Genomic DNA, 210,517 nt, shown 5'->3' with positions numbered 1-210,517 from the left:
GCCAAATCACAACAGTTGAGTCAAAGCGCTCCATTTTTGTAAGGTAAAGACACGCTGTGGAAGAGATTATTAACAACTAATGATTAAATGCAGAGAGGTGTATAAAACACAGTGAGGGGAAAAGAAGGTGAATGAACACTCATTGCATCATGGATAGCCTCGAGCAGCCTGGGCCTATTGCAGTGTAGACAGGATTCTGGGTCACCTGATCCAGCGCCAACGATCTACATTATCACAAAGTAAAGTTTAATCAAATGTTAAAAGGAGAGATTGTGTCTGTCTGATGAATCCAAACTTGGAGCTGGTTCCACAGAAGAGGAGCCTGGAAGCTGAAGGGGCTGCTTTTCTACTTTTAAATATGATAAGAACAACAACTGAGGCCGCAGTCTGAGTGAACTGCTGTAGAGTGGTGGGTATGGTATTATGGGGTCTTTAAGATAAAATGGCGCCTGATTATTAAAGACCTTGTATGTGAAGGGAATGGATTATGAATTCAGTTTGACAACCTACTTTGAGTTTACTAAACAGCATTCAAACTCACAGCACACAGATTCTCGATCTTATGAGTCGAATTCCAAAAATACTCTGATCAACAGCACTTGTCACTGGATTCCTGATAAAACCCTCATAATGCAATAAGGCAGTGGTGGGATGGTGCTATGAGTGTACATAATCTAGAAAAGGATAAATATAGCCAAAGTGTCCTTGAAGGCTGGGGAAGATGGTAAACAGATGCTTCCTGTCAAATAGGAGACGAGAAGTTCCTCAAATCCAGCAGTCCAAAGGCTGCAGATGTGCTCAGTGTTAAATGCTGCTTAAAGGGTTTCTACAAATCATTTAGTAAACATGCAAACATTTCTAGAAACACGTTTTGACTTGCCTTCTTATTGATTTTTTTCCTGATATGCAAAAATCCAGAAAATCCAGTACAGGGAGTTAAGCTCGCTGTGTGAACAGTAACCCACCCCAACGTCTCACTACATTTACAGATGGAACATTTTAGCAGGCAGGCGCAGAAAACTCAAAACTGAGCAATAAATTATTTCAAAAACAGCCGCCAACTCCTGAACCCTCGCGGGAATCATCTCGGATCCATTTGGCAGAAAATAAACTGGTGTTGCTGTGTCGCTATCTAAAAAGACGTGGGAAACAACACAACAGTGGAATCTGGGCAGCGTTTACTTTATAAATGAATTTATTTAGTAATACAGTGGTATACTTAGAAATGTGTTGCAAAGGAAAACAAATGAAAGTAAAATCAAAATAAATAAAAAGAATGTCAGCCACACGGGGAAAAAAAACCAAAAAACTAGTGTCGGGTTGAAGCAGTGTCGTCATATCAAAAGAAAAATAGTACTGATGTGCCATAATAAATTGTCTTAGTACAAAAATACATTTCAGGGCACACAATACAGCATCCAGTATCACAAAGAAAGGAAGGGACCACTCTTCACAGCAGCCCCCCTCAAATACGTCTTTTAAAATCATTTAAACCGAGCACTTCTCTATTTTGTAAATAAGAATAAAAAGTTTTCTGACAGTTAAAAATGCCTTAAGTAGTGTGTATGTTTGTAATGTGTGTACGTGTTTGTATACGTTGGTAGAAAAGTCGGACTTATTACTGCTTATGTCAGTTCCAAGGCTCAGGGGTATAACCAGAATACAAACATAACCAATGTAACCGCTTTCTCTTTTTTAAACAAACATTTTCTCTTTTATACAAAATAACAAAGATGTACAAAAGTTCATTTACAGAGAACCAAGGCCATATGCTAGCATTATGTACAGCCACAACTTAAACATCTTCTAGCTTGTTGTTTTGTTTTTTTGTATTTCCTCAGACTTCATATGCATAGCAGTAAAAGAAAGCATACCTTTTTCACCAGTCTCAATTATTCTCGTGTGCTAAATCCGAGTTCACCGTTTTTAGGAGAAAATGCAGAGACAACGACGACAACTTCTTTTTCTTCTTCTTCTGCTTCTTCCGTAGTGATCGCTACAACTGAAGGAACCGATGTTTTAAAGTTTCACTGAAAAGTTAATATGCAGATAAGGCATCACTGCTTGCAGTGTACGATGGGATTTCTCATGTGTTGAACTTAGTAGTAGCAGGCTTCTGAACCTGAGTCATAGCACATGCATAGATCTCTAGACAGCAGGAGTTTGTAAAATCAAGTCAGTATATTTATCTACGGTAAAACATTTCTACAAAAAACACGTTTGAAACAGAGAGAACCCCGCTGGACGAGCGGGTGTCTGATACTAATACTTAACCTTCATTCTTCATTAGTTTTTTTTTTGTTTAAATCTCGATGATGCCTACGTCTTCATGAGTCACGCTGAGCAATTTCTCAAGTCCTCAGAGATCCATCATGAGTGAAACGCATGACCACAGAACTCACAAACAAAAGTTTTGCATATACAAACTTTGCTGTTTGTGAGTTGTTGTTTTATTTTTGTTTTTATTTTTACAGTATGCAAAAATCAAACTGCAATATTAAACAAGTTTTCAAAATTATCCTCTTTTGTTTTGTTTTGACCTCCTCCACCGCTCTGAACCTTTACAAAATTAGCTAAAAATGTCAAAATGTGATTATTCAGTCTGTGGCACTGGTCATGCATTCCAACTCCAGTTCCTTTTGTTTAAATAACGTTTTCATCTTTATTTTTTGCAAGCCTTGTAAGCACCAAACCAAAAAAAAAGAAAGAAAGAAAAGAAAGGAGGAGTACAGCCTTGGGGATGCTGGACTCTGACTCTCCTTGTGTGTGTTTTTTTAAGTTTTTTTAAATTTTGGGCACAGTAAACAACGTGAGTTTGAGTTCATACTTCATCAAGCATTTTGCACCGTGGAGTGGGCACGGCAGGGGAGACTCGGGTCCCCTGCTTTATCACATTCAGTAACAGGCCAGCTGTTGCCCTCTTCAGAAGTGGTCAATGAGCACAGACACACAGTTTGCACCCACCAGGTAGTTTGGGTCTCCAGGGAGAGATTTGTTCTGCCAAGTTTTGGGATCACCTGCGGGGAACAAGAGACGTGACGTCAGCTGATGGAGAGCAGCTTTAAAATACAGAAAACTGAAACTGAAGGTACTCGAAACACGCGATTTAATAAAAATGCAAAGGCTGGTGATTTCAAATGATAGTGCACAAATTAATGAAGGGTGTTTCATGAATTTATGTTCCTCAGATGAGTGCATGTAATTAAGTAGTACTTAATTTAATGAATTTCAACATACTTATTCCACACATGAATTTAGAAGCAACCAAACTAGCAGGACTTCAGTTGAAAGGTCATGTACACCTGGCTGGCCTTTGTAAAAGCATTCAGCGCCAAGTTAGTGTCTACGTGCTGCCTCGTGATCTGATTTGATTTGAAAAGTGATTTGATTTGATTTGAAGTCCTTACTGTCATTTTTAAATCAAAAAATAATTACTTTAGTAATAAGAAAAGTTTACTAAAAGCAAGAACCCTGAGTGTGTGTCTAAATATACACCGACTGGCCACTTCATTAGGTGCACCTGTTCAACTGCTCAGTGAGGGGCTGGTCTGGGCATTTTGCAAAATCGCTGACCAAAATCTCATATCCCGATATAAGACTTCTATCGTCCCGATAACGATATAAATCACAAAAATGTAACATTTTCTGTAAATTCTGTGAATCTCGGGCAGCTCGACTTGCATGAAATGTTTCCAGCTGCGCGTCATGGAGTCGAGTGTTTTAACAGATGCATGAAACTATACATTTTTAGACATAAGTTGTAACGGCCGCCGTTTTCTTTGTGAGTATTTATTACACGGCGTGCTGCGGGGAAAAGCCTTTTCTAATGTTTGAGTCTAAGGTTTATTTTTTAGCACCTGGCGGCTCTTTTTTACTTCTCATTCGTAAATAATCTGCTCTTTCACGTGATTCAGTTTATTTTGAAAAGTCTCAACAGGATCTTGAGCTTTATTGTGAAAGGTTTATGTGGAACATAAACAAGCGGACACACGAAGGTGTTACCGTCGCTGTTGCTAACGACAACGCATAAAAACAGGCGCTTGTCCATCAGTAGTATGGTTATATTACATATAAGAGAAAGAGAGAACTTTAAGAAATTAATATAACCACTACAGTGACCATCAAAATAATGAAAAAATATTGCCGTAGAGTTTATTTTGCGACACCACGAAACAAACGATAGCGTAAAATGAAACGATAGACGTTTTTATATCGTCATCCGATATATATCGTTATATCGAACAGCCCTACTTCTCAATAGATTATACTTAAACACAAGATCTCCCAAGCACTTACCTTATACCTTGATTATAAAACATTACCCTATTTCCTACATCTTGACTCACATCTGAATTTAAGTACAGTCACAGTATAGATGATAGGATACTCATGTAAAGGTTTCTGAAACTAGATCAGTTAACATGCCTATAAATTTCTTTCATTTCATAAAACATCTTTTTACTGGTCACAACACTTATCTGGCATGCAAAACATCACAAACTGTGACATTAAACATAAAAATTCAGCAAATGAAGACCAAGAATCAAACAAGTGGGCATTTGTTCTGTAACTGTAAAATTTAAACATTTCTGAGAAATCCTGTTTAATATTCCATAGGAAAAGCAGCAAATCCATCCAAAATAAGCAGCTGGAATGAGGTCCTGTTTGGAATTTTCCTCAAAGAAAAGTTCAATGTGTGGTCGTGAGCTCATATTTGGTATGTATCTGCTTGATATGGTCGGACACGTGCTCATTATACTTTCGAGAAAAGCATCAGGAGAAAAGCACTCGTTTTCTATAGTACACAACTCTCAGTTTTCACAATTATGGAGACATCCAAACATAATGATGCCAGCTCCTTTAATAATTCCTTTTAATTAATGTATATTGGGTGTTGGCTCCAAACGAATAGAAATCCAGTATCACTGGTATCACTTCTTATCTAACAGTTTAGACCAGGGGCCTCAAACATAAGGGCTCGAATCAAAGACTCCAATGAGGTGCACTGGATGGCTTTGGAAAATGTGAAAGACGGCATGAATTTTTTACTTTTAACTTTTCACACATTTCACAGCTCTTCCTACTGATAAAGACCTCTCCAATCGACATTTATGCTACTGTTATTTTACATATTTATTATTTGCAAAAGTTGTGCTAACAGATTACTTTCATTTATTGCAGCAGCTTTTTATGATGTTGTAGAAAAACTGAGAAATACTGCTGAAATTACCATTTTTAAAAATTATAATAGGACATCACAGACATTAAATGTGTAGTTAAACAGAGGTAAGTTTTATTGGTATGGCCCACTTAAGATCAAAGTGAATTGTTTGTGGCCAGCGATGTTAACGTTTGGTCTAATGTAGGGCTGCCACAAACGATTATTTTTGCGATTAGTCGACTAATCAGATCATGCATCCATTGGATGTAAAACGTACAGCTTATTGCACCAGCATGCATCTGCTCTTATATAACTATCATTAGCTTACAGCTTGAAGTGTTTAAGGCATGTGCTAACTAAAAATAAAGATAAGATGATAGTTTATTAAATTTTAATCAAATTTGCAGATTGTTTCAGTGGAGTTTAATAAACTCAGCTGTCTGCTCCTTGCTATCTAAAATATAACAGGACACCGGAGTAAATTCTCGAGCATCTCACACTTCTGATAATCAGCTGTCTGCTTGACGTTTATTCAGCTGTGTAAAAACTATAACTTTAATCTCAGCCAAACCGATTTAGGAACAAATAAAATACTTTAAAAAAAAATCCAAACAATAACATTTTTAAGTTATCCAAGTGACTTGTATATCATATTTAACCTGAGTAGTGAAAGACGGTGGTGGGTTTGAAAACGATTTGCCGGGAGTCCAGTGTTCTCTCCAGCTCTAGTGAGCCTTGAACCCCGGCTCGCTATCGAGCTGGTGGGTAACAGACGTCTCCGAAAACGTCGGAGCGCTTTTGAAAATATGTGGTGTCTTGATAAACTGAGCAGATATTTGAGGTTTACACAGCTACATTCTGAAAACATGTTAAACGTTTATTTTGTGACCCAGAAAGAATAATAAGAGTAATATTAAAACTAACTAGCTGCCGCCGTTGTTGGAAACTGAGCAGGGCCGCACTGGGCTGCGCTATGAATTCTGGGACGCAGCTTCTTCTTCAGGGTTTAACGGCAGCTGGCATCCTTGTACATGCAGTGCTGCCATCTTCTGTTTCAGTCCGTTATTACACTCTTAAATCCTACTACTTATTCCTGCGTCTTTTGTGATCTTACAAAGCTTCAAACGACACGTCGGCTATTAAATTGGTCGTCAACGATTTTGATAGTCGACGTAATCGTGACTAGTCGACTAATCGTGGCAGCCCTAGTCTAATGATAGTTTTATAATGTCATCCAACCCACAGACTTTGTGTTTGTCTACAGCAGCACCTTCATCCACACTAAACTGGATGTGGAACCGCTTCTGTCGGAAAACTGATTCAGAGTCAGCTGGTAAGATTTTCAAGATTAAAAATACTAGCTCTTTATGTCTGTTTATAGTTCATATAACTAATTGGAACTAACAGAGAGCCCAAAATAAAAACTAACAGAGAGCCCAAAATAAATAACACCACCAACAAACAGCACATGCATGATAAAAAGGTGAGGGGGGGGAAACAGAAAACAGATGTGAGTGTTAAACTGATTCAGAAAGCAATGAACTCGCTTTGCTGAACACCAAAGTCTGCACACAGACCCCAAAAGGACAGAGAGAGGACAGCATACCCGACGAGGAGTCGGAGGATTTTAGAGCAAAAGACCAACCATCAGGGGTCATTGACGCACAGTGAGGTAAGCGCAGCTCCACCGGCTTCAGGAACTTGAGTCCATGTGGGCCACACATCACCAGCGGACTAAGCAGCGTTTCTCCTGCACAGATATACAACCAGAGTTAAACTTCACAAACCAAACACCCGATTTAATAGTCTGTTATTAGGCCATCGTAGTAAATAAGAAATATATGCTTGTTTAAAAGTGTGTAACCACCAGTATAACCACTGTTTATTTCCCTATCTAGTTCAGGGTCTTTTTTCTGTAGTAGTTTCTATATTGGTTTTGAAACTCAAAGAGAATTTCTACAACTATCCAAGAAAAGCAAAACTTAAACTTTGTTTTTTAAGCTTTTCATGTCTGACAGCTCACATAAATACAAAAAAAACATATAAAATACAAACGGGTACTCAAAGCAAGCAGAAGCACCCACTGTTTGCACCTCACAGAGAAGTCTCAGTCACCCACTCAGTCTGCCTGAGTCCCAGACAAGCAATTCCCAATCCAGACCACAGCCAAGTGACAAGTGTTCTCTCAACTGAACAACCTTCAAACTGTCTGCAGGTACCCCAGAAATCACAAAGCACAGGCAGGACATCCCCATGTGGGGCAACCCCGGGCACCAGGGCCCTAGATCTCATACCAGGACCCCCCCCCCCCCCAAAAAAAAGGCCAGCCATCCGGGCCAGGCCCCACACCACAAGGCAGGCCCCACCACCACCACCAGGGCACCAGAACAAACAAATACATACCCCAAAACAGCTCTCCACACAAACCCACTAAGTAATGTAATTGATCACTGGGGACCAGAGAGTTTTTCAGAGGTGGCAGGCATTCTCTCCAGACTAATGTGATCTAGAGCAAGGGTAGGCAACTCCAGGCCTCGAGTGCCGGTGTCCTGGAGGTTTTAGATGTGTCCATGATCCAACACAGCTGATTTAAAGGGCTAAATGACTCCTCAGCATTTCTTGAAGTTCTCCAGAGGTCTGGTAATTTGATTCAGGTGTGTTAACCCAGGGTGGGATCTAAAACCTGCAGGACACCGGCACTCGAGGCCTGGAGTTGCCTACCGTGATCTAGAGGAAAACATCTATATTCAGTAATACAGAAATCATTTTTCAATTTTCAATTCATGAGACTAGTTTTCTTAGTGATGCATAAGGTGGTAAGAAGTGTGTGTTTGCTTCCATGGGCAAACACATCACCAAGCCTTACATCACTTAAAATGCATAGCTTGAAAAACTTTATTCTCATCTAGGAAGACAAAGCCCCTGCACTACTACAGTCAACATTTCACAACCTTCACCAGTTTCCTCAGATTCTGTACCATCTCACAAGTTGATAAATCTAGGTTAGGGAGGATCTCTATCCAGCACTGAGGAACTGACCTTTCTCCTTGTCGAGGGGGGGCAGGATACTGTTGTCCCGGCACACCTTGAAGTAAATCTCCTGCTCGACACTCTCCGGGATCGCACCCTGGGGGATGATGATGCTGACGCCCGTCTCAATAGAACTCAGGACCCCTCCGTTACAGTTGAATATTCCACGGGCAGTGGCCACCACTGTGTGCCCTTCATCTTCATCGTCATCATCCAGTGCACTGGGGCTGAGGGACAGAAGCAGAGAGGAGAACATCATCAGTCAAATCAGTGTAGGCAGAGAATAATGTACAGCAGAGGGCATGAGAGCAAACCCCCTGTGCACAAACAAGTTTCTCTCCCTTTCTCAGCAGCTCAGTAATTACTTTCTCTGAGAATTCAATGCTACTAGGGGTGAGAACATGTCTTACCTTACAGGGATGGCCTTGGGAATGGCGTTGATGTTATTGTGCTGGTATTTGGGCCTGTTGTCTATAGTGCGTGTGAAAGTGTCTAGGCCACTGTCGTGATCAAGGGGCTGCGGTGACAACTGAGGTTTCCCACTACTGTTGCTCACCACACTGGGCTTGCTGAGGAGGTCCGTCTTCACCTGTGTGTCATTGGGCAGCAGATTGTGGTTGAACTTGGGACTCTCAAACTTGCGCTCAAAGGGTCGGGCTGCACTGGTGTAAGGCTTCGGGACGTAGCGGTTATAGCTAGTTGGTGCAGGAGTGCTCAGGGTTTTTGGGGGTGCTGCATCAGTGCCATTGACCGGGGATTTGTCGGGAAGGCCCCTCGGGGGCAGGTAACTGCCAGGTGTGGGTTCATCCCTACTGGTCGGCCTAAGAGTTGTCAGCTCAGGTTTAGGATTGGGTGAGGTCAATGGTTCAGGTACGGAGTTAGCTGAAAGAGGATATAATAAATCAAGTAATTTAAATACAGTCTTGATTAAACATACACAAGAGATTATATATACAGTTATGTACTTTCTATATGTACTGAAGAGTTTAGCTACTACCAACAAATGAGCAAAATCAAGATTTTTTTGCTAGATTTACAGAACTGTGCCGAGCTTTGACACTCAGTAGAGATCTTTCATCAGCAACAAGCAAAAAAAGGTCCTGCCACAGATAGTTTTGCTTACAGTTCTGGTCTGACTACCATGCAGCCAGTCTGATCTCACAGGGAGAGAGAGAAAAGTCTTTTTTTTAAAGCCATTATCACTTCAGGGACAGTCCTACAAAATTACATTAACACAAAGAGGTAGCAGTAGCAGGAGGCACTATGTTTACTTTATAATGCATGTGTGCACAAAAGAAAAAAAAAGGCTAAAAAAACAAACAAACCCCAAAACATTCTAGACAACCAATGCTAGTTTGGAAACCACGGTCTTGTTTAAGAAATCAATTTAAGAACAAACAAAAAGATGTGAGAGGAAGCAACTGGAAACAGTAGGAAAAGAAATATGAAGATATGTATATGACTGTATATGAGAACAGAAGAAAAAAAGTGGCCAAAAAAGGCAAAGCTTATTGGAGAAAGCATGTCATGGCACAGATATAATTCATGTCATGTGTATGTTATTCATGTAATAACGTACAGACGAAGGTTTGAAGGCCAGCAGAAAGTTTAGGAAGCTTACCATCGCCAGGACTGAGTTTGGGGAGTGTGGCGGGTGGAATGGCGGAGGCCGGGGGCCCATACTGTGAAGAGGGACTGATTTGTGGCAGAGGATCGTATCTTTTTTCCACTGGACTCACTTTCTCCACAGACTCAACTCTGCAGTTAGATGGCACAAACAATTATTATTCAACAGCTGTGATGACTTAAAACCTGAGAAATGTTGTACAACAGGCAGCACTTTTGGCACAGGCTGAGCTGTTATACCTGTTGTATGGGTAGGATAGCTGAGGTGGTTTGGGCAGATCATGGAAGCGGTTAATGCCAGGAGCGGGCTGGCCCATGGCCTTGCTGTCAAAGCTGCGACGATCAAAGTAGGACAATTGCTTTCTGTAGTATTCCTCATCCTCATCTGGGTCATAGTGGTTGGAACGGACTACATCATCCAGGGGCTTGGTGTGGGGCTTCTGTGGTTCAGGAGCCCTGCAGAAAAAGACAAACAGCAGAATGATTGAGGCAAATCAGAAACTGTACACTAACTTAAAGTAGAGTCTATGAGATTAATTTATCAGATATCTTTGAAATCAATATGAATCTTTACAGCTGGGCAGCTCAGGCAGCCAATGACACTGAGGCTAACCTACAGGGCTTGCGGCATCCACTAGATGGAGCTCAAACTACAACAAATGAATTCTAAGACTCCTTTTCAAGGATCTTATGAGCGACTGTCCTTCACTCACCTACCCTGTAGTCTGGGGTTTTGCAGCGAGGGTTACATACCTATAGGAGGACTTCTCCTGCTCTAGGTTGCTGAGGGAATTGGCTTTAAGGACTGGTCCAGGTGCCATCACAGGCTTAGGAATATCTGCAGGCTGAAAAAACAAACATGGGCCTCTGCTTTAGTGATTCTTGCATTAGATTTAGATTTTGCACACATATCTATCATTGTGCCTGAAAGATGTAAAATTGTTCAGACAAAAAAAAAAAAAAAAAAAAGGAAGAAAAATCTCATATAAACAAGCTTGCGTTTTCAAGATAACTACATATCAATGAAACATAACATACCATATCCTGTTGGACTCCATTTACACCTTACCTTGTATATTTTATTATCATACATAAATGTTTTTTTAAATAGGATTTTTATTCAAGATTATAGCTATCTGTATTTAAACTAGGACTCTAACCAGTTTGCTGTTAGCAATACAAATGCAAATATTTGAAATGTGATGAAGTTAATACAGAGTTCTAACATCAAGTTTTTAACGTTGTTGCGTTACTGAGCCAGAATCCTTATTGTAACTAAGGTGAGATAAACATACCCGGAGTACTGATGAATCACCTCCCTCTTTAGCCCTGTCCATAGAAACCGACCGTTTATTCTCAAACATCTTGACCCTGTTGAGCACTGACTGTGGTTTCATGGCTGGGTCCTCATCCAGGTCTTCCTGGGGTGGAGGTGGAGGAGGTTTGGACCCTGGGGTGATTGCTGGATCGCCTGGGGAGGGCAGGGCCTCTGGTTTAGGTGGAGGAATGGTGGGTTCAGAGTTTCTCATAGCATCATGCATCCCTGGCTTAAAACCCCGGTTTGGAGGCCCAGGCATGTAGGTCGACCTCAGACCAGAGTCACCATAATACTGCTTCGAAGGCTCTGGTGATCGAGGGGAGTTAATGGGGAAGCTGTGGGTCTCTGCTTCATATGGGGAACGTGCATCGTAGCCTGCCGGAGGGAGAGGTGGTGGAGGGGGCTCATCGTAACGAATCGGTCCAGGTTTACTGTGGCGAGGTCTGCCATCATAGCCCACTGGTGGGGCCTCATCATAGCGTGGCTGAGGGGGGCTGTAGTCCCTTCCCGGTCCATCCTCATAGGGGGACCGGGGATTGTAGCCCATGGGTTGCTGGTGGCCCGGCTGGTACCCTGCGGGCTGGGAGGACGAGGTCTGCTGGTCATAGGGGGGCCACTGTTCGTTGTAATGAGGCACACGGTTGTCGTAGTGCAGGTGAGAATCAGTGTTGTGAGGCTTTGGTTCCGTGTAGCCGCCTCCATCATATCCGTAAGGCGGGTGGTCGTATTCGCGGTATGGCTGTTTGTCCTGGTACGGCGGCTGGTGACTATAGCTCATAGACTGCTTTAGGCTATGGTTGATTCGCACAGGGTCCTCCATATTGTAAAGATCTTTCTTGTACATCTGTGAAGAAAAAGAATTAAATGAATGGATCCATCCCATTGCAAACTTTTAACAAACCAGTGCTGCAGGACAGAAGGCAGCCAGTATTCTCCCAACACCAGATTAAGATTAAATTAATTAACAGGAAATAAACTAAAACCTTGAAAAGTTTAACAATAACATTAACCAAAGAAAATCTCTCAACCGATGAATTAAACCAAGATTAAGTCAAAGTGCATTTACTCAGGCAAACCTTTTCCCATTATTAAAAACAGTTCTGAATGCCTGTTTGACAAGATGCCTTTCAAGAATGGTGGTTATCCATATAAACACAAGTGAATTTTACATCTTTAAAGTTTGATAAATGGCACACTAGCAAGTAATTTGTACATTTCTGAAAGGCCTCGTTTCAAACAAATGATGTGTAGCCTGTAGACAGCAAATCTAGTTACAGTACTTCCTATGGAAGGTTGATCTGTTGGCATATACAGAGGGCGTAACTACACAAGAGAGACATAATGCAGTGTGCAGATGCAAGTTTGTTTTTCCATAGGGAGAATTGCTCATTGAAAGGAATTTATTACCAAGAGTACTGTCTGCAGGTTAGCTTTCATCATGCAAAAAACATTCAGTTTGCATATAATGCAATGTCAAACTACTGGCACTACGACAGACGACACATCTACCCACTACGATGCTACTGTGACACTATTTTTCATCTACAGAAGAAAAGTTGAAGCTGAAAGGAACCCAAAAAACATTAGGAGCCATGCAAAGGAAGTAAGGCAACAGTTAGGGCTGGTTGTGGATGTCTTCACCCTGGTCAAAGACTCAGATGTACCAGTCCTTCTGGTCTCCCAGCCCACTGTGGTGCATGTGGACTAGTCTGTCACACATTTTCTCTGGAAGCCAGAGGCACACAGTGGGCTCAGTGAGTCACACAGTGTGGGCGTGTCATGCAGAGAGCAAGTGGAAAGCATGTGTGAGAAGACAGGCAGTTAAAACAGCAGGCTGGGGCCCAGGCCCGGTCCGAGTGGCTGGTGAAACAGCGGGTACCTTTGGTTCTGGACCAGGCAGTCCAGACGGGTGGGGTTCATGTGGTGGTGGTGGGGGCTGAATAAGCTCAGGGGCAGGGCTGGGGCTGCTAAGTGAGTCAGCCTGAGGAGCTGCGGCTGCAGCAGGCGGCTCCTCTAGGTGCACACCCTCTAGCTGTACAGACTGCTCAGCAGCAGGGGTTGCTACCGACGTCGGAGGCAACGAGGGCATGGGCACAGCAGCCTCACCTTGCTGTGAAGTATTGTTAAGAGACATTTATAATACAGCCTGCCAAGGGCACAGAAAGTACAGCTTACCCCAACACCGTGATCTTCTTCCTTACACTGAATCAGTTTTACACCAGCCAGAGAAATCGCTTGCAGAAATGTGATTAGAATCGATAACATACCAGTAGCTTCTAAAAATATTCATTACTTAGTCAAGAAACTTTTAATCTTAACAAAAAGGTCAGGACACATCACTAAATACAAAGGAGTAATTCCTCTGCTCTTCAGTCATATAATTTCACCCATGCATCCATCTTTGAAAGGCAAAGCCTGTCTGCAATGCCAGATATGAACTTTACCTGCTGCGGAGCAGCCATCTTGAACCCAGCAGGGTCTATGCGATTGGCTGGGTCAGGCTGCACGGGGTGCTGGTATCCAGGGTAACCAGGGGTGTCCTGAATTACAGGAGGATCTTCTCGCACAGGCTCTGAGGAGCGGGTGATGGCAGGCTCCGTGGGCAGACCCACCTCATCATTCAAAGTCTCATCCAATTCCTGGTCTGTGTATGCTCCACCTTCTGTGTCTGTGTCCTCATAGTCAGAAGTGTGGCGGCTGTCTGTGCTATACATTGAGTATTCACTACCTGGTGCTGAAAGGTAGGACAAGCGGTCATCATGGATATCCAAGTCATCCTCTGTAGTACCATCCGCCTGAATAGAGCAGAGAAACCGTCACCTGATGGCTCATTTATTCACAGTAATGGTGTTCAGCGCAGCAGAATAGACTCACCTTGCCCTCTGACACCCACACCAGCTGGTTCTGCTGTTGCTGGATGGTTTCCTTTAGCGCTCCATACCAACCATCGTTCATATTGTTCAAGTTGATGGTCGCTAAGAGAATAGTTTACATTACAGGCAGCTCATTAAGAACAAAGCATGTTAAAAAAAAAGACAATTTACATTTTTTCATTTACTGGTATTTTTATAACTCTCTCCCACTTACTGGTGAACAGGTGGTGATTATTCTTCCTCAGTTTAATGGCTCGCTCATAGAGCTTCCTGGCACTCTTCCTGGACTCTGGACACAACCTGGTCCTCATGTTCTTCACACCCTGTTTGTTATCGGGATTTAGGAAGACTACAATCGGGTACCACTGAGCATAGTTCAGCCTGTCCACAGCATTTGGAGTGATGTCCAGTACAGCATGTTTGTCCTTCATTAAGAAAAGAAAGAGTTATTTTTAACAAATGCACGCACACAAACAATTATATATTATTTTTAAAATCTATGCATGTATCATAAAGAGCTCACTCTGTCGATGATCTGCTTGATAGTGTGAAGACGAATTATTCCTGAACTACGCTGGTCTGTTCCTGCATCTCTCGGTTCACTCTCTAGGAAATGAGGTGAGACAATTTTAAGACAAATACATTTTCTTGAGTACTAAATGTGTTTTATGCAGTTTACTGACATACTTGCAAGCTCAAAAAGATCTGGCTCTTCTCTGGAAAGCTTTTCACGAGCAACATCAGCAATAGGTCCAAATATTACAACCGGTCTTAGGAAGCCAGCTGCACAACGAGAAAAGAAACCATTAACAGACTTAAAAAAAACTGTGCTGTTACTCTTAAAAGGGCTAACAGACACCTCACCCTCTCTCAGCACAACTCTTTCATAAGCTGGGAACTTTGTTTGGACTGGCTGTGAAGAAAGATCCTCTCGGCTCTTCCTCAGGTTCCTCTTTGAACTGCGAAGACCACGGAACCTCCAGAAGTCAGCCCTGTCTCCACCTGCTGTTTTGGGGAGAGTGTATTGCACACTGGAGAGCTGCTCTGCTCTGTAGACAAAAGCAGAGATACTGTCATTAGGACTAATATCAACACTGCCAGTACACAAAGACATCACACACACACACACACACACACACACACACACACACACACACACACACACACACACACACTAACTACAACTCGAAAGGAGATGAGAAGGGATGCTTTCACCTGTTTTTGTTGGGGATGATGCCCCTCTCCACCTCCTGATGGTTCTTGCCAATGCGAATAGCCAGCCAGGAGCCTAATTTGCCGTTGTAGAGAGTGTCCACCACACGGAACACCTCGCCCTTGTTAAAGCTCAAACCATACGGCGATTCCTTCTCATACTCAAAGTGTGTCCGGATGTAGAAAGAGTCACCAACATCTGATTCCACAATCCGCCGATATACTGAACAGTACAGAGCGTTAAGTCAGTATCAGCAAACCAATCAGCTTATTAGATAATTCTTAGTTCTCTTTTCACTTCCTTTACCATCTTTCTTCTTTTGGGCTAGAATGGTGACCTCTTCACCCTTAGGAAGGTCCAGGAGGAAGAGCACCGCCTCCTCTCGGATTATGTTTGCAAAGTCAACATTATTTACCTGGAATTTGGAAAAAAGCATGTTTCTGGTTTATGTTTTTTATGGTTTTCATACAAAAATGTTTTATTTTGGATTTTCAAGTTTAAGCAGAAGCTTTTATTGTTCAAGGAGCACATCTCAGAAAATGTAAATCTCCATTTAAACAGAGGTTCGCATAGCTTTTCCTCTTCTCTGAAATGCCTGGGTAACTGCAGGTTTTATTGCACTACAAGAAGTCAAGTCATTCCTCAATATACTCAGAGAATAGAGGAGGAGGAACAAACAGTGAGATATACGACTGTGAGGGAATGGGACAAACACAGCGAGAGGAAACGGTGTTTTTGTGTACGCTCCCTCAGGGCTATTGCTAAGAGACCAGCTTGAAGATAGAGGAATTTTGGAGCAGCCAGAGTATAACACCATGAATATTTAAGGGAATGTTTCAGAAACATTTCCCATAAAACACTACTGTTTACACGCACTATGATGTGCCCACTGTTAAAACAAAATGGCTTATCCCTTTTTTCCACTTTTCTCTCCAAACTTAAACAGCTCCCCTTTCTTGTTCATCATATGTGTTGCAGTTTGTCTCACTTCACAATCAGCTTACGTTAAAAATAATCTTACCCTGAGAATTTGGTCGCCCTCCTCTAGGCCCTCCTTAGCGGCTGGACTATCTTCCAGCACTCCAGCTACGAAGATGCCCACGTCGTTCCCCCCAGCGAGCCGCAGACCCACACTCTCCCCCTTTTTGAACTTCACCAACTTCATGCTTGGCCTGAGAATAAAAACAATTGCCAAGTTCATTTCTTTTGATATGACTTAAATGTCAGCCAGATTTCTCTAAAGAGATTTCAGTATTTTTGCTAATAACAAAAATAACAACAGTAAACATTCTCAGACACAACCACTGATCACTCCGCGTCCTGCTCATTCAACTTGGCAGCTAACCATTAATGGGGGTCCCGTTGCCCTCGTTTTCAGCTACAAATCTTCATTACAGCACACTTCACAGCTCAAAATAATCCACAAGCCCTTTTAACTGTTCCCTTCAAGACCACCCTCCCTGTTGTATTTTCTCCCGACTGGCTGCACCTTGAAAACAAAACATGTGAACAGCAGGTGGGAGGGGCTGCTGTGCTCACAGTCAGACCTACACTTCTGAGATGACCACATTTAGGGTATCCTTTTTATCTGAGGCTAATGAGACCCAAGAGTAGAAAAAAAAAAACCTGCCACTGAGTGTTTAGAGCAGTCTGAAGCCTGCAGATACTGCGCTTTACAGATAAGACTGTGCATGGAAGCATTTTAAAACATTTTTCTGAATAACAGCTCTCCTGATGTAGTCAAAAGTACTTTTTTCCCCGCTGTGTGTGTCTGTGTGTGTGTGTGTGTGTGTGTGTGTGTGTGTGTGTGTGTGTGTGTGTGTGTGTGAGTGAGAGAGAGAGAGAGAGAGAGAGTGTAGGATATTACTATATTGTAAACTTTACCGTAGGATGCTATCATCATGGGCAGTAGTTGGCACAGGAGCATCAGAAGGACTGACAGGCAGGTCTACATCTGGCTGTCCGGGCTGAGCATAGACTGGCTTGGGTTCTAAATACAAATGTGCAGGGATTCATGTTATTATGGCAGACAGATGATGAACACGTAACACTGGCTGTACATCATCATAAACAAAGGAATACCCTCACACAGACAGAAAATGAGTGAGAATAAGAACAAAAACAACAACAGTGTGCATATACATATAAGCAAAATATTATCACACACATTCTTGTGTGCACACACGCACACTCAAGGCACACAGTGTCCTGAGCTAGGAAGTCAAAGAGAGAGGCAGCAGACTGCTGGAGGCTGGGGAGGAACGTCAGGCTCGATCAGCTCATATGGTTTATTTTCACTTGGCTCCAGGCTGACTCAGCCAGGCTCGGCAGGCGTCTGGATCTAACTTTTTAAAAGCGCAACAACCAAAAAAGGGCAAAAATAACTGTTTCGAATAAGAGTTCATTAATTCATGTAAATTTTCTGCTGCAAACGACAGACAGGGCCATTACACACCGTTTCTCAAGATTCACACTGATTTACAAATGACTATTCTTAGACATACAAACCAACATGTAATTTTCTGGCTGACTGATTTACATCTGACCTGGGAGGGGTGGGAGCTGTTTCTCCTCTCTGCCTCCTGACTCCTTCGGTTTGGGCAGAGGTACCTCCTCCGCTAGCTTCGCTGGTGTTGAAGCCGGCTTTGAGGCCCGTTCGTCGTCACGACTTCTGTGACTAAAGATGCAAAAAGATGTTTTTGTATAACCTCTCTTTAGAACATGAGGCACGAGATCATGAATAATGCATTCTGCAGATGTAGTGCTGCAAGGCAACATGAAACTGTCTCTTAAACAGAACATGCATTTGCTATGAATAGCTTCTTTCTACGCCTGCATCTTAGTGTTGAAGGTCATCACTTTGTCTTTCCAGTCTTTCGTGCTCTATTTTTAGAGCAGCTTATCCAAGGTGTCAGAGTGGGTTCTGTCCTCCAGGTGAATTTCACTGTGAGGCTCTGGCTTTAGACCAGCTTACTTTGACTTCCTTTAAAAAGAAAAATTGCGTAAACTACTGTATAAACTAATATACAGTGACATATGATGTCCAAATTTCCATGCATTTTGACAAACAGAAACTTCAGATGCTGATTGTGATTTCTTAGCAAGTGATAGGAACAGGAGGGATAAAGACAGGCTTCCCAGTGGCATAGATCTGTGGCTCTCCTGGTCACATGGCTAACTTTTTGGGAAGAGAGCTGCTTTGTTCACAGACTGTGTGACAAAGTAACTACAAAGGATCCTGCTTGAACTGGCTGGACAGGAACAAACTTCTTTTCATCCCAGGCTGCACTTAACTGCCAACTTCACGAGCTGAGAGAAAGGGTTCCAGATCACTGATCAGGTTCAAACAAACAAATCAAATAACATCCTGTCACAAGAACTCCTTCCTGTTAACTAAAATACACAAGGTAGTGTGCCCGTGCCACTGTTTAGAACATTATAGAGATTTTCGCTTTTTGTATATTAAAAATGACAAGAAAGGATGAGCCTAATAGGAAAAAATAGAGAGCGACTTAAAACAGGCAACTGGAGATGGCCTTTTATTACTGTGTGTCACGATTTCCTTTGTGGTGAACATGCAGTTTTGTCCACCAAAACATTGAAAAGAAGAAGATCCAGTGACACATTCAAATGATTCTCTCATCTTGAGAAGAAATGTCTCTAAATAATTGATGTCTGATATCAACAGCAACATCCATCAGTTAATAATTTGCTGTTACACAAAAGACCGATCTTCAACACACAAATTCATCACTTCTTTTAGACTGAGGGCTGTGAATATACAGTCGTTTGTCAAAGTCCCAACAACTCTACTGAACTACATTAAATCGAATAATTCGTTTATCAAATCCTCAATATTCAAATAGGGGAATGGCACCAAACGTATGGATTTGATCGGATCCGAGCTGGCCGAGTGAGATCTCGAGGGAGAACAAAGGGAAGCGGCGGCGGCCTAGAGGGAAGCGAGCCGGCGTCAGGAACAGGCTGAGAGCTCGTGCACACCGCACACCTCTGCTTAGCATCCTGCTCGCCAACGTCCAGTCACTGGAGAACAAGCTTGACGACCTCAGGGCCAGGATAAAGTTCCAGAGAGACATTCGGGACTGCAATCTCCTCTGCTTCACCGAGACATGGCTGAACCCAGCGGTGCCGGACCACGCCATCCAGCCGGCCGAGTTCTTCTCGGTTCACCGCATGGACAGGACACGGGACTCGGGGAAGTCAAGGGGAGGCGGCGTGTGTTTAATGGTGAACAACAACTGGTGCAACAGTGCGAACGTTGTTCCTCTCACACGCTCCTGCACACCAAATCTGGAACTACTGTCCATCATGTGTCGTCCTTTTTATCTACCTCGGGAATTTACATCGGTCATTGTAAGTGCCGTTTATATTCCACCACAAGCGGACACGGTCACCGCCTTATGCGAGCTGCATGAGGCACTCACACAGCACCAGACACAACACCGGGACGCTGCGCTTATTGTGACGGGGGACTTTAATAGCGCCAACCTCAAACGCGCAGCGCCGAACTTTTATCAACACATCACCTGCCCCACCAGGGGTGAAAGGACACTGGACCACTGCTACACTACGGTCAAGGACGGCTACAAGGCACAATCCCGCCCCCCGTTTGGCAAATCTGATCACGCCGCCATCTTCCTCATGCCAAAATACAAACAAAGGCTGAAACAGGAAGTTCCGGTTCAGAGGAAGGTCGCGCTCTGGACGGATCAATCGGTGGCCGCGTTACAGGACGCACTCGATGACGCAGACTGGGGCATGTTCAGAAACAGCTCCGACGATGACGTCAACGTGTTTACGGAAGCGGTTGTGGGATTCATCGGGAAACTAGCGGATGATACCGTGGAGACAAAGACTATCACAACGTTTCCCAACCAGAAGCCGTGGGTGGATAAAACCATCCGCGACGCTCTGAGATCCCGCACCGCTGCCTACAACACGGGACTCATGACGGGGAAATTGACCCGTACAAAGCTGTGTCATATAATGTGCGGAGGGCGGTGAAAGAGGCGAAGCAGCGCTACGGGAGGAAACTAGAGTCACAACTCCAACAGAGTGACTCTAGGAGCCTGTGGCGGGGACTAAGGACAATAACGGACTATAAAGCACCAACAACCGGTATGACGAACGCGGCCGTGACTCTGGCAGACGAGCTGAACACTTTCTATGCTCGCTTCGAGGCTGCAGCTAAGGTCTCCAACAATGCTAGTGTTAGCGGCGCTAACGGCTGCAGACAGGAAGATACTGCCAGCACCGGAAACGTGCTCGTCATCTCCGAGCATGAAGTAAGGAGAGCCTTCAAGAGAGTGAACACCAGGAAAGCAGCAGGACCAGACGGCATCCCAGGTCGTATCCCAAGAGACTGCGCATACCAGCTAGTTCCTGTGTTCACTGAGATATTCAACATCTCTTTATCTCAGTCGGTGATCCCCACATGCTTCAAAGAGTCCATCATTGTTCCTGTCCCGAAGAAACCCCACCCTGCTTCTCTCAATGACTATCGCCTTGTAGCCCTCACCTCAGTAGTGATGAAGTGCTTTGAACGCCTGGTCAGAGACTTCATCATTTCTTCACTACCAGACACACTGGACCCACTACAGTTCGCTTACCGTCCAAATCGTTCCACAGACGATGCCATCTCTCATCTCCTCCACACATCACTCACTCACTTGGACACTAGAAGGGGGAATTATGTTAAAATGCTCTTCATAGACTACAGCTCTGCATTTAACATCATAATTCCATCTCTGTGCTTGTCCTGCTAGACCTCAGTGCAGCGTTCGATACTGTTGATCATAATATCCTATTAGAGCGATTAGAACATGCTGTAGGTATTACAAGTACTGCGCTGCAGTGGTTTGTATCATATCTATCTAATAGACTCCAATTCGTGCATGTAAATGGAGAGTCCTCTTCACACACTGAGGTTAATTATGGAGTTCCACAGGGTTCAGTGCTAGGACCAATTCTGTTTACATTATACATGCTTCCCTTAGGCAGTATCATTAGAAGACATAGCATACATTTTCACTGCTATGCAGATGACACCCAGCTCTATCTGTCCATGAAGCCAGATAACGCACACCAATTAGTTAAACTGCAGGAATGTCTTAAAGACATAAAGACCTGGATGGCCGCTAACTTTCTGCTTCTTAATTCAGATAAAACTGAGGTTATTGTACTCGGCCCTGAAAATCTTAGAAATATGGTATCTAATCAGATTCTTACTCTGGATGGCATTACCTTGGCCTCCAGTAACGCGGTGAGGAACCTTGGAGTCATTTTTGACCAGGACATGTCCTTCAACGCACATATTAAACAAATATGTAAGACTGCTTTCTTCCATTTGCGCAACATCTCTAAAATTAGAAATATCCTGTCTCAGAGTGACGCTGAAAAACTAGTTCATGCATTTATTACTTCCAGGCTGGACTACTGTAATTCATTATTATCAGGATGTCCAAAAAACTCACTGAAAAGCCTTCAGCTAATCCAAAATGCTGCAGCAAGAGTCCTGACAGGGACTAGAAAGAGAGAGCATATTTCTCCTGTTTTGGCTTCCCTTCATTGGCTTCCTGTTAAATCCAGAATTGAATTCAAAATCCTGCTCCTCACATACAAGGTCTTAAATAATCAGGCCCCATCTTATCTTAATGACCTTGTAGTACCATATCACCCTATTAGAGCGCTCCGCTCTCGCTCTGCAGGCCTACTTGTTGTTCCTAGAGTATTTAAAAGTAGAATGGGAGGGAGAGCCTTCAGTTTTCAGGCCCCTCTTCTGTGGAACCAGCTTCCAGTTTGGATTCGGGAGACAGACACTATCTCTACTTTTAAGATTAGGCTTAAAACTTTCCTTTTTTCTAAAGCATATAGTTAGGGCTGGACCAGGTGACCCTGAATCCTCCCTTTGTTATGCTGCAATAGATGTAGGCTGCCGGGGGATTCCCATGATGCATTGAGTTTTTCCTTTCCAGTCACCTTTCTCACTCACTATGTATTAATAGACCTCTCTGCATTGAATCATATCTGTTATTAACCTCTGTCTCTCTTCCACAGCATGTCTTTATCCTGTCTTCCTTCTCTCACCCCAACCGGTCGCAGCAGATGGCCGCCCCTCCCTGAGCCTGGTTCTGCCGGAGGTTTCTTCCTGTTAAAAGGGAGTTTTTCCTTCCCACTGTCGCCAAAGTGCTTGCTCATAGGGGGTCATATGATTGTTGGGTTTTTCTCTGTATCTATGAAGCGCCTTGAGGCGACTTTTGTTGTGATTTGGCGCTATATAAATAAAATTGAATTGAATTGAAATTCCCTCCACACTCACCACCAAGCTGGAGCATCTGGGACTCAGCTCATCTATGTGTCAGTGGATCTCCAACTTCCTAACTGGCAGACCACAGGCAGTAAGGATGGGCGGACATGTCTCAGCCTCCACCACTCTCAGCACTGGAGCCCCCCAGGGGTGTGTTCTGAGCCCCCTGCTGTACTCTTTGTACACATGACTGTGTGGCCACTACCAGCTCCACCACCATCATCAAGTTTGCTGACGACACCGTCGTGGTGGGCCTGATCTCTGATAACAACGAGACGGCCTACCTGAAGGAGATTAGGAATCTGGAGAACTGGTGCCAGAGGAACAACCTCCTTCTAAACGTCAGTAAGACAAAGGAGCTGATAGTGGACTTCAGCACTAAGCAGGAGAGGAACTACCAGACCCCCGTCATCAACGAGTGCCCAGTGGAGAGAGTGGACAGCTTCAAATACCTCGGAGTTCACATCACGCAGGACCTGTCATGGTCCTGTCACATCAACACCGTGGTGAAAAAGGCCCGACAGCGTCTCTACCACCTCAGACGCTTGAGAGACTTCCAACTGCCCTCCAAGGTGCTCAGGAACTTTTACTCGTGCACCATAGAGAGCATCCTGGCGGGAAACATCTTAACCTGGTTCGGGAACAGCACCATGCAGGACAGACGAGCTCTACAGAGGGTTGTGCGGTCAGCTGAGCGCACCATCCGCTCCGAGCTCCCTGACCTGCACTCAATCTACAGCAGGCGGTGCTGGACCAAGGCCAGGAAGATCGTGAAGGACCTCAGCCATCCCAACAACAGACTGTTCTCTCTGCTGAGGTCAGGAAAGCGATTCCGCTCCCTGAAGACCAACACAGAGAGACTGAGGAGGAGCTTCTTCCCGCAGGCGATACGGTCTCTCAATCACACCACCACACAGTACTGACCCACACATACAGTTCTTACACACACACACTGGACTTTCTGGACATTGGTTTTGCACAACACTGGTCACTATATTCTTCATTTCCGGTTAATACTTGTACAGCTGCTGTTATTGTGTATATATTTATTTATATTTAGATTTCTTCATACATTCTTATATAGTTCTATATTGTGTATTTTGTTGTACAGTTATTTTATTTTCAACTTTAATTTATATATTTATCTTTATCTTATTCTTCCCAGTTAAATTTACCCTTCATTCTAATTTGTGTTGTACAGTTATTTCATTTTTAACCTTAATTTATATTCTATTCCTTCCTAGTTAAATTTACCCTTTTTAAATTTTCATATTTATTTCCTATCTTATTCATAGCCTTTTCCTTTTTTTGTTTTCTTTAGGTCACGAGCAGTTGTCCAAGCATTTCACTACATATCGTACTGTGTATGACTGTGTACGTGACAAATAAAAATTTGAATTTTGAATTTGGATTTCTCCAGCTGCTGAAGTATAACAGGAATAACCAAGTGCAGAAAAATCCCATTCAGCAACAGCTTTGAATTATGGCACCATGTTTAAGAGTTAAGAGCAGTGAGCTTCTACGCTCAGCAGAGCAGACTCTTGATCTGCTTTCAACCGTAATTTTGACCAAGACCGACTCTTTTGCGGCTTAACAGCTGACTTTTATTTTTTGTCAGGTCAGTGAGCAGAGTGAAAGGGAAACAACTGTGGTGCTCTATTGAGTTTAAATGAAGAATTAATGAGGTACTTTCAAACAACGTTAGAGTCAAAAGAAGTGGTGAATGGAGTAATGGTTGGTGCTAACACACACTACCTTTCATGAGAAAAACAGAAAAGAGGAAGGGAAAAAAGCTTGTTTTAAAGCATGGAATCAAATATCATCAGTTGTGGTTACTTAAAAGATGTTAAAGTCTTACTAAATGGTTGCATATAATTTATTTTAATTTCACTCAATAGCAAATTACTGTCTTAATTAATCAACAACAGTCTAAAAACCAGTAGAGAAATTATGCTTAGGACAACCCAGTATCAAAGTGGTTTTGTACTCCACCCACATTTTGGTGATCAATGGTGCTGTTCAAGTTTAAATTGGTATTGTTCTAAACTTCATTCCATCAAACACAGAAAGTTGTGAAGAGAAGAAAACCAGAATATATACATACAAAAATAACAATGTTTCTTGCAACTATATCCCACGATTTTATTCATTTCCTGAAAGCCGGGTTGATGTTCTTTACCTGCCATTGCTGATTTGTGGAGGTGAATGTCGGGAGTGGTCTGAGGGTTCAGATCGTCTATCTGGAGAGCGGGAGCGGCTGCTACGATGTCTGTCATGTGATCGATTGGAATGGTCGGATGCCAGAGAATGGATATCTGAAATGTCTGGTTAAACATAAAGATACTGTGAAACGGCCGCAGCCTCAAAGTTGCCCTGACAAGTCTGACTTTCTTCGTATCCACTCATTTGAGTTGAATTCACATCACTCTCACCATCTCTGTCAGAAGCGTTGGCTGAGGGAATACTGTCATCGAGGTCAGGGATGTTCAGCAGGGTCGCTCTCTCATCCCTCTGAACCACCATTTTTAGCTTGCCCTTTGACCTTTCTATCAGCTTCTTGGCATCAATCAAAGAGAGGTTCTCTGTCACGGTGCCATTAATCTGAAAGAATCAGCAAAACAAGCCATCAGAAATGACATGAAGTAAACATTCGTACACAGCCACAGAACTTGAATGAAAAGAGAAACATTACAAAAGGTGACATGTCTGGGGTTATTATCTTAATGGTATGAGACCACATTAATGTTCCTCCCCATAACCAGTCTATGCATTAAAGGAAAGGATCAAGATGTGCATGTTGCTAAATGTGACGGTGTCCTTCTACACAGCATGTTCCCAAAACATTAATACAATGAGACAAAGTAGTACATACTGCACATCCTTCTATCTGAATCAGGTTAGATTATATAAAGAACATGATCAAACATTTTCAGTTTATCTTCTATGTTTCCAGTGATTCTCTGCCTTTCCCCTCTCACCTTCAGTACAACATCCCCCTCCTGGATGTTGCCATCCCTGGCTGCCAGGCTCTCAGGGGAAATGTCCTTGACAAAGATGTGGCTGGCCAGGCGCAGGCCATATTCTGCTTACAAAGTGAACGACAGCAACAAAGACAACGTTAGCACAGAGTTCACGTGACAACACCACGCTGACTGCGATTCTGCTGACATCTGCTTCTCCCACTGGGATTAACAGTACTGATTAAAGAAGATTAATTGCTCTTTTACTTAGATTTACTTGAGTTTACTTGGATTTTGCTGTGGCTGGCAAGTTTTGTTTGCTCTGGCAGTTAACCAATGCTGATTTGGAGGCTTTATTCTCTTCTAAAAGAGAATATGGTTGTCTGTTAATAGTCATGTAAAGCAAATGGCAGGAGATTCCCTGCTTCACTATCCACTGTTCTGACTCCCTTTTTATCCCCGACTTTGTGAGCCTCACCTTCATTTTTGCGGGATTTCACGAGAGTGACCTTGGCGGGCCGTGGGGGCAGGTTGTGCGAGCGGCGGTCTGAGCGTGGGGAGAGACTTCTTTCCCGTGAGCCGCTGCGTTCACGTTCCCTGTCCCTGCGACCGCCGCTCCGCCCACTGCGCCTGCCCATAGTGCCGCCCACACCGCTGTACACGCCACTGCGTCCACTTCTCGTTTCATATATCTCTTCGTCGTAGCTATCCTCCTCCTCGTCATGCTCTGACATAGTCTCCCTCTCTCCCAGGCGGCCCATGGGGACGTGCACCTTCCTCTTGCGCCTGATTGTCTAAACAAAGGGAACAAGACATGAAATGAGCTTGACAACCAACATGAGCCAGGCACTCCCCTTATCATGCACATTTCTTCTGCTAGTGAACTACGAAAACATATGAGAGAGCCCAAATAACATTATTAGCAATATGCATATCTCTGCTACAAACACTTTTTAAGTCTGACTACAAAATGAGCTTTCCAAGAAGACTTCATAATGGGATGTGACACTCACAATTTTGGCGAGCTTCCCACTTTTACGAAGCTGCTGAACAGCATACGCGTGCTCCACATTATCCATGGAGACAGCGTTGACCATAACGACTCTGTCATTTTCCCTAAAGAAATGAGATACCAAGAACAGACAGACAGTGGAGTCTTTATGGAGCAGGCAGTGTAATTTAATACTAAAAAATGAGCTGCATGACTGGGTTCCCGATAATACAACTAAATCTTACTGCAGTAGGCCTTCTGCGGGGCCTCCTTTCAGCACATCTGAGATGACAATGGAGGTCTCACCACTCTGAAAATGAGGGTTATCCCGTCCACCTGAAATGGCTATCCCAAAGCCAAACCCTGGTGCCTGCACACAGAAATAAAAACAAAACACAAAAAAGATAAGGATGTGTGGATGGACCAAGACACTAACTGATGAGTAGAGACAGATGTATTTAAATGACCACCTCCTGGTACGAATCCAACAAAATAATTGTTTGTAAAACCACCTCTACAGAATACAGCAGTCGAACACTTTGAAGCGATGCAGTTTGCGTGCAAACAATGTGCACAAAGATGCCAGATCAGCATTTGTGCAATTTATGCTCCACAGCCAAAAACATGGAATCGTGTAGAAGAAAAGCTTTTTGTCTGTTCCACGTGCAATTAATTACACAGTGAGCTAACTCCCTACATGCTGTGATCCTGAAAATAGCAGGGAAGAAAAATGCTGAGATGGGAGATAGAGGGAAAATAACGTAAACCAGGTAGGGCAGAGAGCGTTTAGGATAGGGCATAATTTCAACATAGACAATTATAGAGAGTAAAGGAAGGATAACAGATACCCACCCTGTGTAGTGTTACTGTGTGCTGTTCCCAAATGACTGTCTCCTCCATTGCTGCACTCTGAAAGGCAAAGAAATTGCGCAGTGCTTAACACATAAGCTCCAGAGTTCAGACAAGAAGAGTTAAAATAATTCATTATTCCAACTGATAAAAAGGTGGAAGAGTGGCTCCCAAAATACATCTGACAGTGTCTCCTTCAGTGTTTAACCTTTAACAAAGTCTGCATAAAAGGTCCAATGTGCTGTTTTTTAATGAACAGAGTAGGCGTTATCTGTCCAAGCTAAATGTCTGCATAATGTGTAGAGTAGCATTTACCACTTTTGCAGCAAAAGCTACTTATACTGAGATACTGAAAAAAATAGAGGGTAAGGGTTTGGACTACTGCTGCTTTATGAACATCAGCCACTTGGGCAATCTAGGCTACATTTCATTATTCATATTGTATTATTCATACTGCAAATAAAGGATGTAAAGATTATAAACAGCAAATCGACTGTGAAAGCACACTGAGAGACTTTAGTAAAAAAAATTAAAAAGATAAACAGAATATTTGAATACACAATAATAGCACTGATTATTTTTTGTCCTCTACCAAGGTTCCTAGTGGAAGGGGAAGTGTTTCACCACTAAAAAGTAAGACAGGGTACACATCAGGACGCTTGTTTGTTTCACACTGTTGCTGATTCACAGTGATACAGATGACACAACAGAGCACAGCAAATAGCCCAGGCACACACCATAAACATGTTGGTTTTTAGACTAGACAGTCTTCTTTGTAGTGGGTCCACAGTATGAGGTCCCAAGTTTACAGTGAACTGAGTACAATAGCACAACAGACAAAGATCCTCCTTCATTAAATAGGGCCACACTGGCAGTAAGTCTCTAAAATTGAAGGACAACCTCAGCCCCATTAACAACCACAGAGGATAAGATTAAGGTCACCTCAGTCAGCTGCTGGGTTAACGCCATCCTCTGCGACCTACAGCCCGCTTCTTATCTCTGGCTCTGTATCATTTTACCTCCACTGCAATCTCACAACACATTAGACATTCAAGGACTGCATATAAAATACTACGAGGTCATTCCCATTGGGGCAAATTACAACCACCATCACAGCACTTAATGCAATAACCCCCATCTGTCATGCAAAATGATCCTAGCCTTGTGATCTTAATAGGTGAGACTGCCACACATATCCCCTTCTGCTTTGCTGGTTATTTCTTTGACACCTCGAACGCTTACAGTATTAACCACCTATGCAGAAATCTCATGTTGCGGTACATTAAAATGTGATGAAAAATGAGCAAAGGGAGATTACTCTTCACGCTGAAAAGGAGCATCGGTTCCAGTGCTTAGACCTGCCACTGAGACTGCTGTCGACGGGTTGGCAGCTTCAAACGCAAAACATCTAGCAAGAGTCAGTCCAGTTTCACACTGAAAGCCATTTTGCAGCACATCAGTATGACAACTTGATAATGGAAGTGCTATTAAGCCACAAAGAGCGATAAACAGCTAAAAACCTTCGATGGTCTGCAGGCCAAATACTGAACTACAGACCACTATGAAATCTCATATAGGGAATAGGGATATTCAGTTAATCATTTTTAATCAGTAAAGCTACCTGTCCTTAATGGCATCCATCAATTATGAAAACAAGATAACCCATCCCATTACTTTTACCCCCAAATTCATCCCCCGTCAGAGTGTGGCAACAAAAATATAAGGTACTAAGGGATTGTGAGCCCAAGGACGCACAATTTAATCAACCTTACACAGTAGTTAAGATTCAGGGACACCCTTTTTTAAACTATCAAAATGTATTTTGCAATATTGCACAGTTTTAAGTCATCACCAAAATGTGTGTGATGAGAAACACTAAAAACACACCCAGAGATTCTGAAGTTGAAAATAACAACAGCCATGCTGCTGCAGAAGCAAATGTCTGAACAAAAAAAGTAACTCAGATGTGAAGAAAACAATGTCCAACTTTTTTTTGTACAGCAGAAATCATATTCAGAGGCAGCAGCTTAGCTGACCAACTGCTGCTGTGCCGTTTATTGTTTTAGCACCCTGGCCTCCTTCAACACATCATCCTTATGTCTGCTGCGACCTGTCGGCCAAATGCCAAAGATTAGCTGGCGTCTGGGAATACAGGCAGCTAAATAAAATGCCACAAGTGGCCCCAGACGTGCTCAGCTTGGCAGCAACAGTCACAAACTCCTCAAGCAGCTTATAGTGGGGCTCACACAAGGAGGGTGAACCAAAGTTTGAACAGGGGAACTCCCCCTGGCCTTTCACACTGAATTATCTGCTCTTGAGAAAGGGTGGGGTGGGGGGCATCTGAATATAAACAAGTCTGGTGAAAGCAGAGGAATGATCTCCCGCTAGAAAGTTTGCTCTTTCAGGGAGGAGGATTTATGCCCCAGTCTTCTTGATCAGCACTGTGCAAATGCTGACGCCAAGAGCTCAAACATTTTGCCTAAATTTATAGAGACTTGCTTCTAACTGATAAATTGGGGGGGGGGGTTTCCAGTTGATAGTCAGACTTTCAAAACTTCTTTATAAGCATTTATGCAGCATAACACAAACATGTACGCCCACAAACGTATAATGTTTTAGAGTGGGTAGCAAGAGATGTCAATTTAGTTGTCTGGAAAACATGTTTAGAGGATGCTTCTAAAGCTCCACTGAATACAAATAAATCACTGAAAAATTGCAATGGGGCAAAACAAAAGGACCGAATACCAAGGGAAAAAGACGAAAAACAATCTCTCTCTCTCTCTATCACATGCACACACCTTTCACTGTGAAGGGATATAATTTTGCTACCTCCTGCTCCTGCAGAGCTTGTTGCTCTGGTAACAGAGGGGGGACTGTGTGGCTTTCTAGTGGCCTTTCAGGACAGGTCTGAAGGTTCCTCTAAACTGTAGGAGGTAAATTTAAAAAAAAGGAAATAAAGACAGGGCCAAATCAATTCATAAAGTTCATAAAGTTTTGTGGCTCAAATGAGCACTACTATTTTTTGCCATAAGATCTAAACAGTGAACTAGTGACTTTATATTTGTCAAAAACAAATATGTTCATTTCCTGTTCCAAAAATGTCCAAAACATTTCTTTTAAGTAAACACAAAGTAAGGTATGTTGTTTTCAGTGAAATGAGCATAGGTTGCTGTAAAGTTGCACCAACATCCCGTGACTGATGACTTTCAGTGCCATAATGTGTACACCCTTTACAGCCACAATTTGGTGCCAAGAGAGGCTTCATGCCTCAAGCTAAAGCCAGGCCTGGCAGCCGCTTCACAGTGAGACACACCATGTTGGTTGGGTCATGCTTGGGGGATTACAACTAGGCAACATGGAAGCCAGCACTACAACACAGATGGACTTTAATGCAGATGGAGAACGGAGAGGAAATCTCTGCTCAAAGAGGACTGTGTCAAATCAATGCACAAATGGTAAAACAACGCAATCATCAATGAGCCCACTGGGCTTTTTATTCCTCTGCAGAACAAACTATTATAGCATGTCCATAAAATACTGCTCTGCCAGCAGTCTTTCAAGCTTTTAATTTCCACTTGTAAATCAATTACAGAATGCTACTAACAATTATTGTCATTACTGATCATAGCTCATCTTCCTGATTACTCCTTCAGCTGCTCTATAAACCAAAAACCGTGACCAACCTAGTTTCCAAACAAACAGATGACGTTCAGATTTAAGAAGCTAAATCTAGCTTTCTTGCTCAAAAGATATTTTTAAAAAGGCACATGTGTATTTTGCAAGTTGAGGGGCAAATGGCTTCTTGTTACAGGTACTATCTGTATGCCAGTGGCAATAAAACTGAGCAATAACAAACTTACATATACTTGTGTGCCCCGGAGGTCCTCTCTGAAGTCAGCGAAACAGTAAATTTTGTCTACTTGGCAAATACTAGCAGACAGTTTGGCAGGGAGCTGTGACAATTCTTGTCACTTTCAAATAAAGGGCCTGCAACTAATCAAATGTGCAGCTACAAACCTGACTTGCAATGATTATGAAAACAATATAATTAACATAAAAATAGTGCTCTAGTTTTGTTTTGCGTCACTGAATCGAGCAGACCCCTCTCCTTTTACAGCGGTGACCTTCAACCCTCCCCTAAAAGCAAAAACCTCCCTCCCTGCCAGGCTGTAGCAGGTTTGGTTAAGCTTGAGCCAAGATAACAAAGAGAGAGCCTGAAGGAAAACTAAAGAGGTAAACCAAATGGATACACTTTTTGTTTTAAAGAGTTTAGCAAAACACACGATAAGCCTAACTATGTTCTCTAAATTGTTTCAAACAATCAGGATGATAATATTTATTTTACCATAATCAAACAGCCCTGCTTAAAAAAACGCAACTCTGCGTAAAAAAAGCAAATGATATTTTGTTATAACTGAGGCAACATTGTGCGATTTTGTGCTGAAGTATGGTTTAGGGGTGAGGCAGAGACTTATTCAATTCTGACCGCTCTGGGACCAGAGTAGCTAAAAATAGCTCTCATTAATTCTACTGTTGTGGTGCTGCAACAGAGTGATTTAGGGGGGGAACCTTGCAGCATGAACACTGAGGAACATTTAATAGGTTCTTGTTGTAGTAAATGCCACAAATCGACCAAAACAAATGATAAAATACTGCAAAGAAAATACATCCACTCTCTCTTTGTACTGCCTATTTATTGTATTTCTTTGTAAGGTCTGAGGGAAAAAAAGAGACTTTGATCGTTCTCACAAATCTGTTTCAGTGCCAGTGTGATGAAAATGTGACTATTCATATTTCAAGAGTAGTAATGAGTCGAAACAAATAAAATATGATAATTAAAGGTTTACAGGTGGCTGAAAGCAATAATTCACAATTATTTTTGTTCACATGCATCAGCACATGATTAGCAGCAATAAAGCCAAATGAAGCCAAGTCTGCTGCAAGCTTAAATATTCAATCCTAGCAATAAACATACTGCTGAGTTAAAACAATTCTTTCCCTTTTGCTTCTCTCCAAGACAGTTTTCAAATTACACTGCAGCCAAAGACAAGAAAACAACAACATGAATACACAACACTGTGGCTGCTGGCAATGAATCAACAAAGTAGAATAAGATGATTGATCACTTCAGCAATTGAAATCGATGTACTGGGGAGTGCTGACAACTGCTAAAACTCTCCTGCCGGGGAGAGCATAGCCCAATGCTAATGAGAGCCCATGCCTTAGTGCCAGTCAAGGGTTCCCCTGAGAGACAAGTGACACTCTACACATACAACATGGAAAGACACCGTACTGCGGATCTCTACCTGAGGGAACACAGTGGCAGAGATGCAGGAGAGCGATACGAAGGTCAAGAGAAGAAACCCAGAAGACTGATAGAAAAGTTAATCCGCAGCCATGAAGCACATGTATTATCTAAAGGAAACTGTGAAACTCCCTTTCCTTCAATTTTACTCCTTTCATCTATTTGCTGCATAAGTATTCAGATAACACTGATGCATAGAAGATTAGAGGTACTTACATGAATTCATCCTGCTCACTACAGAGGACACAGAGAAAAGCGTCTCCAACTCCAACTACTCCCCAGTAAATCCAGCAGGAGATTCCTGCAGACGCACATCAGCAGCCTCAGTGCATGACTGCACCAATCAGTGCTATGAGGAACACTGCCCCCACCTTCCTCTTTCCTTCTGTTAGATTTGAAACCACAGAAATTACGACCACAGGTGAGGGGTTATAAAACACACTCCGCAGCTACACCCTAACGTTTCCTCTGGCCCGTGAGGGTCTGTGTCCTCTACCAACATCTTCCTTCTGAATGTATCCTTCCCTCTAACTCTATCCTTACACACTCAGGGGATCGAAACAAATCCCCTCCAGCTTGGCAGCGATCTGTGTGGGATCTGCAGTTCCGCTACAGCATGGGACTCCTCTGTACTAGTGAACATCCATCCGCAGTGTAAACTGCTGTATCGGACTTAACCCTTGAGCTGCCGTTAAATCGGAGCAGAATCCACCAATTCGCTCAGCATGTGGGATATTACAAACCACCTCCTGCTTTTCTCAGGTGTGCTGCATTACATGCATAAATTATGCTAAACGTGTTAATGAAATCCAACAGAAGATTGGCTGTTCTGTTAGCTTCATGGTCAGTATTCACAGATTCCATGATTACAGCAAAAACACAACCACCTTTAAATCTGACATTCATATAATCTTTGGGTAAAATTAACAGATTGATGACACTGCACATGAAATGAAAAGACCCACACAGGGAAATACAAGAGGCAGGCAAAGCAACAAAAACCTAACATGTTAAGTAAAATGTTCAATCAGGAACATCTAACAGCTAAAATATCATTGTGTTTTGTTTGTTGTCACTTTTGTAGCACTGGTTCAGACTACTCTAACTGCAACTGTAGCTTCAGTCAGGGACATTATATAACCAACTATATTGCGCTTTAGCTATAATTTCAAACATGAAAACATACTCCCCATGCTTATCATAAAAACATCACCAGTTAGTCTGTTTAGGCAAGGGAGCATGTGCTGTGCATGGTCACAGCTACTCCCTAGCGATATGACTGGGAAATGAATATCAACGAGCGTGCTGAAACTGAACTTCCAAGAATGCAACCTCTGCAGTGCAGGTATCTCCACTGTTGGCATTTAACTTGCATATGAGCGCATTTCAGATGAGTGCAAATATGAACAATATTAAATGACTGACATTTTAATGTCTAACAGTAACAATGTACAAAATCAGTGCATTCAATCAGCTACCAGCTGCTTTCAGTCAGCCGTATACTATAGGGCATTTTTTACTAAGCCCAAGCATCTTTAAGATTAAAAATAAGACATCTGGGAATAAGAAACACAAACTAATGTGTTTGTTTCTTTTTTTTGTTTGGTTTCACATACCTATTATTGTTATAATTAACTGAACTATTATCTTACCCATGACATCTAACTATGTACAAATCTGTGAAGGTACTTCGTGCTCTTTGCTGTAGAGACAGTAAAAAAAATCTATTAAAGAGAAAAAGGGAATTATGTGGAGCTGCAGTTTGCGTTTTCACCATCCAACCACTGGATCGCCCCCTGTGGAGACATTTATGTGCCTCTTTGAAGCACAATCCAGTGTTTGTGGTCCACATATAATCAAGCAGCCTTTAGAGGACACTGTAAGACACCATAAGGGTGCTTGCGTTTATTTCAGTAGTCAAGTCATTTTACACTGTTTTGATTTGAATGCTTCCTGTCGCAAGGACAATCTGCATGGTTGCACAAACATATGAATTCATCCCAAGGCAACTTCAGTCATCTGCACTATATGCCAACCACCCAGCCACCTACACACACACCAAGTCTGTGGAGAGCTGCTGTCTCCTTCGCCACCAATAAGAAAAGAGCAGTCATCAAGGAATGGAATGGCGTTACCCTTCACTTTACAGCAGCATCAAAAACTACTGTACTTCTACTGTATTACAGGCTGAAGTAGCAGCATTTTATTCTGCACTTCATCCTTCACAACGACATCAGCTACCCACATAAAGCTCTGGGTACCTTTTTGGACATTAAACTATAAACCATCCACTCAACCTCATGCACTTAAACCTCCTTTACTGCCTGTCACAGAGTGCTCATTACTTCTAAAATTTCTGACATTTATTGAGACAGTCACTACAGACTGCTATAAGGGCATCATTTGCATACCCAATCTTTACACTGGCCCCTTTGAGCATGTTCGGCAGCAGTGACCACTGACACAGATGCACTGTGCATCCAGACAAAGTAAATGGATGACTCATCTGAGAATGGCTTACCATTGTGTTTTTACACATTTGGTAGAGGAAGTGGAGCATAATATGCACCACAATAAAAAAAATATATGAACAAACACACCAACTATTACAACAAGAGTTTTTCAGCCTCTCATATTGTAAAACAGCATTGACCAAGCATTCAAATTTAAATTTGAAATTCAAATTTAAATAGACTAATAAACAAAAAAAGCAGCAGATTTTCACAAGTATGCAAGGACATGAGCTCACAGCTTACTAAGGCCATGTGGGACATGAAATCCCACTCATCAGTCAGGATAATGATAAAGCTGGACAAGCCTGACAGACACCCAGTCACCGGCGGGGAAGGGGGGAAGAGTTAAATTTACATCCCTCTCAGCTGAACCTGAGAGTGGTGACAGATTCCACACATAGTTTGCTCTCTCCACTAGCTCCTGCCTCCAAATTAATTATTTCCACATCAAACTAAAAAGGAATGTAAAGAACCTGAGCAGCAATCATCTTCTTTAAACAATGTGTAGCTACATACAGCAAAACACACATCTACAAGGTCAAAAAAATGGGGTCCAGAAATGCTTTAAATGTCACTCTGTGTGCATATTTATCATGTAAAGATTTTAAAAAATTTCTTTTAAAATGTTTAAATATTTGGCATAACCTGAGTGAGATACTGAGCTACAGAACCGCCAGTTCCCTTATTTAAATGAACTACAGCTCTATTTCCAGTAACTTGAACTCATATTTACAGCATATTAACTTCTGCAGCAGTTTCTGTTTGAACGTTAGAAACTTGAGCTGTACGTTCACAGTTCACATTAAATACCACAGTTATTGCTTTTACTAAAACTGGTGCTGGAAAACATTGCAAACCATAAAAGAATACAGATCATTTAATTGCTTTTAGTCTGTGCTTGGATTTCTATTAAAGTGCATCCTGGCCTCAGATTACAACTATATCTTTAGCTTTCTACTCTTTAGGTTCCCTTAGTAACAACACATTTCAAATTCAAAATAGTACACGATCCTACCTTGAAGAGGTGATGTTTGGGCATAAAGACTGAATGTGAAACTACACGAAAGGCCAAAGTTCTTTTGGGTTTCTCAGCCTGAAATGAATGCAGTCTGCAGGCAAATCTTATTTAATGTGCTAAGCGTCAAGACTAGCAGTCAACACTGCAATTAACATGTTTCCAGATTAGTGTTTAGACAGTATGATAATTAGCTGTTATTAGAGCCTTGGCTGCCACATTGCTGCTGTCATAAGTGCCCAACACTCCTCTTCTTGTACACATTCATCAGATGAGACAAGACATGTGTTGCTTCTTCACTTTATCTGTTTTCTGCACCCTCTCGCACAACACATGGCAAAAACCCAGCACATGTGGTGTAGTAAATAATGGACAACAGAGTGAGTTGACTGGATGACTTGCCTCAGTATATGTAATAATCGTTTTGTAAGTTAAATGCCAATCTGCATTAAGTGATGTCTAACCCTAACCTTTCCAAAATATTTTCCTTTATAAATTACTGATATGTCCATCACTTTTTAAATTAAGATAGCAAACATTTAATTGAAAGTCATGCAGTTATGGGAGACATTAGCATTTACTGGGATGACTCCAAGATCTAATGTTTAATCAGTTTTCTTTTTTCCCCCAAGTTTTCCCATGAACCCCTGGGCAAATATTTACCTCTTTAGAGTTAGTACCATGGATGCTATTGCCATAGATGCTGATCAGGTGCGTTTTTAGACGATTTCTGCTAAAATCAGATATAGCCGTTTTTAGTAAAAATAACAATTTTTTTTTTTCTGAAGAAAGAATTTGAATACGTATATTCCTATTGGCTATGTCCCATTAACTATAACAACATAATTTAAAAGTTTTGATACTCACTCACGTGGATGGAGGCTTAATGTGAGCTAAGACCATTTGCAGGCCCCACAGCACCAGTTAGTGATGCTAACCAGAGCCCGAGAGTGTCCTGAGCACATAAGAGCAGGAAATCTGGTCCTGAACTCAATCATCCCAGTGGAAGTTATCAGTGCCCCACACAGAGCACACAAGAAGGCAGGAATGTGCTGATAAGCTGAGCCACTGACCTGCCCCCACCTCCTCTTCATCACAGTGATTGAAATGAGGACAGCAGAGCCAAAGAGAAACAGCAATGATAAGGGAGGTTTCTACAGTATAAGAAAAAGGAGGTTCACGCCAAAATGAAACTGATGAAAGAGTTTCCAAGCCTATTCGTCCTGATAATTCCACATCCCCTTCACACCGGGATTTATGACAGCCTTGATTTACACAAGCTAGCCTCTGTGTAACTGAAACTACAACCACAACGTAAACATGCCATATGACCAGACAGAGGGCAAATGTATTATGAGAACATAGATTTCAATGACATATTGTTAAAACATGTTTGCTAGGAAGTCTAAATTTGGCCACAGATCAAAGCAATGACCTTTTCATGTCCAACACACCCATTGATCTACTAACACTGTCTCCAAAATGTAGTCCAAGGGTGAGGTAGTACATAAGAAACAAAATACCATCATTTATAGCTTGATCTACAGAATGCTAACTCAAAAGCCTTAAACACATGCAATATTAGATACTTCCAAACTATGCTTTGTTGTGAAAACAGTCGTTCAAATAAATAATGATATTTTTTTTTTAAAAATGGACAAAAACCACGAGTGAATTATAGTAAATTAGCAAAAACCTGCCCCGTGGCAAGTTCCTGCCAGGCCTGTGGTGCTTGTTCAGTTTGTTCATGTATTAAGGCACAAACACGTATGTTAAGTCAACATGTTACTCTTTTTGTCTTCATTATATCACTCTACACAGTCAAATAGTAAATGCCAAACAAATGCATGATAAATATATTAATTTATTTTTGTTCTTTGCAAGCAACATTTTCATTGTGTAAGAATTACAGTAACTATTGGTGTCACTGTTTGATGTACACTTATTTACAGATATGCATGACGACACAGTTAAATGATCCAAAAGTGCCATTGCATTAAAAATTGTTTATCATCATGTATTTGCAAACAACAACTTACGAACAGTTAATGCAGCTGTTCGTTCTGAAATAAGCTACCGCAAATAGTATTTATAATATGTATAGACTTAATTGTTATAAAATAATTCCCAAAAGCTATATAGATGTTGATAATCCTAGATAGAAAGTTTCATCCACATTGCTTAACGTGTCTAGGAGTTAGGAAACAGACACGTACATACACTGTAATCCTTATAGTACGATACACTAACATGTTGGGACAGATGTAAGCACAGATGTTACAGTAGAGCAGGGCGATATGGCCAAAAATATTTATCACGATATATATTTGAAAATTTGCGATAACGATATAACTGACGATATAATTGATGCGAGACAAAATACAACTCCACAACATTACTAGCGCAAAAAGACAACCTTCCATTTATTTTCACTTAAACAAGAAGCTGGTTTTTATGTACATTAAAGCTTTATAAAAATGTAACAGTGCAAATGCAAATTCCTTGCTGAAAGTTTAACCAAAAGGCATTTCCAGTAGAAATGGGCTGACATATCCTGAGCATAACCATGTATAATATCCACTGAAGTTAAAAAGAGGTGCTTTGCAACATTAAACTGCAGTGTGCAGTACGCATTTTTCGGACCATAAGGTGCACGGGATTATAAGGCACATTAAGTGAAACAAAGCAGTCAGATAAATCAAACTTTATTAAACTCATTCTTCTTGCTTCCTCCACTTCTGTACCATTGATTCATTAATGTTGAATTCTCTGGCAGCTGCTCTATTCCCATGTTGCTGCAGTATATTGATGACTAACCTCGTATTGTGGATGGATTATCTCAGTTGTTCTCCTGACTGAAGTTTGGTCCGTTTACAGCATCCTGCCATGCGATTGCATTTGTCTCTAACCATGAAGAACCTTCACGTTAACTTTTATAAGTGGAAAAGTGTTAGTGTTCGTCCTCCAGCTTCACTGTTTATGTTATGCTAACATAGCTGTGTCGCTAGCGATCACGTAGCACATCATTATATACCAGCTAGCCCAACTTCAGTAACCCTACAAACGTCACTGCTGTTTAGTTTCCTGTCTTCATTTATGTTGGAAGTGATAGCAGAGCTGTACGTTTGATTTTTTTTCAGAAATCTCTCAGTCAGAACATGCAATATCATGCTTAGGTAACTAGCGAAACTAGCGAGCTAACTTCCGCTAGCTTCCTGCTAACTTCTAACTCCGTTAAATGTAATAACTTTTGTTTTCATGGATGCCTGGAAGTTAAACTTTATAGTTACACCTGGTAAAGCAGCAATGCTGATCGTTTTATTAAAGATGAAAGAATTTAGACAGTTTTTAACGCTCAGTGATGCTGCAGTGTTCGTTAGACCTGAAACATACGGAGTTTAGGACCCAGATTACTCCCAGATTTAAGAGCATCTTAGTCCGACAAATATGACAATAACAACGGCCGCTTGCATGTTCTGCAAAAAAATGTGCTTTGTTGTGTATCTGACGGACAAACACCAAACCAGTTCCACATCATGGAAGTTGCACCATTTTTACAAACCAATTCTGGTTCATCTGTTTCACTCAACAATCGGCCATGTGCGTATGAAAACAAAGGCACTGCGCATGCGCGTTTTACTCCCATTCTATCGCGATATTTCATTTTCCTATCGTTGCCTAACATTATACCGGTATTACCGTGAACGGTATAATATGGCCCAGCCCTATGTTACAGTTCTTCAAAATAGCACAGGCTAACTCATTAATTCCCCTCTTTGTTATTCTAGTGGCCCCTGAGGCTATCACTAGCACTGAAATGCAAACTATTTACAGTGTAACACATTGGGTAAATCAGCGGGAACACTTCTCACGCACTTGCACTTACACAGAACGTATATCGAGATATGAAACTCATTGTTTGCAATGCCTTATTAGCACAGTCAGCATCACAGCTTATGAGACTATGGTGCATATTTATGTATCATCTTTGCAGTAACTTGATAATTACTAGGGACCTTCCCAGTGATTCATTTCCTGGCTGACTAAAAATGTGGTGGGAAAAAATACCCTTGACTCATCTAAAGTTGGCAAAACAGTCAAAGCTGAGGTGATTTTAAGCTAGGCATAGTCCAAAAATACTGCATTTTTATTGAAGAACCATTTATGAGTATCAATCACATTTGGAGCTGCAACGAGTATTTCGAATAATTCGATTATAAAAAAATTATATATAAAAAAAAAAAGTTCTCGATGCTTTGTCTCTGAAGCGCCATGTCACCATGGAAACGCGAAAGCGAGCATCTCTCCCATGTTTGCAACTGAAAACAGAACAGCAATACAAACGTATTTAGGATTAGCGTGTGAATAAAAAGTCTGACCACATTAAGTCCACACAGCTTCCAGCTTTAAACAGAAACACTGACAACAGCAGCAGTGATGATGACTTTAACATGGAAACAGAGTCTGTTTACACACCGCGAAGAGCAAAGAGGCGGAGCCGTTACTGAGACGTGAAAGAAAGCGGCGTGTTTCTAGCGTCCAAACAGCAGCGCTGTTCCCGTAATCATTATTAAAACCTTTACTGGGATAAACGAGCGGGAGTCCTTCATCAAAGCACGTGATCAACAAACTCAGACGTGAAGAAAAACAGACTTTGTAGCTGCTCCATCCACCGCAGTTTGTTTTACACAGCGAAAAGTCTGCAGTAAGCCTCCAGAAGTTATTAAAATCTGCAGATTAACTGTTAACTTAGTCTGATGGCACCTTTAAATTATACAGCTTACTGAAGGCTGACGGCAGCCATCCTATTGTACATGGAAACGAAAATGGGCGAGTCGAAAACGGGCATGGCAATACTAGACCATATTTATTTCAAGATTTTTTCAGAAACATTTTTCGGATTCAAAGTGAAATAATATAAAATACTGTCTCAATTAAATTGCATTGATATATTCAAAAATGAAAACTTTTTTTTTCCACAAACCAATAAAAATGTATATGGGCCAGTAAAACTGAGCCACTGACGTGCGGGATTTTAGGTTGGACACTGAGACGTTAATATTAATTAACGTCTACACCATCATAACATCTTGTTTTAAGCAGCGCAGAAACATTGCATCAAAGCACAGGGCAAACTTCAGAGTGCTGATACGCTGGCGTCTATTCATTGCACCCACCCCATTCTCCTTTAAAGGCTAACAGACACAAACTCACTGATTCACTTCCACAGACAGAAACCCATGTACAGGAACTCACAAAGCCTTCCAAGAACACAGAGTAAAGATTAATTGAATTTTTGTATTCTTATTATTTTATTATTATATCATTACTGAAATAATCGCTAGCTGCAGCCCTAATCACATTTCTCAGTTTCTTTTAAAAGCCATTAAAATGTGTGGCATATTGCAGTGTGCACAAAATTGCACATGCATTGTCATATTATTTGCTAAATGTGGCTAACATTAGCAGCGGCAGCACCAGCAGATTTGGAGGTTGGCACTGAATCCAGTTACCTACAGTCCAAATTGGATGGGGTAAAAGCCAGTATATTCAGCCACAGCCTAAAAACATATTTTCATTTTAAATATTGGAAAAGTCACACTTAATTTACGATAAGACATCTACCTTCATTTTCAGGTATCTAGTTTGTACAATACATTTCCAGTAAATTAATAAACAATGGCTCTGTTTTCTCCTTGTTAATGTAGCTTTGACTTGTGTCTGCATATACATAAGCCTAAAAATGTAAATTGGTATCAGCACCCAACAATCAGGACTGGGCTCTAATCAAACATTTTCAGCCATTGTTTTCCAGCATCCTTAATTTAAACACATTCTTTATCATCTACACGGAGGCCATCCACTTTGATATCCTTTATAAGAAAGCAATCTGTGTGCATAGTCCTATCTGCAAAACCAAGGTTTATAGGTGCAGCATGTATAAACACATGGCATAAATACAGTAATTCAGTCTCATTAGTATGTCTGTTGTCACCACCAAACAGATAAGCCCCTAATTCCAGCCAGTTTCTATAAATACACAGGATTACAAAGCTGCAGTCAGTCAAATTTAACTTAAGTAGGCAAAATATCAGATGCGCTTGTCCTTCCTTCCAAAACCGCAATGACTCAGATGATGGTTGCTCTCATGACAGCTCAGGGCAACATACAAACCAACATGTATGTCTGCCCTTGGGTTGATATTTTCTTCTTCACAGTAACATGTTTGCCAGAGTTGCTGCCTGTACAGCTCTGTGTTCTGATCTGTTTTTCAGCAGGGAAAGAAAGACGCAAACTGGATTGTGCAATGAAACATCTGAAGGGTAACCACAAACAACATCTGTAGTACGACTCTCCCACTTCATTTGACAAATCTATTTTCCTTCCCAGCTGCAGATTCATCTAGTGTTACTATCACAATGCCAGTCGCCAGCATTTACACATTTTAGTTGCACGCACAAGGGAGTTCAAGATGAAGATGTGCGTCAATGAATCACAAAACTTCCAGTAAAATATGCAGTAATTATATATGTGATAGGGTAAAAAAATCACTGTAATTGTTAAATAGCATTCAGTGCTAAAGTCATAGACTGTATTAACAAAAACAACACAAGTGAAATGCATGACAGGACCACTGCTATATTTTTCCAAAAAACATAACAGAACTTCATACACATTTAATACCTGGCATCTTGGCCGGAAGTGACGCTTAGACATCTCACAATCTTCTTTTGTATTCAAAACAAGATTGTGAGATATAAGGAACCACCAGAAAGAGGTGGTTGATTGTTTTCCTCTGCAGCTAAACTGACTTAGGAATCCCTTAAGAAGCTTTTGGAAGGATAAGGTAAAGAAATTAGAGTCAATACAGGATATTTCGATTACTAAAATCCCGGATAACATCAAGTCAGAATCTGAAGCTCACATCTTCATTGTTATCTCTTATTTCTACACGTCCTAACATGCTAGTGTCTTCTGTACATAAATTAAATAGGTTACAGCACATGTGAAAACGAGATAAGTGATAATAACATGCAAAAAAAAAACTTACATCAATCAATACTAAACAGGTGAACACTGGTGCCTTCAGTTCATGTTAGCAGCTGTCCATTGGTTAGTATGGAAACTAACAATGAAAGTTAGCCTGCATGCGCCATACCAAACAGTCGTTTATCCCCATCAAAGACCCCACACACACAAGCACACACATAGCTGGTATTATTATGACATGTTTAAAATGTAACGACAGCGGGGCAGGCGAGCAGGTAGTCCAGTGCCACTAACCTAATCCCAGCTAGGGACCTAACTACTTTCCCAAAAATCCCACTTCGTTTTTTTTTTTTTTTTTTTACTAACGGAACATCAGTACAAGGTGAGACAGCGCACCACCTCCCCCTTTAATTTACAAAGAGGAAGAAAAAAAACCATGTCATATTTCTAGCAGCTGACTTCATATTACCACTCCCTCCTTGCGTCCTGCACCCTGACACTAAATCTTGTGCCCCTTTTATACCCTCTTGGTCAAATCAGCCCCCTAGCTGGCCGACATTTTGTTCCAGCAGCTAGGCTAGCTACTCCCAGCTAATCTTACCTGGACGCACTTAATAACCCGTCCGCTCGATGACAGCTCTAACGCAAGGCATTCTGTAGCTTATTCTGACCGTTTATGCATGTCCCACATAAAATACGTTAATGAACCTCGTTATTGGCCATTTCAAATAGGAGGTACGTTAGCGTGGCAACTTGCTAACCCCTTAGCATAGCGCGCAGATGCAGTTGGTAGTAGTGAGGTAGCTAAGTTACCTCGGCTTGCACCGTTATCGTTCGCCTGTACCCGCAGGGGGACACATCTAGTCAACTCCTACGGCTGCAAAGAAAAACACGCTCCCCAACAACGCACTTGAGGAAAAAAATCAAGATAACCATTCACCTTCGTGAAAGCAATGGTCCTCTCGGCGTGCTTGTTAAAATCTCACATAAAAGGAAAGGGGTCTCTCTGGTGTGGCTCCAGAGCAGCAGCAGCCGCCGCACTGCAATGGCAGGCAGTGGATGAAGCCTGCCCCCCCCCCCTGCGCTCACACTTCGGCTCCCTGCTCCGCCGCGGCGACAGTGACAGGTTCGCCTGGAAGAAACCATTCCGGTTTATCCGCGGGGGGAGAGGAGGAGGAGGAGAGCAGGGATGCAGAGCAGAGAGGCTGCCCACAGCAGGAGCAGCAGCAGTGATATCCAGCAACACGAAGCGCCATTCCAGCGCGTCGTTGAAGATGGAGAAAACACGCCGAAGACGCTTTATCAGATTGCGGTGAACATATCATTATCCAGTTTTAGGACCCGAGTAATTAAGGCGACTGTTATTTTGTCATCGATTAATAAATATCAATGTAATTAGATATTCCTGAAGTGGACCGTCGACGATTGTTAATGTTTTTTCATGTAACTTGTTATAATTACACTTTTTAAATTTATTATTAGCCTATACGTTAGATAAACTAAATCTGGTTTAAATTAATGCATTGGTTGCGAGAAGCCTTTTAAATTTCACATTAGGTGAACATGTTTATTGACTAACAGCGGACACTTATTGCTTGGGTTGTTTTAAATTATCATTATTTTAATCTAAATAATAACACAAGTTTAGGCAGCAGATCAGCGCATGGTCAAATAAATTAGAAAAAGCAGGTAAATTTTCATTTTATTTAGGTTAACAAATTTTCTGTTGTCAATAAAAAGCTTGTGAGTGTGTAGTCAGTCATAAATAACCCCCAGAACGGCAATTCGCTAAAAACTTATTAACTTTGAAGTTAATATTTGTCTTGACCACCAAACTGCCCTTTTCCCCCCTTTTTCCAGGTAATATGCTTTGCACTAAACCAAATTGTCTGCCCTCTTTTCCTCATATTGTGCAAAAAGGTAAAGTACAGAGAGGTATTTTTGTGTGAGGATGACAGGGCTATTGGCAGTGTTTGCATTCATACTTTTAAAAGTGTAGTTTTAAAATAGTATTTTTTGCTTTTTTGCCAACATAATGAAAGTATTTTTAAAACACAGCTCATTCAAATGCTGCAGTACTCGCTAGTGTCAAAACTAAGACACTCCAAGATTTTTTTTTTAAAGCAAACAACATTTGTAAACATTTAACACAAAGCTAGAACACATATTCATTAGTTACAGACACAGAACCTCAAGCTCTATATAATCTCACTAAAAAAAATAGCAGAACTTAACAGTAATTCAAAAGATTGACTTTAACAAATCTGTAGGGTTCACTAAGTGTCCTTTAAAGGCATCAGTGCTGGACAAGGACAGGACGCTTTATCCCACATGCCTTTCTCCACATGTGTGAATAGATGCCTTCCTTATGTTGCTCTGAATGCAAACTGTGTCACCAAGAAATGTATTTAGCTATTACTTTTAACAACCTCAAACGTAAACTTTTTTATAGGAAAAGCTGAGGTAGGTTACTTAAGTTGTAACTACATGGTGCAGAAAGCCATTTAAAATGCAGAGGATAGAATTAAAATCCAGCCTACAGTCACGATGCTCAATACTCCTTCCCATGGGGGCATACAGATTTAATCAATATACAGCTGAATGTAAATTGTGCACTGCACCAAACTCCACTCTTAAGACTCTATCGCATGCACTTTAGTTTGTTAGCGTTTCCACAAGTAACTAATTCCCTGCAGCGCCGTCCGTTGTGTATTTTATCACTTTGAGAATGTGTGACCGTTCTTGTCACCTCTACCTCTGGCACTAATGAACGCAGGAGAAGACAGGGCCTGAATATAATGCTGGAGGAGAACAGAGGTCCTGCAATGTAGCTGACGTAAGGAGATCGCTGCAGATTTCATTGGAGGATCAGAAGGAGAAGGGGGAGGTGAGGGGCATCTTGAATGGAAGAATGTGTGTTGGCCAAGGTCATAAGAATTAGATAAACAAAGGCAGGCACAGATGTCGTGTGGAAAAGCAAAGTGTAATGAGCAGCAGTTGTAACTTACAACTTTTCTGTGCTTATATTGTGATAACAGCAAAAACTTTTGCAGTAATTGAGAGTGTGATGTGTATCTGGAGGATGAGACTCATCATTGTAAGTTCTTGTCACACATTACAATGTTCAAAGTTTGTAAGCAGAAAAAATCAAACCATACTTGTAATGCATGTCCTGTTTTGCCATCTGCGTCTGTGAATTGAAGTAGCTTTGATGTGAGCTCATGCCTCTTAATGTATTTCTGCAGAAGCCCTTGACGTACCCTCTGTTATTGCTACAAGAGTGTTTGCATCACTGACTTCAACAGCACAGAGGGAGTTTCACACGCCGTGCAACAGAATAATACAGCGTCTTCTCCCCCCCCCCCCCCCATCAGTGCATCTAAAAACACAGACAGGATCCAAAGCAAGTATGACCAGAGTAGGAACGAATCACACGAGTGGAAAAGCAAATTAGAAATTCACAGCAGGCTGGCTTTTAGAGTGCACTGCCCCTGACGGCACGTGAGTCACCTCTCGGTTGTACAGGTCAGGAAAACAGCCGACTAAGCAAAGGCTGGCGTGGCCATCTATGTGCTTTAATGACCACAGCTATCAAATGACATGACAGAAGTTAAACATAGCACTGCAGCAGAGGAAAATAAATGCATTTGTCCAATAGCTACGTGGAATAATATATGATATTCCATGACTCCATGTTGCCAAAGCTGCAAGATGATACGCAAAACTTGGTTTCTTATCTTGTTACCCAGTGGCTGGTTTTACAAATTGGAATACATCAGTGTAATCCCATAACGGAGTGAGCTGGCTACTGTACAGTGGCTTGTGTTTCTGCGATTTCTGTGTTGTCCTCTGTCAGCATCACTGACCTCTAGCATGAGAAAGCATCCCACTGACGTGACAGCCAAGCCATTAATTCAGGACAGAAAGGTTTTCAGAGGGCCGTGACGTTATGAAGCGCGGCACATAGACGCCATCATTCGTGATCTCACGAGTAGGAGGCATCTTGTAAAGTCAACAGGTAAGAAAAGCACCCATCAAACAGCGTTTTATAGATGAATGAAGTGTGACCTCTGTAAAGCATGTAGAGCGGTAAAATCCAGCTGAAGGCTCTAGGAGACACGATGTTGCTGCTGGTACCTGGATTAGAAGCTCATTTTACAGTTTGTGATTGCATCATCAGTTATAATATATATATTTAACCTGGAGTGTAATATTCAGTTCCTGCATCCAAATATAGATAGCATTTATGATGATAATCATGCAGCTGTTTGCTGTTTAACCTTTTGAGTACTGCGCTTTTATGTAAGGCACAGCTAATGATTCACTTTTGTCTTTGTGGTTTGCTTCCTTTGAATGCAATTAATAATTTATTTATTTTTATTATCACATGAATTGCCAAATGGCTGCTTTGAAATGTGCTTTTGCTGCAAAGGAGCAGCTAAATTGTCACCGTATATCTGTGGAGAATTTGACTTTTGCACCATCCGTATTATTGCACCGGATCAAAAATGCTATCCCAGAAAATACTCTATTACATAAGTGTCTTTTTTAAATTTCCACTTTAAACACAGGTAGCCTGTTTAATAAACTGGTGCAAGCATTCTGATCTAGAGTTAGTGGAAAATAAGGAATGACACAAACACCATCTGACTGGATGTTCAGGATGTGATTGAGAAAGGACAAATCTGGATTTACTGATTCATGCTTTTTAAAAGCTAAAATCATGTTCAGGAGGGAGGAAACACATATTTTCCAAGATTCCCCAAATGAACCTATAATCTGTGTCTCATTTTCCCACCAACGGCTGAGAGCTCAGACATATCAGGTGACATGAAACGGCCTCACATCCCCGGCCTGCGGATCATGTGACAACAGTCTACCACAGCATCCAAATCCTCTGGATCAAACGACATCATGTACACCGGCAAAGAAGCAATCACCTAAGTATGTTTATCCCAGGAGGGAGCATGAATGCTAATAAAGATGAACAATTCCAATCAGTTAATGTGGATGCGCGTTATGATAGAGAGGTTTTTCACTAGTAAGGTGGGGGGGCTAAATTGTTTTGCCTTTGAGCAAATGCAAAAGTTAACCATGAAGCTGAATTCCTCGAGGGGGAATTAAAGATTTTAGATGACCAGTTTTGGTTCCGCAGAGTGCTGAATGGCACCAATGTGTTGATTTTCAGCGTGCATTAAGAGGAACTGCTGAAATCCTGTGATCTAAGGCCTAACCACCTACACACCGTGTGACCCAGGATGTGAAATATCACTTAAGGCTTAAATTTATGAGGTGGCTGCTTCTTATTCCCCATCATCAAGAACTTTAAATTATTTTGGATTCATAAGCGGCTGTCTATCCTTGGCTTGCTCCAAAGAGAAAAACCTTGCTCGGGATGATAGTAAAGCAATTAGAGGCCTAGGTGGACTGTAATCAGATGGTCCCTTTGGACCAGACCGAAGGGGTATTTTGGAGGGCAGTTGATAGGGGTAACAGAGACAGGAAGAAAAAGGGAGAAAAATCACCCAGGTGTAATTTACCGCACTGCGGAAATAAACCAGACCATGCTATAAATCTCCACTTCTCATTTCTACTAGAAAATAATTTTTACTAAAGTGCAGGTTAAGTCACTGGCAGATCCCATGAGAAAAAGATAAATCAGGGCATAGAGTGCATGGTTGAAGGTGTCCCCCCTAATGCAATAAATTAAAAAAAGCATGGAGTTAAACAATTCTGTATCATCGGCTTCAGCAATCAACTCTACCACTTCCTGTGGCTGCACAGTTCATTTATTGTCGCGATCATTTGTATCGTAACATTAGTGCCTATGTAAAAGCTAAACCCAACATCCAACCCCCCTTTTTTTCTCTATTGTGTCAGCTGTGCAAAAAAAAAAAAAAAAAAAAAAGAGAGAGCATGTGTCACTCTGTTCCTGTGCATTTAAGTAGTAAAACTCTGCCCTCTGCAGGCTTTCAGCAGAACACTTTATCTGTCTTGAACCTGGCTATGTCAAGCCTCGCAAGAAGAAATCTATATGAAGAATTATTCATGATGGAGTGAACACAAGCAGGAGGAGAGTGGATCTGCGTGATTGCAGGCCCATGTTGGCGGGTGATGCACGCGCGATCTAATGGAGGGAGACGCATGAAGGAGCTGCGGCTGTTCGGGTTTGCCGTGATGGGATGCTCCTGAGCCTAAACAGCATATGGTGCCTCCCTGGGCATCAACACACATCCTACATGTACAGAAACATGGCAGGCTGCAAGAAGCACACAGACGCACCGCTTACACAGCGAGTGCGCACACATCTAACTACACAAAAAATACAAACACACACTGCTGTCATGTAGAAATATAAATCAGTAAAGTAAAACCTTACATTTAACATGATGTGACATGTTAAACCTTACAGTACTTGAAGCTAGGGGTGCACTGATATATTGGCGTTGTTATTGGCTGATGTTGTCCTTGTTGCCTGACATCAACATATCGACTTCCTTCAAAGACAGAATTAAATGTCAATAATGTCCATCTGGACTGGATCGTCATTCACCTGAATTTGTATGATCTGATACTATCAACGAGTATGTCGCTTGATGTAAACACCTAATGAGTAAAGGGAAAAGCTCACAATATAGCATTATCACAATGGAAGGTTATTATTTAGACAATAAAACAGCAGCTATTTGTGATAATCACTTACTGATGTCCATTTCATTTTAGAAAATAATCACACCGTTGCTGGAACTAGTTTCTTAAAAGTTTAAAACCTCTGTTTCTCTCAGGAGAGAGACTCGGTGTATTTGGACTAAATAAAACCATCAGATGTTGAAAAAACTGTCATCCTTTTCAATAATTATTTACTTATCATAATAAATCATTCTGAACCCTTTTCAATAAGCAATGCAATGACTCATCTGTGGATATGATTAGTATCACATTTTCCTCTGAGGTGTTTGCTGGGAAATGCAACATATATTTTTGCTGCCTGTAAAATGTATTTGCTTCCAGAAAACCAGCATGCGCTCATGTCATGATAATCAATCAGCGGACATTGTAATCTACGGCGCATCCACAACCCTCGTGATTGATTAAGTTGTCTCGGCGCAGCCTCCTCACTCTTCCATTCTTCATGCCTGACTTGCCCACCATGGCCACCATTTTGATTCATACCAACATTACATCATCCTGCTGGGCGTCCTTCACTTGACCATACCCTCAGGTCCTCAACATGAACTTTGAGTCCTCCTTGAAAATCAGCCAACATCGTAATGAGGGTCTTTTATTGTGGCGGTAATAGATTGGGGCTGTATTTTTACAACAGGAAATGTGCATGTGTGTGAGATGTTGGTGTAGTGCAACATTTTCAGTAAACCTCAGCTGCACACAGGACCCGCTGCCCAGGTCTCGCACCCCCTATCATAAATCAAGTGGAAAAGTCAATAGAGTTGTTGGAATTTATGTGAGTTTGAGTCTTCTCTTTTGAGATGATTTGTTGTAGATGAGGGACTAGAGTATAACAATTCAGAGGCACAATTTATTTTCCTCAAATTGTCCACTGACAAGCAAGGACTCTGGACAAGAGGAAATCGCAAATGCTGACAGAAACAGAAGCGTTACATAAACATGCAATAACTAGTTAATTAGGGGTCAAAATGCACAATTTTTTGTGAATTAGCAAATGCTACAAAGCACCGTGCAGTGTCATCATAGAGCCTTAACTGACCCCACCAGATGTCCTAACCGAGGACACATAGATAGTCCTTGTTCTCGGGTCACACCCCCAAGACACGTCCTCAACATCTGCCATTCCCACCGCACAGCATTTGGGATCACACACATCAGCAGCATCACACATGGTCCGCTCAAGCTCAGTGTCACATATAAGCCCCCTGAATCACCTCCAACCACCCCTCAAGTGCTTATCACCAACAGGACATAAAAATCATCCATTTGACTGTTCTTACATAACAGACCTGCCTCATGTAGAGGAAATCAGTTGCTCCAATCCCAGTTCTTCCCCCATGACCCCCCTTACTCATCCCTGCTCCTCCTTCCATTGTGTTAGTCGTGATAAATCTCCTGCACCCACCCCCTATGCACTGTTCATCCCTCCTTTCCACAGCTCTTGTTGTGCGTCCCGCTCAGGTGCGGCCCTCCGCTCCCGCTCTTCCATTCCTTCATCGCATGGGAACAATCTCCTGGTAACAGGCCCTGAATATGCAGATTGGTTAATTCAGCTGCAGTTGCTCTCTCTGTAAATGCATCTGCAGCACTTTCCTAAGACTGAGCAGTGAATAAATGCTTACGCTGGGGCTTTTTAGGTGGTAGTTGGGGGGGGGGGGGGGAGTGCCTGTGTCCATGGCAGATTGCAGCCAAGGATGGGATTTTGAGAGTGGAATAAGGCAAGCAGAACTAATAAGAGATTAGGCTTTGACCGGTGCAAACCTCGGGCACAGGTAGTGACTGATCCTGATCAGTTAAGGAGTAATTAATTTAATTGTGCTCTTTATCATGGCTTAGCTGCATCTCCTCCCTGCTGATGCAGTTATAGCTTCTCTCTGCAGCTCACCTGGTTATAGCCTTTGCAGCAAACATTCCTTTAACATTTTCCAAAACAGCTGAGAGAGCAGGAAAAACACTGCATTAAAAACACATCTTCTCCCAAAATCAACGCACACACGAAAACAGCAAGCCCAGTTGCACCAAGGCTACACGGCCTTTTTCTGCTCGTCTGTAAAAGACGTTTGATGTAACATAGCGCACGCAAAGAGCCACACATTCAGGAACAAAATACATCAAGCAATGTATTTTTTTAGAGCACCGGAGTCAAAGATATTAGAAGTGTAAATGATAACGAAAATGGGATTTTGTGCTCCACTGTGTGCAACACTGCTTTGCAAAGTTAGTGTCACTCGTGAACATGGAAAAATAACTCCTGCCATACACAAAGGCACTGGGTGCATAAAAAGACTGTAGTTAACCCCCCTTCTCCATCTCTGTTGTGCTTTCTGCAGCCTTGGCACTAAAATCTGATTCAAGCTTTCTGTGAACAAGTGCACTGCTTGCCAATACAAATGACAGCGGGAGTGGGCCACGCGCCAAAGTCCTCCCCTGACTATCAAGAGAGAAAAGCAATCAAAAGAAGCAATCAATATAAACAAAGTCTTAACTACTATTGATTATTTAGCTCCACACTGATGGGCAATGATAGTTATGGACCTGAATTCATACACTCAGTTGATTAATATCTTTACCCATGTGTTGAATCAGCCAAACAGGCAAAAGTTTTTACATTATTTTTTAATTTTTGGGGGGTGGGATTGTATAAAATGAATGCACATCATCCAGAGGCTCAGTGGCAGTGTTGTGTCTGGTGTGACATGCCAGCGGGATGTAATGGAAACTGTTCCTCAGCTCAGCATCCTGCGGTGTCATCACTCACTGTAAGGCGGACCGTTACTTCCATCAGCTGCATTTGAGTTTGGGCAAGTCAGCAAGTTTTCCTCTATTGCACACGCAGCCCATGCTAAAGAAATATACCCTGGAAAGGCCCAGGATCCCTTAGCTGAGCTCTCAGTCTCTGGTGAGGTAGTGGCCACTCAGGCTGTTTCAAGTATCCTCTCTGAGCAGTAGGTCATAAAGACAAATGACAGCACGGTGTATGACTTACAGAGCGTGATAGGAAACGAGAATGCAGAAACGCCACACTGCTTTTTTTATTCCAATGAAAGCTTAGGTTGGTTATGCATGGCTCAAAATCAAGGCCACCACTAATCTGTCAATTACAGCCTAAAAGCCTCCACCATATCACCGCCAGGTTTGCTGGATGGGAACTGAATGTTGATTTTGTAATTACTTTTCAAATGTAGGTCTTTTGTTTAGTCAATCATGACAATTCTTTCCTTTTTTTTGTCAGTGCAGACAATGACTGATATGCGCCGCTAAACTCACTGTGCAGGAGGGTTTTCGCTGCTTTTAGCCACGTTAATTAAATGGCTTTAGGGATAAAAAAAAAAATATCAGCCTGTCACTCAATTGATCCGCCACTTACACTGAAGCATTTCAAGTATTGGATGGATTGCGCTTATGCTGAATCCTACAATAGTGACTTCAGGCCAACAGTTTCTCCTTTTATTGAAATAAAAGTATCTTTGCTACTACTTTATGGATTTATACAAAGGCAAATTTAATGCAGATATCCCATGATCACCAGGGGATAAATAAGGATAAATCCTTTTTTTTTTTCTCATAATGCTCCGACTTTTACTCTCATGCCACCATGAGGTCGTGATTTATGGTTTTGGGCAAAATACTTCAGCAATTACAGGATTGATTGCTGTGAAATTCAGTTCAGATGGATTGCAGCAACACCGGGGATCCTCTTTCATATAACGCCATCCTCAAGTCAAACAGCTTCCAGTATGTGGTTTATCACAAATACCTGCAAAACTGATAACAAATCCATGAACCCGAACTGTGCTATATGCTGCTATTTGCTTACTGAAGCTAAAAATAAGCTCTCAAAATACACTTAATAGTATTTAAAAGCATTTTATGTGATTATAACTTGTTTAAAATAAATTACAGCACTTCAAAAGAAACTACATATATACCCCAGAGGCAATAAAAACTCATGTTCTCAAGGGCTGGTATTATTTTTTTCTACCAATCCTTGTATTAATAATTAAACCTGCTGAGAGGTTTTCCTTTAATGAGATGGAACAATTGTGCAGAATTCCTAGTCAGGTCATCGCCGAGCTGTCAACGCGATACTGCTCCCCTGAGGCGGAGGCCCTCCAGCAGTCTACTGCTGTGTCTGTGAATGCGTGCGTTACAACTGTGTTTGCTTTGATTTGCGCACATTAGAGCCGCTCTCCTCCTTGTTATGCCTCATGTATCAGAAAGCGCTTTGCAAAGAGCACGTCATGATAACTTAAAGCGACTTTACGGATTTGAAAGGAAAAATGTGACAGGTTTTACTTTGAGCATTTAGGAACAGTTTGGTGGATTCAACAATTGAGACACCTGCGCTCTGAATATAAAAAGAGTGTTTTGTGTATGTGTGTCTCTGTGTGTGGCTTGATCCTAAAACATAATCTAACCGTTTTTATATATTTTGGATCATATAAACCTCAAATATTCATCAGCATCCTGAACTTTATTTTAAACTTTAGAGCAGATTTTAAATGTCACTGTGAGAAAATGTGTCTTTTATGCAGGTCGGTCGGCTTAGTTAAGCATAAAGACTGGAAATGGAACGACATGGAGCCTGACTGTGTCCGGCAAACATCAACATGTTTTATCTCGTTATATAACCACTAATACACCTCAAGTATGAAATTACCCCACAGAATCGCAGCATTTTTACACGTCAGTTATGCTGAGGATTAAATAAATGTCAGGCATTTGTTTCACCTCTCTTTGCAGTCTAACTAGCTTGCAGTGATATTTTCATATTTATGAGTACGCTTTAATAAGCTATAAAAAATAGCGTTTTTCCTCAACAGTGTTATACCATTTATTTAATATCTTGATAATACTGACAGCTACTACTATACAATCTAATATGATGCAGTACTTTTTCTTTTGAAGCCAAACTTGAATCTCAAGCTGCCTCCACTCCATCTGTACATGGATGATGACACGAATACTGAGAAACTGTTCAGCTTTTCAATTTCAGCAGTCTTTCAAGATAACTGTAGAAACCCTGGAATAATGGTATGATGACAAATACACTGCTTACTCATCCCATCACGGAACAATTTCAAGAATATTATAGTCATCTGTCAGTGCACAGTGTAGTTTCCGCTAATCTAACTCTCATCAGCACCCAAGAATATAAGAAATATTCAACTTTAATTAAAGGGTTGCATTGTAAAGCTCCTGTAATCCGGTTATAAATCAGCTATTTGATATTCATGGAATACAAATCTCAGCTGAAGGATTTCTCTTTTTCTATTATTACCTTTCTTCTTGCTGCTTTGAAATGATCTAATGTAACTATTTATTTATGTTATTGTCAAGCTTTGTATGTGGGAATGTTGGAGAACCGCAGAACTGATGTGAATTTTACAGGTCGTGTGTCTTTACCAGGGACAAACAGGTCCTGATTGGCCTGCCTTACAGGGGCAAATGTTTAGAGATTTAAATAACTTCTTTCTTTAGTTGGCACGTTATTGGAATTGCAATTTTTCTGTGTTTCTGTTTTTTCTGGCTTCTTGGAAATGTGTATTTATGATAAAAAAAATCATCACTTTGGCATCCAGTGCATTTACTTACATTAGAATCAAGGAGGTCAATGCTGTCCAAGCTCTTGCTCCTATGAATGCGGCCCTTGATGCGGCGGAGTGATGGCTTGCCCTGACTGGTGCTCACGGAGGAGGCTGCTGTGCCGGAGCCCGCGGTAGGACTGGGGTGTATCCTGAGGTGAGCAGAGAGGGAGCAGGAGGAGTAGGGAGGAAAACAACAACACCACATCAGGGCAAATAAGCTCATGCATATTTTTAATACAGCAGGAGAAAGTGCCACGAGTGAGACTAAAGAAGACGAGGAAGCAGGCTTTAGTGATGTTTCTGCCTTTCAAAATGCCACAGCCCCCCTACAGGATAAAATGGCATTTAAAGAAATATATAATTGGATTTAATTTTACAGAGGCACTGTAGGGAAGCACCGCAGCTTCGAACACAGAAGGCCAGTGCTGCTCCGCAGGCCATGGCAGCCAAACTACAGCTGGGTTGTGGTGAGATGTGGGGAGGAGACACACTGGGCTGACCTGTCACCAATACTCTCATGAAATGTTGTACCCATCGCAAATGACATACTTAAGCAGCGTCGCTGGAGCCCTGCTGACCACATTAAAACCCTCTGCCTCTCCTTCCTTTTGTTTCTTAATTGCTGTGTAAATCACTATAATCACCAAAAAATTAATCAGCCCCAATGGGGGGTGAATAAAGCAGTCACATCTACCTCCTTTAAGCCTTACTGTATGTTACTTTAGCTGAACTTTCTAATAGGGCACAATAGTTGTGCTTATACATTATACATACAAGCCTTAAAAAAATAAAGATTATTGATTAGTGGTTTGTAACAAATTACTAATGTTTAAATATCCAGTGAGCGGAAGTTCTCAGGGTGAAAATGTCTTGTTGTCAAAGGGTTCAGAGGGGAGCTTTAAACTCACAGGAAGCCACTATTAACTCAAATAACCACTTGTTACAACCAAGGTATGCAGAAGAGCATCTCTGAATTCCCAACATGTCAAACCTTGAAGCAGATAGGTTAAAGCAGCAGAATACCACACCAGATGCCACTTCTGTCAGGCCAAGAACAGGAAAAGCGGACAATGGAAGGCTGGAAAAACTGTTGCCTGGTCAGATGAGTCTTGATTTTCTCTGTGACATTCAGATGGCAGGGGAAGATTTTGACATAAATAACATGAAAGCATGGATTCATCCCACCTTGTATCAGTGGTTCAGGCTGCTGGCGGTGGTGTAATGGTGTGGGGGATATTTTCTTGGCACATTTTGGTTCCCTCATTACCAAATGAGCTTTGTTTAAACACTACAGCCTGGAAATACCTGGTTACTCGTGACAGTGAGTTCACTGAAATCAAATGGCCTCCATAGTCACCAGATCGAAGTGTAATAGAGGTTGCTTTGCGATGTCAGTTTGCCAAATCATGCAGCAACTGGAGTTTTAACCGTCAGTAACCTAGCTGTATTTATTACATTTTCCTATTGTTAACTGTAAAGTTAATCCTCTACAAATCTCATCTATAAATGATTAGTAAATAGGTTATTAAGCGTTCATAAACCAGTTCAAACGTTAATTTGTGACTTCATATATATTTTTTAGCAAGAGTTCAAAAATATGACTGATGTTTCTTAACGACAAAAAAATGTTTTAAATGTGTTTTAAATTTCTCAAATTTGTATATTTATGCCTTTCAGTAATGTATTTCTATATCAACGCAGTTTCAAAGGTGCTGTGATCATTATTGTCACATGCGTTGTTTCGCTCTTCTGTTTAAAATACAATGAAAATGTTAAAAAAGTCAAAACGATATACTAGGGCAATCCATACATGACTGGTTTACTCTTTAGAACTTTTTAAAAATCAGCAGTGGATGTTGCTACATAATTTTGTCCGTACTGAATTAATTCAGTGTAGAAAAAGTTTCTCATGAATATAAAAAGCTCATGAAGCATAGTGTAGCTCAAATTGGCGCTATTGTTACTGCCTCTTCTCTTCTCTGAGTCACTCCTAATGAGGATTTAGATAACACAATATTCAATGAGGTAAAATCCCCTCTATACAGTGCAGCTCAGAGAAAACAGATATCCATTAGCGAGCTCAACAGCAAGCCTGAGGAGCTCCCGAGGTTTGGAGGCTCAGCAGAGACGTTACGGGAGAGAGGCGCGGACAAAAATGGGAGGGAAGAGAACATCACCAACCACTTTCTACCTGCATTCATTCAATTATTGCCTGAAGCATACTAAGGGGCTTACTGGAAACGCTACTGTGAACCATTCAACAGTACGAGTACGTGCGGTCAATTACTGCCGACCTCAGGTTGTTCTCATAAACAATACAGCAAACATGACTAATGAGAAAAGCTGCTTGGATTGTATCACAGCCCTGGTGCAGCCTTGCGCATTCAGAGCCTCATTTCTTGGATGTTGATTCTGAAATGGATTTCAGCCAAAACACTTCAAGCCACAAAGGCAAGGAGTAAAATAGTGCCAGCAACTGTGCCGACTCAGATATAATGTGCAGTGAATTATTTCTTATTCTCTAACAAATATGCAGGTGTAATGTTTCACTTGTGAGCTGAGACAATGTATAACACTGTGAGATTTAATAATAGCCTCTCCCTTTCACTTGTGACATTTATGGGCACAGTTTAAACTACATGGATGGATGGATGGCGTTTGGCAGCCCAGAAATATTGCCAAAGTGATTGAAGGTCAAAAGAACTCTTTATAATTTAAAGACACATAGTCACAGATTTGAAACTTTACAGGAATAGTTTGACATGTGGGAAATATTGTCCGATCTTTTCATCTTTTCTCCTTAAGAGAAAGGCTACTACCTAATGTGAACCTCACTATTAAAGACATAAACCATTCACTTGTGGAGAAATCGGACAGGTTAGCTGGTAGCCAGTGTTACTTAAAACCCCATACTTAAATAATTTAACCAGTTGTGTGCCATTATAATGTTATTTTCCCATCATCTATCCACTTTATCCAATTCAGGGTTGTGCAGGGAAGCTGGTACTTATCCCAGCTGCCATAGGCCAAGAGGCAGCGTATACCCTGCCCAGAGACCAATTAGCCTAACTTCAATGTAAGTCTTTGGACTATGAGAGGAACCCAATAATCCAAAGAAAAATACAAGTCCACAGAGGCACAGCCAGATGATGGACTCAAACACAGGACCTTCTTGCTGTAAGGCCCTATGGCCCAATGTTATTTTGCTTCCTTGAAAAATATGAAGATTAATTCAGTCAGTTCATATCTGTTCATGTATTTCTTTCCCTTTTTTCCCTATCATATGCTGTTATGTTGTGGATGTGAATGTACTACAGATGGTAAGTATTTTTTTCTAGTTTTGGATTTTCATGATGTCAAGGAGCACAGAAAGCCTTAATAAGACACTCAGAAGCCCCTCCCACCTACTGTTCAAACGTTGCATTTATGAGGTACTGTTAGTCAGAAGAAAGTTGGGTTAAAGTAGAAAGAGAGTGCAAAATATATTGTATTAGACTGCGGATGAACTGAGGGGAATCCATCAAGACCCAGTACAAGACAAATAATCTACTTTATCTACTCTACTGTAGTTAGAGTTTACAAATAAAAATATCATAGTTGGCCCTCTTTAATATGAAACAGCTAGGAGAAGTGTAGCTTGGCCTTGCTTACTGCAAGCAGAGAGAAAAGTATTAAGCATCCTAAACCTAGCATCACTAATTAAGATGCTATATCTTGTCTGTTTCATATGTACCAGAAAAGAAAAGAAAGCTGTTCTTGACGTTATTATAACTTGCTGTAAATTCCTGGAGTGATGTATTAAAAAATACATGTATATACTATCATTCCCACTGCTGTTTCTATACATACAAAAATATGAGATGTCTTCTAGTATATTTTACAATATATAGCAACCACTTATACACAGTACAAATTGCTGCTGTATTTAATTGGATCTATATTTTTATCAGGGTTTTTTGTACACTGTATTTTCTTATTTATTTTTTTATTTTTATTTTTCTAATATATCTCTAATTCACTTTTTCTTTTTGACCCTTGTGCTGCTGTAACAAGTGAATTTCCCCAGTGTGGGATTAAATAAAGTCTTTATCTATGTAACAGAGGGGGGTCAAAACAATAACATTTTAAATCATTCAAGAGATTGTAGGCCTAAATCACAGCACCACAGTTTTGACATCACGCATCCAACAGCAGCTGTTTAATATTCATATTTATTTTGTGATTGAAAATGACAATTTTCCTGACATCTGTTGTGGCTAACATTTCAAAACTGGTCCCATCAAGCGAGTACACCCTGTCGGAAATCCTTTATCAGCGTGCATTAGCAGAATGCTAGGGTTTCTGTGGGCCACACCATCCTTCTGTTGAACACAATAGTATTGGTATTAATAATTATTTCACGCCTGCAGCTCAAGTCACTCCGATGGATAGAGATCAGTGTTTTTTACAGTATATTGCAACACATTTTCCCGCTGTAGGCTTAATAGGTAGTTAAAATAGTCTTGATAAATTGGCTATAGTTTTAGCCAGAGTTAAAGAAAAATCACTGTATAATAAACAGAAAGCAATTTTAATTGGGTTTTTTGGTAATTTGGTACTATTTTCTCAAGTGTTGTATGCTTCCTTTCTTAAAGGGAACATGCTCAGACTTCTATCAGGTAAGGTAAAACAGACTCATTACTTTTATTGTAGTTATACAGAATTAAGTGGACCGATCATTTTTATGTAAGCAGAAACCCCCCAAAGACCCATTGCAAGCCAGGAAAAACCCAGCTAAGGTAATCTTTGCAGCAGCTGCTGCAGGCTGCATATTAAGAGAAGAGACATGAAAGTGCTATCAATGTTCTCAGCTAATGGGCAGCAAGAAAGCAAAGGGGCAAATGTTCCGAGAGACTACATATGTTACTGAAAGGACATTTTGTCAGCTTTTATTACTTTCATGTATTTTCTGCTGATGTCAAATAGCTGCATAGATGCTGCGAATGCAGGATTTTTTTTAACCATTAAGAGCCTAAAAGGTATTCATAATCATTTCTTTGCTGCTTTGTTTAACAAACAGTTCAAGCGCTTGATGCATGGCAAGTTAACAAAACAGTGTGGGTCATCTTGGCCCTGGTATAATGGGAGTATTGGAGTCTTGCCCCATTTGTAGTTTCTTACAACAAAGAAAATCCACTTCAGAAGATAATAGAATAAGATCAATGCCAAGACCCCAGATGGCCCGATGACCACAATGGAGTATAATAATGTAGTGCACAGATAAGGTCAAGCAGATGCCTGATGCTATTACGAAGAAAGGACGGAGAACACACACATACGCACGCACGCGCACACACAAATACACACATTAATCAGTTGCAGGACTTTCTGCCGTGCCTGGTTCCCAATCTCTCTTTCTCTCAGTCTGCCTGGAGGAGCCATCAGGTACGATTAGTTCAAGCAATAATGGCTAGTGCTTAATCAGCAGGTCAATAGGCAATGTTTCGTTCCATTCCTCCCATCTTGGCCAGCGCTAATATAACACTTAACAGGGAGCGCAATCCTGGCCATTGTCTGCCACACACACCAATGCACATAAAGAGACACACACTTCAAGAGAAATACTTATAGTTGGCCAATCCAAATAAAGAGTCTGTTAAATTAGGCATCTCTCATCACTTTTATCCCAGTATCTTCCTGCTTTTGGTGTGTTATTTGGAGAAAAGGCACAGGTATAAATAAGATGAAGCATTACATAAACACAGTAGACTTGTTGTATTATCCCTACAGGCTTGCAACAGAGTGTAAAGTTCATTAAGTCAGGTTAATGCTAATCTTTGGCTGTGTGCAAGTACATTTTTTTAAAGACTCCAGGCAAGAGGAACATCTGTTTGCAAAGTCTAATCCTAATTTAGATAGATGCTGCCACTATTCAGTCTTTATTAAAGGCAAGCAAAGCCGTGCCTCCTCTTACACGGAACACACGGTCGCTGGTCGGCGGATGGTGTAAGTGTTCAGGCAGGGCGGTGTGTAATCTCACTGCCACATGCTGTGAGATCAGCAGCAGAACAGAAAGCAGTTCTGACCATTTGACCAGAAATGGGACAGAATTAACGCTGCAATTATGAAAAGAGCTGGAAGCAGGATACTTGAACGATACAGCGAGCTGCTTCTTCATACAAATGCAAATGCCTTCCCCCCCCCCCTCCATTTAAACTGGTGTCACATCCTGTCGTACATCTGCACAAAAATTACATTTGTGAATGGAAGAACTTTTCAAATCCGTAGCAGGGAGACATACAGAGCTGGCGGCACAATTGTTTTATTTAAGGAATTAACTAATTACTCTTCATTTCCACTATGCGTATTCACATTTAAATGAATTGTTTCTTGTAAGATGTAAAAACTAATCATAAATATCTCACAGAAATTTGTTCAACTTCAACAACATTTACAGATTTATCTAAGAGAAAAGCAGTGAGTCCACACATTATATCTTCAGCTTTAACCAAACAGTTTTCTTGCAGTTTGGTCGGACGAAACTGTTAAAAGATTAAAACATCAGGACAACTTTCTCCCTCGCAGAGAGAAGCTGAGAGCCAGTTCTCCACATAACAGTGCTATGTTTTGTTTAAGCCTACAAATTGCAATAAAAATATTTATATTAATTTCAACAATAATGTTTTTTCACTTGCATTGTTAGGGTTTAAAATTCCCAAGACAGTAAGGCAATTCAGTCTACAGTCATTTCTCTGTGTGTACATATTTACTTGACAAACTCACTATAGGCTATGTTTCTAATCCAGACCAATCAAATGAGGACACTGCAGCACGCTGGTTTGACCAGGCGCTTAAGGTGACATAGAAAAGGATCTGTACACACTCCTTGTGTATTTTTCCCCTTTGGTTTTGTACTATAAACCTTATGAAGTAGGAGAAAGTAGTGGAAAAACTATTTACTCTTATATGAATGACAAATGACATCTTGGGCCACGAGGAATGCAGTTCAGTAGTATCACTGCTATTAATGCATGTGTTGAACAACTAGTATTACTACTTATGAAATTGAAGGGTTTTCCAGCTGCCATCGGGCAAGAAGTCGCCAATCTGGTGCAGGGCTAATACACAGAATTGCACAACCATTCACGCTTGCTTTCACACAATTTAGAATCACCAGTTAACCTAACCTAACAGTCATTGGACAGTGGGAGGAAGCCAGAGTGTTGTGGAAGAACATGGGAGCTCTGTGCAGAGAGACTGCAGACAGCTGGTGGAGTCAAACCCTGGACCTTCTTGGTGTGGAGCAGCAGTGCTAACCACTGCACCGCTGTGCTGCCAGGTCATGTTAAACACAATAAAAGAGATAAGGTTGATGCTTGGGGATGTTGTGGAAGTTTTCCATTAAATAAAGCCTGCAGACAAGCGGTGAGCGGTAGCTAACATTCTTTAATCACAAACAAAGAACAGAAAACCAAGCTTGGTGGAGAGCCTGCATGATCGTGGGACAGACTGTCAGCAGAGTCTCTTAAGTGGCTCTCACTTAAATACCTTCTTCAAAAACAAAAGGCAGTACACAGCTGTTTCACACCCTAAGGTTCACACTCCCTTGCTACCTCCCAGAGTCATCGAAGAGACAAAAGATTCTTCCTGTGGAGTTGTCTGCTTCCCCCAACTTCCTTACCAGACCCCCACCCTCTGTCTAACTGCATGAGTGTGAGACATGTTAAAATCCAGTGGCACCAAGGCATTATACAATAAAATAATCTGAATAATGCATAAATAAAAGAAATTCCTATACAGGGATTTTGATCTGATGTGTCTTTTGTCCTCTGTCCCTCCCATCACGCCCAACCACAGATTGCTGTCCCTCCCTGAGCCTGGTTATGCCTGAGGTTTCTTCCTGATAAAAAGGGAGTTTTTCCTTCCCTCTGTCGCCAAGTGCTAAGTGTTAATGGGGGTCATCTGATTGCTGGGGTTTTCTCTGTATTATTTTGACGTCTTTGCCTTACAATATAAAATACCTCGAGGCAACTGTTGTTGTGATTTCGTGCTATATAAATAAAACTGAATTGGATTAAATGTGTGTCTTTTTAAATGGCACCATGCTTTTTACGTGATAAAATTATAATATAATATTAACTGTAGCTGCTGATGTCTCATCACTACAGTGCTTTGACTGATTTTTCCCTAAAGTTATTATACATTCATGTGAAAATGCACTTTGAAGAGTTTTTTTTTTTTTTAATCTCTTGACATATATATATTCCCACCTCCTTGCAAACCTTTTTCTTTCCATATGATTTGTATGATTTTGTTTTCATATGATTTGGCAGATTAGTGAACACCACAGCACAAATAAAACCTAGAATATGTTTAAGACTTGCTACAGTGACCAAAACACTTTTTGTCAAAGATCAGTTCATGTTGGATGAAATTTGAATAGCGCTGCACTGTAATGTGACACGGACAAAATACAGACATTAGTAAAAGAACATCAATTTCAAGCAAATTTAAAAGACCACACAAAAAGAAAAAAAAAACCCATGATAGATTTTAAACCTCTTTAACATGATTCAAAAAATTTGTGAAGTGTAACCAAAAGCATGAGTGTTAAAGTGATTGTTGTGGTGCACTCAGTGACAAACAGTGGAAGAAAGTTTAGAAACCAAACACTGGTTGTCTCTGCAGAAACTTCACTTCATCTTTCAATTTCTGGGATTTATCTGTAAGGAAAAGTATTTGCTTTAACAAAGTCAGATATCACTTTGAGAGTTACACAATCACTTTAGCCTCTTTTGTCAGTGCACTGCTTTAGAGGAGACAATAAGCAGCTTCTTCCAAAACCTCCCTAAATACAGAGGCGTAGATATGAAAACAACAATAAGAGGAGAAACATGAAATGAATCCTCAGTCTCAGTGAAATAAGTCCCCTATCTTCTCCTATGGGGGGCAATTAGGCTAATAAGACGATGACTAAGGAATATGATTAGCTGAAAGAAACCCAGCAATAAAAAGCTCCATGTGATAAGCTCCTGACCCCTGCTGAGGCTACAGCAGCACTTTGACTCTTCTTTATTGTTTATAAAGGATGGTGTCTGCAGTAAATATTTGAATTAAGGCACAACAAAAGAGTGTAGGGACATCTTATTAGTAAAAAAAACAAACAAACAATGACTGCTAACTTACTGTTATCATAACATAAAGTAATTTAACTTAGGTGCTGTTAAATTCTGGCTGTGTTTTGTTCTTCTCTCAGTCACGGAAATGGTTTAGGTTGGCTCAAAACAGGTGATGATAACAGTTAAGCCTCTCTCACACACACTGGAGCCACACTAGCCTGTGCCACACTGTGCGATACATTTTGAATTTGCGTTAGACCGTATCAGAGTGCCATTGAGTCTATTGACTCCTAATTAACCATCTTTGCTTTCAAACAAGATGGTAATCCGGCTGTAATTAGGGATACTGTCTCACACACGTTGGAGCCGCCTCCACGAGCAATCTTACTTACAGTCAGGGAAAAAGGGGAATGAAAGGAAGGCTGCCTTTGGAGTAAATAAATGAACAAGGCCGCATGAGGACGCGAAAGAAAGAGAGGTGGTCACTGAAATATACTGTAGCGTTCAGGCACACAGAGTAATGGGGACACTGAATAGGTGGGTAGACAAGACACAAAGACATGCTGAGAGCAGATTATGGAGATAAAAATGTTTAATGAGAGATGTACAGAGGCCTGGCTGCAGGACAGGACATTAAAAAAAAAACAGGCGCGAAACATGTTTCATGCTTTACATTTTATTAACTAGTTACAACACAGCATTGGGAACAGGAGTGAGGTCGGGGAGGAGGGGGTGATGTTTACCACATGATTAGCTTGATGATGACATTTCCAGTGACAACAGCTGTGCAGTGGAGGCCATACAGTACATTAAAGCACATGAAGTTAGGATGAGGGGGGTAAAAAGAAAAAAACCCACGATGGAGCTATGACATCATCCTACGCATTCAACTTTACAAACTAATGCATGGGAAGGACAAGGCTAAAAGAGCCACTTGTCTCCAAACGCGCACGGGTGCACTGACACGCACGCACGCAAACTCCCAGCATGCGGAGTAGTTGCTTTGCCCCACAGTGTATCGACCACAGTGGGTTTGTAACGATTGCAACATGGTGCAGACCGGCTGCAGTGGCTGACAGGAATATTATGTCATTTCGGAGAGTGAGCCGGGCGCATTTTGGCTCCGTATAACCCGCTCATCCGTTTGACGAGATGTGGGAGGCGACGGCTCGGCTCATCGCAGTCCCCCCTTTTCCTTCTCTCCTCAACCTGCATCACATCATCATCATCACCATCATCACCATCATCCGCACCGAGAGTGATACTCACCACATACGCTTCCTGGGTGGAAGACAATGTTCTTTGTTGGAGGCGGTCACCCCCAGAGCCAGCTGCATAACAGTAATGTATTTCTGGTAATTCACCATGGTACTGTCCACCGCTACTAAAAATCCAACCCAAAGAAAAGCACAGGTGATCATATATTTCTTTAGTCCCTGGCATCCGCCTCCGCTGCGTCTTCCGTGCTCAGCATCACAACGCCATTTCCAGCGCTGAAGGACTGACAGTGAAAACACTCCCCGAGGAGCTGAGAGAAAGGTGCCGTACCGCTGCGACCCATGTCTGCAATGACACTCTGACCGTGTTTTTTTTTTCTTTGTTTTTTAGCTCTGGCAAACACACCGCCGATCCATCCGAACTGTGATTTTTTAAGTATTTTTTTTTTAGTATTCTTTTTAATGACTACGGTCAGGATTTGGACATTATCTCCTTCCTCCTGCCTCCTCCTTCCTGCCCAGGGTTGGAAACACTCTCTTAAAAACGCTGCAGCGTCCAGGCGTCCGTGTGTGTGAGGTAGGGGAGAGAGTGTGTGTACAGTGTAGTCAGAGGGGAGCGACTGGGAGGGAGGGGAGGAGGGAGGGGAGGAGGAGGGGGGTCAAGGGACCGATTCATTTAGAGATGGTCGCTTGTAGCATCCATTTAGGAAGTCGAAAGTTTGCCTTTAATTACTTTTTAAAGGTTGGTTCTGTTTTTTTAAAGTCGACTACCTTTGTTAGGTAATACTTCCGGGAAGCGGTAATGACTTGCAGGGGCGTAACTAGGAATTCAGAGCTCCCTGAACACCCTGCCTCTCCTGATAGATGAATGATGCCTAAATTCCGTTTTGTTTTGTTTTTTCAAAAGGGTCCTGGTGTGCTGGATAAGTAGGCATGTCTCCACCAGTTTTATTGCATTTTAATATAATATATATATATATATATATATATATATATATATATATATATATATATATATATATATATATATATATATTTGTGCTGCTGTAGCCTCATATATATATTTAATAGATATATTAAAAAGGCATGAACATTTTTTTGTATCGAAAAATTATCAAACCGTGACACCAAAGTATCGAACCAAAGCGTGAATTTTGTGTATCATTGCACCTTTAATATGTGTATATATATATATATATATGAATAAATATACATATACTTTGGTGTCACGGTTCGATATTTTTTCGATACAAAAAAATGTTCATGCCTTTTTAATTTGTCATTTATTAAAATTAGAAATATATATTTTAACTCAAAAGTACAGTTTTTTAATTTAATGTTGCTGAAACAACAAAATAATTTAAAAAAATCTATCTGATCGAGAAATCACAGAGAAATTACAGATCGAGTTTATTACAGAGAAATGGCTCTTTCCAAAATAAAAGCTATACTATCCGCTTCTTCTGGGCTATATTCTCAGCAGCATATTAAACATATCAGGTCCCCATAAGGAGAATCATGTGCTAACGGCTGTCTAAATGACTCGGGTAAGGTTTGTAGCATGCGTGCTTGTTGTTTTTGTCTGCTTCCACTTGTCTTTGCACTAGGATGATGTCGGCGTAAATGTGCAGTCATATTCGTTGTGTTCCCACTAGTGCTGTCAGCGTTAATCTCGTTAAAATGACGTTAACGCCATAATGCGGCAAATCTCCGTTAACGAGTTACCGCGGATCGCCCCGTGCGTGGGGCTGGACGACGTCAACATGTTAAGAAGCTAACAAGCTAACGCACTAGTTCCCGCCAATTGAGCATTGCGTGGCACATCCGACATACTGTTTTACTTTTGTCCATGACGCGCTTACCTTCAGGGTCATGCTTCACATGAAAACCAAGATAGTTCCAAACGCCAGATCTGAATGAGGGTGGGGGAGGTTCAGTTTCGGGTAGCGTTGAGGCAGTTGCCATGTTGCAACGAGCTTAGCTTCTGTCTTGCTAGCTTGCGCTGCGCTCAGTGGATCTGCACTCGAAAGTGCAGCCTAGGTGGAGTAGTCGAACGCAGATCCACTGAGCGCTCAATACAGACAGCATCGTCAGAAGTAAAGTTGATAAAATAAATTAAAAATTTTGTATTGTTCGATACATATGCGTACCGAACCGAAAGCACTGTATCGAACGGTTCAATATCGATATCGAGTATTGTTGCACCCCTATATATATATATATATATGCAAATAAACAGGTGTAAACAGGTGTTTATCCATCTATAAGGGTCCAGATTGGACCCTTCAGGCAGTTGTACAAAAAAAAGTATGACAGGAATGACTACTGATCCACGTTTTCTGCAGCTGCCAGTGTCCGATTCCACAACCAAGTATAATCCCCATCTTACTGAATAAATTATGACATATGGGAAACATGTGACATACAGATAAGCTTCTATTATACTAAAGAGATGAAAAAACTGAGGCCGATTAATGCAGCAGATTGTCTATATGGCCGCACTGTCACACACCAATGGTGATGCAACTTGGGGCTCTGTGTCCCACCCGAGGAGTTTTCTGCATGAGGACGGGAAAAATCAGCAGTCCTCCACTTATTGGACAATCTGGTCTACCTCCTGAGCCTCAGCCACCCCTCGCAGGGGAAAAAAGACCAGTGAGCGCACTCAGACAGAAATGCCATATTTTTATCATGCTTTAGGTCTGACTGACCCCAAGTATTTTCAACCCATAAGCCTGTATGTGCTTAGACTTAAACAGTATATAGCTTGGTGATCATATAAAAAAAAAGTCCTTATATTTTATCTGGTAATGAGGGTCATAATGTATGTTTTAATATCATTTTATGCCGATTAGCATATAATTTTGAGTTTAAAAAAAGAAAAGAAAAAGAAAGTTCTCACTCAGTTCTGAATGTCCAGTGAATGTAACCAGTAACTTGGAGATTTTGATGGTCCTTGGTGATTACTCTTAACTTCCAAAGGATAACAGAAAGTAACGGATTACTTATGTTACTGTGCATTTTTTGGCTTTGTTTTCATATTTATGTATGACATAGATTAGTAGACAGTAACAGGACACGGCTGATGAGTAATTTTACCTTGAGAGTTTTCCACAAGGCTTGCAAATACCACAGAGACACCAACGAGAATCATACTTAATTGTGAGTCTCCTGTCCAGTTTTCATTGTCTGGGATGTAGAAAGAAGAAATTGAGCACCCAGAGGGCAATGCATGCAGGCTAACTGAGCAGAGAGAGGCTGCACTTTGAAAGACATGCAATGACAGTATGAGCTAACCCTAACCCAGGGTGAATATAAGTGGAATGTGTTCACAGTTTACACTTGTCTTTTAAACCTCATACAGTTTGAATGCTCAGTAAAATGATTTGTAGCTGTCACAGTTGCTCATAACAACCAGTGCAGAGTTATATGAATGAGAAAGTCTGAAGATTACAACAAATTCATCAGTTCTGTGTGTCTGCTTAACCCCATCCGCACATAAAGCATGTGAACAATGAATATTCACCAGAGTATCAAACACAGTATGATGTAATTTTATTGGACTTTTTCACTGGAGACACCCTCGTATTTATTTTATTGAACTTCTTTCCAGGGAATTATTACGCTCCCTTATTCTTCTATCACTGGGTTATGAATTCTGTGAGCTCATACCTCTTACAACCACATTATTTTTTAACTGCCTTATACATATTCACATCACAACCAACCATCAGCTATTCAAAGAGATTTATGTCTCGTCTAGTTTCTGTTTTACGAGAGTGCATAAGAACCATTTTCTTTTAAATTGTTTTATTTTTAAGCCCCAATAACTAAAAAGGCAAATATGGTATATGAACTAAACCTTTGATTGCAGTTCATGAGGTAGCATTTATAACAAAAAATATCTAATATCAGTTATCCAATGTAAAAGCAATATTTTAATGCTTTTTTCTGCCTTTTTGATTATGTTTGTGATTGCTGAATTGGAGTGAAGTGTGGTCGTAGTAGCTCTGCCTCAGTGCCCACACCACCTGTCATTAGCAGCAAACAGACGCTGGCGTGGGTTGCTTCCCAGTCAATAGACTGACACAGAGGTGCCGTTGTAAGCTTCAGAGTAAGTCGATTAGTCTAGACTTTGAAGTCTTAGAGGACACCTGAGTTTCTGAACTGCACCTCTCACCCTCACCAGCTCAGACATAAACAAAAGATAAATGGAAACTGGGGAGGTTTTATACTACATACGTCTGCTGCGAGCAGCTGAATTGATCATTTAACTGTTGTGAGCTGAAGGCATTAGCTAATGATTTCATTTATATTTTAAAAAATCAAAATGAAAAATCAAGTTTGGCAACGGTTTCGTCATCCAAATGATTTCCACCATACAGCTAAACAGACAGAGCATGACACTAAAGCTGCCAGTGTCAGGGGAGCAAATCCCTCTGTGGCCGACGCTGCTAAAAATGTTTGCACCCGTGATGTCGTGTGTTCTATCCGCGAAAGTATCCTAATCTACCCAACTGACAGTGTTAAACTCTCATTGGCAAACGCAGGGTGACACTGCGTGTGTAACGGTACAGTGAGCTTCTAGAGTAAATGTTCATATAGGATATGATGTTTTAGAAATAACTAGAGCTGATATGCTGAGAATGAACATCAGGCGTATTCTGAAATGTAAAACAGCCCTTTTGGTGGTTGCCAGCTAGTTACTTCTGGGTGACTGGAAGCAGAAAAGCCTTCGGGGCTTTAAAGGAACCTAAATTCACCCAGTGCTCATATGTCCATAAGTTCATTCATCCAGTACCTGCTGATGAAAAGGCTTCAGTGTGCATAAAGTAAATATGATTCAGTTTAAAAGCAAAATAAAACATATAGTGATTTATATGCATAGACATTAAATGCACCTGCAAAGCCTTGAAACGAGCTTGGCTCCTACACAGGTTTCTGGAGCAGACAGACTATAAAGTAAGATATCAATTAATACATATTGCTATAACTATATAAACACTAGGTTTTCATCCATTGGTCTCATATTTCAGATATTTTTAAATTCCAGTATTTTCAAAGTCAGTATATTTCAGTTTGATTAATCTTTGGATGCATATCATAGATCTCATTTACTTCATTCATTTGTGTAGAAATCACTAAGTAAAATTTCTTAAAGATGCACAGAATTGCCCAGTAATGACATTAAGATAGACATAAAATGATCTAATGTGTAGTAATGTTAGCGTAGCTTTCATTTTTAACTCATGACAGTGAGGATATGAGGTGAGAGTAACGGTGTAGGATTTTGGTTTGTTTTGAAAGTACATCGGCTAAATTGTGTGTAATTAGAAAACAGCACAAAGTAGAATTTAATGATCTTCTATTAGTGTCAGGGCGGCACGGTGGTGTGGTGGTTAGTGCAGCTGGCAGGGCCTTTCTGTGTGGAGTTTGTGAGCCTGTGAACCAATTAAACTAACGTCCAAAGACATTAGTTTAATTGGTGATTGGTGTCAATGTAGATATGAATGGCTGTGATAGATAGTTAAATTATCCAAGGTGTAACCCACCTCTTCCCCTATGACACCTTGGGATAGACTTCAGGCCAGATGTGACCCTGAGCCTTGGATATGCAGAGAAAAAACCTATGGATAGATCATTAGAGGTACCTTCCTGTAGACTTTGTTAGATAATTCAGTTTCTTATATAAAAAAAGCCTCTTTGCTTCCTGTTCGTAGCATCTTGAACCCTGTCAACAGTCAGCTAATACATCGATAATGGAATCATCAGTGCAGAGTTGCACTCCAGCAAACCTACCAGCAAAGCACCGTGTCACCTCCCATTGACTAGGATGCCACTCAGATAAGTCCCCTGATTAATCAGACTCTGCACATCATCATTATCAGTCATGTAAGACACGGCAGCCATTAAATGATAGGAAAACTGCTGAGGACACACACAGAGACATTACCGAAGCTTCTCTCTATCTCCCTCTGTCTTTTGTTTTCACATGCACACATACACACTGCAGGGGGTGTGTATGGAAACCAGTGGTAGTGTGTCAGTGGGGAAGCACTAACACAACAGTGGGTCAGTGGCTGTGCTGCAGTCTGAAGCCCACTGCATTTCCATGCACACTCCACTGCAGCACTTTGATTGCACACTGGCATCCCCCTCCTCTGCATCTCCACTGAGGAGCCGTCCCCATCATTACCCTTCTCACATGAGAACCCACTGCTGACATCTCTTATTGTGCGCCGCGCACTCACACGCTCACGCACGCCAAAACCAGCGTGCTCACACAGACACACACAGGTACACGTGTGCACAATTAACACACTAAAGTCCTCGTCTTTCTTTCTTTTCTTTTTTTTCCAAGCAAGTAAATAGGACACACAGGGCTGCCCTTCTTTCTTGTGTCCTTCCATTTGCTTGTCCACTTCTTTCTGCACAGCAGAATCAAAGCTGGTTTGTAGGACTCGGAAGCTGCTCCCAGAGGAGCCAAACCTGGACGAAAGCCCCGAGAACCACAACCGCTGTAACACTGTGATTTATTACTCGTGCACCAAACAAAGAGGAGTTCACAGAGAAAGTCCTCTTCACATGAATGCACTGCACCAAGAAGACCAAGAGTAATGAAGCACTCGCACACGCACGCACACACACACACACACACACAGTCACACCTCAGCGCTGTCGCAGTGCTTTCTCTCTGTGTACCGTGAGGTGAGTCATCAGCACGGAGAAGCATAACCTCAGCTCCAGCTAATCTCTCCTCTCCTCCTCCACCTCCTCTTCAACCCGCCAGCATCTCATTTTCTCCACTTATGGATGAAAGCATGGTGCCTTACATCATGGCTGCTGGCTCACGTATAGATATAAGGCCTCAGAGCCAAACACACAGCCAACGCATCCTGGGTAATCACCTCATTTTCCATAGGGGAACGGAACAAATGCAGGTTTTGAAAAATAGCCAGTTACTCATTAAATATATCTGTGCAATCATGGCTTACATGCCTTTGAATTTTCACTTCAGTACAGGCTAAGAAACCTTTGCACATTCACAGATGAGTGCTCAAGAGGTCTTGAGTGTTGATTTTAAAACCAAGAATAGCTGCATATTGTAAACAATCTGGCAACCAGCGGCCTTTAAACTGGATTCAGCAAGCTTCCCATCATTCCCTGCACCTTCCCTGTGGGTACACACAGGTTCTCAGTGCCCTTTAAGGCAGAAGCCTGGAGATGTGATTAAATGCTGCGTGTTCACTCTCAGTCAGCAGGATACTGACCAGAGGCAACAAAAAGCCAAACTAATAAACACAGTGCCTCTTTGAACCCACACAGCTGACAATCAATCTGCTCCTCTGCTGTGGATCAGAGAAAGTGTTCAGAGAATAAAAGGGGGGAAAAAACTCACATGACTTCACATAGTTCAAACAAGAGGAAGACATTCCCAGGTTGCCTTCACATTTATAACAAGGCAGGCAAGCAGTCGTGCTTCACGCTGTCACACTGGGACACATGCTGGCGCACAATTTTTGAAGCCAAGCATCCATCACTTGAGGCAGTTTCTGTCCTACTTCTTCTAGAAGTGAACAAACAAAAGATTACGCTTTTTTATCCTGATATACATGCAGACAACACTGCCCGACGCTTGATTCGCCAGATGTAGTGACATTCGCATTAACAAAGACAAGTGCACTGAAAACAAGCCATTCACAAAACCTGCAGATGCATGTCAGAGACGTCAGTTTCCAAGGAGCGTCTTCGTGTATACGGCTGAACACGAACAGGTGAACGCACAAACAAAGCATCAATCCTGAAATGAAATTTTAAGAGGACTTACATTGGCTTGTTAGCGTACTGCATCTCCTGTGGAGGCTCTGTGACCATTCTCTGTGCTGTTATGCTGTTTAGTGTGTTGGTTTGTTTCTGTCAGCCTGTCTGTGTGTGTATGTGTGTGTCTATGCGTGTGTGTCAGTGCCCAGGGCCAAACCACTAGGATGGCTGTCCCCATGCTGACTTAGCTGTCATACATTAAAAAGGAACGGCCCAGGGAGCATATCAGCTTGCCTGTCCCTTCACTTGAAGCATCACAAACGCCCCCCAACCACCCATCCATGCTACCTCTCATACACACACACGACCCTCACACTATGAAATATTTTCTGCCCAACCCCCGCCACCGTGCAAGCTGGGCCAATGGAGGTCTCCAGAGGTCCACACACACACACACACATCCAGAAAGACACCGTCACTCAGTCACGACGCATTCAGAAGGGCTGACACACTCTGTGACAAAAAACACCCTCGCAGGACTTTGTCTACCAGGCTCGCTCTCTTACATACAAAAAAAAATCAACAAACTCACCAGAGGTCATTTTATGCGCCTCTTTTCTGCAGTTTTATTTTTAGCGGTGCTGTGACTGTTTCAGTGCTGCATTGCTTAGATTATTCCTAACAATATTAACTCATTTGGTCTTTTTGATTTTTTTAAATAAGTATTAGAATAAAATTCTATTACACCTCATGCAGTTCACAAGTTTACATTCACTCATCATGGACATTAATTTCATGTTAATTTGGGGCTTTTAATGATTTCTCTGAACTGTTTAAGGTCTCTTGTAGTCATTTCTAAACCACTGCAGATTCAAAGATCATCAGTTAAAAATCATTTATGTAAGTACAAGTTATTTAGACCTTTACCAAGGACTGAAAGAAGACCAAACTGTCACCCTTACCAAAACCCCGACCTCAAGTCTACTGAAAATTTGTGGAACGTGTGGATAAACCAACCAATTCAAATGAACTTGACCAATTCTGCCCAGATGAGTTGTCAAATATCTAACAATAATTATGCCTCGTTGGTGGCTACCATGGGTCTAGTAAAGTTCCAACTTGCTAGAGGACACTTACCATATTTTGGCAAGGGTGTATGTAAATATTTGAGCCTTTATGTATGACATTGACCCTCTTTGAATTCAAGAAAATCCAAACTAAATTCAAAGTTATTTTTTAATCACATGAAAGATGGGTGCTCTAAAATCATCCCAGCCGTGGAAAAAGAAATCTTTAAAAGGCTAAAACTATTCAAACATTCATGCCCATAATGAGCGGATATTAACTTTGTATCACAACTGAAAACGATCTTCTGCATTTTGCATTGTTTCGTCACTCTTTTAGTCACAGCTGTTAATTTGTCATCGATCTGAATGTTTAAAACATGGAAGGATGATTTTATCTTCTCGTAGAGCATCATGTGATTCAGCAGAAATAAAACTCAACATGACATCATTGATAGGGTATGTAAAGCAGTTCTCACCTGGAGTCAAATATGGGGTCGGTGTACATGGGAGGCGAGCACAGAGGTTGCTCTCCTGGAGTGTTTGGGGGCGCAGTGATGCCCCCTTTCTCGCCCTGTCCTGAGACACCATCTGTAGGAGCAGATTAATATTTTAGCCCTTTTTACAACTTGGCTGATTTACACCTCTTTCTCTCTGACCGGGTGAACAAGCAGAAGAATTCATGAGCTGGTAATTGTGGGAAATTGCCACATGTAAGGAAGACACTCACTTCTCTTTGTGAGAGTGTGTTTTATGTAAAAACACATTAACCTGGAGTAGTGCGGCACAGACAAGGCCCTGCATTTGCACCCACGTTGAGGCCATATGTTGTCAGAGGCTAGTTAGGAACGCTGGCGGCTCAGTAATCCCCTCAGCCACCCAGATTTAAGAAGCTATTTTTGCTTGCTATTAGTCTGTTGTGCTGGATTACTGCAAAGTAGTTTAATTTCCTTTGTATTGTACTTTTTATATGTGTACATAATTAAAACTTTTGAACATGTAAGTGCAAAGCTGCCACAGATTAATGAGCTGAAACATTTTTATTAGAAAGACCCTCTATGACCTCTTGTTTTTGTGCTTTACTGCTTAATGGTGTAATTAGAGGCTTATTAATGTTTTTACCTTCTCCATCCAACAGAAAACAGGTTAGCAGGTGAGGACAAACTTCCTCCAAAACAGAGCAGAATGAGCTGAATGCAGCAGGCCCTTTCGAGGACAGGTGGTCCAGGAATATCTCGGTCCGCTTCTTGTCCGAATCCTGTCCCAGTATTTCCTTGTACTCTCCCAGTGAAAAAACCTTGTCATACACCAGGTAAGGAAGTACACTGTTGACATCCAGCTCGCTCAGGATCTTTTCTCTGTGCTGCTGGAGAATCTTAGCTGCCCATCTCTGCTTCTTCCTGGCACATGGCTTCCTGCCAGACCTCTGCTGCTGCTGTCTTCTTTGCCTCTTCACGAACCACCTCTTGGTGCCACTGCCAAACATCTTCGAGTTGAGGAAATCCACCAAAACTTCTTCCACAGCTCTGTCAAAATAGTTCCCAAAGGAGGGGAGGTGCATATTTCATGCCAGTGAAGAGACCTTGCCACATATTTCTTCAAGCCTCCCTTTGTTGTTGTCTGAGTCGTTTATCTGGGCCAGGAAGAGACAATCTGGACAGTAGCTGATTTCTAGCTGGGTACTTAGCGACACTAAGAAGATTAACAGACTCTTAAGTACACCAATGCACATTGCTCACCAGCGCTTAGACACCCTCAACATATTTTGCATTATTTTCCTGTCTTGTTGGAAGATCAAACATTCACTAAAGTCTTCATTTCATATCCGTATGGCCCATTTAATTAAAAATGTGTCTAACTAGTTTTTCTGTTCTGTTACAGCCCAGAAGATAATTTAGAACAACCATGTCAGAAGGCTCCACAGTTATTTTGGGTTGTGCTGACTGGCCTCGAAATCACCAGGGACTTACAAAACAAGGAGTGCGAGAGTCAAATCCTCTACCCATCGAGGAAAACTGTGTAAAGTGAATGAGACATACTGTTAGGCTGAGTAAGATGGGAGGAACTCAGCAATCCGCAGCTCAGCAACTCTCCTAACAACTCACCTTCCTGGATATTGCTGTGAGAATGTGACACCTGATTAAAACAAGATTAGAACATTTCGTCACGGGCACTGACCCATTAAATCCAGCGTTACTCCTGCTTAAGGAGAAGCATTAACACATGAGGAGGAAAAAGGGTGTTTCAAGGGGAGCTTAATGTATTTCAATGAAAATCTATTAAAAAGAAAAGACTAATGCAGCACAAACCAATATGACCTTGAAGTGGATTTTATCAAAGTGCTGTGGAAAAAAATAAACGCCTTTACCAGAAGATGGTGCTATTTGATCAGTGACTCCTGCACATGTGGCCATAATAGGCTTTCATTAAATATTCACCAGGACCAAAAACTGAGCCAAAAGTAATACATCACCGAATTTGAGAAGTATGAATACAGAAACAGCTCGTTATAAAAGATGATACAAAACAGGGGCTGTGGCAGAGATCATTTTTACAGTGGTCAGGCTCAGATCGTTACTCGCGTCGGGGTGGAATAGAAAATGAGTTTTTCTTCTATGTTGAGAATTGCTGCAGGCTAAATAATCACTTTTACGTCAGTTACCGTTGTCATTAGCCTAAGCAGGCATGACTTATATCTGAACAGACACCAAGAGAACTTAGAAACTTTTAAAAAAAATTTAAGCCTTAGTGATTAAAAAAAAGGACCATTTGGTAAAAGCTTTGTTTTTTCTTTATTCTTATCGAAAAAGCTCATAAAATAATTACAGTGTAACTGAATGGCTGCTCTGTTAAACTGTATCTCTACTGGAAGTTAGAAAAAAAGAGTATTCTGTGAGTATGTGCATAGCACTTTAACATGTCTCATCATCACTAGATGGGACTTGGTCATGGCCTCAGATTGCACCAGGGAAGACAGCACTGTAGTTAGTGTAAATTATGATTTGCTGATATAATTTTTATATTCTTATTTTTTAAAAAAATATGTGCATTATAATTTGTGTATTATTTGTCTTTAAAGGGCTAAAATTAACCAAGAAATATTTCAAGTTTTTCCAGCAGGAAAGCAAAAATACATGCTAACACACCCACATTTCAGACACAAATGTTCATTTAAACTGTACTTTAAACAGTTCATTTAAACAACTGCCTCGATTGAAGGAAATGTAGTGAAAGATTTATTTTTGTTATTTACCCACTTGATATGATTTGACTGGGACCTCCTGCAGTGGTGTGGTAGTTTTGTGTTCTGAGTTTTACAAATCATTCACACTCACTCAGCTACTTTAGTTGTCATCAGTAACAACAGAGAGGCATAAGGCCAGTTGTACATGCAGTTTTTCCCTTGTATTAAGCAAAGGAGGACATGTTTGCTCCACGGTGTTGCCTGTCTGTGGAACGCTGAGTCTTTCTCTTCCTCTGTCTAACTGCACAGCCACCTACTGTGCTTTGCACTTATAGAGCACTCTGCTCCGGCCCTACATCTACTATAATGGGAGAGAGGTTAAGTAGCAGATGCAAGCCAGGTTTACCATTCTTTGCAGCACCCTAAACCTACAGCTAAGCCAGAGAACCACACCGTGCTGTCATTCTATATTAGGTACTCCTTTTTTTTCCTTTTTTTTTTAAATGACATCAGAAACAGCAGTATGCGACATTACGTGATGGCAGAGCTTCAGTTCATCCTTTGTCATTTTTTTTTTTTTTTTTTTTTTTTTTTTTTTTTTTTAATAAATAGGACAGGGGGAATGAATGAGAGAAAGAGGGGGAGAGAAAGAAAGAAAACCAAAGGGGAGAAGAGACGGTGAGAAGGGGGGGGAAGAGAGAGAAAAAAAAAAGAACTCCTGGGTCACCTGTATGGAGAAAAAAAGAAACAAAAAAAACAAACAGAGGAGACAGCAAACAACAAAGAGCAACATAATAATAGAGAAAACAAAGCACCATCACAATAAACTAGCTAGTCATAGATATCAATATTTACTAAGTAATAAACGATATTGTGCAGCACGCAAGATAGACAGCGCACAGTGTGCTTTGAGGCAGCAGCCAAGAAAGCTTTAGTCCGCGTCTGTGAATACCCATGTGTGCATACCTGTGTGGATCAGCATGCTTGCATTCCAAAGGTTTCTCCATGTAATGATCTGCTAGGGAGTGTGGGGGGGCCACAGCCCCGTCCTCCAGGGTGTGAAGTGGGTATGGAGGAGATCAAAACTCCAGACATCCAGAGGCCCCCAGAACACAAGAGACCAAGGAAGACCAACAGAGGGGCAGCCGCGCCACTGTTCCAGTAAGAGTTGAGGAGAGTCCCAGATGAGGGCTCGCCCAGCAGCCGCGGAGCAGAAGTCAGGGGGAGTTGCAGTGACGCGCCCGTGAGCTCCGCCGGCCCCCAGCTGTGCCTGAGTGACCGAGCCCCAGGCCGAGAGGCCGGGGGCACCCCACCTCCAAAGGGGCCCGAGCGAGCCCCAGGCCCCAGGCCCCGACAAGCGGCCGCCAAGGAGTGAGCCGGTGTGTACCCGGACGCCCACCCCCAGATACAAAGAACCACCAACACACCGACACCTGAGGGAGTCCGCCACCGGCAGGGGAAGTGGTGGTGGGTGGAGATAGGCCTCCAAACCTTGGAGGGCCTGAGGTGTCCCCAGAGAGGTGGCGTCTGATACCCAACCTGACATATAGACACAGACATACAGGCACACACAGACACAAACATCCATTCCCACCCTCATGCTCTCATATGCACTCACTCCACACTCAACCAACGTGGAGACAGACATAAAGAGACGTTGTACACACAATCACACTCCCCAAGCGTACTCTACAAACCGGGTCTAGGTGCCCCCGCCCCTGGAGGGGGGAATTGCACCCAGACCCAGGTGGTGTTACCCTTTTCCCTGCGGTGGGGAGAGGCAGACCACCCCGACTCCGCAGCAGCAGGGAGGCCCCACACCCCAGACCGCAGTCGGACGGCCAACTCCTCCTACTAGCCCTCCCGCTCCAGCAGGCCGCAGAGAATGGGGGTGGGAGAAGACTCCAAACCTCCCTCCACCCGCTCATTGTAGTGTTGATGCATATGTGTTCTAAGGTGCAATTAAAACCCAGGAGGGCTTGGAGCTATATTAGGTACTCCTTGCTATTACCAGGTTGAATACTCATTTGCCTCCAGAACTGCCTGAATTCTTCATAACATAGATTCAACAAGCTGCTGAAAGCATTCTTCTGAGATTTTGCTCCATATTGAAATGATAGCATCACACAGTTGCTGCAGATTTGTCGGCTGCATATCCATGACGTGAATTTCTTGTTGAACCAAATCCCAAATGTTGGACTGAGAGCTGTTGACAGTGGAGGTCATTTCAGTACAGTGTTTAAGAAACCGCTTTGAGCTTTGTCATGTGGCTTGTTATCCTGCTGGAAGCATCCATCAGAAGATGGATACACTGCGGTCATAAAGACATGGACAACACTCAGGTAGAGGCGGCGGCATTTATTGATGCTCATTAGACTAGACAACGTTTTTGCAATCTTCTATTGTCCAGTTTGGTGTATTGCAACGCTGCCACATTCAAAGTCACTTAAATGACCTTTCTTCCCTATTTTGATGCTCAGTGTGAGCTACAGTGGGTCATCTGGTTGAGCTGATATTTGAGTTAATGAGTAGCTGAATGGGTCTGGTTCACAGAGTAGCTGCTGAGTTTAAACATGACCTGTATTTTGATGCAGGTCAAAGTTCAGTGTCAGGTGCATTTATTGCATACTGAATCACTTTGATTTGACTGATTTATTGTGTCTCTTAAGAGCATTCCTGTGGTGGATAAAGTCATTCCTGTCTCATTTGTTGTCACTTTATTTTTGTCATACACAAACAAACTATATATGTCGTGGTCCCTCAGTCCTTTCCGGCTGATCAGGTTTTATTTTCTCTCTATCTCTCTGCTTCAGTTTCTATTGCTTCTATTGCTTCTCTCTTCTCCACTTCTCTTTCTCTTTCTATGTTGTTGTCTATGCTACTGGGTGGGACTCATTCTGGGTTCCCGCTCTAGACTCTACACACCTATGGAAATCCCCCACCTATCTCCAATTATCTCATCAGCAGCCACAATCCAGATAGTTGCTGGCTGTCATTCTTTGCTGGATTGTTGAACAATCTAGTTAGTGAAGTGCTGGCTGCTTCTGTTTGTGTTTTGCCTTGAATTGAATTCGTGTGTGTTTCCCTCCGTACACATCTTCCCTTGATTACTGCCCTGGGGTGTGCTGAGCCTGCCTGAGAGAGAAATGAGTTGAGGAGTGTCCGATGTTTTGATGCCTTTTCCCCTGTATCCCTGGAGCCCCATTTCCCCTTGTACACTGTATATAGCAGAACTGGTGATGACTGCACATAGACACACTGAACTTTCACCTTTCCGAGTTTACTGAGTCCACTCCTTCCAGTAAACGTGACAATGCACATGTAGACAAAGTCTTTCTGCGCCTATATTCACAAAGCTCCTTATCTCCTTGCCTAACAACTGTTTATTATTGTTTCTAAAAGCATGACTGTATGTCCGGAATTGATGAAAGGTGTCAGACGGCTGTGTACACATCTGCATCAGTGCATCAAAGGTCACAGACCATGTTCAACAACTTTGGTTTTTTACTGAGTGCTTGCTGTATTCAAATAATTCCTGCACAATGCATAAATAGAAGAAAAACACACTCAAAGAGTGGTGAGCATGTTCCCTCAGACATAAAATGACACCTCTTCAAGACATTAAGTGTACTTTCAGCCCTGGATCCTATTTTCTAAAAGATGGCTCGTCTCGCTTGTTTCTCTGACAGCAGCATTTTCTATGTCAAGGTGACCGAGACCACAGCTGTTTTAGCAAAAAGAAAATAGGACCATTGTAGAGCAGCAGGATCTCAGTTTTTCCACAACCACAACTTCACCACATCTGCAATAATACTAATAATAAATAAACCGGTAAAAAAGAGTTTTGCAGTTATTTAGACTGGCATGTTTATCAATAAAGGACATGCAGGAAAGACTTATAGGCAAACGCATGCTTACTGACTGCTTTGTCATAAATTTTAAACCTCAATTCCAGAGTTTTTGCCAGATTTTTAAAGCTCAGAATTTTTTTTAATCCAGAATATGATCTTTTTATTTACATTTTTTAAGTCCACCCTTAAATTCTTGTTTTTACACTCAAGGCTACTTTATATCCTCACATTGGTAAGACAGATCAAGAAACCTCAGCATCAGACCAAATGCATTACCAAACATTAATACACATTCCCTCGGTTCTGAAGGACAAGCTGGAGAACTCTGGAGTGGACCATCACCTCACTACCTGGATTTTGGACTACCTCACCGACCGACCACAGTATGTGAGGACTCAGGGCTGTGTGTCGGACAGGGTCGTCTGCAGTACGGGGGCCCCACAGGGAACGGTTCTGGCTCCGTTCCTCTTCACCATCTACACTGCAGACTTCTCCCACAATTCCACCCAGTGCTTCCTGCAGAAGTTCTCTGATGACTCTGCAATAGTCGGCCTCATCACTGATGGGGACGACAAGGAGTACAGAGGTCTGACCCAAGACTTTGTGGACTGGTGCCAGCTGAACTACCTCCAGATCAACGCCAGTAAAACCAAGGAGCTGGTGGTAGACTTCCGCAGGCACAAGCATTCTCCACTGCAACCACTGAACATCCAGGGTATGGACATTGAGGCTGTGGACAGCTACAGGTACCTTGGTGTTCATCTGAACAACAGACTGGACTGGACTCATAACTCAGACGCCCTCTACAGGAAAGGGCAGAGCAGGTTGTACCTGCTGCGGAGACTCAGGTCGTTTGGGGTGGAGGGCCCACTCCTGAAGACCTTCTATGACTCTGTGGTGGCTTCTGCTATCTTTTATGGTGTGGTCTGCTGGGGCGGCAGCATCTCTGCTGGGGACAGGAAGAGACTGAACAGGGTGATCCGAAGGGCCAGCTCTGTTCTAGGATGCCCTCTGGACCCAGTGGAGGTGGTGAGTGACAGGAGAATGGCGGCTAAGCTGTCATCCCTGTTGGACAACGTCTCCCACCCCATGCAGCAGACTGTGACAGCACTGAGCAGCTCCTTCAGTGGGAGACTGCGGCACCCACGGTGTGGGACGGAGAGATTTCGCAGGTCTTTCCTCCCCACTGCTGTCAGACTCCATAATAAAGACTTTAACTGAACAAACACACACATCCACACATGTGCAATAACACTAAGTGCAATAATCTTTTCTGGCATCGTTGTATTTTTACTCAGTTGTATATAGCATTCGTATTCTATTTTTATCTTATTGTATATTTTTATTCTATTTTATTCTACTGTATATAGTATATTATTTTATTCTATTCTGTACAGCTGTGTACTGTATTTATTCTTATTGTATTCTAATTTTTGCGTCATAACTTTTGCACTGTCCACTTCCTGCTGTGACAAAACAAATTTCCCACGTGTGGGACTAATAAAGGTTATCTTATCTTATCTTATCTTACATAATAAAATAAAAACTTGAAATGAAATGAAGCAACCTGATCATAGTGGGGTTTTACCGATCGACGTCACGCACAAAGAGAACAACTGAGGTTTGTTCTTTAAAAATATCTTTTCGAACCAAATGGTTTTTTTTGCATAGTGTAAGTAAGGCAGCAGTTAATTATTAACTGATAATGAAGAAAAAAGTAAGACCAGCTATTAGTTCTGCTTTCAAATTTAATGAATTTACCAGAGTGGCACTGTTTTAAAGTTTAAATACATTTGTAAATGTGAATGTGCCATGCAGGTCGGATCAGTTCCAGTTCCAATTCTGCAGATCTGAGTCAACTGTGCCATCCCATTGTTATTACATATTTACAAATGAAAGGCTTATCCATTATCAGTGACATTATGTTCTACTGCCTGAGATCGTAACCTGAGGGTAAGGCTGCATACTTAATCTTTAATCACAGCTCTCTGTTTGCGCTCCCATTACACATTTAACAATGAAATTTTTTTTTATCTAATTCTGGATTATAGTTGTGCCTTTATCAACTCTCTCAGTACTGACCCACACTGACATGTATTCATTTGTTATATATTTTGTTCCTGAATCTTTATCATAAAGTCAAGCCAAAAAACCCTACTTACTGCATGACTCAACCTCTGTTTGACATTATCGCACCAGACAGAGAAAATGCACTTAAAGATAAGCAAAATAAAACAATTGAGAATTTCTGAGGAAAAGAGGACAAAATCATAATGCAAATTTTTGTAACGTCTAGTTATCAAAATTTTGGCCACCGAAAACATATTTTCCAGTTGTAATGTAACAAATCTAAGTACACTATATTAGTGCAGGCGCTTTGTTTGTGTTGGTGTGTTGAACCGAACGAATACTGACTATACTGGGAGAAGTATATGTTTGAAAGGTTTTAAAAGTTACATTGCTGCTGAGACATGTCATTTTGATACTCTCCCCAGTCCTAAATGTCATGGTCCTGGGTCGTGTGACCCAGTGTTATGAGGTTGTTGATGTTTTTGTTATTCGTTTGAGTTTAGTTTCATTTCAGTTTATCTACTTACATTCTGTCATGCCTAGGTTACAGTTCTAGTTCATGATTTATCAAGCTCCCCATTTGTCTCATCCCTGTGTTAAGTCTTCCGTATCAGCCTGTCATGTTAAGTCTACGTATGTTTATCTGTCATGTTTCATGTCCAAGTTTTCTTTGTTTGTCAAGTTCCAGTCATGTCTGTGTCTCGTTATGTTTCCTGTTTTATTTTGAAAAAGGTTGTGTGTGTTCTGTGTTCATGTGGTTAGATTAAATCTCCCCTGTGCTGTCATTATGTTTAATTCTAGTCAGCCATGTCCTCTTGTGTCTCCACTTCCCCTGATCACCTCATGTGTGTATTTATGTCCTCAGGCTTCCTGTGTTCACGTTCAAGTCGTCTGTTATCTCTCAGTCATGGGTTTTGTTTTCACTGTGTTCATAGTTACTCAGTGTTCATGGTTTCTTCATAGTTTTTTCACTGAGTTTCATAGTCTTTAGTTGCACAGTGTTCAGTCTTCTTTGCTTTCTTAGTTTCACGTTTTGCCTGCAACCAGCTAAATAAAGCTCGCCTTTTGTTAAAGCCCCGTCACGTCTCCTGTAACACCTCTCTCTCTGCATCTGGGTCCTGAAATCTAAACACTCCGGCGCACCCCGCCGTAACACTAAATTTTGAAATTTTAAAATGAGTGAATGTAGGTGACAAAGGCATGATGATAAATTAAGGGTATGGCACATCCTTGGGACGTTTGTGGAAGTTGTACTGTAAGCCAGCGGTCTTAGAGTACAACAGTTGTAACCATGCTTACTGTATTTATTACTGTAAGTATTTCAGAGAACAGGGAAACGTATCAGAGTAACTCAAATAAATTACATTATAGTCAGCAGTAGGAAAATTGAGCCACTGCATTAAAGATGCTGATAGGTGCTGATATGAAGGAGTAAACAGCAGAATGACCTCCTGTGTCACCTTTGTTCTACAGAATAATTCTAATAGCGTGAGACGCTCTTTGTGACAATTAGTAATGACTCATGTGATCTTTACACATTATAAAAACAAGGAAATGTTCACCTCTTGCTTCTCATATAGTCTCTACAGGTGTTTCCAAGTAAGAATTTATATACTGCGTCTTGCAAACAGTTTCCCAGCAATGTAACTTTGCTTCCTTGTCTCCTGATTGGCGCAATAAACTTCCAAATGATTTCTTTAGATAACCTTTTATCTCCCAAGGAAGCCAGTGACCGAGTTATTGTAGCTTTTGCATTTTCAAATCAGTGTGAACTTTTATTTTATTTTATTTTGACGTTTAGTTTCAATCTCAGTTTCATTTCCATTAGTCTCCAGTGCAGGTTTCAGGGTTTGAAAATGTTTAGTTTTAGTTTAGATTCTATTCATTTGCTAATTTTAGTCTTTTTAAGTGTTATAGGACGGAGAGCAGATGTCAGAGACGAGACGATGAGAATGATGATGACAACTATTTCGACATATAAAATGAAATAAACCAATATACTCACATATAAAATGGTCAATTATATCAGCATTAAATTTAATTTTCTTTTTTTCTTTCTTTAATTTAATTTTTAATTTATTTCATGAGTTTCATGAACTTCAAGGTTTTTGACTTTGAAAACAAAATGTTAGTGTGGTTTCTAAATTCTGGCTTGATACATGATCCCGATTGCTTTTTTTCCCTAAAGTTTACGTGAGAGTTGAAGTAAAGTTTCGTATGTATTACCCCAGACTTCCACACAGTACTCTAAATATGGCAACATAAGATTAGTAAGTGTCACAATAAAACTCTGAACCTTTTGAAATCAGTTGACCCGCAGTGTTGTAGTCATCCACAGTAAAGATGTTTATGTTCATAAAGATGTTTATGAAATCCTTGTCAGGCCTGTGAAGGGCCATATAATCCTAATCTTTGCTCTTAGATTACCTTCACTGTGGCTTACTTGTGCTTCTTAGAGACTGGGAGGATGATTTTTTAGTTGACTCTACTATGCAATCAGCTTCCACTCTGGGCTCAGGACACGAACACTATCTCTATTTTAAGGATTAGAGTTTAAATTTTCTTTTTTTTTGTTAAACCTTACAGTTCCAGGATCCAGTGACCCTGAACCTTGCCTTAGGCGTGCTGCAGTAGTCTCAGGCTGTTGCACTAATTTCCCAACAATGCACTGAGCATTTTCTCTCTGATGCCCTCTCTTGACTCCCTGTGTGGTTATGTGCCACTTTTGTGTGTCACTAACTTTTGTCTCTCTGCTCTCCTTTTCTTTCTTGAGACTAACCCACCAACTGGTGTATTTGAATAACCCTGAGCCTGCTTCTCCTGGAAGTTTTCTCCTGTTAAAAAGGAGTTCTTTCTAAATGTTATAAATAAACATTTAAAAAATGAGTTCTTCCTTCTCAGCTCTGCCAAATGGTAAATGGTCTGACAGTTGGGGTTGTCCCCCTAAAATTACAGTCTTTACCTTAAAACAAAAAGCACCTCAGGACAACTGTTGTTATGAACTGCTTTGAAATAAAATTGACCCAGAGGCACAAAATCCATATTACTTCAAAGACCATGTCTTCCTCATTAGTGCTGCTCAGAAACTCTTAAGGCCTTTCACCTCAGCTGCTCCAGTGAAGCTTCTCAGTGTCTGTCAGATCAGATGCATCAAGCTGGACAATAGTTTCAATTTGTGAAACTGTGTGCAAGGTGAAGAACAGCAATCATTAGACCCAGTCATGCTTCAGAGCCTTGGTGAAATATTCTTGACTGTTATGCACCAGCAGAGAGGTTTAGCTAAACAACACACACAGTTACAGTAAATCCTCTGTGTTTTCCTACCACCTGTGCCAGCCAAGTAAAACATTTACCAGTGCAAAATGCATTTAAGTGTTTCTGTGGTCACGTCAGCTTGTATCTCGTGCTTAAAGTTAAACTAGAACTTTATGATACCCGTGCATCCACCCATCTGATCTTAAGTGTGTTTTATAAGCAATAAATAAATGCAATCCACTGTTTAGTGCAGTGAGGCTTGTTTGGCTTACCGCTCAACCAGCAAATCCATTTTAGGAGTTTTGGTTATTGAAATGAATGTTTAGTCCAAAAGCTTGCAGAAGGAGCCAAAAGCAGCACAAAACCCTCCAGATTTTTAATGTAAAATGTTTGTTTATTTCTCAAAGTTAGATAAATACAGATACAATAAAGCAAGAAATCAACAATATAAACCGGCCGTACACTTCAGATAAAAACACTCACAAGATTCACAATGAATAAAAATGATTTGACAAATTATAGGTACATTATTTCTCACAAGATATACCCTTATTGATTCTACAATGATGTTTATGATTGGATTAAAATGTATCAGGTTGTATCCTTCAAGTAATTCAAGTAATTAAAATAAAAACTAGAGTCTACCAAAATGGCTCTACCACTCTCTATTCTTAACACATAAACATGGCTAGTTTTGTTCTTTCTGTAAATAAGTTAGAAGTTTTCATAGTGATGTATGAAATGGGCCTGATCCCTCTTGTTCATCTGCTGGCAAGCTTTCTCCACATTTTTGGTCAGTCCTGGAGGACCACAGCTGAACACTCCAATTTTACCCACCTAAAGAAAATGATACAAATTCAGACGTTAGAATAATCCACTCATGTCCTCCGTCGGGTAAATAAGGACGGATGAAGGCCTGACCTCTGGATGAACCTCCTGCAGGGAGCTAAAAAAGGAGACGAAGGGCGGGCGGCCAAAGTGGGTGACGGACCTGAGGCCGGTGAAGAGGCTGCGGTTCCACACTTTTTGAAAATGGCGCTCACACACGTACTGCACACACAAAGATGGGGAAATTCATTAGTGAGTACAGTACTCATGTGAATCCTGACAAGAGTTATCACTTCATTTGCTTCAAAAGTGTCGTTAGACTGCATTTCAGGGCAGCTGGGATTCAGTCTCAGCAGCCTTCCTGTGTCTCATTCTAGTGGAGCTTTCAATTACAGGTTCATTGTAGCTTGTTGTTTTTGTTTTCTACACTGATTGCAGCGGTCCTGTAGTATCCTGCTGTTTAAGACACTCACCAAACTCTGAAAACTAAGCAAGATGTCAGTCTTACATGTTTACAGAAACACACACCAGGTTCAGGGATACTACTCCCTTTATGTTTCTGTTTGGCTGTTAATCTTGTTTTCTTTGGTTCTCTAGTTTTGTGACCCGTGACCATTAAAACACCAAGTCTCTGGTTGTTTAATGTTAGCCCACTTATTAACTTTCCTCACATGGGAAGATTGATAGCGGTTTGGGTAATTACAATAAATTTGCATACTTTTGTACTACGAGTGGGATTCAAACAGATCTATACTCTATGCATAATATCATTTTTCACACTCTAAGAGATGCACCGAGGGCACCGGTATATTGCCTAAGGACACTTTTTGACATGCTAAATGGAGGAGCTTTCTAATTAATGGATGACTCAAAACTTCAGCTAAAAGTCTGGAAACCAGGGAAAACAGCCCGTGAAACTCAGTCATGTGCTCTATTCTATTTGTTCGACCTGTAAAAAGTGGTTTCAAAGGAGCACTTGCTCTGACTGTTCAATAGGAACAAAGCAAATTCTAATCGTGCCCATGAAAGCGATTCTGCTAAGAAATCAGTAAAGGTTTTATCAAAATTAGACAAATAAGATGTAATGTGTTTAATAGCCAGCTTTACAGATGTTTTGCACAGGTTAGCTTCCTTGTTAGAAGGCGAGTGACATGAATCTTGTCATCTAACTCTCATCAAGGCATTTGGTATCCTAAACCAGGTTTGGCCAACTCCAGGCCTCGAGGGCCGGTGTCCTGCAGGTTTTAGATCTCACCCTGGGTCAACACACCTGAATCAAATGATTAGTTCATTAACAGGCCTCTGGAGAACTTCAAGACATGTTGAGGAGGTCATTTAGCCATTTAAATCAGCTGCGATGGATCAAGGACACATCTAAAACCTGCAGGACACCGGCCCTCGAGGCCTGGATTTGAACACCACTGTCCTAAACAATCCCTTTAATACAAATATTGATTTAATTGTTTGATAAAGGTTTAAATACATTTCACTACACTCTCTATTTCATGTGATACTTTGAAATGGTGACTGCAGATCTTACCAGCATGGTCGTGCGGAGGTCGAACTTTTCAGCCACCTGAGTGATATAAGTGTGGACCGACACCAGATCCTGAGTGTCCATTTCTTCCACCTCCCTGATGATGTCTGACACCCACTCAAACTGACGCTGTGTCCGTGTCACCCAGATGAAGTAAACCTGAAAAAGTACAGGACTGTTAGGAGGAGAATTTCAAGATAAAATGTGTTTCTGGTTGTTTCATTCAGGACTCACTTTTTTGCACAAAACCTTGGACTTGACAGAGGACTTGAACACCAGGTCTTTGAGAATTGAAGTGAACGGGGTGACTCCAATCCCTCCTCCCACCAGAACAGACACCTCAAAGTCAATCCACTCCTGATGGCCCTCGCCAAAAGGTCCATCCAAGTACAGCTTAGGGTGAAGTGAAAGATGAATACCAGTGCCATGAAAATAACTGAGATTCAGATGAAACCACATGCAAAAACAACCTACCTTTGGAAAAGCTCCAAGCTCCAGCAGGTTTTCCTCGGTGTAGAGCTCTCTGAGCTGGCTGGTCCACGGCCCCACAGCTCGGATGTGCAGGCTCAACGTCTCTTCGTGAGGAGCTGATGTGAGAGTGAATGGGTGGTACTCATCCGTGCCCAACATCAGACATGCTATGCGAACCCACTGGCCCGAACGGTAAACAAAGCCCTGTGGCCGCTTGAATTCCAGATGTGTCACACCTGCAGGTAGGATAAGTCATGCACAAACACATTGCATGATTTCAGTGAAGACAATGCAACATTTTCATTAGCAGAGATTGAAATCAGGTCGAGACAGAACAATGAGCCATTTAATAGAGAAAAGCCATGTTTAATCTCCCGAAAGGGTCACCTGATGGCAGCAGCTCAGCTCTGATAACCGGGATCTCCACCTTCTTCCTACTGAGGCTGATTAGTTTGTCCAGGAGGAAGAGCAGGCCAGGTGGGATGAGGTAGATGTGGAAACGAGGCTCTTGAAGCAGAGCGAAACTGCCATGAATAACTGTCTGTCAGGACAAAACCAAAGCTGGTATCACACCGCTGTTCAAAACTGCCTCAGTTGTGCGCTTTAAACCCAAATAGTACTTACAAGAATGTACACGGCAACATAGAGGTAATGGGTGATCCAAAATGCACGAAAACTGATGCGACGGAAATAGTGTGAGGCAAAAACGTACATGAATGCAAACGCAAAGAGAAGCAAGACCCCAGTCATTCCTATAAGAAAAGAAAAATGCAGAGCAAGCAAATTAATTATTAAAAAAGTAATACTGCAGCATGTCTGTAATCAACTATTTCATAGCATACCTGGAACAGTTTGAAAGAACCACCAGTACCACTTGGGAGGAAGTTCAGACCTAAAAGGAAAACACGCCAAACATAAACTGGGATAAAATTCCAAAATCTGCAACATCTAAGGTTTCGTTTGAAGTCTTACCCGTTGTTTGATACGACTTTTGGGAAGAGACAAGATAGGATGTTAAGGTCGCTGACGGAGAAGACGTAGATGTTGACCACGTGGCCCAAACTGTGAACAACTGTAATGAAAACAGAAAACAGTGAGCACCACATGAATATTTATATCACCAAACATCAAATCGTGACCATCCTTCCCATAAATACCGACTTGAGAGGATGATGGCACTCGTGGCCATAAAGCGATGAAAGTCAATGGCAGCGTCAAAGGGGATGTATCGATTCAGGAAGGTCTCTCGGCAGAGCGTGATGAGGTTGCGACACACGGTGAGAAGCATGTAAGGAAACAGAAAGGAGATGGCAGCGGCTGAACCACGGGACACGATGATACCCACCATGGATGTCTCGGGGACACCTGTAGATACAGACTGCAAGCCATAGTCTGCGCACAGTAATTGTATTCAGATTAGATGGGGGGGAAATGAACATGCTACGGGGCTGTGATGCAGTGGGGACACACAAGGAAGATTTCCACTCACAGTAACATCTTTCAAGTGCAACACCAGCTGTGATGCCGTACACGATGATGAAGCACACAATGTGACGCCGATAATTCTCAACGAAACGTTTGAACTGCTGGATTTTCTGCTGGACCGGGTTCTTTATGTACTTCTCGCGCTTTGGCTTCACATAGACATTTGGAGTATGGACGTTTAACCTGAAAACAGTTGAACCTGTTACATTTTGTTTCCCAATCTAAGTGTTAAAACAGATGCAAAAAGAAAACAGAAAACATGCAAACACCACAGAAAAAGGTCCCACCCAGCTGGTGGAACGTTTCCTGCTGTGAGGCAACACTGCTAACTGCTGCCCCACCTAGAATGTGTGTCATTAATCTAGCACACTTAAGTAGGTGGGTTAATCTAACTTCAAAGTGTTGCAGCATCATAAAAAGCACCAATTTGTTTTTATATTTTTACAACCAACACACAGTTACATTGTCAGGCATTGTGTTTACTTGTGGATTTGAAAGGTGATTCAGGTGTGCAGCAGGGCACACCTCAGTGATGTATAAGACTAACACTACACAAGCAAGGATTCAACTGGCAGCTCGGGCTGTCCCTTCCTCACTTTCTTTCTTTCTTTCTTTCTTTCTTTCTTTCTTTCTTTCTTTCTTTCTTTCTTTCTTTCTTTCTTTCTTTCTTTCTTTCTTTCACATGCTTGCTGAGTGGAGTTGAAATGCAAGGAAAGGATCCAAGTGAAGGAAGCCAGGAGACTTGTTAGCATAGTGACAAGCAGCCGATGTCTCTCTTTAAAATTTTTCACGTCTTACTTTGAAGACTACTTTTCTTGTGTGCCTTCTTTTGTTTTCACTTCCCGTCTTTGTCTGTGTGTACTTATTCTGTGTGTCCATCAGTCCTTCAATGTGATTGGGCCTTGTCTTTGTCACTCACAGCATCTTCTGCAACTTAGGCTTACGCCTTTTTTTAAGTTTTGCCCCATTTTCCTTTAGTTTGTTTTCTACTTGTTTACTTTAATTGTTGAACTTCATCAGCCTAATTAAGGCTCACCTTTGGTTTTGCATTTAGGTTGTCTTGTAAATACACTTCACACACCAAGTATGGTTTTATTTAAAGCTGTGGTAGACTTTTGTCTTTCTCGGTATTCATAATTTTCATTCTTTAAAGAACTTAAAGAAACCATACCTTTTCCGTTTGCGTATCTCTGGTCCGTCTGTCTTGTGACTGCTGAAAAAAAGCAAAACAATATTGAACATCATAGAAATACAAGCTGGATAAAAGAAAGAAATAATCCTGGATTTTTGTCTTAAGTATTGCAAACATTTTTGATGTGAATGAGTTATGGCATCCAGTTTTCTCACCTGTTTGCCGGACAAATGAAGGACACTCTCTGGTCTCGACTCAGCTTCTTCTTCCCCTGTTTCTCCATCCCTGTGCACATGCCAGACACACAACTGCATCAGACAAGGTCAGAAAAATGAGGATGCTCTTAAACAAAACTTTCTCCAACCTTTGACATTGAGCTGAGCAAACTGCAGCTCCTTCTCCTGATCCCGCAGCAGAAAATGAAAGTCCTCCCACGAGATTTTCTCCTTGTCATCAAAGCCCGCGGCCTGCATCATGGCCTTGATGCCGTCCTCTGCCTGACTCTTTGAAAGAGCACCGTTGGAGATTTCTATGAAAGACCTGCAATTCATCAAAAGGTTGAAAATGACAAATAAAACACACAGAATAAATGTGGTGCACTCGTAAAAAAAGGGAAAGACCAAACCTGAGCATCCTGGCAAATTCTTCTTTTGATAAGAAACCAGTTTCGCCAATGTCGTTCATAGAAAACATGAGTTTGGACTTTTCCTCTGGAGACCCTGAACACATACACATATCATCAGACATCAGAATTTAAATGTCTATCAATCAAAACAAAAAAATTTAAAGGAAGTCTTTTCAAAGTACAGCATCAGGTCAGTTAAACTTCTGGGATATTGATCTGGTCAGTTAAGTAGCAGAGGGGCTTGTTAATCAGTTTCAGTTTCTTTGGAGTTAACAGGTGCACCAGAGAGGCAGCAATGAAACAACCCCCAAAAAAGGAATGATTTAGGTGGTTGTTTTCGGACTTTTTATTCACAACCTTTGCATTTGGCTATAGTCAGTGTAACTACTGGTAGCACAAGGCGATACCTGAACCCTACAGAGGTTGCACAGGTAGTTCAGCTCCTCCAGGACGACATATGTGCCATTACTAGAAAGTTTACTACTTCACCCAGCACAGTCTCAAGACAATGGAGGAGATTCCAGGAAACGGGCAGAAAGCTGGACAGGGCCGTAGAAGTTTCTTAACCCATCAGCGGGATCAGTATCTGCTCCTTTGTGCAAAAAGGAGCTGGATGAGCGCTGCCAGAGCAAGAAAATGACAACCAGCAGGCCAGTGGTGTGAACGTCCCTGTCCAAACAATCACATATAGACTTTATGAGGGTGGTCTGAGGGCCCAACATCCTCACAGGCTCCCGTGTTCACTTCCTGGCAGTGGAGCCCGATTGTCAGTTAGCATAGAATACCAGAAGTGGCAGGTCCACCTCTGCTGGCCTGTGCACACATTAACTGGCTGAGCTAAATCCAGTAGAACACTTCTGGGACACCAGTTTGCACCTCAAACTGTCCAGGAGCTCAGTGATGCCTTGGTCAATCTGGAAGGAGATCCCCCAGGATCTCTTGAATTCAGCCCTCTGTATGTTGATCATTATGCAATGTGGCATCCTATCATTCCTAAATGAGATGTGTTGCTTTATTTTTTGGAGTAGTGTATCTACAGTGTAACTGCTTTCATGTGTGTGACTGATGTTCTTCATTTTTACTTGAAGTTGGACTGTTTTTCATGATGCTTTAAATACTGTTCCAGCATTTTTTTAAATTCTGGAAACCCATTCTTGTTTGTTGTTTTGGAGTTTGTTTGTTTTTTAATTACTATTGAAAGAATTTAAATTGCAGATGCACTTTTAGAGCCGTGGCTAAAAGGCAGAGCATACTTTGAAGTCACTAGTTTTACCTTTCATAAAGATAACAATAACATCCAGAAACTCTTGAAAGGAGAGGTATCCATTGCCATCTTTATCAGCTAGTGTAAACATGGAGTCCACAAATAAGGAATCGGATTTGAGGCCAAGTGCATCAGCAAACTCCAACGCCGTCAGCTCACACTGGAGAACCTCCCTGGCTTTCTTGTGGGATATGCCACTCATGTCTCCGGCGTCACACTTCTCTATTTCCAAGACCTGTGAGGGAAGTGTTATTACATGTCACCATAGTGTCATTACTAATATCACAAACGTCAGCAGCATAATGTCATGGCAGGTGAGATCACAATCAAGACCAACAATTAGTTCTGTTGGTTTGTGGTCTGTCTAATTTGACCTTCAACTAGGATTGACGACATTTTGCGGCCAAGCACAAAGCTGCCGCCACAGGTGACAGGAGACAGAATGACATAAACATCCAGAAGGTGACTGTACCTTGGAGAAAGCGTGGCGAATGAAAGTTTCAACAATCTGAGCCCTCTGCTGTCTGGTCAAAGCCTCCTTCAGCAGTCCCTTCTCCCTCATCTCTCTGACTCTAACCTCCGGCCTGACGTCTGTCACCTCTGGGCGCAGTTGCCTGACAAATTCCATACGTTTGCTCTCTTCATCAAAAAACAGCACCTGTGTAAAACATTATTTAAAAAGGAAGAGGGTGATAAAAGCAATGGGTTTTAGTGATGCATGCATGCATCTAGGACCAGATGAGGTGGAAAAAAAGGGGGGGCATCACATTGTCAGCGAGAACGTTGGTGCCTGCACCAGATGCTGCAGAGGCATTTCTGGGTTTTTGGTAATCTGATTACAACTGTATCCATAGTTTAAAACCATCTTATCCCAGTACTCACCAGGTCATACTCTTTTGGCACTTTGAGCAGCAGAGCCTTCTGCTGACAGTCGTTGGAGAGAACGACATCTAGGTAGTCCTGATTGCGCAGATTGATGCAGCGGTGAGCAGTTCCAGATCTGTCACAGACCTGCAGCCTCCGCTTCTCATCGATCTCCACGCTGACGGGCTGCAACTGTTTTTTATGACCCTGCCACTCGTATGCTAGAGAACATAAGCAGAATGAGATGAAGGTTGTGATAGCTTTCTGGATAAAATATGGAGGAGTCTAAAAGAACATGAGCAGAGAAAAACTAAAAACTTCTTTAACCATCTCCAGCTTTTCTTGTTTCTAGTAGGTTTAAGGTCAACTATATCCTTAGATTCATTAGTATTATTAGATGACATATTTTTACAGTTATATTCACACAACTGGCTCATTTTTTAATGAGACATAAATCATAGCTGATGACATAAACTGACATTGATCTAACCCAACAATGGACACAGCAAATAAATAACGTTTGAAGCTTTTCCTTTTAAATCTTATTTTGATTTCATACCACTGAGTCCCACAGCCGGCTCATCTGTTCTGTCACCAGCTTTCCTTCTTCTTTGGAACTTCCTGTAGCGATACTTTCTTAGATACGCCACCGTAGAGGCCACCAGAAAACTCACTGTAAAGGAAAACAATCAAATGCTTCACATTCAAATCAAAGTTTTTCCCAGGCAAGAAGACAGCGAGACCGTGACGATACTTACCAACAGGGAAGAGGAACATGACAATAACAAATATCCCAAAGCCAGCCCTGCTCCCATCAAAGTAATCAAGTTTTGTGGCATTAGTGCAAGAATGGAGCATTGATGCATTTAGCTGTGTGGGTTGAGGGCAGGGGTCACCTAATGACAACAAAGAGAGCTTTTTTTATTTTTAAAGGACATATTTATATATAAAACTGAAACTTTTTGATCATAGACTTAATTTATTTGTACCATCCTTCCAGAAGAACACGTTATTCTGTATATGTGAGGCCTCTGCACTTGTCACCGCAATAAGGACGTCACGATACGTCACACTGCGGATCGCTTGGATCTCTTTATCCGTAAACAAACTGGAACCCCAAGAAAAAAAACACTGAGACGACTAACTCAAATGCAGTGAGTTTTCTGTTCAGAAGTTTGTAAATGTAAAGGATAAAATATTCTCTTTCTACTGTATGAGGAAACTGAAATTACCCATTCTGCTTGTTCTCAAACCAAAAGCGGTCTCCATTTCTTATACGCTCAAACTGATCCAGCACAATAGCGGAGAAAACAGGACCCGGCCCATCAAGAGTTTCCAGCAGTCCTCCAGGGAAGAGCTCCAGCTTTGAGATGTCTCCATCATACAGTTCTGCAATGTCGCGGAGCAACTGTTGCAACAACACATTCGTTTAATTCCCAGAATTAATGCCCAACTTTCTTTACTGTGTGTTTGGTTTTCAGATTTGTACCTGTGGGTTGGTGTGGTTGAGCTCAGGATTAATATCCTCAAATTTGTTTACAGGAGGCAAATCCAGAGCCTTTCTAATCTCAGTGTAACTCCGTAGACCAAAGTCTCTTCCTCGCTGGATGGTCATAGCCACCAGATCTGTCCGGGTGAACCTCAACGGTCCGTACATAAAATCTATCAAAGTATAAATAAAATCAGAGCGCTGCATATTTATTTGTTTATTGGGTAGTGATTAAGAAAGATTAAAAACCTCTCAAGTCCTCCACAACAATATTATCTTCTCTCTCTGCAATCTGGGAGGCCATTCCCATGAGGAGGTCATCTACATCCTGGCTTTTCTTCATATTAACTTCCTGGGGAAAAAATGAATGATAGAAACATTTTAAAATCTAGGAATGGGAAGTGCATAGTATAGTAGTTCATGCTTTAAATTCTGTCACATGCACAATACTGTACACAGAAAAAAATGCCTCTCTATGCTCTTCTTTTCTCTCCCCTCTTTCCATCACCCTTTAACCAGTCATGGTGAAACTCAGAGGCTCGGGTTGGTTTTTGTTCTTGGACCAAGATAAACTGATAACTGATTAAACTGACATCATAAGAAACTGAAGGTTGACATCCAATAAATAGTTAATTGATAACACATTTTCCTTTCTTTTCCTTTTTGTTTGGGGTGTTGAACTATTTCATTTCTTTCTGGTTTTCACATTCATTTCGGTTGTCTAAATTATTTTTGTGGTATATTTGAGTTGTTTATTTTACTTGAAAGTATTCCTACTTTAACAAAAAGCCAAATGGAACTGAACAAGACATTTAGATAAAGCAAATTTTCTGTTTCATAAATCTTTGGTCCTGTGTGTTGTGTGGGTTGGAGGTCTTAATTTACTCCTACAGAGTTTGCTGCTGCCAGTCTCCTTCCCAATCCTAGTAGATCAGTGAGCGTGAATCTGAGTAAATCTGTGATAATTCTAAACTGGAAAGCTCTAGGTCTAAGATTCTTGATACAAGCCCTAGATTCAGATATTGTAGATGTTATACTTGGTGCCAGCAGTGTAAATCACTTTATTAAGATAGAGGGACACACGTCACATTCAGGTTACAATGGCAAAAGCCAAAATGGAGTTCTTCTTCCACACTGTCACCAAGTGCTTCCTCACGCTGTTTGATTACTGGGGTTCTATCACTAATACTGTACACTATTTATCTTTTCAAATCACCTTGATAAAACTCTTACAGTGAACTGGCAGCATTTACATAAAACTGAACTGATTAAATATCTTTTCAGTCATCCTTGGGATTTGTCTCTTTCTGTGTTTCCACTAAAAAGAAATAAACAACTACTTTGATCCTGCTCTCACTAAAAATCTTTTATACAAATAAGAACATCAAAATGAAAGCTGGTGGTGAAGCGTGTGGTGCACTATAGCAAACTTAATAAAATGCAGCAGTCTAAACAAAACATACCTGACGTTTCCAAAAGCTGTTACAAAGGCGCATTGCTGGCGATGTGCTCCCATCGATGTTGATAATTTCCCGAAAATGGCAGGTTCTGTTTCTGTAGGAAAACAAAGCGACAACGCACAGTTATTCTCACAGCATCTAGATGTAGGGTTTTACATGCTGTCTAACAATATTAACAGCAGGATACTGAGCTTTTATTATTTCTCTCCAAAGGAAATATGGGAAGCAGTGGTACGTTTCTTTAAACTTCAGAGGTGTGTTCCCCATTCCCCCTGTTCCCAGTGGTCCCAGGAAATAAAGAATCATTACCTCATGTAAACACCAGGTGGAGCCATAGTGATACCAAACCGTATGGCAGCAGCCTGAAACTCAGGTGAGATCCCTGGATCAACAAACTTCTGGTAACCTGCATACATGTAAGTCAGAACATAATAAAAACAAAGTGAAAAAAAGAGTGACAGCAACAACAACAGAGTGAGAATTACTCCTCAAGCATGCAAACTTCTACCGCAGTGAGCCAACAAACGCAGTGAATAGAAGAAACAGTGAAAAAGCGACTGAGGTGATGGGATCATCTGACCATTATCTTCTAACTTTCTTCAGCCGTGGCTGCTTATTCAGCACAAGAAGAAGACTCGGGTTAATGCTTTGCTGACGGCACACACTTTTTGTCAAACTCCACCACCAATGGCTCACCTCACCACGGCTTGTGGTCACCGGTGCATGACCTGTTCTTCCCTGCTTCTACATGCACATGCACTCTGGCTGATTCTTACCTGGGTAGGGAGGAAGCTTTTTGCCATTAAGGTACGCAGGCAGCCATTCATAGAGAGCTATATTCTGTGTGGAAACAAGGCAGGAAAAACATCAGTTTTTTATATTTAAACTGTGTATGAACCAGGCATAACGCAGTAGATTGATGTGATGATGAATCCAGTAGCTTACATTTTAAAAATAATTAATTGCGGGTGAATGATCTATTGTTCTAAAAACAACTAAAAACATCAAGACATGGTCACTGCGGTTCATGACAGCTTGCGCAGGGAGCAGAAGTGCTAATCAAATGAGTGAGGGATGATGCATTCGCCTTTAACGACCACCTAGCATTGATGCAACCTTCTTCTCTCAAGAGTGCAAATTAAATCAGCATCTGTGCAGCGAGAGGATTACGTGGAGACTTTTCCATCTACCTGGAATGTGGCCACAACGGTCTTCCTGGCGTTTTGAAACAGCTCCTCGTCTGACCACTCTGGGTGATTGTTGTGGAGTTTGGAGGCGATATGATTGTGGTACCGAAACCAGATAATCCCCTCTGCTGCTGTGAACACGTTCTCGTTAGCCCAGGCATTTCCCAACTCTGGGCAGAAAAGAAGATAGAAAATCTAGCAAATTCTCCTCTGCCATCATTTCATTTTGCATTATTATCACAACACAATATACAGAAATTGCCTTTACAGTTAATATTATAAAATAAAAATCAACCGAACGATCATTAATATTTCATGCATCTTTAGCCAAGTGTCCATTTCATTTTGTGTTGATTTTTCAAGATCTCTGACCGCTAATAGAACAATAATTTAGCTACTTGTTTTTAAGGACGTGACAACAAAAGGAGAAGATCCTCCCCAGACAGCCAACAAAAACACTGGTTTCATGACACCTGCATGCCATCTTCTCTGCTATAAAGAAAGGGATTTACTGTGGTTGCCGTGACAGGCCATTTACAAAACAACTACAGAGTCATAACCCACGTCAGTCTGGGCCTCCCTTGACTCACCCTGGCAGACTGTAACACAGACTGAGGGTGAAGAAGTATTTGCATACATTTTTTGGGTGTTTGTTTTCTTGATTGGGTGGATATTACCACATGGCGTACAAAGAGAGTTATGTGATTTGGACTTATATAATGTGCAATCACAATGATTTAGTGATGCTTACAAAACAAAAACATATACACTGTGTGGACAAATGTACTGAGGCACCTGCAGTTTTAACTTAGAGGGGCTGCTCGGCCATGGAAACCCATGACATGAAGTTCCCAGCTCACCATTCTTGTGCTGATGTTCATGCAGAGAAGGTTTAGACTTCTGCAGTTATTGAGCCAGCAGAGTGTTGGCAACTTTTCCACACTATCTGCCTCACTTGGCAACTCTGTAACTTTACATGGTCTGCTGTTTTGTGTTGCTATGGTTCCTAAATGCTTGAACTTAGATCTACAGGGAAGAAATTTCACAACCTAATTTGTTGCAATGGTGACATCCTGCTATAGTATCACACTCAAATCCAGTGAGCTCTTCAGAACGACCCAATCTTACACAACTGTCTACAAAGGCTGACTCCATGACTGGTGCTTGATTTTATACACCTGTGGTGATAACAGTGTCATCCTGTCTCCCTCTAACGCAGGGGTGGGCAATCTCAGTCCACGAGGGCCAGTGTCCCTGCAGGTTTTAGATCTCACCCTGGGTCAACACACCTGAATCACATGATTAGTTCGTTACCAGGCCTCTGGAGAACTTCAGGACATGTTGAGGAGCTAATTTAGCCATTTAAATCAGCTGTGTTGGTTCGAGGACACATCTAAAACCTGCAGGGACACCGGCACTCGTGGACTGAGATTGCCCATCCCTGCTCTAACCCCAACTGGCTGTGGCAGATCACTACCCTTCCCTGAGCCTGTTTCTGCTGGTGGTTTCTTCCTGTTAAAAGGGAGTTTTTCCTTCCCACTGTCACCAAGTGCGTTTTTAAAGTGGGTCATTTGAGTATTGGGATTTTCTCTCTATCATTCTAGGGTCTTTACCTCACAATATAAAGCACCATGAGATGACTGCTGTTGTGATATGGCACTATATAAATAAAACTGAATTGAATTGAATAAAAACACCTGAATTTAAGAGGTGTGGCCCAATATTTTCCATATAGTGTATGTGGAAAAACCTCAGTATCAGTCTCGATATATAATGACTTCCTCTTACTTTTTTTTAAGGAGAAGAAAATATTCAGATAATAGGCAACTGCATTGTTAAGTTTTGGCACACTAAATGTCATCTCTTGCAAACAAAATTAAGATTTAAAAAATGTAAAATAATACTATTTGTGTGGGCTTCCCAGACTCCATTTATAGAAAATAATTATGTTTTAAAAAAGCTATTCCCTACATGCTATATGTCCTCCTACATGTAAGTATTATAATTACATATGAGGGTTAATTTTGTTCCTTTTTTATATTATTTATATTTAGTGATCTTGTCGAATGGGAAATTAGTGTTTGACACTATCAAAACTTTGTTTTTTCACCATAAAGGCCTTCTGCTACAGCTTCTCTTGTAGAGGGATCAGCAGCGCTCCACATCTGGCGTCCTCCTTTCTTGGGCATGTTCCACTCAGAGCCTGAAGTGAGGAGGCCTCCAGAGAAGCTTCTCCGGGAGTCGGACCAGGAAGTGGAGGGGCCATAAATGGAGCTACCATCTATCCAGGCGGTCACCAAGTTCACCTGTATTGTATAGTGTGCATGTCACATATAAATCAGGAAAAAACTGCCCATACAGCTGTTTGCACAGAGACACATTTACGCTGAAGACCTTAGACGCAACACAATTCTATCTTAACACAATGGTCAAGAAAGAATTGGTACCTGTATGCGAGGGTTACTGGGACTTTGTCCTGACTCTTTGTCCCACGGTCCTCTTTGGAAGAGCAGGAGGACTTTCCCGGAGGCGGTCGGGTCAAAGACAGGGTCACCTTTTGGGACTGGGATGTGCATGAACTCAGGTGGGCAACCAGGAGTTCTTGAGTCAAAAATTTCAAATGTAACATGATAACCTGAAAAAATGGAAAATAACTTCCTTTTACCTGCTTTATACTGTACTACATATATTAGCAGTTGTCAGAGTGAACCAGGCGCTCAGATGACAGTAAAACTTATTAAACGTGTCCAATAAGGGAAAAGCTGAAAGCGTTTTTTGTTGTGTTAACTAAGTACTGTGGAAAGTTCACAGTGATTCAGTGGTCATTAAAATGTGTCCAGAATTTGCACATTTATGATGATTTATGATGATTCATCCGGTGAATCATGTCACACTCCTCTCCCCTAGATAAGTTGCCTTTATCGGTTAAAAGTATCGGTATTGTTATTGGTATAGGCGACACTAGCCATGCATTTAATTGTTATCAATTTCCCAACCCGAAATTGAAGTATCGCACACCACTATCTCAGCAGACATCTTGGTAACGCCTCCGAACTCTTATTTTGAAGGATGATCTAAATTAACATTAATTTCAGAGTCAACAAGACGTAAAACTACACACACTGAAACACCAATCAAATCCGACCTTCATAATGTGTGAAAGGTTTGCTGTATTTGCCCTAAATTACGTTTCCCCCTTGAAGGTGCACAAGTAAATTTCCAGTCAGGATTCTAGGCGTGCCATGTTTCAGTGTCAGTAATATCTGTGCTTTGTATCCTTCTTTTGCTCAGCGAACCATTTTATTTTACATTATTTATATAGCTTTATATTTACCAAAGAAAAGCGAGAGCACGGTCTGGTTGCGTGTGGAGGGGAGACCCGAGGGCCCCTCCGCCAGCAGCCTACTCAGTCTGCGGGGGTTTGGAAGCAGCGGCTCCTGGACAGGATGGTAGACTCCGTCCGAGTAATGCGCGGGCACGAGGCGCATCAGATGAGTACCTGCGCGAGCACAAGCACAGCGCGGTGATGTAGAGTTTGCAGAGTTCACCGCGGCTGCACACTTGAGCAACTCCTTGACTTACCGACAGCTCCGCGTCGGGGATATCCCAGACTGTTGTACCAGCCGTCAAAGCGAGGAACCTCCCAGGTTATCTCACAGTGCGAACCTGTTCGGTACATGTCGAGCAAATTGGAATTTATTTTACATTAATAAAGTTAAAAGAGTCTGAAAACACGGTCTTTCCTTTCTACTTACGTTCACTAACAGTGAGCACCAAGCCAAACGCAGCACACACACTCCAAACCCATTTACGCAAATCCATTGATGCGAGAGGTGCTCCTCAGCGCAGGATTCGGCCAAGAGGAGTAGTTGAGTACTGAGAAGTGAAGACGGAGTGAAGGTAACTTGTATTTCCTTTTATATCCTCATTAACATGTAATTAAACAAGGCTGCTTTAACAGAAAGAAGAAAATTCCTACAAGTTTAACTCGACTGCGCTCTAGTTTTTCAAACAAACAGCAAAACTTGACAAAAACCTAAACTGCACCGCTTCATCGCGACAGTACCATTTAACGTGTATTTTATGTCTATTTAACTCTAGTCCAAAGAAAATATCATGTGCCTTTTATCTCTTAGTATCTGACTGAAGATGAGGAAGTAGTTGATTCTCACCTACTGCAGAGGTTGAAGTGTTGCGCAGAATAGTTCAGTAGCACAGGTGCTGCGGAGGGATGGTGCAATACTAAAGTTTAAATGTTCTGCACAGCTTATCACAAACTCAATGTGACCTATTTCCCAAATGGGAATGGCCATCATTCCTGGATCACACCTCTTTTCCACAGTATTCCAGTTAATGCATCCTCCTCCCTGGTGAAACGAGGGGGGGGCCCTGCTGGTATAAAAGAAGCCTATGCTTCTTCAACCTTCACACTTAACTTCCTTCTCCTTCAGTGATCACTGACTTAACTTTAAGGTAAGATATCTCTATCTCTAAGATATTTCTATACAATAGGTTCATTGAGTTTTTGTCATTATTATTATCATGATTATTTAAGGTGTGACTGAACACACTAAAATCAGGATGGAGAAAAGAGAAGAGCAATGATTTACATTACAGTGGCAGAGGTGGCTGAATGGATGTATAGGATTGCATGTGTTTGTCTGTTAAACACATGCATTTATTTCTTTGCAGCGAAGGCACACAGTGCCAGAGGAGTTAATAAGGCGGCCATGTTTATGTTTAATCATGCCATGTTACATAGTCGTAGTAATGTAAAGCACCTTATCAGCTGTGAGTAACAAGAGTGTCTATCTCTGCATCTGGGTGGGGAAACTGAGAACTCTGTCACTAACACTGTCTTCTCTGTTATGCTGTCTAGTCTCAGTTGTGTCTGTAAGAGCAGAAGCTAAGATGACTTTCTACGATGACATTTACCCATTCTACACTGTACAAAGGACTCCGTTTATCTTCAGCAGCCGCTTGCTCACCATTATTCTGGTCTTCCTTGTGTTAGCGGTCAGTCTTCTTCTCATTCTACCCGGGATACGAGGGAAGTCGGTGAGTGCAACCAAGTCCAAAAAAAGAAAAACTATTACTCACTGCAAATGAGTGACGAAACCTCACTATTGTTCTCTCTCTTTCTGCGCCTCCAACAGTGGTTGCTGAAAAGTGCAAAAATAATAGCAGTTGTAATGCTGTCATTTCAGTTTCCTCACCTTTTTTTTCCATTTTAGTCACCTGAAATAATTTGTCTGTCTCTTCCTCTCAGCGGCTCTTCTGGACATTTAGAATAGTTACCAGCTTGTTCATTGGTGCCGTGATAGTGGGTGAGTTTTGCATTCGTATTGTTTTTCAAAGATTTTATTCTTCCTGCCACCTTTGTTTTCTAGACTTTCAAGTTAATTTTTTCCCTGCAGCACTCAACTTCACTAACGACTGGGCCGAGGCCAGAATGACCACGAAAGCCACCTATAAGTCTTTCAGCAACGCGGTGGTTAACGCGGAGATTGGCTTGCATGTCGGACTGTATGGCATTAACGTTACGCTGAAAGGTGAGTCACAGTAAGCAACCTGTGACGTCTCGTCAAATATTCCTGCAGTTTTTATTGTGAAAGGAGTCGGTGCTACAACAACATCTTCTGCATATACACGTCAGAAAAGTTCCTTTTTTATCTGTGTTGCTTAGTAGTATTTACATCTGTTTGATCTCACTCAGGGAATCCTGTCGTACAGTTTAATGAGACCATTGACTACAATGAGATGTTCACCTGGCATGACACTATTGAAGAATATGAAGAAGCTCTGGAGAAAGGTTTACCCAACCCCATTCTGTATATCGCTGAAAAATTCACCCCGAGCAGCCCGTGCGGTCTCATCTTTCAGTACAGATACTCTGGACGATACGCGTCTGCAACACTCTGGTGATTGTTAATAACGCATATCTTGATTTTGTCAAATAATACCGTGCGCTCTAATTTTCAGGCGATGTAGAAATTCCAATCCCTGTGCAATAATTGCTCCACAGGACAGCATTTTGCTGCTGGATGCTCGCCAACATCCTTTTCTCCATGCCAGTAATCCGGTACGCTGGGTACATGGTGGTTGCCACTGCTGCATTCATCTTCTTCTCCATGATCTCCTTCACCACCATCATGAATGTGCCTCAGTGTGTTTTCTACATAGGAACTGACTCCTTTGAAACAGAATACAGCCATTCGTTTTGGCTGGCCCTGGCTACAGGTAAACACATGAATTTGCACATAGATTTTGCATGTTTTGCACTTGAATTTATCATTCCAAGCCCGACTGTTACTAACTCAGGTGATTTTCAGGCATCCTGTGCACCCTCATTGGGCTTCTTGTGGTGCTGCTTGACTTTTTGGTCCCTGAGAAGATGAAAGAGGCTTTCAGTGTCGGTGTCGACGGCTGTGAAGACGAGGATGATTCATACAGTGAGGGCTACCTGAATTCATTTTTCCTCGATGGAGTGACAATTTCACCAGTGAATTTAAAAGTTACAGAAGTAAGTACATTCATGAAGGTGGTTCGTACAGTTTTTGAGAATATTAGTAATCAACAAATTATCTTTCTGCTGCCTGTTAATATCTCAATCATTTGTTTAAAGCAGCAACAGTTCTTATCTTTAATATAAGTAAATTCTACTGTGGGACAAGACCGAACAGTGTATTAATAAGGCATTCCCATAGTTAGTTTATACGGCCGCCATAGTCAGCTTTATATCCATGATAAAGACGTCGTTCAGCTAACTTTGATCGTTTTCTTTCTGTGTTACAGGAACATTTATGAAGTTGTGCAGATTCCCTCTCAGGGAGATTTCTTTGTTCATACTTGAAAATAATTTTTGTTGAATGTGTTACAGTTAAAGTCTCGACTTTCACATGTGTTAGTTATCTGTGTGAGCCTGTAAATAATAATGTCTTAAAACTGAGTCCACTGTAAATAGTCACATTTGTAAAGGTCACTCTCATGTTGTAGTAGCTGTAAATAAACATAACTTCGTATGGGATCCATACAATGTGTATATAGTGTGATGGGTGTGGATGGTAGAGCTCTCGTTGTTTTGCTTGTTTGGTAATGAAACATGAGACAACACAGATACATATTGATTGTACACAGAGTATACACTTTAAGAATCCGCTTTTTTAAATGAAATGCACATTTGGTTTTATTTACATTAAACTGATCAGAAACTTGGTCAAAGACATTATTAACCTCTTAAGCCCCAACGCCCCCTGATACGGGGGCAAAAGGCAGGGGATCAGTTAGGCTTGGGGCTTAAGAGGTTAATAAAATTAAGCCTACTCGATCCAAGAAACTGCTTAAAAACTGAAGATGTAATACGACAGCACGTGCTACTCCCTCCAGAGACCAGTGCAATCTGGCTCTCACCAGAACAGAAAACATTAGAGTCTCTAGTTTCAGAAACACAACTCCTAAGCTGGCAGCATTATTGAATACCTGCAAGAGCCAGATGGCACAAATTTACGACGGGACTGGTGAACACATTTCTGAACATTTAATGATATACTAAGCAAAAACAAATGTGCTTTTTATTTCTAAAAGGAGATTTCTAAGCGACCCCACACTAGTGAGAAGCAGCGAGAGCCCGAATGTTGGAACATGTGGTTTCCTTGCATCAGATTCATGCACACACAGTGCTCTGATAGGTTGAATTGATTCTCTTGTAATCCTGTTAAATATGTTTTTTTTCTGTCCTGTAATTTTTTAAGAGCTGAATAAAATGAAAACAAACAAGTGCTCAGCAGTGAAACTGTATTTTCTGTGTGTTATAACTGTACATTCATTCAGTATTGTATATTCTGATACATTCTTGTACGCTCTGGTAAAAGTAATGATCATCCATATACTGTATGTCCTTGAAAATTAAGAGTGTCTTTGGCCTTCAGCGTCACCACAATACACAGAGTTCAGTGCCTTTGTACAGCATCTTATTATCTTCTTTTGATACTAATTGTAATAGATTAACATGTTGGATTGAGAATGAATCCCTGGTCAGTAAATCGTATTCTTCGTTATCACATGCATATACTGCAGAAGTTATATGGCCTTTCCAGTCAAGTCCTTGAGAAATCCAAAGTATTTACAGTAGAAGTACAATTTTAAACTCCATACACATTATAAAAATGACTAAATAAAAAATAAATGTACTAATTTATCTCTTCATAAGAAAATAAACATGACCGTAAAGCTACTTTTCTTCAACACCATAAACTCACGTACAGTACTACAGACAGAGTATTCACATTGTAAGGCCATTATGACGATGTAATTCAAGATAAAACCTGGGAAAATGAGAAACGGATGTTCTTTACAGCGTCGCGACAACAGGCCAAAAAAAATAAAATGATAGAAAAATAAATTCTCCTCGTCCCACTGAGCCACCCGTCTTATTGTCGTCACGCAGCCAGACATGCAGAGCTACAGTGGGGCTGATCCATGCAGGGTCCTCTATATGTAGACGGGCGTCTCCTGTCCCGTCAGCAGTCTGAACATCACAGCAGGCATCGTCTTCATGTTGATCTGGCACAGAGGGAAACATGAAAGAAGCAGGGTGGGTAAATGCAGGGTGTCAAACATGTGGCACACGGGCCCTGAATTGGCACCACAAAGACTCTGAGGCGGCCCACAGGAACGATTTGGGACTTTTAACTGCATTTTTATAAATTGTACAGTTTTTTCTACTGATAAAGGCCTCCTTCACGATTGTTCGTACTACACCTAAGTTAAAGAAAAAAAAGAACAATGAAATGACAAAGAAATCCTATTTTTTCACCATCTAATAGAAGAGTTTCTATTTCTTTATGGTATCTTTTAAAAAGCAAGAAAAACTTTGCTTTATTATTACAGGTCAGTCTGGGCAATGAGATACATTCTCTGTGCTTTTACACATCTATTACTTACACTTTAGTCCCAAAGTGCCATGTTTACAGATTTCTTCCATTTACTACAGCAGAATTTCTTTATCATATAGAAAAACTGAGACATGCAGCTAAAATTGTACTTCTTTTTTTGTATGTGAAGATATCAGAGGGGTTCTGACTGGGGTTAAACTTATCCCTCGCCTGAAAGTCAAAGTGGGCTGTATGTGGCCCACAATGTAAAGTGAGCTCCCTGGGTTAACCCATCAACTTCAGATGCATTTACACATGCACAGATATGTAATCGGCCCTAATTTACTTACTCCTCTCTGTCCCACCAGAGACTGAGAAAAGGATTCAGATGTATTGCTGTCAAACAGAGATCTTTTCTATCAGAACGTACACTTGAAGAAATTACAGAGAAAATACAAGAGTGGTTGAAAATTAAGTTAAAGTTTTAAATAATATTCGGTACATATTTTTGATTATGTTTAACTTTAAGTTTTATTTACAGCATTGAAGCATTGAGCATCACAACACAAACTGGGATCTGAACCATCAGGTCTCCTCTGTATTCTCCATCCATTTGTTTGTGTTTAATACTAGTTTGATATGTTGCCATATTCATTTACTTTGGTCAAGAGTTAAAAGATGTATAACAATTTCCTGAAAAAATTAAAAAAATCAATGTGAAGCATGAGCTGCCTGACAGTTAGTTTGAAACAGCTGAGTTTATCTAATTGAAACAGCGAACAACGTGATGGTTTTATTGGAGTTAATGTGCTGGACTATGAGTCAACAAGGAAGGGCAAAAGAATTTCCCAAACTGTTCCTTTAAAGCACGCTCATAGGGATAAATTGTAAACTTGCACTCAAGGAAATAGATTCCTGTAATCACTGTGAAAGTACACAATAGTTAATTTCTCTGGAATGTGAGTTTTCTCACACAAACATCCTTTATTGTACTAGTCAGTTTTAATTTAAAAAAAATATTTAACCATGGTTTGTTTAATCACAGGATTTTATTGACTTTATTGACCCATCACTTACAGGCATTCTGTGGCCCTGTGTGTACCCAGTGATTTGGCTTTAAACCAAACTCTAATGTGCATGCATCTATGAAAGGCCTGTGTGGCACAGTGTTTGTGTGGTGCAGTAATCGGAGAAAATTGCCATCTTGTGTCATGAGGAGTTCCTACCTCACCCACAGAGATGGACAGGGTTTGAACTATCTTCTCGTGTGCCATGGCAACGACACTCTGACCATTTATTTCAATGATTCTGTGTCCAACACGAACGCCGCCTCTCTCAGCGATACCGCCTCGCATCAGGCTGCAGATCTGAGGAAGCAAAATAACCCCAAATGTGGAACTGCATCATAAATACCAACACTCCCAGTCAACAAGGGGGTATGTTGTAAATATTAACATATTTTTGGCATGTACTAGAGTAGCTTTCATGGTTCACAGTTCACAGTTCCTTATTTATCTTGGCCCTGGTGCAGCAGCTCAAAAACTATCAGAGCAGAATGACGCCTGAGCTTTTGGCTCACAGCAATTATTTGTACATACGCTGAGCTCATTATTGCTATTTTTAACATAAGCAGCCATCACTGTGATGCTATAACATGACAAAAAAACCTGCATGCACCTAAGCATTTAATAAGCCTGAGTTGAAAGTTCAATCTTAAGTTTAGAGTCATGGTAACGAGTGATACGGCTGCACTCACAATGCCATTTTGAACACTGAAGCCGAGCTGGAACTTGAGATCGGGTCTCTTGATGAGGACGGTGGTGACAGGAGGGCAGCTTACAATACTCAGCTTTACCTTCACCTGGTTCTTCAGACCCTGGGACACATTCAGAAACGCATTCACATGTTTCAGAAGTCAAAAGGTTTGTGGAGGTGGACTAAAGACTGGTGCTGTCCCTGTGCTTATGTGGTATTTCTATGTGCTTGTTAGTGTCATGGTCAAAATTACATTTATTCATTCGTGTTCTTCTTTCCTGTCCACTTAATCCTTTTAGGGTGAAAAGAGGGACCACCTAAAAGTCCACTAATATTTAGGTACTTTCACTGTAATTCATACTTTTGGGCTGTTCAGTCCAGCACTACTAACTACAGATAGTTTTCCTTGTGCTATTCTTTGATTCAAATACTTCCTTATCTAACTTATGACTCTAAGTAAAGGGCTAACTGGAGGTTCCTGATGTACTCCATACCTTAATGATGCCCTGGCAGGTGGCCAGTGGCAGCCCCACGAGACTTGTGTCATTGATGGACATAATCTGGTCGCCCACGTTGAGTTTTCCAGAGCGAGCTGCGGGCCCACTGTTCAGCATGCTGGCCAGGATGACCGTGGGCAGAATGGAGCCCCAGCCAGACTCGACTATTACCACGCCGAGGATCTCGCCTTTCTGCTTCTCTATATACAGCTGTAATACAGTATACAAGTATTTTTTAAACCTTTTTAAGCACACTTTGAATTTCATATTGAAAATTAAATCAAATCACTTTTATTGTCACATCACATGTGCAGGTACATTGGTACAGCACATGTGAGTGAAATTCTTGTGTGCGAGCTTCACAAGCAACAGAGTTGTGCAAAATACAATAATGTAAACAAGCAAAATACAAGAATGGCTACATCTGAAACTAATAAATATATGTACAATATATAATAGTTTATGCATTTCATAATAGTATATGCATTTCATTTAGCGAGATTCTGTTAGGGTGGAAAATCCATCAGTCATCATTTACAATTAGCCAACAGTGGAATAAAAAACATGTCACACCTCTTTACAGTTGTCTGAATTTGAGAAATGAACGAGGTCATCGTGGTACATTTCCTGGGAGCTGATGATGTCACTGTATTGTTTCTGGCTCAGGTCGGTGGGATTGATGCCATTGGCTCGCAAGAATTCTCTGTAGGCCACACTGAACGCCTGACCAATAGACTGTGCGATTAGCTGCGCCTACGGGAAGGGGAGCATTTGGGGGAAACCGCTCAGCAGAAAGGCTATCCCAGCTGACAACAGCAAGGAAGTGACCAGAGATTATTGTAAAAATGTAAAACTAGAGCGTAAAGTAGAAAAGAATGGCAATACTTACATCCTCTGATTCAAAGACATAGCAGATCATTCTGTACTGGCTCTTCCCTTCGCTGGTGGAGTCCGAAGATTCAGAGAGCTCCTCTGATGAGGCCTGAGACATGCGCCTCCGTGCCATCAGAACTACAATGCTGCCGATGTCTGCGATGTAGGAGATGGTTCGCAAGGCACTGTCCATCATTGTTTCCTATGAGGAACAAAAGTAATGACAATCATGATTCAAAATAAATTGTGTTTATGCACAAGAAGAAGGCAACACACAAATTTAAGAGCCACTGACCTGTGTGTCAGCATTCAGTACTTTGACAGCTTTAGTGGAGATAAACAGGTCCACTTCTGTCATCATTTGAGAATCTTCATCTTGGCTCTTTGAGATAAACAGAATTTTAATAAGACGTTTTGCATTTCAGAGAATGAATGTGATGCTTTAATCTTGCATAGCATTTTTTTTCTTGCACCTCAATAATAACGCTTGTGCTTATGCCTGAAAGGCAGAGACAGTTTAAATTATTCTTTTCAAACTTTGCTTTTGTGACCAGCAGTTCATTTGTAGTTACATTCAAGGCACAAGCACAGGATATAACACTTAATACACAGGAACAAAAACATGTGGCCGTATCAAAAGAACAAAGTGGCCAAAAGAAAGACATGCAACAGCTCCACTGTGTGGTAAATAGATGAGGTTGCTGCACAGCTGACTTTTTATAAATAGGTCACAAGCAACATACAGTTGTGGTCAGAAGTATTAATACGTGTTATGGTCATTGTAATTTAGGGCCTTGAATTATTTCTTTGAACTGTTCATTTTCTCAGTGTGGAAAGATTGTACAGCATACATCTTTATTGCACTTTGAAAAGAACTGGGTGCACAAGTTTGACTTTAGTTTGTATTTTTTTTCTAATCCACACAGTTTTAGATGTATACATACACCTCCACTAATATTTGGTTAAACGTCCCTTAGTAAGTTACACCTTTACCAGAAGCTTTTTGTAGCCATTAAGAAACTTCTGGCATAATTCCTGGTGTATATTTGACCACTCTTCTTGGCACACACCCGGTTTTTGGTAAGGCCATTCCAGCTGTTTAACGTTAGCCTGCTTCATCCATTCAAAAACCACCTCACACGTGTGCTTTGGATCACTGAGCTACTGGAACACGCTGAAGAACTTGGAGATAGTCATTCTTCTTCATTATTACAACCACTTTGTACAATGTAACAGTACTGCTGACAGCAAAACAGCCACAGTGCATGATGCTACCACCACCGTCCTTTACAATTGGTACAGTGTTCTTAGGTTTGAAGCTTTCACCTTTACAAACATACTTGTTGTCAAGTGTGGACAAATAGCTCAATCTTTGTCTCATATGGCCATAAAACCTTTCTCCAGAAGGCATTTGGCTTGTCCATGTGGGCAGCTGCAAATTTCTCTCGAGCTTGAAGGTTTCCATTTTGGAGCAGGAGCTTCTTTCTTGGTCGGCACCCTCTCAGTCCGTGATGATATAAAACTGGATTCACTGTGGACAGTGATGCTGGTGTTCCAGCAGTTTCCAGCTCATGGTAGGCTTGAGCCTTAGTGGTTCCTGGGTTATTCCTGAACATCCTAACCAAATTCCTCTTATTGTAGGGGGACAGTCTGGGTCTAAATCCAGATCTCGGCAAAGTGATGACACATCTGAATAACATAGTTATGTACAGTTGTTTAAGTTAACAGGCCTTAACCTTGTCAAGTTAAAAGACAGAACTCAGCACCACTTATTAAAAGATTAAAGTAAGTGTATCTATATAATTGAGCCTGTATGTATACTTCTGGCCTTGTATGTATTAAATAACATCCATCCATTCACTTCCGCTTATCCTTTTCAGGGTCGTGGGGGGCACGGGAGCCTATCCCAGCTGTCATAGGGTGAGAGGCGGGGTACACCCTGGACAGGTCGCCAGTCTGTCACAGGGCTAACACACAGAGACAGACAACCATTCGCTCTCACATTCACTCCCGCATTCACACCTATGGGCAATTTAGATTGATTGATTAACCTAGCCCCGCTAACTGCATGTCTTTGGACTGTGGGAGGAAGCCGGAGTACCCGCAGAGAACCCACACCAACATGGGGAGAACATGCAAACTCCACACAGAAAGACCCTGGCCTGAACTACATACATATTATTTATTTCAACTGCGAGCATACATGTAGAATAAAGTCAAATCCCTAATAAAGTCGAGTCCCTCCAGCCAAAAATAAAAGCCAACTTTTCTAAGGCTGAAAATCCCAGATGGAGAACATCAAGAGAATCTAATCAAGTCTCCTGGACCCGAATTCAATTTGTTCCCTAGATTTCATTTCAGTTTGTTCCCACATTTTGATGCTGGCCAATTTAAAGATTTATGAACTAAATGGATGCATGTTGGTAGCTGTAACAACCCTGAAGAAGAATTACCTTGATTTGACTGACAGCTTCATGAGCCTGGGACATACGGACACTCTTGGATGGGTTTTTATCAGACAAAACTTGAGTGCAGCCAAGGTAGTTAGCAGCAAAGATGATCCCATCAATAAGGTCTTCTGGCTCACAGGGACCTGGGACTGTGTGACAAAAAGACCCCTGTAACGTGCAGCACAGATTCATAAAAATGACAACATTTTGAGAATATTCTGAGATATTTACCATCCTCAAAGCTGGGAAACGAAGCAGCTTCCTGTGTTTTCTTTTTTAAAAAATGTAATAAGTTGGACTTCAAGGGCAAATATTTTGCAGATACAGTATAAAAACCTATATCTATCACAATATCCACGATTGCCTACATACAAAACTTACAAAAACAAATGTTTCTTGGGAATACGATTAAAGAGACAGTAAAAGACAGTTTTTTGATCAAAAACTGGATGATAAGAAGCTAAAAGTAGCTGAATTTTAACCTTGGGAGTGTTGCTGTCTTCTGCAGAGACAGGCTCTGGACACTGAGACCTCGTCGCCTGCTCTGGCAGCTCCTCAGGTATTGCAGCCGGGCTGAGCTTCTCATTCTGCTAAACAAAAATAAGTGGGGGGTGTTTTCTTCTTATCTTGGACAGTTTGTGTTTTTTAACATTTCTTGTTGTCCTGTGCCGATTAAGAAGAACTCATAAAAAGTGATGAAGACTATTTCTGGCGATGCATAAAATTAAAATTGTGCTGATCCCCTCTAAACCACAGCAGAGGCAGGTTTGGCACAAACATTTACAATCACAAGCCACAGGGGACAAGAGCTGACAAAGATGTGTCCTATTTGCATTGCTTACCTGCTGGGGTTTCTCTAGCCGTCTCTGTCTCTCCTCGAGAGACTCCCTCTGTTGTTCTGGTGTGTGAAGAGGAGCCAGGGATGGCTTGATAACCCTGGGTTCATTCTCCCGGCTGTTAGCAGTGGAATTACTGGGTCTGGGAACAGGAGGAGGCTCTCTGTGAGGCTGGGGTTTCTGGGTTTCAGTAGGAGGCTGAGCATGGGAGTGGCGAGGTGGGGGAATAGGGTGTTGCTTACTGGAACTGGACCTAGCTTTGGTCCTCACGGCAACTTTTTTGCAGTCCCTGGGCAAAGTCTTTGGACGCTGCTCAGTGTTGCTGGTCATGCATCCTTTGATCCCAGAGGCAATTTGCTCGATGCCCTCTCCTGTTCCCCTCCTTCCTCGCCCTTTACCCTGCCGCTCCTTCTCCTTTGAATCTATGTGAGATGGCTCACACTTCTTGCTGGCTCCTAGGACATTAGGGTTCCTTGTGACTCGGACGTCACCTTCTCTTTGCCGTTCCTCTCCCCCCTTCCTAATTCTTTCGTTCTCATTACCCTGATAAAGGCTAGCCTGCCTCTGAATACTGTCCTCCGTCTCCTCTAAATCCTCTATAAATTTGGCCCCATCTAGCACCTCTTCTATCTCATCTCCATCACCGAAGAAGAACCTGTCCTCCTGGCCCTTTTTAACTCCCCCTTCTGTTTCATCACCAGCAACTGGAGCACAATGCGACCTGAAGCGATGGCTCATCTTACTCGGCTTAGCGTCTGATTGTGATCCCTCACATATTTCTGTGCCATGCCGTGGCCTCGGAGTCATCTGGTCAGGAGCACTGGTGTTCTCATTAGTATTATCACTGACAGCATGCTTTATATAGCCACCGTCCTCAGGACAGTACTGCTTGTAATACCTCATGTCCACACCGCCCTCTCTGTTCAAATGCAGAACCTCATCATAGTCCTGCTCGACATCGGAGCCCACGTTGTCGTACTCAGAGCAGGTGTCCTCCATGTCCTCAGGACTAGGGTCACAACTCATGTAATAGTGATTTGCAGAAACAGGAGAAGTCAGCTGGTCATTATTATCCTCCTCCAGCGCACAAGGTGGTTGCTCAGTCGCCTCGTTCACCAAACCTCCCCGCTCTTCTTTGCTCTGTCCAGGACATGATGAAGTGCCGGGTACCAATATTTTGGAAATGGATCCTGGCCTCTTTCCATGAGCCATAACTGGCCCCTTTAGCCCACTACCCTAAGCCCTGTAAACATTAATAGAAAATCAATTTCACATTTTTGAGAAATGTTATATTTTCAACAGTATATCATCATTCAGACTCTTTATATTATTATGAAAAATAACTGAACACATATTGTATTTTGCAAATGACGTAGGTTCATCACACTGGAGAAATCACCTTCCAAAGACTTCGATGCTCTCTTTCATAAAAACAGAAACTCTTCAGCAACTCTTCTCAGTTTTCGAGCTCCTCTGCTACAAGCCTACAGCACAGGTGCCGTCAATTTAAATAACCAAACATCAAAGATTCCTCTTTGCATATGGTCAAAGATCCACTTTTGTATACAGTGACTATCTCTGTCATACTTTAAAAACACACACACATCCTCCCTCCGTACCAAACATCCATATTTTACTTACATGCACCATCTCAGTCCATTTGTCTTTGATGGTGTTTGTTATCTGTGATCTTGGTCCGTTGTGCCTGCTCTAATTTTGTCTTGATGTCCTGCAGAACAGGAAGCCTGCAGTAAAACTACAGACACACAGCCTTCCTTCTGCAACACTGCTCTCTATTCTTAGCACCTCCCACCACAGAAGCACAGACATATGCAGATGCTCTATACTGGCTTATTGTAAGTCAGTCTGCCTTCACACACAATTTAAACTCTTCTCTTGCGGGTGAAAGTCATCTGCTTAACCTAGTCTAGCTCTCTCACACACCGCTTGAAATATAACATCCTAAAAAGTTATTACAAAATTCTGGCACAAGTAATGCTGACAAAAATGCTGCCCATGCCTGCTTTCAGATTGTAGCATGTGGTGTTTTCTATAAACTATGTTATTGTTTTATAGTTTGCTAAACAGTATCTTCAAGAAGCTGCCTTGAAAAACAGTAAAGAACCAAAGAACAACAACACAAAACTGTCTAAATTAGTCAGAAAGTACTTCACAGCTGAACCGATAGAAATTAATCGTGGAAAAATGATTACAGCTGTTAATTAAAAGTAAATACTGGCATTTAACGAGTTCCAGCCTCTCGAATGTAACTATTTGGGGTTTTTTTCTGTCATTCTTTTACCGATAGTCTACAGTTGACAGAAACGAGAAATTTTAAATAGAGACATGATAGTCTACATTGACCAGACACTTTATAAGGTACACCTAAATGGTACAGAGCTGAACCCCCTTGTGCTTTCGGAACTGCCTTAATTTTTCATGGCATGGATTCAACAAGGGTCTGGAAACATTCCTCAGAGACTTTGGTCCATATTGACATGACAGCATCACACATTTGCTGCAGATTTGTTGGCTGCACCTCCATAATGTGAAGTCCACCACACCCCAAAGCTGCACTACTAGATTGAGATTGGGTGACTGTGGAGGTCATTTGAGTACAGTGAACTCCCTGTTGTGTTCTGGAAAGCAGTTAGAGATGATTTGAGCTTTGTGATATGGTGTGTTCTTCTGCTGTCATAAAAGGATGGACATGGTCAGAAACAGTAACCAGGTAGGCTGTGGTGTTTAAGTGATGCTCAGTTGGCACTAAGAGGCCTAAAGCGTGCCAGGAAAATATACTTGGAACCACTGCTGGTGCTGCTTTTATGTTTTTTACTCCAGATTCAGACCCTATTTTGCAGCAGTCTCAGTTTCCTGTTCTTATCTGAGAGGAGTGGCACCTTGTGCGGTCTTTTGCTGCTGTCACCCATCCGCTTCAAGGACTAACATCATGTGCATTCAGAGATGCTCTTCTATATGCATAGACTGTACCAAGTACTTATTTGAATGACTGTTGCCTTCCTATCATCTTGAAGCAGTCTGGCCATTCTCATCTAACCTCTGACATTCAACAAGGAAAAACGCCGCTCACTGGATCTTATCTCTTTTTCTGACCATTTTTCTCTATAAACCCTAGAAATGGCTGTAATCCCAGTAGATCAGCAAGTTCTGAAACAACTCAGAGCAGCTTGCCTTGCACCAACAACCATGCCACATTCAAAGTCCCTTAAATCAGCCCCATTTCTCATTCCAATGCTCAGTTTCAATGTCAACAGCCTGGTTCGACCATGTCTGCATGCGTAAATATGCATTTAGGCATATGCCATTAACTTTGTTGCCATGTGATTGGCTGATTAAATATTTGCGTTAACAAGCAGCTGAACAGGTGTACCTGACAAAGTGGCTGGTGAGTGTGCATTCAACATATATTCTCAATCAAGAAAACATCTGGCAGATTAAGAAATGGGGAAATATCTGTTATTCGCAGCCCTACAGTAATAATACAAATGTACAACAGCAGGATTTAACACCAGTAAATTAGAGAGTATCCATCAATACAACATAAAAATGCTGTTGATTTTATTTATCAATATTATAATGATATAATTTATGATTCTCTCAGCTCTGAATTCCACCAAATCTCTTTTCATCCCTGTCATCATTTAAAAGAAGTGAGCTCCTTAAGTGTGAATGTGATGCTCTCAGTTTAGTAATACATGCTTTACATTTGATTAGTACAGGATATGTGAGAGGCAGCACACTGACAGTGCTGTGCTACACGCCCAGTATAAACATGTCATCATCAGCATCCTCATCTCAGCATGAAGCATCTAAGCTTGAGGCTGAAAAGAAAAATCATAGAGCAAACTATTTGGCTCAAGCTAAAAAGACTCCACAACGAAATGAATCCTATCAGTGTTGATCAGGTCATTATGCAACTGGGATTATAGCATCATCAGCACAAAAAACCTCTAATCCCTGCTAACAGTCCTAAGCATGACTTCTCCATGGTGCTGAACTGGCAATTAAAACAACAGGGGCAATTACAGAGTAGAATTGGCCTTCACCATTGCAGTTTTCTTGCACCTGCCCTGCCCTTGAAGAATGAGTGGTAGTATTTTATAAAGCTATTACGCCTAACTTTTGCCGCAGCTGCAGGGGTGGTTGTTGCTGTGGCTCCAGTCTCCCCACAAGTGGACGCCGCATTTCCCTCTGCCTAGATGTCGATAAGATAATCGGATATGTCCTGCGCATATACCGTGCATTAATGGAGCGCGCTCCCTCCACACACGCTCTCTAGTGGTTATACCATCTGGAGGCATCTTATTATCCTACAGCAGCTGGAAAATTCACATCGACCTTGATGTGAAGCATGGAGACTGCACCATGCTGACACCCAACTAATGGGCTGATGTGCCACAGGAGCACGCACATCTAGCATCGTTTTCGCTCTGTGACAGAAACACGAGCAGGCCTACATGCATCAATATTGCATGCTCCCCTCTATACGTGCATTAATATATGTGTGTGCCACTTACCGACATCAGTCCTGTGGGGGCCTCTCCCTTAAAATGCCCGTTTGCTGATCAGATGAGATTGATCTCCGGGATGGTGATTTTTGAATAAAAGCCGCACAGCAGCCCAGGAACCTGTGTAGAAAATACACCCCCTAACACAGGCACACACGCACCATGTGCTCACTAGTCGCACTGTTCTACCCAACATAAAACATTAATGCACACGCAGATGCACCTCTATATGAATGGATTGTATTTTTATGTTTGTTTGTTTGTTTTTAATTTTTTAGTCATTTTATAATTTGTTTAACAGTATAAGTGGTGGCTTGTAAGTCATTAAATAGACACCCAAGGTGTGATTTATATTATTAGATTATCTTTACTTTAAAGCCATATTTAATATGATTATATCTTACAGCTTCCTAGGATTTATTTGCGTTTGTTGAGGAAAAATATCGATGTATCTGGGATCGATTTCGATGTTCTGCGCTCTACTGGTTGTGCCTAAGAAGCGGGATTGGGTGCCATATCTGCTATCGGTATGTTAGCTATTGTTTTGAACCGCTGACAGGCTGTATTTTATAGTTTTCTGCTGGATTTGTGAAGCACTAAGAGTCGCAAATGTGTGACCATTTTAAATGAGACATAGGTAAGCTAGCATACGAAGCATTTCTACACCGAAAGCGCAACTGTCAGAGTATGCAACAAAGAAAACCTGTGGGGGAAAATAGTTTTCACCGAGCAGCACCACCACTGCCGCCTGCATTGCTGAAACATGGCCGAGCGAGCTAACAAAGGCAAACTCAGGGGACGTTTATCATTGTCGAGAACCAAAAAGACGGACAATGTTGTTAAAGTTGGCACTGCTGCCAGGGGTGCCACCACAAGTCCAATCACGTCGTTCTTCTCCAGCAAGCCTCCACCTAAGCTGGCCTGTCCCCTGTGTGGCCAGCTGGTACCGAGATTCAAGATCAATGAGCATATTGATCTGCAATGTCAGAACTTTGAGAGAGGAGACAGCACTGTCGGCTCAGCAAGTAATAGTGTTATCTCAAGCACTCAGCTGTCACCCAGAAGGAGTCTCCCAGAGTCTCCCGCGGAGGATCGAAAAGTGGAAGAAGCGGGTGAAAAAGGCAAAGAGACCAAAACAAGCCCTTATTTCAAAAAGAATAACTTTCAGCAGGCACCACGGGAAATAAACAGCAAGACGGTGGTCAGGACCATTGACCTTGGAAGTCTTTCTTCTAAATTATCTAGAAAATTTCATAAGGCACCTGAAAGGAAAGAGACAGTGGACGAACTTGATGAGACACTGAATAGCTCACAGAAAGAAAATCTTCTGATTCAGAGTTTAGAAGACAAAAAAGAGGACCTGCCAGTCAGATCAACCAGTGTTGTCTGTGTAGCAGCAGTGGAAGATCCATCACATTCAGAAAAACAACATAAATTTGAAAACAAAGCATCTAAATCTGATACTGTCCAAAAACAAGTTACTCCGAAGCCGCACTCTTCTCCCTCCAAACCAGCAAATAATTCACAACAGGCACCACGGGAAATAAACAGCAAGACTGTGGTCAGGACCATTGACCGAGAAAGTCTCTCTTCCAAATTATCTGGAAATTTTCATAAGGCATCTGAGAGGAAAGAGACAGTGGATGAACTTGATGAGACACTGAATAGCTCACAGAAGGAGAATCTTCTGATTCAGAGTTTAGAAGATGAAAAAGAAGGTATGACACGCCGGTCCACCAGTGTCACCTGTGCAGCAACAGTACAAGACCCATCACATTCAAAAAAACAACATAAACTTGAAAACAAAGCATCTAAATCTGATACTGTTCAAAAACAAGTTGCTCCAAAGCCACACTCTTCTCCCTCCAAACCAGCAAAACGAAAAAGTAAATCTTCCATTAGTAAGGCAGCTAGCTTTAAAAAGAAAGCCAAGCTGGAGAAGAAGTCCTCTGAAGGTAAAGCTGGAACAACTGATCTGGATCAGCATGAAACTGTAGTAGCGTTATCTGCTTGTGACCAACCTTTGAATTTAGAGGAAACGTGTGAGGAAAAGGTTGCGGTTGTCAGTGGTGATTTACTCCCAGTGTTTGGTGCCGATAGCATCACAAGTGAGCAGAGCTCGACTACGGCTTCGCCGCACCTTCCCTACTACCTCAGGAACTTCAAAACTGTACTACACGCTGTGCTGGAGAATGAGGATGACAGAGAGTTGTTCAACCAAGATGATTTGTCCTTTATACGTGCATTTGAAAATCTGTCAGGTATGTTAAAATATTATTCAATAGTTATTCTAAAAACTGTGAAAATCTGGCTTTATTGTTCACATGTATTGTTAGATTTGTATTGTTCATTGTCATTTATGCTTAGAAATATTTACTTATATATGCTTAGAGTTTTGTAATTAGTTGTAGATTGGTAGAGGTTTTGATCCTTGATAGTCTGCAAACTTTGTGTGTATTAGACAGCACTTTGGGAGCATGAGAGGTCATACCGTGTCTTATTGTTTTATGGTAGGATTAACGTAGCTACGTCTGTTCTAGTCTAAGTGCTCTTTGTTTAGATGAACTGCAGGACTTCCTCACCGTGTTATCTAGGATGAACCATCTAGGGTGAGGGGGAGGCTACCCTCTTCCTGACCAAGGATGTTTAACCCTTTGATCAGCAACACACACACACACACACACACACACACACACACACACACACACACACACAGGCAAGGTACTCTTTGTTTGTATGTAGACGTCGTATGTTAATGAACCTATGCATATTCATGTAACCTCAATAAAAGGGCAGTGTTACAGGAGGACGGACGAGACCAACTGGAGTCAAGCGGTTGTCCGGTTCTCTCCCGTGCACGAGTAACATGAAGAACTTTGCCTATTTGTGTCTTGCTTAGCAGTGTAATTATATTGTCTTAACGTTCCAGCGAATAGGTTTATGCTACAAACCTAACATGTATTCTCTCTCTTGAAGTCATGGGACAGAAGTTGTATGTGAGGCTTTTTCAGAGGAAACTGAAGTGGCTCCAAGTAAATAAGCTGGATTATGAAGAGATATGCAGCGATCTTGGACCCATTTCACAGGAACTGGTTCAAAGTGGTTTTCTGGAGACAGGTAAATGTGTAAAAAATTTAATGTCTCCTTTTGTTACTGTCATTTTGTTACCGTTCGATATTCATGTTTTTCCAATTATGTTATTAATATGACTGCACTGATCACATTTAGCTATTATGTTGGCATCATGTTAATGGTTGAAGCTAGGAAATACAGTAAAATGTTTGGAATAAACATCAAATTACATCAATGAATAAACATCACCTCTAATAATGTCCACGTCTGGTGTTTTTACCTCTCAAAGAGAATGACCTTGAAGACTTGGGTGAGGCTCTGGATCTCCTGCCGGCTCCTGAACTCAAAGCTTTGGCTAAGACTTTCCACCTGGGCAATTCAGCGACCCAAAAACAGCAGGTAGTGGACGGGCTGCTCCGCCTTAGCAAGCAAAAGTCTCTTTTCACTCTGACCACTGCACAAAACAGTGTCGGAGCAGTGATTCTTAAACGGTAAGATAATTATTTATGTTATGTTTTTTTAGTACCAGTATTGCAGTGGTGGTCACACCCCATCCTGTCTTTAAAGGGCTAAGCAGCTTGCAGGTTCCTGTGTCCGTCTCTGTCGGGGTCCTCGGGCTGTCTTCTCTCGTGTTCTCCTGCTCTTCTCTCTGACGGACACCGTGGAAGAAGAGGAGATGGCAGCTGGAGGACAGAGCCAGCTTTATACCATCCTTTTGGTAAACTCAGGTCGTCTGGCCTTCCCAGACTATACAGTACAGCGTGTAGCCAAGGTTTTTCAGGATAGAGAGGACCTTATCAGGTAAGGTTCTACCAAAATATCTATAATGACTTTCTTATGTTTTATCAAGCAGGATAGGCACAAATAAGTACTAATAATGGCATGCATCACACCAGATATGAAGCTTCCATGCGAGCACTGCAAGAGGTGATCCTGGCTATGCAGGGTGGTCAGTGGGAGACGGCCATGGAGCTCTATGCTGCAGCCAAAAGTCAATGGCTAGTGCTGAAGAAAAACAATGACCTCAGGTGCGAAATCATAAACATTTGCTTCAGTGTTTCCAAAAACAGTCAGTTGTGACTGATAACAATATGATTTGTTTGCAGTCATCAGGAAAAGCTGCCTGTATTTCTGCGCTGCTTCACTGCAGGATGGGCTTACACTCGAATTTTATCCAGAGGGGTCGAGATTTTGCAAAGGCTCCGTCGCTATGAGGTTTCTGAACCTGTCCATTCACCGCGAAACACAAATTAAAGTGCTTGTTCATGTCATTGTTGAAGATCTCATGGGTCTTCTGTTCGTGTCACAGGAAGCAGTTGAAGAGCTGCGGTCTTTGCTATTGCAGTCCGTTTACTGTCCTGACAGCCGCGGGCGATGGTGGGACAGGCTGGCACTAAACGTTCACCAGCACCTCAAAAGTCCTGAGCAAGTCTGCACCCTTCTCTGTTCTCATTCACGTCCTACTGAGACAGTCTGATTTAATTTTTTGTCAGATGTCTTGTGTTAATCTTTCAATTGTTGGACTGTGTTCTTTACCTGTCAGGCTATCTGTGCTATTAGAGATGGGCTGTCAGACCCTTTGGTGCGTACAGGACATAAACTCGCGCTGCATCACAGAGCTGTTAGAATGAAAGAGTCTGCCAGCTGCAAGAAGTACCGCCTGCAACTGAGAGACCTGCCCACTGTCCAAGTACAAGATGTCAAGCATGTATGTTTTTCACAGTGTCAGTGTGTGGGTTTCAAAATGGAACAGCTTAGTTTTTTAGCTCACCTAAAAGATGCTTTTGTGTGTGTCTGTGTGTTTGTTTGTTTGTTGTTACATCTGACTGCAGGTGACTATTCGAGGACAGCTGTTTCCTCATGAGGGAGGCATGGGAAAGTCTAAATTTCTTTTACCAGCAAATGAAGAGGGCGCTCATTCCACTGTAATATGCTCTGTAGAGGAGCTGTCCTTGGCGCATTACAGACAGCAAGGTTTTGACCAAGGTAAACAACTTTTTTTCTCCTGTAAAAATGTATAGATACAAACAGAAACAGTAGGTTTTTTTGTTTTTTCTTTTGTTTAAGTATTATTATTATTATTATTATTATTATTATTATTATCATCATCAGGGATCCATGGAGAGGGTTCAACATTCTCAACACTGTTTGCTCTCCTGCTGTGGGACATCATTTTCATGGACAGTATTCCAGATGTCTTGCGAAACCCATACCAGGTAAAGAAAGGTCTATACGTGTTTATCTGAATATGTATGAAACTCTAGAGCTCACGTTTGTTTTCCCTTACAGACGTGTCCGCTGGATTTTTACACCGACTGCTTTTATGAAAACAGAAAGGATGCAATCGAGTCTCGTGTCCAGTTACTTTGTGAGGCGTCTGTGGAAACTCTGCAAAATATGTTGGAAGATGTCTGGAATTCCCAGGAGGGAAAAGTGTGTTCGTTGGTGAGCTGGGAACGTTTCTCATCCCTTCAGCAAGCGCAGGTACTTAAGGTTTTAAAAGTACATGTTGAGTGCTGTCAGTATACAGTGTTTCTCACATTATGTGTCAGCGCAGTGGGGCAGATGAGGACACATTTTCCTCAAACACACTCTAATAATTGTCTCACCTCATTACCAAGTTTGGCGCATCCTTCATTGACAGATTAGCACGTAGACTCTTGCTTTGGAGCCATGCTGGTGTAATACATTTAGAATGGGGTTTGAAACTTTCTTGTGAAGCATTCAATGAATCTGTATGAGCTGATAATAGAAAAATAAGAAACAAGAAAAGGTCAGTAAACGTGCCCTTGTCCTGGATTTTTTTTTTGATGGCGTTGCTGGCATCCAGTTGAAGAAGACCATGTGTTTTTTTTCTTTGTACTGTTTTCATTGTTTTTTTGTTTTTATTTATATTTTACACAATGTGGGGTTTTTTTTTTTTTGGGGGGGGGGGGGGGGGGGGGGATTGTAAGTTTCTACATTTCTTACTGTAGGTACCAACATGATACTGATGTGCAATTAGATGCTGATTTTCTTTTCTTTTTTCTCTCCCCAGTCTCTTGTTGCATGCCTGGGTGGAGCCTTTCTAGGTGGAGTAATAGCACGAATGGCAAAAGACTACAGGCACTGCCGTGGAGGTTTGCCCGATCTTGTGGTGTGGAACAGCTCAAACAACAGCTACAAGGTGAGATCACCTGCCATCCTGGCTTGTTTTGTTCTCTGTTTTTTATGGAATCAGGAGATTTTTGGTGCCCAATAGTTTAAACTCTTGTGATGTCATGTGATTGTAGCTGGTGGAGGTGAAGGGGCCCAATGACCGACTGTCTCACAAGCAACAGATCTGGCTGGATGAGCTGCAGAAACTTGGGGCCGATGTGGAGGTGTGTCACGTGACTGCTACTGGAGCCAGAGGAGCTCGTCTGGAATAAACGGACACAGAGAAATTGACTGATAAGACTTGTGCTGCTAATTAATCAGACTGCGGTCAAAAAGAAAACATCCGCAATCGGACATGCTGGGAAAAAAACATCCTGTTTGATCAACCTATAGAGAATGGTGTAAATCTTGATTTCAAAATCTATAAAATTTCACCTTTCTATGTAGGAGGAGGTTAATGTGCTTTGTTTTGTATGGCATTATCATCTGGTCTTCAACAGGAAGTCGTGCACTATGTGATGAGGATCATCGTTAACAGCTTCCAGGATCAAAAATTGCAACTGATGCATGACAGTAAATAGATCCAGCCACTACACCAGGGGTGCTCACACTTTTTCCGCATGTGAGCTACTTATAAAATGACCAAGTCAAAATGATCTACCCACTACAAAAATCCAAAACATATACTTATTTATAAATATATTGAGGATTCTTTATATCTACAATGTATATACATGCATAACCGCAATATCCAATATTTCACAACACAATTAACTATGTAAATTTTTTGTCATTACCTGAGTTTACTCTGATGACTTGCACTGAATTGAATCAGCCAGGGATGCATAGTCCGGACAGTAGCTGCTGACGGCCAGGTTTAAGAGAAAAAACCGAGAGCTAAAAATTGGAGTTAACTCGCTGACTAGCTTGTCAGTTTTACTACACTTCGCGCCGCTGTTTGCGCATGCGCAGCGACCTAAGCGTCAGAAAAAATCTGCTGTCATCTGACTGGCTTCCCTGTATCAATCAAGTGACGGGATGGATGATAGGCTGGCATCTATTTTTTTAATGCCATGCGATCTACCAATACTACCTTTGCGATCGACTGGTCGATCGCGATCGACGTATTGAGCACCCCTGCACTACACTAATATAATGGTGTTTCCTTTTTGGGACATCCTGTAATCACAGGATTGTGTGTTGCCATGCAACCAAGACTCACATTTTCTTGGCTGCTTGTAAATTACATGACAGCTCTATGAGTTTGTTATGCAATTAAACACTGTGATAATATGCCTATAAATAAGCTTTTTGCCAGTAAGCATTGGGTAATCAAAGATATCAGCTGGGTGCAAAAGAAGAAGTCATAGGGCTACTTTTAATCAGAGTATTTTAGGGCAGAACTGAAGGAAATTTTTAGTCAGCCCAAAAAAATCTGCTTCCTTTTTAAATGCTGTATAAAAAATAATAATAAAGAAAGAAAAAAATCTTGAAACAGATTTTCTGTTAATAAGCTAAGACTCTGCCTCAGCATGTTCATTTCAAACTTTGACATTGCCGTAAATCAGTTATTAACAATAAAAGTGTATCATAGTTGATAAACTACCCCTCCACAGTGGCTCCGTACCCTGCCAAGAAAAGTGGTCATGCTTAATGCCGTGTACAGTCATCCTCCCAAAGGCCCATTATTTCTTTTTTAAATTATCAGTCAATCTGTGGTTTGCTTTCTCTATTAACTTAGTAAGTGTTCAGTCTGAATTGGTTCCCTGATGCTAAGATGACAAAATCGTATTACTGGTATGATGTGACTCAGTCACTTTACTGTAAGACTCATCTCAGAACAAGAACACAGAAAAAAACACCACCACTGACAGATGACTCTACATCAGGTATGAGAAGAGTCCGTGAATCCAGAATAATCTGAATCTGGATCAGTGATATTTTATTGAGAACATAAAGACGATCATGAGTTTTTTAATATTTCAGTTTGATATAAAGTTGTGAAGATAAGACAAAATTTCCAACTTTTCCCATCATTCAGTGATCAGAATCAGAATCAGAATGGGGTTTATTGCCAAATGTTGAGCAGGTTTACAACATTAGGAAATTGCTGCGGTGCTTCAGTGCAAACATAGTGTCATAAATAGCACTTAAATAGACATGGAAAAAAATAAAAGTAGGGATAAGAATTAAAAGTGCTATGTGGAAAGATATGTGCATGATATATACATGAGAATAAGAATTAAGAGTGCTACGTTGAAAGATATATACATGAGTGCAGGTGGTGATCAGTGCCAAACATGGAATGATGCAGTGACACAGCGTAGGGTCATGTGTTAGTGATGAAGAATGTATCAGAAATCCCTTTATCCAGATCTGGATTAAGTCAAATTTGGGCCAACTCCCACTTCTGATTTTTAAGAAATCGAGTAAATTCATCCATAACAAACAAATAAGCTGAACCAAAATACAGAGGTAATAAAGTGAATCTTTTCTAAGGTTAAACAGGCTTAGGACACACTGTTTAAACTGAGTGTTGTGAATGAAGCAACATACATTTTTGGCAGTTTATGAGAATTTATAAAGTATGCCAAACCTACAACCACAAAATAAAAAAGAATAATAGATGGATAAATGTTAATTTTAATGTTTTTTTATTTCAATTTGATAATTGTAAAAGAAATTATTCCAACCTGTCCAAACAGGTTTTGAGTAATGCTGCTAACACCCAGACAAACCAACCACAACCTCCTCGGTGGAAGTAAAAGTAAGCACTTAATGATCAAAACTAGAGGACAAAAAAGTGTTTTCACTATTTTGTAGCATAAACAGTGAATTTGTTATCTAATGTTCATGTTTCAGCTCTTTGAAATTTGTAAGTAAATTAATAAATTAAGTTTATCTATTAAGCTCTTTTCACAGTCGTAAAGCACTGTACAGCATAAAATAGTAAAGGAAATAAAAATATTAAGTGCCAAAAAACAGGTAGTTACAAACAAAACAAAACAAACAAAAAAAGTTTTGATACATGCTCAATCATCCAGGTAAGAAAACCCTAAAGTTGTTTCTGTTCATCTGTACATCTGCCAATTTAATGATCAAGAAACTGACCTCACAGCCCATTGTTCATCATTGGTGCTAGTTTCAGTCATTGTGCAAAGGTGATGTTTATAAGACTAAGGAAACACCACTCAGCCGAGACAGAAGAAGTCACTTGGATGAGTGACGAAACGTTTCTATGCCCAGATGAACAGAATCAACTTTTTGAGCTATCCTAAGAAGCAATAGAGATGATATTAGGTACCAAGTGTCAAACCAGTAATACTTTTTATGATATTTCATAACTCGATAATAATCAATAATATTCTGACCAAAAAAATATGATCATGAAAATATGGCGATGGAATAGGATGATGAATAGGATGTTTGAGAAAGAAATTAAAATGATGGAATAATAATTCATAATGGTGCGCTGTTATCATTTTAAGCCAAAACATTTACTTTATGACAAAAACTGTTTTGTGTGTGAAAATGTGTTAAACAATGTGATTATTCATTATTAACGAGTTATTAAATATATCATAATTTATAATATTCAGAAACATTGTGATTGCCATTACCTTTAATTACTTCTTCTGTCATAAATCAGAGGCATATGTCACTGCTTTGACACAAAGTATCCAATATCGCTCTCTGGCAGACCAGCCAATCACAACCTGCTTGGTGGACATTTAAAAAAAAAAAAAAACTCAAGTAGCAGTATCATTCACAGTGGGAGGTTGATACTTGGGGGTGTTTCACAGTTTTGCATAAAGTGGCTTCAACAGTGAATGTTTATGTAATATTAATGTAAAATCATCTGCAAATGTACTAAAAGCCCTGTAGCTGAAATAATTGAGCAGTTAAGTAGTTATGCTGAGAAAAACTGTAGAATTTTCATGTTTATTGATGTGTGCATATATTTATATATTACACACATGCAGACAGAGAGGGATACGTATGACACTAGATCCAAGGCACACTGAGTGTTGTAATGTATGCAGGCCTGGTGGATCATGGACGCTTCTGGGGGAAGGGATGCCAGGCTATCCTGCGTCTGACGTCACGGCGCTGGAGAGAGGGAGAGGAGGCGATGTGAGGAAGCTGCAATAAACACACAGGGCGTCTGCGCCTATCTAAGTAGGACAATAAAGTGAAAACGGCATCAATGCTCTAACAATGGATTTGTCACATACCCTTCTCCTTAAAGTTTTCCTCTTCGTGTACTTGCTAAACTACACCCAAGGTGAGTGAGGCGGTTTCTGTCGGAGCAAATCGAGTTGTGTTGAATCCATGAAGCAGCGAGCGGAGAGGAGCAGAAATCCCGATAGCCTGCTAGCTACAGAAGGGATCAGCAGGGCCTGCTTGTTATGAAGAGGACTGCACCCTTTTTGCCGTATTACTTCAAGGCGACAAATCACACATAGCTTAAAAGCGGACTCGGATTCGCGCAGTCGATTGAAATAAACGGACATTGGGGAGTTACGTCCGTGTGTTGTCACCGTTTTTTATCGCCAGCTTTTGGGTGAGGGTTTTGTTGTTACCGTGCGAGCGGCGCCGACAGCCATTGTTATGAGAAGATGGAGATGCCGACTGTTAAAGCAGCGTTAGCTCTGAGCTAGCTGCCACTTTAGCCGCTAATTGTTCTGTCATTATTAAAAAAACAACAACAACAGTTTAGCCCCGAAAATAACCTGTGTTCAGTGTAAAAGACACAAGTTTTCGCATTTTGCTGGCATAATTTTGTCTGCAGTTTTGCTCCCTGTCAGTGGTGTTTTAAGTCAAATCAACCTGCAGTCAGTATTTTAATAAAAAATAGTTTTTGTGTGTGTCTATGTGCGTGTGGGTGCCAAATTGCTCTGTGTAAAATGCAGTATTGACGTGTAATGCACTTCTGCTATCCTACCACTATCTGCTATATGCCGATGCTGTGCTTTTAAATCCTAATGTTCTCAGCTAAATATAGGAGTCATATACACAGATACATATACAATTACACAGTGGTTTTTGCTTGCAATGCTTCTTTTATTAATCTAATCTAGTCTAAACTACAGGAAATCCTTCATGCCTAACACCACAATACTTCTTTTTATTTATTACAATGTACTCAAGCTATTCATTCACATACCTGGATTTCCGCTTGATTTCTTTTTTCTAATTTTTACTTTCTGATTCTGATTCATTATTATTATTTTTTGACCTATGTTGTTTTTGGCTACTGTAACACAGCAGTTTTCCCAACTTTTAAGATAAATTAAGTCCAACTTGTCTCATATTTTCCTATATTTAATGTTTCTCTTTGATTAGTGTTTTTGAAGTGTATCAATCTTGGCTCCTCACATTTTCTTTATGTTTTGTAAGTCTTTAGAAATTAATTTATTTCAGAGATATAGTCATGGCCTTCACTTCTCATAGTCACCTCAATGAAAAATTTAATGTTACCACCTAAATATTTCATACCGCACATGAAAAGGGAAGTAGCTGAAGCCTGGTCTACTTATCCATCTTTGTTATAATGTTGCACAGAATCCTGTAATTTATGGCTCACTAGTCAGGCATAATTACCTGCCAGAGAAGCCTAATTACATGGACTCTGTTTACTAAAAAAGCTTCTCTCTCTTTTTTTTTTATATGGAGCAGCGATCTGACCTTACACTGAGGAAAGTGGTGTATATGTATGTGGAAAACATGCCAACATTCATTGGGGGAATAGATGCCATAAACAAAATCAATCTAGAAAAACCCATTTTTGTTTCAGTGTGAAACAGTGGGCAAAATGTGTGGAGACGGTTAAGAATTGCTTTCTTTCAAGCCCACTACCCAGCCTTCTGGTGACGAAATAATTAAGCGGTGACGCTGTGGGCTGTCGTTGAGAGTTAGTCTAAGGCTGCCATTCATTTGGCTTAAATCGATTTTAGTTAAAACCCAGAACATACTTATTTGCTGTCTGTTTCCTGTATTGTAATCCTGCCTGTCAAATATTGTCCAGATTATCCGCCTTACGGGCATCTAAACCACCCTAACATGAGCAGTGCGTCAGTTGTTTACAAATGTAGCTTTTGTACATATTCTTTTGAGTCTTTCTGTTAGGAATAGTTTGTGTTACCAACTAGAATCGCATCCCAGTTTCTAATGAGTAGGGAACGTGTTTTTTCTTTTTTCAATTGCTGCTGTATGTATATATTTGAGGGGGGGGGGAAACAAACATGCACGCATACCTTTCTTTAACAGATGTTCCTTCGTTCTTTTCACACAGGACACTATAGAAATCCCCTGAACAAGTACATCCGCCACTATGAAGGCCTGTCCTATGACACAGAGCTTGTGCACAGCAAGCATCAGAGGGCCAAGAGGGCACTCTCTCATGAAGACAAGTACCTGCATTTAGATTTTCATGCCCATGGAAGGTTCGTGCACTTTCTTTTCCTAGATATTATCCAAAGGTAAAGTCTGTCTGCATCTGTTTTTCTTTTTTTCCCCTTTCTCTTCATGTATCTTTATTCATTTGTCTGTTTATTCATTTGCAAACACCGTCCCGTGTACTTGTGCTGTTTATGATTAAAGTTGGAGGTCTTCTGTGTTGGGGGATTTGCAATTTTATTGAAAGTTGTTTTACAAAATCAAAAACATACGCTGGTGCATCATGTTAGGTCAGTGTTCAGGATGGATTTTTAATGATCACAATTATTTTCTGTGTGGGTTTTCTGCTCTCCCCTGGAGCTTCAGTATTCCTTGATTGGTTGAATTAACCGGCAACTACTCTAATGTTTGTTTAATTGCTTAAACTAACTGTGTTGGTGGGATAGAAATGGGCTATTTAAAGACACAAACCTGAGCTCAAAATAATTGCTGTTGTCCAGGTGTTCTTATTCCCTGCAGTTAAAGTGAAACTGTGCATGTATTTGTCTGTGTTCGTTAGCTCTGTGATGTATGTGGTGTTTCATGCTGCCTGAGTGGAAACCCCTCCAAATATCGTATATGGGTTGATACTAATCGTCCTTGTCATGGTTCTTTATCTAATATTTCGAGGAGGTGGTGTTGTGAAAAAGCATCCATGACAAAGTCACGACCATCTGGCTGGGATCTTGGCAAAGGCAGTTTGTTGCCCTTCCTGTAACAGGGCCTGCTGTTTCTAAACTCAGATGCAGCTTAATAGGGAAGCGTATCATAAGAGCAAGGCGAACTCCGAAGGAAGATGTCTCTTCCTTTAAAAAAAAAAAAAACCCCGCATCATATTCTTTTCCTTTTGAATTTACGACAAAGCTAGAGAGAGAACTCCTGATTCTTCTGTTTAATTTGCAGCACACCACCTGGCTTTCCTTTTTGACATTTGAACAAAATGTCTTGTGCTTTACACTAACAGCCACTAATAGTACAGTGAGGATGCTTTTAGATTCATATGCAGTATAAGGTTTGCCTCTAAAACGCCACCAGTTCTTAGGTTTTTAGTTCAAAGTGCTGGGGCAGTAGTTTCCTTCACACAACTTTGAGAATTGCCCTATTTTTCTGTAAATTATGGCTCTCTGTGTTATTTTCTCATGGAATCCCAGACTGAGTCCACGTTGATGTTGTGATCACAGTGTGGGAGCTTTACCATCTGTTGCAAGACTCCTTGTTCTTGTCGCCAAAGAGCGGACTTTGACTCTTGTTGGGGTTTTTTGGGCCCATTGCCATCCTACAGAATAAAGATTTTGGACCTCTCACATGCCTCCTTAATAGGATTGAGCAGTGGATAACATCCAGAGAGCCTAAAACCTTTGCAGAGTTCTCTATGTATCTGAAACAGCCAATAAACATGTTAATGTACCGCAAAGTTTTCCCCTGAGATTCCTACAAATGCCTAATGATTCACTAGGCATTGTGCACATTGCAGGATGTATTGTTTGCTATTATATTAGGCTTCAGATCTAAATTTTACAAAGGCTTTGTGTTTCGTCTGTTCACGGACCTAGAGAACAGCAACTTTCACACAATGCGAGCGTACAATAAGAGCACTGTGTAGGTGTTCCATGAAATCCGAGGTTTACTGTAACATGTTTTTTTTCCCTCTCCATATGTTTGAACTACAAAAAAACACAGCACTGTTGCTAGATGCCCTAATTTCAAATTTTCTGTTTGGTCTCTTACAAATTTAAATGCTACAGTTTTGCATCTGCAGCAGAAAACGGCGTATTTGGTGGGTTTTTTAATTTTGTTTTTCTCTGTGAACGCTCTTGCTTCGACCCCACCCCCCCTTTTAATTTGCAGGTTCATTTTTAGAGAAGGCTGGGTAAATGTTGCTTACTTCCACTACTTAAGGCCAACTGCAGCTCCTCTCCTGAATCTGAAGGCCTTCTTTTTTATCTCTTTGATTTCAGGCACTTTAATTTACGAATGAAGAGAGATACCACCTTGTTTTCCCCAGATTTGAAGGTAGATGTTTCAGGTGAAGAGATTCCATATGATACCTCTCACATCTACACTGGAGAAATCTTTGGTAAGACTATAAATTTTTCACAGTTGTTTAAATGTGTCACTACAGTACTGCTGCTCTAGGGGATTTTTAAAATAACTGTTGGCTTTGTTTTTCTCAAATGCAAATGCACCCTCTTCTGTGTCAATCTTCTGATGCTTATAATTGTACGATTTGGACTCCCAGGCGAGAAAGGCACATTGACTCATGGCTCCATTGTGGATGGTAAATTTGAGGGTTTTATTCAGAGCTACCATGGCACTTACTACGTGGAGCCTGCGGAGAGATACCTTGAGGACAAAGACGTGCCCTTCCACTCTGTCATCTACCATGAAGATGACATACGTGAGTCCCTGCACCTTTAGCCACGCAAATACTTTGACAGGCTATTATCCCGTGATCATCGAGTGTGTGTTTAGATATGTGCGTGTGTGACTGGAAAGTGCGAGGTTAGTGCTGCCGAGCTGATGGAGGCAGACTGGTGTGATAGGCCCCCCTGGGGAGCGCAGACACCTGGGGTGTTCATTAGCTGAGTAACACAATCTTGCTCTTGGGTACTGGCTCATTTCAGCAGGCTTTGCAATGTTGATACTAATAGTGAGCACCAAGTACACTTCACTACACTTGCAAATCATAATTTCACATCATCTGTGTACACATAGCGTGTGGCTGAGGGGCAAATTAAACATAATTGTGAGAGGAATCACTAATGAGAGCGACAGGAAAGTAACTCACACAGCAAAGCTAGGCTCAAGTGACGTGTAAGTACTTCCATTAGCTGATCGTGAATAGCGCCTGAAATAGTGACTCACGGGGTTAAGTAGCTAACATTGTCTCCCATAATCCTAACAGTGTTGTGTCTGTCTCTCTCATACAGACTACCCGCACAAGTATGGCCCAGAGGGAGGCTGTGCCGATAGCTCTGTGTTTGAAAAGATGAAGAAATACCAAACCTCTGCCGTGGAGCAGCCCCCTAAGGTTAACTTCACCACACACTACAATAAACCCTGACAGGGTTTAGTGAAGATCTTTGAGGATATTTTATGGTACTACTTAGTCAGGGTCAAAGATACCTAGAGATGTCTTTTTAAAGTCTCTGTGCCTGGTTCTATGTTGTAAGTTATAACCATGTAAGTGTTAAACCAGTATAGTCACAGTTAAGATTTGTCACTTTATTATTAATATGTAATTTTTTTTTATATAGTTTTGCATATGATTGTTATTTCACAGATTTCCATAAATTGTATTACGACACGGTTTAGTTTGGCCAGACGATCATCTGTATAAAAGTTCACCCGTTCATTTGTTACCGTTGTAGAGGAGTGGGAGCAGGATTACTCAAAAAGTTAAAGATTTAACTGCATGAAAGATTTTCCAGATTTCAGGCTTGGCCCACATTGCAGAAATGAATCATTCTTGGAGTCAGTTCAGATCTCAATCCAGGAAATTTTGGGGAAATATTCTTTATCACTGCAAGATGGGCACAGTTAGACATTTCATCATATCTTCACAGATCAAGTTTAGCGTCTCGTTTGCGACACTAAACTTCAGATTTAGACATCCTTTTGGATTCAGAAATATGGAAAGCAGCATCTAAGCCTCACGTGTATTATTATCACATTCAAGTGATGGACTCAAACAGGACGACATAATGTTCAATTTGGTACCTGACAATAAAATGTAACACTTTATCTCAAGCTGTGCCTCTTAGCTCCAATCCAATCAGAGATAGTAGGCAGTAATAAAATATGTCTGTGTTCAATTTAAACCACATTAACAAAAAGCATTAGTTTGATTTATCGGTTACTTCTGACTCACTTGGTGTGACATGTCACTGCAAAACTCTGTGACCGAAAAGTACTGAACACCTTAAAACTGAGATAGGTGTCCATCAGTGGCAGTGGTCAGCCTTTTCCCTCCACCCTGTATGTGACATAGAAAGCACATATTCCTCTGCAGAATAGAGCTTCATGAACATACTGCAGCTGAAGAACCACAGCCTAAAAATACCGGACATTATTTATTTACTCTTTTTACCGTTTTTGTTGGAAAAATCTTTTAAATATGTTTTATTTAACTGTGTGTTTCCTGCTCTGCCTCTTCCGTCTCACTCACACCAGGAAGTCCACACTGATCTGGACACCCAGCTGCTGAGGAAGAAGAGGATGGCCCAGGCTGAGAAAAACACATGTCAGCTTTTTATTCAGACCGACCACCTCTTCTTCAAGTATTACAAGAGTAGAGAAGCTGTCATAGCGCAGGTAACGCACAGGAAGTGACTTGGTATATACTACTCTTAATACTTTCTAAAGCCTAGGAATATATTGATAAGAGAAATTGTCCACAAGGTACAATTTCTATGGAGTTGCGTTACGGTGTAGGAATTGTCATATTTTGGCAAATCTATTATCATTTTCTGGGGAGAGTTATACTAAGACATTAGCACCACTCAAGCACTACCCATTAACTACTGCGCTCAACTAATGAGAGTGAGGCTGTTTTCCATTTTTCCTAATCTGTATGCTAAGCTAACTTAGTATACAGGAGGCTAGCAGCAATAGGAAGATATTATTGCCAGCAGTAGCTTATTATTCGGTCTACTCCCTTTATAGTTTACACGTTGCCACTTCAGTTTTTCCACCAGCTTAAAGCCCCCAGTATAACCTTGATTACATGATCCTTTTATGTGCGCGGTATTCTCCTGAACGATAGGTGTCGCAGATGTCAGACAATACCTCCACATCAGTGCTGATATAGTGCTGTTCTTTTAGGTTTGTTTATTATCAGAAAGTTTATTCTTGTACCATCTCCCTCTCATCGATCTGTGACTGTCAGAGATTCTGTATTGATATGTCATTAAAACGGTGGTATAAACCTACACGATCGTAAACTTGCCTCTTCAACCCGGTGGCAGTGGAACAATGCGTCAGGTTACAAAAATAAAGAGTTGCAGGAATGGCTACTTGCGACGGCAGATGTGACGTCAGTTTAATGTCAGTGTTGTCGTACAGTGCCATTTGACAAGCCACCGCATGGGTAATGTCCTAGGTCAGTGCCACGCCTGGCATAAACACTGATTTTTTTTTTTTTTTTTTTTTTAATGCGAAAACCACATATAGCCAGTTGAATAATGTATTCTGTTAGCTGTTGTTGTTAGCAATAGAGCTACGTACAAGCAGCTCTTGTTAGTACTTGTACCATCACATACGGCGTACTTGAGTGAAATGTCAGCTATTAAAAGTATGAATACCTCGTACTTCCTTCAGATCTCCAGTCATGTGAAGGCCATTGATGCCATTTATCAAGGCACAGACTTCATGGGCATTCGTAACATCAGTTTCATGGTGAAACGGATCCGGGTGAGTCTTTTGCAGATCGGCCGCTTTTGCATTTTAGGTCTGTTCAGTCTTTCCTGTGAACCAGTTGTCTCCTGTCTTCGCAGATCAACACCACCAATGATGAGAGGGACAAGTCCAACCCATTCCGCTTTGCCAACATTGGTGTGGAGAAGTTTTTGGAGCTGAACTCGGAGCAGAACCACGACGACTACTGCTTGGCTTATGTTTTCACTGACAGAGATTTTGACGATGGGGTGCTGGGTTTGGCCTGGGTGGGAGCGCCCTCAGGTATGCAAATCTTATTCTTGTGATAAGCAAGCAGTCTGTGTCTTGTTTTTACAGAAAGGTACAAAAACATCATTTTTTTCACATTCCTTAGCAGGAATTTGTCCTCGCAAATGTAGACTGAAGCTCATCAAGCAGGAACATATTTTTCTTTAAAACTGTCGGCAGATATTTGTTGCAGTCTGTTTTAACTCTACGCTGGGGTTGATTTGAGTTTTTAATTGAAAGCACTGCAGTTAAATTGCAAATTTGCTGCAGTAAAATGGGCATCTTCTCTCAGTAATGACAAACAAAATTTGTCTTCAGCATGTACTGTAAACATGATGATGAAGTATGTTTTTAAATAAGGCCTCCTGTCACTTATTTGAATAGCTGGTGTTAAATTAATCACATTCACTCTCTTCATTGAGCGAAATCTTTCCGTATTTAGTTTGTTGCAAATTGTGCCTTTCCTTCTCAGGGAGCTCTGGAGGCATCTGTGAAAAAAGCAAGCTGTACTCAGACGGAAAAAAGAAGTCTCTCAACACTGGTATAATCACTGTACAGAACTACGCCTCCCACGTACCTCCGAAAGTCTCCCATATCACTTTTGCACACGAAGTAGGCCACAACTTTGGCTCCCCGGTGAGTGCCGCATTTATGCACGGTGAGAAGGAATTTATGATGCCTGTACTCTTTGTCCCTTTTTTTTTGCTTTTAATCTTTGATTTTCTTTCTTCTTCCTCGCTGCCAGCATGACTCTGGATCTGAGTGCACACCAGGGGAATCCAAAAGCCAAGACAAGAAGGAGAAGGGCAATTATATCATGTATGCAAGGGCTACATCTGGAGACAAGCTTAACAACAACAAGTTCTCCCTCTGCAGCATTCGCAACATCAGCCAGGTGCTGGAAAAAAAGAGGAACAACTGCTTCGTCGGTACGTTTTACTGTTTCTGTTGGATCTAGGGCCTCGATCTTAACTCGTGATCCGGGTTAGGGTTCTTCTGATGGTGTGGAATATTTTTACCGCAAACTCTTAATTAGTGAAAGAATTCAGGCATCCTGAGAAGTTATTGGCTAGTATCAGCTTAGAAAAGCCAGCTTGGCATTAGTCCATGGTATTTTTGTACAGTATTTGGCAGACTGTGGAAGTAAACCTTGTCATCTTTTTTCTTTGTCTTTTTTTTTTCTTGCCAGTTTCACACTTTTGAGTCAGTAGAACAGCAAACCGATGCTTCAGAAGTCACTCGATTAATTCACCATGTGATTGGCGTGTCTAAAAAATCTTCTTGTTTTGCACAAGCTGTTCGAAGTGATGTGCATCTTGGCTGCACTGATATGACTGAAAAATGCTTTAGCTTTTCAGACACTGCCTTAATACACCCACCCACAAACCGACGTTTTTTTGGGTTTATGCTTTTGGCTCTTTGAAGGGTCCTTTTCTATTTTTCTTTTTCTTTTTTTGCCCCAGCAACTCATTCTCTCCAGAGCAGCATTCAAGGGTTTGGTGTGCATGCACGCTCAGAATGAGCCTTTGGGGGATGAGGGTCCACTACCGTCAGCATGATTTGTGTACACAGTGAAGGAAATTTTTGTGCATTTTTGTAATGGTTCAGGCCTTTACACAAAAAGCACTTTGCAAAAAAAAAACCCCCATGAAATTTAAAATTTTTAAGAAGCAAACTTTTATTTTGTTAAAATTTTGCACACAAAAAAATGTCTCCTCAAAAAACACACTATGGGAGTCAAAACATGGAGTCGACATCAAGTGATGATCAAGCAATGACGAGTTGGTCCTGATGTTTGTAAATGTGAAAAGGAAGAATCTGAGTTCATCCAGTTCTCAGGAGAAGACAGCAGCAGGAAGAATTTCATGGTTTGACCCACGAGTTGAAGCTGCATCACAACCATTTTCCTACATACCGTCAGTCGGGCAGTTTGAACTCTTGTTGGCAGAGTTGGGACCACATCTGATCGATTGACCCGGAGCAGCATCTAGTTGTGTGTCTAAGATAAAATAGTATTATTTTACTATTATATTATCATTGTATACTCAGTAGCGGTGCACATTTTGTGCTGCAATTACACTTGTTGCCAAATGCAGAGGTCTGATCCGGAAAAATAAATCCAGCAAATTTGTCCAGCAAGTTGCACAATCCTGTGTAAGGGTGCATTAGGAATGGGCGAGTCCAAAAATATTTTTAAAGCACAAAATGTTCGTACGATTATTATTCGTCTGGTGTAAAAACCTTAAAACAATCAAAAATCTCAATGTGTAAATGTAGAAAAAAACTGGGGGACAATTTTTCATTGTCACACCTGACTAGGAGAAGGCGGTTTTCTTCTACAGAGCATCAAAAAGTCTGTAATTCATAAAAACCCTGATATTATTTAATAAATGTCTAATTTAAACTTTGAGCTTGCTCCGCAAAGGGCTCAACACTTTTTTTCTTTTTCTCAAAACAGAGTCTGGCCAGCCCATCTGTGGTAATGGTATGGTGGAGCCTGGTGAGCAGTGCGATTGTGGCTACAGCGATCAGTGCAAGGACAAGTGCTGCCATGATGCCAACCAGCCTGACAACAAGAAGTGCACATTAAAGGACCATACAGTCTGCAGGTAGAGGGCGATTTTTATTTTTCAGTTATTTTAATATCTCTTAAAGAGGGTGTTCTCATGTTTTGAGTCTTAACTCGGCGCTTTTCTCTTCCCCAAAAAGTCCCAGCCAGGGTCCTTGTTGTACAAGCGAATGCATTTACAAGGCTCGCGGTGACAAGTGCCGAGAGGAGTCGGAGTGCGCTCACCATGGCGTATGTAAGGGCGACAGCGCCCAGTGCCCCACGTCGGAGCCCAAGGCCAACTTCACCGCCTGCCACGGAGAGACTCAAGTCTGCCTCAACGGGGTGAGTGGCTGAAGAAATCACACCTTGAAGAACTGGTTGTCATAGCAACACTGCACTCATACTAGCAAGTGTCTGATCTCGCCTGTCCTCGTGCTCCTCCTCCGCAGGGCTGCTCCGGCTCCATCTGTGAGAAGTACGGGCTCGAGGCGTGTACCTGTGCCAGCCAAGATGGCAAGGATGAGACCGAGCTTTGCCACGTGTGCTGCATGGAGAAAAGTGAGTCATTTACCCTTTCTCACACCTTTTACAAGCAGGCTCTTTCTTTTATAAATATGCGGGTGAGTTTTGTCTTTTTTTTTTCTTTTTTTTTTTAAACTGGATTTGTCTCTCTGCACAGCAAATCCCAGCACATGCAGCAGCACAGGATCAGAGCGCCTGGCTCGTTTCTTCAATAAAAAAGTCACCACGTTGCCAGCTGGCTCGCCTTGCAATGACTTTAAGGGCTACTGCGATGTGTTCATGAAGTGCCGACTGGTGGACGCAGATGGGCCACTTGCCAGACTAAAGAAGGCCATCTTTAACCCTGAGCTGTATGAGAACATCGCCGAGTGGATTGTGGTACGTGTCGACATCTTGATTGTGAATGATTAGTTAGTATGTGGGGGGTCTTTTTCTATTCTGTATTTGATTGAGCTTGATTTGAGCTTCATTTTCATCCCAGGCTTACTGGTGGGCAGTGCTCTTGATGGGTATCGCCCTCATCTTGCTTATGGCTGGTTTCATTAAGATCTGTAGTGTGCATACTCCCAGCAGCAACCCCAAACTTCCACCACCCAAACCACTTCCAGGTGAGTCCAGAAGACTAAAAAGAGACCTCGTCTAATAAGAGCGTTTAGCTGTTACGCATTTTCATGAAATATTTTTAGATAACTTACCTGACCACCCAGATGTTTTAAGTCACATGTCTGCAGTTTGCTTTCAAACCTCCTTTAAATTTGAATGTGACATTCAGTGTTTTTTGGGGGTGGGGGAGAGGGTTAAATATCATTTTTATTCAGGCAGGTCAAACCACCGAGAGAAAGCTCTCTTTTACGAGGACACTCTGATTACAGTAAATATGAAAGCTACTTTTAGCTCCTGCCTTTTTCACAACGGGTTGTCACAGCGGGTAGCTCCGCATGTTTGATTTGGCAGATTTTTACGTCTGATGCCCTCGCTGTGTCTCCTCCCGCGATCAAACTGGGGAGCTTTTGCTTGCTAAAAGAGTGTGTAAACCACTACACTACAGGGACACAAATGAATAAAAATACAGATATATTTGTAAAAACCTATTTATTATCAGGCTGTAAAGTAAAATTAATCATGCAGTTCATGTTATCATTTACGGGCTTATTAACAATTTATATGGGCAGTGCTGTGAGAACAGTTTCCTGAGAACACTTACAGATTTGATCTGAGCTCCTAAACTTGATCCAGATTAAACTCAGATTGAGCTTTGAATGTTCACACAGGCTAAAAAGCATCACATTAAATCCACTGTACTGTGTGCCTTGTTAACCTTGCAGCCATACCTGTGAATGAGAGCAGTGTTATGATTACTTACTCTTAGAGTTTCTCTACATGACTTTGGTTTTCTCACTGCATCCTGTGCTGTTGCGCCTAAGGGTGGTCATGGCAACTGATCTACTTGTTTAAATGTGAGAGAAGAAGAAAGTGTAGTTGAATATTCTAAAAGGCATATTCAAATTAAGCAGAGTGTAATGGGTAAGGTGATGTAACATCAGTACAAAATGTTTGCATGTATTTAAGAGCAGTTTAATGACATTTTCTTTGTTAAGAGTATTTTTGCAAGTTGCTGTTTTTTGCCATGTTGTACACACACGCTACACGTTGATAACATTAGCAGCCCAACTTTCCTAAAGTTGTTGACGTCTGCAGTCAGAATGGGGTTTTGCTCGGCTCCACTTGAGTGCTGATCTTCCAGCCTACGTGCAACCGTTTATTTTTCTAGATCAAACGACCACAGATCGGTCCCTCTAGCTTGTTTACAATTAGCTTCTTTCTGCTGCAGCTACAATTAGTGGCAGGTGGTTTCTTGAAGTCTTGGACAGCAAAGCTAACCGCTGACAGTAAATAAAATAAATCATAAGTCTGTCGGTATGAGCTAACAGAGAGAGTGTGTGTGGGTGTTCTGCCTCCGTATCTCCTGCTGTGTCCTACATGTGAGAAAGACCAACTTTGGACAATGTCTTTACTTGATTGTTAAGAACAAGGGTTTTCAAACCTTTGATTACCAGGTGCGGGTTCAGGGTTGAAGCCTACAGAGGAAAAATGCAAACATCAAACACTTTGATTGCTTGTATCTTACACATATATAGGACGTTTATGTTGGTTTTTGCCATTTTTGTACTCTTTCTATAGTATTTTCAGTCAGGCTCTAATAAACATTGTTTAACACTTTTATTGGACCACCTGTCATAAATACAAAAAAGCACAAATATTCAAAAAAAAATCTGTCAAACTTTATGTTAAACACAGTCTATAAGCACCTCACGCAAGATTTGTTTGCTGATTTCTCCTCTGCTTTTAATGAGACTCTTTTTAAACTTTTAGATTAGCTCCTGATGCTGATTTTAAACTTTCTCACTGAAAGAGTCCAACAGGTCCTCGTTAATGGACAAATATCCAGTAGGATTGTGTCAAGCTCCCGTTGATCTCGGGGCTGTGCTCTGTCACCCCTTCTTTTTATTACGTACGCCGACAGCTGCAGGACGCCGTACGAGAACAGGTTTATTTTTGTGTAACTTTTATTGTTTGTTTATTGAAAGTCTTTTAACATCTTCTTTTATCTGCTGGTTCAGTATTTTGCCTGTTAAGGATGGAAACTCTCTCAGTCATAATGTTAACACCTCCAAAATCACTGGGGTCAGATTTGTGCTCACTCTGGGAAAATCAGGTGATAAAGAAGGCAAAAGACATTGTTATACATTTTTATTTTTGGACCTCATTGTTGTCGATCGCTGCGTTGACATGCAACAGTGTTGGTGATAAGTGGTTGTGTGAGTAAGCTGCGAACAAATTACCCTTTTTGGGGGAATAATAAAGTTAATCTGAATCTGAAATCTCCTTCAAAATAAAAATGACTGAATTCACTGAACGTTTTTATATCTGAACTTGGACTTTTCTAAGAAGTCAGAAATTGGTCAAGTTTAACATTACAGAAACATGAGAAAACTAATTAGGTAATTACTAATGCTGCTAATTTAGTACAGCCATGGCATAAACCTCACATTGGGGTCTGATTTAATAAATTCCTTCAGTACCGCGGGGTCATAAATGACATCACCCTGTAAGATGAATGCGATGCAAGGTAGGCCTGTTCACTTGCAGGGGTCACTCTTTGTCCGCTGTGAAAGAACAGCTGCTGATACTTTGTGATTTTTTTTGAGTTTCCCTACATGAGAGATGACAGATGTGAGATAAACACGTCATCCTTCATCACACTGCAAGACCACCAGCTTAGGAACAAGTGCTGCAGCTGAACAAAACAAATCTAGGACGATACTCGTCTTTCTTGAGCCTAAGTTAACTCTCTTTCCTCTGACAGGGACTTTGAAAAGACGACGAGCGCAGCAGCATGCTAGCTCTCAGGTGCAGCATCAGTCCCAGCACCCGCACGGCCACAGCGGACACGGGGGCCACGGCGGCCAGCGGCAGGCACAGAGGCAGCCTCAGCGCCAGGCACAGCCCCAGAGGCACCACCGTCAGCCCAGAGAGAACTATCAGATGGGCCAGATGAGACGCTGAGACCCTGCACCCAGCTCCCCCCTGCTCCCCCCCCAATGCCTTGGCTCCTCCTTGTGCCTACAGAGGGAAACAAAAGCGTCACTCCATCCAAAGAAACGCCTGACATGGTTGTTAGTCATCATCATATCCTCCAACTACAGACAAAACAAGACACGCGAAAAAGAGAAAACGCTATTCAGCAACTCGATTGGCTCTTTGTGGAGGGGACTTGACCATCAGCCATTTCCACTGCAGTGCGATCTAGCAAATTTTTTTTTCCCCATCGTTTTTTCTTTTTTTTTTTCTTTAAGGAGTGCCAAGGAGTTAAGGAATCATTTGTAGCTTTAGTTCATTCTGTGGTTTGTTTTGTTTTTCTTTTTTCTTCATCTGCAACATCTTCTTGAGTGACAGGCTCGTAGCTGCTGGTGAACGCTCTTTTTTTTTTTTTTTTTTTTTTTTTTTTTCGTTCTTTTGTTTTTGTCATCTTAGCCAGGAATGAGAGACACTCAGTGGGGATTTGCGGCACTTTTGTGATTTCACACATGTCAAACGGCAAAAGACACAGGCTCCGGTCTCTCGTGCAGACGGTCTTCTGCATGTGATTGTAAATATTTAGTGTATCATAAGTGAAAACAAACTATTTCTTCTACTGTAAATGTGTAATTCTTCATTTTTTTTTTGTTTTCTTTAATTTTTCGGTTAGTGCTCTCAGGATTTTTAACACATAAATGAAAGAATGACAGTTGTGGTGAGTTCCTTGGATGCTGCCGTTGAGGATTTGACGCCATCGAGTTCTCTCAGCAGTCCAATCAGGTGGATCTCTCTCACTTTCATGAACTCGCTAGGTTTTGATTTGCTTTTCTTTGAACAACAAGGTCGCCATATCCCACGTTTTAGGCCTTCTCTGTTCAAGGTCCCTTTATTTCACCATTTTTTTTTTTTTTTTTAAATTGTCTCGCTAACATCATGTCTTGCCCCTGTTGTACACCAAATTGGACGAGGTCAGAAACAGAAGGAGAAATCGCCTAGTTTGGTGCAACCGTTTACTGTCTGTTTGTTTGTTTCTTTATTTGTTTTTAATAATAATGAAGAACGAATAACCACTAACTGAAGCTGATGTTGATCCTGCCTGTTCAGATATGAAGTCGAGGTGAAGAGTGAAGGCTGCTGTGGCGTAGTGTAGAAGTGAGAGTGTATCATGTTACAGAGTTAGTTTACATGAGTGTGGAAATAAATTTTAAAAATGACTTAAAAAAAAAAGATGGAATCATTCTATTATTCTTCAGATAGCGAAACTAAGAAGTTTTTAATGTGGGCATGCAGACACATTTATTAAATGTGACTATTAATTGACCAAGGTTTGTAATGTTTGTATGTCACTCAACACGATTTACTTTGGGCCCCCGGAGCGAGCGGTGTAACGCAGCAGTGTTGTCACATTTATTCACCAACACGTCCCTCAGCGGGGTCACTGCTTCCACGGGAAACGAGCTTCTGGTCCAATCTCTCATCTCAAGGACTGAATTCCCCTTAAGAGCTCATGAGTGCAGGCCTCAGAGTTTACATGAGCGTGCCATAGAACTTTTACGGAGCAGTGCACAGGTTTTCCTAAAATCCAGGAAGCACCTGCGAGGTTTCCACTTTAAAGAGAATGAAATGAAGGCTGTGCGATTCGACCTCAGGTGTTTTCTTCCTCTCTTCGCTGCACCAAAGGGGCATCTTGGAAAACCAAGTTAATCACAACACTCACTGGAAGGATTTGATCATGTAATCATGACATAGTGTGTTAAAGTCCTGTCATTTCATTTACCAGGCAGACATTTCGCCCGACGGGATGCTCCAGCAACGACGCGTTGCAGATTTTTTATTTTTTTTTTGCATTAAATGCTGTGGGAGGACTTTCTGTGCTCTGACTTCATTTTTATCGTGGCATTATGGCTATACTTTAAATGCATGCGGTACTAATCATAACTAATATCTATCTGGTCATTACAGCCACACATGTGCTCTGGAGGGGACGCGACAAACATAATGACACCTCACGGTTTTCCGTTCACGCGGCAGATGAATCGAGCGGGTCGACGGGGTGTTTTTTTTTTTTTTGTTTGTTTTCCTTTTCTCTGTACAAAAATTGAGCTCTTTTTAAATCTGATCTCCTGAGCCACGTCTCACCTGTCAGGGCCCGGAGAACTGAACCTGTAAACTTGTACAGTACTTGGGAAAATAATCGAATAAAATTTGCGTTTCATTTGAAAAATGAGAATTACATTTTTGATACATCGGTTTAATTTCTTTTTTGTATCCTAATTCCAGAGTAAGTTGTTTTAAAGATGTTCATATGTGACAAACTTTCCTCTCTTCTAAGTTATTTTCTGTTCTTATATGTGCTTGTTGAACTGGAGTTTGCTTACGATACTTTTCTCCACCGTCATCAATGCTTAAAAACAATTCAGTGTGATGGAGTCAATGTTACATTCTCATTTTTGTCTTTGTTATCCTGTGGCATGGTTTGGGTAGAAGAGCAGAAGAATAATGCCTGTAAATTTCCTTTCTTTTTAATTTCGTAGTCTTGGTAAAGTTTTTAAATAAACGTGCACTGAAAAATGTCCAAATTGAGTTGAAAATGTTGTAGGTGACGTAGGCCGAAAGAACACATGATTAAAAAGTAATACTACTGTCTGATTTTAATGTTCACTGTGTTTTATACAGTATCGGAAATTTTTGTTCACTTTGAACATTTTTACTAAAAAAAAAACAACAACAAAAAAAATTCAAATTGTATTGTGCAAAGAGATGTAATTTTTTGGAGTACTTGAAATGCATTAATTAAAAGACTCATTCAAAATAAAATAGACCCCTGTTTGCTGTCTGTAAATGTGTGCGTGCTCTGGCTCTTTCTCTCCGTGTGAGGCAGTTTGTTCTGAGGACTGTGCAGCCAGATGTTTAAAGGGCCACTCCCCCTGATTTAACACATGAACCGTCATTTGCATTGGGCTTGAAATAAATGGAAAGCTTGCAATACAGACTGGTGTCATGGTGTTTGAAAGATGCTGATTTTGTTTGTGGAAAAAGTTGCGTTTGGGGAGAATGTAAGAGATCGATGTGAAGTTATTAGATCTTGTGATTTTTTTTTTTTTGATTTTTTTTTTTTTTTTTACCAAACTGTTTTTCTATGTTCTAATACGAGCACTGCTGAGGAAAAGCACCATCCCACTCCAATCTGTGTGATACTCTGTTAGTGAAGCGAACATCTACACACCGCTAATAAAATAAGAAATCCTTTTACAGCAGTTAAAAGTTAAACTTGCAAAATTGTTGTCCACGTTGTTAAGTACACCTGTTCAAGTGGTCAACACAATATGCAATCAGCCAGTCACGTGCCTGCAATTCAGTGCAGGAATGTTGACAAGGTCAAGACAACCTGCCAGAGATCAAACTGGGCATCAGAATGGCTAGAAAAAGATGATTTAAGCGACTTTGAATGTGGCGTGGTTGTTTGTGCCAGACAGGCTGATATTTCAGCCCTGAGCAATGACACATAGACATCTGTAGGATTTACAGACAATGAAAAAGAAAAAAGGGAGTATCATTTCTTTACAACCAAGGTATGCAGAAGACCATCTCTGAATGCACAACACATCGAACCTTGAAGTAGATGGGCTACAGCAGCAGAAGATCACTCCAGCTGAAAACTGAGTCAACAATTCAAACAAGATCAACAAAATTATACAGTGGAAAACTGGAAAGATGTTGCCTGGTCTGCGCAATTTCGGACAATAAAATGGGATGTAAACAGCACGAAAGTGTGGATCCTGCTTTGGATTAACAGTTCAGGCTACTGCTGGTGTTATGCTGTGGGGGATATTTCCTTGGCATACTCTGGGCCCCTTAATAACAAATTAGCATTAGTTAAACTTAGTTAAACTTAGCACTTGTGGACTAAGCAGTAGCAAGGCTCTGCTCACCATAAAGGCTGCAGCACAAACAAAGAACCTGCACTGGATGCGCAGAATTAATGCAGTTGGGGGAGGGGGGGCAACTGCCCACCCCTTGGTGGCGCCCCTGATGTGGTTGGGATGAGAACCTGTTGTAAAAATTACAGTACCATTGGAGTGAACATTGTTTACTGTGATAAATGCAGTAGCGTGAGGCTCACAGCAGAGGGCGCAGCTGCTTCAGAGACCATGATGGTGCTGCAGGTTTCCTAGCAGCCTGTGAGTCACCAGCATCAGCAACACAGAGATACGCGCACAGCTTTATATATGTTTTGTTTCAGGAGGACACACAATCCAACACTCATTGCTGCCTGCTCTCAGATATAATTTTTTTTATTTATTTGAATACATTTGTTGGAAGGAAAAAGCAGCTGATCAAAAGCTTTTATTCTGTCTCCGCCACACGCCTGCTCGTTTCTTCCACATGTGTGTTACGCACTATATTATTTATTGCCTATACTTATTGATCACTTTGCTCCATGAGTGCATTCAATGATGTAACACCCATAAAAAAGTAAGTCAAATCCAGGGAGCATGCATTTGCACATGCAGGGGAATGTGGCCCGCTATCGATTCTCTGCGCATTTCTTCGGCTACAGTTGCTGGTTGTAAACACGATTTTATTAAATCCAGGAACAAGGGATGAGGTTTAGTATTTTGTGTCTCATTTATATTCCAGTACGTTTACACCAGTGATTGAATATGTACTGATTTTGTGATCCATTCTCATACAATTCCCCCACAGCTCCCACATCTATGTCCCTCTACATCTGAAACAGCGTAACACAGAGGATATTATCAATATTCTGCATTTACAGTTCCAGCTCTCTGCAAGGAGCTGATGTCACAGCCGATCAGCAAGCAGTGTGCCTTTTGTTTCTCCTTGCAGTGACAAAAGCACGACTGTAAAACGGGCACTTGTGGACTGAGCGGCAGCAAGGCTCTGCTCACCATGAAGGCAGCAGCACAAACAAAGAACCTGCGCAGAATGAATGCTTGTTTCGTTGTCCAGCAGCCAGAGGATTTTCAGTGCTCCTACACTCAGTCAGTCTGAGGGGTTTAGTCATTAGTCTTGGTTACTTGTGTACATGGAAAATCCCCAGACCCAGTTCTTTTACCGTCACCCCACATTATTCAAAGCCTGAAAAAGGGATGAAAGACAAGAAGCAAGAATCACATGTACCTGCACATGTATCTTCATGTCCGTCTACAAACTGCCCACTCTGTCCTCTGTAGCTGCTCCCCAGCTTAGAATAAGATTATATATCAGCTAATTTAGTATTAGTATTTGTTTGTCCCCTGATTGTTGCTGTCTCTCTGCTAGTGTTACTGTTGAACTGCTGTATGAAGCCATATGGACTGTAAATAATGATCCATTTACTCACAGAGTTTTGAGTTACTTGTACTTGTTTCATATGCCTGTGTGCTTTTACTCTGCTAGATTTAAGAGGCACGTACCGAGACTCTGAGATATAAGGGCCTAAATTTACACCGATTTCTGTTGGAAATATCCAAAATATTTTTTCAATATAATGGAACTTAACATTAAATCTGACTCACTTCTAACTATTCTTGGAATGCTGAAGGAATGAAGCAGGTAGCCCAACAACATGTTTGTGCTACAGCTGCTTACTACTAGCTTACTACTTTTATTTTTTATTTTGGAAAACCTTAAAAAAAAAGCATGGCTAACTGAGCTAACGGAGACTTTGAATTAAATTTATCCTGTTTGGATGTTAAATTATTCTCAAATTTTATAGCTTCTTTTCCACATGTTATACAGGAGCACTCGTCAAGTTAGAGAACTTGGAACAAGTTTTTCTCCACTTCACAGCTCTTATTTAACATGGGTTTTCTTGAACATTATCAGAACTAGAATTCAATCCATATTATTAAAATAATTCTTTTGGTATTCTTATTTTAACTCAAAGGTGAGAATCCCCCAGATGAAACAATGATGAAGCTTCTCACTTTTAAGTCTTATCATCCCATCATATTTGACTTTTCTAACAATTCTGCAGCGTTGAAGTTGCCACCTGAGGTTCCTGGTGGAAGTAAAATCAGACAACCCACTGAGTCTCAGCTCCTTCATCTGCATTGGGGACATTAGCTGGAGCGATCACATTCTACAGGACATACTTCGTCTGTGGAGCAATTTACAAACTGCTTGTATGAGAATGTTTACATCAACTGAGCATCTCATTTTAGGTTGATGTGCAGTTTTCTATTACAAATGCAGCAGAGCGGTGAAGAGAAAAATCTTAGGAGAAGTTGCAACTTGTAGAAACTTTAATGTCGACAAACAAAAGTGAGTAAGAGAGTTTTGCAAAAAGTCAAAACAAGCACAAAAAGTTTGAAGTTAATACGCAAATATCACGACAACCACTGAGAAAAACACAAAGAAATGTAACAGGGAACTTGCAAGCATGCAGAACTAATATTCTATTTTTAGTATATGCAAAAAAGGAGAATTTTTTTGTATATACAAAATGGTATTTACAACACATATGCTGCTAATATTTATGTAATGATCTCAAATACACAGGACTGAGATTTCCATGAGTTTATGAAAAATGCAACAACAGGCAATCGAGCAAAAGTTATTCTGTGTTTTCAGAACATTTCCAAATATATTTTATTTTTATTTAGACCCATGGAAGTCTTTGGTGGTGTATCGGGCTGAAAAAAGCTTGAAGTATAACTACAGCCTATACAGCTACCAATGAGATGACACTGACACATGGATCCTGTCCTTACAGATGGAAGCTGCGCTGGTGTTCATCTGACTGACAGTAAAAGCGCTCAGTCCTGAAGGTGAAAGTCTTCTTAACTCATCGTGATCATCTCATATTTGTCCTTCAGACTGCTGTCATCATCCTCTTCGTCTTCCTCGTCCTCCTCTTCTTCCTCCTGGGGCTTCTCGTGCTCGACGTGGGGGTGGTGCAGCTCAATGAACAGGTAGTATATGACGGCCGCGACCACTCCCCCCACCATCGGTCCCGCCACTGGGATCCACCACCAGTTGTCTGCGGTGCTGCGTGCAGAGAAAAGGGAAACAGGAAGGAAGAGTCAAAAACACCAGTGGGAGAAAAAAGAGGCAGCTGTTGATCGCCGGTGCCTCCATCGGATCATGCACAAGCATCGACTGCATCTGTCGAGCGCATGTGACACTATGTAACACGTGTCACCAGCACGGGCTCACTTCGATAAATAGCTCAATGAAAGATTTGAAGAGAGGCAGGGAGATATGTCTGTATTTACATTTTCATTTCACAGAATGTGTCCACATGTTTATAACTGCAAAATTATTTTGTAAGTAAGAGATCATCAAATAAAGTTACTACATAAGTGTACATTTAGTATGTGATGCATAGTTTCTTTGTATACATTAATGATCTATCCTTCAGAAGTTACATATTCCACGCATTTTAATAATAATACCACGTTTAGACTTTTTCACCTAATGGCCAAACTGCCCACCCATCATCATCATATAATCATCTATATGTGATTCGACTCCACCTACCTGAAGACCTCCATCCCCCATCCTGCCACAGCTGTGAACAGTCTGGGTCCCAGGTCTCTGGCTGGGTTCAGGGGGTAGCCACAGTTCAGCCCCATGGACACGCCGATGGCCATGATGATCAGGCCGATGGCCAGCGGCTCGACGCCTTTAGGAGCTCCGATGTTTCCGCCGTCGATGATAGCAAGAATGCACAAAACCAGCATACCTGTTCCCACCACCTTCGAGAGAGGAACAGCAAACCTCTGATTAATGGATGAGTTTGGCTGTGCAGCTTTGATAAACGCTGGTAACATCCCAATTACAATAATATACTACATGGAGCAGCAGTTTCCCAGTGACAGCTTTTACCCATCTGCCATCAGACTATTAAATTCACAACGCACATCATAATAAAGACATAAGCCATGGATACAGTCTAAACGCTGAGCACAACTCAGCTGTAGTTTTTATTTGATATATTAGATATATATTGTTTATATATTGTTTCTTTGTTTAATGTTCTATAACGCGGACCAGTGCACATATTAATATATTCATTAACTCATTTCATGTCATTTATTTGAGGGATTTTTGTGCAATTTGAAGTAACTAAGCTATTTGTTTACTTCACAGTCATATAATATGCCATCATGTGAATTTCTTCAAACTTCTATTATAAAATAACTATAATTTTCTAACTGAAAACATCTGAATACAAATTAATAAAACATGTCCAGTTAATGTGTATAGTGATCTGGGTGCATTTAAATCACATTTGCAACGTCTTAACTCTGATCCCTGTGCAGATGATTCACTCTGACTCAAATCGTACTTGACCTCTGAGCATGAGAATGAAAATAACATTTGCATAAACACAATCGCACTAAGCAGACTTATCGCAGCGCTTTACCTGCTGTGGTTTCCACCATCTTTGGAAACACAAGCAGACGTGTTAATTTTGTATTGCTGCAACAAATAAACAGACTGGAAATGGCGTTAAGTAAATGTGACCTTCTGCAGAGTACCAGGAAATGGACATTAGGGCCAAAAGTGAGCCGAAAAGGGGGTGTTCTCAGACTAAATAGGCCGATCGATTCTGCATTAGCCACATTGGCCAGACTTTACAGTATTTAGAGGCAGAAAGAGAGCGGAGGTCAGTGGTTCACCGCGACTAGAGCTTGCCTGATCAATGAAGCCGCCGAGGACTGACAGGTGTCTGCCGGGGTATGAGGCAAAAATGTGGCCCGTTGCATTGATACCCGTCACTGACAGAATCCCACTGGTGAAGTCCATGAAGGCATCTGTGAGGAGCACAAAGAGACATCTGACATAACTGCAACAAGTCACAGGGATCCATTTCTATCTTGTGCAGTCAAACCCAGGGTTAAAATATTCTCACAGCGGCAGCTGAGTGTTGTGCACTTAATCACTTCTTTACATAACACTTGTTATGGCTTTATATACATATGCAAAGGAGGCTTCACCATAGTATAATCCAAAGACTGCAGCAGCTCCTGCAAAAGCACCAAGAAACTGAGCGATGACGTAGAAAGGAAACTTCCAGATCTTCAGTTTGCCCAAAATTACCATGGCCAAAGACACAGCGGGGTTCACATGGCCCCCTGGGAGAGAGGACAAAGCACAGAGTAAAAGAGGGGTGCAGTGTGTGTGTGTGTGTATGTGTGGGTGGCTGGCATGATATCCTCTCCATCATTAGTGAGGCTGTCACATTTACAAGAGGCAACAGCAGGGGAGCAGCCCCCCAGGGCGGTTCACGGTTTGTTTTTTTAGAGGCAGAATAAAGGTCACTACCTCAAAAAAACAAAAAAGATTCTGTTGTTATTTTTAATAAGGCCAGGTAGTTTTTATATATATATATATATATATATATATATATATGAGAAACCTGCCTGTTATATCTCTTCATGAAATACTATGGGTGGGGGTTTGATTTAATTCAATTCAAACCCCTGCTCACATGAAGTAAGCATTCTCACTGGGACTGAGTCTGGTCTCTGCTATAGACAGATGAACGTAGCCTATGATCAATGCAGTTTGCAGGACATTTAGTGCCCAGGGTTATGTACGACCCCAGAGAGGCTGTGTTAATAAATCAATGGTCAGTACACATTTGGTGGATCTGGACAGAGAGCTGGCACCTTCCTGTTGATGCCGGAGCTGGGGGAGGTGGCACATGGCCGGACAGGAAGCCATAAAGATTTAATACTACAAGCTGCATGCCTCATGAGTATCAATGTTTTTATTACAGCAGCACGTACAAGAGAGTCGTGTCAGATTGTTTTATATGTTCTGGCAGAGACGGTTTGTATTGACTATAAATTAAGAGGTTAAGATAGAACGCTAAACAAACTTTTAACAACTACAATGTTAAAACTTTTTACTTTTGATTTTCTTCACAAGTGTGTCAGCTCTGCTGGCCATGCATAAATTAAGCAGAGCTAATCGGGGTCTTGCAGCCCATCTGAGGCCAACTTTATGTCAGCAGAAATAAAGAATTAACTAAATAAGAGCAACATTAAAAGCGGCATTTACCTGAAACTCCACCGGCCACATACGCTGCCATCATCAGGCCTACAGAGAAGCCGATGTGGACGGTGAGGGGTTCGCCCAGGGTGTTTCGACTGAGGACGGTCTGAGCGACGGAGCCGCAGCCAAACAGCTGACAAACAGAGAGGAACATATCATTAATCAAACTGAAATAAAGCAATCAAATCAGCTGAAGGAATTACAGGAACTTCTAAAGCGAGCAGATGCAATGTTTGATTTCTGAGAAAAAAAATAGTTTCATTCTAAAAGAAAAGAATACTTACAACCAAGACAAACGTTCCCAGGAATTCTGCCAGAAATTCCTTAAATATTCCATGTTTTAGAGCACAGTGTTGCCTCATGCTTCTCTTGTTTTGTACTTCCATGTATCGCCGTGCCAACAGATGTCAAAACTGTCAGGCGCTTTGAATCCCTGGAGCTCATTAGAGTCACATCTCCACCTCTGCACAGCCTCAGCCATTAAGAGCAGGCCATTGATCCATTCGTACAACTACCATTCTGACAGAGTTTCATAGCTGAGGGTTACCAGCAGACGAGTTTTGTGTTGTTTTTACATTTAAACTAAGCTTTCTCTCATTTTTTTGTTCAAAGTCAAAGTCTCAGACTGACAGAAATGTCACACAGCTGTATTTATTTCAGTGTCTGGAGGCGTATATACACTGGTGAATGTTGAAAAAAGCATTTTAGTGCATTTAGTTATTATCTTAAGAACGTTCACGCCACGTCATATTCATTAATACACCAACAGAATAAATTAGAGATTAAGAATAATCAAGTTGGTCTGATAATGCAGTTATAAATATCACCACAAGAGGTCAGCATTGGCAAGGTGCCATGCAGCTCAAGGTGGAAGTCACACCTGAGTTGTTAATGACATTTTACTCAATTGTGAAATGTTCACAGTGACATTAAATTCCAGATTGAATTCTTTTTAAGCGCGGGTCAGTCAGATCCCAGGTCGTCTAAGTCGTTCACATCGTCCTCTGCGACCTTAGTGACGGGAGTGGCCTTCTTCTTCCGCCTGTTGAAGCAAAAACATTAAATGATGGTGATGACGTGATTTAGTGCAGCGGCATGTTAAAGGCAGAGAGCGATCGATCACCTCATCTCATTCCGCACTGCACTCAGCTGGCTGTGAAGCTGCTCGTTGGCCTCCATCTGCTCATCCAGCTCTCTCTGCAACTTCTTTTTAGCGTGTTCCAGACGCTCGATCTCCTCCTCCGCCTCGTCCATCTGCCTCTTCGCCGTCTTTAGCCTCTGAGTCAGCTGCAGAGTTCGGGGAAAAACGAGATAAAGAATCACGAGTCGAGTCGCCTGCTGAAGAGAACATCGTAACAAGGTTTTATTCATGGTTAAAGATGTGTCGACCTGGTCCGTCTGGCTCTGCAGGTTGAGGCGCTCCTCGTCTCCCTGCATTTTCATCTCCTTCAGCTTGCGCTCCAGCCTGCGGTTCACTTGTTGTAAGTTGTTGTTGTCCCTGAGAGCAAAAGCAACAAGGGATCATGTGCCTGTTTTTTCCTCCAGCTTTGTGTAACTTAACACACTCCTAGTGTGCAGACCAGAGATGATTTTTCTTACAACCAAGTGATAAATGGGTCCACCACTCACTGAGAGCCAGGACCAAGAATCTGAGTTTCTGTAGTTGCACTGATCCATACAGCCTTAATCCATATTAATGTCTAAAACTGATGAGAAGTTGTTAAAGTAAGGTCACTTTTTGCTGTGTGTTTGCTCACTTCTCTTCTCCTTGCAACCTCTCCTCCAGCTCCTGGATGCGGATGTTGAGCTTGGAGACGAGTGAGTCCTGGTTGCTCTTCTGTGAACCTTCCAGATGAGCCACTCTGCTTTTAAGGTCCTTATTCTGCCAGAGAGAATACGATGAAGAATTTTAGCTTTTTAAAAAAAAAAAAAAAATCTGTAATAGCAACATGAAGCAGTAGTTTCTCAGGGTGGTCGCAGTTTTGTTTGCTTCTTGCACAAGAATGTAAGAGCTTGAGGTTGTTATTCCACGGATCCAAAGGGGGGAGGCAATGGTCTATTAAACAAAGTAGGAAAAAACAAGCTTTGCAAAACTTTGCACAGTTGTTAACCCTCAAGCATGTAAGCAATACAGTTTGGTGAGCAATGCTGAGAGTAAGCTGAACCTTTTTGTATCTTTACAAGAAATTTAAAAAAAAAACTCTGCAGGGCACCTTTGAGCAGGTTTCCATTAACACCATTAACATCAATGCTGATATTGAACATGAATCTTACAATTTGAACGCCATGCTGATTTTATTCCACATGCATTTACATGAGTATTTCACTTGATTTTGGTTATTATTTAAAAGCAAAAGCTTAAAAGAGCTGAGTATCTAACTTGGATCTTAACCCTCATTTTTCAGCAGCAGTCTCTTGCATCACATTGACTCCACCTTAAGATTTTTTTTTCTCCAGAAATGATTTCACTCTGTTTAGCTGTCTGGTGTTGGGGGGTTAGGGATAATTACCTGCCTCTCCAGGCTTATCTTATCGCACTCCAGATCCTGCCTGGCAGATCTCTCCTGCATCAGTTCATTCCGCATCTGATCCATCTGTTAATGCAGAGAGAAACATAGTTTTTATTATCCATTATACATGTACTGCATAACATCGCACATAAGAAATACAGCTGGGACATATGGACACTGAACTACTAATTTATTATTTGCTGAGCTTGTACTTCATATGTTTTCCCCCTGAAAGTAGACTTTTACTTATTTTCTCTAAACACTCAGTTTGAGGTGTTTTTTTCCCTGTTGGTTCAATGTGACGTCAAAGAAATTGATATTCTTGCTTAGAGACACAAAGGCATCTCAGATGCACAGAGTTGCCCGGAGGCTGTGAGGACAGACGCATCTACCTCCTACCGTTCAAACGTTTTGTTTGTGATGGGCAGCCAATCAGAGGAAAGTTCGCTTAAAGAGAGGAGGACAAAGTATAAATTGCAGGGTAACCTTTGAATAATGCAAGAAACATTGATTTAAAAGGAATATAAGGCACTAGAAATGTGCACAAGGGTTCTCCTTTAACACTAAACCTCACAACTTGCTTTCCGTTCACATGCATTCTCTTCAATACTGACTGCAAACAAGACCATGTGTTATTACAAACTTTCAGTTTAAATAAAAGGTTTCCATAAAAACAGAGGAAATTCAGTCCGGTCTGAGCGGACACATCAGATCTAAAGGCTCTCCTCACTAATAACATCCAGAGGCCCAGAGGAGGGAGTGTGAATACTTGCTCACAATAGTTAGCTGTTTTTTGGGGGAGCAGGGAGTGGGGGTGGGGGGCTTAGTAGTTTAACCAAAAGAGCATTTTGTGTCACCTACTGTGTACTACTTTGCTCCCCTAAACGTAGGCCAGCATTAAAAGCACACTGAAGATGAGGAAGCGGTGAAGAAGCATGATTAATGACCAGACGAAACAACAAAACAAACTTGTTTTACGCGCAGCTCAGAAACATCAGCAGCTTTGGGTGTTTGCAGAGAAATCTGAGCTCTCAGCTCAACATCTGTTTATGATCAAAACAGAGCTGAGGGCCCAAAATTGAGACAGGCAATAAATCTATCACTGGTAGGTTGTTGTTTTTGTGGAGGGAAATTCATGAGCATTAGAAAAATGCAAAATGTGAGCTTCATCTGGAAAAAAAAACACACACACAAAAAAACAGCAAAGACAACAAGGGAGTAAACCTGCCTGCTCCTTGGTTTTGTCTAATCGCTCCATCAAGCGGTCAGCACTGCCGCGCTCATCACAAAGGTCTTCTTCCAGGTGGCTGATGCGCTCCTGAGAGGAGAGGAAATGAATGAAAAGATGCTTCAAACCATCATCGACTTCATTTAAATTGCACGCTGGAAGCACAGGGGACATGAGATATTTATCTCTGGAGAATGTGGTTAGAAAGCTGACTCAGATTAGACGAGGGTATTGGGTAACATTATACAAGGAAGCCTTCAGGAAAAATGCACAAAAAAACCCGCTTTGCTATTATGTTAAACTCTGCTTGCGTTAGCAGTGGATGTGTGTGTGTGGGGGGTGGGGGTAGGTAGAAGAAGGTTTCTGAGAACGGTCGGACAGGTCTGATAACTTTCAACAGTAAATACGCTCTTCCTCGGTTGATACAAAGTGTCAACAGTGCGCACGCTGGTATCACTGTGTAATGTTTTTGCATCGGCAAGACAAACAGGGCTGAGCTGCGACACGCTGTTTCCAGTGAACTTCTCCTCACCCAGAGCAGGTACAGGTGACAGTGCAAATACACGCAGAGGAACAGGTAAACATTACGTGTGTGACTGCGCGCTCTTACACGTGTTATAGCTGGGAATATTACTGTTGCCATCTAACCATGTGGGTAGATTTTCATCTTTAAGCTTAAACTGGAGGATTAGATCTACAGTGAACTCTGAGATACTTTTGTATTACTTGGTTTTATTAATGCAGCCACACAAATTTTAGTAAAAAGTCTCGCTCCAGGTCTGTATAAACAAGAGGCAAGCACCTGGAAAAGACAGTTTAACAATGCTTCATTTTAACCTTTCCCTTTCTGCACCCATAGGGATGTAGGTAAATGAGCAGACACTGTAAGACAGACACTTAAGTGATTACAGGATTGTTTTTCCATCTGCAGTCATTTTTTTCTCTAATTCTGCCCTGGGAACCTCAGCACCTTTCCCCTCATATCTGGAAACTCTGGTGTGGAAAGAGCAACAGCAAGAACAGTAAAGAACACTGCAGACATAAATAACAGCAGGCAGCCCACTGAATGAGTTAGAAATAACAGGAAAAGGAGGGGGTGGGCAATAGGTGGGTTGCAAAGTGGCTTGCACGGGCAGCAGAACAGTATCCAGACTAAAACAACTTAAATACTGTGACTATATGAAATTCTATTACGGATGATAACAGCTGACTAAAAGGACTTCCACTCCTTGGCTAGTTTGGAGATACAATTAAGCTCAATTTGTTACAATGTTTAATGTAAAATATTTTTAACAAATAATTATATTAACTAAGGTGAAATAAAGGCTACGTCCACACTAGCCCGGATAGAGTTGTGCGTCTACATTGAAACGGCCGAAAACACTTACGTTCCAGTACTGCGCATGCGTGAAACGCAAGACGATTCGGCCTGCCTGATTTCTGTCTGCCGCATATTTACTTTCCGGCTCTTTGAAAGGTCAAGTTTTTAAATGGATTACCGATGAGGTGGACTTGTTGCTGCGAGTAACACAAAAGTACAAAGTTGCAAAAGCGAGTGAGAATTAACAAATTTGAAGAAAAGCTATCTGAAGCATGTACAAACTGATATTTATCTTTAATAGGGCTGTCGAAATTGAGAGCAAACAAAACAACTGCTGCCCTCTAGTGATGGGATTTCCGGCTCTTTTTAGAGATCCGGCTCTTTCGGTTCGGCTCACTAAAAAGAGCCGGCTCTTTCGGCTCCGAACCGGCTCTTCAGGTTGTTTTGTTGCTTTAATTAATTTATTATTAACAATAATATAAAATTATGCACAAAAGGAATTACTAACATAAAAACAAGTGGTTTTATTTATATATGTTTATATATAAATATATGCGGTGGCCCCTAGAGACAAAACACGTACAAACTCCAAAACACATTTCTAGCATGAACTGAACTTCCAAAGTCGAGCTACTAGATCACTTAAATTACACAATTGAAAGCATGTGTGTATTGTTTGTGTATTTATACACAGGCACTCATATATATATTCAAATAATTTAAAAAAAGTTCATTTACCTGTTATTACCACACACCAAATCCGGTCGTTGGTACTTGCTGGCTTGTGTAGCCACAAGATAACAAAGGCTCAACACTGCGCCCAGCATCCTGGAGCACTTCTGTTGTCTTTTGTACGTGTTTTGAGTTTTTATGTGCTTCTGAGTTTTTATGTGCTTCTGAGTTTTTACGTGCTTCGGAGTTTGTACGTGTTTTTACGTGTTTTGGAGTTTTTACGTGTTTTGGAGTTTGTACATGCTTCAGAGTTCGTACGTGATTTGAAGTTTGTATGTGCTTTGTCTCTAGGGGCCACCGTAAATATACTTTTATTTATTCACTCCACATAAAATGTAATAAATAAATCATATAATACAAAAATCAACTATTCACATTTCAAGTTTTAACTATTTAAATTTTCAGCTTTTTCCTTTCACAAATTTAAAGTGAAAAGAACACAAAACACTGCAAACCACAACACAATTAAATATAAATTATAATATGAAAACTAAAAGAACATGCATATTCTCTGTCATATGGACCTGCATGAATAAACTTTCTCAATCCTTTATCATCTGCAACCGAAAATAGTTGTGGATGATTACTATACCTTTCTAATGTTGTTGTCCCTGCCTCTCTTTCTCTCTCTCTGGCTCTGTTCCTGTGCTACTGAGTGTAACTACCGCCCCTCCCCCCTCTGCCCAGCATAAAGCACAAGGCTCGCGTGCAGAGTGAAGCGGAAAAAAAGTGCGAGAGAGAGGCTGAGAGAAAGAAAAAAAAAAAAAAAAACCCACGTGACGGCTCGCGATAAGGAGCCGGCTCGCGTCGTTCACGTCAAAGAGCCGGCTCTAAGAGCCATTTCGTTCGCGAACGACCCATCACTACTGCCCTCCGCTATCTTTGTTTAATTGGTCACATGACTGCATCACATGACTAAAATGCGTCATTGTTTTCCAAGGTCTCATTTTTCGCTGTCCACACTGCGACGCGAAAGCACCGTCTTCAAATTTATTCATTTTCAAAACGCCTTGTAGACGGGAGGCCAAAACGGAGAGAAAACGATGCGTTTTCAAATGAAAGCGCATTAGTGTGGAAGTAGCCAAAGTGTTACCAACAGTCTTGTGTTCACTTGGGCTATGTCCACACGTACCCGGGTATTTTTGAAAACGCAGATTTTTCTATGCGTTTGCACCTTTCGTCCACACGTGAACGGCGTTTTTTGTCACTGAAAACGGAGATTTTAAAAAACTCCGGCCAGGGTGGATATTTTCTAAAACTCCGTTTTTGCATTTACGTGTGGACAAACGCAGCGTCAAAGATGTGCGCCTTTTCTGACGTCACAGTGTGCGCCACGTTATTGTTTCGGTGAAATGAATTTCTACAATACTGTTAATTGTAGTCTCTGCAGTGTTTAAATGCTTACATATACACACACAGTTACTGTCCCTCCACACATACGACTCGGTTCTGCTTCTATGCCCCAGCTTTGTTTACTTTTTCCCACCGAGGCTTCTAGACTTCTGATTGGCCAACATTTCTACACGGTTAGGAATATAGTGCCACCTGCTGCTTTGGCATGTTCCTAGCAGCGTTTTCCTTCATTTCTGCCTTTACGTGTGGACGGGATTATTTTTTAAAACGAAAACGGAAAATTTCCGTTTTCAAAAATACCCGTGTACGTGTGGACGGAGTAAAATAAAATAAAAAATGGGGTAGGAACAGGTTATTTTGTTTCTGTTACCATCCGAATGTAATTATATTGTTTCAGAAGGTAAACCATCAATCCATCCATATGTTTTTGCTTATCCAATAAAATGACACAGGAGGTGCTGGAGCCTATCTCAGCCACCATGGGGTGAGAAGCGGGGTACACCCTGGACACGTTAACAGTCTGTCACAGGACTAACACAGAGAGACAGGAAACTATTCAAATTCACCAGTTAACCAGGCCCCTAAAAATGCATGCCTTTGGAAAACCAGAAAACATGCAAACTCCACACCGAAAAGCCTGATGGAGCAATTGAACCCACAACCTTCTTGCTGTGAGGTAACAGTGGTAACCACCGCTGCATTTTGAGTTTGACAAGCTGGAGGTTCAGAGATGTTTTTACCTCCATGAGTTTGACCTGGCGCTCTCGCTCGTCCATCGCGGCAACATTCCTCTCCTCCAGCTCCTCCACCTTCTGCTCCAGCTGCCGGCCCCTCAGCTGGGCCTCCTGCTGCTCCCTGCGACACCTCCGCAGATCCTCCTCCAGAGGAAACAGCTGAACAAGAAAACAGCTCAAAGGTTAAACACAAAGCAACATGCAATGTCCGGTGCTGAGCAGTAAAGCAGACACTTCTACAGACAACACATAATCCGTAGAGTCTGACCACTTTTATTCAAAATCATACAAAACGTGCATGTTCTCATACTCTTATTTTTCTTTTGGTGACTAAGACTAATTCATGCTGATGAATCAGGGAGACGGTGAGCACCACACCTCTTCCTGCAGTTTTTTGGCTGCCTGTCTGGATTTCTCCAGCTCTGCTCCCTTTTCCTGCAGCTGTCTCCGCAGCTCGGCCAAGTCCCTCTGACTCTTTTCTTTGGCCTCATCGACCTGGTTCTGAAGCACATCTGTGGACGCCTCACACTCCTCTATGATGCCATTCATCTACCCGTGCAGATAAACAAAGAGCTCAGATAAGCGAGACATAGGAGATGAAAGAAGTTATGCAAGCACGAGACTTAACAGCTGTTTCTGGTGATCTCATGGCTTCAGGGTTAAGATAGCAGACTTTCAGGCCTCATTTGGCTCCAAGAACACATAGAATTTTTTTGGAAGGCCTTAAAAGAATAGTTTATGTCCCCCTCTCACCTTCCTCTGCAGTTGCTCCATGGCCCTGTCCTGCAGCCTTCTCTCATCTTCCAGCTCAGTTTTTGTCTTCCACAGCTCCTCCACTTGCTTCTTCTCCTCCCTGAGCTTCTCTTTCAGGTCTCTGTGCTCATGGTTCAATTTGGCTAGTTTACCCTGTCAGAAGAAAACCCAGAGTAAAGAATTCATTTCAAGAGCATAGCTATGATGCTCATGAAATAATATGATATAGTAGACATGATGAAGTGTGCTCCATTTTTCTCCCGCTCAACCTTATTTCCTTGATACCTGCACGTCTTCCAAGCGAGTGAGCAGCGACTTGTTAGACTGACACATCTCTTCTTCATTCCTCCTCACATCGTCCAGCATTTCCTCAACCTGTTGCTTTTCCCTCTGAAACGGCATGAAGCAAAAGAAAACTGAACAAACTGAAAATTTGACATTTATCTCCCTACATTTGCACCCCTTTCCTCACCTCAAGCTGCTTTGATCTCTGCTCCAACTGTCTTTCTGTGGTTTTGTACTCCTGGATCACCTGATTCAGCTGCTCCAACTTGTTGTTAAGCTCTTGCACCTTCCCTCTCAGCTGATCTCTCTCCTGGCTCAGCTCCTTCAGTTGCACCTTAGCTGCACCGCTCTCCTCCTCCGCCTCGAGCTTCTTCTGGCAGAGCAGAGCATTGCTCTGAGAGACAGGGCGAAAGCAAAGTGTGAGATCAACATCGAAATATGACGTGACACAGGGGTGTGATAGATCAGAGCAAATGGAGGTATGTTTCCTGGTACCTCTTTAACCAGCTCCAAGTGCCCGAGCAGCTTCTGAAGCTCCTGTTCGTGCTCCTCCTTCAGAGCAGAGGTGTATATATCCTGAGTCTCCACCTCCTCTTTAAGTGCTCCCTTCAGGGCACTGAGCTCCCTCTCTCTGCGATGCAGCAAGTCCTCCTGCTCTTCCTTCACCTGTAGCATCTCCTGAAATTCTGCATGCAGCTGGGATAAATCCTGTCAAATTCACCATCACAAATATATATTTAAGGGAAAAAGCTGCTTTACATCTGCTATATTTTGGCTCGCGGGCTTTCATTTACCTGCAGAAGGACTTCTTTCTCTTCATTTATCACCTCTGCTTTCTTTGCTCGGTCCAGCTCGTCGTGCATCTCTGAGAGCTGCTGCTGAAGGTCCTGCATCTCTGCTTTAGCTCTCTCTTTCTCAGCCTTCATTTGAGCCACCCTGGCAACATACGAGAACAGATTCATATTTCATATCAAAGACAGGAGCTCGCTTATTCTCCTTAAATGCTGCAAAAAGCTGCTTAACTGGAATAGACTGAAAAACAGGAATCTTCACTTTTGAAACAAACTACCACTAAACCAAAAGTGTATTCAACTAACTGCTTTCAGTTCAATGCCCTTCATCCAATCATACATCAGAGTGCACTCAAGTGACCAGAGAGCATGAGCAGAGGCTTACACGAAGACCCTGAAAAACAGCATTGAGTTAAAGTTCTGTATCTCAGGATTTCATTAAAATAATGTTGTTGAGTTTTTTTCCAGTGGGAAAAATACTAATTTGTCTTTTTGCTTAGTTTAGAAGATCAAAAGCACTTTGTAATATGGCAGCAGTACTAGTTCCGTCAAAAAGCAACAAATCCTCCAGATCAGCAGGCTGTGCAGTATCATTTTTATTTTAAAATGCACGTGCTGGGCTCTTTCATGACCAGTAGCACTTGGACTTGGACCTGACCATTTAAATCCCAACAGTCGGTTTGTATATGGAGTGCTTCACCTAAACTGCAGAAACATGACACATTCAGGCTTGGCGAGTCTAGTTTGACTTTAGTGTCAGATGGCTGCCCCGCCCTGAGCCTGGTTCTGCAGGAGGTTTCTTCCTTTTAAAGGGGTGTTCTTCCTTCCCACTGTTGCCAAGTGCTTGCTGTTAGGGGGCTGACTGATTATTGTGTCTTCACCTTACAATATAAAGTGCACTAAGGCATTTGTTGTGATTTGGCACTAAATAATTAAAACCAAATTAAACTGAATCACTAGGCAGAGCTTTACTTTAAAGCTTTGGTGAATGACCTGAAGGTCACAGCCTTACTCCTCTTTGGTAAACTGAAGTTCTGCCTCAACTTCTCCCAGCTTGTCCCTGAGTTGGCTGAGCTCAGCTTGGCTTTTTATCAGCTCTTCCTGAAGTTTCTTCTTCTCTGTCCTCGCCTTCTCACAGGCTTTGGCTAAAGTCATTTCATTCTGCAGGAAAAGAACAACAACAGACAGGGACATTGTCAGTCACAGGAAGAGGAAGTGAGCTGTTTGGAGGTGACTCAGCAGGATGGGGCTACACTACACCTTCATCTCAGCGTCTAGTCTTTGCCTCAGTTCCGACACTTCTTTCTCCAGCTCTGCCTGTTTCTCCCGCAGGAGCTTTATCGCCTCTTCGTAGTCCTAAAAGCAAAACATTGCAATAATATAAGCAGTTTCAGACAAACACAATAAATCACATTGGAGAGTGAGCTGCCCTGACGAACATCTCATGCCAACACTGACTTTCTCCTCCTGCTCCACATTGGCAGCAGTTCTCCATTTGAGCTTGTTGATCCTCCGAAAGAGCAGGTGGACCTTTCTATGGGTGGTGGAGTCGTCATCAGTCGTTCTGGGCAGCAAGAAAAAATATTTAGCAAACACAGTAACAACACCGATGAAAAGATGAAACTTGATCTGGTTGCGGCAGGGCAGGACCTCCTCTGAGCGTGATGTCAAGTAGCTTTGGTATGCAGAAATAAAACATTGTTCACTTGACCTCTCTTAGGGGTACAACACATAATTCAGCATTTTTTTGTAAATAAATTGCACCAAACAGGCACTGGTAGATGTTTCAAACTTTCCAAGTGCAGCAGATATTTTATCAGTAAAAACATGGTCGTGCTCTACATTCCTGACTTGAGAACACACATCTGGAGCAGCTCCCCGTATCAGACTGCACTGCCTGATCTCAACCACACACTCACCACTAGACCAACAGGGAGTACTGAATATACTATTATGAAAAATGAGACAATGTTATACACAACAAATATAACTTGTTTTTGTTCGATTGGTTTTTTATTGGAAATTAGGTTGAAAACAGGAAACAAAACTTGTTTATTAAGATAGTTTAGAGTAACAGCAGAGCCGTTATGGAAGATATTACATATTTTAGATGGAGCCTAGACAACTGCCCCCATCACCCGGACCACTTGCTTATCTGATCTCAAGCTCAAACAAGCTGTTTCTCATGGAAAATGTATAGATAAAGTCTACATCCTTCAGAGTTTATGATTTATAAGTATTGTATGTACTGTTTGTGCAATGTTAACCATGTTGCCAGATCGTCTGTAAAGCACAAACATCTCCACCGCACGTGTTCACATTAGTGCACAACTCCTCTATTTTGAGTCTGATATACGGATATACTGGTAAGGAAGTATGTGGGGCATTGCAGGTGAGGTGTGGATGAGCAGGGGGGGGAATATAGAATGAGACCAAGTCAATTAAATTGTTTTTTAAGGAAAAAGAAAAAAGGGGAAACTATATTATACTTTTATTTCAGTAAAATTCCTTTGTTATTGCTAATAATTTATTTTAAAAAGGGTCTAAATCTCACAACAGGTCATATCCTGTTTGCTAGACTTCAGAGAGCTAATAATGTGACAGCCTATAAAGTAATCCAGAACACTGTCATCTGACATTTCTAAACTTTTGCTTTTGTGCACTTTAAACAAACAAAATTGAAAACGCTGAACTTTAGAGGTGCCGGTCACTGTTCTTTGTAACTGTTTGCACAAAGCCTTGCTCGCTGCTCCTCCAAGTTTACAGTGTGTGCTTAAACGCTAACAATACAAATCAAGCTGCCTTTCCTGTTGGAGTCTCTTATTTAAGGTATAGGCAAACACCGTAATTCAACCCATTTGCAAGAAATCAAATATATGCTCTATAGTTCCTAAAATGTCTGTTTGCCCCTTTAAAGTAAAGTGCCGAAAGCTTGGGGGGACTTACCCAGCCTTCAGGTAAGTGAACAGCATTTGTTTCGTCGTGTCTTCGGCTGGATCTACTGAGAGCTCTTGCTGTCCTTTCAGAAGATCGGGAGTGACCTGATTAGGGAACATACGGCAAATAAATCTGATCTTTCAAATGACAACTTTGCCCTAAAACAAAAGCCTGTACCTGTGCATCTCTTTCATCAGATTCATCAGCCCGGTCACCGCTTGATGCTTTCTCTGCTCTGTGAAGCCCTTTGGTGGTCGTATCTTTGTTGCTTGGTGGCTTTAAGTTGACTTCTCCACTGAGGAGTCGAGCCCTGGCCGATCCAGGAGGGTACATCCCGCCCTTCAGAGACGAGTTCCTGCTAGCTGAAGGGGAGGGCGAGGAGGATTCAGAGGTTCGACTGCTGTCCACGCTGCGTGACCGACGACACTCCTCGAGGTTCAGCCTGTTCCTCGGGCCTCTTCCCCTCCGTTGGTTGCTGTTAAACTGGCTTATTAGTTTCCCTACAGAAATGATGGAGTCGGTCTCCACTAAGTTTGGGGACCTTGGAGAAATTTGTCCACCAGATGGAGGCGCCTTGTTCTGGGTCAACTCAGCAGGGTCTTCTCCTGGGCCCTCAGCAGGCAGAGGGATCCTGGGTTTGGTCACGTTGGTAGTCGGTTTGTTTGAGGCTGTTTGTGAAGGAAACCCCGGGCTCAGTTTATTATTTTCAGGGCTGTAGGATCTCATGATCTCTGGGCGTTTCTGATAATTAAACACGGGGGAGTTAACCATCTTCTGTGGCTCAGGTGATAGCTGTCTGTCATCCATGGACCTTCGCGCCATACCCGGGTTGTACCCTGCCTGGTGAGTGATGACAGAAACGTCCCTGTTGCTGTCCTGGCTTGAACTGTTCAGAACCACATAGGGTTGACCTTTAATCCCTTGAACCTGAATCCTCACTCCAAACGAGTTGTCCTGGCTGCCCCTGTGACTGTGCTCCAGCATGTAGCCCCTCTGTGTCCTGATGTCTGGAGAACCGCTCGGCCTGTGAGACTCCATCCCAACCCCTCTGGAGATAAACTGGTGGTAACACGCACAGACAGGTATGTTAAAAATGACACCAAGAGGGAGACTGCACGGGAGAGTGAATTGAAAACCGATGCTTCAGGTTGGTCAGGCCTTATCATCTGTTTACAAAACACTGGAGCAGGGTTGGAGCTTAAGAGGGAACGTAAGGACAGACATCGAAGGAGCTCCTCCCACAGCTGCACATAAAGACACAATAAATGGATGCTGGTGAGTGCCTGATATTGCTGTGCAATGAAAACAGCTCTTTCTGTGTGCTAATGACAGCGTACTATTGTACAGCCCGAGCTGAGCCAACTGCATGACGACTACAACTGGCTGAGGTGGAGAGGTCTCGTCATCCGCTCCGTCGTATGACACTTGAGGAAAATGTTTGTCAACAAACACACTACTGTGAGGCTGTAACACACAAACACAATAGAAGACAGTATGGTGTCTTCCTACGAGCCCCATCCTTAGCATGCTGCCACTCCAAATAACCCTCGAATGACCAACACTTTTACAGAAGTGACCCGGTGAGGTCATTTGTGACCCCAATATATTGTAGGCAATAATATATATATTTTTATTTCACTCTACATGGCTTTATTGTGCGTATATCTTTTCCTTTAACTATTCCAAAATGTGCTGATTTAGTTAACTATCAATGTTATGGAAAATAATCATGATAATAATAATAGTTTTAAGGGATTTATAAGCACCACAAAATCAGAAAAAAGAGAGAAACACATTAAAAATGTTCATTTTTCAGCCAGTCCAGCCTCAGTTCATTGCGATGTTTGAACTTAGACTAACTAAACAGTAACTTTCACCAATCACCTATCAGTCATAAACTACTTTTGGTTGCCAGGTTGTAGAAAAAACAGCACTCCGCTGCTTTGTCCTGTTAGTTTAAATTGACCAGCCCCCTTCAATTCCCCTTAAATCGACTGCTCAGCTGATGTTAAGTAAAAGTTAAATGACTTGGTTAAAAAAAAAAAAAAGACAGCAAATTGTCCCATTGGTGGGTTTTCTACAACCTGCCATGTTCATGCGTAATAAGAGCTTCTAACGTTTCATTGGGTCGTTCTTACTTTGTCATTCTAGGTACTTAACATGAACTCATTTGTCCTTGGATAGTACAGTATCTGCCACTCACACACTTTATCCGGATAAACTTTACTTCGCTACTTTAAAAAGGATACAAGAACTCTACCTGCTTCTGTTGTAAAAAGACCGCGACTTAATGAAAAGGTGTAGTAAAAAGTTGGAGTAACATCTTTAAACGCGCTGCTGATCACCGCAGATGGGGTATCTTTGAAGGATTGAGGTCGTTCGCGTTATTTAGAGCAGGTTTTGTTCTTAATCTCAAACTTACCGTATTGTGTGAGCGCTGACTTGTCCTCCTCCTCCTCCTCTGTCCGATCGGACTGTCCAGCCTCCACCCGCCGAGACATGATCAGCCCCGCTCAGAGAGGCGTTCACTGTCACACAGAAACATCATATGACTGCTGCTGCTGCTGCCTAGTGCTCGCTTTGAGGTAGGCTTATACATAAATCTATAATAATGATACGAAGAATTCCCTACATGTAATTGTATTAGTAGTTCTGCAGTTCTAAAGCACGTTTAGTTATTTCTGATTCATGATTATTTAGGATTCATATCCTTATAATACTTCCTCTTTTCTTTCTTTTCATGTATTTATTTATTTGTTTTTGAAAGGGTCGAAATATTTTAACTACAAATATTCGAGCTAAAAAATAAATAAATAAAGGCATGGGTAAAGGAGTTTTTTGGTTTTGTTTTGTTTTTTTTTATTGCAGGTGATTTTTTTTTTTTTTTTTACCTGGCAACTCACACAAAATCCAGATTTGATTTCAAAGAGGTCTTAAAGGAAGCTGCCTTGTTGATATTTGGCTAAAGTTCTTATTGTTTGTAAAACTGTATTAATTTATATTTGTGGCAACATTTGCAAATTCGTGGCATATGCAGTACTGTGCAAAAGTCTTGAGTGACTTTATAATTTACTTGGAAAATTGGGAGTAGGTGCAGCAGTTTATTCAAAAAACCAAAAAGCAAAGCAAAAACTGAGTTTGTGCAATTCAACACGTTTTGTTATGACCGCCTTTATTCTTCAACACAGTCTGAACTCTTAGACAAGTTTTCTTGTTATTCCTTTCAGTAGACTTCAGGAAAAGTTTTCCATGAAGGACATTCAAAGATGCCCAGCATCCCTAGCTGAAAGCCAAAACCATGACAGAGCCACCACCGTGTTTCACAGATGGCCGCAGACGCTCACTGTTGTACTTGTTTTTTGACCTCCTACATACATACCGAAGATTATTTAAATTTGGATTCATCACACTACGAGGCCTGATTTTAAATCCAGTTCTGGTGTAATTTGGCGTGCTGCAGACTTTCCGTCCTTGTTTCCTGCTTTTAATAGCCACCCTTCCACTGAGACCATTTCTGGCATGACTTTCAGATTCTTCTTCACTTGTCCAGTTTCCTCGCATTACTTAAAGACACACAGCACACCATGCCAAGATACACCAGCAAATAGTTCTTTGGTGCAAAAAGCTTCATCCCTGTCAAATTTTGCTTGGTAGTTTTCATAAATTCGAGAAAGGACAGGGAACAAAATATGTGATTTTTTCACAGTAACAAAGTGACTAAAATACAGTCGGTTTCTTGCTATGCCGCGTGTAGACAGAACACTAGTTTATCACTTGAATAAATGCTTTTTAAATGCTCGAATGACTCTTAGGTCAGTGTTAAATAAAAATAATAATAATAGTAAATCTGAAAATGGTAACTACAAGGACTAGACTAAAGATGAGTGAAAAAGACAGAACTGGGAGTAAAATTCATTGAAAAAGACATTTATTGCTACAATATAATTTTGACACATGCCTGTAGGCTAGTTCAAACTGTACACACACTGTACATGTTATGATAAGAGTATTTCAGATCATTCAGGATTAATATTTTTTTTAAATTTGTATTATCGTTTCAGCAGAGTGAGAAGCAAGACATCAATCATCCTGTAACATTGTATTGCTCAGAGGTTGAACTGTAGCTACATCTAGTAAACTGCACAAAAAAAAAGAAAAAAAAGTGTTACCTCGTGTAAAATCGGAGACAAAAGCAAATACACATCATCAAATTCACAACATTTGTATAAAAGATAACTTATATAACTTAGAAAACAAATGAAAGGTTCTATTAAAAACTCAAACATGCAAAGATCTTGTTTGACTACGTGTGAAGAGCAGTGATTACACTGAGAAGAAGAGGGCTCCTGTCCACCAGTGTTTCAGTAAGTGTAATCTTTTAAGAGTGCAAGAACACAAATAACATTCAAACAACTTTACAAATGCCGGATGTTGTCCACGTGTTAAAGAACATTCTTGGAGATCTGTTCATTCACAGAATGGTCGAACCCCTGCAGCAATATGCGCACGCACACACAGACACACACACACGCACTTCAGGACAAGTAAAATCTGCTGTCTGAACACACAAATGTGGGAATGTGGATCTGAGCTCGGTGGAAAACACAAATGTTTGCAGTAAATATCGACACACTGTAAAAAGTGTCAGTCAGAAACATACCTGGCTAAGCCAAAATTAAAAACTGCAGATGACACCTTGCTACTACTGGTTTCCATCCATTCAGATATAGTCCAACAGAAGGATAATCAATAAATATACAAAATATGTACAAAACATCTGCAGCGTACAATGCATTTGTCTGTTACAAGTAACGTTCAGGCACAAAGTTAAGAGTCAGTTTGGGAAGTTAGGAGATGATTGTTCAACTGCATCACGCTTTCTAATCAGAGAAGACCTCACTGTCCCGGTCTGAAAGTCCGAAGAAATGAGAAACATCCAAAACAGCTGGGATGCTCTTCCCTCAGCATCTGGACATCAAAGACAGGAAATTAATTTGAGGAAGTCCTTTACATTATTCCCTCAAATAGAAACATCCAATTGTTTTAGCCTTTAGTTCATAAAGTTTATTGCTGATATAAGGTGATGGTAAATACTTGATGGTAGACTCGATGTGGTCAGGTGCTCAGAGGTGGCCCATGGGGTTCGCCGGGTCTGTCAGATTGGGATGAAAAGCAAGATGCATGGACTGTGGGTCCGTCATGACAGCAGACGCCTTCTCTTCTTCTCTCCTCCGCAGACACGCTGCCTTCGGGTTCAGATTCCTCTCTGTGGAGTCCAACAAATAACACGTTAGCATAAGACTAAAATAGGAAACACTGGGAGTACATACTCGTTATTGTATTTATGCAACAGTGGTACAGATGTTGGGAATCTGCTTTAGAAAAATAATAGAAGCTAGAAACTTTATAAGTCATCCTTACAGACGTTTTCATGTTAACTATGAAGCTTCTCTTATTAGCAACAGGTCAAATTACAACATGCAGCACAGAAAGCATCGTCTCCAGAGAATAAGAACTGTTTATAGTTTATTGCTGGATGATTAATGATTAAATAAAGGTTTAATAAAATAAAAATAAATATTTTTTTCTGGAGCTTCCCTTAGCCTTGTAGCATCTCCCAGCTTTTTTATTTTTTGCTTATTTCATGCTGTCACCTATTCAGTTATAATTTAGTGATAAAAAGCAGCTAAAAGGGGGAAAAAATAATAAAAGCTCGATATTTCTTGCACAGCAGGCAGACTAAGCGAACTGAGATGGCATTTAGTATTTAAACAGCCACATATTTTCCCTTCAGCGGCCGATGGGGCTGCATCAGGGCCTCTTTAACAAGAGGACACAAGCACACCTCAAGATATATGCTAGTGTTGCTTCCCATCTGCTAACTGTGTAAATAGGCTGTTTGATTGCAGATTCTCACTCACAGATCTTTACTGTCAGATAATGCTGTGTTTGCAGCTTACTGTGCTGCCCTCATGTGGCCAAATATATATATATAAATTCATTCAATTTTAACCAGAAGCAGTAAAGGAAAAATATGTCTAAATAGACTAAAGGAGTTTTCTGTGGATAACTGACTGAAGCCTAGTTTTCATCGTGGGTGTGCCATCATCATCTGCCTCCCTGCAGCAAACACGCACTGACCTCTGACTTGTTGTTCCAAGCTGAGGATCACCGCCACAGCCTGGTGGAGGACCAGCAGCTTGGTCTGCGGCTTCTCACTCTTCAGGTGTAGTTGACACATGTGACCGAGCTCCTTGAAGGCCTCGTTGATGTCGCGCACGCGCAGGCGTTCGCGGGAGTTGTTGGCCATTCTCCTCTCACGCTCGCGCTCAGCCTTCTGCTCCGGACTCAGGTCCTCATCCTCACGGATGCTACGACATGAACAGAGGAAGCCCACAGGTAAAGGTGTGGCTGAATCTTTTAAAAATGAAGATTCATCTAATTCAAACCGACACTCCAGAAGAAGCAGAGAAAAGCGAAGTGAGCGAGACTGCTTTCAGAATATATTCCGGGTCTTTCTGCCCTCTGCTGGCCGCTGTGCCAGGATTACGTGATCCAGTCTCCAGGGATCATCTCAAATCCTCTAAAACGTTCAGTGAAAAAAGGGTTTCCATAGAACAATGGCAGCAGATAATGTAATCAGCCGCAGATTTATGAATAACCCTTAAACATATGTGTTTAAAAGAACCCATATGTCCATTCTTAGAATCACATTTAAACTATTTTGCTTTGCTTTTTGTTATCATCTGGTTTCAATATTTTAGAAAACAAACAAACAAAAAAAGAATAATGCTGGAGGATGTCCATATATGTCAGCTTTGATATCCCTCAACTAGATTACAGATCTAAATAAAAAAACATGCACTCAAGACATCACAGCTGAAGAGGTCTGGCCTGAAAAGACCTCTGGACGTAGAGACACCAGGACAGGAGCTCCAGTCTGTGACATTTTCAAGACATACGCTATCATTTTTCTCTGACGCAGGCCTTATAAATTTTTCTGTGACTCACGTAATACCAAAAGCATCCTTCGTCGTCGCCGGGCACACTTAATGACAGTTAGTCCTTTAATTGATAAGAGGATTGACAGAATATAAAACTGCTAAAAATTATCATTAATTTGAAACATTTTTGACCAAAACAAATGTGATCGCTTGTCTCTCAGGTTTATGTATTTTAAATTGAGTTCTTTTTGGTTTTGACTGTTGGGTGTACAAGTTAAAATCACCACAGTCACATAACAAATACTTTTTATTCTTTTTTATAAGGTTTCCCAAGATCTATAATCATGCGTCATAAATAATGCAAGTGCAGCAAAGCTGAACACAGACCTTAGTTCACTCAGAGCTAAAGGGGACAGCTGTAAGACAGTTTACAAAGACTGCTTTGTGGTTTGGGGATTTTCTTGGTTAACTCTTAACTGTGATGTGTACGTCCCGACAGCTGTTCTTCCTTCTTTAATTCACTGCGACTTAATGCAACACGAAGAAGAAATATGAGGCTAAGTTAAATAGGCTGGTCCAGACACAGCTGTTCTTGACTGCAGGGGGTCTGGCAGTGTTTTAAATGAAACAAAACGGCAGGAAAGCTCTTCTTCTTCTTGCGTTTGGCTTTTATTGTAATAGATTTTTAAAAGGTAGTTTATTTAAAAAAAAATATATATATATATATATAGTAACTTTTTTTTAAATTACAAAATTAAATTAAAACATATTTTTTAAAATGGAATTTAAATTACTATTAACTATTCCAACCAATTTTTTTTAAAAGTGCTTTGTCTTCATAATTGGGCAGGGTTTTTTCACCGGCTTTACACACAAAATTTTATTTTTTGAACAAATGAACACAGTTTTTTTCCTTTCTTTGTTTTGCTGTTTCCTTTTTTTTTTTTTTTTTTTTTTTTAAACACACACACACACACACACACACACACACACACACACACACACACACACACACACACACACACACACACACACACACACGATAAGGCATGAGTGTTCACCTGTTTCTTGCACTGTTTTCTCCATGTGTTTTGTGTTCGCTCTCCTCATCTGATCTCTGGCTGTCTGAACTGTGACCATGGCTGGTGTGCATTATCTCTTCCATTTCCCCACTTTCCATCTTAAGCTCTAGATTACTCTGAACCCCAAGTCCACCTGTGGGCGATCACACAAAACATAAACAACATTTTTTTGTCACAAAGAGAAAAAGTGAAATATACGAGTCTGGTGGAGAAGAGCTGCGAGGGAGAAGGGTAGCTCACCTCTACCTCCACCTTGCACAGCCTGTAGGGTGGCCCTCTGTCTGGCTGGGTACGGGTGACCATTTTGCGCACGGCCCTGGAAGGCGGAGTGGTTGTTGTTCATACTGACAGCTTCAACCTTTATGACACAGAGAATGACATAAGACCATTCTTCATGTGTTCATAAGTCAATGGTTAAGTATTCTGTAGACTGGGATTCTCTAAATGTGACTGCAGGGCTCCATAAATCTTTCTAAGACACTCAGTGGCATATAGTATCCAAGCTAGAGACAAATCGGCCACAAAACAACATCTGCCCTCTCATTTCCAAAGCAACCCTGTGCGGATCTCTCACTCTACAGAATTAATTTAATCTCAGACAATCTTAATCCTTCCCTTTAAACTACTATATACTCCCTAAACATACCCCTAATTCTCTTCAGGAATGATTCACTGACACATCGTTTGGAAAAAATAAAATAAAAGTGAGAGAATTTAATATCCCCCTCTCGCAGCGGATTACACTAAAAACCCCTTTCCCTTCCATACACTTCCACTCCAGCTGAGCTAAAATCCCCTGGTCTGCTCAAAGGGAAACATGGTGGAATGGGAGTGCACCGTGCTGCCTCCCCCTCTCCCTCCCCAATCACCCTACAGTGGATTTAGAAGTCTGCACATACTGGACACACAAGGACAGCACATCACAGCGCTCCTATTGTCCTCAGTTTCCAGTTTCAAGGACAGCAACCTTTACATTAGGAAAACATGCAGACGTAGTGGGTGGAAAAATTCCTGGAATTGAATGCCAGCGCAGATACACACACACACACACACAACAGAGAATTTCCATGCACACTGCCCTGTCCTTCTTTAAATACTTCAAAGTAAGGGTTGTTAACCATTGCTGGACTGTGACAGTTGAGCGGCAGGGTGCTGGCAGAGCCCGGGTGGCCGTGGTTGGGCTGGTTCAGCAACCCGTGGATGTCACTGGGCAGACCAGCGGTGGGGCCAACGGCATGGTTCCTCAGGACGTGGATTACGTCATCCAGTCTGTCCAGACGATCCTCCACCTGAGACTGAAAACACCAGGGGGACAATCCTCAAAATTTACAAAAAGGACTCTAAATTTCAAACCCTCTTGCCCAAAACAGCAAGACAGTAGTAGTAGTTCCTTCAGTGATTAAATGGCATTTCAATGTATTTTATTTGAAATTACAATATAATTATAATGCATTACAAAAAATTAAGTTAGATACACAAGAATAAAGGGCTAACAAGTCAAGTTTTTTTATAGGAAACAACGTAATTAATTCAAATATACTGCAAAGTAATTTTAAGTGGTGCATAACATCACTGTAATTTTGTAAGAAAACAAGCAACACTGCCCCATCTTACATTGTAAGTACCCTGTACTTTTTAGAGCGTGGGCCATATTATGGAGCAGATTAAGCTAGCATTTCATATCTTTGTTGTATTTTTTGTTGCATCTTTATTTAAAAGTCATTATGCTGATGTGCATGATGGATGGTCTTTTCATCCACCTATTTAATAGTAGGTATATAAAGTAGGGATTTAGAACAGTTCATTGTTATAATTGTGTCATCAAAAGTTTACATAATCCTGCAAATTTTGATGGTATTTTTTCTTCTAAGTTACAGACAGAAAACAGTCCTTGATCACATTTGGATTAAAAAAAGAACAATTAAATAACAGAACAGCCATCATACACATCAACATAATGAATGCTGAATAAAGAAAAAGGCAAGATTAATTAACTCCCTCATATGCCCCGTGCCCAAATAAATACTGCATATTTATTATGTAAGATGGCAAAATATTGTTTGTTTTTCTGCAACATTACCAGGAAATTACACACTATTTAAAATTACTTGAAGTGTAATTATTGCGCTATTTCCTTTAAAACCTGACTTGTTATCCACCTTAAAGTATTTGTAGGTAAATATAATTACATTGTAATTTCAAATTAAATACACTGAAATTACATTTGATTTAATTAATTACAGGGGAATTACACCTGAGCCGTGGGCTGTATTATAAAATGTTATCACAAGTTATAACCAAGCCAAAACCTTATAATGTTGTTTACAACATTATAAATGTTAAAAAGACAATTTCTGTCTTTTTGAAGAACAACTCAAAGTTGGGTGATTTTATTTTAATTTTTTAAATAACTCATCTGCCCGATACTAGAATTATGGGTGTGCTCTCCTGGATCAACAGGTGTCCCTGCACAGCTGGAACCAACGGATACCTGCTAGGCCTCTCCTCTGCTAACTGGAGAAACTGAACTGGACCTCTGTTTGTGTTGTTGGTGTCTTTTGGGGCGTTTCAATGCCCTTTTCTTGGAAATAATAAGGCCCGCTGTGAGGTACAAGAAGCTTGTGCTTTAATTTTGATTAGGGGTTTATTACCTGCTATTTTGTGTTATTAATCTTTGGCTTAAGTTGTTTCTCAAAGAAACATCACCAAAAGTCAACCCTTTAATGGCACCAAATAGTTTCAACATTATCAGAATTGTTATATCGGCATGAAATAAGCTGAAGTTGGCACATGTGCACACCCACTTTAATCTTTCTTATAATATACCAGATATTTCATAAGGCCACCTCTGTGATGTCTAGACGTAACTCAATAAATAATCAAAGTTTCAGTGATATCAGATTACTTCCTTACCAACGATATTAGCGAAGACTCATAATGTGGTGAGACTGGTGCCTGAACTGAACTCCGTGGCCACATGTTGCTACCTGAGAAGAAGAAAACAACCGGATTTAAAACATCAGGGAAACAGAACATAGATGATGTAAATTATATTTCGCTGACGTGTGCTATGCTCCAGTTTACCTGCAGGTTCTGCTGAATTGGGCAGCGGAGACGGAGACCTCACCGGTGTGGATGAGCTGGAGGGGAAACTGCTGCTCGTGTGATCAGGGGAGTAAATCTAACAGCAGACAGCGACAAAAAGGAGAGAGGGGGAGCAGGAGGAGTGTGACCAGGGTGTGGATCATTTTAAAAGCACAACTTGTCATTTCTGGATGGGTTTTTACGGCTGCAGCCGCAACCTCATAGGCTCGTAATCTCAACTTAACTCGTGAATTCTGGTCATTTTACTTGTGAGCAACCAATAAAATGTCGTGCAGCATGAGAGTAGCTCTTTTTAATGTGCAGTGTCCTGTCATTGGCAGTGGGGGAGTTTTGCATTATACCACTGGGGCTCTCAGGACTTAGATCTAATAGGATTGAGGTGGTGGTACTTACAGAGGCCAAAGCTTTGCCCAAGGTGTCGCCTGTCTGTGATGGTCCTGACACATTTCCTTGGCTCCCTGAGACTGAATTTAAAAAAGAAAATATTTATTATACAAGATAAGCACGTGATAAAGAGCAGTTAAATTAGGGAAAGCATGTATCCATTTCCATTTTCTGACCTGCAGAGCTCTCTGAGGTGTTGACTGACTGAGTGCGCGAGACTGCATTGCTACGATGAAAAGTGGACATGGGCGGGAGAGCCCTGTTCATGTCCACAGCCAACACTGAATGTGGAGAGAAGTCCTGAAGAGTGGGGGAAAACATGCAGTTAAAAAAAAACAACAGGGGTCAGAAAGTTTGTTGCTATCAACGCCCAAAGTCCCAGTGGTAAATCTCACCAGGTGACCGTGTGCCGGTTGCAGGCTGCTGTAACTCCCCGGCTGTGTTTGGTGGGTTGTGGCTGCTCCCAGTGCACCTTCATAGCCCTGCTGGTTCAGCCCATTTACAGCATTCCAGATGTCCGGCGAATTGCCCATCCCCTCTAAAATGAGTAATAATATGTTATAGCCTGCACTGGAGCAGCATCTCAAACAGCCAGACAGGTCGTGAAGCTCTACAGTGGCACTCTATGAAATCAGTGAAGTCCAGATTCAGTTAAAGCAATGCTCATTAACGTGTGACACGATGATGCTCAGCTGAATTTGCTTAGCTGAGAATACAAACGGATCTTTAAATAAAGTGAAGTACACAGACTTTATCTAATCTTCATGGTGCTTTTTAGGCATTTCTTTGATTCTTTTACCCCCAAGACTGAGACATCATAGTTACTGGGTGGATTGCCAATAAAATGTAATACAACTTACGCTCTCCGCTGGATTTTTGGGTAAGTAAAATATCTGACAACTACAATAAACACCAGAATAACAGACTTTAAAAAAAATTGTTCTGAGCTTCCATAGACAGTTTGAAAATCGGACGTAGCTTCCAGGAAAAATGAAGACACAGCTGAAGCGCCTTAAACCTGTATTTTATCTGAAGGCCACCAGATGGCGATAGCTGTGGTTGCCGAAATATTTTGGTCGTCTAGAATTCTATGAGAAAAATGACCTCCAGTCTTCATTTCTTCACTCTCCTGCTGAGTTTATGGATTTAGTCGCTCATTTTTGGGTCATATTGAATAAAAAAAAAATTAAGTATTCTTTAAATCAGCATTAACTGTGGCATGAAACCACACACTTAATGGCTAACAAGTTAAGATCAACAAGCCATGATCACGTCCACACATTTAAAAAATGTGTTTTTGCAACCAAGGTGGCTGATCTCAACATTTCAAAACACGACTCCAGAAAGCCGTGGGTGATGTCACTGTATCTATATCTATTTTTTATACTGTCTGTGGTGCACATATACCATCTATCTACCTCGCAATGAATTATGATGAGTCCAAACGTCCAAACCAATAAGGCTCAGCTGTATTGCAGGCTAATGAGTTAATGTTTGAGTTAACCTGAGATGATGAACATGGCAAACATTATGTTTAATGAACTTAATAGCACGGCTAGCACGGCTGTAGACTGTTCTGACCTCTTCACACCAAAACAACCAAAACTTTAAGGAGTGACAGTAACTGATGCAATATTTACCACCGGGGACGTGAATCGAGGCAAGTCTGTGTTCATGTGAGTTAAAGCATTTCAACTCTGGAGAAAAATTTTCTTCATGCTACACTTTAAAACTGTGTTTCTCACACAGACTGGCTTCTCTCCGGTGAGAATCAGAAATGGAGGACACGTTTTTTGATCTTTTGGTTTAACTTTGCTTTAATACAGAGACAGAAAAAGGAGTGAAATCATAGGACTTTTGGGTAAGTTGTGAAAATATGTTACGGTAACTTGATTCCAGCTATCAACTTTACTCCTTGTCCCACTGACTGTTTGTGGTGAATATTAATGGGTTTCCGGCGAGTACACCATTAGTGTTATAATGAATGCCAGTTCATATTGAACACCAATTTAGGCATTTGCTAAAACAATATTTCCAAAACCAGTGAGAACTTTAGTAAAAATAGATTTTTATGAGAAGACAGCTGGTGAAGAGAGCGTGTATATTTTAATATGAAATATAGACCTATAAACTTGCAACTAAAGTATAGGAAAGTAGATAGCATATGTAATAAAATAATAAACTTTTTAAATTTGCATTTATTTCCTATATTTTGTTATCAAAACTGACTGCACTGCAGCAGAATTGTAAAGAGGGTTTGAGCTCACCAAAGAACATGCTTGCAAACACATTGCTGGGGGCCTTGGGCGACAGATGTGAAGATGAGTTCTGGGTGGCGATGTCTGCACCAGGAGACTGCCCATAAGCCTGAAAAGAAAAGTAAGAGAATAAAATGAACTCTGAGCATAAATTTCTTTGTCTCAGTATCGCAAAAACCAATCTGACTGACACTAACTCGTGAATACTGTGAGTGCGAGATGAGGCAACAGTATTATGAAAACAAAGCAGAGAGCTGATGCACACTTAGAGCTATTGCGCTAATCCATAAGCTGCAGATCCATGCACCTCCTCATCCGGATTTAGGAACCATTCACCATGAGAAATCCCAGCCCTAATCACGATCAGGTTCGGCTGGCTTCAGAAGGCTGGGATAGGACACCCTCCCGAATAAAATTGAAATCCAGGTCTTCTTGTGAATTGTTCTCAAAGAGAAACCAAACAGATAAAAGAGTCTGATCCTAATGATCCTCTCCTGTTGGAAACCAAGTATTGTTAACGGCTAGTAGATTTAGACTAAACTAAAGCTACCTTCAGCTTTTTTATATTTTTAATTCTTTCTTGACCAGTGTTGATGCTGCAAACTGCACATATGCACAAAAAAAAAAAAAAAAAATCAGACCAACACATGCTCACTTACTCAAACACACCAAGAGCTCTGGGCTGCACCTGCACCTCTCTCCATTGCTTTGATGTGCCCCAGGAAATGAAAATAAACCTCCCTGCGCAGCATCAATGGGGTGTCAGTTACCCGGACGACAAGTTCTGTAAAGCAGGCTATTAAAGACTCTCTTGAGTATCCTTGTGCGTGCACACTCACAGGCTCATACACACACACACACACACACACACACGCACACACACACACACACACACACACACACACACACACACACACACACACACAAGCCATGACCCTGGCTGGCATGAGTCCCATGGTGATTGTGGGCTAGGCCAAACAGAGGAGCCCCTGTCGACACTGGGCCCGTCTGAGCCGCCATGGGCAGCATATGGCAGAGGATAAAGCCAATTGTCCTCCTTACCATCAGCATAGCAGGCGACCCGTTAATAATGGTCACACCCCCGCCCCAGCACGCCCTCTCTGGCCCCCACTGGAGAAGAGCCGTCACCATAGCACCCTCTTTTAGCATAGCATTGATTTATTAACCATCAATCATGGCATCACAAATGATAAAGGACTTTTTTTTTAAGTAGCTAAGCCCCACAAGAAAAAAAAGGAGGACATTAAAATACTCAAGAGGTTGACATTTGTTTTAAATCATCTTGGATAAATATTCTTTACAATCTATTCTTTACAATCTGTGTTTTTTTAGTCTATAAATAAGGATAAAGTTGGGGAAATAAAAACAAAAACAGGCAAACAACAAAAGTACACAGCATTACGATGCTGCATGAGTAAAAGCTCAACTTGCTATTCAGGGCCCACTCTCTGCTCCACCATGGCCAACTCCAGCCACATGCAACCAATTTTCTGCCTCTCTGATCCACGATGTCTGGATATGGTTAGTCTCACAGAGATCAAAGCTGCCTTTGATAATGGCTGCAGTGGTGGAGGGACTGCTCTAACATAGCGGGGTTAAATCAAATAGAAATAGCAGCAATCTGCTTCATGTCAAGATGTTTTCTGCTGCTAGGCTTGACTACATGATACTCTGGCAGCAAACAGGAAGCACGAGTTGATGCTTGTCGTTTTATTTTTCTCTCTTGTTAACCTTAAGAGAAAGATCACTGAGATATTACAGTTATACGTAAATAAATGCTACTAGCATTGTGTGCATGAAGATGTGTGTAAGTTGTCAATAACTCTCCTTTTGATTATGACAAAACAAACCAAGTGTAAGAGTAACACAGAAACTCTTCGTCCTCTTCTAACCTGCAACTGCAGAAGTTAAAGAATAAGCTCTGATCACGCACACAGCTTATTGAAGCACAGACACCCTTAAAATGTAAAGCTCTATCTCTTTGTTGCCCTTCATAGAGAAGCATGTACAGATTAACCCGTGGTGCATCTAATGATCTCAATAAAGCAACGAAAATTCTCACAAACTCTTAAGTTTCTCACAAAAAGAAGGAAAGAGAACACTTTAAACTTTTACAAGTTGTGTATGCAAATGGGTTTCCTGGTGATGCAAGTCTGCTAAAATCTCATCTATTAAAAAGAAAAGGTTATTCAATCAATGAGGGCACAGATACAGCAAACAAACATCTGAGAGGACAGTGCAAATGCATCATCAGCAAACACACCCACGTAACCTTGGGAGGGGAAATGACAGAAATATAACTGTAATATATATACATATATAAATATGTACTCACTGGTTTCATGTTGTAGCAGTGCATCAGTGAGTTGTTCCCTGCGCCAGAGACGGGGTGAGCGCAGTACATAACTCTGCTGGTTCAGTGCAAGAGTCCAGGCTCACGATACAGTCCACGCACAGCTCCTCTGCTCGTGTCTCCACTCATGTGTGTACAGTCCACATGCACTCCTTCCCCTAACCTACCCCTGCTGGTCATGCAGCAACCCGCAGACAACTTATGCAAATGAGGGCAGGACCATTTCAGGCAGCAGCGAGGGGTGGCCGGGAGTTGACGCTGTTACCGAGTGGACATCTATATTATGAGCAACCTGTTGTTGTGTTTTTTTAGTGTTAAAATAAAATGGTTGTGAAATAAACATGGCTATGAGATAGTTTTCTTTTTCTGCTCTTGTTTTAATTTTACTGTCCACAGTTTTGATTGTCATGGAGACTGGACATGAACAGAATTTATTTTAAGTAAAAAATAACAATCAGGGAAATCCCACCTAAACCCGAGCAAACACCTGGGCAAGGTAAAGAAAAGAAGAAGAAAAAACTACAACACTGAGGTTATGCTTGACTTTTTGTTCTTTGTATGTTATTGTGTCCTGCATGAAAAATACTCATGGAAGCAATCCCCTCCTCAGGACCAGAGAGCACTAATCTCCCGTTAGACAGGTAGAGGTTTCCAGTAAACAGAGGACAGCCTACCACACCCTTGTCTGACCCACATTTATAAATAGAAACTAGTCTTAATTTGTAGGCACGTGTAGCGTGAGAAGCTCCTCCAGTGGCTGGGTTAAAGGTTATTAATACTGCAGTCTGTCTGGGTGATGCGTAACATTAACAGTCAGACATCCTGTTTGAGGCCAAAGCCGCTGTCTGATGCCCTACAACTGATATTTACACCGGTGGTTCTTAAAGCATACAAAAGGTAAAGCCAAAAAATGTCAAGCCACACCTGTGGGGAAAATGGCCTATATGTGATCTGAGATGTTCTTTAATTGCATATTATTAGGTGAAGGCAGTTTCAGCAGTAATGTGCACACCTAGACTCACCTCAAGGCACAACATCTGGGAGTCACAAATTCATGGGGGGAAAAGATTAATAAAGCGAATGAGTTCTGAATAGTACCAGCAAATCTATGTTTTGTGATCTTATGTACACTGTGGTTGGCGTGATGCACAGTGTGGCACACTGTCCTGGCACAGCTTTTTGGCTCAAAGAGCCCTCACTAGAATCCAATCAAATAATTCCAAGCGAGACAGCAGCAAAGCCTTTATCTTGAAGTCATCGTCCCCAGTGTTTACAGTAACACCGCAGGGCAGTGGGAGCAAAGTGGCCAAAATAACAGCGACCTAGAATCTTGAAATTTGTGTTTATATTTAAACTTTTAACCCGGTGTCTGCCGTGGCTGCCCATTATGGGATCATTTAATTACAATTTATAAATATGCATTTTTTTTAAATGACAGTTTTCTACTGAATAAACTGCAAACTATAGAGCTGAGAGTAGAAAAACATGTTATGTTCTGAAGGTGAGCTGTGCAGTGCACTCAGGTTCCTTAAGGTAAAGCCTAATCCTGACTGCTCAATTGGGTTAGGAGGTCAGTCACTTCGGCTTCATCAAAACAACAATTTCTTGACCTTCAGGACTGTGCTTTATTAAAAAGATGCTGAGTAAATATTCTAAATTTATAGAATACATCCATATATATATATATATATATATATATATATATATAGAGAGAGAGAGAGAGAGAGAGAGATAGATATAGATATATATAGATATATATATATATATATATATAATATATATATATATTTGTGTGTTGCTGTTTTGTTTTTATTTTAATTCAGGTATTCAGGTACACCAGTGGCCACTGACTGACCTTTTCCGCTGACAGAGATCAGCTCTTCTATCTGACACACCAACACTCACACATATCTTGGGCAAATGATCCAAGAGCAAATATATACAGTCCCCTGACCCTGAACTTTGCATCAATCTTAGCTAATTGCTGCCTTGTCAGAAGTGCGATTATTCAAACAGGTAATGCAAATGTTAATGAGCTCCGATTTGCATATCTTTATTTTGCCACGGTTGAAATGTCATTGGTTATGACGCTCCACAAAGAGGAATGTCACTCCTGATGGCCCCCTGATATGTTGTTGGCCATTAAGAAGCTAACAAAAGAAGAAAAAAAGAGAAACCCAAGGGGGGGTGGAGGAAAAACAAATAAGGAGTCGTGATCAAAATTAAATGAGGAATTACACATGCAAACACATAGAAACACTTGCACAGCGTGATTGCTAAACTCAGTAATCAAAATTTGAATTTTGCATAGATGTGAGAAGATAATTCGAAACTGAAAAGGGAACCAGAAGTAAAGACCTCTTCTGCAGCTCTTATGGTTAGTCTTTTTATGTAAGATGTGCTGTTGTGCTTACTATGCCTGCAACGCACATTTCAAGTGTTGTTGGCATATTGCTCTTCGCCATGCGCTTGATTTGACATGGCTTAAATAACTATCTTCCTGCCAGTGATTGGCATTCACACAAGAAGGGGTGAGTGGGACTAGGGAGCAGATGGTGACATTCCACATGACCAAACTGATCAATCAGCATGCTGGGACGCAGGTGCAGCACAGGCGGGCAGCACCACACCATCTATTTCACCATCTACGGGGCACAAACACATGGGCACCAATAGTGGCACCCTGAGGGTCTGCATGCTCCTCTGTCCCGCTGTGCCAAGGTTGATGACATCAGAATTTCCCATCCGCTCTTCCACAGGATGCCAAGAAAATGAAGGGAAAAAACACTGAATAAAATCTGTAATAACAGCCTGGCCTGGGAAAGGTTGTGTAAGTGACGTCAAAGCAGGGACTCCCATATTTCACCCTGTTACAGAACTGATAAGCCAACGGAAAAAGTGAGCAAAAGTACTAACACATTGTGGTCAGATCCTTGTTTTTTTAGCGGAGGGTCTGATAACAGGTTAAATGACTGAAAGTGCTTCCTTGTGGCTTTTTCTTCTTTTTACAGAACACAGAAATAACAGTGCCACTGATGATTTTTAGCATTTTCATCAATTAAATAATTGGCTTTTTTTGTATTTGAGTTTTTTATCATGTGATTTTTTTAAACATCAGCAATCATCGGGTTTTTTCACTGACTAGTTGTGTTTCTTCTTTTGAACCTCTTAAACTAATTCTTTAATGAGCTTTGGATTTCTTTAATTAGAAATAAATTATTTTTTTCTAATATAACTGTTTTGCTGACAATAGCATACAAATAGATAATAAAATGGTTTGATTTGGCAAATTTATCTGTTGATTTCATTATAATGTGGTTATATCTGGAGAAGCAATGAAATTTAAAAGCCATAGAGCAGATATGTGCAGATAACTCTCTGAAAAAGTGTGTGAGTGAATGCATCTCAAAAGCTATCACGAGGTAGATGTGTTACCGTGGCGTTTGATACGTGCTGGCGTGACTTTGCACCGAGGATCTTCTGTATCCTCAGGATAAGACCTGCACACAGCAAGCTGATCTTGGCCTGAATGCTGAAAGAAGTGGGGGTTGTAAGAGGATTGGACAGGCCGCGGCTGCACGTGAGATCCAGACTGACTGTCCTCTCCGCCACAATGACCTCGCAGTCCCACATTCATCTGCACCTATGAGGAGAAGCGGCTGTAGGTCACCGCCAGTCTTATATGTCACCAACTAGATCAACAGGAAGTGTGTCATTAAATTAAATCCGTACAACAAACAAAACATTGATAAGCTACTGTGTGGGATACCAGCATTGGTTCATTTCTCTTAAAATTATCAAAAAAATTCTTGGGCTTCTGTTGTGTTATCCTTTGTTTTAATATTGGCTTTATATTTGAAGTCTAATTTATGTCCTAAAAAGAAGAGGGTTAGATACGTGTAAGTTTTTAGTGTGGTGTGAAATGGCCACCAAAATGCCACTTTGAGGAGATCATTGAGCAAAACTTAACATTTGGAGGAATGAGCAAGGGCAAAGACTGCAGAGATGAGGGCTTCTATCCCAAATCAGAAGTGACAGGAGATTGACAGTAAAATAAATCAGTCCAGAGTAGCCAGCAACCAAAGGTCAAAAATAGAGTGAGAAAACATTGACTAACAAGGAAACAACGTTTTCTTGAAATTCAGATAAAGAGCCACCGTTCTACACCCCCGGTGTTGTTAACAAGTTAGAGATGACAACATTTGATGGATGTGTGTGATAGCAATGGAAAGATGGGGTAAATTTTCCAGAATATCTAGGCCAGTAATACATTTTGTTCATACTCTTGTAGGTTTTAGGGTACAACCAAGTTATAAACATCTTATTTCCAGTAACACATGGGAATATTGACTTTTTTTTTCAAGTTTGGTTTGTACTGAATCAGCAGTGGATCGAGTTTTATCCTTATGACAAACAAAATTCTTTACATTTCACACACACACAAAACTTCAACATTTGTGCCACGTGTGTGCTTTCTATGGGACAGCTTATTATACATAATATTGCCTCATGAGCTCTCTAAACCACTGCAGCAGTAGTGAGCCAATAGTGGCCCGCTATCCAAACCTGGCCCTATTTCAGTAACATTTGGCCGCTCAAGATGTTTCCATAATTTCTCATTAATCAGCGGGTAACACTGTAAATACAAGGCTACGTAAATCTCAGCAAATATGACCTTATGACATCTAATAATAGGCAGTAATCTAAATCTCAGATGCAAAATAGGTGGCAGGACTTTCCATGAACAGCAACTGAAACAGCCATTTACCAAAACAGTATTATATAACTTGCAGTAGGTGCTCCGCGAGCCCAAATGCATTAATGGGACAATGTAATAATCCTAAAACTAAAGTGAATTACATGAAATATGATGATTTAAAAAAGATGAATTCTAATACCAAATAAAACATCAATAACATACATACAGTAGATGTCTGCATGTTCAAAACTACCTGAACACAAACACTTTTTTTTAAATTGAGGAACTGGCCTGGATTCCTGACACCTGCACAACATAATCATGATGAGGCTACCACAGGGTTATAGAAACACCTACACACAATTTTTCTTCAGTGATAAAATGAAAGCAACCGTCTCTGAAGGGTAACAGAGGTTTAAGCGCACACTGACCAAACACAGTCTTTGTAAAGCTCCTAAATGAAAACAACACAATAAAAGCATCCAACAAATAAAAGTGTATTTGGATACTTTTTCTATCACTTATAATAGAACAATAGTTTATATAGCGACAAATAAATATGAAATAGTAGATTAGGGAGTAAAACCCCATGTTTTTATATCCAAACCAAACTGAATTAATCTCAGGAAAAATCATGAAGAAAGTCCATACTGGAAAAAGCATTTAGAAGCTTTTCCTACCACATGCATGCTTTTTATAATTACTGGGGATATCTGTGAGAGTGCATTTTATACACATCATCAAATATAATGCAGCTACTGTACATTTAGAAGAAAAATTAAAAGACAACGTCAGAGGCGTCTCAACTCAGGCTTTGACACCAACTTCCTTCCTATGATAAGAGCGGCATGTAATGTGCATCAGTACACATTATTTCCTGTGATACAATACAATCCATTTTTTATTGTAATGTAATGTGTGGCTTTATTTTGAACACGTTAAAAATAACGCAACAACAATAAAAAACACAAACAAAACACAAGAAAAAATTATAATTATAATAAATAGCTTAACATGTTCCAAACAAGGAGCAGGAAGAAGCATAAGCTTATTTTTTCCACTATTTATTAACAAATAATTATCACTTTTCCTTCTTGTTCTATTACGTCATAAATCCTTTATTATAATTTGTTACATGTATTTGGTTTTATAATCCCAGTAACAGGCCCAGTATTGCATATTCACAGATACACATGCACACACACATATAGACTAAATAGTCTGTGAGAACACCTGATCAAAGCCCCATTTCATCCCATACCGTGCAAAACACATGTTTTAGTGGTGCTTTTTAGACTTTAGCCCTTTTGACATGTACAGATACATGTTTTAAATTTAACTCCCCAAATTGTATCCTCTGTCTCTTTCAGAATATCACTTTAGAATATTCCCAGGAAGCAGTTTGTGTCCTTGTTTCTTTATATATAATTTGTGCAGTGTGTAAAAATCAACCAGACCCTTGAGTTTTACTATTTCTTAATTATAGGAATAGAAAATGAATTGAGTGCTCTTGCCGTGCTTTTCACAAGGAACTAGTTGCAGGAATCATTCACTCACAAATACTATTTCGTCCCATTTTGCAACACAAGCTAAAATGAGAATAACCCGTCTAGCTGAACCTGAGTTTAATTTCTATGCCAGTTCTCTGCTATTCACTGCAGGCACACTAAACTCTGTAACATTCAACTAAAGAAGCCATGCACTGGATTGTCAGTAACGTTAATATCTCCACACCTGGATGTCTAACCTGGGCCTCTGACTCATAAGGTCACTCACACTGAGAAAAAATAAAGGCTTAGTCACTGCAAAGGCAAACAGAGAAGCTGTTACACACAGTCCTGTGGACATTAAACAAACATGTGGACAAACACAGCTGGGGCAGAGCAGCATGAAGTCCTGCAGAAGTAGCAGAAATCGAGCAGCACCGTTGGTACTATTTCCTCTTCTTCCTGTTATTCTTGTCTTCGGAGCCATGAGGTCACTCCAGTCACTGTGTACTTGCTCATACGTGCCCACCCACCCATGTGTGTCTGTTGCTTTCTTGCGGCGTTAGTAGAGTATTGGAGTAACATTACCAGTTTCCATCAACAGATGGCAGCATAAAATAAGTCATGAATAAGCATTTATTTAGGTCTTGTTTTTCTTGCTCTGGTTACTTCATTCTTTTGAATTTTCACATGCATTTTTCCCTTATAGGAGCTCTATAAACCACTGCTGATCACGCGTTGGTTAAAACAGGTTATTACCACTGAATTAATTTGCCACGTGGAAATATCTCATTTATGGCAGATGTAGCATAAGTAAACGTTATATTTAGATCTGGTGCCGATGGTCTCGATCAGTGTCATGCTCTTGGGCTATTTTTTTCCTGCCGACTGTGTCTCAGATTTCAGCCGAAGTAGGAAAAAAATAGCAAGCTGCTCAATGAGCAAAGACAATCTTGGAGCGACCTGTCTGTGACACCTCTTTGGTGTATCAGCGTTTCCTCGTCTATCGTCTCTTTCGATCACCGTTTTATTCAAGTGCGTCGGTAGATACTGAGATCAATATATTTGTTTATAAATGCTTGGTTTACATGGCAAAGTGATATTATCCTGGCTGTTTACCCGTCATTGTCACTATCTGATCAACCAGCTTCCTGCAGCAGCCCCCTGCAGGTGCATGTGGGAACTACAGCGCGTCAAGTGAGACGCTATGAGACCCTGAAGTCCCGCTGATGACTTTTCAAATAAAAGCCTCCTGGAATTTTTCAAATTTCAAAGGCAGATGTTGGGATAATGGTGTGTCATGTTTAAATCAATTACTACGTGCACTGTTACTTGAAACTAAGTTTCTAAGTTTATCAGGCAGATAGAATTGAGCAGACCCACCCTATATTTGCTTCATTGCTTAGTTTATACATAAGGCTGAAGAAAATTTAAGGCAAGAATTATTTTTTTTGTTTAACATAATTTGATTAATAATGTCTTTCTTATTAACAACAGGGACATTTTTCAGCTGCCTGTTCAATTCTTTGGTCTGCAGTGGAAGATAATAAAGTATAATAATAATTTTAAAAAACCACATCACAGACATTTAGATAACAGCTGTGCCCAGCTATCATTCATTAAAATATTTCTTCTTCTTCTTCTTCATTCAACGGCTCCCTTTAGTGATCACTACAGCAGATCATCTGCCTCTATCTCACCCTATCCTTAGCATCCTCATCTGTCACTCCAAAGATGCAGATTAGAAAAGGTAAGTAAATTTAAATGTATATAATATAATGGATACGCATAAGGGTAAAATGGATGGCTCTACGGGGCAATGTCAGTGGCGTCCTTGATTCACTATTCAAATCAATTAACAATTAAAATGTAATTAAATGCAGGTTTCTCAAGTACTTCAAGTGCAGAAAGTGTGGATTTTACACACTGTGGTGTGTATTAGCAGTTCCTAAACTTATTCTAGCAGCCAAAACAAGTTTATGCTTCCTACCTGGTGTGTGTTATGACTTTTAAGAGAATTCATCACCGATTTAATAAGTTCACACACACACACACACACACACACACACACACACACACACACACACACACACACACACACACACACACACACACATATGAGTGAACTTTCGACATGGCAAACATCGGGATTTTATTTTCACCCTAAAAAAAACCTCTCTACTTCCGGTCTGGCGCTGCAGCTCGCGTGCGTCTTGACGCAGGCAGCTCCGTCTGTAGCTGCTGCTGGCTGCTGCAGGCGTGCAATTTGCGGCAGCGGAGATAACCCTGCGATATGCCTTTTGTATTCCCGGGTGTTTTTTGGGGGGTTTTGTTTTGTGCTTCACGAGGGTCAGATCACAGTGTTTGTAGCCATGCTCTGTGGTGGATTCAGCGGGCTGTCCTAGCTGACTGAGCCGCTCCAGCAGCGGTGGGTCCGGTGCAGTGCACAGCCGGGGATGAGGCCTACTTGTTAAAGCTCCCCCACCACCCCTCCATCGTGATGGCTGATGATCAACAACAACCTGGTCAGAAGCCTGCCTCGGGATTAGGCTCTCTTCCAGCGCTGGTGCCAGGACTCCAGGGGCCCGAGGCTAACGCGTTACAGTTCAAAATAAAGAATTCAATTTGGTAAGGATGGAAGCGATCCACAAGCGGCCACAATGTCCTTTTCGCTAGCCGTAGCCTTGTAATTAGCGTATCTGACTGTGGAGTGGCAAGGAGGCAGTGTGCTGCACAAAAAGCTGCCCGAAAAACAACACGGCTGCTGCCGTGCTAGGCGTAAATATTTCAGAGAAACACGACGGCACCGAACCGCGCCGCTCCGTCTGGTTCCTGTTTGTGCGCTAACGACACGGTAACGTCGGGTTACCTACAACAGGGGTAGCTATGGTCATTAGCATCGAGCCATAGGAGGCCATGTTATAATAGATGACACCGACTCCACCGGCGGTGCTGATGCTCGGGATGACAGGTGTCAAAGCAGGCAGCTCCACACGTCCAGCCTCGCTCTGATTTAATGCTCCTAATGAGAGGGCTGCATCATTTGGGGGAATAACGTGTGTTTATAAATAGAAATGCTCCTTCTGAAAAACCAGTACGTTATTTTGTGCACTGTGGCTTTGGATATTACTCACCAGTTTCTGTCCCTCCTCCCTCCCTTACCTCATCATTACTCTACAGCAAATTAAGTTTATGTTAAATACAAGGGGAAAAAGAGATCAATGGCCACACGGGCTCATTTCCAGCAGAAAGCAATTTAAAAAAAAAAAAAAAAAGGAAGCCAAAGATGTAAACAGCATCTGTGCGTAGATAAGAGTCAGAAGCGCGTGAGGGATAAAGTAAAGATCACTCATGAAGACCACAAGGAAAAAGAAGCACGTCGCAAATTTAAAAGCACTGGGATTAAGATTAACCAGATGCACGTTTGCTGCTATTATCGTGTCTGCTCAGATGATATGTCATACTACACTGAGGCTTTAATTAAAAAAAAATAAAAGGTTAAGTTGAAGTAGTCATTACACACACAATAACCAGCAGTGACAAGCTGCAAACGTGCTTTCTGGTGTGTTTAGTTTTCTGGGGTTTCATATGAAAAGGTGAAACTTTTCATTTACATAAATATTCAGCTCATCTTCTTTTGATACACCTGCTTTGATTAGCCTTGTGATATTTCTAGTGATGAGTCTCTTTTAACTGAAACCGGCCACCGTGTTATTTGCGTCGGCATCATGGTATGGACGAGCACGTGCTGTATAAAATGTGATTAGTGAAGGCCTAATTTTACACGTTGTTGCACACGCTACGGAGACTTCAGCAATGTTAATCGCATCGGAATTTTCCCTGTTATTATGAGTCCGGTATGGCATGGAAGCATTACTGTGTAGTAACACCAGACTCAAAATATGCTGCTTTTTTTTTTTAATTGCAAAAAAACAAACAAACAAAAAAACAGTCGGCATCTGCTCGTCATAACCCTAAAATGATGATAAAATGTCACCAAGCGTTTTGCTGAGAGTAGCAAGTAAATGAAGACACCTGTGGCAGATTCACATTGGTTGGGTGTGATTCAAAAACCCACATTGCGATCTCCATAGATGTTTAAATCTGGCCGTGAGGCATAAAAAGTTAGTGGGTTCCAGCCAAGTTGGAAATTAACAAGAATTTTTCCTAAAATTTGGTCATTCAGAAAAATTCTGTGATGGTCTAAGAAGAGCTTTGGTCGGGAGAGTGACCAAGAGATACAGGCACTAGTTGTTACTCACAGTCTGGCTAACATCAGCCGTACAGTAAGGCACTGGTGCTGATATATTGGATGCCAGCTTTCTGCAGCGTGGAGACACGATGCAAAAAACTTACACAGACGATATTTCAGCATGATAGTGACCCGAAGCATACAGAAGACAACACCACCAAAACCTGGAACAACTCTGTATATTTTATATATTTTATTATTATTATTATTATTATTATTATTTTATTTTATTTTTTTACTATTTAATTTGTAAAAATGTGTATACACACACACACACACATACACACACACACACACGTAGGAAAATATTTAGTATACACATCCAGAAATGCATACACTATTATATATTGTACATATATTTATTAGTTTCAGGTTGGCCATTCTTGTATTTTGCTCGTTTGTGTTGTTGTGTTTGCACATCTCTGTTGCTTGTGGGGCTCGCACACAAGAATTTCACTCGCATGTGCTGTGCCAGTGTGCCTGCACATGTGATGTGACAATAAAAAGTGATTTGATTTGATTTGATTTGAGTCCCTTACTTAAGCGGTCTCCAACCTTTTTTGCTCCACGGACCGGTTTATGTCCAACAACATTTTCACGGATCGGCCTTTAAGGTGTCGCGGATAAATACAACAAAATAAAACCAGTACCGGTACCAGAGGAAGAAGATTTATTCATAACACATGGGAAAAGACCCAGGGAAACCAGGGTAACGATAAAAAAAATAATGCTAAGAACTGATAAAGCCTCTGAAAAACATACATTTCACAGCTGAGCCTCAACTCTCGCGGCCCGGTACCAAACGACTCACGGACCGGTACCGGTCTGTGGACCGGGGCTTGGGGACCGCTGCCTTAGTTCATCTTGAGAGAGCGACCTAGAGAGAATCTGCCAGACAGAGGACTCAAAATGTCTTTTTTTTTTCAGATTTAATATATTCATAAATCTCCTAAAACATGTTCTCACTTTATCAAAGATGCTCTCAAAGTATATCAGCGAATGATAAAATATGTCGTATTGAACGACGTACAAAAATAATGTAACCCGGAAGGGAGATTTTTTTCTTTTATTTGCTGAAATGTTGACAAAATCTTGCATGCATCCATGACATTTTATTTCTTATTTATTCACTTTCTTAAATTTTTATCTCTTTCTCATTGTAGCAAATCTGTACAATCAAAAGTGGACAGCATATTGGTGAGTATCAGTAAATACTGCTTAATCTGCAATCCCCTCATTATCAGAGTCATGTGTTAATGTTTGTTGTTGCGTTCGGAGAACAGTTGTGCAATGAATGTTTCATTAAATCATATAAATGATTAAATATGTTTCATGCTTGATGAAGCAGAGTAGACAAAGCCAACCCCACAAAGCTTCAATTTGATTAACTAATATTTACATGCAGAAATCTTAACGCTATATTGTGTTTTTTCTTTCTTTTTTTTTAGTAACACATGTAAACACATTAAATGTTATGTTCATGAATGCCTTTTTTTGCACTGTGCGAAGCAAATGACAAAAGTGTTTCCAATGTTTATATAAATATATGAAGATTTTTGTATTTTGGTTTCAGCTGGTTATTCATGCACAGTTTTAGATTATTCTCAAACTGCTGCGTCTCCCTCTGTCTCGCCGCCTATGCAGCTGCAAAGAAGTGTCAGTGACATCAAAGCGACGTGATAAAGCTTTTGTCTATTTTTTGTCGTCAGTAAAGCAGACAGAGCCTGGATTTTAATTTCAACACCTCTGTCTGGTGTTAGGCAGATGTTTTTGTTTTCGCTGTTTTTTGGGCTTTATTCCATTTTTGTCTCGATTTAAAAAAAAATCCATTCTTTGACTCCTCTGATGCTTCCACATAAAACAGTAAATAAACATCTAAAAGGGCGGCTTTTTCAAAACGCACTGAGATGTGGTTATATTAATAACTTTGTTTGATAGAGCTACTATCGGCATATCATTATGTGCACAGAATTTCTATGTCAAAGGTACCAAATTGTATATTCTGTTATTAATAAGATAGTAATAAGATACATATATGATATTGTCATTTTAGAATCAGATAAAATGTATATGTTTGTTTTTTTTATGTCTGTGACAAATGTTTGCCACTAACATCCACTGTTGTCATGCAAAAATGGTAAAACGAGATGCCTTAAACTATGTAGAAAAATTTATTGAACAGGTGACACATTGAAGTGGTTTTTTTTCCTGCAGAGTGAGATTTTTTGGGAGGGCTGTGCACAATCAGACCTCAAAGATTAGTGGCAGTCTGTTTTGCCTTGCATTTGTTTTCTGACCTCTTTGATTAGCAAATTTTATGCTTGAGTAAATGAAGCTCAGATTAATAACACTTAGTAGAAGCAAAGCTTTATTCCAGTGTTGTTTTGTTGTAGTTTTTTCTTTGGCTCTGGCTAAAATCTCTTTGCCGGTTGCCAAAAATTTCTCTATGCAGTAAAAACCTTGTGTAACTTTAGAGAGAATAGCACTGAGAGAAATTTCCACCAGTATAATCTGCATTTGCAGTTGTTTTTGATGCAAGTCTTTTAAGAAATACATAGGCGTGGTGTGATTTTGATCATCAGATCAGACTTAAAAACCAAAAAGAAGTTCAGGAAGTTTAAAAAGGGAAGAGTTAGGTTCCAGCCAGTGGCCAGCAGGTCAGGACTGTGTATGTAATTCACTCAGGGCTTGCAGCAGTGATGTGTAGTAAATAGCGTCTTCGTTCACTGCTTATTGGCTGACAGCTCTCACCTCGTTCATTTAAGTATTGGTTCCCCTAGCAACAAAGAGGCAAATACAAAAGGAAGAGGTGAGATGAATCCATTCTTAGAAACCAGATGAAAAGCACTTAAGTTGGGATCAATAATAAATTTTTTTGCATACAATTGTAATTCCAGAGTCCGTGTTTGTTTGAGTTGAATTATGAACCAGATTTTAAACCATCAGCCTGACCACAGCCTTCGTCAGCACGTGTGTTAAACTCTTCAGACATATTCATTTTTTTCTCCTCTCTGTGATGTTTTTATTTTTACAGCAAGATGTTGAGAAGTTTACAGACATCGAAAAGCTCTACCTCTACCTTAAGTTGCCTTCTGGTCCCAGCAGTGGCAATGATAAAAGGTATGTCACAGGCGAGCACTTAAACTAAGTTTTCCACTTTGCTCTCTGGCTTTTTTTTTCCCTCTCTCACACACGCACACACACAGACGCACACATGCTTTGTTGTGGCTCTCATTACATTATCGGCACTGTCTCATTGCTTGTCAAAAATCCACTGGCTGCTACACAGACACAGGTTAGGCTGATAGACGCTAGAGGGGCATCGAATTTGAATTTAAGTCACTGTTGAGGGTTTTTTCTTTTTCTTCAACATTTCAGCTGTATGATTGAACCACTGAAATCTGTAGACTTTTGCTATACCTAGCTGTCTGTGTTTCATTTGTTTCCCCATATCTATTCATCACCCCAACCCCCAAATTCTGCCCATTTGGACTGAGAATGAGAGGGGGTCCTCCACTCCTGGATTATGGTATTAAAGTTTCTGTATTAACAAGAAATGATGCACCGCAGTCGAGGGTACTGCCTCACCAAATGTCTTTTTCTTATGCACCACTTTCAGTGATCAGAGTTCCATGTCGTCAAGCCGTACTCAACAGATGTATGCATTCAACTGGATACGCAATCACCTAGAAGAGCACCCAGAGACTTCCCTCCCAAAGCAAGAGGTGTATGATGAATACAAGTAAGTGGATAACCTTGCAGAAGACGTGCGATCTGCTCTCAGACAGTTATAGTTTCGTCATAATCTCATGTGGGTTCTCTTCTCCTACAAGGAGCTATTGTGACAATCTCGGCTACAATCCACTGAGTGCAGCAGACTTTGGAAAGATCATGAAGAATGTCTTTCCTAACATGAAGGCACGTCGTCTGGGAATGAGAGGGAAATCCAAATATCCTTAAACAAAGTGTTACCCTGGTTGTATTTCTTTCTTTTTTTCTTTCTTCGTTTTTTTTTTTTTTTCAACATGAGTGATTCTTTTAGGTGATTGCAGTTGTGTGCAGTTGGGCTTGTATGGATGATGAGCAGGCAGATCATTAATGTTTGCTTGCAGAGATCTTAGGCAATTCATCTCAACATGATACTACTAGCTGGGCTTAAAATAAGCTTTTTATAAATATATTAAAACCTCAAAATTCCACAGAGGATAGAGTCAAGAGAGGAGTTGCGCCATTAGTTATCATTGCTTGGCTTCTGTGAATTTAAGTTCCAGAGTGCATGTAAGTTAGTTTGCCATTTATTTGCTACGGTCCCTTTTTTATGGACAGGCTTACCTGAGCTCAGACCCTATGGCCAGACAACATAAGGGGATTACAAAGCTTCAGGGGGAAAAAATTCAAGGGAAAAAAGTAAAGTTCTCGGCTTTACATGCCAAGAAAGACTCAAACTGGGTGTTTGTCACGCCCAGTTTGAGTTTTTTTTCATGTTCTCATGCTGCCCCAAAAGAGGAAGCTTCAAAGCTGCTCCGTTATTTATTAATAAAATAAAAAAAGAAAGAAAAAAGTTAAACAGTCTTGAGGCATCTGTCTTTATATTTTGCTAGGAAAATGGGAAATAGGCGCAAGGATTTACTGAAACATGCAAACATAAATGTCAATACAGTAGACAAGGCAACACAGAGTTAGTACAATTCTAAAAAGCTTCTAAGTCAATATTTGGTGTGAAAACCTTTATTCTTCAAAATACCTGAACTCTCCTAGTGTGCTTTCACACCTGCGGTGTTTAGCCAGTTTTTAGTTTAGCCAAAATAGTTTTCAATCTTGGTGTGGTTTGCTTGTGCACGTGTGAACATGGTCGGGGGTCTCAGTCCACTTCCAAGCGAGCGGTTCATTTATGGTGTGAACGTGATCCGAGCCAACTAGCAGGTGCATGCAACAAGTTTGAGCTGAACATCTTCTCTTGAATTCTGGGATGCAGCATGGTAACCTAGATGTGCAGAGTGCATAAGTAGTCAGTATGGGCTAGCAGCTAGCTGTAAAGTGAATGTAAATTCTCCATGTTATCTCTATAAGGCCAAAACACAGCACCTTCTTCTTGTATTTGCTTGTGTTGCTCACACACCAGACGCGTCTGAGCAGTAAGCAGACTAAATGTTCTCATGTGGTTTGTGGTGATGCATTTTGGTTCACTTGGAGTTTGCTTGGAGTCTTTGCTGTGTGAAAAGAAACCAAACCAAGGGAAAAGATACAAGTTTGTGAACTCAAAAAGAGTCCAGTGCCCTCAGATATTTTTAAAGACACACTGCACACCACGCTGGGAAGCCACGTTTTCAACTATTATCTCTTTGGGAATCAGCTTGTTAGTGTAAAAATATTTTTTGCCTGTTAAACTGTGTTAACACTTGCTCATCCATTGAACTAAGTGCCTTTTTAGTGCTTGAATGATTCATAGTTTAGTGTGAAGTGGCTTAAGAAATTAAACAACATTCCCCTGAAAATGGTAAAAAAAAGAAAAAACCGCAAATATCCAGAGAAAAGCTTTGAAATACCTTCATAAAGCCTGGAGAACTATTTTGTCAAAATTCCAAGAGAGTCTGGCTACAGAAGTAGAAAGGTAGTAGCAGGGAATCCTTGGCTCACAGATGAAAGGCTGATGACTGACCTTAGATGGTGTCATATTTTTAGGGCAGAATTTCAAAAAAACGTACAAATATCGGCATGTTATAATCATTTAGGTTTGCACAGTCTTCATGCTTTAGAAACCTTAACTCCTTCGCACATACTGTTATAGCGGGTTAAGGAAGAAAGCTTTTGTTCACATGCCATCCCTACCCAACCTGGACCTTCAGAAGTCTGGTGATGGGGTAAGATTGCCTGCAAAAAAACCCGATCCATATAGTTAGACTTGAAAAATTTGTTCGACGCTCACCTCCCTGCTGCTCTGCTCTGTCTCACTAGTGTGAACTGATGGAGCCAACGGGCCAGTCTCCGAGTGCTGAAGATGAAATGAGGTCTGCAGCTTGTGGATTAGTGTGTGAGTGGGCTCAAAAGGTCCTGAGTCGTCAGTTTGACAACGTGGAGGACCTGGCTCGTTTTCTGCTTAATAGCCACTACATCGGTACTAAGTCCATGGCTGCACTCACTGTTATGACCGGAACACCCACAGGTAAAGGTGTCCTATTGATCTGTTGGCGTGTTTGTTTCATTGTTGTCTCGTGTGCATGTAAGTTTGAAGTTCATTGGGCACTGTAGTACATCTTAAACATTGTGTTTTTTCACTTGAGATATACAAGCTCGGAAGGCATAAAGCCACCGTCTGTCAAAAAATATAATTTGCTGTTTGTTATTCTTTCTTTACATATTTCCATCTCACTGATTCAAGAGTGTTTTCTAAGTGTGATCCTAATTTTTTGAGCCCAGCCTTTCATGCAAATCAAAAGTCCTGTTTCAGAAATGACCGTCAGTCCCAAATTGCAAATAAATGTGCGGCTTCTGCCACGCTGATGCTTGAACTGCAAGCGACAAAGCAGAAATACCAAAATGAAAAAACTGACTTCATGTTTAAAGTGAAGCTACATGCATAATGCAAATCTTTCTGAAACTAACCTGTCACTTAAAATCGTGATTGCACATACTCGAGCAGTGCACCAAGTTATTGTCCAACAATCGGTTTTAGCCAGCATTGGCCAGTATCAGTCTTGTTAACCAGTATTGGCATATCTGCACAAGAGAGTGTATTTACTGATGTTAGCTGATGTTTATGCAAAGCACTTCGACTTGAAGTAATTCACACCAATCAGTAGCCCTCTTGACACCTATCAAGGCCTTATTTAGGTAGTTATTTTTTAAGCATTATCTAAATTAACCGTCCCCATGATGTCTGTGTGCTGTAAAATGTTTGTTAGGCTACACACAGTACATGTTTGTTGAATTTTAACTATCCAGAACTGCAGACAGCTCATGCCTCAGCAGAGATGTTTGACAAGACAAGAACACCACCAACGATCTACCGCTCTTTTCCTCTCGTATGTCTTGATAGGAATGAAGACACCAACTCCAGCTTCTGCGTTTGTGCCGACAGCGGAGTGTAACTCATTCCAGCCCCAGGTGAAGACCCTGCCCTCGCCTTCTGTTGATGCAAAGCAGCAACTGCAACGCAAGATCCAGAAGAAGCAGCAGGAGCAGAAGCTTCACTCACCCTTGCCCACTGAGACCCAGGTCAAGAGAACAGAGGCCAGTACCCCGGGCCCCACGATCCCCTGTGGCAGCCCTGCTCTGCTTTCCCCTCAGCCTACCATAGGCATTGTAGTAGCAGCTGTCCCTAGCCCAGTGACGGTACGTGACTGAGTTTTTTATTTAATTATTATCTGACAAGTTGTTGATCATTTTGCTTAAAATGTGCTGTTATGTTCTCATTGTTTTCCCAGGTACAGAGAAGCAGGCAGTTGATGACCTCACCCAGTCCCGTAGGGACAGCCGAAGGAAAAGTGTTGCCTGTGAACTTTCAAGTGGTCACTCAGTCTCTCAAACAGTCCCCCAAAACTTCTCAGAATATCTCAGCTAGTCCTGTAGGTGACCGGCTGGCGCGACACAGTACACGGTACGCCCAGATCCTGCCTAAGCCCTCTGCCACCAGTGCCATCACGCTGCGTTCACCCCCCACGTTGCTCATCACCAACAGCCCAATAAAAACTGTGATGCCCACTCCCCATGTCAGCTCAGTGAACGTGGTGAAGATGACAGCCATCGCTCTCGCTCCCAGCAGCAGCAGTAGTAGTAACAGCAGCAGCACTTCTGTGCGACCAGCCTCAGCTGGCGTGAGCACCACCGCTGCTTTGGATGAATCCCAGCAGTTACAAAGTGGGAGTTCTGCTGCCCCCCAGTCTCCTGCAGTCAGACTTAGTGCTCCTGCCTCTACTCCCATGCCCTCTGCTGACGCCAAAGTGGTGTCTGAAGCCGGAAATGACAATAACTCTGCCTCTGGCATGGAGAAAACTGCTGTAGGAGCCAAAGAGGAGAGAGTGGCAAAGTTCAGGGCTGCTAGTGAGCCAAGTTTCCTTGTTAAATGTTCTCCAGGAACAGACAAAGGGGCGAGGATAAAAAATGACTCCACATCTCCTCCTACTTCTGTAGCTGCAGCTGGGACTCAGGACAGCAATAACAGTAACTGCCATGACAGTACTTTGTACTTGACTGTTGATAATCAGAACTCCAGTGTCAACACATCATCTAGTGGCTCCTCTGCTGTTACCTCAACATCAAAGGATCCCTGCGCAGACGCCAAGAGCCCCAGGAAGCGCACAGGCGGGGAATCCCATGCAATTCCAGTGAAAAGGGTGTTTATATCCCAGCAGCCGCTGGCTCTAGTTGACAATCCCAAACCCGGAGTCAGCGCTGCAGTGAAGAGGATCCCCAGACCAGGAACCCCTGCTAGACCAGAGAGTGCCCCCTGCAAAGTGAAACACACTTCTATAGGGCCCACACAGATCCTCGCACTCTCTGACTCACCCATCACACACACTGAGAGCACCCAGACTGTTGTCAAACACCAAGACCTGGTGGTGAAACACGAAGACCCTTCTGTCAGCCCCGATACCAGCACTGGGGCGGCGGGAAATAACACGACCGATCAGGCGCTGCTGCAGCAGATCACTGGGGATCCTTGTGCCATACAAGCCAACTCAGGACCACACGAAGCCTCTGTGATGAGTGAGTTAAAGAGCACAATATGGGAGGAGGGGCACCTTGATGAGCTTCGCAAGCAGGCGTTTGCCCAGCAGATACCAGCAGAACACAAACAAGCCCCTGCTGACCAACTTTCCATTATAGCCCAACCCTCTGAAGCCTCGGGCCAGCTCACCCTCACACAGGAAATGGTTGATTTTGCAGGTTCTCAGACCAACATGGACTATTTCCCATTCAATGATGATGACATGACCCAAGACAGCATTGTGGAGGAGCTAGTCCAAATGGAGGAGCAGATGAAGTTGAAGGGTCTGTTCGGTAACTGTGTGGACGTTACCCTGCAAGGTCAGTCAGCCAGCAGTCAAGGCTCTATCCTCAGCACTCACCAGGCCACTACTACCTTCTACCCGTCTGCCCACAGCAGTACCACTCCAGTCCAAACCCCCACGCCGACACCAACCCCGACACCCACCCCTACCTCTGAAATGACGCTCGCTCACAGCCTGACGAGGGAGAGCCCGTGCTCCCGTATGGCTCCCATAACCCCTGTGGATGGAGCCATGGGTCGTCACACCCCTATCAGCACACCACTGTCCAACTGCAGCAGCAGCGTCCCCCCGAGCCCCGTGGAGTGCAGGAACCCTTTTGCTTTTACTCCCATTAACTCGAGCATTACAGGTTACCACGACGCCAGTATTGTCTCCAGCAGCCCTGTCAAGCCCATGCAAAGGCCCATGGCAACCCACCCTGACAAGGCCAAGCTGGAGTGGATCAACAACCGCTACAACAGCAACTCTTCAGGTCCTTTGTCGAACCATAGCATTGGCATTTTGCCCAGCTACCAAGACCTGGTGGACGATCAGTTTCGTAAGCCACATGCATTTGCAATTCCTGGCCAGTCATTTCAATCTCAGTCAAGACAGGATGCTGCCCACTTTGGCCGTTTGACCCCGATCTCTCCAGTTCAGCAGCAGCCGCAGCTGCAGCAGCAGCAACAACAACAGCCGCAGCAGCAACAACAGCAGCAAATTGTAACAACTCCTACAAAACAAGAGAGTTTTGCTGTGCCGGCACCGTTAGATAGCAAGGCCTCATCCTCGTCTGCATCTAGTACTTTCCGTTGCCGCAGTGTTAGCCCAGCAGTGCGCCAGAGAAACTTCAGTGGCAACACTGGCCCCGCGACCACCACCACAAGTACCACCACGACAACGCGCGCTGTGGTTTCACCTTTTAACTCCCCCATCACCTCCGAGGTTCTCAGCATCTTGTCGAACAGCCAGACCGTCACCTCTGTCCACAGCATGGTCCAGCGTAGCCAGTCTGTACCTCTGAACATCATGATGCAGAGTGAGATGCTGCCCGTGCAGGGTCAGAGCAACACGGCCAAAATCACGAATGTTCTCCTCAGCAAAATGGAAGCGGACGGGGATGATTCTGTCCGCGGTCTAGGCATAAACAACCTCCCCTCTAACTACACGGCCCGTATGAACCTCACACAGATCCTGGAGACCACGCCTGGCTTTGCTGCAGGGACTGCTCATCAGACTCAGCTGCCCGTCAGCTCCAGTCCTGCTGCCTTTGAGCTCCAGCAGCACGGCTACCTCACCACCGGAAGTGGAGAACAGGGAGGTTTCTCTACTGGGGACAGCCAAGCACAAGTGGGCTCTGGTGAACAAGACCAGCAACAGCAGCAGCTGCAGGAGAATCCAGTGCAAACACAGCCACAGCTGCTCCTCCAGAGCACACAGCAGCAGGAGGTGGAGGATGAACAGCAACAGCTGGATTTCAACAACACTGTCAAGGACTTGCTGGGGGATGATGGCCTCAACCCCAGTTCCCAGTTGGTAGGTCAGGTAGCTTCGGAGCTCAACGCCGTGGCGTCCGACTTCTCAAACGACATCAGACTGACCTCAGATCTGTCCAGTAGCATCACTGACCTTAACACGTTGGACACCAACTTACTGTTTGATCCCAATCAACAGCAGGAACAATATGAAGACTCAACACTGGAAGAACTGAAGAACGACCCGCTTTTTCAGCAGATATGCAGTGATACTGTGAACTCTGGTTTTGACTGGCTAGAAAGCAAAGACCAGCCTACTACAGTAGAGATGCTGGGTTAATGTTATCTTTTATTCTGTAAGACTTCTGTTCTCTGTTGTTTGGTTTTGTGCATATGTAGTAAATCTGTTTTTAAACTCTAGTTTGTTGGGATTTGTCTGGACTTTGCCATTTGTTCTGTTCAAAGTGCCAGGCGTACCAGAAAATCTCTCCTACACGCGATGTTTAATTGATCCCTTCCCCTTTTTTGGCATTTGTCACCCAGAGTTTCAGTGTCGAACCACTTTTCTCCCTCATCTGAGTTCTCTCAGTGGCCGCGTGCACTTACTTAAGAACGTTAGGAGAAGGGCAATCTTCAATAATGCAATATTTGTATTTGATGAACAATTAAGGAAGAGTGATGGGTAGGAAATTTGGCACAAGAGACTTCACCAAAAAAAACAACAACATATGCTTTTGCAGTTCAAATTCAACCAAATGGAGACGATATTGTAGTATATGCACATGTTAGTTGTAGTACATTTGCCTGCCATATCTGAATATTTAAAAGGGTAGCCTCTTAAGCTGCCGGGTGCTGAATTTATGACATGATCTTTATCATATACCAAATCAGTGGAAAAACTGATTCACATCTGAGCATTGTCCGAGAGTGAAATTTTCTTAAGCCTATACTTCTTGTACTGTTTATTATCTTATAAAGGGAGTAGATGAATCTGTAGTGAGAAGATGGGGATTCAGGCCACTTTGTGGACGATACATTGAAAGGAATCAACAACTGGCTGCCTTATTTCCAAAGTCCAAGGCCTTACGCCATCTTTAGAGAGACTGTATATAGTATAATGTTAAGATATCTTCAGAACCATCCAGAGCTTCATCATATCAAGGCAGCTGTTACTCTGATATTTTCAATACTACTTCTTATTGTTTTTGTTCCGCAGTGTTTCAGTATAGATATGTATTGTATAGGCTAACGACTACACTGTGTGTGCCCTTATCGTTAAAGAATTTAGAGGAATTTGATATGCCGTCATTTCACGATACCATGGCAGGTGCACTCACAGTCATGAGGTTGTTTTTATTTTAATGGGGGGTTTTGGCATGCTGTACGCCCAGCTTGGATAAGAATATCAATGGTATGGAGAAGGCTCATTTACAAGGGAGGATGGAGGCTGAAGTGTGTTCTGATGTCATCTTGAGATCAAGAGGAAATTACATTATTATGTTTGTGGAGATCCAGCCTTATGTCCATACCAAAGATGCTCTGTTTGAAAATCATAAGAGATTATTACACGTAGAAACACTCCTTGTAAACATTAACAACAACGGGGAGCGGGCAGCCTCAGAGATATAAAAGAGATCTATTGCATTCGCAGAAAAGGATGAAGTTAGATAAATCTTATGTACAGTATGTATATTTGTGAAATGGTCACTGTCCTATGTTTTATAGGTAACCATGGACCTGAAAGCATGTTGAAACCATCACTGCTAGCCAGGTAGGCTAAGTGATACAGTAGGATGCTTGCTTGAGTTTTTTGGCTATTGTCAATGTTGTATAAGTCATGTTTAAGCTCCATCTGTAAATAGGATAGATACATAGAGATTTGATGTATCAAGACACTATATTATGGCCATTATTCTAGCTAAGTATGTGCCATTTAAAAGAGGAAAAAAAAAAGCAGATTTATAGTCAGCAAGATACTGTATGTTGTGTGTTACATTTCTGGCTCAGTGTGTCGTAAAAGTAATGCTGTCTGGTCTCGCTTGCTGATTATGTTTTTTTTCATTAGTTTTATTTTTTTGTTCTATTCAAAGGTCTCTGCAGTTGCAGAAGTGATGTGTGCTTTGAGCAGGATCAATAGCATGGTATATTGAGAAAAAAAAAGTTGTGATACTGTTAGCTGGTTGCAAACATCTCTGTGACAGACATTGTGCTCAAAGTCTTTCAGCAGACACTGGAAAAAAAACAAATGAAAAAAAAGCGATTACTCACGTTTCAACAAACTTTGGAGGTTCACGTTATTGCACTAAATTTTTATGACACATGGCTTTGCCACATCTTTATGGACAAATGTAATGATGGATGCCCGCAAAAAAAAGAGAAAATGAAAAAAAAAAAAAACACAATTTTTTTACAACAAAACGAGTAAGGAAGTTTCAGTGAATTGTCAGAAAATGACTAATTGTCTTGTAGCAAAATGTGCATTAATCTCAGTGAGATACACATTTCTTACTCATTCTCTTACATGAGAATATAAAGCATTGAGGGGGGAAAAAAGTTAAATAACCTTTTAAAACCTACATGCTCATTATGTTGATAAATGATTGTACGCACGCATGTGTGATTACTTCTGTTGTACGTTGTATTCTTGGTAACCACTGTCTTCTGTGATTTGGGCAGGTTCTGTTAACCAGACTGGCAGTGCTAGTTTCATGAGTTACATCATTTTCATTGTGTGCTGTTTACTAAGTTAATGTTCTTCTGTATGTTATGTTGACTGTTTTCTGACAATTTTTACATATTTTTTGTTTGTTTGTTTGTATTTTGTTTTTGCAAAATGCATTTTGTGAAGAGTATTTTACTTTAACATTTTCTCTTCATTTTTTTCTTTAACAATATGGCACTGATATTTGAATTTGAATGAAGGAAATGCACCTCTTTATGAGTTCCGAAGCTCCATCAAGCAGTGATTCTTTACCTTTGACTGACCCAGACCCAACTCTGTCAGACTATCTTGTCCATTTCTACCAGTAGAGAAAAAAAAAACAAACCCTCCTCTGTGGTGTTGTCTGGTGTTTCGCTTAATGTACAGTAGCTTGTTAATATTGCAATCGCGTTGTTTCTTTTTTCAATGGAAAGTACTCACTGGTGAGATTTTTAAAGTGGTTTTAAAAGCCAATAAACTTTTTTAAAGAAGGTTTTTTTGTGCGCGCGTTTTAAGTGCTCATTCTTCTTCTTTCGCTTCAGTTCACGTTCAGTCATTTTATTGTTCTTACTGGGAAACTTGGTTTACAGGCATTCTCTCAAGAAATCCTCCACAAGGAAAAACAAAAACGATACACAACCACAAAACATAAATCCACATCCAAAATTCATTAAATGTAAATAATAATAAATAATCCTCCAGATAAAATAAACTAAAATTTCTTGGGGAAAAACCCCACTGGTGTAAGGTAAGGTACAGATATCACACAAAATAACTGGCAGAAAATTCAAATTTTTTGAAGCTGAAGTCTTTTTTTAAACAAGAAATTAAATGTTACATTTGCATCTCAGTTTTAATTTGTATCATTTTTGCTACATGAACAAAGGACTTTTTGGTCCTAATACACCTAACTCGTGCTGTCCTGTACTTACAGCATGAAGGAAGCAGTTTAAATTCTCTGTGCAGGGTTGGGTCTGGCTTTCCACAACTGGGGGGACCTTTTGCAGCAGGTAGTGACGTCTGGGGGTGGGCTCATATTTGGTGACTATCCTCACATCTTTGTTCACATTTATACTGTCCTTGGTTCTAATATTTCCAAACTACATAATAATGAGAAATGTTAAAACCAATTCAACAACAAATAGTCAGCAGTTTTCTATATACAGGAAAAAAACAGCAACTTCCTCAGTACAGGTGTAGATGGCTCTTCTTGGCCATTGCTTCCACACGCGCATCAAATAATTACATTATTATTATTAATCTAAGGGTCGCTATAGGCTTTGTCACACCTACCCTAGCCTTCTTTGACCAGTGTAGCCACATGTTTAAAACAATATAATCAGCAGATAAGATTTCAGATTATATATTTAAATCCCAACAACCATCTTGGCCTTATTTTTGTAATTGTTTTTTACAGTTTAAAAAAATGCCCCACAGCATGCCAAAACCAAGCAGAAATAAAGGAATTGGTTGCTTTACTAGTTAAAAAATTTCCAATTCCTGCTATTGTTTCTATATTTTTGGAAAGGAGACTAAGAAATAAAGCTTGTACAGTAAAGATTTTTCCAAATATACTAACACTGATGTTTATTTGTCTTTGATTAAACACCGACACATTTAATACTTTATCAGTCTGTTTTATGCAGACTTCAAACCTCTCCATCACCTTCTCGACCCAAGGTTAGAGGTCAGCAGCTCTTCAACTGACCTCTAAGGTCTGTAGGGGGGTTGGCGCCTCCTGGAAACAAGCTACAGCCAACCAGAGTCCAGCTCTTTGGCCCTCTGCTCTGCTTTCCCAGGGCCTCATGATATTCATCATATGTTAATAACCTTAACCCTATTGATCATGGCCAAACACCCTGACCTTTAGCCATACGGGGCCAGTGGTTACTTCAGCCAACATTTAGCAACATGAGTCAACAGATTTCACAAGGAAAAAAAATGCAGTGTTTGTTTTTGATAGGCTAGAACATGAAAATAAAGAATCTACAGTTAAACATACTGGGGGGGGGGGGCAAAAGTGTGCACAGTGACAATTACTATTATCACTGAGGGTTTTGAGAAGGTGACCAAAACGTACTTTTCGCATAAATTATTAGTACTGAGTAAACACTTTAGCACATGCTATTTGCCTGACAAATGATTTTGAGCCTTGGGTTATGACTAGAAGGCTTTAAATGATTAAATCAATAGTTAGTTCTAATCAATACATAATTACACTCGTGTCTCCTCATTTGATTGGATATTGGAGTTTGGCGATGCATGTTTTTAAGTAGTAATCCTCTGAAATCGGTAAACATCCATTCATAGATGTAGCTGAGAAGGAGAGTGTGATATGTTTTGTGAGGGAGCACAGTTACCAGCTTGATGACTTTATTTACCTGTGCCAGTGGAGGGAGGTTTTGCTGATACAGCGTGGCTGAGCTCACCGCTGGAGTCCATTGTATTGCTACTGAATGAGAGCCTGGAGACAGGAGGGCCATTGTCAAAAGGCACAGTCGCTGGATCAATATCTGAATTCATTAAGCAGCTGACTAGTAGCCATCAATATCTCATCATAATTACTAGGCTCTACTATAGGAGCAGATGCTGTTCAATATGACCTTATTAACTGCTGGTAACTGATAATTCAAACGTTCATCTTATTTTGTTGTCCAGAACATTTGATCTATTGAAACATGGGAAACTGGTTGTTGATTTCTGATCAGTGTGTAGGTAATCTAGTCAATGCTCTGATCAGTGCTTGATGCTGAAATGTTAACAGCCTAAAAGGAATTGAATTCAGTTTTCTATAGGTCTTTATGGTATTTACAAATCCATGAACAAACTAATAGGCATGGAAGGCTGTGTCACATGCAGAGTAAGCAAAAATGGCAAATTACATAATGGAGAAGGACAACAACTGGAGGCCCCATGAAATCCCACGAAACGTTAACAAGTAAACCTTAAATATTCAGAAAGTCTCACTGAAATATGTAATTAAACACAGAGTTAGATTAGAACAAAAGAAAGAAAGGACAACATTATGCCATAACAAAGCAGTCTTTTACAGATGATATTATTAATACATTAATAGGAATTTACATACTCACAAAGGGTGAAACTCAATGTCACATTCATTTAGCTGCATGAAGTATTCCTGTCTGTGAGATATGCTGTTGTTCAGGTGAGGGCCTTAAAGAGCTGTGATAATGAGCTACATCAGATTTGTAATGCCAAACAAATTGTGGTCTGTGGGCTAGCAAGGTGTTATTTTTCTTTTTAATGATTTTTCACACTTTGCAAAGCCAGCCAGTGGGACGAGCTGTCTGTATGTGTGAAACCTCGGGGCTAGACCACTGTGTAGGTGTTATAAATAAAAGTATTTAGTTAAAAATAATAATAATTAGAGATTGTCATCTTGTGAGACTTTCCAAGGAGCGCGTGGTCATCTGACTTCACTTTTACGCTCGTTTATTATGTGCGCATGCGTTAGAGGGCGGGGTGGGGCCCCCTCTCCCCGGTACCCCAGTAGAGCCGCTGGTGCTATTCTGCTGGCAGAAGCCTCATTGGGGATTTGAGAGCATCACGGAGAGGAGCAGCGTTCGCTCGGTGGGGGGAAAATGACAGAGCACTCTGGATAAATGGCACATTTTAAGATGAAATTTTTCCGGCACTGGTTGCTTTTTGTTTTGTGTCTTCCTTTATCAAGTAAGTGTTTGTTTGTTTTTTTAATTATTGATATTATGGTTGTGAATGAGCTAACTTTTAGCGGTGCTTGACCTTTTCTGTCCACACACCTCTACCGTTGATTGTACATTACGCTTATATTGCCTACAGCCGTTCTTCTTTGAAACAAACTATTTTAGCTCTATTATATAGCTTTGTTTTTTGTTCCACGTTGAATGAGATGAGATAAGATGGCATGTCGCTAAACGTTTAACTTTAAGGCGATAAAGCTCCGTCGCTTGGGACCTTCAGCTTTCACGTCAGATACTATTTTCACATCATTGTTTCCCAATTATAAATTGTCCTAACACGTTAAATATTAACATTAAGACTTG

General features: G+C 41.3%; 11 protein-coding genes and 1 long non-coding RNA gene across 28 annotated transcripts in view; 5 read left to right on the top strand and 7 right to left on the bottom strand.

Moving 5' to 3' along the window:
* Window positions 1-1,177: 1,177 nt before the first annotated feature.
* Window positions 1,178-66,357, bottom strand: tjp1b (tight junction protein 1b). Of its 11 annotated transcripts, none has more exons than XM_085462101.1 (29): window positions 65,814-66,357; window positions 55,454-55,595; window positions 27,352-27,408; window positions 26,745-26,869; window positions 26,522-26,624; window positions 25,987-26,302; window positions 25,527-25,633; window positions 24,981-25,149; window positions 24,728-24,872; window positions 17,768-17,898; window positions 17,106-17,211; window positions 16,243-16,393; window positions 15,528-15,636; window positions 15,224-15,443; window positions 14,873-15,057; window positions 14,696-14,791; window positions 14,532-14,614; window positions 14,223-14,433; window positions 14,010-14,110; window positions 13,580-13,930; window positions 13,015-13,245; window positions 11,113-11,979; window positions 10,571-10,662; window positions 10,058-10,273; window positions 9,813-9,949; window positions 8,602-9,073; window positions 8,201-8,418; window positions 6,768-6,911; window positions 1,178-3,017 (listed from the first exon to the last, which is right to left on the bottom strand). In XM_085462101.1, the coding sequence occupies exons 1-29, from the start codon at window positions 65,963-65,965 to the stop codon at window positions 2,923-2,925; spliced, it is 5,532 nt and encodes a 1,843-aa protein (XP_085318227.1). In that variant the 5' UTR covers window positions 65,966-66,357; the 3' UTR covers window positions 1,178-2,922. The 11 variants fall into 11 exon arrangements, with proteins under 11 accessions (XP_085318227.1, XP_085318229.1, XP_085318230.1 ...); XM_085462103.1 differs by having other exon boundaries at window positions 6,807-6,911; XM_085462104.1 differs by having other exon boundaries at window positions 6,828-6,911.
* A 21,010-nt stretch (window positions 66,358-87,367) lies between these two features.
* duox (dual oxidase) lies at window positions 87,368-101,594 on the bottom strand. Its single transcript, XM_085462100.1, has 29 exons — window positions 101,399-101,594; window positions 99,292-99,458; window positions 98,878-98,941; window positions 98,411-98,507; window positions 98,105-98,195; window positions 96,891-96,993; window positions 96,642-96,814; window positions 96,385-96,560; window positions 96,142-96,260; window positions 95,911-96,048; window positions 95,712-95,825; window positions 95,171-95,373; window positions 94,761-94,946; window positions 94,298-94,523; window positions 93,025-93,118; window positions 92,764-92,939; window positions 92,615-92,684; window positions 92,439-92,480; window positions 91,272-91,450; window positions 90,944-91,174; window positions 90,755-90,854; window positions 90,625-90,674; window positions 90,407-90,534; window positions 90,170-90,323; window positions 89,786-90,018; window positions 89,546-89,704; window positions 89,315-89,470; window positions 87,868-87,996; window positions 87,368-87,783 (listed from the first exon to the last, which is right to left on the bottom strand). The coding sequence occupies exons 1-29, from the start codon at window positions 101,475-101,477 to the stop codon at window positions 87,661-87,663; spliced, it is 3,960 nt and encodes a 1,319-aa protein (XP_085318226.1). The 5' UTR covers window positions 101,478-101,594; the 3' UTR covers window positions 87,368-87,660.
* Window positions 101,595-103,646: 2,052 nt separating this feature from the next.
* On the top strand, window positions 103,647-106,987 carry duoxa (dual oxidase maturation factor). The gene is made up of 8 exons (XM_085462099.1): window positions 103,647-103,761; window positions 104,168-104,346; window positions 104,558-104,615; window positions 104,706-104,840; window positions 105,005-105,209; window positions 105,314-105,528; window positions 105,621-105,811; window positions 106,084-106,987. The coding sequence occupies exons 2-8, from the start codon at window positions 104,200-104,202 to the stop codon at window positions 106,093-106,095; spliced, it is 963 nt and encodes a 320-aa protein (XP_085318225.1). The 5' UTR covers window positions 103,647-103,761; window positions 104,168-104,199; the 3' UTR covers window positions 106,096-106,987.
* A 78-nt stretch (window positions 106,988-107,065) lies between these two features.
* On the bottom strand, window positions 107,066-119,266 carry apba2a (amyloid beta (A4) precursor protein-binding, family A, member 2a). 5 transcript variants are annotated; one of them, XM_085462096.1, is made up of 13 exons: window positions 119,111-119,266; window positions 116,214-116,301; window positions 114,579-115,815; window positions 114,219-114,326; window positions 113,968-114,007; window positions 113,740-113,885; window positions 111,582-111,668; window positions 111,303-111,488; window positions 110,987-111,166; window positions 110,411-110,623; window positions 109,918-110,037; window positions 109,388-109,528; window positions 107,066-107,850 (listed from the first exon to the last, which is right to left on the bottom strand). In XM_085462096.1, exons 3-13 carry the CDS (start codon window positions 115,782-115,784, stop codon window positions 107,779-107,781), a joined length of 2,499 nt encoding a protein of 832 aa, XP_085318222.1. In that variant the 5' UTR covers window positions 115,785-115,815; window positions 116,214-116,301; window positions 119,111-119,266; the 3' UTR covers window positions 107,066-107,778. The 5 variants fall into 5 exon arrangements, with proteins under 5 accessions (XP_085318222.1, XP_085318220.1, XP_085318223.1 ...); XM_085462094.1 differs by lacking the exon at window positions 116,214-116,301; XM_085462097.1 differs by lacking the exon at window positions 116,214-116,301 and having other exon boundaries at window positions 114,219-114,323.
* Window positions 119,267-119,602: 336 nt separating this feature from the next.
* fan1 (FANCD2 and FANCI associated nuclease 1) lies at window positions 119,603-125,902 on the top strand. Its single transcript, XM_085462091.1, has 13 exons — window positions 119,603-121,362; window positions 122,078-122,218; window positions 122,463-122,664; window positions 122,741-122,974; window positions 123,070-123,201; window positions 123,280-123,388; window positions 123,483-123,602; window positions 123,717-123,881; window positions 124,006-124,159; window positions 124,286-124,389; window positions 124,463-124,657; window positions 125,211-125,339; window positions 125,446-125,902. Exons 1-13 carry the CDS (start codon window positions 119,865-119,867, stop codon window positions 125,581-125,583), a joined length of 3,321 nt encoding a protein of 1,106 aa, XP_085318217.1. The 5' UTR covers window positions 119,603-119,864; the 3' UTR covers window positions 125,584-125,902.
* A 3,322-nt stretch (window positions 125,903-129,224) lies between these two features.
* LOC146704756 (uncharacterized) lies at window positions 129,225-130,261 on the bottom strand. Its single transcript, XR_014921213.1, has 2 exons — window positions 129,547-130,261; window positions 129,225-129,421 (listed from the first exon to the last, which is right to left on the bottom strand). It is a non-coding gene; the product is annotated as an uncharacterized LOC146704756 (long non-coding RNA).
* Window positions 129,427-146,886, top strand: LOC146704755 (disintegrin and metalloproteinase domain-containing protein 10-like). Its single transcript, XM_085462092.1, has 16 exons — window positions 129,427-129,596; window positions 131,607-131,757; window positions 133,708-133,826; window positions 133,989-134,147; window positions 134,680-134,780; window positions 135,923-136,063; window positions 137,069-137,161; window positions 137,245-137,428; window positions 137,886-138,049; window positions 138,159-138,342; window positions 139,872-140,022; window positions 140,123-140,306; window positions 140,414-140,522; window positions 140,644-140,864; window positions 140,968-141,094; window positions 143,854-146,886. The coding sequence occupies exons 1-16, from the start codon at window positions 129,530-129,532 to the stop codon at window positions 144,051-144,053; spliced, it is 2,355 nt and encodes a 784-aa protein (XP_085318218.1). The 5' UTR covers window positions 129,427-129,529; the 3' UTR covers window positions 144,054-146,886.
* Window positions 146,887-150,304: 3,418 nt separating this feature from the next.
* On the bottom strand, window positions 150,305-154,633 carry aqp9a (aquaporin 9a). The gene is made up of 6 exons (XM_085462090.1): window positions 154,364-154,633; window positions 154,086-154,212; window positions 153,017-153,154; window positions 152,715-152,833; window positions 151,554-151,771; window positions 150,305-151,061 (listed from the first exon to the last, which is right to left on the bottom strand). Exons 1-6 carry the CDS (start codon window positions 154,463-154,465, stop codon window positions 150,854-150,856), a joined length of 912 nt encoding a protein of 303 aa, XP_085318216.1. The 5' UTR covers window positions 154,466-154,633; the 3' UTR covers window positions 150,305-150,853.
* Window positions 154,634-154,710: 77 nt separating this feature from the next.
* LOC146704753 (cingulin-like protein 1) lies at window positions 154,711-169,220 on the bottom strand. 2 transcript variants are annotated; one of them, XM_085462088.1, is made up of 19 exons: window positions 169,146-169,220; window positions 166,901-167,967; window positions 166,733-166,827; window positions 165,245-165,350; window positions 165,047-165,142; window positions 164,799-164,947; window positions 163,790-163,931; window positions 163,491-163,703; window positions 163,183-163,389; window positions 162,996-163,100; window positions 162,711-162,863; window positions 162,336-162,506; window positions 161,964-162,116; window positions 157,818-157,907; window positions 156,590-156,673; window positions 155,837-155,961; window positions 155,469-155,577; window positions 155,203-155,366; window positions 154,711-155,121 (listed from the first exon to the last, which is right to left on the bottom strand). In XM_085462088.1, exons 2-19 carry the CDS (start codon window positions 167,759-167,761, stop codon window positions 155,043-155,045), a joined length of 3,102 nt encoding a protein of 1,033 aa, XP_085318214.1. In that variant the 5' UTR covers window positions 167,762-167,967; window positions 169,146-169,220; the 3' UTR covers window positions 154,711-155,042. The 2 variants fall into 2 exon arrangements, with proteins under 2 accessions (XP_085318214.1, XP_085318215.1); XM_085462089.1 differs by having other exon boundaries at window positions 166,901-167,782; window positions 169,146-169,214.
* A 1,414-nt stretch (window positions 169,221-170,634) lies between these two features.
* Window positions 170,635-183,027, bottom strand: LOC146704752 (transcription factor 12-like). Its single transcript, XM_085462087.1, has 13 exons — window positions 182,853-183,027; window positions 180,506-180,605; window positions 178,634-178,776; window positions 178,415-178,538; window positions 178,248-178,318; window positions 177,834-177,930; window positions 177,663-177,736; window positions 175,868-176,044; window positions 174,990-175,107; window positions 174,729-174,882; window positions 172,865-173,094; window positions 171,818-171,989; window positions 170,635-171,691 (listed from the first exon to the last, which is right to left on the bottom strand). Exons 1-12 carry the CDS (start codon window positions 182,919-182,921, stop codon window positions 171,847-171,849), a joined length of 1,500 nt encoding a protein of 499 aa, XP_085318213.1. The 5' UTR covers window positions 182,922-183,027; the 3' UTR covers window positions 170,635-171,691; window positions 171,818-171,846.
* Window positions 183,028-191,273: 8,246 nt separating this feature from the next.
* On the top strand, window positions 191,274-206,967 carry rfx7b (regulatory factor X7b). 2 transcript variants are annotated; one of them, XM_085462085.1, is made up of 9 exons: window positions 191,274-191,684; window positions 194,472-194,505; window positions 196,343-196,428; window positions 196,928-197,050; window positions 197,142-197,261; window positions 199,088-199,169; window positions 199,264-199,471; window positions 200,345-200,640; window positions 200,733-206,967. In XM_085462085.1, the coding sequence occupies exons 1-9, from the start codon at window positions 191,557-191,559 to the stop codon at window positions 204,111-204,113; spliced, it is 4,458 nt and encodes a 1,485-aa protein (XP_085318211.1). In that variant the 5' UTR covers window positions 191,274-191,556; the 3' UTR covers window positions 204,114-206,967. The 2 variants fall into 2 exon arrangements, with proteins under 2 accessions (XP_085318211.1, XP_085318212.1); XM_085462086.1 differs by lacking the exons at window positions 191,274-191,684; window positions 194,472-194,505; window positions 196,343-196,428 and adding an exon at window positions 196,437-196,837.
* Window positions 206,968-209,963: 2,996 nt separating this feature from the next.
* The window catches only part of LOC146704750 (protogenin B-like), a 14,981-nt gene continuing 14,427 nt past the window's right edge, over window positions 209,964-210,517 (top strand). The window contains exon 1 of the mRNA XM_085462084.1: window positions 209,964-210,164. Coding sequence (XP_085318210.1) covers window positions 210,098-210,164 — 67 coding nt within the window. The 5' untranslated portion in view covers window positions 209,964-210,097. The remainder of the gene's footprint in view (window positions 210,165-210,517) is intronic.

Source organism: Copadichromis virginalis, linkage group LG7 (assembly GCF_057382275.1).
Source record: "Copadichromis virginalis isolate Kocher_CV1m ecotype Utaka linkage group LG7, C_Virginalis_male_GT1.1, whole genome shotgun sequence".
Taxonomy (NCBI): Eukaryota; Metazoa; Chordata; class Actinopteri; order Cichliformes; family Cichlidae; genus Copadichromis; species Copadichromis virginalis.
This window is presented reverse-complemented; position numbering and strand designations above follow the sequence as displayed.

What these genes read in the sequence shown, in the direction of transcription:
- duox (XM_085462100.1), bottom strand. Translation starts at nt 101,477, where the DNA reads ATGCCCAAGAAAGGAGGACGCCAGATGTGGAGCGCTGCTGATCCCTCT. An exon ending in CCGTTGTGGCCACATTCCAG is followed by an intron (nt 98,942 to 99,291) that starts GTAGATGGAAAA and finishes GTTTCCACACAG; the next exon opens with AATATAGCTCTCTATGAATG. An exon ending in TGCCAAAAGAGTATGACCTG is followed by an intron (nt 94,947 to 95,170) that starts GTGAGTACTGGG and finishes TGTTTTACACAG; the next exon opens with GTGCTGTTTTTTGATGAAGA.
- LOC146704755 (XM_085462092.1), top strand. Translation starts at nt 129,530, where the DNA reads ATGGATTTGTCACATACCCTTCTCCTTAAAGTTTTCCTCTTCGTGTAC. An exon ending in AAGGACCATACAGTCTGCAG is followed by an intron (nt 140,023 to 140,122) that starts GTAGAGGGCGAT and finishes TTCCCCAAAAAG; the next exon opens with TCCCAGCCAGGGTCCTTGTT. An exon ending in ACCACCCAAACCACTTCCAG is followed by an intron (nt 141,095 to 143,853) that starts GTGAGTCCAGAA and finishes TTCCTCTGACAG; the next exon opens with GGACTTTGAAAAGACGACGA.
- apba2a (XM_085462096.1), bottom strand. Translation starts at nt 115,784, where the DNA reads ATGGCTCATGGAAAGAGGCCAGGATCCATTTCCAAAATATTGGTACCC. An exon ending in TACTGAATGCTGACACACAG is followed by an intron (nt 111,489 to 111,581) that starts GTCAGTGGCTCT and finishes TGTTCCTCATAG; the next exon opens with GAAACAATGATGGACAGTGC. An exon ending in CCTGCCAGGGCATCATTAAG is followed by an intron (nt 110,038 to 110,410) that starts GTATGGAGTACA and finishes AATGTGTCCCAG; the next exon opens with GGTCTGAAGAACCAGGTGAA.
- fan1 (XM_085462091.1), top strand. Translation starts at nt 119,865, where the DNA reads ATGGCCGAGCGAGCTAACAAAGGCAAACTCAGGGGACGTTTATCATTG. An exon ending in AAGAAAAACAATGACCTCAG is followed by an intron (nt 123,202 to 123,279) that starts GTGCGAAATCAT and finishes ATTTGTTTGCAG; the next exon opens with TCATCAGGAAAAGCTGCCTG. An exon ending in CATCCCTTCAGCAAGCGCAG is followed by an intron (nt 124,658 to 125,210) that starts GTACTTAAGGTT and finishes TTCTCTCCCCAG; the next exon opens with TCTCTTGTTGCATGCCTGGG.
- LOC146704753 (XM_085462088.1), bottom strand. Translation starts at nt 167,761, where the DNA reads ATGGAGTCTCACAGGCCGAGCGGTTCTCCAGACATCAGGACACAGAGG. An exon ending in AGAGATCAAAGCAGCTTGAG is followed by an intron (nt 163,101 to 163,182) that starts GTGAGGAAAGGG and finishes ATGCCGTTTCAG; the next exon opens with AGGGAAAAGCAACAGGTTGA. An exon ending in GCAGTGCGGAATGAGATGAG is followed by an intron (nt 155,122 to 155,202) that starts GTGATCGATCGC and finishes TTGCTTCAACAG; the next exon opens with GCGGAAGAAGAAGGCCACTC.
- duoxa (XM_085462099.1), top strand. Translation starts at nt 104,200, where the DNA reads ATGACTTTCTACGATGACATTTACCCATTCTACACTGTACAAAGGACT. An exon ending in CATTAACGTTACGCTGAAAG is followed by an intron (nt 104,841 to 105,004) that starts GTGAGTCACAGT and finishes GATCTCACTCAG; the next exon opens with GGAATCCTGTCGTACAGTTT. An exon ending in TACGCGTCTGCAACACTCTG is followed by an intron (nt 105,210 to 105,313) that starts GTGATTGTTAAT and finishes ATTGCTCCACAG; the next exon opens with GACAGCATTTTGCTGCTGGA.
- tjp1b (XM_085462101.1), bottom strand. Translation starts at nt 65,965, where the DNA reads ATGATCACCTGTGCTTTTCTTTGGGTTGGATTTTTAGTAGCGGTGGAC. An exon ending in ACAGCTCCCACCCCTCCCAG is followed by an intron (nt 17,212 to 17,767) that starts GTCAGATGTAAA and finishes ATTTGTATTTAG; the next exon opens with AACCCAAGCCAGTCTATGCT. An exon ending in AGATCTTTTTGAGCTTGCAA is followed by an intron (nt 14,615 to 14,695) that starts GTATGTCAGTAA and finishes CTCATTTCCTAG; the next exon opens with AGAGTGAACCGAGAGATGCA.
- rfx7b (XM_085462085.1), top strand. Translation starts at nt 191,557, where the DNA reads ATGGCTGATGATCAACAACAACCTGGTCAGAAGCCTGCCTCGGGATTA. An exon ending in AGCAGTGGCAATGATAAAAG is followed by an intron (nt 196,429 to 196,927) that starts GTATGTCACAGG and finishes CACCACTTTCAG; the next exon opens with TGATCAGAGTTCCATGTCGT. An exon ending in TATGACCGGAACACCCACAG is followed by an intron (nt 199,472 to 200,344) that starts GTAAAGGTGTCC and finishes ATGTCTTGATAG; the next exon opens with GAATGAAGACACCAACTCCA.
- LOC146704752 (XM_085462087.1), bottom strand. Translation starts at nt 182,921, where the DNA reads ATGTACTGCGCTCACCCCGTCTCTGGCGCAGGGAACAACTCACTGATG. An exon ending in AACCGGCACACGGTCACCTG is followed by an intron (nt 178,539 to 178,633) that starts GTGAGATTTACC and finishes CCCACTCTTCAG; the next exon opens with GACTTCTCTCCACATTCAGT. An exon ending in AGTCTTCGCTAATATCGTTG is followed by an intron (nt 176,045 to 177,662) that starts GTAAGGAAGTAA and finishes TGGTGTTTTCAG; the next exon opens with TCTCAGGTGGAGGATCGTCT.
- aqp9a (XM_085462090.1), bottom strand. Translation starts at nt 154,465, where the DNA reads ATGGAAGTACAAAACAAGAGAAGCATGAGGCAACACTGTGCTCTAAAA. An exon ending in TGTGGCCGGTGGAGTTTCAG is followed by an intron (nt 153,155 to 154,085) that starts GTAAATGCCGCT and finishes CCTCTCTCCCAG; the next exon opens with GGGGCCATGTGAACCCCGCT. An exon ending in TCGGCGGCTTCATTGATCAG is followed by an intron (nt 151,772 to 152,714) that starts GCAAGCTCTAGT and finishes CCTCTCTCGAAG; the next exon opens with GTGGTGGGAACAGGTATGCT.